The 284,855-nt window shown below is 42.3% G+C and overlaps 1 protein-coding gene across 10 annotated transcripts; it reads left to right on the plus strand.

The window, feature by feature from the left end:
* Window positions 1-2,392: 2,392 nt before the first annotated feature.
* On the plus strand, window positions 2,393-238,846 carry STAU2 (staufen double-stranded RNA binding protein 2). 10 transcript variants are annotated; one of them, XM_075920513.1, is made up of 15 exons: window positions 2,393-2,486; window positions 18,894-19,101; window positions 20,541-20,671; window positions 25,416-25,575; window positions 28,496-28,631; window positions 66,731-66,890; window positions 74,927-75,034; window positions 86,314-86,526; window positions 97,186-97,323; window positions 101,540-101,671; window positions 108,099-108,159; window positions 120,567-120,874; window positions 143,046-143,159; window positions 236,793-236,881; window positions 237,758-238,846. In XM_075920513.1, the coding sequence occupies exons 2-15, from the start codon at window positions 18,903-18,905 to the stop codon at window positions 237,849-237,851; spliced, it is 2,043 nt and encodes a 680-aa protein (XP_075776628.1). In that variant the 5' UTR covers window positions 2,393-2,486; window positions 18,894-18,902; the 3' UTR covers window positions 237,852-238,846. The 10 variants fall into 10 exon arrangements, with proteins under 10 accessions (XP_075776628.1, XP_075776627.1, XP_075776632.1 ...); XM_075920512.1 differs by lacking the exon at window positions 2,393-2,486 and adding an exon at window positions 2,529-2,677; XM_075920517.1 differs by lacking the exon at window positions 2,393-2,486 and adding an exon at window positions 2,529-2,677 and having other exon boundaries at window positions 120,567-120,649.
* The last annotated feature ends 46,009 nt before the right edge of the window (window positions 238,847-284,855 follow it).

Raw genomic sequence — 284,855 nt, forward strand, 5'->3', positions numbered from 1 at the left:
ACTGTAAACCCTCTATGATGGAAACTACTTCACAACAGGGCATGCAGCAGCAGCCTTAGCACCAATAGTTTCAGTGATGGTGAGATATATATGGTTTATTCTCCCAAACAATGGAAAGTCAAAATATGATGCAGCTTGGTAGCTATGCTAAGTGTTTACACTATATAGTTTAAATCATTTACATTTCATTTTTTTTTGTGGTAAGTTTCATATAAATTATGAACGAGTCAGACTAGATCTAGTTATACAATGAGGTTTACCAGTTATTTTGAGAGAAGGGTTTTCTCTCAAAATAACTGCATCTTCACAGCATCTGTTATTTCAAAATAGCGCCATAACACGAATATGCAAATGAAGCATGGGATATTTAAATCCCAGCTTTATTTGCAATTTTGAATGTCTTCATTTGCATCCCCCTATCAAAAGAGGGTGCAAGTGTAGAAATACCCTGTGTGTATGTGTGTGCACCACAGTTTCTCTGGGCACTGCACTGGTACCCAGCTGGTAGGGGAGTTTTGGGTGTGACTCTTACTGAGGGAGAGTGATAGAAATGTAGCTGTGTTAGTCTGGTGTAACACTCTCCGCGGGGGCGGGGGGGAGCTGAACAAAGACCCCAACTACCTTACCCATTACAAAGATAGCTTCCCCAATTATCACCTCTAATATCATTAACTCACAGATATTTACCTTCCTTCCCCCCCCATTCCCCTTCTGTTCTGAAATGTGATTTGTCCTTTTCATATGTGTTCATTTTTTTAATTGTATCCTTTGGTATACAGGCAGTCCCCGGGTTACATACAAGATAGGGACTGTAGGTTTGTTCTTAAGTTGAATCTGTATGTAAGTCGGAACTGGCATCCAGATTCAGCTGCTGCTGAAACTGATCAGTTTCAACAGCGGCTGAATCTGGACGCCAGTTCTGACTTACACACAGATTCAACTTAAGAACCCCAGGCATCCCCAAGTCAGCTGCTGCTGAAACTGATCAGCGGCTGATTCCAGGAAGCCTGGGGCAGGGGCTTCCTGTAGTCAGCCACTGGTCAGTTTCAGCAGCTGCTGACTTGGGGACACCTGGGGCAGAGCAGCTGGGGTGCTGCCGGGTTGGTCCAGTAGCGCCCAGAGTGGCGCTACTGGACCAACCGGCAGTGCCCCAGCTGCTGTACCACAGGCGTCCGGAGCAAAGCCGTGGAGCACGGGGGCAGCGGGACAGCCCAGACGCGCCGTGGTCTGCAGACCAGGGAGACGGGGAGCAAAGCAGAGCAAAGCCGCGGAGCACGCGGGCAGTGGACAGTCCAGACGCGTCTGGGCTGTCCGTTGCCCGCGTGCTCCGCCACTTTGCTTCCTCTCCCTGGTCTGCTGGAGACCAGGGAGACGGGCCCCGTTCATAACTGCGGATCTGACGTAAGTTGGATCCGCGTAACTCGGGGACTGCCTGTATATGGTTGTGACTATTTTCTTCCACTATTTGATCGGAGGAAGTGGGTCTGGCCCACGAAAGCTCATCATCTAATAAACCATCTTGTTAGTCTTTAAAGTGCTACATAGTCCTGTATTTTGTTCTTACTGAGGGAGGCTGCCCATGCCAGCACCTACACAATGGCTTAGGCTGTCTTGTAACTTGAGCCTAGGTGGGAGATGCAATCAGGTGACATCAGGCAACACTTTTTGCCATGGGGAAGTTGAAGAAAGGAGGTGGTGGGGCTGTCTACAGGGCTGGGACCTGTTGCTGATTGTGTGAGTTAGTAGGCTGGCTTAGGATGCAGGGAGGGAGCCTGCTCCGGGGGGCCCCCTCTTCCCAAATTGGATTATACTGACTGCTCCTGATTCCCCTGGTAATTACAAATCGGTGCTATGCTGTGTCACTGTGAAGCAATAACCCTCTGTTCTACTTGCTGGCTGAGAGTCACATCTGGATGCGGAGGGGGGGGGGGGGGAGATGCAGGGCCCAGGGACTCGCCCACACTCCATAACACAGGTGTTTTCTTGAATTACTTACACCACTTTCCCCCCTAGCCTTGCGGCTGTTCCTGCCCCGAGTGCAAACAGGCTGCCTGAAAGCGCGCTTGCTTTAGCACAAGGTGGGGAGAGGCGGACCCAGCCCCGGGCCTATCTCGATGGGGACCCTCCATTAAATGCCGGGCGTTGCGAAATGGTGGCTGCGAACCCAACGCCTGCCCCCTCCCCGGGAGCCGCCCCGCGGCGAAGCCTGCTCTATCCCCAAGGCAGTGCCCGGGGACGCCGGGGCGCGCTCCGGCCTGTTGGGCCCGGGTGAGCCGGGCAGGACGGCGGGAGCGAGCGGCGGCAGAGCCTGCGGGGCGCGCTGCTCGGCGCTGGCGCTAGGGGGCGCTGGCTGCCACCCGCCAGCCCGGCGCCGCGCGGCGCAGGGGAAGGGAGGCGGACGGGGCCATTAGCGCTGCTGTGGCGGGGGGGAGCGGCGGGCTGGGCGCTGCGCCGGGAGCCTCCCCGCCGGACTCCGGGGGCTGCGGGCGAGTGGCAGCGGCCTCGGGGAGCCGGGAGGCGGGCGGCGAGCCGGGCGGCGCGCGCGGGGGGCGGCGGCTGGGCCGGCGGCGGGCGCGGGGGGGCGCAGTGGTTGGGGCCGGCGGCGGCCGCGGCGGGGTCAGTTCTCTTTAGTGTTTGCCGATGTTGGAGGCGTCTCCAAAGTGTCCCCGGGAACCAGGTAACCGCCCCCCCCCCCGCCCGGTGGCCCCGAGCTTGGAGGGGGGACGAGCAAGGGGCTTTGCCGGGCCCGCACCGCGGCACTCGGCGGCGGGGCGGGGGGAGCCGCGGATCCGGGCGTGGGGGGGGAGCTGTTGTCTTCCCCCCCTTTTGCCCCGGTAACGCGGCTCCCTTGGCGCGGGGCGGTCCTGGGCCCCCAGCGCTGAGCGCTGCGCCCCCGCCGCCCCTGCTCGCAAGGGCCCCCACATCTCTCTCGGGGTGCGATGCTGCCGCCGCCTCCCCCCCCCCGGTCGGGAGTTGCCCCGGCTAATGTCGCTCCTCTCCCAGCCGGTCTCTACGCTCAGACCGCGCTCAAGTGAAATGACTCGGATTTTAGCTGCCCTGCGCGGAATAAAAGCCCAGCTATTGCAGCTGTTGAGGTGATAAAATAGGAGACTGATTATTTACTGTGGAAGTACCACTCGAATTGCGGCTTGGCTGCATATTGTATCAGGCCTGTATTAAATTTGTGAAGTAGCTTTTTATGGCTAGAGCAAGCCTCTTTTTTTCAGTGTGGCTTTTTGAGCTTTTCATTGGCCATATTTTAATTCAGCATGTTTCAGATAACTTATAAAAGATCATTAGCTAATCATGACGGATTTTAAACATTCCATGTTTAACTATTACTGTAGAGCAATACAAAAAGCCTTACACTACATTGTATGCTGCATAGCTGCACAACAGATTAAAAGTAGTGTTACTGTACTCAGATTTCACCTACAATTGTAAACTTTCTTAACAAGCCTGAACTTTCTCCTGCCCCCACAATAGACTGACATTTTTCCTCCTATAAAATGTTCAACTTTGAAACCCTTAACTCTGAAATTTTGTGTTACGTGATTAGCTTTGAAGTCAATAGTACCAGAAGTTAGAAGGAGAATTCACAGCTTTTTTTAAAGTGCTGTTGGGCAGTATTCACCCCAAGTTACTCACACTTTTGCCTGTGTAACCCAGGCATTGGGGTCCCCTGTGGAAGAAAATGAACCATGATGACAGCAGTGCAAAGCCCTCACAAATTTGTTTTGCTGGGGGCTGCACTGGTTGGTGGGGGCTGGACAGTTACCATCACGAAGTTGAGAGGAGACCAGTCTAGAACAGCTGGGAATTGTTTTGTGCTGGCATCCTCTGCTGGTAGGGCTTCTATGAAGACCGTCTCAGGAAGACATTACCTGTTGTCTTCTGAGGGTGAATTTCCCTGCAATGTGGCCAGATTGGAAATGGAGATGTATGGTGCAGTTAGTGATGCTCTTCTTCCCAGCAAATTGTTTCTTTGGGTCATATGGATAGTTTTCTTTGCAATTTTTAGGATTAAAAATGCAGATCTTTATGCTGTCCATGGTGAATATACAGAAATAACTATACTATCAGAAGGCTTTGCTTTCATGAAGGAAATTGTCACAGGTATAACTACATACGTACATAAGAGAGTACAGATTAAAGACGAGTAAACTGAAGCAAAATGGATTTGTTGATTTATCTCAGGTGTACACAGATTAATCTGCCACAGTGTAAATCCTGCTCTGTACTGGTGCAGTGCATTAGAGTTGGCCTCTGTGCAATTGCAGTAATATACCAGTGAAAGTTTTCTTACTATAGAGAGCTGCTTTTTTTTTTTTTTTTTTTTTTTTCTGATTAGGGTTTTTGTGTGACTGTAGGGCTTACCAAAGGTGCCAGACATTCTGATGGATGAAGGCTTTTATTTGAAGAAAGCTGGCAGCAATGCAAGATTTCCAGTGCTGCCCACACGATGAATCTTAACTCTGCTTTGAAGGGATGTGCTACAGCAGATCTCAGTTCTCATGCTCATTTAGAGCCCTCTGGAGATATCCAACACTCGTGGATATTGGCCACTAGAAACTGTATTGATGCCACTGCTGCATTTAACATAAACCATTATTCAGCCAATGCTGCTAAACAATTTATGCTAGTTTCAGATTATCAATTTGTGAAAGGCTTTATAAATCTCTTTACTAAGCTGAATAACTGAGGCCACATCTAGACTTGCAGGAAGATCAATGCCTGCGGTGGTCGATCTTCCGGTGCTCGATTTAGCATGAGGAGTAAGGGAAGTCAATGGGAGGCTGTCTTCCATTGACCTTGCACTGAAGTTTGGCTGAAGGTACATTGACTCCACCTACATTATTTATGTACTTGGAATTGCATACCATAAGCCGACCTTCCCCCATAGCATAGATCTGGCTTCAGTCTCCCCAACAGTTGTTTCTATTAATAATAATAATAATAATAATAAACAACAACATGTTCTTGAGTAATCTTTTATTCCGAAATCTGAAAGTGGTTTACAAAGATGAATTGTTACCCCAGTTTTACCCCTGAAATACAGAGAAGCTAAATGATGTTCCCAAGTTAACACATTATATCAATGGCATAGCTCACATAAACTGTTCTTTGGAGCAGAGAACATAGGCTTGACTTTCCTCTCTTTCCAGTTTTATAAATGTGACTTGTTGACTTCTGTGGATTTCCTCCTGATTTACACGGTTCTAAATATGAGGCATGGATCACGTACTGTCTTTATTTATAAAGTGGGATAGTAAGTGAAAGGTTACAAAATGAATCAGTGGCTGAGCTAGATCTTTGAATTCTAAGGCTGCTTCCCTAACTATGCAGCACCTATCATACTTCCTCTAGATAGTTTGTTTCCCTGCCTGAACTATGGCATTGAAAAGAAGAAATCTATTCTATTTTGTCAAATAGAAGTGTACATTTACAATCCTCTCCTTTTCTGCCAAAAACCTTCTTTGTACAATACCTAGTGTAATTGTGAAGCAGACTTTGAGTTGTAGACCAAATGTTTTCTAACAGTTGTACGTGAATGAAGGGTAGGGTGGCCATTTACCAACTCTCCAGGATTGTCTTGGAATCTCCAGGAATGAAAGATTAATATTTAAAGATTGTTGTGTGATTAAATCTCCAGGAATACATCCAACCAAAATTGGCAACCCTACTGAAGGGCTGCATACTTTGTTGCTTATGTAGGCTGATCTGGCAGGTGGCAGTGAGAAGGACAGGAATGTGTAATAACCTGTAGCAGCTATACAGGGTGCTTCCATTAAGGCTTCATTTTACTGTTAAGTCATCTAATCTGCTTCTCTTATTCTCTTCATTGTCTGTTATTGATATGAAACTGATTAAACAAAGTGAATGCCCTGCTTGACCAATAACAGTTGTTTGCATTTTTATCTTCAGTGTAGTTTATAAGCTTTATTACTCATCCTTTTATGAGAGAGGTTCAGATTTAATGACTTGCTTAAAATCAGTATGAGATACTATCAGATCTAAAATCAGAACTCTGGAGTTACTGATTCACACTCCTGTGTTCAGACTACCTACCATTCCTCCTTTTTTGTTTTGTATTTTACTATATTATGCTTGCAAATCAAGTGGCTGATGGTTCTGCAAATAGAAATTCCAGAATCATTTGGGCTTTGATCAGAGATGGCAGCTGGTTGCATATTTTGGGCTTACCTTCATTAATTAATTATACCTTTTAAGATATACTGTTATAGTTGAATCAGTATATCCCCTTAAAGTAGATGGAATTATATTGGTATGCAGGTGCTTTGTGCCAGCTATACTAGTAATATGTCTCACTTATACCATAGTTTCCACAGGCAGGTGGGATCATTATGATCATCTAGTGTGACTTGTGTAACAGGCCAGAAAGCTTCCCCAAAATAATTCCTAGATTTTATCTTTTGGGAAAACATCCAGTCTAGATTATAAAAATTGGTAGTGATGGAGAATCCACCAAATTCTTTAAGTGCTAGTGGTTCATCAAACTCACACTAGGGGTGTAAAGGTGCACCTACACTGCATCCTTACCTCGAAATAAAGTGCTATTCTGACAAATCCTTTAACTGTCGTGGAATATGGGTTATAGGGATGCCGGAATAATGCACCCATTATTTCGAGATATATTTTGAAATAATGGGAACATTTAAAGATGTGGAATAGCTATTTCGGGATACTTCCGGTATCTCAGAATAGTGCCGCTGTTTAGACGTAGCCTAAGAAAGATGTTGACTATCCGATAAACTTATTGGGTAGTCGAGTCAATTGCTCGCATTCTATTCTTCCCTCTTGCTGCCTCTACATCAGAGCTGGTGGGGGGGGGGGGAGAGGAGGAAGGCTGCTCCAGAAGCAGTTCTTGTCCATGGTGGTCCCAACTCCCCACTGGGACTTCTGTGGACAGCCCCTTTCTGCGGCAAGGCACTGTGGTCAAGGGCTGCTTTGCAGGCAGGAGTTCCTGTCTGCAGGGGGCTGCTACTGGCTGAACAGGCAGCCCTGCTTAGTCCCAGCTTATGCTGGGACCAAACCCCGCTATAGCTCTGCAATTTAAAAGGCAGTAGGATCCCAGGCTCTTACTGTTTTTTTAAATTGCACAGCCACAGCGGGGTTTGAACCTGAAGTACATTATCTGAAGTACATTTATGTATATGCTGAAAGATCAAAGCTTCAATGGAAAATCTGAAAAATGGTCTTACCAGGCATCATCTTGGATAGTATTATAGTAATTTCACTTTATGACAAGTATGGACCAATATGAGAAGGCTATCTATGGCTGTGTAATACTAGAATCAGAAAAGTTTGTGCTTGCTATGTATGGCTGGTTGAGGCATCTAGAACAATACCCTTTAATTTAGCTGCCCAGCATTGTCATATCCCCATAACCTTTTAACTAATTTTCTTTGTCATATTTCAACAACAAGGAAAAAATCTTTGTACTGTATAGAATCACAGTTTGAATAAACTTACCAGACACTTATCTGGTGGAAGACTAAACCTGGCTAGAGACAGGTATAAAAATGAGGGCAAGGATGTCATTGATGAGTCCAGGGGCAAGGCACTACTGAGAGAGCACGGCTACCATGCTATCTTTGCTGGAAAGAGGCAGACTGGTAGGGTTTCTAGAGATTTGAATGAATCCAGCCTGGTGGGTCCCTGTGCGGGCAGAGGGCACTCCAGCCCAGCATTCCAGTCCAGCTGAAGCAGCCTCCACCCATGATGGGAAGGGCCCACTGCACTGCAGGAGAAGGTGCTCCAGTCTGTCTGGAATGGCTCCCCCGCCTGTCCCCGTGTAAGTGGTTAACTGGTTAAATATAATGTTTAACTAGCTGCATAAGAAAGGCCATACATGGTCAGACCAAAGGTCTGTCTAGCCCAGTATCCTGTCTTCTGACTGGGTAATGCCAGATGTCCCAGGGGGAGTGAACAGAATGGTACACAGAATCATCAAGTGATCCCTCTCCTGTCATCCATTCCCAGCCTCTGACAAACAGAGGTTAGGGACACCATTCCTATCCATCCTGGCTAATAGCCAGCGATGGACCTAAACTCCATGAATTTACTGATTAAATGGGATTTTACAGCCCTAGTTTCTAGCAGGTTGCTACCCAGTGAAATCACACTATTTGAGACCATGTCTCTGGTGTATAATTCTGAATGGTAGTCATGACACTGACTAGCTTTGTTAATTTCACTGTGCAGCTGCTTGCAAAAGCCATGAGCTGCAAAGGGAGCCTGGTGCTGTCTCTTCACAGGTTAAAAAATGAATTTTCCACAGGCTACTGTGAGGAAGTTATTGGATTTTTTAAAGCCCTGCTATTGATTTGAGGAAAGCTCATTGTGTTATATTTGCTATATGAGAACTGTCACATTTTGGAATAAAATGAGTTGGAAAGGGACCCATAGAATGGCAGTGTGATCTGGTTTGGGTCATATTTTTTCTTAGCTATCTTTTTATACCTCTATTTTGAGCTTCAATGTCTGTAGGGCCTTATTCTATGAGTTAGTGGGTGCCTTATGCAAGGCCAAGGGGAGCTGAAGGCCCTCAGTGGCTGTAGGACTAGACCCCTATGTTCCTTGGTAATTTATGGCTAGGAGGAGCTGGAAGTGTGCATTTAAAGGCACAATGAAAAGCAGAAAGAGAATTCTGTGAAATATCTAGTTATCCTTTTGGCCTGAGTTATTAGCCAATATTTGGGTTGTTTTCACTAGGGGACAAATTGATTATATGGGATAGGTATTTGCTGCAATCATATATATTTATAAAGAATGTACACAAAATCCTGGTTCCCTGAGCCAGTAGGAACAAATAACAACTGACAGATTCCTCATTCACAATTTCCAAGCTTGTCTTTGCAGCACTCTCCCAAAGAGTCCTCCCCCTGTTCCCTCTCAGGGCCATACTTATGATGACTACTCACCCTTTCTGCTGGATTTTTCTTGCTGTCTACCTGCCTTTCTGCCTCCAAAATACACAGCTGTAGTTGATCAATGCCACAACATTTCAGTCAGCCCCCGGGGAAGCCCTTCTACCTACATTTCTTAGCTGCTGACCAGCTTTGCATGTGGCCAGTACCTTGCATGGTGGCTTCTGTTATCTACTGCTGTCTTATTTCTTAAATGATCTTAATTCCTTCTTCTACTCAGCTGAATGAAGGGTGGCTAGCAGTCCATCAACTTTAATGTGGTCTCAGATGGCCTGTAGGTAAAAGACATGCTTGATGGCAGCAATTAATACTTTCTAGCATATCAGAATTATGCAGTAGGGCTTACAACTGTGGTATAACATATATTGTACATCTAAGAGGCCTGACAGGCATAGTTGCAATATGTTACCTGTAGTGTGTATTAGCAACCTATGCGTCTTATCAAAACCAAAATGCTTGCTTGTACAGTAAACTTCAGATAATACGGCACCTTTAGGACCCAGGGGGTGCTGGATTATCAGATATGCCGGATTATCGGAAGGGGGGCTATGAGGGGTCTGGGATGGGGTGGGAGGTATGGTGGGGGGGCGGTGTTGCAGGACCAACCTGGCAACCCAGCTGCTCTACCTTGGGCTTCCCCGAGTCAGCCGCTGGTCAGTTTCAGCAGCGGCTGACTTGGGGACGCCCAGGGCAGAGCAGCTGGGGTGCTGCTAGGTTGGTCTCACAGCGCCAATGGGTGGTGCTACGGGACCAACCCAGCACCCCAGCTGCTCTGCCCCGTTTACCCCGAGTCAGCCGCTGCTGAAACTGACAGCGACTGACACAGGGAAGCCCGGGGCAGAGCAGCTCCAATTGTCCGGCTGCCTGGAGCACTTCCGGGTTCCAGGTGGTGCCAGACTATCAGGGGTGCCGGACCACTGGATGCCGGACAAACTGGAGTTTTACTGTATATCAAATATCTTCCTGTATGCTGACATTTAAGCTACATGCTGCAAAATACTGGAAACTTATTTCGCTTGTTAATAGGGATATGAATGGGCAACCTCGGCAGCCTCACAAGTGGGAGTGGATGGGCGGAAATGGCAGCTGGGGACAGGGGAAGGAGAGGGCTGCTGGCCTTCCTACTCTACCACTTCTGTCCAGCACGACTCTGCCGCAGTGAAGTTGCCTCCCTGGGAGACCAATACCATTAACTGAAAAGCATCAGCTTTTTGGTTAACCAGTTAATCAGTTATACTCTTAACATCCCTACACAATGGGCACTACACAAATATATAGAATGAGCTCATTAACTTGGTGTTACTATGGTCATTAAGGAGGAGCTAGAAGCGTGGGTGGAGGGTGCAGAAGTCAAGGCAGGGGGCTGAGAGGTATGGGGGGTACAGGATTCAGTTAGGAGTGAGGAGGGACTCAGAGCAGGGGATGGAGGGGCTGAGGGTGAGGGAAGCAAGAGTCAGGGCAAGGGGTTGGGAGGTGTGTGAGGGATCGGTGCAGGAGGTAGGGATATGAAGGGGTAAAAAGTAACCCGATAGGCATCACCTGTACCAGATTATTTTTATGATAACTGGTTAACTGGCGCCCAGGAACAGCCTCCGTCCCACCATGCGCAAAGAACTGCTTTAGCCCTGCTGGGCCCACCTTCAGGCAGGCTGGCAGCTAGAGGCCCCATGTGCTGAGGGCTGCGCCAACTGGGTTGGAGTGGTCCCCCTCCCATGGGGGCCCGTTTATGGTGACTAGCAACATCCAGAGCCTCATCCCTAGCTGGCCACTTGCTTACTGTGACTCCTCTCCCGATCATTCTGCAGTAAAACTGCCTGCTGGCAGACCTCTGCCTTTTTATTTCAAACAATGGTATTCCAGGCCAATGACCTCGCACAACCAAACCTGTACCTTGCATACTAAATTTGGTGCTCCTAGATTTTACCATTTAGGAGGATGACCCACTTCTTCAGATGACAAGTGGGTTGTGCCCATGAAAGCTCATTATACTATCTATATATTTTTTGGTTAGTCTCTAAGGTGCTACAAGACCATTGTTGTTTTTTAAGTTTCTTTAGTTACAGGATAACACAGCTACCCCTCTGAGACATTTAGGAGGAGTTCTTGACACACACCTGCATACACGAACTCTCTCAAATATATAGTTAATGCTTATGATGTAAGGCTCTGATCCTGCATGTTTTTCTAGGTTGTGATGGGGAATACAAACCCCAGACAAGACCGGAAAGGTTTGAAGGATGGTACTGAGACCAGGAAGTTCCATCCCTTCAGACTGTAGAACATGCTCTTCCTGCTTCTCAACCCTCAGCCCCATGAGTGCACAGCTGCAGCCCATGTGGAATCCTTAGGGCCATATTGGTAGTATATGTATATTGTGTAGATGTGTCCCACATAGCGCAGAGAGCTGCATATGTGGCCCACAATAGTAAATAGGTTGAGAGAACCACTGGTTTAATTTATAAAGAGAGCAGCCCAGCTCAAAAAGAGGAAGCTGTGGGGAAGGAGAACAGATATCCCCTGAAGGAAGGACCTGACAACAGTTCTTGGGAAGCTTCCCTGAGGTAATAGAGACTATATACTGAGCCTCTTTGGGGCTGATGGTTTGATGGCCTTTCCTTTTCTCCCCCTCTTCTTTTCACCTTATCTAGACTAGAAGCTGGGAGAGAAAAAGGGGGAGGAGGTGTTCCAGGGAGAGTAATTACAAGGGCAACTTCAGTAGTCACACATTGATCCTTCTAGGGCCCTAGCTCAGAGCTGATGGAACGGTCAGGCCTAGGCTCTTCTGCCAGGCCCCTACTGCAGGAGGGACTGAAACCACACTTCTTGTATGCTTCTGATTAAAAGAGGACCAGCACTGCAAGACCCACTCAAAAGGAGGCAGCACCAGATGCACTAATCACAAGGTTACCAAACCAGCTAAGGAGTCTGTTAACACACATGAAATTAGTGGAGTTCTGTATGGAATAGCTTGTAGAATCAAAGAAAAGGGAGCTGAGGATAAGGGATAGAATAAACTTTTATGTGTGGTGCCCTCATGCATAATAATTTAAACAAACTATATTAGGTAATCCTAGTTAGCCACTTGCTTATTGTTAATTGAAGTCAAGAATTTCTAAACAGTTATTTTTTTTATATTGGGTGGGCAATAATTTTTTGCTAGGGCTGCACAGGAAGGGACGGGGCCAGGATGCTTCTGGGCTTCCCCACCCAGAGACTGATTGGTCTGCGGGTAGGGGAGTCTCTTTTCCTCCCCTTCTCCCCCCCAGGTTTCCCCTAGGCACCCATGCTCCTGGCGGTGAGAGGAGACTTCCTGTGCTCCCCCAGACCAATCAGGGCCTGGGAGCAGGGGAGCACGCAAAATCTCCTCCTGCTCTGCCAACAACACTGTATGCAGTTGTGCAGGTTGTGACAAAGCTTCTGAAGGAAAATAAAGATCTTCACTGATGGATGTAATTGACTCTATGGCTAAAAATTAAAAAGCAGTATATTTTTTTTAAAGTTCTTAAAATCTTCTCTGAACCTTATCATAGAATTTCAACAGCCATATCTACTCAATGGGTGCTGCAGCAGTGTCTCTGTAGCACTTTAATGTCGATGCTTTCTACAGCAACAGAAGGGGTTTCTTTGCTGCCGTAGTTAGAATGGCACTAGCTAAGTTAATGAAAGAATTCTTGCATTGACCTAAACACTTCTACACATGAGTTAAGTCAACTTAACTACAGTTCCCAGGGATTTTTTTTCACACTGCAAGCATATCTCTGTGTCACTCTACATTTAAAGTGTAAAATAGGACTAAGATTTTTTTAAAAAGATCCTGTTAATATGAATCAAAGTATGGCATACATTGAAAATCCAAAGTAGTGATAGTCTATTTAGTCTGGCATTGTCCACCATGCAGAGCTTTTTAAAGTCAATGGTTATGTCCTATTTATGAAGGATCAAGAGGGCAAAAGCCATAGAAAGAGGTTCTCTAAAACATGGCATAACTTGTTTTTGGGCCACTGATAACTCAGAAGAAAATAATGCTTCTGGATAGTGTCTTGACAGATAAAACAAAAGATGAGGTATTAGTTGGTGTATGGTTGAGAGCACTAAATCACACCAGAGAATAGATGAGTGATTCCTTGGACATTTTAAATATTATCCACTAGAAGATTTACCCAGTGTTGTTTGGGTTCTGATCTTTTAATAAACACAAATTCAGACTCAAATACGTTTTGTTTTCTTTCATTTAAATCATTGTTCTCAGGTGGGGTGGGGAGGAAGGACTCAGTATGCAGGCTGCCCAGGGGACAGAGAACAAATCCCAGTCCTCTGTCACTACAGCAGTTTGGGGCCAGGTGAGAAGCCTCCGTCCATGGTCCCTATAACTGCAGCGGGCACAGCCCTGGGGAAGAGTGCATGTCCCCTATCTGAGGGATAGACACAGAAACAGACAAACTCTGAAATATATAGTAGATCAGGAGTTTTCAGATTCTGGGTCATGACATGAAAGGGCAAGCCACTGTCTGGCAGCAAGATGCATTGTTTACCTGTACCTCTGCAGGTGTGAGTGATTGCAGCCCCCTCATATTAAGCCGCATCCCAGAACCATGATTTAAATGAAGAAAGGCAAAACTTATTCAACTTAAGAACTGGATCAAGAAATATTTAAAGGTGAATTCTTGTGCAGCTAAAGTAATAAGTAGTTTTTAGGGCTTTTCTCATTAGGGACATTTTCTCCAGGTAACACCATAAATGTAGTTATTCTGGTAGGTTACCAGAATCAGGGTTTGTCTACACTTGAAACACTGTAACAGTACAAATGCAGTGCTGCAGTTGCATTCCTCTGTACTGCAGAAGCGGGAGTTAGAAATGGCTATAAGAGAATTCATTTAAAGTTAAGAGTACTAAAGGATATAAAGTGAACACTGAGAGCAGATAAAATAATTACAATTACTATATATTTGAGAGAGTGTGTCAGTCTGTCTTTCTGTTCAATAATTCCTCCCAAAGAGTAAGAGCTAGGACCACCAAATTTGGTATAGGTTGCACCTCTCAAATCTGGGATTCTCTGATCTGGGAACATCCATGGTCTGGCATGACCAGGGATGTTCCAGGATCAGAGTGTCCTGGTATGCTGCAGAGGAGTGGGGGCCTGGGAGCTGGTGCGTGGCTCAGTTGGGCTGCAAGGAGGGACCTGGAGATGGTGCACGGTAGGGATGTAAAGGACTAGTCGACTGTCTGATAAGCAAATGCTTATAGAATAGTTGACAGGATAGTTGACTCGTTGCACCCCCTTCCCTTTGTTGCCTCTATCAGATAGAGGCATCAAGTGGGGGAAGGGAGAGAAGAGGATGGTACTTCAAAGCAGCAGCGCTGCATGGAGCCCGGGGTGCTGTTGCTACGGGGAGCTCGGCGTTAGGCTCCTCACAGCATTTTAAAGTGGCAGCACTGTGTGGGGTCCGGAATCAGCTGAGGTGTGCCAGCTTTCAAATGTACAGGAGTCCCCAGTGGAGGCTCTTGTGCATTTCAAAGAGGAAGTGCAGCATGGAGCCTGGGGCCAGCATGGGCCTCTGAGTCCCCCGCTGACTCCAGGCTCCATGCGGTGCTTCCACTTTGAAATGCACAAGCCCCCTGGTGGGGTTTTGTGCATATCAAAGAGGAAGTGCCTGTGTGGAGCCTGGAGTCAGTGGGACTTCCTACTGGCTCTGGGCTCCCCTAGAGTTCCAACTTTGAAATGCACAAGAGCCCTTGCTGGGTCTCTTGTACATTTCAAAGGCGGAATGAGGAAGTGCTTATTGACTGGTTGAGCAGTTGATGGAAATTCCATCGACTACCCGACTAGCAAATTAATCGCTACTTAACACCCTATCGTGCGGTGAGGGGGGAGTAAGAAGGTGGCTGTCTACAGATCACAGGCACATAGTTCAGCTGGGCTGCGGAGGGGAGGCTGGCATGAAGCTCATCTGGGCTGCAGGGGAGCCAGGAAGCTTGTGTGAGGCTAATGGGGGGGCCTGAAATGACCTTCCCCTGGTCCAGAAAAATCCCTCATCCAAGACTAGTCAGGTGCCCAGGGTGCCGGACCAGAGAGGTCCAACCTGTATATAGCTTCCTCTTATCATAACTTCAAGCAGTTGAAGTGTTTGACTGTGCCAGAGAAATGGGCTGTGCCTGGAATGGGATTGCTTTTCATAAAACCATACAAAACGAGAAAGACTCACCCAACAGGTGAAAGGGGCAGGCTGGGGCAAATGCCCCTTCTCCCATCTGGGATTGCCCCACCCTGCCGAGCCTCTTATCCCCCAGATTCATAAGGGGTCATTGTGGGATAGAATCATAGAATAATAGGACTGGAAGGGACCTCGAGAGGTCATCGAGTCCAGCCCCCTGCCTTCAAGGCAGGACCAAGCTCTGTCTACACCATCTGTCTACACCATCTATCTAACCTGTTCTTAAATATCTCCAGAGAGGGAGATTCCACCACCTCCCTTGGCAATTTATTCCAATATTTGACCACCCTGACAGTTAGGAATTTTTTCCTAATGTCCAATCTAAACCTCCCCTGCTGCACTTTAAGCCCATTACTCCTTGTCCTGTCCTCAGAAACCAAGAGGAACATATTTTCTCCTTCCTCCTTGTGACACCCTTTTAGATATTTGAAAACCGCTATCATGTCCCCCCTTAATCTTCTTTTTTCCAAACTAAACAAGCCCAGTTCATGAAGCCTGGCTTCATAGGTCATGTTCTCTAAACCTTTAATCATTCTTGTCGCTCTTCTCTGTACCCTTTCCAATTTCTCCACATCTTTCTTGAAATGTGGCGCCCAGAACTGGACACAGTACTCCAGCTGAGGCCTAACTAGTGCAGAGTAGAGCGGCAGAATGACTTCACGAGTTTTGCTTACAACACACCTGTTGATAACAACCTAGAATCATATTTGCTTTTTTTTGTAACAGCATCACACTGTTGACTCATACTCAACTTGTGGTCCACTATGACCCCTAGATCCCTTCCGCCATGCTCCTTCCTAGACAGTCGCTTCCCCTCTTGTATGTATGGAACTGATTGTTCCTTCCTAAGTGGAGCACTTTGCATTTCTCTTTATTAAACCTCATCCTGTTTACCTCTGACCATTTCTCTAACTTGCTAAGGTCATTTTGAATTATGTCCCTATCCTCCAAAGAAGTTGCAACCCCACCCAGTTTGGTATCATTTGCAAACTTAATAAGCGTACTCTCTATCCCAATATCTACATCATTGATGAAGATATTGAACAGTACGGGTCCCAAAACAGACCCTTGCGGAACTCCACTTGTTATCCCTTTCCAGCAGGATTTAGCACCGTTAACAACAACTCTCTGACTACAGTTATCCAGCCAATTATGCACCCACCTTATCGTGGCCCTATCTAAGTTATATTTGCCTAGTTTATCAATAAGAATATCATGCGAGACCGTATCAAATGCCTTACTAAAGTCTAGGTATATGACATCCACCGCTTCTCCCTTATCCACAAGGCTCATTATCCTATCAAAGAAAGCTATCAGATTAGTTTGGCATGACTTGTTCTTCACAAACCCATGCTGGCTATTCCCTATCACTTTATTACCTTCCAAGTGTTTGCATATGATTTCCTTAATTACCTGCTCCATTATCTTCCCTGGGACAGACGTTAAACTGACCGGTCTGTAGTTTCCTGGGTTGTTCTTATTCCCCTTTTTATAGATGGGCACAATATTTGCCCTTTTCCAGTCTTCTGGAATCTCCCCTGTCTGCCATGATTTTTCAAAGATCATAGCTAAAGGCTCAGATACCTCCTCTATCAGCTCCTTGAGTATCCTGGGATGCATTTCATCAGGACCTGGTGACTTGCTGACATCTAACTTTCCTAAGTGATTTTTAACTTGTTCTTTGTGTATCCTATCTTCTAAACTTACCCTCTCTCTGCTTGTATTCACTACGTTAGGCACACCTCCAGACTTCTCGGTGAAGACCGAAACAAAGAAGTCATTGAGCATCTCGGCCATTTCCAAGTTTCCTGTTACTGCTTCTCCCTCCTCACTAAACAGTGGGCCTACCCTGTCCTTGGTCTTCCTCTTGCTTTTAATGTATTTATAAAAGGTCTTCTTGTTTCCCTTTATGCCTGTAGCTAGTTTGATCTCATTTTGTGCCTTTGCCTTTCTAATCTTGCCCCTGCATTCCCGTGTTGCTTGCCTATATTCATCCTTTGTTATTTGTCCTAGTTTCCATTTTTTATATGACTCCTTTTTTATTTTGAGATCATGCAAGATCTCCTTGTTAAGCCAAGCTGGTCTTTTGCCATATTTTCTATCTTTCCTACACAGCGGAATTATTTGCTTTTGGGCCCTTAACAACGTCCCTTTGAAATACTTCCAACTCTCCTCAGTTGTTTTTCCCTTCAGTCTTGCTTCCCATGGGACCTTACCTACAAGTTCTCTGAGCTTATCAAAACCTGCCTTCCTGAAATCCATTACCTCAGTTGTGCTGGTCTCCCTTCTACCTTTCCTTAAGATCGTGAACTCTATTATTTCATGATCACTGTTCCCTATACTGTCTTCCACTTTCAAGTTCTCAATTAGTTCCTCCCTATTTGTTAAAACCAAATCCAGAACAGCTTCTCCTCTGGTAGCTTTTTCAACCTTCTGAAACAGAAAGTTGTCTCCAATGCAGTCCAGAAACTTATTGGATAGCCTGTGCCACGCTGTGTTAGTTTCCCAACATATGTCTGGATAGTTGAAGTCCCCCATCACCACCAAATCTTGGGCTTTGGATAGTCATGTTAATTGTTTAAAAAAGGCCTCATCCACCTCTTCCACCTGGCTAGGTGGCCTGTAGTAGACTCCTAGCATGATATCACCCTCCTTTTTTACCCCTTTTAGCTTAACCCAGAGACTCTCTACACAGCTATCTCCTACGTTCATCTCCATTTCAGTCCAAGATGTTTCCCATTATCAGGGAGGGAGGGGAAAGTGCAGTTTGCTGCATTCCTTACTCTGGCTGGGGACTGAAGGAGTCAGATGAGCCTGTGCTCTTTGCTCTCACTCCCTGAAAGGGACAGGAAGAGGAAGAGCAAGCAACCCTGATACGAATTTTTTTTTGGGGGGGAGCTTTGGTCCCCCTGCTTACCATCCTGCACACACACATACTCTCTCTCTCTCCTGCTGCCCAGAGCCCCCAGCCCTGACTCCTGCACCTCCTACACCCCCAGTCTCCTACTCTGAGCCCCTACTTAAGGACAGGAGCAATACTGGGTAAATGTGCTAGTTGTATAACACTTTACTTTTCCACTCTGCCCTTGAACTCTTATTTTTCTGTCTTCTGGTCTGAGAACAGGAATGAGAAGTTATTTTGTGTTTTTATTTTTCTCTGTTTACTTTTGATACAGGCACTTGCGTCTTAATGAGAAGGCTTTGGCAAAAAGATGAGTCTTGCATTTTGTTCAGGAAGTGGTTAGATTTGTAGTAGTGAGTTTTGGTGGAAATGAATTTCATAGATGTTGTCTGGCTTCCAAAAATCTCTGACTCTGATAATTTCCCCAGCAAAACTGTAAATGAAATTTTATTCTAGCATTTTTCATATTTACACTGTCTCTTAAGAAGGATGGTGAATAGAACTTGGAGTTAGGAAATTGGATTGTATTCTTAGCTCTGGTGTAGTCTTGCTATATGGCTTTGTGTAAGTCACTTAACTTCCCTGTGTCCTAATTTCTTAGTCTATAAATTGGGATAGTAATTCTTCCCTTTCTTCATGGGGGTATTGTGAGCCATCAGTTATTAATATTGCATGAAAAATGCTATATAAATGCCGCAATGAAAAATGCAATGTAAAATTGCATTGTAAATGTATAAATGCAACGTAAAATTGTATTGATATGAATACTTCCATTTTGGCTTTCAGAAATCTGAAGGTACTCTGTTAATAAATCTTTGTTTATTGCAGTGATAGACAATGGCACAAGTTAAAATGCAGACTACAGCAAACCTCTGTGGACCTACCCTTTCCCCTATGGTGCTAACCCCATCTATAACAAATGCAAGTTCACTGGGTCTGCAGGCCTCAATGAATGGATCCATTTCAGAACCAGCTGCCAGCTGTAACAGTCCAACAGCTGGTCTTATGGATTCTGCACCATCTAGCCACTCACCAGGTAAGGAGATGTTTTGCTTAGAATACTTATTTTTGTTTTGCAAAGAAGTTCACTTGATGTATTTTTCATATAAAAAAACCCCAAAAGAACATAAATAAAACTCTGTAGAAAAATGTTTTGGTTTCAAATGCTATTTATAGAATTTAGTTTCTTTAGCTGAATTTTGATTTATGATGGTACATTGTTAAGAAATATGGAAGTCCAGAAAAAAATACACTCTTCTGCTGCATCCTACATCAGAGGTGGGCAATAACATGGCGGCGGTTCTCCAGTGTTAGCTCCTGGTGGGCTGCCGCTGCTATATTTACTGAATGGCTTCAGGTACTAGTAATCGCAACTCCTGTTGGCTGTGGATTGCCATTCCCAGTCAGTGGGCGTGGCGGGAAGTGGCACAGACTAGGACACTACTTTCAGCAGCTCCCAATAGCTGGGAACGGTGATCCATGGCCAACAGGAGCTGTGATTGCCAGCGTCTGAGGTCATGAAGCTAAATCTGGCAGTAGCGGCCCGCCAGGAGCTAACCCTGGCGGACTGGATCCGGCCTATGGTGTAGTATTTGCTCATCCCTGTCCTACATGGATCTTTTATAGCGAAGTTTTAATACAGCATGAAGATAATCAAGTACATTTTTCTTCTGTAGAACAAAATGTCTTCAGTCTATTTGGCAGAAAATGACATTTCCTTTATAACCTAATAACTGTTGTAGTTCTTGTTCTCAATTGGGTATAAAATAAAGTGCAATGTTACCCAAAATTAAGTCAGCAGTGCAAGTTTGCGTTGGGGATAAATACAAGGATGAAAGAAAGAAAGATCAGGAGAATAAAGACAATAAAGAAACATATATAAAGAATCTGGGTTTATGAAAACAGAACAGAATCCCTAAAACTGTTGAAAGAAATAAAGTTGGCGAGACACCCTCATTCTTCCCAACATTCTTTCAAACCTCTATGCTACTACTACTGTTTTGATGGGTAAACAAGTGTGGGATCACAAGTTCTTTGTATTCTGTAACCCTCTTGTTATCCAATGCTGTATTTAGAAGTTGCATTTAAAGAAAAAATAACTCCAATAATGAGTACAGAGCAGAAAGTAATAGTCAGAGACATGGTATAATATACAAGTTAAAATATGTAAATGTCCACTATGCTGTCCTCATTATTTGAGAGATTTTTGAACTTTTTTTGTATTGCATGTAATTGAAATGGCCACAATAAAAGACGTATTCTCAAATTATAAATATGTAAATAGTATTTAAACATTATATTACCTCAGTTCTGTTTTGTTGTCATTAATGCAATCTCATATTTTTAGTGTAGTATGAGGGTTTTTTTTAGCCAAAGTATTTTTCTTTTTTAAACATACTTCTACTTTTGCAAAGTTTTGCAAAGTTGTGAAGAATACATTTCTCCACAAAAACTTTACAGACTCTTTATTTACAGCTCCTCTCCAAGATAACATGGCAAACCCCAAAGAGAAAACTCCAATGTGTCTGGTAAATGAGTTAGCCCGTTTCAATAGAATTCAACCCCTGTATAAACTTCTGAATGAAAGAGGGCCTGCTCATGCCAAGGTAAGGTTACAGTTCCAGGTTATGAGGCATACCTTAAGTTATGAACAGCTAATGTCATGGTTTGAACAAGTGCACTTGCCAAACACAATCAGGTTTATAGTGCAAGGGATTTGTTTTGCTTTGTTTGTGTAATGGTGTTTAGGAAGTTGTTCTGTGTCACTCTTAAAGCCCTGAAGATCTTTATATCATTGCCGTCTGCCTCACTTACCCCTGGCCTTGAGATTATACTTCTTGGCCTTCATCTTTTTCTCTGCAAGGTTTCTTCAGAGTCCATGAACACCCTGGCTTAATCATCTGCGAGGTTCACTGCTGAGCTTCACAAAGACTCCTTCCCACCAAGACCCTAGCAGTATGCTTCTCAAAATCTCACATAGATCCATTTCAAGGCACTGCAGACCCACTGCTAACAGAGCGCTGGGCTAATACTTTCCCATTTGTTTTGTGTTAATAAGTTTTCCTTAGTTTACATAAAGTTAGTTATATTGATAGCAAATCGTCTAATTATATCACCACGTGAAAAGCACAACATGTTTATCACAGTATTTTCCTTTAAATCCTGTGTAGCCTTCCTTAAGGTCCTCAGTGACAATGGTTCTTCTGATATAAAGATCTTAGCATCCTTGTCAAGCTTCCCTCCTGTTTTGATAGTCAGCTGTGATCTGTGAGAACATACCATGGTTGTTTCAGATGGCAGTGGACCTAGAGGAACATATCTACATGAAAGAGTTTCAGATTTCTTTCCTCCTTAAGGGCAAACTCACAAGAAAGATGACTAAAATATTGAGCTTGGGAGAGCAAAGATCAGATTTTATATTCAAGAACCTTTTAAGGTCTACTCTGCATCTTAACAGCAGAGAAGCTGAACAGAGTTCTTGTTAATAACATGCAGTCTGATCCTGCAAGTCACTTAGCCTCTCCCAAGAAGTTCTGCATGTGCTCTCCTAATGCTGCCCTTTGCATTTGCATTATAACCAGTGCAACATGGGTGTAAAACACTACCATTTTGGTTTGGCAGTTTTTTGCACCTACTTTGCACCGGTGCAAATGACAGCACAAGGTTCATGGCAACTAAATAATCAGACCTTCAATGTCTGTCAAGATCAGTGGGAGATGAAAGCACTTCAATTCTCAGCACCTTGTGGGATTGGGCTTTTGGCTTTGTGCTTTTTCTCACGTTACATCTACTTGATACTTTCTTTAATCCTTCCACTGGTTCTCGTTTACTTATGCCACTGTTGTTCCACAGAAATCTGTGGAATGTTAGGTGCATATAGGAAGGCTCATTTTGCCTGTATCTTCCAAGAACATTAATCAATAATCAAAGGATTTGTGTTATGTTATCCTTATAATCTCATTTCTGTATGTTGGAATCCAGAAACAGCAGGAAGCAAAAAAAGTTCACTTTGGTTTTAATGAAAATACATATGTTTTATGAAACAAATATGTTACAATTCCTGCTTATGAAATACTTTGGGCCTCTTAGATTTTTGTAGTTTTGTCTGTTGTATTTTTTGTGGGGATTCCTAATTTGGGCCCTAAGAGGCTAATGTTTCATAATTGCTTGATGATTCCTATATAGATTTAGGAAGCTGAGTTTTAGAAGCTTATCCGAGCAAATAGGCAAGTGTACAACTTTTTTATGATGCTTGGCTCTGTTCACTATTATGGGTGTCATTTGTTATAATTATTAATTATGTTTATAGTCCCCAAAAGGGTGCTAGGTACTTTACAAAACATATGGTATAAAAAGGTTAGGTCCCCGTCAAGAAAAACTTAGTCTAAGTTAGACATGACCCTTCAAGTGCAGGTAACAGATGAAAAGTTGAGTGTGAAAAAGAACAAGGATGATTTTAAAGAAGTCGGACATAATTGCAATTCTTTGGCACGCAGAAAATATTTACATAGAAGTTACGATGTTATAGTAGCTGTTATATATTTATTTGTTACTGAACATAGTGCTCTACAACTGGCAAAACAAAACCAAGTCTCTGTCCAAAAAAAAGTATACCCCAAAAGCATGAATTGCTGCTGCCCTCTTCCATGGAATTACCTGGACACAGAGTGCCTGGAGCTACTCTCCTGTTGCATATGCTTAGCTATCTTCTCTAGTGGTTTTCATACATTTCAGAGACATCTGCTGTAATACATGCAGTCTATATGACAGACATCAGTCCCAGTAAACTGTGTTGTTTTCCTTTACTTCCTGTTCTGGTTTTCTTTTTCTGGCAAGTAAGTGTTAACAGTTGCGATCAAATGTAAAGAGGCAAATAATGATGTTCCATGGAAAGGAGGAACTCACTTGCAATACAGTTAAAATTTCTAGAGATTGCCCCTCCAGAAAGTCTGAACAGTGTGTGAGAGGAAACTGTGCTGTTGAACGTAGGCAAGCCAGAGACCCAGCATGAGCCTGAACTTTGTTATTGTAGTGTATTGTTCTCAGTTGAGTTGTCAGATTGGTCTGCAGTGCTGTTGTTCTATGCCAGTGGGGTTTTAGGAGAGAAACTGTAATTTAAAAAAAAAGTAAAACAGATAAGTGCAAAGGAATGAGAGGGAGTTGAGGGACTCAGCCCCACTGCAGGATCAGGAAAGCGATGAAAAAATTCTTCATACAGAAGAAAGAGAAGTTAAGAAAGAGCCACCAATAGTCAAATGAGAGTGACCCTGTAAAGACAAAGACAGTGGAGTGAAAGAACACAAATCATGACAAGTGTTGAATTTCTGGATTTTGCCATAATATAATTGATAGATATTATGAACAAAAACGTCCTCAGAAAATCATTTGAAATGCATATCAAACCATAGAAAAGCCTTGTTCATCTAGGGCCACTGGTCTCCAAACCTCTAATTGATTATTTGAGTCTTTATTATGGTTCTGACCAATTTTAATTAAATTTCCACCTCTTTCTGGTTATTATTGTTTGCAGGAGACTTCTATCAAATGGGCTGAAACATACTAAATGTGAAAGTCAGTTTTCTAGCTATGGAAATCAGCTGAGCATGCCCTTATTCTGATTAATATATTGAATTCTTGTAACACTTTGTGCTAGTAAGAGAGGCACGAGATAGATATATAGATTAGACATAAGATCTTTATCAATCATGTTTTTCATAGAAATGTGAAAATCTGCTTTTTTCACAGAAACGTTACATGGGTTCAGTGTTGTACAATACAAATATTTTAACTCTGGATCCAGAAATAAGGTTTCAGTTCTGTTGTCAAATAATGTATATAATCCGTTTGTTCATTGGTTTAATTGTGATTATCTTAAATATGTCAAGGTTTCATTCCTAGGTTAGTATTATATTACCTATATTTAATAGAAATTAAATTAATGAAGAGCATTCTTTTTTTGCCAGCAATTATGAGTATATTTCAGATAAATAAGTTAGTAATTGGTGATGTAAACTGTAATACTGAGAGCTGGACTAAAATTCTCAGGGACATACATGGCCAAATTTTCAGAACTGTGCTTAAGAAAAAGAGAGGTAATAACAAATTCTGTATGAATTTGTACAGGCACACATAATTCAGAATTAGTTTTTAGGCAGATAGTGACCTAGTTTGTAGTTCAAATGCTTGTTCGCATATACAAGTATTCTTTGGCTATGACATGTGCGTTCACATGTTGAATCCACTGTTTGTATCCAGCTTTAACTTTGTGGCTCCTGATTTAGCTCAATTAAAAAAAAAAAAAAAAGTAGGCAAACTAAAAAATTAAATAAACAATTGTATGTCATCTTTTAGTTTCATGTGTACGCATTTCTGTGTTTCTCCAAAAGGTAAAGTAGAATGTTCTGTCAAGATAAGCAGTTAACGTATCAATTCATGTGTGATTAGAATCTGGTTCTTTGTAGTTTGATACCTTGATATTTGAAAGAAAATTAATTCATTTCTTTTTCTATCCTCCCTTAGAAGGAATGTTAGAAGAGCTACATTTTAAAACTGTATACATATAAACAGGGCACAATTATTAGATGCTTATGATAGTGATATGACTTCCAAATATTTTAAATATGTTTAGGATTTCATTTTCACATTTTATAGCACTTGGCTATTACTTTTTGATGGTTTGTTTGTTTGAGATTGTTCTTTACTATTGATTCTCAAGATTTTTTTAAAGGTGAGTCGAGCCAACTTTCTTAAATTTGAGTGATTTCAGTTCCTAATCTGCTTTATAGAACTCATGTTAAAGAAACAAAATTAATTTAAGAAGACAGCATTGTTTTTCCAGAGAAACTTTCTACTTTTGAACAGATCCTTTGGTTGTGAGGGCTTTTACCTTTGTGTGGAAAATGAGTTACAATATTTTTTCTATGACGCTCATTAGGTAAGGTTCTCCACTGTCTTGAAGATTTAGTCATTTTCATTTAGTAACCTTTACATTCATGTAAATGATCACACAGATGCAAGACTGTGAAGAATCAGGTTAATAAATTTAATTTTAATATCCTTCCAAGAATAGCAAGCTGATACTTAGTTACTACTATTTGACTTTTATAACACAATATATGATTGTTGGTGTGATGCTATGTGTTTTGTTTTTTACATTTAAAGGCTAAATCTTGCCATTTGACTTCAATGGGAACCCTTATATATACATCTCAGAGCAAAATTTGGCCCAAAGTATTACAACAAATAAAGGAATGCAGTTCCTTTCCATCTGTGTAGTGCTTCATAAAGATTATTCTAACTCACTTTGGTGACAGTCTTGCCATTATTTACCTGTTCTTTATGTTTTTGAAGATGTTCACAGTGCAGCTGCATCTTGGAGAGCAGACATGGGAAGCAGAAGGGAGCAGTATTAAAAAGGCTCAACATGCTGCTGCTAGCAAAGCATTGAACAAAACGACTCTTCCCAAACCAACTCCCAGGCCACCCAAAAATAACATTAATAATAACCCAGGTATGTTCCTTATTTGTCTCCTTTCAAATAATGAATCTTCTTGTTTGTCAGAAGACAGCAGGCTTAGATGGTTTACAGAGAATTTTATATTAGGCATAAGTAAAACTGGAAGGTAAGGTAATGTTATACTATTAAAAACTTTACTATTAGAATGCATGGTAATTCTTTTTAGCTGCTATAGCAGAATCTGCTTAACTGCATGTGAATACATTTACTTCTGCAAAGCTCAGCTCTGAGGGTAAAAGTACAAGTCAATTTATGTGGTCAATAGTATGCAAGCACAAAAAGGAAACAGATTGAACAAATCATCTTTACGTTAGTAAGAATATCGAACCTGGCAAATTAATATTTTGACACTTTTTTCAGGGAAAGTGCCAAATTCTACACAAGTTACTCCATGTGCAATGCCACTGAAGGCGAAAGTAGAAATCAGGGTGGAATTTGGCACAAAAACCTCAGTACTTAATTGCCTGCCTAATCAATTTTCCTTTGTAGCAACCTAAATGATTTTTTCCAGCAAGTTCTGCAAACTTATTCGATTAATCAGAAGGACATTTGTGGAGACATGTGACCCTCATCTAGAGATGTTACATGCATGTGGAATACTGCATGAAAAATATGCTGGTGTAGGTGAGAAAATAAAATACAGACATAGGAAATGTATCACTCAGTGCATATGAATCTCAATTAGTCACACACAATGACTTATTCTTGTCTGAAAAAAAGTAATTAATGAAATGGGAAAAGATACCTTTATTTCTTTTGAGATTTTTCCTCATTACTTTCTCTCAACCACTTTCAAAAGGATTCACTTGACACTAACCGTCTTTTTGACTAAGGAGGGCTAGACAAACTTTTCTCCAGATCCCATCAATAATGGCCTGAGCCTTGGAAGAAGGAATTGTTTGTGAATAATGTAAAGTTTTCTTTTCTATCTTCCATTCCCTTAGGCCTGAGCCTATACTCCTAGAACTCTTCCAGACCCTGCTGGCTTGGGGCTTGATCCTGTTTCCACTGAAGTCAATTGGACTTCTGCTGTTTATTTCAGCAGAAACAGGTGCAGGACCCTGGGAAGGAGGGCCTTGTATTTGGCTGTTGGTGTGGCAGCATATTACATGGGCAGTAGGAGTTCTGGACAAGTCTTCTTTTTATATTTTTAATTGAAAAGTGGATAACAGAAAAAATAAGAAGAATTTCCTTTAAAGCTAAAAAATCTATTGAGTATCTACAGGCATTCATATGACATTTCCTTTAAGACTTTTTATTTCAAAGCACAGGTATCTTCTGATCTAGTGGCTACCATTATTTTTATTCTGTATCTTAATTCATAATCACATACATTATGCAATCCGTGCAGTCCTTCATTTGAGGGAAAAAAATCAAAATTGTGGCTAGTGATAGTTTTGCCTGAGTACTGCATAAAACCTGTAGCAATGCCACATAAAACTTGAATAACTAGTATATACTTACAACAATTATTGATCTTCTGGGTCTGGATTAATGTGCATATTATATGATTATAATTTTAGGTAATGGAATAGATCTATTTAAACTCATTTTGGATTTTTCTTCTCACAGTAGGAGTGGGATATATCTTGGTTTATAATTTGCTAGTAAAATTTCCTCTCAAATAAATAACAAGACAATTATATTAAATGATTTGACTCCTCTGATGGATTTGCTTTTTAAATAAGGTGTTTTATGATGGGTTGCAGGCTCATATTTGAAAGTTTGGTTAATAAATAATTGCAAACAGCAAGAAACTTATGAACTGGAAACTAATTTATTAAAATTGAAGTTTTTAATTTTAATATCAGAGGGGTAGCCGTGTTAGTTTGAATCTGCAAAAGCGGTGAGGAGTCCTGTGGCACCTTATAGACTAACTGAAGTGTAGGTGCATAAGCTTTTGTGGGCAAAGACCCACATGCATCTGACGAAGTGGGTCTTTGCCCACGAAAGCTTATGCTCCTACACTTCAGTAAGTCTATAAGGTGCCACAGGACTCCTCGACGCTTTAATTTTAATGTTAGTTATGTGTTTAACCTCTCATCTGTTGAAACTAAATCATTTAGTCCTGACTTCTGTCACATTGTTATTAAATGACTACAGTAATCTATGAACCTCTGGGTCTGGGAATCTCTGGTCTGGCAACATCTGTAGATAGGACCACAGATGTTGCTGGACCAGGGAACCCTTGGACCAGAGAGCCTTAGGAGCCCGGTGATAGAGAGCAGAGCCAAGAGTTGATAGCTGACAGCCCGGAGGCAGTGGAGCCCAGGGTCTGTGGAGTCCCAGTGGTCCTGGGGCAGCATAGCCTGGGGGCAGCAGAGCCTTGGTGACAGTGGAACTGCAGTAATCCAGAGCCGCAGCAGAGCCCCAGCGGCAGTGGAGCCCTGGCAGGGCAGCAGAGCCTGGCTTGGTCTGCTGATGGACCCTGGGGAAGCCTCGAGTCTGTCAGCAGAGGGGCAGAATTGACCTCCCCTGGTCTGGCAAACTCCCTCCTTCAGGACTGGTCAGGTCACAATGGTGCCGGACCAGAGAGGTCCAACCTGTACAGGTATCTTGTTTCAGTAGCTGTAAACATGTATAAGATTTTTGGTTTTCATCTTTTTATTTAATGACATCTAGAAGAAAGAGACGTTCTTTTATTGGTACTAATTTGAAAAAGTTTCATAATATTTTACAGGCATTCTTGTGATTGTTCAAATCCGACTAACCAATTTGATCACAGTAATCTCATTTGGACAAAGTTGTTTGATGAAATTCCAAGAGGATACATGAAAATGTCTATTTAAGTGCTTGTTCACATTCAGTGATTAAAGTTGGATCTGTACCTCCATTTTATACTGAAATTTGATGCAGCTTTTTAGTCACTGCTTTTTTAGTTTTGCTGTCTTATATGTAGTCTTATTTTTTACAGGCAGTATAACACCAACAGTGGAGCTGAATGGTCTTGCTATGAAAAGGGGAGAGCCTGCCATCTATAGACCACTAGATCCAAAGCCAATCCCAAACTATAGAGCAAATTATAACTTCCGGGGCATGTACAATCAGAGGTTTGTATGTTTTCTGTTGTTTGCTGTTCCTTCTCTTTTGCTTAAATAGATACCAAATTTCCTTAAATTTTATAGACTAGTGCAATGTAAATAAAATTCTTAGCAAGTAGAGGATAAGAATTGCAGCTTAGAAACACTTACTTATTAGCAATACATGTTTAAAATGACAAATGCCCAAGGATATCAAGGGGACCAAAGCATGGGTAAAATTTGTAATGATTTTTGTTAAATGTAGATTGGAACTAGAATTCCATCTGTACTGGAGAGCCATGAATCAGATTGTTAACTCGCTATAAAAGTGTTGCTTATCATTGCTGATATCTTAGCTGTTGTAGGATTGCTTTGAATGTGAAAAACTCCCCTTTCTCTTGGAGGCAGATAAGATTGGGAGGGCTCCATCTGAAAAGTTACCATGCTGTGGAGCTATCCTCCCATCTCCAGTAGATGTTTATAGCTTTCTTCAGGCACAAGTATCTCAGTTCTTCAATTCACAAATGCTGCTACCTGATAACTTTTGATTTATTAATAATAACTTTATTCCACATTTTAAAATCCTCTAATCTAATTCCTCCTTATATGGAATAATTTCTGCTAATGATAGGAAGGACCCCATAGCAACCATTGTTTCAGAGTAATGGTTTTCTTTTTTGAGCTACTCTGTCCATTTTTAGGAGACTTGTAAAAGTTAAATGGGTGGCAACAAAGTAAGCATCCTAATACTTCCTTGTCTGGATATAATGAGAGACTTAATAGTTCATTAAAGTTAGTATTTAGAGCTAAACTTAAAAAAAGATTACTTTCTGTCGTTTAGCTGGACCTCAGATGCACGGAGTCCCTATTCCTTTTCAATCTTCTTTACTTCAAAGGAATTGCATCATACCTACTCTCTTTATGGATAAAAGGTGTTGAAGGTTTGGTTAATGTTTCTAACTTATCCAAAGGAATTCTCTCTCCTCTTTGTATCCAAAGTGATACAAAGCACTTCTTTAGTTAAGTGTGGTGCCTATCATGTTCTCAATCACTGCTTGGGTACAGTCTACTGTAGCATGTCCTGCTTTTGCTAAATGATTGTATTGTCTGAAATTATTTTTTTATTAATACTTTTATTCAGTCTTTTAGTACTCTTATAATTACTTCAGCTTAGAAAAGAGGAGACTAAAAGGGGATATGATAGATATCTATAAAATCATGAATGATATGGAAAAAATGAATAAGGAAAAATTATTCACTTGTTCCCATAATATAAGAACTTGGGGTCAGCAAATGAAATTAATAGGTAGAAGGTTTAAAACAAAAGAAAGTTTTTTTTTCTTCATGCAGTGCACACTCAACCTGTAGAACTCCTTGCCAGAGGATGTTGTGAAGACCAGGAATTTAACAGGGTTAGAAAAAGAACTAGATAAATTCATGGAGGCTATGTCCATCAATGGCTATTTGTCAGGATGGGTAGGAATGGTGTCCCTAGCATCTGTTTGTCAGAGACTGGAAATGGATGACGGGAGAGGGATCATGTGATGATTGCCTGCTGTGTTCACGCTCTTGGGCATCTGGCATTGGCCACTGTTGGAAGACAAGATACTGGACTAGATGGAACTTTGGTCTGACCCAGTATGGCCGTTCTTATGTTACTAAAAATAGCAATAAAAATTACTTTTGCTGACAAAAATTATCTAGACTAGGAATTAAGTTTAATGGAGGGAAAAAAATCTAGAATATGGAATTGTAGAGTGTTTTCTTCTGATGTAGTGCAACGAAAACCACTCAAGATAGTACAGCTCATAACAATTATTACTGTATAAAAAAGTGTTGCATAAAGTAGTTTTATTTCTCTACTCAGGAAACTCATTGAAATGTCACAGATTTCATTCGGGCAACACTTGTCCTAATTCAGATTTTTGAAATAAATCTATGATTGACCCTATACTTTTTTTTTTTATCCAGAAGAACACCTTTGCACAAACTTTAATTTACCTTTCCATTTAGAGATTTGTGTTTTACTTAGGACTTCTCCCTTGGAGCCTCACGTTCCTTCTGTTGGCTCCTGCTGTGAAATCATAATTCTGGATTGGTGATGACATGCTATTTTTGTAAAATTGTTATGAGAAAATCAGTAATAAACCTTCGGCCTCTGACAATCCTACAGTCCTTATTTAGACAAAACTCCTAGTGACTTCAGCAGAAATTTGACCTCAGAATTTGACACTTACATATATGAGGAAAAGATGGGATGTGAAGGGAGGTAAACCTCTGTTTAAGCATAGGTGTTTTTTGCCTAGATAGATTAGGACTATGTGCCTGTGTGGTATTAGAACCCTCCGTACGTGGGATACCTGGTTGCTTACTCCCCCAGAGCAGATGGCAGAGAGTGATGGCAATTACATGGAGCCTTTGCTTCTCCTTAGCTTTTGCTCACTGAACTGAGTAGTTGCACCAACTTAGGGGAGAGATAGTAGTTTGCTGTGGGTCAGCTGCAAATTACTACACCCCACCTTCCGACATAAGGAGGAAGTGAGGGGGAGGGGAGGATTGTGACTCAGAAACAGTGTCTTTAAATTACAATGCCTACAGAGGTTACTCCTAAATAGGAACTGCTTATTGCACACCTGCTTGCCCAGAGTGGTGCTCTGAGTTAGCCCTTTGATAACAAGCAGAGGTCCCACAGGAAACTATGATATACATGTTACAATAACATAATTATAATTTATTACTACAGTAAGTTGTATATTATATTGTTTCTATCATTAAAGACCTGCTGTACCGTAAGTTTTTGTATTATGTATTCTCTGCCAGGTTTTTAGCAGTAGGATCATAGAACATAAATGTTACTGGAGAGCCAAAGTAAACATGAACATTATAATATGTATTATTTAAATTTTTAACATCTGAAAAGTAAGTTAGTTAATATTTATAGTAGGAATACAGCGATTATAATGACTGCAGTATTTTTCAGTTGTGCTAGTGTTGTTTGAATTCTTTGTCCACTTCTGGTATTCACAATTCATGGTTGATAAATTGGAGAGGGTTCATCAAAGAGACATGAGAATGATTCAAAGATTAGAAAACATGCCTCATATTGATAGACTCAAAGAGCTCAATCTGTTCAACAAAGAGAATGGTGTGGGTAACTTGATCACAGTCTGTAAGTATCTACACGTGGAACTAAAATTCGTTAGTAAAGGGCTCTTCAGTAGCAGACAAAAGTATAGTACGATCAAATGGCTACCAGTCAGAGCAATACAAATTCAGACTAGGAATAAGGTGCACGTTTGTAACAGTGAAGGTTTGAACAGTTTACCAAAGGTTGTGGTGGATTCTCTATCACTAGAAATTTTTAAAATCAAGATTGAATGTTTTCTAAAAGATTTGCTCTAGACCAAACAGGAATTAATTCAGGGGACTCCAATGGCCTGTATAATATGGAAGGTCAGACTGGATGATAACAGCAGTTCCTTCTGGCATTATAACCTATGTGGGCTGTTTCATGGCCCAAACCCAGATGTCTACACAGCAATGAAACAAACCTACAGCCCAAACCCCACATGGGTTGGGTGGCATGAGCTAGCAGTGGGTTTTTCTTTGATATGTAGATATTTTCTTAGGCTATGTCTATATTAAACAGAGGATAGATGCTGTGACAGTTGATCTTCCGGTGTTCGATTTAGCGCTTCTAGTAAAGGCATCCCTATTGACTCTGGTACTCCTCACTGTCACGAGGAATAAGGGAAGTTGACCTGAGCTTTTGCTCCTGTCAACCTTCCTCTGTGGAGATGGCACCAAAGTTTAAATTAAGGTAAGTCGACTCAAGCTGTGCAATTAACATAGCTGGAGTTGTGTATCTTAATTCAAACGTCCGCATAAGTATATACCTGATCTTAGCAATTAGCTCCAAGAGTTTCATCATGAAGGCAAAGAGTCCTGCAACATTAAGAACATAAGAACGGCCATACTGGGTCAGACCAAAGGTCCATCTAGCCCAGTAGCCTGTCTGATGACAGTGGCCAATACCAGATGCCCCAGAGGGAGAGATCACAACAGGTAATCCTCAAGTGACCCCTCCCCTGTCACCCACCTCCAGAGAAACACAGTCTAGGGACACCATTCCTACCTATCCTGGCTAATAGCCATTGATGGATCTAACCTCCATGAATCTATCTAGCTCTTTTTTAACCCTGTTAAAGTTCTAGCCTTCACTGCATCCTCTGGTAAGGAATTCCACAGGTTGACTGTGCTCTGAGTGAAGAAAAACTTCCTTTTGTTTGTTTTAAACCTGCTTCCTATTAATTTCATTTGGTGACACCATATTATATTATGGGAATAAGTAAATAACTTTTCCTTATTCATTTTTCCCATACCAGTCATGATTTTATAGACCTCTATCATATTCTTTTCTAAGCTGAAAAGTGCAAGTCTTTTTAATCCCTCTTCATATGGGACCTGTTCCAAACTCCTAATAATTTTTGTTGCCTTTTTCTGAACCTTGTCTAATGCCAATATATCTTTTTGGAGATGAGGCGAACACATCTGTATGCATTATTCAAGATGTGGGTGTACCATGGTTTTATATAGAGGCAATGAGATATTCTCGGTCTTATTCTCTATTCCTTTTTTTATGACTCTTAACATTCTGTTTGCTTTTTTCACTGCCGCTGCACACTGAGTGGGTGTTTTCAGAAAACTATCCACAAGGACTCCCAAGATCTCTCTCTTGAGTAGTTGTAGACAAATTAGTCCCTATCATATTGCATATATAGTTGGGATTATTTTTTCCAATGTGCATTACTTTACATTTATCAACATTAAATTTCATTTGCCATTTTGTTGCCTAATCATTTAGTTTGGTGAGATCTTTTTGAAGCTCTTCATAGTCTGCTTTGGTCTTAACTGTATTGAGCAGTTTGGCATCATCACTCTACCCTTTTTCTAGATCATTTATAAATCAATTCATAGGATGGGTCCCAGGACACCACTAGTTACCTCTCTCCACTCAGAAAACTTACCATTTATTTCTACCCTTTTTTCCTGTCTTTTAACCAGTTATCAGTCCATGAAAGGACCTTCCCTCTTATCCCATGACAACATACTTTACTTAAGAGCCTTTGGTGAGGGACCTTGTCAAATGCTTTATGGAATTCTAAGTATACTATATCCACTGGATCCCCCTTGTCCACATGTTTTTTGACCCCCTTAAATAACTCTTAAGATTCATTTTGAGAAGTCTTACATGGGTTGTCTTTAGAATTTCCACATCTAAAGTAGTATCCACAAGTTTCGAGATAGTGAAATGTTTATCTATTTGTGGTGATAAAATAGAAATCTTAAAAACTCTCAGGGAGAATACTTTGCTCTCAGTTTAGGTAGCTAAGTTACCATGTTTGCTATATCCCCTTCCAATAGCTTTCATTTAATTGCGAAAGTTTCACATTGTTTAAAGAGAGGGTTTTATAATCAAGATAAAAACCTCTCCTAGCATTTGTAATGTCACCAGTTTTATAGATGGTAGCTTTTAGGATTCATTTTCGAGCTTTTGAAGAGTTTTGCAGTAACTGGCCTTTTTACCCCAAACAATATACAGTACTGTATGAATTATACAAAAAAACAGTGATGATAATCTTGCATGTATATAGTTCTCTTTATCTGAATGGATCCCAGAGAGCTTTATATACTTTAAATGAAGGAGAATAAGCCCTTATGCTTTCAGTCATATTCTGTTTGTTCCTCAAATGAATTTTCCTTCTCATAAACAAATTAATTTTTACAAAGTTCTTGGGGATTTCATTGTTAGCAGACATGAAGTCTGCTCAAACACTGATGTCACCTTTGTACACTTAGGATATTTGAGGGCCCATTTGTTGTTATTTTGTTAGCTATTGACACAGGCTGTTCATGGCCAAAAAATTAGCATGCTTCTTTTCATGTCTGGTAAAATATTAATTATTTGTATCAAGAGAATGTGGCTATATTTGAGTGAACTTTTATGAGCATCACAGTGCTGTGTGCTTGTAAGTGTTCTGTGTGAGGTACAAGGGTAAATGAATGGAAATTTATTTTTTTATCTTAGGTTTTATTGTTATTTGGTACAATTAAATAGAATTGGCAAACAGTTCAGAAAAGACCAAGGACTGGAATAGCAGATCAGGACTGAGGAACATTGGCAGAGTTGTGTGATGAAACTTAAACACACCTGGTCAGGCTATATCTCTCTCCTGCCAGTCTGTTATTCCCCCCCTCCCCACCTCCTACGCTCCTGCTCCCATTATATGAGCACCCAGTTCATTTACAGAATTTAAAAAATCAAAACCATAATTATTCAATCAAATGAAAGCCATGAAAAATAAAACAAGATCTGTCTGAGTTCCAGCTATATAGAGTTGTCCAGCTTCCCCCTAAATGTATATGTCTCCATTTGCTTAACTTTTAATATCATAATGTGTTGTTTTCAATTACAGTTGAAAAGAATCCACCTTGAAGTGTGTGTTCCAGTAGTTTCAATGACAGAAAGTCTGTAAAATGGCAAAAGAGATTTGATATCTTACAAATGCATCAAATCGCATGCTTTTAGACAAGAAATAAAAGCTGCTGGAAACTGGACACCTGCTTTTGATGTTGTAGTTCTGCAAATCCTTGTCAAAGGGATCACAGAGTACACTCCCTCTTCATTTGAAAGAGTGCCTAAATGATTTGCTTATAATATACATTTCCTTAAAACTGTCTTACCACAGTACAAGGAGCTTAAAAACCTTAAAAGAAAACTTTGGAAACCAAAAAAACGTGTGAAGTATAGAAACAAAGAGAAAGGAAAATAGTGGGTGGATAAAAGCATAAAATGAAAATAATTTCAGCAGCACTAGTTTAGTTATCAAGAATTTTATGTGATGCCACTGCCTTGTGTGTATATGTCACACAATTGGTATATATTTTATTTAACATGCCCCTTTGACAGCTTTGCCTACACTTTGCATTTTCATCTACTCCCCTTGGGACTACTTCCTTCTGTATTTATATCACATATTGAAGACTAAGTGGCATATTGGGTACTACCTTTGTATAGGTACAGTAGATGGCAGAGGGTACTAGGAGCCTTCCTCCTTGCCCAGCTCTCTGCCTCCACCACCACTGCACTCTCTTACTTCCCCCTGAACTCAAGGACTGCTCCTAGATGTTGCCACTTTCAGTGTATCTCCAATGCGGCAGGGTGGAGGTATAATTCTGCCACGGTAGATTTAATTAGAGAGAAGATCTGGTTAGTAGATTTAAATAGAGAGAAACGATTATATTGTGTAAAATAAATTATATCTTCTAGAGCATTATAACTTTATAGTGTAAGAATGGAAGATGTATTACAAGGGTGTGTCTTGCACAGCCCTGCAGTTAAAGACTATTCTATTGTATATTTCCAAGGGGACAATGCTAAGGCCAAGTGTGCTTTCTGAATTTTGGCATCACTAGACTTTTAAATGTTTAGCAATGCAACCTTACTGCCTCCCTTATCCTGCCTTCTCGAACCCACCGCTCTGTGCTCCCTAGGCAAATGCCCTGTTCCTTAAGCCCCTCTAGAGCCCATCCCACCTCCCTAACTTCAGCAGGTCCCTTATCTTGCCTTCCTAATGCAGGAGCCAGATCCATCCCTGGGACAGCTGGGATGGAGTTCAGCCAGCTTTATTTATTCGATGCAAATTTTATAAATGTAAGTAAAAAAAGGGACAAGAAAATCAGAATAGAATAACGAAATGCAATAAGCCATGTTGTCAAATGTGGTTGCATTTCAGGAAACTATTTAAATCTACCTAGATCATTTTATCCACAAATAGCCCACAAAAGAGTATGCACTGTCATATAGTTACCTGGTTAGCATACACAGGATGAAATCCATTCACTTAAGAGGTCCTTCACCCAGCTTTCAGGCGCATCACTTTAACCTTCAGGGGAATTGGTGTGGCTGTAGGGATGTCTTCTGCATGCCATGAAAGGGACTTCATTTGAACCCTGAATAGAAGTGATGGATAAGGAACAGCTCCGTAATAATTCATGAATACTGTATGTTGTCCTTTTTATTGATTTGTGCATGACAGTACTGATTTAACTCAACAGTAGTCTGTTTGGAAAAATAGACAGGAAGGAATAGAATGGTACAAGGTAAACCACCTATCAGCTTAAGAGTTGTTAAGGGATAGTGGCAGGACGATTTGCATGATTTTGCCTCCTGCCCTGCTAACTTACAAAAATGGTTTGGACCAGGACACAAAAAAGCCTATGAACACTAAATGGAATTACTCTGGAAGAATGAATAAGGAACCTTCCCTCAAGAGCGGGAGAGGACTTGTTAGAGGAATTAGACTGAGATGCGGGCACTTCCCTCGGGTGTCGGAACAAAAGTAGGCCTGCTTAAGTCATATCATAGTATTTTAGGGCTTTAGGTAAGAAGGATATATGTTTCTTTTTTTCTTTAATACTTTTTTCCTAATGCTAAATGAATGCTTTGTCGGATCACAACATATACCAATCACAAACTCCTGACTGGAAGAACTGCAGGTGCTTGACCAAAGACCCGCTGATTAAAAATGGATGGGTGCTGTAGCTAGCACCCAGACTAATTGTGAGGGAGCCTACTGCAGATGGAATAAAGGCACAAGGCCTAAGACCTGAGGAGATGCAATGAGAGAGGCCACAGAGGTACAGTTAGTCCTGCAATCATGATGATAGGCCAGTGCAAAATGGAACAGAAGTGACAGTCACTGGATAGTCCAGTCTTGTACAAGTGCAAGAGACAGGTTGGAATAATTACACTTTCACCAAGAATAGCTGTCATGGAGAGTATATAAGTGCAATTTTTTGTGAACATACATGTTCACTGATGTTGTGACATGTTTTCCCTGTTAGTGTCATGAGTCCTATGGAAGAGAAGACAGATGATGATAAAGATGCCATTGATGTTACTGAACAATAATGTAGGCCTTTCTATTTACTTAGTATTAACATGCTGAAAAATATTTTCTGGACACTTTAACCTCCTTACCTTTCCCCTTTAGTCAATGGCATTTTAATGGTAAACGAGAAAGCTATGTGGAAGTAACAATTAGAGGTTGGATTGTAATAGGTTATATACCTGTAATTATGGAATTGCTATTCTATATTCTGCGCCAGTGCAATGATCCAACATACTTCCTGTGGAAGGATTTAGAATGACAACAGGATTTACCTTTTGGATGGGCCAAGAGAAACTAGATGTGTTTTAGAAGTGATGCTCTTGGTGTCTTTGGAGAGAGGAGTATTAAACTGGCCTCCTAGTATTGATGTAAGCCAGATGACAAAGTGGTATAGGCTGCATCCTGTACAAGAGGTGAAGTGGATTTGAGAGTGCTAAAAGTTAAAGGAGGACATAATGACCTTACCTATGGAGAGTTAGGAGATAGATGATTCAAATTAACAATTCAGTAAGGCATCTAGAAGTATTACTTTTAGACCACTAGAGGGCAGTATGAATGTATCTGTTAGTACATGGATTTCACTGCAGAAGCACTATCCAAGGGTCTTTTTTGCTATAGTATTATAAGTTTTTATTACTTATCGTATAATTTCATAATCATCGCATACAGTAGTTAAAATAGGTTTGCTACTGTATTTCTTCAGTTTCCCCTTTTAATAAATGAGCCTGTAATGCAGTAATTTCAATACAAGTTGGACCTCACTGGTCTGGCACCCTCGGGACCTCACTGGTTTTGCCAGACCAGGCATGGTCCCTCACCTCATGGCCTGTGTTGCCACTGGGCTAGGGATACAGCCTGCCCCTACTGCTCCCCCAGACACCTGGGGCTTTCTAGATGCCATTGCTGGGGCGAGAGTGCCAAAGCTGGAGCTGTGAGCCAGGGCAGAGCTCTGCAGCTGCCTGGCTCCGGGGCAGGAGTCAGAGCTCCATGGCTGGGGCCAGGGCCAGAGCTTCTTGGCTGCCTCTAGGACTGGGGCTGGAGCTCCCAGGCTGCTGACACCAGAATGGGGCTGGGCCCGGGGCTTGGGCTGACGCTCCGCAGCTGGGGTTTTGGGGCCAGAGCTCCCGGGCTGCAGCTGGAGTCAGAGCTCCCTGGCTGTGGCCAAGGCTCCACAGCCACTGCCGGGTTGGAGCTTCCCAGCTCCTGGGGCCAGGGAGCTCCTATGTGGCCAGAATTCTCCACTGGGCTGCCCATCCACCACCTCGATCCCGGACACTAGGCTCCCGGTTGAGTCGTCGGTACCCCCTATGGCGCTCTGTGATCCAGGAACATGTGTGGTCTGTGCCAGACCATGGATGTTGCCACACCGGGGAGCCCTGTTAAGGGAGGTACAACCTGTAATATCGTCTCCCTTTAATTTGAGTCTGATGTTTGTGGAAGCTTCCAGCTTGACAGCAGTAGAAACTGGAATCTTTTGTTTATTCACAGAAAAAGCACAGCACGGGCAGCAGTACTATGAGCTGTCACTTATGTGCCTCAATCCTGACTTGGAGAGGCCTCCTTAAGAAATCAAGACTTGTAATGGACACCATGTCCTTTCCAATCTAGTCATTATTTTCCATTCAAATCCCTGACATCTGACATCAGTGCCAGTTGTGACAGAGTTTTTTGGTGATGTGTATGTTTGTTCTCTTGAAATGGGATAGCAATCTGCAACTCATTTCGTATAGGCAGTTGGACATTACCAAACAAGATAAAAGCCTTCATTTCTAGATCATTCTATATGTTCCAAGGCTGTTCCTCTGAGGAATATTGTCTCCCTTTAATGAAACAACATTTTAAATACACAATCCATTCATATTATGATATGTAATGAATTATTTTGTATTGTTCTTCAGCATACTTCATTGTATTTCTCTGGCCTGTTTGTTTCCATGTTTGCAGTCATCACATGCCTCCCACACAGAGACATTGTTATAAGGAAAGTGTTGAATACAGCTGTGCCAGTGTTTTGCTTTGCTAGTATTTGTTTCTAGGAAAGGAAAAGGGAGAAAATCAGTCCGTTTCCTGTGGTTTAAAATGGCAGAAACATCTGTTTGTCTTAACATTGTTGTCCATAGAGTACAGTGACAAGGGAGACTGCAGGTGATGAGCTTTGCTATTGCCAGTAGCTATCACTAGACAATGGTGATTAGGAGAGGCAGCTGTAGAAAACATTTGCCTAAGTCTGTTTGAAAAAGACAGTGCTTTATGTAATTCAGTAATAAATATTTTGACAGGCAACAGTTAACTGCTATCATTTATTCAATCCTAAAAAAAAATGCTGAAAAGTGTTTAGGGTCTGAAAACCCAGGTCTTCCTATGGAAATACTTAAACCAAGAAAAGCCATAAAAATTCAGTGTGAAACTCATCATTCTACACTCAGTTCACCCCCTCATAACAAAGCATCACAGTAGTCAAAAAACAGTTAGGCTATGCTTCGTTGATCTGTGTTTTGATACAGTAAGAATGGAATCATTATGATTCATTAGTGCTGTTGCTACCTTACACACACATCAGTGGGATTTTCTGTAGTTTTTATATTATGCATTTAACTTATCCAGTATCAAGAATATACGCAGTATTAAGTATATTTGTATTATTACATTAAAAAGTTAAAGGAATATTATTGAAGTTGAAAAGTCCAATACTTGAAAGTTAAGAAACTACAGATGTATGATTGCCTGGACAACCATAAGTCTGTCCTCATGTGTATCACCCTTGTTTGCTGAACGAGACAGTGGGTGTATGGAGAAGTAGTGTCCAATCATGTAATTAATGTCTGTGGATAACATTTTCACACGTGTGTAGGTGCCATTTTGAAAAATTACTAGGGCTGTCAGTTAATGTGTGTTAACGCCTGTGATTAATATGGGAAAGGATTAACGCATTAATTTTTGTAACACGTTAATCGCAGGCGTTAATGCTGTGCTGCCCCCTTTGAAGTGCCACTTTGGCGCTTGAAAGGAGCAGCACATTAGAAGCTGGGGATCAGCTAAAGTGCCCAGTTGATCCCCGGCGCTGCGCTGCCCCTTTGAAGTGCCACCGCGGTGCTTCAAAGTGGCAGCTCTGCACCTAGCCAGGGTCAGCTGGGGACTCCATCTGATCCCAGGCTCCCACGGTACTGCCCCTTTGAAATGCTGCCACTGCATTTCAAAGGGGCAGCTGCATTGAGCCTGGGGTCAGCTGAGGACTCCAGCTGATCCCGGGCTTCTGCAGCACTGCCCCTTTGAAATGCCGCTGCAGAGTTTCAAAGAGGCAGTGCACGCGATAAATCATGATTTAATTTTTTAATTGCGTGATTAATTGCAATTAATTTTTGTAATCGCTTGATATTCCTAAAAATTATATAGGTGCTTAGGAACCTGGGTGCCTAAATTGTATGTATATTGAAAAATAAATCCACTTTAGTGAGTCTCATAGGTCAACTGACTTGGGCTTGCAGTTCTAGTTTAAAAATATCAGTGTAAACTTTCCCTCTTGGACTGGAGTCGGACCTCTCAGACTTAGCAAAGGGGAGGGTATCAGAGCCTCAGTCTCAACCTGATTGGGAACATCTACATTACTATTTTTAACTCAGTAGCGCAAGCACCATGGATTCTGATGTTTGTTGCTGTGGGGTGGTTATTTATGCTGTGTAGACATACCCTCAATTACTTTAGTGGGACTTAGGCTCTGTTTGTTCTGTTTTATAATGCATGTGCTAAGGGTGTCAAATCAAGGGTCCACAGACTTTCCAGTGTTTGAGTTTGCAATCTGAATAACATTCTTTTAATGCAGGGGTCTCAAACTCCTGGACTGTGGGCTATCCCGAGATACAGCAATTGCGCAATTGGGTCTGGGAGTCCTGCCAGTCTATGGGGTGTGGAGGGTTGTCCATTGTCATTCCCCAAGCCCCGCCCCTCCCCACCATCACCCTGCTCTCAACCCCATGGCACCCCTTTCCCCAAGAACACGACTTTAGAGATCACTACGGGGAGGAAGGTCTGATGTGGGGCGGCGGCAGCGGTTGCCCCCCCCCACTCCCCATAGAATGTTAGGCAATCCAAATATAGAGATCACTACTAGCTCCCCCTGAGTATTTACTTCTTGAGCACATAAGCCCAATTTTAAAAGTGAAGTTACTTGGGGTTGAACAATGTGTGTGGAAGAAGGGGTATGATTAATTGCCTCATCAGCAGTGTTCCTTCCCCTTCTTAGAGTACTGAGGAGTGCAGGTCTCTGGAGTACAGGTCAGGGGAGAGGGTGGGATCTAGATTAAGTCTGTGTAGGATCAGTACCTGTATAGACAGGATGGTAATCAGGGAGGGAAAAGTTGCCGCTTGGACTCAGATGAACCATAGGATTTTTCTGATCATGCCAAATACATCTGTATTGAAGAGGAGAGCAACTATGCATGCAGGGATTTGATTTTCCTCAGTTTCTTAATAATCAGGATAGGGTAGCTTACTTTGAATTAGTGCCTGTTCTGTTATCTTTAAGACTCATAATTAAGAGGCCAGGAAATCCCATTCAGTAGGCTCTAGTGTCCTCCTGCCTTATTTTGTGCCATTTGCTTAATATGGTAGGGAAGATAATTCAGACATCTGCTCTCCTCTTGAAGGAAGTTGAGAGAGTATTTCCTCACCAAGGATGCTCCCAGCTACACTTCCAAACCCGCCACATGACTGCTTGAGGTAGCTATTGCCGGAGTGAAGACTGGGTGTGAATGACATGGCCCTGAACTGTGGTATTGAGATTTTTTTTGGATTTAAGAGTGCCAAACTACAGCTGCAACCCTTCATCACATGACCTTCAGTACCTTGTGGCCAAAGAGCCAGTTAAGCTGTGGACAGTAGCATCTCTCAGTCTTGATTGAGTCTCTTTGTCATGACTACCCAGGACCATATTAGCCCAAAGACAGAGAGTAAGTCTTTTATTAAGCTTTGTTATTATCCTCCACCATGCTTTTCAGAATCTAGTCCCCGATTATCCTGCAGTTGTGCCCTGTATTCTTTGTTCCCAAATGTATGACCTTGCATATGGCTATTTTAAGACACATTGTTGCATTGTGCCTGGTTTATCAAATCATCCAGATTGCTCTCTATAAATGACCTCTTCTTGTCATCATTTGCCACTCCATTAGTATATGTGTTATCTGCAGATGTTATCAGCATCAATTTCATATTTTCTTCCAGACCTATGCCTATTTGTAAATTGTAAGGATTGAAGGAAAAAATATAATTTTATTTTTTAATCTACTGTACATGAAAAGCAATAGGAATTATCACTTTCCTGAATTTCCATATAGAAAAGAATCAGAGCACTGAGGGACTCCACTGTTATTCTTCCTGCTTTCCTCCCTCTGGGCCCTCTTAGGTCCACAACAATGGTAGCTCACTTCTTTTAGGTAGGAGTGGAGCCTTCTTTTGGAGCCCATAGTACTGCTTTTTTTATGCTGGTGAAATCAGCTCTGAGCAGCATGAGATATTCTCTACATCCCATGGACAGGGCTAGTGGTATCTCAGGGTTATGACCTCTCTTCATGGCATAATCAGTAAGAGATTCAGGGAAAGAACTGATGTTGGATTGTACTGGTTGGGGAGGTATAGTGCGGTGCAAGTTACAGTCCTTAGTCTGCCAAGTCAAAGATGATGTGCCAAACTCTTCTCTCATTCACATGAATGCAACTTGAAATCAGTAGTTTTGCATTACTGTAAGTGGGGTAAATTCTGTTCCCAGTGTATTTTAATTCTGTAAACTTGAATTGGTCTGATGAGCAGGAAAAACTTATCTTAAACTTTCATATTTTTACTTTAGCTACTTTAGTTATAATGTAAATAATTTTCTGTTAAGTCATATGAATGAGCTAATTTCTACATGTAACATTAACAGTGTAAATACATTATGGAATTAAATGAATAAGGCACTTCATCCTTTAATTTACTTAGTCATCATGTTGGCATGTACTATGATTTTTCAATTTGAATTTTTTATGTAGGAAGAAAATGATACTGCAGTGAGATATGCAACATTGTTTATGTTCTTTTGCTGTAATGAGTATTTGGAAGATATTTTCTAACCCAGTTTGCATGTTTGTAAAGATTAGTGAGTAATACAGTTCGTGGGAACTTGTATGAGCTGGAGTAGATAAGAGCCTGAGATGTTTGTCTTCTAAATGTCTGCTTTAACTTGTAAATATACAGTGTACCTCACAGTTTCATTATCATTTTTCCTTTTATTCTGTTTTGTGTCATAGAAGGGAAGATTTTCATTTCATTGTATTTACCTCCCTCCTCAGTACTTCAGCCCTTACATTTTCTAATACCCTCATCTTCTGTAAGGAATATTTTTGTTATACTTTTGACGTTGCTTGTGCTATTTTGTACTCAAGAATGAGTTGCAATTGGGGACCATTTTCATTGTTTCCCAGTTATTGGGTTGATTGTTTAAAATGATTCTCGGAAGGCTAACAACAACATTTTGCTCTGTGGCCTACTCTCTTCTTGACTTTGAATGTTGTTTTTCACCTCATATTTTCTATCTCAGGCTATCCTGAACTGATTTCATTCCTCCAAAAGTATCAGACATGCAAGCTTCTTGGGATCCAGTTTATGGATGTTAAATATCAGTTAAACTTATCGGTTAGTCAACTATTCTATAGTACCTGGGGCGGCGCAGCAGCCAGTGTGCTTTACTCCCAAGGAGCCCCCTGCCACTCCATGCTGCTGCCTCTGTATTGGAACTGAGCTGGGCTGTGTGCCTGTCCAGCTCCTAATACGCTTTAAATGCAGAGCCACAGCAGGGGTAGATCCCGAATCCGGCGTGAGCCAGGACTGTGCAGGGCTGCTGGCCAGTCTGCTAAAAAATTTACTGGGAGGCTGGGGAGGAGAGAGAATGCGTGTAGTCTATAGCATTAACCTATAGGCTTTTGCTTATCGCTTAATCGGTTAATTGACTATACTATTACATCCATAGTCCAGTTTGCCAATGTAGACAGTTTGTGGCAGGTTGGTATGTTGTGGCAGACCATCCTTATATTCACCAGAGGAATAAATATGCTTCATTTAGATGCTGTAATGTCATCTTTAAATCTCAGAAAAAAAACTTCCTAACTTACATGAATGGACAATGAAACAGACTGCCTAGGGAGGTTGTGGAAACCCCTTCACTGGAGATTTTCAAAAGGAGGTTGGATCTGGCTTGGATGGTTTAGACACAACAAATCCTGCTTCTAGGCTGAGGGTTAGGCTAGATCTGGAGTTTTCAAACTCTGGTTCGTGGCTTGTAAGGACAAACCATTAGCTAGCCACAAGATGCTTTGTTTACCTGCGCCTCCGTGGGTGATTGCAGCTCCCATTGACCATGGATCACTGGTCTTGGCCAATGGAAACTGTGGGAAGGTAATGTCTTGGTCCGCACCACTTCCTGCAGCTCCCATTGGCTGGGGACAGTGATTCACAGGAGCTGCAATTGCCCATATCTGCAGAGGCTCTGATAAACGAAGTGCCTCATGGCCAGCTAGTGGCTTGCCCTTACAAATCACAACCCTGATTTTGAAACCCCCTGGATTAGATGATCCTTGCGGTCCCTTCTACTTCTATGTTTGTATGATCTTCAACTGTGAGGCATGGCATTATTAATTCTCTCACACCTCTGTAGTTTCTTTAGTTATTGATGAAAATAAGAGCCTGCTACTTCCACAGATAGGTATGACAAGCCTTGGAAGAAAAATTTTCTTCAAAGGAGTTACCCTAATTAGAGATACTAAGGATGTTAAATATCAAGTAATTTACTAGTTGAGTAGTCGATGGAATTTCCATTGACTACTTGACTAGTTGATAGGCACTTCCGCATTCCTCCTTTGAAATGTACAAGAGGCCCCCTACGGGCTCATGTACATTTCAAAGGAGGAATGTGGAACTCTTCGTGCAGCCCGGGGCCAGCAGGAAGTTCTGCTGACTCAGGGCTATACAGGGATGCCAGCTTTGAAATGTACAAGAGTCCCTGCCTGGGATCAGCTGTGTGGCGCTGCCCCTTTGAAACGCCACCATGGCCCCCGCACATCCCCTCCCTCTTTGCTGCCTCTATCTGATAGAGGCAGCAAGGTGGTGGGAATTGACTAGTTGACTCGACTCTCCGATAAGCATTTGCCTATTGCAATGGTCTCTAACCTTTTAAAGCATGAGATCACTTTTTGAATTTAAGTTCAATCCAAGATCTACCTCAAACCCAAATACCCTTGCCCCACCTCCTTTGGGCTTCTTTTCTGAGGCCCCGCTCCTGCTCACTCCATCCTCCTTCCCTCCCCCATCCTCCCTTACTTTCACCAGGCTAGGGCAGAGGGTTGGGTACAGGTTCTGGTCTTGTATTAAGGGATTTGGAGTATGAGAGGGGCTCTGAGCTGCACTTGGGGCGGGTAGTTGAGGTGCCAGAGGGCGTTCTAGGTGCAAGCTTTGGGAAGCTGTTTGGATGCAGGGGTTCTTGGGGCTAGGGCAGGGGCCATGAGGTGCAGGAGGGAGTTCATGACTGGGGAAGGGTTTCAGGATGTGTGCTCTGACTGGCACTGCTTACCCCGGTGGCTCCTGGGTGGTGGTGCAGTGGGGCTAAGACAGGCTCACCCCTGCCCAGGCCCTGCACCACTCCTAAAGCAGCCAGCAAACTCCATCCCAAGTCCTGTTGTGCCCCCCACTCTGCTCTGTGGAGATAGAATACAGGGTGGGAGAGGAGGCACCTTGACATTAGTGACATTAGTGCACCTCTTCTCTCTCCCCTGCTCTGCATAGCAAGCAGGGGTTTCCCAGGGATGGGGAGGCAGAAGCTCCAAGGCAAAGGGCAGGAGGTGTGCAGCAGTAGGGGAGGGGCAACTGAAGTTCAGGCACTCGATAGCCTCTTGGCCAAACCAGTCAAGATCACCTGTCAGAGGCTCCAAGATCTACCAGTAGATCCCGATCTACTGGTTGGTGACCGCTGCCTTATTGGATAGTCGACTAGTCTACTGGTCCTTAACATCCTTAAAAGATACGCCCTCACTATTATATTTTTGATACATTATAGTTCAGTAATTGTTGTGTAATGGAGATAAAATAATTGGTAAAGGAAGCCAGGTGCTAATACACTGAGTCTGGGTCCTTATTCGATGAACTACCTGAATCAGTGGCTCTGGAGGAGCAACCCTTTATTCCAGATAGTGGAAGCCTTTTGCAGAACACATTTTAAAAGTGAAAATAATTTTTTTTCCATACTTAAGTGATGACTATAGGTGCAAATGAACTTTACTCTGCTTGGATTGATTCTGAACATTTGTAATACAGTATGGGACTGTTTCTGAAATCTGTACACTGCCAAGGCTCCCATTGATGCCAGTGAGAGACTATGTTGGCTCCTGTTTCTGGTCCAATTAATGCAAATGGCTAACATCCCCTTTCTGCTCTTTTTTTTAGTTCTATTTCCATGAAGGGTATCTGATTTCCTGTTTTTTCTTGCTTTTTGTTATAATTACCATGTAAGCAGTCACTCTTTTTCTATTTAATTTCCTACAGTTTAATGTGTGAGGTTTTCCAGTTTTGTACCCGTGGAATTCATACAATTTTGCAAGGATTTTGGCATCAGTTTGGAAAATAACCATAAATATTTATTATTAAATATTTCATGCAGTTAATTGACTCTGACCTATGATTAGATCTGACAGTTTACAAATTAGTCTTCAAAGTATGCTTTAAAAAAACATTCTGGCTTTACAGATGTGAAAATGGAACACAATCTTCCATCTACTGACCATTTCAGACACATTATGATAAAATATTAATATGTAGCTTATGATTTAATAAGAAATGTGGAATTCTGTCTTTTTCATGTGATGATGGACTACATTTTTTTTGTGGCAGAGTGCTTTGCAATTTTATTGTTTTTAAAGAATTTGACTTATTGGCAGCTATCAAAGAGTTTTATGCATTGTTTAGGGACGTGAAAGAAATGAGAATGACTGTTTGAAATACACATTGAAAAGATTGTTCTTCTTTGAGGAGTGTCCCTGTAGGTGCTCTACCTTAGGGCTACGTCTACACTGGCCCCTTTTCCGGAAGGGGCATGTAAATTTCACGAGTCGTCGTAGGGAAATCCGCGGGGGATTTAAATATCCCCCGCGGCATTTAAATAAAAATGTCCGCCGCTTTTTTCCGGCTTTTAAAAAAGCCGGAAAAGAGCGTCTAGACTGGCCCCGATCCTCCGGAAAAAGTGCCCTTTTCCGGAGGCTCTTATTCTTACTTCAAAGTACTTGAAGTAAGAATAAGAGCCTCCGGAAAAGGGCACTTTTTCCGGAGGATCGGGGCCAGTCTAGACGCTCTTTTCCGGCTTTTTTAAAAGCCGGAAAAAAGCGGCGGACATTTTTATTTAAATGCCGCGGGGGATATTTAAATCCCCCGCGGATTTCCCTACGACGACTCGTGAAATTTACATGCCCCTTCCGGAAAAGGGGCCAGTGTAGACGTAGCCTAGGTGTTTTGGCGCTGCATTATGCCTGGCCGGAAGATTTTACTAGCAGTGGCTTCGACAGCTAGCTCGCACATATGCAGAAGCGCTACACGTGCTAGGCAGCTAATGCGCATGCGCGAGATACGGTCACCTCAGTTCCTCCTCTGCTATTGGCGTTGTCGGTCTGAACCTGCAGTGTGCTCTGCAGCTTTTTCCTCAGAGAGACAGCTAGTCTTTTCCTTTACATAGTTAGCTGTTTCATTTTATTTTTATTATATTTGTATTATATTTTTACTATCCTTCAAAAAAAGAAGAAGACCAAGTGTCTCCCTCAGACACGGAGACAGGTGCAGGCTCTGTGCCCCGTGCTTCTCAGGGGACTCCTCTCTCATGCACTGAGGAGTTTCTTTTCCCTCAGCGTCAGCTCCAGCCTTCTCACGTAAGGCTGAGAGATATTTTTTTTTCCACAGATTTAAATTGTTTTTTCTTCTTAATCTTTTTCACAGTGTTCTCCTAAGCGGGGGCTCTGTTTTAAACGCTGTTTTCTCCTCACAGGCTGTCAACCACGCTGTCAGACTAGCACTCTCAGTAAATACATTGTCTGGACAATTAAAGTGCAGTTTACTGCCATCAGTGAAAATTTGGCAGCCGCGGCCAGGAGAGCTAGAGGGTTTTCAGTTCAACCTGATCTCCCTCAAATGCTCCCTCAAACCAGCATCGGACTCTGGTCACCCTGCATTCCTACTATTACTATCACCAATAGTGATGTCAGATAAGGCAGTTCCCCCGCCTCAGCTGTGAGCTCTGCTTCTTCCAAGCAGAAGAGGGCACATGCAGCAGCAAACAGGGAATTCCCTTAACATAAGAAAGGGCAATCCCTGAATCCTAAGCCAGCTCTGTCCTCGGCTGGGACTCTGGACAAGAGCTTACTGGTGCATCGTTTACCCACAGCGCCCCAAGGGTCTAAGGACCTGGACAATGTGCCTAAACGTGCTGATAAGCCCAAGCCTGTCACGGCTGAACAGCACAGGGCTAAAACAACATCGTCGGTCCTACCAGCACCAAGCAGTACTGTACATAAGGGCAGCGCAGGGACCAGAGTGCTGCTACCATCCCCGGCATCTGTGCCATCTCCTCTGCTGGCGAAGCCAAAGCATACACTGGCACAATATTCTTTACCACCTGCGCCTTCCTTTTGCCCTTATATGTCCATAGCTGGTTCTATGATCTCTTCAGTGCTCGTGACACCCTTGTTTGGCACCAATTCCTCTCCCCATTCCGAGGGGTTTTCCATGTCTCTGCCTGGAACTTTGATACCTCCGTTCTCTGGTGAGGAGGATCAGGCTTCTGTCATGACCTCAACTCCTCCCAGACATTCTGTGCTGAGGTGCAAATTCCCTTGCTCACAACCGGCCTTACCACACTGACAACCTGTGCATTGGCTACCACCTACTATGCCAATGTCCTCCACGTGGCCCTACTGGGACTCCTGGGCACCTTATAGGGCTCAGCAGCAACAGCATCACCATGTTGCTCAGCTTCGCTCCAGGCCTGCATCCACTGTGTCCCTTGACACCTCAAGGGACCAGACAGACTACAATTGGCCACTAAGTTATGAGGAATCCACTACTTCCTCTCAGCCACTTACGCAGATATCTCCTCCCTCCCCAGGGGACACACTCATGCCTCCGCAAGCCCTGTCCGGGGACGATTTCAAAGCTTTCCAAGATCTTTTCAAGAGGGTAGCTGAGGTCCTCAAGGTCTCGCTAACCACACTGCCAGAGACCCAGCATAAACTCATGAGCATCCTCCATACCTCTCCATCCAGAAGCCTCGCTCTCCCATGAACCCTGCCCTCATGGACCCAGCAAGCAACTTTGGTAAACACCCGCCACCATTCACCCAGTGGGCAAGAAGGCGGATAGGAAATATTGAGTGGCTTCTCAGGGTGCTGAGTTTTTATTCTCACATCCCATCCCCAACTGTTTAGTAATTAAGGCAGTGAATCAGAGGAGCAAGCAAAACTTTTGCCAGATCCACCCCTCCTGATAAGGAGTGGCAATGTCTACATATAATGGGCAGACGGTCATACTCTTCTGCCTCCCTACAGCTAGGTATTGCTAATCACACCGCGATGCTGGCAAAATGCACTCATCATATATTTGAACAAATTGCAGATTTTATTCAATTCCTCCCCGAGGAACAAATAGAACAAATGAGAGCTAACATCAATGAGGGTCTCTTTGTACTCAGCTGACACAGCTTCATTAGCCCTTTGCCATCTCTGTGGTGATGAGAAGAGCCTCCTGGCTTCACCCCTCTGGTTTCCCAAAGGAGATCCAGATGAATGTGGAAGACCTTCTGTTCGAGGGCCCAAAGCTCTTTGCTGATGGCACAGATGCTTCTTTACAGTCCCTGAAAGATTCCAGGGCCACACTTAAAATGTTGGGCATCCAGACTCCTGAACAAAACAAAAACAAAACAAATCTTACGTTCAGAGATACAATCCTTCCCTCTTTGGTCATTCTCAAAGACAGTATGACCCTAGAAAGCGCCAACGTCAAGGGAGAAGGCGACAGCCAGCCAATCAACCCACTCCATATCAGTCCTCTAACTCTGGGCAAACATTTTGAAGCTCTGGTCAAGAGCTGTCAGATTCATCTTCTCTCACCCGAGCCCCCCATCACCCTATTATCCAACCATATATTAGCTCCGTTTTACCATCAGTGGTGCCTCTACAGACAGATGGCCCATGGTTCTGGACATGATAAAGTTCGGGTACTGCATCCCCTTCCTATCTCCTCCCAAAACCCAACCACCTACCCCGTCACTCCTCAGGGACCCATCTCACAAGACTATTCTATGTCAAGAGATCGACCACTTGCTCCATATCAATGCAGTGGAAAGAATTCCAGAACAATATCAAAACACCGGCTTCTACTCCGGATATTTTCTCGCAGAGAAGAAGTGAGGGAGCTGGAGACGCATTCTCGATCTCAGAGTTCTCAACAGATAGGTCCTGTACAAACGCTTCAAGATGGTTACCCTCTCCACCATCATACCCTCCCTCAACAAAGATGACTGGCTGGCAACTCTCGATTTCCAAGACACGTAGTTCCATGTGCCCATACACCCTGCGCATAGGAGGTACCTAAGATTCACAGCAGGGGGACATTTCCAGTATACAGTACTACCTTTCGGCCTATGCACGGCGCTGAGGGTTTTTTCCAAGGTCTTGGCAGTTGTGGCGGCCCACCTGCAAAGACAGTAGTGTCAATTTATCGGTATCTCGACGACTGCCTTATAAGGGGCAAGTTGTTCCAAGAAACTCAGGACTCATTCACGACCACCATGTCACTGTTCCGTTCACTTGGCCTCCAAATCAACCTCTCCAAATGCCAGCCCCAACCAATCCAAATACTAGAGTTTACAGGAGCTCAACTTGATTGCACCCGTGCTACCGCATCCTTACCCCATCAGAGGTTCCTTGCAATACTACAACTCGTGCAACTTCACACCATGGCTCCAGCTACTAGGCCATATGGCAGCAGCGACGACGGTTGTTCCGCATGCCCCAGATTACATGAGGCCTCTACAACACTGGCTGAGTACAGTATACAGACCTCGGGTAAACAGCCTACACAAGCTGGTCTCACTTCCAAATATGGTCAAACGCTCCCTCCAATGGTGGTCAGAAGCACAACACGTGTACGCTGGGATCCCCTTCCACAGGCAAGCCCCATTATTCACCATTACCACAGACAAGAGGGCTGGGAAGCTCACCTGGGTAACACAAGCATGGTGGACCCACACGGAGACCATGATGCACATCAATGTGCTCGAACTTCAAATGGATAGTTGAATGCATAAGAGTAGCATATTCAATCTTCGGTAAAGAACCACCTGCACAACTTCATGCACATTTGACCAGGGCCATGGCAGCATCAACAGCCTATGTACAGGGCATCTCCCTGTCCAATATATGCAAATCAGCCACCTGGTCTTCTACTCATATATTCACTGCTCACTATGCTCTGGACTCCTACGCATCCAGAGAAACTGTGTTTGGACATACAATCCTTCTCACGGTCCAAAAGGACACTACACTGTCTGAAGCTCCCACCTCCAGTGGATAGACTGCTTGTAGTCACCTAAGGTGGAGCACTCACAGAGACACTCCTCGAAGAAGAAAGGGTCACTCACCCACTGCAGTAAGTGACGTTCTTCAAGATAGATGTTCCTGTGGGTGCTCCATCACCCACCTTCCTTCCCTCTGCTTCGGTATTATTTCCATAGTTTTCCGCGGCAGAGAAGGAACTGAGGTGACCGTATCTCGCGCATGCGCATTAGCCGCCTATCGCATGTAGCGCTTCTGCGCATGTGCAAGCTAGCTATCAAAGCCACTGCTAGTAAAATCTTCTGGCCAGGTGCACTGCAGCACCAAAACACCTATGGTGGAGCACCCACAGGGACACCCCATCTCGAAGAACATCAATTACTGCAGAGGGTGAGTAACCCTCTCTTCTTTTAGATGCACCTACATTCTATATCTCAGAATATCTCAGTATACAGGAATCTGCATCAGTTCTACTGAATGGGATGCCTTGATGATACAAAGGATTTTCTTTTCAGATTTTTCCATTTTGTCTACAGGGATAAAAGAATTCTGTGCCCATGCAGAAATATTTATTCTTAAAGTTCTGTCTCACTCACTCTCATTCTTCCTTTTCGGATCCATAGAATTAGTCATTTATGGTTAATAAAAATTATTTTAGAGGCAGAATTTTGTAACTTGTGTACCTTTATGCATTTCTTTCAATGGAAGAGGAGTCCTGCATTTTAAAATCCCATGCAAAGATTAAATAATTTTTAATTCCTAGGTGGCTCTGGTTTATAGGCCCCTTAACAGAAGTAAACTAAAGCAATATGCTCAAATAAACACCAAAGCAAGAATCAGATGGGCAACCTTGACATGTTCTTCTCTCGTTCTTCTTTCCCTCCTATTGACATTTTTATTTCTGTTGGTTCTTTTCCCTAAAACTTTAGTCTATGCTCTGATCATCTCCTGTCTTTACTGCTGCAATTTCATCCTCTCTCGTGTGTTCCTTCCCTGTTCTCACACTTCAACATAGTGTTTATCAGTTTCTAACTGCACTCATAGACTTATTGATTGTAACGTATTGCGAGTGGTGAGGTAGCAATGTTAAAGCCAGGTCCTCTTCCCTCTGCATTAAACAGGTAGCGAAAGGTTATTCCATCTGGCATAGGGGACAGGAAGAAGCCATGTAAGGAACAGGAGGAGGCATTCATAAAGTGTGAATCTGCAGAATGGTCCCTAAGGGACAGTTCCAGATGGTGCAAATTAGATCAGGTCTGTGGTTGTTCAAATTTGAGGCAGGGGCTACTGTGGCTCCTTGCTGCCCTCAGTAGTCAGGATGATGGAAAAATAGTTTAGTGCCACTTTTGCTTCCCACCTTAGCTATGTCAAGTGAGCTACATGCGTTTGAGAATTTGACCCTTAATTTGCTAAATTCCCTTTCCAAGTCAAAGTGCTTCCTGCCCCCAACTACAGTAAGTAGAATCCCAGTTAATCAGTTAGCCAGTTAAATCTTTAAGCAGAATCCTTATTCCACCTCCATGTGTGGGGCTGGCCTCTGCTCTCTGTCCCCTCCCCCCCTTTCCCCTCCAAGGGGGAGCTGGCAGCCCAGCCCAGGGGAGAGGGGCGGCTTCTGCACTCAGTTGCACCACCCCCTCCATATCCTTAATACCTAGTTTGTCATCCTCCTCCGTACTTCACAAAATGACCTCAGCCACTCTTCTAGCTTTCTCTCAACACATATGGACACACATCCCTTCTCTCAGTACAAGCATCCTTCCTTATGGGTAGTAGCAGTTTCTAAATCTTGGGTTTTGGGCCTGTAATGACATGTTGACTCCTGTCCTATTTATTATGTCTTTCCTCTACACGCAGGAGAGACAGAGCAGCTATCCTTAGTATCTGTGAAGTGGTTAGTGGGATTCCTGCCTGGGACTATTTTAACAGGGTGAAGGAACGACTCTCTTGTCCGTGTTCCCCACCTTGGTTGTCATTTTAGTGCAGGTGAGGTCTTCTCAGAAAAAGCAAATAAAGCTTGCAGTGAGACAAGCAAAGAAAAAATGAAAGGAGAAAAATAACAATGTAACAATTTTGAAGGAAGTTTAGAAGTGACAGGTAGGTATCAAGACAGAAAACGGTCTTGATTCCCAATCAACTATTAGGTTAGATGAGGAGAATGGGAGGGGGGATATGGTAGGATAGTTAACTTTTCAATAGGGAATGTTTGTTTTGTTTGAAGTGTTCTCCTTACATGGCACTTTTACATAATACTTTGTTTTCTCTTGTTCGCTTGCTTTTTACTTCATCTTGTTCCCTTTTTGTCTCCTCCATTCCTTCCTGCTTGCTCTGTTTTTCTGTGTTTTTCTAAATGGTATCCAGGCTGGCATGGAGCCATTCCAGCCACTTTGAAAAGTGCAGTTTGTGAGCTAGGCATGCATTTGGTTTCTGAATGTGCTGAATCAGCTTCTGGAGGGAGATGTAGGGCAGGGGTTCTGGACTTAATATGCATTTCAACAGCTGTGATTAGCCAGCGCAAGGAAACTGGCACAACATGAACACTATTACCCTGTAACATAATCTGTGATTTTTAATGTATTTGACTCAGTGTCCATGATTTTCAGGTGATGGCTTTGTTCATTGTCTGTATTAATGTTTTATCTTTGCTGTCAAAAAATGATGAATGGCAATATACAGCATATTACAATTCCATTTCAATCCAATGTCTGTATCACAGTTTAAGTTATATTTGCATGATAATCTTGTCTGCTTGTTATCAACATCACTTGCAGGATTCCTTACTAAATAATGCCTCATTTGTGTACTCCATAGCTTTTCCTAATTAGAAAAATATGAGATAAATTAAATAATAATTCTTTAGTTTTTATATATACGTACCTGATTTTCAGAAAATGGTTTGGTTTGCTTTTAACACCATTCAGAAAGACACATTTCAGTCTTTTTCCTTTTAGTAAGTACAGGTTGTTCGCACCAAAAATAGCCCGTCCCTCAGCTGCTGCAAATCAATTTAGCTCTGCTACTGCAGTAGTTGAAATTACACCTATATACATCAGCTGAGGATCTGGCCTTTGCCAACAGTTTTGTGCATGTGGTTAATAGCAAATAACAAGTATTGGTAGTTAGATGTCAAATTACCTGATTTGTAGGAACTTATTAATTGCTTACCAGATTTGTGAGTGCAAATGATGGAAGTAGTTAGATGCCTAAAAGTTAATATTTGAACTTCCAGTTCACTGCGAACATAGGAATATGGGTTCAGGTTTTTGAAGACGAAGAATCGCGATTTGAAAAGCCAACGCCAGTTTTTGAAAAGCTGGGGCACACAGAGTCATGTCAAGCAGGCACTTAAACTCTGGATTTTTGAAATGATAAAAATAAAAATATTTTGATAAAAAGTAGACTTTGATAAAAATACTTAATGTTCCCTTAATATTTTCTTCATACTCAGGTGATGAGATTTTTTTTCGATTCTTCTGAAAACGTGAAGGGTCTTACATTGCTTTTTCTGCCTATTTTGAAAGCTTCCTTAATAGTGGTAACTTTAAATATCTATATTTTCACATATTTTAGCATTACAATTACTGTTTTTAAGTTTTGGCATAGATGTTTTGTTCTGGGTTTTCCAAGAGCAGATCAAAACACAGATTTTACTGGCTAGTTATAATATATTGGAAGTACTAGAAAAAAAACAGAATTGATAGATACAGGTGGTTATAAATTCTTAAAGTTTTAATTTTTAGCTTGGCTGTAAAAAGGGAGAGTAATCTGGGATGAGTAGAGATGATTCATATGGTTCTGTAATTCTGTGTCTATGGCAGGGGTGGGCAATAATTTTTGATGGGGAGCCACTCCAACCTTTTGGAAAGTGGTCAAGGGTCGCACTCTTCCATGATATTAATGGAGGAGATGTGGGGTCTGGGATGGAGGTTGGGTGCAGTAGGGAACTTGGAGTAAAGAATTGGGGTGCAGGAGGGAGACTGGAGTCTGGGAGGGAGTTTGGGTGAAGGAGGAGGTTGTGACCTAGGGCAGGGGACTGGTGTGCAGGGGTTTGGGATATAACCTAGGATACGAGGGTATTGTGATCTGGGGCAAGAGATTGGGGTGCCAGATCTGGGAGAGGGCATGGGTGTAAGAGGGAGACAGAGGGTTTGGATATGTTGAATGGAGGGGGGCAGAGGGTTGGGGCGGGAAAGGGCTGGGGTGCCAGAAGCAGTCTGTGGCCAAGAGACTTATCTGCCAGCTGCCAAACTAGCCTGTCTGCCTGCTGCCTGCAGAACTTAAAATGTTTCCCAGCCACCCAGCCACCTGTTTGCCTGGCTATGTGCTTCATTGAATAGCTGAGCTGAGGAGAGGGAGCGTGGTTCTTCTTGGCTGACTGTTTGGGATATAACAAACAGAAACTGGCCAATGGGAATGTGCTGTGGGTGGGGCAGCTCCTGAAACTTCCCCCCTCCCGTCCAATTTTAAAATGAAAGCAGAACTCTGCAGTCATGTTTCTGCATGGGGCTGTGGGCAAGCAGGGGAGCCTGCCTGGGGCTCCCCACTGCCTCTGCGGACTGGATCCAGTGGCTTGGTGGGCCAAATCTCGCTCGTGGGCTGTATTTTGCCCAGGCCTGGTCTATGGCATAGGGGGAATCAGCATTAGGAAAAGAGCAAACAGTTTTTGCTATATAAACAAAGCCACTGAATTTGAATTTCAGGGAATTATCTTTTGCACTCAGTAATGGATGAACTATATGTTAAATGCAGTGCAGTGTTTTCCTCATTTCACTGTAAAAATGATATTGTAGAAATAGAGAGAGAATCCAGAAGAGGACAAGGAGATTGATGCCTGAGTTACTGGATTTCAGTTTTGTAATGAAGTTAAACAGAATGTCTATGTCTATATTGGGAAGATTATGCGCAAATACTCTTTAACGCTTAGTTTTTGCGTTAGAGTATTTGAGTAAGAGAGCGTCTACATTGGCAGGTGCTTTTGCGCAAGAGCATCCATGCCAGTGTAGACGCTCTCTTGCGCAAGAAAGCTCCCATGGCCATTTTAAACATTGGGCTTTCTTGCGCAAGAAATTGATGTTGCCTGTCCACACTGGCTTCTTGCGCAAGAACAGTTGCACAAGAGGGCTTATCCCTGAGCGGGAGCGTCAGAATATTTGCACAAGAAGCACTGATTTTATGCATTAGAACGTCAGTGTTCTTGCGCAAGTACTTGCGGCCAGTGTAGACAGGTGGCAAGATTTTGCGCAATAGCGGCTGCTTTTGCGCAAAATCTTGCCAATGTAGATGTAGCCAAGAGGTCTATATTTGGAAAAGAGTGCCCCTTTGCTCCCGTGTGTAGGAGTAAACCTGTGAGGGGGCTGTGAAGAGAGGAATGTGGCTACACTGGTTGTTATCCTTCTCCACCCACATCTGCAACAGATCCGCATGTCTAATGGGTTGCTTAGAAAAATAGGACATTGCCTCAAGAACTGCAGTATTAAGCAGGGATGTGAAAGTGTAACTGTATAAACATTTAACTGATGAGCCTGGGCTCATCATTTAATGTTCATGATTACGTGCAGGCTCATGGTATATGCGGGGAGCCAGCTTAAAAGCTGGCACCCGAGGTGCACTGGCTCCAAGGGAGCAACCTGCCACCCTTCATGTAACCATGCAACTGCTGAAATTTTCAGTGGCTACATGGTTATTTAGTTACATACATTTTAACATCCCTTCATATATTAGGAGAAACTTCATATATTAGGAGAAAAAAGTTATGTGTAGTCAATGCTGCTCTATGGCACTCTATTTTCACATTTTTAAGCATTACTGAATGTAACTAGTCAGTTTGGCTACCAACTTGGCTATGTGGACACAGGGAAGGAGAGGCTAGAGAGAAGCCTTAAGGGAAGGGCCCTTGCAGTGGGCAGCTAAGATCTGCAGAATTTATTTCCTATAGGTTCCTGGATCTCCACAAGTTTCACTGGCCCTACCTGCTTGGCACTATCCTTTATTCCTATATCTAGACATATGTAATGGGGAAGAGTATGCCACTTTTGCAGCTGAGAGATAATAGAGCTTATTTTATATAGGAGGAGAATGTATTAGCCATTAAGACTGAGAGAACATTATTAAGCCGTACATGTTTTTGATGGGTTTAGAGAGGACAGATGCTAGAACAAGGAAGTGAAATACAAGAACAGTGAGCCCAAAGAAGAGCTGGACTGTGTTGGTAGAAGTTATTTACGCAGTTACAATAGTATGAATGATTAAGGAAAGCAATAAGAATACATAGCATAAATGCTTTAAAAAGGAGTTGGAAAAGTGTTTGGAAGAAAAAATATTGAAGGGATCACTTATTCAGAGGGGGGAATAAATCTAAGCAGATTTTCCAGTCTCAGTGAGTTTGGGATTGCATTTATTTTTCCCAAGGGATAACATAAAGAAATTTACCACTTCCAACACATTTATACCATTGGAAAGCCACAATAATACAGGAAATGCAATATATATGATACTATAATATCAACATACACAAAAGCAAAATATTAGTATATGTGTATTTGATGGCCAAAAAGGAAGAGGCCCCAAGGGCTCTTTAGTATGCAATTAATATTTTGGCCAGAAAAGCACCAGATTGTTTCAGTATGCTTATATGTTATGACATCATATTCCAGTAAAATTATAATGAACAGAAATTTTGTTTGTCTCTGTGGCAAACCAAAATGAGTTTTGTAATTGTCAACAGACGTTGGTGATTTATTTAATTATAGTGGCGCCCACTCACACCAACTTAGTTAAGAGTCTGTCAGCATTTCTGTTATGAACCCCTATTTTCAGGGTTTATAACAAGTTGTAAACATTTGTTTATTGCTGAAACTTTGGCATATAAGGTCACAGTCAAGAGCAAATTTTCAATTTCAGGTTGTCCATTCTTAAGTGATACCAGTGGAGTCAGCTATAAAGTAGACTTCTCTTCTTCAGAGGGCCTTCCTGACTCTATTAGACTTAAAGGAAATAAAATCTTCTTGGCAATACATTGTTATCTTCAGTTTCCTGCCCTGATGGATTGGTAGGACTTACCAAATCTAGTAGAACTGCAGCCTGTTTAAACTAGAGATTGTCTCATGGATTCTAAATCTCTCATTTCCTTATACCAAAAGTACTTTCCTTTTGGTTCTTAGTTATTCATAAAGGTAATATTAGGACAGCATCAAGGAGACAAAGATGAAAATAACTACATGTAATATGTGGCTGCTTTGTGAAGTCCTTTCATTCTATTACTGTCATATTTCTGTCTTCTCAGTGCATATAGAACTACTAATTTTCAGTACTGAATCTCCCAGCAGTTTTAATTTTATATCTCTTCAGGTCACTTTGTAATTTGGTTCTGTCTCATTCACTTTGTGATGTCTGGAAATCTGATTAGAGCTAAATTTTCACCAAAGAAAACCTTGATAAAGGGAAATAAGCAGCCACGCAGAATGCAGATAGGTGCTTATTAAAGTTTAGCTAGTTGAAAAAGCCTCCAGAAACCCCAAAAATATGGATGTGAAGTCTAATATGCAGTGTTGTTGTAGAGATGTGTAGTTTTGGTCTCATGGTTTTAGAGAGACAAGGTGGGTGAGGTGAATACCTTATATAAGACCAGCTCTGGTGGTGAGAGAGATAAGCTTTCAAGCTTATACAGAGCTCTTCTTCAGATCTGGGAAAGGTACTCCGAAGGTCTCTCTACACAGCAATTAAACACCCATGGCTGGATCAAATCAGCTCACTCAGACTTGTGGGGTTTGGGCTACAGAACTATAAAATTGTGGGGTAGACATTAGGAGTGGACTTCAGCTTTCATGGGGCCCCGAGCTCAGGGTCTAGCCCAAGCCATGGGTACCTCTGATAGAGACTCAGAGCTCAGGCTCCAGCCAGAGCCCGAACATCTACCCCGCTGTCTTATAGCACTGCAGCCTGAGTCCCGTGAGCCTGAGTCAGCTGACGTGGGCCAGCCACATGTGTTTAATTGTTGAGTAGAGATGCCCAGAATGTCACAGCTAAATATAAGGTGGAACAAATTGTTTAGCATAATACCACTCCAGTTATAAGAGGGAAAAGAAGCTGTCTTCCCAGCTTCTCAGCTACAGGAAAATGGGAAGAAAACTGGAAGCAGGCAGGGAACCTGGGGCGAGCCAATGCCCGGCTGTTTAGGGAGGCTCAGCTTGTCCCAGTCTGTGCTACCCATGGCTCCCAGGCTCATTTTTTAAAGGTGTTGTGCAGGTGTCCTTTGAAGATGAGGACTGCAAGGTCAGGTATGGAGCAGCTGTGTTGTGATCCCTCACAGGCATAGGCCATACATAGGGATATTCTTGGCCCAGGACCCAACTCCATCTAGCCCTGCCTGCAGTGCCTTCACATTCTCCCCGGTGTGTGCCCTGGTCTGCCTGCTGCCACTGGGTGATTTAAAGTGGTTGGGGGGAGGGGGGAGTGTGTGGGAGAGGAGGGGTGGGGAGTTTCTGCCGCTGCTATCACCCACACAGCAGAGCTAGAGAGACTTTGTGCTGCTGGCTCCTTGTGACTGCCAGAACGCAAGTCCCTGCGCCCCGGAGAGGGGTATGGCTCTTTGTGCGTTGTTTCTGCTGTGGAATCCTGGGAGCAGCTCATGGAGACAACCCTCAGCCCCTGACTCCAGGGATATGCCAGGAGCTGTGCGGAGCTAGGAGCTGGAAATCACTCTAGCCCCGTTTGTGGCCAATGGTGGCAGCCATTTTAAATTGCCCAGCAGGTGTGGCTGAGGGACACATGGGGGGAGCATGTGGGGTGGCAGGTGGGCAACAGTACACAGACACACCTCTTCCAGGAGCTGCTGCCAAAGGGGGGGTATCCCAGGTAAGCACAGTACCCCTTCCCCCCTCACACATCCCACACCCAGGGCCTACATACTCTGTCCCCATGCCCTTTTTGCCCCCAAACTCCTGCACCCTCTGTAACCCCCAAACTCCCTCCCAGAACCTGCACCCCTCACCCTTTGCACCCCAACATCCTGCCCCAGGTCAGAGCCTGCACACAGACTCCATCCCAGAGCTTCCACTCCAGACCTCCTCCTGCATCCACATTCCCTCCCAGAGCCTGCACGTCTTCTTGTGACTCAATCCCCCGCTCCTGCCCTGAGCATGCATCCAGCATCCAACCTCCTCCCAGAGCCTTAGGTGGGGGTGAGGGAGCGGGGAGGGTTTGAGTAGGGAAAGGGCACAGACTATGGGCACCACCAGAATTTCTGCAAACCTGCTGCTCCTGCCCACAGGTGATACAGCATTTTTGTCTTTTTTTTGTATATCATTTTTCTGTATGAGAGTGTAGTGACATTCCCCCCCCCCCCCCCCCCAAACATCTTCCCAGGACCACAGGAGAGGTGGTAACAAGCCACTTAACCTTGAATGGTCCCTTGAACTTTGTGTTAGCTACTTATGCTAAACAATCTATTTTACCTTGTATTTAGCTGTAACACTTTGGCTGTGTCTACATTGGCACCCTTTTCCGGAAAAGGGATGCTGATGAGACCAGTCGGAATTGCAAATGCCACAGGGGATTTAAATATCCCCCGCGGCATTTGCATGAACGTGGCTGCCGCTTTTTTCCGGCTCGGGGTTTTGCCGGAGAAAAGCGCCAGTCTAGACGGGATCTTTTGGAAAATAAAGCCTTTTCCGGAAGATCCCTTATTCCTCTTAAATTCAGGAATAAGGGATCTTCCGGAAAAGGCTTTATTTTCCAAAAGATCCCGTCTAGACTGGCGCTTTTCTCCAGCAAAACCCCGAGCCGGAAAAAAGCGGCAGCCACGTTCATGCAAATGCCGCGGGAGATATTTAAATCCCCCGCAGCATTTGCAATTCCAACTGGTCTAATCAGCATCCCTTTTCCAGAAAAGGGTGCCAATGTAGACACAGCCTATGAGTACATTTCCCATATCTGAAGAAGAGCTCTGTGAAAGCTCAAAAGCTTGTCTCTCTCCGCATTGGTGGTGAATTATATGATCTATGCTGTCTCTGCACACTCCTCCCTGTATGTCCTCTGGCTAGAGCAGCTTCCTGCTGCTCGCTCCACTCAGCTGCCAGCACGTGAGTCCCTGTGGCCCTGCATATGTGTGTGTGTGTGTGTGTCCCAGCAGCTGAAGCAGCACAGAGACACCGCCCAACCCAGCTACAGGAACTCATGCCCAGGGGATTGAGTGGCTGGAAGCAACTCTAACCCTGCTGTGCTGCCGGTGGGAGTGGTGGAAGCCCCCAGGGTGTTTTAAATTGCCTAATGCTATCAGGCAGGCTGGGGGATTCACGGGGGCTGGTGGAACATATGGGTTGGCAGGTGGACAGTAACTTGTGGAGACCTCTGCTTCTTCCAGCAGCTGCTTCCAGAGGAGTGCCCCAGGTAAGCATTGTACCCCCTGTATCCCCTCACATACCCCAGTTTTACCAGAGCCTACACCCTCTCCCTCCATCCCTCAGATTCCCACATTACCTCCATCCCCCAAACTACCTCCCAGAACCTGTACCTTGCATCCCTCCTGCAACCCAGTCCCACAACTCCACCCCAGGCCCCCTCCTATACCCAAACTCTCCACCTGTTATCCCTCTTGCACCCAAATTTCCTCCAAGAGCCTGCTTCCTCTCCTGCTCTCCCCCACGATCCCTGCCCCAGCCCAGAGCCTGCACCATCCCAGAGCTTTAGGCTTGGGGGAGGGGGAGAGGTAGAGTAGGGGAGGGGTATAGGCTCTGGGCATTCTGGGCACTTCAAAATTTCTGCAAATCTGCTGCCCCCATCTCTCACCAACAAAAGATATTACCTCATCTACCTTGTCTCTTGAAGTGTGATAGGAAGTGTTACTGTCTGAAGGCTAACTTCTTCACCACTTGTCACAGAAGCAGCTCCATGAAGTTCCTGGGAGTACTCCATGGAGTACAGTTGGGAACACCTGTTAGTTGTTACTGTGATGATGAAAAAAAAACCCAGCAGTCCTTCTTAAATTTATTCAAACTTGAAAAGCGGGGGAATCTTTCTTCTTTGTGAACAGAGTGGAGAGCCACAACTTCTTAATGTTACATTGTGCTGTTGGCTTTGTGACTCTTATGTAGCACCGTCACTGGGTAAAGACAATATCAATGTCACAGTGCACCTTAAGGCTGTTGTACCATGATTATCTTGAGACTCTTGGTGACTCTTGACACAATTTGTCCTCCTTCTCTGTTTCTTTCTCTCTTCCCCCTCTCCTGTTCGTTGGAAAGTTGGAGTGTTCCTCCTCTGTCTCTACTCACTCTTTTCTAGGCTGTGCAGAGGCTGGAAGCTTTAGTCTAGTTCTTTAGGGCTTCATGTGCATCTTGACATGTTCCTGGCAGTATTCACGTTATCAGTACTTTGCTTGTTCTGCTTTCCACCAAACAGCCAGTGTAAGAGGATCGTAATCAAAACCATGTAAAAGTTAATCACTTTGCCAATGCAAAAAGCTGCACGAGGCTCTAGAGTCACAGGCTGAATATCACTTTTCTCCATTATGTAAAGCTCTCTAAAATACTCCAAGATTTTTAAGAGGCATTTTGTGGCACCTGAATCTACAAAGTGAACTAAGGGTCATATGCTCCCCACTGTTGTGTGGCATGTAGGAGAGTTAAAGCATTTTAATTGCACATAAAAGGGTTTATGGGAGACTTTGGTCTATAAGGCAACTGTGTGTTATGTTTTTCTGCCAGACTACCTCCTTGCCCGAAGGAGGGTATTGCCTAGCAGTGACGCGAGGAAATTGCTGCTCTGCATTGCATGTTTCCCTTTGCCAATGCAGAATTTATTTGCATCTGGTGTTTTGGTTCTGCCCATTATAGAAATACTAGCAGGTTTACCCGGTGTTGCTCGGGTCCTTAACTCAATTTATTCTTTTTTTTTGCGTAAATAAAGTGAAAATGTACATGCTTCATATGAATCGTTGCTCTTGGTGTGTGAGGGGCTTGGGCTGAGGGGGTCAGAATGCAGGCTATCCAGGGAGAGAGAATTACCCTAACCCACTCTCACCGCAGCAGCTAAGGCCAGGTGAGACATGCCTATCCATGGCCACTGCAGCTTCAGGAGTGCATGTCTCCTGACTGGGGGAAGTCGAGGTTCATTTGTCCCCTGTACTCCCCAGCCAGAATGAGGAATGCAGCAAACTTCACTTTCTACTCCCTGACAAAGGGGAACAGACAGCAATGTTCCCCGTACAAATTGGAGGAAGGGAAGTTTCAGCGCCCTCTTTACCCCAAAGGGCACCTAAGGGATGGGAGGCTTGGGGTTGGGTGTGCACCTCCAGCCAGCCCTTTTCACCTGCCCAATTATTCTATTTTCTGTTTGGTTTTATGAGAAGCAATCCCACTCCAGGCACATCCCATTTTCCTGGCACAACCAAACCCCTACCTTGCTTTAAGTTGTGATAAAAGGAAGCAGTATATTTAATTTGATGGTCCTAGCTCTTACCATTTAGGACAGTGGTATGCAGCCCACTGGGGCTCCATCTGTGGCCCATGGACCCCCGGATATCCCTCTCACTCACATGCCTCTTGTGCAGTGGGGCACTGGAGCCCCACACTTACCTGCTCCTCCCTATCCCTTCCAGCACATTTAGAGTGCATGAAACATCTTATTTGCACTTTGTCCCTGTTCCTCCCCTTCTCTTTTAGAGCTGGAATGCCATGAATCAGCTGGAGTGGGGGGAGAGAAAAGGCCCTTAACGGTTGGGGGAGCTAGGGAGTGGGAGAAAAAGGCCTCAGTCAGCTTGGTGGGGAGTCTGGTGTGGGAGAGAACAGGTCCTTGGGGGCTGCAGGGGAGGAGAGGAGGCCCCTGGCACCGTGGGGAGAAGCGAATAGGCTACTGCGGGGCAAGAGAGCAGGCTGCTGGTGGGCTGAGGGAGGGCTGGGCGGAGAGGGGGGAAGGGAACAGGCCCTTGGTGCGCTGGGGAGATGGAAGAACTGGCCCCTAGAAGGCTGGGGGTTCTGGGAGGAGGGAGAGAAAAAGCCATGGGCAGAGAGGGACCTTGGGGGCGAGAGAATAGTTCCCTGGAGGGCAGGGAAGGCCTGGGGGGTAGGGAGAGAACAGGCCCAGGTGGGAGGGGGGGACCCCCTGTCCTGAGCCCCTCTTCATCCCCCTACCTTCACTCTCACATACACCCTCTACACACACATCCACAAGGCCCTGCCAGGTAAGTCTGTTAGTATTTATATACTAGAACACTTCATTTCTTGTTTGTTTTCCCACAATGTCTTCTCAAACACATCCATATACACCCACAAATAAACCCTGTGACCCAAGTAATGTAATTTAATAGGCTGAGGGTATGTCTACACTACCCCGCTAGTTCGAACTAGCGGGGGTAATGTAGTCATCCGCAGTTGCAAATGAAGCCCGGGATTTGAATTTCCCGGGCTTCATTTGCATGAAGCCGGCCGGCACCATTTTTAAATGCCGGCTAGTTCGGACCCCGTGTCGCACGGCTACACGCGGCACGGACTAGCTAGTTCGGATTAGGCTTCTAATCCGAACTAGCTGTACACCTCATTCCACGAGGCGTACAGCTAGTTCGGATTAGAAGCCTAATCCGAACTAGCTAGTCCGTGCCACGTGTAGCCGTGCGACACGGGGTCCGAACTAGCCGGCATTTAAAAATGGCGCCGGCCGGCTTCATGCAAATGAAGCCCGGGAAATTCAAATCCCAGGCTTCATTTGCAACTACGGATGACTACATTACCCCCGCTAGTTCGAACTAGCGGGGTAGTGTAGACATACCCTGAAAAGGAAGGAAGAGATGGTGATTATTATTTCTAGATTTAGTACTTGGGGAACATCAGATACTATGGGAATGGAGCAGAGCGTCTCACCCCCTCTGCAAGAAGCTATGATTTTGAGCTTTAAAAAAAAAGTATGCAAGTATCTTGTTAAAATCCCAATTTATTCATGCTTCCTTATCTAAGATATCTTCCTTCACTTCTTAAAGTTCTTCACCTTCTCTGTGATCTCTGTAACACACAGACTCAATGTCAGTGCTTCCTTCCCAAGTTTTCTTTTCCTGCTTTCCAGCACTCGCTATAGCTTCATCAATAACTGCAGCTTACCCACACTCCATCCAGGGTCCTTATTGGATAGACCCAATGATCTTGCTCTTTCCATATCTCTCTAACCCTGGGAGGAAAGGGAACTACTTTTATGAACCCCAACATGCCTTGCATTGGAGGCTCTGAATAGCATAGACCCAGCAACTATTGCTCCCAGCATTACTTTGGGCTGAAGCCAGAAAGAGGGCAGTATGGATCATGTGATCTGCCTTAAAGGGACAATGCACCTTGTTTCAGGTCCATTTAACTATTCAGTTAAAGTTATAAATAACATGTTTGAGTTGCAAGTCGGATTTTTGGTGGGATGACTGAGACATGTATAATATATTTGGTTCTTATATCCTTTACTCTGACCAAAAAAGCACATTGTCTTTTTTTAGTTGCCACTATAGCTTAAATAAAAATCACATGCAATTTTCATAAATTGTATTGTGTATTTTAACCTATAACAAGGAATTAACATTTCCTTTATTACTTCACAGGTATCACTGCCCAGTGCCTAAGATTTTCTATGTCCAATTGACTGTTGGCAACAGTGAGTTTATTGGTGAAGGAAAGACTCGTCAAGCTGCTAGACACAATGCTGCAATGAAGGCCCTACAAGCTCTCCAGAATGAACCTATCCCAGAAAAATTACCTCAGGTTTGTGATTGAAAAACTTACTGAGCCTTGTTGTCAAACTTCAATACTCAAATCCCAGATTTGGATGTTCATGTCATCAGAAGGTTGTGGAAAAAACCAGCTCAATGGATTTTTTCAGAATTCTCTCTCTCTTTCAAGCAGTCATCGCTCAGGAGTTTTTACGTGCACAGAACATATTTTACATATTTTTTAAAATGCTAGAAATAGGATGTAATTTCAATCTGTGAATGAAAACTTTAAAAATAACATGTTAAAAAGCAAGTGATGAGAATATGAAGGTTCCTATTACACATATGATGAAAAACTCATGAAGTTTTATAGTCTAGAACAGCAGTGGGAAATTTATGGATATTGGGCCAGATCCAGCCCTTGGCTTTCCTTGATCTGGCTGGCAGTGAGACTCAGGGTTTCTCTTTCCCCTCTGCAGCAGGGTAAGCCAGCCCTAGTGCTTTAGGCCAGCTGCGAGCGTCCCTGCTTTGGTGCCCCTCTCCCACTCCCCCAGGGCCAGGGTTCTTCAGCATCATGTTTCTGCATGCTGTTGGGCTTCTCTGATCCCCCGACTCCACTCTGTCACAGGCGGCCATGTTTCCTGGCTCCACGCTGCAGCCAGACTTCTCCAGCCCCCACCCCTATACTTCTGCAGGTGGTTGGGGTTCTCCAGCCCCCCTGACTTAGTGCCTCTGCGGGTGGCCAAGATTCCTCAGCTCTGACCTGCCACGGGCAGCCAGGGTTCTCTGTCCTTGGCCCCAGCATTGCTATGGGACTCTGGCCCTGCTGTCCCCCGGCCCTGGCCAGGCTGCTGGTCCTCTTGCCATTGGGCTCTCATGCACTCTGGTACAGCAGCATCTGTGGTCCTGCAGCACCACAGATGTTGCTGGATCGGAAAATGCTGGTTTTCAGAGGTGCAACCTGTAGTGTGTGGCCGCCGAATGATTTTTCTTTGTGTCAGTGGTCTCTGCATTTTTAAAGGGAAGCCGGTAGGCGAGGACGCTGGCTGAATCCCTGTTCCCAGGGTTCTGCACAAACACACCCCCCCCCAGTTCATCGTCACTCTGTATTTTTAAAGGCAAGCTGGCGCGAGTGCTGAGATCCAGGACCAGGGATTCATCCAGTACCCTTGCCCGCCAGCTTCCCTTTAAAAATGCAAAGTAGCGGGGTAGGGGATGTTTTTGCTGAGATCCAGGAACAGGGATTCAGCCAGTGTCCTCGCCTGCCGGCTTCCCTTTTAAAATGCAGAGCGGCAGCAGGAGGTTGAGAACCAGCACAAGCTTGGGAATGAGCACTGACACTGACTCTCCTTAGCGACTAATTTAGTAGTCGATGGAAATCCCATCGACTACTCAATTAGCCAGTTAACCGCTATTTAACATCCCTAAAATGGGCAGGACTCTGTTAGCATGGTTCTGTTAACACAATTTTTATAGTGTTGAATTTACTAGCTGGTTATTTTTTCCTAATCACTATAGAAATGGTAGCAGCTGATCAATATAGAAAGCAGGTGGTTAGTATTCAGAGATAATTGTCAAAAGTCAGTTTATCTAGTTCTACATGCCTATATAAAAGACTTGTGACAATCGACAATTCTTCTAAGGTAAAATGCAAAAATTGTCAAGAGTTGCTAAGAAGCAAAGTAGAAAGCCATTTTTGGTCATCCCCAAAAGTGCATTAAATGCCTATTTAATCTTGGTCCTCACTGAGAATTAATTATTACCAATAGATATATATATAGTGCCATGACCGTGTTTTAGAGACTACAAAGACTGGTCTCTGTCCTAAGAAGTTAATAATATATTCTGATATTTTTAAAGTAAAAGCAAGATTGCCAAATGGTGATGTTTATTTTTGAAGTGAATGTCTCTGCATCGGGAACCTCACTGAGATCATGACTAGTGCACTTTAAATAGACTGTTGAACACCTGTCTGATGGTTTTAAGGCTTTCAGTTTGATAGTCCCTTGATAGATCATTAGCTTTCTTCTGTGTGCATTTGTAAGGATCAATATTACATTAGAAATGAAAATATTCCAACACTTTTGAAGAATATATAAGCTAAATAAATAAATAAATAAATAGAGATGTCTCACAAGTAACTTTGCAAATGAAAAGGTTTATAACAATAAAATTGCTGAGTGATTTGAGCCAGAATGCACATACCTGGAAGACACAAAATGCCCTCAGTGCACTCCCTCTTTGGCAATACCTATTGAGATCCTGTGCAGAGCAATAATCTAAAAAACATAACTGAAAATACCTGGAATTTTTTGTTTGTTTTAAGCTATAATTTAAGAATGAAATGATGCTGTTTATTAAAAAGAATAATTATGCAACTTTTATTTCTCTGGCTACTCCCAAACCATACCTGAATAGTCTTCATTGTGGGTGAAAGAAAATTTTACTCCCCCCTTTAGTTATAGCATCATTCCTTTTCTGAATCAGGGGAAATATTATTTACTTTAAGTCATTCAAGAGGTCTGGTAAGGAGTTTTTAAAACAGAAGGCGAATTTAAGAGAATTAAGATCGTAGGAAAATATCGCCTTTCCTTTTCTTTCTCGTCTTCTATTATGTCTTTTGAAGCACTAAATGCTGTCTTTAGAAAAAGAGCTGTGAAGTTTGACTAATCAGATATATATTTTAGTTCTATACTGTTTTTTTGTTTTTAGTTTTAGTATTATTTTTTTCAGGGAGAGTTCTTGAATTCAAGATATCCATTAATGAGGACAGGAAAATGTTGCTTATACTTCATGTGCCAGTGATCATGTTTGTTAACATAATTTAGTTTCTGATGTCCCACAAAGTAAACTGCTATCATCCAAGTATATATAATAATAAGTAACTGCGGGAAGTAAATTATATTGGTAGTTTTGTTTAGATGCTCATTTCTTCATGGTCTTTATATGTGAAACTTGAAAAGTTAATTATTTACTCAACAAAAGCAATAGGATCTCAAATTAAACTGAATGTTCAAATCATGAGAATATCACAGCATCATTTTACCAGGTCCCTAAGGACGTCCAGGCTTCAGAGGAAAAGCTGTGATTGTACAAATCTGAGACTCCTAACTGCAACTTTGGTTAGGTTTTCCACATTGTTCTGTGTCTATCCAGATCTAACTTATTTAGAGAAACCTCATCATCTTCACCCTCTGCTACAAAGCAGACATTTAAACTTAGCCAACTTTCTAGTTAGACAGGAAGGAGCGTATTTTCAGAAGGGAAACTTTTCCTTTGGGAATGCAGTTTGAATCCATAATAGACCTGTGAGCACAAATCAGGTAGTTGGTAGTAGTTACATAGATTTGGACTTGCATTGTACTTTTTCAGGTGCAATAAACAGGGAGCCAGGCCTTAGCTTGACTGAATATATACCACAAATATGAGATGTAAAATGAAAACTGAGGGTGTCATTAATTAAGTATCTAAATTCAAAGAGAGAAAGGATGTTGCAGCGGTTAGAGGACTATCCTAGAACTTATGAGACTTGGAGTCAGATCTCTTCTCTGCCTCAGAGTTCTTCGGTGACTTCTGGTACTTAACTTACCCTTTCTGTATCTGCAAAACAAGGATAAATGGTACTTTTTTACCTCACATGGGGTGTTGGGAGGATAATACATTAGCTGTGAGGTGCACAGATAGCTAGAACTTGATCATTGTGAATCCTGTTCAAATGTGCTGAAGGAACTGTGTTCAAGAATGAAAACATGAATATTGTTTTATAATGTGAATACAAACCTGTCTAATAGCTGAATAACTATCATCTGGAAGGCTTGTACGAACATCTCAAGTTTTAAAATAAATTTTTGCTCTTTTTAATTTGTTTTATTATAAGCAAAAATGATCTGACTCTTCCATTATGTTTCTTTTCCATCTGAGAGCTGAATTTCTGCAGCCATCTGAATGGTCAAATATCTCCCTTCACAACTAACAGTGATACTTCTTAGATTTGGTGTAACTTGTATACCTGGAAACTTTCTGCATCATCCTCACAGTATGATCTACTTATAAATAGAGTGATAATAGGCATTGCTAATTAAATACTGTGACAAACTGACAGTGCCTTGTAATCTCCTGTATAAATGTTATGGAATTCAGATAAAACTTATTGACTCAATTTAAACCTTATTGAATTAAGGTTAATATATTTCGGGTATTAACAATGCAATTGAGTATATGTTACTGTGGCACTAAATGTACCTTCTCTAGTAGGGTTGGGGGATGACAAATGAACTCCAGCGTTATCAACCTTTTGAAGCCATCTCCATGTAGAGATATGAATGTGGAGAATCCAGTTTGAACTAACTGACAAAGAAGGGGGTGTGGATAAAGAGCCTGGTTTTAAACTGCCTTAGGGCCATCTTTCTGATCCAGCAGACAGGTCCTCTGGTCCACAGAGGGCCCCGCTCCCTAAGGTAGGGTTGGAAGGGTATGGTGCTTGTTCAGAGCTGAAGCTCAGCTGTCATGAATGAGTAACCACAAGAAATTCCCCCCTTTTGTGAAGATGCATGCCAGAATCCATGTTAGGATTGGGGTGAACTCTGATAAGCTTGCTAGCATACGTGTAGATCCTTGTATTGTTTTGGATATGGTTTTTTTTAGTGCATTGTATCTTAAGAATAAATTAGACTTGCATGGGAAGTAATGTTGGTACCTTATAACCATAGCTATTACATCTGTCAGCTATCTGTAAAGAAAAATCAAGAAGGTGACCTTGGGCAGGGAACTGTGCAGCTTGGAAATATCCATAAGGAAAAGGGATATGTTTTCTCCACCCAAGAGACATAATGGCTGGAAAGCTGGAAGCCTCAAAATGGTGTCTTGCTGGACCACTGAGGGGAAATACAAGTGCAGATGTCCTGAACTGTGACAAATAGAAACCAATGAGTCAGTTCCATCTGGTGTTTGTGCATTTGAACTGTGATGTGTAGCCCTAACTTAGACTAATCTTTGAGAGAATACAGTGTACAGCACAGTGACTAATAAAATTTAAATGGAGCCCCAACGGCCAGCGCCCACACCTGTTTGCAGGACTGAAGCCCTGAGTGCTGTCCCTCTCCTTCTCCCCCACTGTAGGGCTGTAGCCCTGAGTGCTCCATGCCCCCCTCCCCCGGACTGAAGCCCCAAACACCAGCAGCCACCCCTTGGTGTCCTGTAAGTGGCATTGGGAAATATGGTCACCCTAAGGATAGGGAATATACAGGAATCTGAACCTGAAAGAACTATTGTGTGGCTGCCAAATTACCCCTGCCAACTAACCGAAGTGAGGGCTAAGAAACAAATGCATAGCTAAGAGTCTCAGAACGATGATGAAGATTATATTTAAACCCATGGATCCTTAGTCCCGTAATTCATAAATGACCTTACCCTTGTGCATTTTGTCTTCCTTATGCTAAAGAAGATGTGAAGGAAATTTGAGATTTACTGCTGCTCAGTGTTGAGAACTGTGCCTAATGTCTAATGCACAGTCTTACTTATGCCTCTGCCAAGACAGTGCTCACAGTTGAGCTCCCTACTGTGCCTCATGGATGAATAAACATAAACTCAGAGATTTTAAGGAGCAGAGGGGACCTTTATGACCTGTATAGCACAGGCCATAGAATTTTACCTAGAAATTCCTTCATCAGTCCCAAAACTTTTGTCTGAGCTAGAGCAGATCTTTTAGAAAGACATCCAATCACAATTTAAAAGATTTTACTACACCCAAGGCAAATTGTTCCAATGATTAATTAACTTCAGGGTAAAAAAATATAAGTATACTTTATTTATGGTCTGAATTTGTTTAGCTTTAGCACCCATGCATTAGATCTCATTATGCCTCCTTTAACTGATAGATTTGAAGAGCCTTGTACTATCAGAAATCTTCTCCCCACATAGGTGGTTCAAGACTGATATCTGGTCATCTAATTACTTTCTCCTTGTTACAACAAATTTATTAGGCAATTGTCACTAAAAATCAGGTTTTCTAGACCATGAATCATGCTTGTAGCTCTTTTGTGAACCCTTTTATCAATGTCCATTTTAAAATGTTGCCCCCGGAACTGGACACAACATTCCAGTAATGGTCTTGTTAATGCAGTCTTCAGTGATAGCAACACCTCTCTATTTCAATTCATTATCCCCTTATTATATATCCAAGGATTGCATTTGATCTCTTTGCCTCTGCAACTCGCTGTAGGCTCGTGTTTAGTTGATTATCCACCATGACTCCCTTAGTCCTTTTCTGAGTTACTGCTTTTCAAAATACATCCTGCTATCCTATATGTGTGTCCTTTATTCTTAGTTCCAGTTATGTGACCACGCATTTAGCTGTACTGAATACTGTAAATGTTCACATGAGTTTCTCTTCCCACCTGATCTAGATCTCTCTGTAGGATTGACCTGTTCTGGACATTATTTATCATTTCTCTAAATATTTTCATCGCCTGTAAACTTTCTCAGAAGCGATTTTTTTCTTCCCGGCATTTATTAAAGATATTGAAGAGCATTTGCAGGTTTAAAGCTTAAATTGGAAAGCTGGTTAAGTGTTCGGACCTTGTTTGTAGACATTCGTGACCTTCTGAAGGGTATATTTTAGTACTGTGTTTCTCATTCATAAGTTTAAATGTATAAAGGATTAATACATTATTAATAGAATTTATAGTTATTGTGAAAAATGTCGGTATTATCTGTATTAATTTTATGAGTACTAGATATATCTGTTCATGAGTGGTGTCCACATGGGCCATGACATGCTATTGTGGTCTAAAATTTACAACTTTCTGGTATGCATTAAACCATTATTTAAACAAATTTTTATTTTGCTTTGGTCTTGAGAAACCAAACTCAGTGGCTATGGACAGCCCTAATTGCAGGTGCTCGAACAGATAATGTAAATGTTTGGAAGTTTACCTCCACTGACGTAGAAAGAGAATCCACAAAATGGCAAAAGATCTTTGTTTGAAGCCTCTGAGGATTTTCAGGTCGAATATTTCAAACTAACAGTTTGAAAGTACCTAAAAGCTGAGCCTTGTGAGGAGTCAGAAGAACACTGACTGGGGGACTGAACTGAGTGGCAGAAACTGCATAGATGCAGTCTGCCTCACCAAACCCAATATAGGGGAATGCATGGTACAAATAGAGCCGTGTGAATGTGCAAGGAAAGGCTAAGGTATAGATAGGATAATATATGTGTTTTCTTCCATTTGTGTTTTCTTCCTTTTGTTTTATTTTGTTGTTGCTATGGTCCTAAGGATGAATAATACTTTATTTGGAAGAGACTTTTCTCTGTCACTGCATTTTCATATGGGCTCCTGGAGTGAAAATCTAAGCAGGGGTTAAAACTCAGCAAGACCTACTGAAGTTACAATTGGTAGATGAGTACTGTAACCCAGTGGCCTTTGAGAGTGGGGATAAATCATGGAATTCAACCTTAAGAGAAATACAGATGTGGGCCTAGTACTTGGAAGGGATATTCATGGTAAGAGACAGTGATTAAAGACAAAGTTTGACTTGGATCTTTGTCTTGTTATGGGCATGAACAGAGTGTATTACAATCAGCTTAAAAATCTGTAAAATTATTTATTTATTTATGTATTAATCCTTTATAACTCAATGCATACATTTTCCTTAAATATAAAGCATGATTACGTTTTGAGTCAATTTTACAGGTAAATGGATGGTGGATAATGTGTCACTCAAGCCATAATATGGTGTGATTTAAAGGGAGTCACGAACACTTGCAGGACCAAAAATGTAATGGCTGTTCAGACAGGTGACTGTAATTAATAAACGAACTTCAGAGGCAGTTTCCATCTGGAAGGAACATGGGACCCTATGTTATTTCATAAATGTGACACTAAATATGTCCATAATATATACGTACTATGAAATAATTGCAGATAATTATTAAATCTCTTTAAGGTTAAACAAATTATAAAATACTGCAGTTTATCGCAGATTGCTTTTGTGGAGATATATTCTAGACATTGAAGAATAAAGGGAAAATCATATCTCTTATCTGAAAGCAAGTATTTTAATGTGCTTATCTTGTTTTGCATGATGCAGAATGGAGAGACAGGAAAGGAAGCAGAAGAAGAAAAAGATGCAAACAAATCTGAGATCAGCATAGTGTTTGAAATTGCCTTAAAGCGCAACATGCCTGTCAGTTTTGAGGTATGTCTTTTATATGTGAGTAGACCTGACATATATTGAGCTGACTGCTCTTTTCTGAGTGTTTATAAAAATGTAGCAAACAATGAAAAGCAAATGGGTGATGGGTGAGAGCATTTATTACAAACTTTCTATGATTACAAATGAATACATGCACATTCTAAATAGGAAAATAAACTGAATCTGAATCTAAGGTTTCATTTTTATTATTAAATTGGCTGCTCTGTCAAAGAATTGGAGGCATAATGTGGATGCTGATAGATCTATTGCCCTCCAGTCTTTAATGGATTGTAGAATTACTATTTGTTTATCCTTTGGCATCATAGAGTGTAAATTTGAATTGATAGCTGCATTCTTAATGTTCTCCATTAAGGCCCTGACGCTGTCAATACTCACATAACTACAATTGCTTATGTAGTGAATGGTTGTATTATTTATCTAGTACTATCAGGTACAAGCTGCTCTGCAGTAATGGTGCCAAACAAATAACAGATTCCTTGCCATTGAACGTTTTATACTCCACAGCCACGTATTACTATATTGTATTATATATTTTCAGACAGTCTGTCTGGTCATAGCATGACAGGCACACCTGCTTCAGTTTTCCCTCTCAGTTCCCTCTTAATAACTCAATTTCTGTCTTTCAGTATTACCCCTGCTTGGGACTAGTTTATTATAGCACCATAATCTATAGCAGGATTCCCAAATAGGCAGTCTGATAACAGCAACTTCAGCCCATCCAACTGAAGTGCAATTTCGCTCTTGTCAGCCTCTGTGCTGGAAGCATTCCTCACTCCCTCTAGCTCTGTCATGGTTCTGGCTCTCTGACCCTGGAGATGTCAGTGGGTAAGCTCCTCTGCTACTCCCCTTCCTTCAGCCCTTTCTGGCCCTCAATTTCAGCTGTCGCTTAGAGTTAATAGGCAACTCCATCTGCTGCTCATCTTGTCTTCAGCCCTCTCCAGCTCTGGCTCACAAATGCCAATAAGCAAACTGTGATGTTCTCTTGACTTTTCTTAGAAACAACATTTAGCACTTCTGAGATTCCTCCAGTCTCCTGGTCTAACTTGCCCTCCTTGACTAAACCAGTGTGCTCTGACCCTCTGGGAGGTGGTCTCACTGGGTTCCTCCCTGGTCCTTTATAGTGCCTAGGTGCTGCATCTGCCTCTTACTCGGTTAAATGGGGGCAACTTCTGTGGCACAGGAGTGCTGGCACCAACTACAAATATAGCAGCAATCTGCTGTGTGACACAGGGATATACAAATGAGAATGCTAAATATAGGTAATGAGTCATACAGTAATTGGGGGCTTGGAAAGGTGAAGCGTGATGGTGCTTTGAATGTGTTATTTGGGAGGTTGTTTGAACAATAAGTGGTATCAGGTAAGAAGACACGAATATGGGAATGCATAATACAGGGAACCTCTACAGTGTCATTTGAACTACAATATTCTGAAGGAAGTGATTACTATTCAAGTTATTTCCATTAATAATAAAAAGATAGTTGCTTGCCCACGTGCCAAGAAGGGACAACATATAATTTAAAATACATACGTAAATATATTGGGATGATTTCCAAAATCTCAGGAAATTAACATCTGAAAAACATACTCATTTTTCTGTTTGTGTTATTTAGTGTTATTAAATATAAATGTTGGTGACATTCTTGGGTAAAATTGAGATTTAACCTATGTGCTGCTTAAAAAAACCAGTTTATATTTCGGTAAAACGACTGATACATGCAGGCTCTGATGTTTCTAATGATATTGTGTTTAAGAACCATTTTGTATTATTGCAGTCATGTCTTAAAGCTTTCATTATTTTTATCATGATAGCTGTAGAATAGTCAGCATTTTCTGTCAAAGCTTTAGTAAATATTAAAGCAGATGAACAAATAGTTAAAGGAATTTAATGTTTTTTCTGAACAGTTTTTCAGAATTGCATAATATCTGAAGAATGGGCAGAGTTTGTAATATAACTTAGGGACCAGGTTCTGCCCTATGATGTCAGTGAAGTTGCATGGGTGGAACAGAGCAGATTTTGGTCCTAGCATTTTGGCCAATAGGGAACTACACAATTGCATAATCTCATTCTGCATGATAAAGTAAAATTAGTATTTGTTCTCCAAAAACTTCCAGAAGCCTTGTAAAGCAATTTCTGTGTATTAAAGAATTAATTTTGTAAAATGCCATAAAGTATCAAAATTCTATATTAGAAGAATTCTGTTTCAGCTCTGTTCCTGCTATGTGCTTTCTGTGGCTGTTCAGAGACCCAGAGGGATAATAGCATGCCCCTACTGCAGCAACTTGCAGCTATTTTAGGATTTGTGTGTGTCTGTTACTGAGTACAGTTGTTGGTCACCCTATGAGCTGTTGCTACGGAGTAAGCTTCCCTGCATATTGCTTCCAACTGGGTAGTAAAGAAAGCTCACTCTTTTGCCTTCTTTGTTGTTGAGAGTTATAAATTGGTTTATGCATTTTATTTCACGTGTGTTAGTTCTGTCTTTTTCCATTCTTTAAAGAGAGGACTATAATTACTTTTGTAGCAGCATGTGTTGCTATTGGCAAATTTGGCAGGGGGGCGGAACCATGCATTGTTTGGGTGAAAATACCATACGTGCAGTCTTTAGCATCATTTATATGTTTCCCTTTGATAGGGGTCACAATGAATTTTTTTTTCCCCTGTCCTCTTTTCAGTTTTTAGGCATACCTGATTAGATGGGTAATCCTAGGAGGCTTAACTGATTTGGCCTGCTTAAGACATCCGAACAACTATACAAGATTGTTATCGTCCTCTTGCAAAGGGCTAGTTTTTTATTTTGTTTTTATTTTATTTTAGTTACTTTATTAATTTTGGTGGGCAAGTAAAATAACATGAAATGTTCATTATCAGCATCAAGAGTTAGACAATTTTGGTCTGGCAAATTTTCACGACAATTTTGCAAGATTGCGTGAGGACAAGTAGAATTGTGGTGTCTTCCATTCTCATTGTCACGGAGAGGCAAGGAGGATCAAGCAGATCAGTAGGAAAAGTAGTGATGCCTAATGCTGTGCCAGCTTCTCATTGTGAGATTTGGTACCCATTCTCAGGCCTGCCAGTCTCCAAAGACCTTTTGGTAGTTCCCTTCTAGGTAAGCAGGTAGGGAGGAAGGATGCTAGTCTTCCTCTCCCTGATTTGAGGGGACTTTTTTTCCCCAAAGAATTTAATATTAGAGTTTCTGTATATTTAATACAAATGTGGATTTTTTTTATACTGGTAAAATGCCACATTTCTGACTGCTTTCATTTGCATTAGCCTATGTATTTATGCTGGTATTTTCTAAAACCTTAAGCAGTGATTGTTATAATTGATTTTGGGGTTGTAAAAAGGGTACACAGTCCTACAGTTTGCACTATGGGTATATAAAACCATCTCCTTCTATTCTCTTTATTCACTGTTAATGTGCTTTTGTTTTTCATTTATAAGTATGATTCATTACATTGAGCTGAATTTACACCTGTTATAACTTGGCCTTAGTGGCATTATATCAGGCATAAATTTGGCACATTATATTTTCTGATGGTGGAGTTAGAGTGACACAAAGAGAAAATATTGCTGTGTCTGCTACTCAAATTCTCAGCTGCAGGATGAATCTTCCAACTCTTGGAGCATTGTAGTGTATTAATGTCTAACAAGGATATTATTTTTGTTTAATGACAATTGAACTCAGTATACCTCTGAATTCTTGAATTTGTAGCACAAATGTTTTAAAACACAGTAAGTAGAAGATATTTAATAAGTTAGTCTGAATTTCTGGGGTCCACCAAAAAAAGGTTTTATGTTAAGATGTTGCAAACCCCCCTGATTTTGTAATTAGGCTTGATCCAAAGCCCACTGAAGTCAGTAAGTTGTAACAGGCAATTACATTTCTGTGTATTCCTTTTGTCTGAGTATGAGTAGTTTTATAAGTAGTACATTATACTACATATGAATACAAACACCTGCCTTGTGGTATTGCCAGGAACATGATGTCAAACACTCAAAAGATGAGAAATGAAAACACTAAACTTCTTGTAATAATTTTATATTAAATAAGTTGCACAGTCTGTGCATATTATACTATTTATATAACATCCAGTAAGATACACATTTAAGAGAGACTGGAAGATACCATTGTTATGAATCATAGAATCATAGAACACTAGAACTGAAAGGGACCTTGAGAGGTCATTGAGTCCAATCCCCTGCCCTCACAGCAGGACCCAGTGCCATCTAGACCAGTGTTTCCCAATTTTATTTGGCCATGGAACCCTTTTAAACTCAAAAGAATTTTGTGGACCCCTAATAACAGTCTAATATATGGAGCTGAAAAAGTAGACCACAAATAAATAAGGATAATAATAAACAAATGCTAAACAAGGTCATGAGATCAATATTTAGTTTAATTGCACATATTTAAAAACAAAAATCACATTTAATGTGTAGGAAAAATAAAGCTCAAAAACTAATATGCATTGTATTGGCAGTTGTCCTACAGATGAGTTCCAAAACTGTAGCTTATGTGACAATGACAAAATTTTATCTTTCGAGAGCACTGCCTGCGCACTCCCATTCAAGCAAGTGGTTTGACAGCTGAAGTTTCAACTTTGTCGGATGCAACGCTAATATATTCGTATTCAGTCACCCACGTGATCCAAGCTCCCTGGGAGTGAGTACGGGGATTTACGGTGGTATATAACAGGCAGTCACATCCCTGATTTACTGCGCGCGCAGCGCTGATTAGTGACATCATCGGCTAAGCTGGCATTACACAGGGACACTTATCGTGGCAAACACAAATGAAAATTGTTTTCAATAAAATTCATAAATGCTTAAATATTAATTGTTATTTTTGAAATCATTAAATGTGATTGTAATGGGATTTTCTTGCAGAACCCTTATTTTCATTTCACAGAATCCCGGGATTCTGCGGAATACTGTTTGGGAAACACTGATCTAGATCATCCCTGATAGATGTCTAACTAACCTGCTCTTAAATATCTCCAGAGATGAGATTCTGCAACCTCCCTAGGCAACTTATTCCAGTGCTTAACCACCCTGACAGTTAGGAAGTTTTTCCTAATATCCAACCTCAACCTCCCTTGCTGCAGTTTAAGCCCATTGCTTCTCGTCCTATCATCTGAAGCCAAGGAGAACAATTTTTCTTCCTCCTCCTTGTGACACCCTTTTAGATACCTGAAAACCACTATCATGTTCCCTCTCAATCTTCTCCTTTCCAAACTAAACAAGCCCAATTCTTTCAGTCTTCCTTCATAGGTCATGTTATCTGGACTGTGAATCATTCTTATTGCTCTCCTCTGGATCTTCTCCAATTTCTCCACATCTTTCCTGAAATGTGGTGCCCAGAACTAGACATAATAGTCCAATCAGTGCAGAGTAGAGCAGAAGAATGACTTCTCGCATGCCTTGCTCACAACACTTCTGTTAATGCATCCCAGAATCATGTTTGCTTTTTTTGCAACAGCATCACACTGTTGACTCATATTTAGCTTGTGGTCCACTATGACCCCTAGATCCCTTTCTGCAGTACTCCTTCCTAGACAGTCACTTCCCATTCTGCATACGTGAAACTGATTGATTGTTACTTCCTAAGTGGAGTACTTTTTTGTCCTTATTAAACTTCATCCTATTTACCTCAGACCATTTTTCCAGTTTCTCCAGATCATTTTGAATTATGACCCTATCCTCCAAAGTACTTGCAACCCCCTCTCAGCTTCATATCATCTGCAAACTTAATAAGCATACTCTATATGCCATCATCTAAAGAGTTGTTGAAGATATTGAACAGAACCGGTCCCAAAACAGACCCCTGCAGAACCCCACTTGTTATGCCCTTCCAGCAGGGTTGTGAACTGTTAATAACTACTCTTTAAGAACGAAAGCTTCAGAGGGATAGCTGAGTTCGTCTGTAACAGGAAAACAATGGTTCCTGATGTCTGTGTAGAATCTGGTGTTGATCATCTTCCTCTCCAAGTGTTAATGGTTCTTATCAGCCTCTTTTAACTATTTAGTCTTTGAGATGCTACTAGACTAATTGTTTTTTTAAGTTTTTCCTGTTTCAGTCACTTGGTTATCCTCTGAAGCTTGTCTACTCACTGTCGTTTTTACTTCCTCCCCTTCAGTTTTTTTTCCTTCTTCCCCCTCCCTCCATCCCTTATTTACTCTTGCATCTGGTCATCTCCAGTCTCTGAAGAAGTCCTCTGAAGAAGTGGGTTGTACCCACGAAAGCTCATGATCCCATCTACATGTTTTATTAGTCTTTAAAGTGCTACTAGACTATTTGTTGTTTAAGTTTTTCTGTTAAAAACTTAAAACCAGCCAGTTTTACACCCACCTTATAGTACCCCATCTAAGTTGTATTTGCCTACTTTATTGATAAGAAGATCATGTGAGACTGTATCAAATGTCTTATTAATGTTTAGGTATACCATGTCCATCGCTTCTCCCTTATCTACAAGACTCATTATCCTATCAAAGAAAGCTATCAAATCCATGCTGGCTGTTACCTATCACCTTATTATCTTCCAGGTGTTTGTAGACGAATTTCTTCATTACTTGCTCCATTATCTTTCCTGGCACAGAAGTTAAACTGACTGGTCTGTAGTTTCCTGGGTTGTTCTTATTTCTCTTTTTATAAATGGGAAATATTTATATTTATAAATATTTGTCTTTTTCCAGTCTTCTGGAATCAGTCTTCCATGATTTTTCAAAGATGATAGCTAAAGGCTCAGATACCTCTTCTATCAGCTCTGAGTATTCTAAGATGCATTTCATCAGGCCCTGGTGACTTGCAGATATCTGAATTTTCTAAGTGATTTCTAACTTGTTCTTTTTTTATTTTATCTTCTAAACCTACCCCATTCCCAACAACATTCATTATGTTAGGTATTCCTTCATCATCAGACTTCTTGCTGAAGACAAAAACAAAGCAGTCATTAAGCACCTCTGCCATTTCCAAGTTTCCTGTTACTGTTTCTCCCTCCTCACTGAGCAATGGGTCTGTCCTGTCCTTGGGTCTTCCACTTGCTTCTAATATATTTATAGACAGTCTTCTTGTTTCCCTTTATGTCTGTAGCTAGTTAGAGCTTGTTTTGTGCTTTTTCCTTTCTAAACTTGCCCCTGCGTACCTGTATTGTTTGCTTATATTCATCCTTTGTAATTTGTCCTAGTTTCCACTTTTTATATGACCCCTTTTTGATTTTTAGATCATGCAAGATCGCCTGCTTTAGCCTAGGTGGTCTTTTGCCATACTTTCTGTCTTATGCAGCAGAATAGCTTGCTTTTGGGCCCTTAATAATGTCCCTTTGAAAAACTGCCAACTCTCTTCAGTTGTTTTTCCTCATAGTCTTGCTTCCTATGGGACCTTACCTACCAGCTCTCTGAGCTTACCAAAATCAGCCTTCCTGAAGTCCATTGTCTCTATTTGCTGTTCTTCCTTCTACCATTCCTTAGAATCATGAACTCTATGATTTCATGACCACTTTCACCCAAGCTGCCTTTCACTTTCAAATTCTCAACCAGTTTCTCCCTATTTGTTAAAATCAAATCTAGAACAGCTTCCCCCCTAGTCATTTTTTCAACCTTCTGAAGTAAAAGGTTGTCTTCAGTGCAGTCCAAGAACTTATTGGATAGTGTGTGCCCTGCTGTGTTAGTTTCTCAACATACGTCATATGAAGACATGACCTTTTTTCCTCTGACTTCAGTATTGAAAATTATTGCACAAAAGCCTTGAGGTTTATTTTCATATTTTAATTTTCCCAGTTTAAACATAAAATAATGTTAAAATTTTTTTAGAATAAGATACAGCTCTTGTTACTTCGCAAGCTGGGCAGTGGTAAAACTTGGCTTTAGTTGAGTTTCACTCAAGGTCCTCTTCTAACTAGGGCCAGAAGAGCACTATCTAAAACAGGGGTGGGCAAAATCCACCCCACCAAGCATTTATCTCCCACCCACCCAGTGGATTAGCAGAGCATGTATGCTTATAGTGTGTGTTCAGCTGCCCCTCCCCCCATCTTGCTCCGTCCTGCAGCTCAGCTGCTTCCAGGACTTTCCTGCTAGCTTTGTAGACTGTGTGGGAAGAGGGGTAAAGGGTAATGCTGAAGTCAGGGTGTCATTGAGCAGGGGTTGGGGAGAAGGAGACATACAGTGGAGCTACTCCAGTCTGTCTAGATGTTAAGTGACTCAGAGGACTGCGTATCTTAAGACTGTTTCTCTCTCTTCCCCTTCCCCATATCCTATCTCTGCAGAGTGGGGAGACAACAGAGCAGGACAGCTTTCCCTTTCTTAAAGAGACAGTGTGTGACTTCTCTCAGAAACTTATCCAGCAACAGTCAGCATACACACTCTGTCTCACTGTCACACAGACCCAATCTGTGCCACGCTGTCTCTGTGCCCCACACTGAATCTATGTCACAGAATCTCTCACACACACAGTACAGTATTTTTCACACTCGCATACTCTCTTTCTCTATCTCTCTCTGTAGCGCTCCAACTCCACCCCTTTTGGTGGGGGGTCCAGAGCCGTCCAGAGACCATGTACCAAAATTCTTGAAGTGGCCACCTCTGCAAAAAGTATTGCCCAACCTGGTCTAAAAAGTTCAGGGAGGGAAGGAAATTCTCACCTCAAGATAAGGATTGAGGGCAGTGCTGAACTAAAACTAACAAAACCCCCAGAGCTCTTTTTTCTGGGAAATTTGAACATAGATGTCTGTTCACTTTCATTTTGGGTCTTTTGATCGATCTATATACTGGCTGTTGTATTTGCATGTGAAATTACCACAAAACAGAGTGAAAAAACACCATGACTCTATTACAGGGTAATGGCAAAACTAAATAATGAAAGGTACATGACCCTGAGACCATGTTGAAATATTTTTAATGTTGAGGGTTTAAACCTATTAAAAGCACAGTTATTGAACTAAGACTAGCTTAGCACCTTTACCTCAGTCCACATGTGTTCCTGCATTGCTATTCTTCAGCAACTGGTTCTATGCCACTGGGCAGTGCTGCATACTTCTGAAAAAAATAAGTATTTACGGTATTTTGATTTTGAAATTAATAGAAAACATGTATATTCAAAACTCTGGGTACCCAGTTCATATTACGAAAACAACATTAAGAACATAAGAACGGTCGTACTGGGTCAGACCAAAGGTCCATCTAGCCCAGTATCCTGTCTACCGACAGTGGCCAGCACCAGGTGCCCCAGAGAGGGTGGACCGAAGACAATGATCAAGCGATTTGTCTCCTGCCATCCCTCTCCGGCCTCTGACAAACAGAGGCCAAGGACACCATTTCTATCCCCTGGCTAATAGCCTTTTATGGACCTAACCTCCATGAAATTATCTAGTTCTCTTTAAACTCTATTATAGTCCTAGCCTTCACAGCCCCCTCTGGCAAGGAGTTCCACAGGTTGACTACACGCTGTGTGAAGAAGAACTTTCTTTTATTAGTTTTAAACCTGCTACCCATTAATTTCATTTGGTGTCCTCTAGTTCTTCTATTTAGGGAACTAATAAATAACTTTTCTTTATTGGCCCTCTCCACACCACTCATGATTTTATAGACCTCTATCATATCCCCCCTCACTCTCCTCTTTTCTAAACTGAAAAGTCCCAGTCGCTTTAACCTCTCCTCATATGGGACCCGTTCCAAACCCCTAATCATTTTAGTTGCCCTTTTCTGAACCCTTTCCAAGGCCAAAATATCTTTTTTGAGGTGAGGAGACCACATCTGTACACAGTATTCAAGATGTGGGCGTACCATAGTTTTATACAGGGGCAGTAAGATATTCTGGGTCTTATTTTCTATCCCTTTCCTAATAATTCCTAGCATCCTATTTGCCTTTTTGACCGCCGCTGCACACTGCGTGGAAATTTTCAGAGAACTGTCCACGATAACTCCAATATCTCTTTCCTGATTTGTCGTAGTCAAATTAGCCCCCATCATACTGTACGTATAGTTGGGTTTATTTTTCCGGATGTGCATTACTTTATACTTATCCACATTAAATTTCATTTGCCATTTTGTTGCCCAATCACTCAGTTCGGTGAGATCTTCTTGGAGTCCCTCACAGTCTGCTTCTGTCTTGACTATCCTAAACCGTTTTGTGTCATCTGCAAACTTTACTACCTCACTGCTTACCCCTTTCTCCAGATCATTTATGAATAAGTTGAAAAGGATTGGTCCCAGGACTGACCCTTGGGGGACACCACTAGTTACCCCTCTCCAATCTGAAAATTTGCCATTTATTCCTACCCTTTGTTTCCTGTCTTTTAACTAGTTCTCAATCCAAGAAAGGACCTTCCCTCTTATCCCATGGCCATGTAATTTACACAAGAGCCTTTGGTGAGGGACCTTGTCAAAGGCTTTCTGAAAATCCAAGTATACTACTGGATCCCCCTTATCCGCATGTTTGATAACCCCTTCAAAGAACTCTAAGGGTATGTCTACACTACCCCCCTAGTTCGAACTGGGGGGGGTAATGTAGTCATATGGAGTTGCAAATGAAGCCCGGGATTTTAATTTCCCGGGCTTCATTTGCATAAAGCTGGCCGGCGCCATTTTTAAATGCCGGCTAGGTCGGACCCCGTGCCGCGCAGCTACACGCGGCACGGACTATCTAGTTCGGATTAGGCTTCCACGAGGCGTACAGCTAGTTCGGATAGGAAGCCTAATCCGCACTAGCTAGTCCGTGCCACGTATAGCCGCACGGCACGGGGTCCGACCTAGCCGGCATTTAAAAATGGCGCCGGCTGGCTTTATGCAAATGAAGCCCGGGAAATTAAAATCCCGGGCTTCATTTGCAACTCCGTATGACTACATTACCCCCCCTAGTTCGAACTAGGGGGGTAGTGTAGACATACCCTAATAGATTAGTAAGACAGGATTTCCCTTTACAGAAACCATGTTGACTTTTGTCTAACAAATTATGTTCTTCTACATGGTTCACAATTTTATTCTTTACTATTGTTTCGACTAATTTGCCCGGTACTGAAGTCAGACTTACTGCTTTAAATATCTGCTTTTTTCTCCAATAACCAGCATATCTGAACTCCTGCCAAAACTCAAAACTCCCACTCCCTTTTACATCTAAGCTTAATCAAATAATGAAAGAAAAAAGATGCTGTATTTGTGATAAACACTATATGATCATGTCTTAATGTTGTGTTGATGCATTATGAAGTTAAATATGAGATATGGGTACTCATAAGGTGATTTGACTTGAAATAATTATCTGTTCAATAGGTGATTAAGGAAAGTGGCCCTCCACACATGAAGAGCTTTGTTACTCGAGTTTCAGTAGGAGAGTTCTCTGCAGAAGGAGAAGGAAACAGTAAGAAACTTTCAAAGAAACGCGCTGCAATGACTGTCTTACAAGAACTCAAAAAACTTCCACCTCTTCCTGTGATTGAAAAGCCAAAACTTTACTTTAAAAAACGCCCCAAAACAATATTAAAGGTGAGTGTGTGTGTATGTCACAACAAGCAATTGTCTCTTAGGAAATCATAGACGTATCAATATTAAAGATTAAAAAAAACTGAGGTTAAATAGTACATTCTGCTACCACTTTCTTGTTACATATTTATTTTGTATAGCTTGCATTTAAATTTCCTTTATATGTTGGGATTTTCTAAATTCCAATAGTCATGGCTCTAATAGTCATTTTTCACATTTCATTTGTGACAAAGAAAACTTTTCCATAAATGCATCAAATTGTATTTGCCTAAAAGATGTTGGATACTTACAGTCCAAAGAAGTAATACTTAGTCTTTGGGAATTTTTCCATTGATTCATTGAGGCAAGATTCATACATTCAAAGGCCAGAAAGAACCACTGTGATCATTTAACTGGATTTCCCATGTAGAATAGATCTCCTCCCTCAGAATCCATATTGCTGTGTATTAAGGAGTGTCTCCTAACAAGAGATAGAAAAACAATTATCTACTTCACGCTCAGCTCTCCAGTAAAGCCTCCTTTTGGTGGTAAAAAGTTCTCTGTAATAAGTCAGCATTGCAAGGACTGGTCTTATTAAGAAGCGTAGTCTCTCTTGTTTTAAAATATTTTTATTTTATATTAAAAGAGATTTCTTATTTTTATGTTTATTTTTAAAAGCTTTATTTAGATATTCAGTATAAGGAATTACAGTATTTTGTAGATAACCCATGTAGTCATTTGCTCAGTGGTTGATGGGGGAAGTGAGATTCAAGGTGATAGCTGTTGATCAGGTATGTGTGAAGTATCTTCAGTTGATATCTTTACTGTCAAAATATTGCAGGACCCAAATGATTGTGTACTTACTTGTCATAGTAATATTGTTGTCTCCTGTGTACAGAAAGAACAAATTGCTTGAGATGTTTATTTAAGTTGGATGTAAGATGTTCATTCACATTTTAGTAATATTGCTTAACCATTTTGACTCAAGTTTCAGATTAGGAGTAGGTTTATCTAGCACTTGTACAGGTATGTGTTCCTGTTCTTATCAGATCGCATATTGAAATAGGTTTCTTTGAGCAAATAATATAGTGCCATAATTCCAGTAAGCAAAATTTGGATTCCGTGGGGGCCACTATCCCAGTTACTACTAATATCCAAGAGAACACATGCAGCCAAACTATTTATATAATAGGACAGCAGTTCTCTCTGCAAATCTTTTAATCAATCATTCTTCCTACTTAGATGTCCCCTGTTTTGTTAGCCATTATTTTGGTTTTATTTGTTAAGATTTTTTTTGCTAAGGTGTCAAGTGCTAAGACAAAGCAGAATCTGGCTGCTTCAAGCTTAGCTCTTAAAGCATTCATAATGCTTACAAACAAATGAGTAAAATCATTTAAGAGAGAGGGAAGGCAATGTAGTCTCTGACCACAGCCCTGGTCCTAAGATAGTCAATAACAAACTGCTTCTCTAAGAAGCCTAATTGTAGTTGATTTTAGCAGCCTAAGAACATTCTATAAATTCATCTAACTTGTTGTCCTGAAAATCCCTTGAACTACTGTAAGGTCAATGTTTACTCTATGCGCTTGAAGTTAGATTCTGTTGTCAGTGCTCTTAGTTTAAAGGAGGCTCAGCCTTGTTCCCTGAGTGCAACTTCAGTTTGTTTCATTGGTTAATCAAAGATAGCACCTTGGAACGAGTCCAACACTCTGTTCACATCACCATCAAATGAATCTCTTTACATATTCTACAGAAAAACAATTTAAGTACAGGCAGTCCCCGGGTTACGTACAAGATAGGGACTGTAGGTTTGTTCTTAAGTTGAATCTGTATGTAAGTCGGAACTGGCGTCCAGATTCAGCCGCTGCTGAAACTGACCGCCAGTTCTGACTTACATACAGATTCAACTTAAGAACCCCAAACTTCCCCAAGTCAGCTGCTGCTGAAACTGATCAGCGCTGATTCCAGGAAGCCTGGGGCAGAGCAACTCTGCCTCCGGCTTCCTGTAGTCAGCGCTGGTCAGTTTCAGCAGCGGCTGACTTGGGGACGCCTGGGGCAGAGCAGCTGGGGTGCTGCTGGGTTGCTCCAGTAGCACCGCTCCTCGGCGCTACTGGACCAACCCAGCAGCACCCCAGCTGCTCTGCCCCAGGCGTCCTGATTCAGCCACTGCTGAAACTGACCAGCAGCGGCTGAATCAGGACCTGGGGCAGAGCAGCTGGGGTGCTGCCGGGTTGGTCCAGTAGTGCCCAGAGCGGGCGCTGCAGGACCAATCCGCAGAGCCCCAGCTGCTCTGCTCCAGGTTCCAAAACAAAAGCCTGGTCTGCTGGGGGGGGGGCACACTAGCCGCGCCCCCCCCCCCCCCAGCAGACCAGGGACACGGGGAGCAGAGCCGCAGCGGCAGCGGGGTGCCGCGCCTCTGAGGCTTTGCTCTGGCAAAGCCTCAGAAGCGCGGGAACCCGCCCGCTGCTGCCGCTTGAGTCCCGGTGCCTGTGGTCTGCTGGGGACCGTCCCCAGCAGACCACAGGCACCGCGACTGAAGCGGCAGCAGCGGCGGGTTCCCGCGCTTCTGAGGCTTTGCCCTGGCAAAGCCTCAGAAGCGCGGGAACCCGCCCGGTGCCCCTATTCTGCTGGAGACGGTCTCCAGCAGACCAGGGGCACGGGAGCAGCTTACGAATGGGGCTTTCTTGCCCCGGAGCTCGCAGGTAGCAATCCGCTACCTCGACCTCCGGGGCGAGAAAGCCCCGTTCGTAAGTGCGGATCCGACGTAAGTTGGATCCGCGTAAGTCGGGGACTGCCTGTATTTAACTACATGTAAGGGGTCATAGTGGATAACTTGTGGTCAGAGTGGACCACAAGCTAAATATGAGTTAACAGTGTGACACTGTTGCAAAAAAGCAAACATGATTCTGGGATGCATTTATAGGAGTGTTGTGAGCAAGACACAAGAAGTCATTTTTACGCTTTACTCAGTGCTGATTAGGCCTCAGTTGGAATATTGTGTCCAGTTCTGGGCACCACATTTCAAGAAAGATGTGGAGAAACTGGAGACGGTCCAGAGAAGAGCAACAAAAATGATTAAAGGTCTAGAAAATATGACCTGTGAAGGAAGTCTGAAAGAATTGGGCTTGTTTAGTTTAGAAAAGAGAAGACTGAGAAGGGGACATGATAGCTGTTTTCAGGTATCTATATATTTTTTTCCCACTATAAATCATGGCTTTGCCATGCCTGGTAGGATGTTGGTTCAACACTTGGAAGCTAGTGGTAACGATCCTAACTTAAACTTGAGCCGATGCAAGCCATGGGCACATGGCATGGCTGAAACACAAGGAGGATGTTCTAAACTATGAGTTGGCTGGTCAACTTAATGTGTTGGTATTGGAGTTGTAGGGGAGGAGGGCTTACTCTCCAGTGGGATTAGCATGTCACTAAAGCAGGGCTTTTGATAAAAAGAAACCAGTTTTAGATTTTAATCGTGTTTTTAGGATTTCTAAAGTTGTACAGTTTTACAAAGACCAGTAGTGTTAATGTTGGTATGCCCTGACATGCAAACTGCCTGCTACCTTGCCTGCCACCTAGCCAGGACTAATGAGGGGGCTTTGTGCTCCCCCAGGTTGCCCCTAAGTTCTCCTTGGGGGCAAATGTAGGTTCAAATGTTCCAGGATTTTGGCTGGTTCCGATGTTGGCTGTTGCATTTGGACTTATGAATAGGTTTTTTTTAATAACAACAAAACTTCCTTAATTAAAAAAAACAACAGCTGAGTGATTGGGCAACAAAATGGCAAATGAAATTGAATGTAGATAAGTGTAAAGTAATGCATATTGGAAAAAATAACCCCAACTATACATACAGTTTGATGGGGGCTAATTTGGCTATGAGAAATCAGGAAAGAGATCTTGTAGTTATCATGGATAGTTCTCTGAAAACTTCCTCACAGTGTACAGTGGTGGTCAAAAAGGCAAATAGGATGCTAGGAATTATTATGAAAGGGATAGAAAATAAGACACAGAATATCTTACTGCCCCTGTATAAGACTATGGTACACCCACATCTTGAATACTGTGTACAGATGTGGTCTCCTCACCTCAAAAAGATATTTTGGCCTTGGAAAGGGTTCAGAAAAAGCAACTAAAATGAGTAGGGGTTTGGAACAGGTTCCATATGAAGAGAGGCTAAAGTGACTGGTACTTTTCAGTTTACAAAAGAGGAGGCTGAGCGGGGATATGATAGAGGTATATAAAATCATCAGTGGTGTGGAGAGGATGAATAAAGGAAAGTTATTTATTAGTTCCCATAATAGAAGAACTAAGGACACCAAATGAAATTAATGGGGAGCAGGTTTAAAACTAATAAAAGAAAGTTCTTCTTCACACAGCGCATAGTCAACCTGTGGAACTCCTTGCCAGAGGAGGCTGTGAAGGGTAGGACTATAACAGAGTTTAAAGAGAAGCTAAATAATTTCATGGAGGTTTGGTGCATAAAAGGCTATTAGCCAGGGGATAGAAATGGTGTCCCTGGCCTCTGTTTGTCAGAGGCGAGAGATGGATGGCACGAGACAAATCGCTTGATCATTGCCTTCGGTCCACCCCCTCTGGGGCACCTGGTGCTGGCCACTGTTGGCAAACAGGCTACTGGGCTAGATGGACCTGTGGTCTGACCCAGTACAGCTGTTCTTATGTTTTTAGTATCTAAACGTGTGTCACAAGGAGGAGGGAGACAAATTGTTCTCCTTGGCCTCTCATGATAGGACAAGAAGCAATGGGTTTAAATTTGCTGCAAGGGAGGTTTAGGTTGGAAGTTAGGAAAAACTTCCTGTCTGGGTGATAAAATACTGGAATAATTGCCTAGGGAGTTTGTGGAATCTCCATCTCTGGAGATATTTAAGAGCAGGTTGGATAAATGTATATAAGGGATGATCTAGATTGCTTGGTCCTGCTGTGAGAGCAGGGGATTGGACTTGATGACCTCCCGAGATCCCTTCCAGTTCTAGCATTCTATGATTCTATGTGTTTACATCTAGGTTAGAAATTATTTGATAATGATAATAATATATGGAGATAGGTATATCTCATAGAATTGGAAGGGACCTTGAGAGGTCATTGAGTCCAGCCCCCTGCCCTCACGGCAGGACCAAGTACAGTAAACTTCCGATAATCTGGCAGCTTTAGGACCCAGGGGGTGCCGGATTATCAGATATGCCGGACTATCAGAAGGGGGAGGCTATGAGGGGTCTGGAATGGGGTGGGAGGGGATGCCACCCCAGATCCCTCATAGCCCCCCCCTTACGATAGTCTGGCTCTGCCCCAGGCATCGCTGATTCAGCCGCTGCTGGTCAGTTTCAGCAGCAGCTGAATCGGGGATGCCTGCAATAGAGCAGCTGGGGTGCTGCTGGGTTGGTCCCGCAGTGCCAAGGGGCGGCGCTACAGCAACTCAGCAGCACTCCAGCTGCTCTTGGGGACGCCTGGGACAGAGCAGCTAGGGAACTGCCCGGTTGGTCCCGTAGCGCTGCCCCTCGGGGCTGTGGGACCAACCCGGCAGCACCCCAGCTGCTCTTGGGCACGCCTGGGGCAGAGCAGCTGGAGTGCTGCCGGGTTGGTCCCGCAGCGCCAAAGGACGGCACTGCGGGACCGACCTGGCAGGACCCCAGCTGCTCTGCCCCAGGGGTCCCCGATTCAGCCGCTGCTGAAACAGATCAGCCGCTGCTGATACATATCAGCGGCTGAATCGCCCTTTGGCACTCCGGGACCAACCCGGCAGCACTCCAGCTGCTCTGCTCCCGGCTTCCCCAATTCAGCTGCTGGTCAGTTTCAGCAGCAGCTGAATGGGGGAAGCCTGTCCGGCTGCCCCAGCACTTCTGGGTTACTGATGGTGCCGGACCATCAGGAGTCCCGGAGCATTGGATGCCGGACTAATGGAGTTTTACTGTACCGTCCCTGACAGATTTAGGCCAAGATCCCTAAGTGGCCCCCTCAAGGCTTAAACTCACAGCCTGAGTTTAGCAGGCCAATGCTCAAACCACTGAGATATCCCTCCCCCGCTTTTCAGTTCTCAAAACCACATAAAAGATAGCTCAGTTCTTTCTCAACCTTTAGTGGACAAATCCATGAAGAGCTTGTTGAATTTGAACTGCCCTTCCATTACAATGTTTCTTGAGTCATAGGATATTAATAGGCTTTTTACTACATGGATGAAGCTCCCTTTAGAGCCTCTAGATTCTTGTGAGCTCAGGTTTCCCAAATGGAGTGTTTATTCCTGGTGACAGTGGATTTATTGCTGCTTCTAGGATTCATGAGCTCCAGTCTGCACTGACTGGTCCTGTTTTGTACATTCATCCTAAATTCCATCGAAATATGGGACTTGCTAGAGTGACCAGCCTTGCATCACATCTAACAAAGGCAGCCATGTGTAGATCTTTGCATACCTTTATGAAACAATACTGATTAGTCTTAGCAGCATACAAATACTCAGTTTAACATATCAGCATTTCAGTCCAGAAAGTGGATTTGTCAGTGGCCTAAATTCCATTTTATTTTTTAGGATAGCATGTGTGGGGAAGCATTTAAGCTCCTTGCACCTGGTTTTCCACTGAGTAATCACTTACACCAATGTAAAGTGAGTGCAAAACGATACTTTGATTAGTAGCATTTCATACCTATTTTGCACGCCGTAAATGGCTATCTTTTGTACATGGTAATGGAGAATCAAGCCCTTTCTGTCTAGAGTATTCCCCTGCTATTACATGTGGAAACAGGAGCCTTGAAGCCTGCAGAGATACAGCATCGTAAGTGCTGTCTTTAGTGATACACTTTAGGCATGTAAGCGACTGGTCAACTATCCGAGGGAGGCAGCAAGGTGGGGAGCAGGAGCTGGTGCTGGGGGAAGCTGACTTAAAAACCAGCTCTGTAGGGGCGGAGGCAGGGACACAGTGGGGAACTGACAGCTTGGGGGTCTTGCTACATTTCAAAAGCAGAAGTGCCGCGGGAGCAGCGGGCGAGCAGAGGACTCAGGCAAACTAGTCCTCTGCAGGCCTGTGGTCCCCGCGGTGCTTCCACCTTTGAAATGTAGGAAAACCCAGCATTTCAAAGGTGGAGGTGCCCTTATGGACTAATTGAATAGTCGATGCAAATTGCATCGACTATTCTATTAGTTGATTAATCTAAATTTAACTTCCTTAACACACTCTCTAGAGAACTATTAAGTGCAAATAATTTATTTTCAGAATATTGTTTTTTTGTACTAAAGATCCATGCATACCTCTGTATAACTTAAAAAAATCTCTCCAGCTCATATTTCTGAGTTTAGTGAGCACGGTAAGAAAATGTACTTTTCCCATTTTAAAGAATTCTGTCCATAATTCTTTGGTTTGAAAAATCTACACTCCTGAGTAGTGTAGTAAAGCGGACCTAAGTCCTCATGCAGACAGCACTAGGTTTATTAAAGAATTATTCAGTCAACGTAGCTGGATCTTCTGAAGGAGGGCGATTACCTATGCTGATGGGAGCAGTCCTTCCTGTTGTCATCAGTAGCGTCTAGAGGGAAGTGATACAGCACCTATGTCACTCTAATGTTTTAAATGTAGACATTTCCTGAGTTAGTTAGGATTGGTCTACACTAGAAAGTTAATATTGAAATAGCTAAGTCAGGATGTAAATGCAAAAAACTAGCATTTATCAACATTAGGCTGCAAAGTGACGCTTCTGAATGCCAGGAAATTCCAAGAATTAAGGTGGCTCTTGCACTAGTGCTCCCATTTCAGCAAGTACTGCCCAGACACGCTCCTTTATGATTTTGTCGTCTAACCTGATCAGGATTAGATGTCATGTTTATATAGGACTTTTCTGTGCTTTTGCTTATACCTTTGGTATCTCTGATGGAGTTTATTAGTGAACACTGTTGGTAAATTATGAGTCTGACGCTAGCTAGCCAGTGTAGATGCAGGCATTAACATGATTTGCAGTGTGGTCAAAACAACCTTAATATTAAGATTTACCTGATTTGTGAGTCCCTGAATTTACATCCTTACTGTAATAGGGTAGTTTGCCTCTTTAATAGCCTAGAGATGGATGGGGACAGGGAGGAGCTGATCCCAGAAGCCTAGCAGACAGGTGTTGGGATCAGCTGATACAGTAACTTATGTTTGGCCCACACTCTCAGCTGAAATATAAAGGAGAGCTCAACCATGAAGATGGGGAGGGAAAGGGAAGAGAGAGGATACTTTTCAACAAAACAAAACAGGAGGCAGGCAGAGCACGCTCCCTCAGCATTGGAAAAGGCCCTACCTGGTAGCTACCAGAGGTGCACAGTCTAAACCTGTAACTAGTGTATTGGTAGTGTTCCTTTCTTGGTCTTTGTCTTGCTTTGTTTGGGAAGACAATAAACAGAGCCCTGAACAAAGGAACAGAAACTTAATATGGGTGTGGATGTCTGTTTATCTTCAGCTGGAAGAATACCAGCCTACACTTATGACTACATTTAATTAACCTGTTTATTTTATTTAAACATATGTAGGCAAGAAATTGTCAGAATCACATTCTTGGTCTCTTGATATTTGACAGGCTGATTCCTAATTTTAGCACCAATATTGATAATCTATTTTTTACAATTGCACTTGTGCTTTATTTAACACACTCCTCATTTTGCCTCTGCCTGGCTCATTGCCCACACAGATGTCATGGAAACTGCCCTTATGCGTGGCTTTGCCCTAATTCTTTCACCTATAGATTCCCAAGCACCTCTAGTAGATATAATCTGGAAGATTCTTCCAATACACTTCTGTTCCTTCCTTTCACTTGTTGGCCCTCCCTTTATATGCCTTACAATTGGTTTGTTCTTACTTGAGAAGTTCAGATGATAGCACAATAGTATATATATGTAATCCAGTTATAAATTCTTCTGTATTCTGGTACATGGTACACTTTTTTTATATTAATAATTGCCCCCCACATCCATCCATCTCTCTCTCTCTCTCTCACACACACACACACTCATTTTTTATAGTTGTCTGCTTTAAATAAGCATGTCTGTTACATATAATTGCTTATTAAGTGGGTTCAGAAGGTAGAGCATTCAGGGCCCCAGTATCTGAATCTCAGCTCATTATGCAACCTTGGACAAATCAATCTCTTTGTCACTTTATTTACCGCACTAAATGAAAAGTACTTTAACACCAACAATAACACTTATGGGCTGTTTGTGAGGATTAATAGCATTAGATGGATTGCTTGAAAAGCTAAGCAGAATTTTAACCTTCAAAGCTTCCTTGCTTTGTCATTTTTAACATAACTAAATGGAAATACTGTTTGGGTGAAGGTCCTAGGAGATGGGAAAGGCTTGTACTACTGCTTACCTGTTGTAGTTCCTGCATGAGGATTGCAAATGGGCTTTGCAAGGGCACTCTGCGGCCTCCAATGCACCATGAGCAAAGCTTCATAGTGGCCCCCTTTGTGAGCAGGGAAAGAAGGCATGGAAGGAGGGGCCTGAAAAATGGTCAATGGGTCTGCTATCTTGCAGATCCTCTGACCTATGAAAGCAGATGTGTGAATTGGTAGACTGCAGTTCCTAGACCAGTGGTCTACAAGCTTTTTACACCTGAGATCATCTTTTGAACTTAAGGGAAACCCAGGATATACCCCACCCTTAATCCCCATCCCATTCACTACATCTGTATCCTTCTCTCACTCCCCCTCCCCTCAGTTTCACCAGGCTGGGGAAGGGTGTTGGGGTTTAGGAGAGGTGCAGGCTTGGCCTGGGCTGAGGGATTCACAGTGTCAGAGAGGGCTCTGGGTTGAGCCTGGGACAGGGGTTGAGGTGCAGGAGGGGACTCTAGGCTGGATCATAGTTTTGGGGTGTAGGAGAGGGTGTGGCGTGCTGGGAGGGGATCTGGTCTGGGGCAAAGAGTTAGGATACAGAAAAGGTTTTGGGCTGCTGGCTCTGGGAGGAAGCTCAGTACTGGGGAATCAGGAGGGGGAATGAGGTGCTGGCGTCAGGATTAGGGTTAGGGTGAAGTTTCCTATTGGTTGGCACTTATCACAGGCAGCTTCCTGTTGGCGGTGCAGCAAGTTTAAGGCTCCCAGCCTCCCCTGGCTTCACGTTGCTCCTGAAAGGAGCCAGTCCACCCTGAAGGTGGAGGAAAGGGAGCACGTAGTTCTGCACGCTGCTCCTCTCTGCCAGCACCACCCCCTCAACTCCCAATGGTCACATTTCCCCATTCATAGCCAATAGGAGTTATAGGGGTGGTGCTTGAAGGCAGGAGCAGCATGCTGAAACCCTCCCTCCCCCGCCCTGGGGCCTCACTAGCCATTTCTAGGAGCAGCGTGTGACCGGGGCAGGCAGGGTGCAAGTCTGCCTAAATGGCAGCCCTCTGTACCAGCAGAGATCGTGATTGACTGAGGACGTCCCCCAGATCGACCAGCAATCGACTGTTTGGTGAGCACTGTCTTAGAAAACCCATTCTCCACAGTTGTGGACAGCCTTCAGATGCTCAGCACTTGCCATAGGGTCAGTCTAAGGATCCTGAGACTGGGTCCCATGATCAAGTGACAATGCAGTTTGTTTATTTGGGCATGCTGTCTTGTCTAGTGTATCACTCTAAGAGAACACTGTGGAAAAATCTTATTAAAAGAACATGCCGTGTAATTATTGTGCTGGCATGTGTTGAAATAACTTGGGTTTTTTTAATCCTGTTTTAGACTGGACCAGAATATGGTCAAGGAATGAACCCCATTAGTCGCTTGGCTCAAATCCAACAAGCCAAAAAGGAGAAGGAGCCAGAGTATGTTCTTCTTTCAGAGAGAGGGATGCCACGTCGCCGAGAATTTGTTATGCAGGTATTGTTGGATGTTATATTAGGAAAGATTCCTTTATTTTGTTATGACTAAGCACAAGAAGAGCAATGGTGGAATATAAAGCTGATTATTTTAAACATTTTTAGCTCTTTACATATCATACAGTTAAACAGCAAGAGGACAAAATGTGCTGCTAGCTATTTTAAAAAAAGTCTATATGACCTTTTCCTTTCGTGTAGATGAAACAAATCCAATTAGATGTATAATCCCTTTCTAATGTAATAGCTATTTTCCTTCTGCTGTTTTAGCATTTTTTTTTACTGTTTTTGTTTTGATTTTACCTATTTGTTTTATTTCCTTCTCTTTACCGTTTATGCATGATTTCATTATTTAATTTATTGTTTTTGTTGCTACACTGTCCTGACAAAACCTTTATGATGACTGATGGATGAATTTGGAAATGTTAGAGACTGTAGTACAAATAAGTATCTCAACATTTAGACAACTATACACATTTTATAAACTTTTTTATCACGCAGGGCACTGGAAATTCTGCAAAAACAAGCTCTCATCAGATGTTCAGTTACTCCCTGGCTTTGGTCACATCTGAAATTGCACAATAGTGTCTTCCCATATTTCATTTTATGCATTGAAATGCAATAGCAAAAGAAATATAGCAGCCGTTAATAACTGTGTCTTTACCATTTTCACTGAGAAGATACTTAAGAAAGATTTGGTGTACCCACGATATTTTGTTGGCTAGCACAATAACAGATTAGGCAAGGTTAGGAACAGGAAACACAGGACTTTTTCCCATTAAACTTTGTTTTCACTGAATTTAAAAGCCCACCCATCTTGCCCACTTTCTCCTTCTGTTCTAGAATTGCATCAAGTTACTCTCAAAATGTAGTGGCCTTTTTTCGGAACGTTTGTTCAGTACTACTCTGAACTCTGTTTAAAATAAAATGTTTTATCTCTCCAGGTTCCTTATTTTAGAATTTCCATTATGTCCGTAGGATTGTGGTTTCTAATTTTTTTTTCATATTGTGTAAGGATTTGAAGCCAGGATATCCTATAACAGGCCATTTAGCCTACTATCCTTTAACTTTTCCTGGCCATTCCCAGTCTGAGATGGTCCTGTGCACCGTTAAAAAGGGTGTTTGACTACAGATCACCTTGAATTTGGATGTGCTTTGTAGGCAACTTCAGTACTTTGATACATTTGAACCTCCATAATCTAGGTGTCTCTCATCCGGAAACGCCCGTGGTTGAGACTCTGGGAGGGTGAGGAGGAAGTGGCTTTGCATGCTGCTGCTCCCCTCCCTCCAGCTGGGGAACAGCAGCACAGCGAAGTGTTTCTCCAGGGGATTTTTTCTCCCATAGTGACGGGTGGGGAGAGAAGGGAAGGGGTGTCTGGTAGCAGCAGAGGTTGTGGAGCCATGTGTGTCCCCAGGAGTGGGGTGCCATGTAAGCGTTGCATCCCAGACCCTCTACTCCCACCCCTAGAGTACCTAGGGTTGCCAGGTGTCCGGTTTTGAACCAGACAGTCCAGTATTTGAACTTTCTGTTCAGGAACAAATTGAAAAAATATAAATGAGAAAATATAAATTTCCAGTATTTTCTAAATAAGATGTAATGTAGATTGTGATGTAATGTCAAGTGTGCCCGGTATTTTTGTTGAAACCATCTGGCAACCCTAAGAGTACTCCTGCAACTTCCTTCCTTCCTTCCTTCCTTCCTTCCTTCCTTCCTTCCTTCCTTCCTTCCTTCCTTCCTTCCTTCCTTCCTTCCTTCCTTCCTTCTCTCCCTCCCAGACTCTGTATTTACACCCCCACTGTGTTCCTGCACTCTACCTTGCTCTGAGACCCCCTACGTATTGCTGTCGATGTTACATGTGACATAAAAATTCAGTACTTTGCTAAATGTTTTTATTTTCACCTTCAAACAGAAAGTATACATGAACATCCATGGTTCAGAAAATTCCATAATCTGGCGTAGCCTATTTTCCAATTAAAGGGGTTCAAGTGTAGTGAATTTTTGGAGAGATGGGGGGGAAAGCTTTACATTAGACTGTGTGATTCCTTTGACTAAGAAGATTCTTGTGAAACGGGAAGTTAAAGTAATTCTGTAGCCCAGCTGCCTTTTTATGGGTGTTCATAAACAGGGTAGCCTAAACAGGGACTTTTGGCCTTGCTTTTTAATGCTTTCATGCTAAAACGATACTGCTTTTCTTCTCCCACCATAAGTCCCAGTGGATTCATTATTCATTAATGCATGCAAAAAACATCCAACTAAAAAGTCTTTTGTGTAAACTACTTAAACAATGTTTTCATTTGATTTAATTGAATGTGGAAGTAAAATATCCAGAGATAATATGTTCATTTTTATCTGTCACACAAAGAGCGAGTTTAGATGTGATGAAATGGATCCAATTACTTGTCCTGACCCTTACATAAACAGAAGAAAACCTCTGATGACATTAGTTGGTGTTCTGTTCCCAAAGTTAATTTCGGAAAGCTCTCTCTTTGTAGTCAGACCTTTAATCCTTGATAGAGGTTATAATAATACCTAAACCAGTTTTACAGGTCTGAGAAATAGCAACACATTGATTTATTGGGCACTATGCGATAAATTATCATTTTGTCTCGCTTCGTTAAGGTTCTTCAATTTTATTACACACAAGCTCTTTGCAATTTAGTTGTTTTCTAATGATGACTGCAGCGTTAACTGTTACTTCAAGCTTACTTCAGATTTCTGTTTTCCATAATTTTGGATCTTTTTGCTTAATCATACCTCTTTTAGTTTGCAGAGGCTATTTAGACCATTTGCTTGCTTCTGTATGTACAGTAGACATTTAAAACTGAAACTGGGGAATTCAAACATTTTTGAAAACTGACTTATATGATAAACAAGTACACGAAAAACGTGTTTACTTTATTTAATGAGTGTTTATTTCTTTTTCAAAGGCTGATATTTTAGAATTTAAAAAACAGTAAGATTTAAGGCATTTGACCTATGAAATTTTTGTTTGGACTATTTTATGAAGTAGATGATTACTTCTTTATTTTTGAAACCATGTACCATTTTTGAAACAGAATTTGGCAAATAAAGTGACTGAATGTACCAATAAAATATATAGGTACTGTAGAATTATGAATGACCTGACAGTGAATAGAGGACACTTGAGAGACAATAGTCATAAACTAGGAACATGCAGTTTGCACAGTTTATGAATGGCAGCAGAGTCCAAAGATTAAATTACAGCATTATATTCTCTTTGTGGTTTTCTGTTACTAATAATATGTCATTTTTATTTAGAAGTTTTAACTGCTTTTCCTATGCGGGGCTTCTTGGTTGGCAGGAAATCCTTTATGTTGTATACTCCCAGTGAGAACTCAACTTTTCAGAAAATGTGTTGATGAAAGATCATTCAAGGGCACAGGCATAAGTGCTGGAAAGAGAGGATTGCGTCCTGCCCAAATTTCTTATTCCCCCAATCTCCATCCCAATCCCAAGATTTCCAGTCCAATATTGTCTGCCCTCCTCCTTCTGCCAAAATATGCAGTACTCTTTCTGTTCTCCATTTAATTTCCCCTGGCTCAAGACATTTGCAGGGCAAGTCTGCTTAAATTGGCATAGCTATGTCTCTCTGGGGTGAAAAGAATCCACACCCTTGAGAGGCATAGTTATACCAACCCAATCACTGATGTAGACACTGCTAGCCTTCTTCTGTGGACCTAGCCTTTCAGGGAGGGGAAGGCGGATTACCTATGATAACCAGATAACTCTCCCGTCAGTATAAGCAGTGTCCGCACTTGAAGCGCTACACAGAAGTTCATGGTTAGCAGCCAGGATGGTCAGGAATGCAGTCCCATGCTCTGGGTGTCCCTAGTCTCTGACTGCCAGAAGATGGGAGTAGACAATGGGAAGGATTACTCAATTATTGCCTGTTCCATTCATTTCCTCTGAAGCATTTGGCACTTGCCACTTTCGGTGGGGATGTTAAAACAGTTACTGGTTAACCATTTTAACCTAGGTCCCTCCTGTCTGGCCAGCACAGCACAGCACAGACAGAGTTAACTGGAAAGCCTCATGCTTATCAGCATGCTTACCACTTAACCTGTTAACATCTCTAGCTGTCGGACAACAGGAAACTGGGCTATATGGTCTGACACAGTAGGGCAGGGGTGGGAAAATATCAGCTCGTGCTACTGAATGTATTAGTGATTATGATCAATATTTTTATTTTTCTTAAAAGGTAAAAATAGGCAGTGAAATTACTACTGGCACAGGCCCTAACAAGAAAATAGCTAAAAGAAATGCAGCAGAAGCAATGTTGCTACAGCTTGGTTATAAAGCCTCCACCCCTCTTCAAGATCAGCCAGAAAAGGTGAGAACTAATCATTGTGTCCCCCAAAATCCAGTTCCATAAAACGTGAAGGTCTCACAACTTCATCATTTTGCAGGAACTGATGCAGCCTCACTAAAGCCAATTTAGTTGTGTGACTGACTGCTCAGTAATCATATTCTTCCCTTAGCTGCTACTTCATGACTTCACTGGATGGTAACTGCAATCCCTGCCTCTGCAAATATAATTTGGGACAGAATACAGCCCCAGGACCATAGCATGCATATGTATGTACGTGTGCATGAATTTCATGTTACCAAATTGCTTCTCTTTACTCCCTTTATATGTCCCTGTTAGGATATTTCTTCCTCTTTGGGGCTCCATGTTTTGTATAGATCATTAACTTTCATGTATGAAATAGTTTTCATTCTTTTGGCTTATTTACTCTAAACAGTAGCTATGTTGCAGATTCATTTAATAGCTCAGCTGAGCATCTAGGTTGAATCAGATACAGTACTTGTAATGGTGTGGCCTTGCTCTTGTGGTTAGGAATGTTAAGAGGGGGGTATTTAACTAATAGAGTGGTCAATAGAATTTTTATTGACTACTCAATTAGTTGATAGGTAGCCAGCTCAGTCCCGACTCACACTGGGTCTAGGACCAAACCCTGCTTGCAGCTCTGTAATTTAAAAGGCAGTAGGAACATGGCAGCCTGCCCCCCGACTCCTACTGCATTTTAAATTGAAGAGCTGCAGCGGGATTTGGTCCTGGACTCAGTGGAAGCAGGGACTGAGCTGGGCTGTCTGCCTGTCTGGCCTCTACTACATTTTAAATTGCAGAGCCACAGTGCAATTTGGTCCCGGACCCAGCATAAGCCGGGACTAAGCTGGGCTGCCTGCCCAGCCTGTAGCAGTCCCTGTCCATGGAGAGTCCCAGCGGGGAGTTGGGATCCTGCTCCCCACAAACAGGGGTAGGCAGCACCACAGAGATAGTGCTGGGGGAACTGGCTTTTAATCTGGCTTCCCCCAGCACCGGCTTCCCCCGCACACCCTTGCTGCCCCAGCTACAGAAGCAGCAAGGGTCTTGGGAATGCGAGTAATCGACTCGACTGCCAGATAAGCCTAGGCAGTCAACTACTCCCTTACATCCCTACTTGGGGTTGCCTAAGCATATGCTCAAGGAATGTCTATTTATGCCAACTTACATTTCAACATAAACTAAAAGTATTATTATTATTATTATTATTGTTTGTTTGTTTGTTTGACAACCTGGTTGTTGGACAAGAAAGTATGGTTATGGCAATTTTGTTTGGAGCCAGAAAGGGTTATTTCTTAAAAGGAAGTTGTGTTGACTGCGTATTGTAACTTCATGAGTCAGTGACATGCTACTAAGCCTTCTGATCTGCATTTAGTCCTAGGCTCATTGGCAGAGGCATATTTGGCCTAAAGCTACTTCTAAAGCTCTGCCTTTTGCCACAGCTTGTTTGAAATGGCTATCAAAGTGCAAACCTCCAGTGTAGACTTGTTATACTATTGTAAAAGTGGCTTACATCATTCTGACTTGCATTACTGTAACTTTGGTGGTGCAGAAGTTCCCAGTGTAGACAAGCCCTCATGTACAGAACAGTGAAGAGCTGTTGTGTCCCATAAAGCACTTTAAGCTGGGTGTACACATAATTACCCTGTGCTATCTTCCTGATGTGCTGGATAGCGCAACTGCCTGAGCACAGCTAGAGAAGGAATTTACCTAAATCTGGGGAAGAACAGAAAAATAATCTGTGTTTTCTGTTGGTCAGTGGTGTTGAGAGTGAGTAATTGAAGCATGAGACTAATATTCTTTTTTAGTCTCATGTCACCTGTATATTTCAATTGCACTTCAAAAGCCTATCCAGTGAACAATAAGTTATTATATTTCACTTGTTCAGACCAGGATTTTAGTTGTCTTGAAGAGTTAGAGAATAGAATTTGTTGTACTGGAGCTAGAATAGATTATTAGCTGCCCTGAATTGAGTTTAGAGCTCCATGCTGTTAAACAATTTATTTAATTAATTTTCTTTAAAAAGTGCTTTTTGTTCATATCTGGTCAAATTTTCTGATGTGGTAATTTATACTATATATATTTTTTAAAATGTACCTGCAAACATAATTGTCCATATGCATTGGGTAATCTCATGCTCTGGTACTGGTTTACACATCTGCCAATTTCCACAGGTGCAGTTTCGGTGGTGGTATTTCAAAATATAATCCTTAAGGGTTTTATATGGAGTTTGACTTTCATTCAGAATTATATGTTTAATATTAAGAGTGTCATTTTATAAAAATATTCGTTTTTCTAAAAAGAGTGAATTCAGAAGTTTTGATGGTTATAAATAGAATCTACTCTGGAGAGGTGTAGGGCCACAGCAAATAAAGTTTTATTTCTACTTGAAGAAGTCATATGCATTGATACTATCACTCAGAAGTAAGAATGTGGAAAAAATAATCTTGTAAAATCATTTCAATGCATATACACGTTCTTTCTTTAATTAGATATAATATGGAAAGTCTCTATTTAAAGGACCCTTTCAATAAGCAAATTTCATTTCCAAGTTGAAAAGATAGGACAGTTTTTTCCTTCCATCATTCCTCCTTCCTTTGGTGAATTTGGATATGTTTCCTTACCATAGTCTTCTCCCATGAATTTCCCTCTTTGTTGAGTGTATATTTCACCTTTACAGGTTCTGTTCCTTTTTAAGGTTCTTTAACTGGCTCCCAGTTTCACCTTCTCTCTTATTCCGACTTGTAACCGTATATTCTCTGTTCCTCCATCTAGGACTTACTTTCTTCCACTTTCCCTTTTTAGTTCTCTTCTCTTCACCTTTCTCTCTCTCCTTCCAAAGGATGTTGAGGCCTTGCCTTAAAAAGACTCTGAAGGCTGCTGGTCACTGGTTGTTCCTTCCTCTTGCTTTCTGTTTTCCCTTACATAGTTTGAGCTCTATGCTCAGCACATACATCCCTTCAGTATCCTTTTCACTACAGAGCTAAACAAGATATGTATACGTGTGCAGTGCAGCTTTCTTAGTTGAGTACTGTGAATTAAGCTAAAATCCCCAGGGAAAATACACTGTGCATGCCCAGCATGCAGTTTTCAAAGGCTTATAATTTTCTCAAATCAAAACCAGTTTTCACTAGAGCACTCAAACTTCTCCACAACGAATGGTATTTCTCTTCCAATTCCAGCTTTTAAGTCCCTGCCATGTTGGCTGAAGTACTGTTAAAAATAAATAAAAGGTCAAGCATGTTTTCAATAATGTGAATATATATATAAATGATCTTGTAAATGGCTTTCAATAATTATTTTCAATAATGTGTGTGTGTGTGTGTGTGTGTGTGTGTGTGTGTGTGTGTGTGTGTGTGTGTGTGTATATACACACACACACACATATATATATTTCAATCATCTTGTAAATTGTCTGGCCTATTTTTGTTCAAATTTTCTCAGAAGAATTCAGCCACTAGGCAAGAAGGGGCTTGGAATTCAGCCCAAAGGATGATAGTTTTAAAAGGCGTGAAAAAGGGTGATTAGAGCGGAAACCATTATGGAATCATAACTAGGAATGGACACTGCTGTTTTGGTATACTATAATTATTAGCTCTTTGCTTGCAGGTTAATGCATTCTGTTAGAAAATGGGTTTATGATGTATTCTTCAGAAGCAGATGTCTTGAGATTATCAGGAAAAAAGAAGAAATGCAATATTCTGCTATTGTTCTGGACATAATAAGGAAATATGACACTGTACATTCAAGATAGGGATGTTAAGCACATTCTTTTTACATCACAGATTTTATAAAATGGGAGTATTTAAGATAATAAAACACATTATCTAATGTCCCACACACAGTAATGGGGAAAAGGGAGGGGAAAACATCTCTTGTGAGAGCTAACGACAGTGCTCTGCACTGCCATGTAGAAGAACTGGATTCACTTCCTAGTTCTTTCTCTGTCCTTTTCTTGTCAGGTATGTTAATGCTACAGGGGCTGTTTGATCAGCCTGTGACAGGGCAAAACTACTTCTTAGCATTTAACCACCTTGGTAGTTAGTTAAGGAGCAGCATTGCTTGGTCTCTCTCACTTCCTCTTTGGCTAGAAGGAAGGTAAAAATATGTGTGTGGGTGGCAAGGGTTGGGTTCCTCTGGGCTCTGATAGAAAACAGTTATGTGAGGAGAATGTCATGGTTATGAAACCTCTCAATTTAATTTTCAGTCTTCCTAGATCTAGTTCTAAACAGTGTATAAAAATCCTAATCACTGACAGTAACTTGATATTGTTTCCTCTCAAGTGCTCAGTGTAGTGAATTTCTATTGTAGATGTCTGGACTGAAGCATGTTCTTCCGATCTAGGTTCAGTGGTAGATTTATAGTCCCTGCATTTAGGGAAACGTGGTTGATTCCCTCTCTGCTGCCTTGAGGGCCCCTGGTGCCCCAAAGGTGTCAGCAGAGCTTTGCTAAGGAGATGGGGGCAGTAGAGAAGCTGCATGTAAAGGGGCAGCAGTCATGCTACATGTGCAGGCACTCTGAGTCACATTGTCTCTTGGTGATCCTGTTGTCAGTGCAGTTCCGTGTTACCTCCAGTATCCTACTCTCTGCCTATAAGGAACAGTCAGGCCCTATATTAGCAGTGTGGTAAATTTGTTTTGAAAAGCTTGTAGTATGTCCAACCTGTGTAAATTGAGAAGGAGCTAACAACAGAGGAAAAAGGAAATCCAGCGTGCATGATATAACTCGTTATACAGTCTTGTTTTCTTCAGTGACAGGAGTTTAGTAATAACATTATTCCTAATGTGACAGACATTTGGAGTAGATCACGTCAGGCCTAGCCTTGTCTCTCCTGGAGAGTAGTAAAGCTTAGGTAACTTGGGCCACAAAACGTACATCTACACCGCAATGCTGTTTTGGGATACCAGAGTATCCCGAAAGAGCTATCCCACATCTTCACAGCAAGCCCGTTATTCTGATGTCCCTGTAAACCTCATTCTATGAGGAGTAAGGGATGTTTCAGAATAGCGCTTTATTTCAAAATTTGGTGCTGTGTAGACAGCTCCAAATGACGAAATAAGCTATTTCAAAATAGCTTGAAATAAGATATGCAATTTGTGTAGCTCAAATTGCGTATCTTATTTCGAATTACGGTGCAGTGTAGATGCACCCAAAGAATCTAAAGGCTTGTCTACTGCGATACATTGCTACAGCTGTGGCACTGTAGCGCGTCTGGTGAAGATGCAGTATGCCAAGGGGAGAGTGCTCTTCCATCAGCATAATTATCCCCCCTCAACAACATCACTTTACGTCAGTATAATTTATGTCATTCAAAGAAATGGCATTTTCATACCCTTGCGCAACATAACTTACATCAACTTAATCAGTAGTGTGGAAAAGCCTAAAAGCTAAATAAATCCAGCATTCTGGGGGGAAACATCTCATCATACAGCTTGAAGATGCATTGTTCTTTCTGTCATCAGTCAGTCACTCTTATACAATACACCGACTCTCAACCTTTTCCATACCATAATCCCATATTACAACTAGGGATGTAAGCGACTAGTCAACTATCCGCTAAGCAAATGTTTATCGCATAGTTGAGTAGCGACTCGATTAGTCGCTCCTCCCCCCTTGCTGCCTCTTTCTCTGACAGGCAGGGGGGAGCAGAAGTCAGTGCTGGGTGGAACCGGCTTTAAGCACAATCTCCACAGGGAGCAGGGGAGCGTCTACACAGCAATTATTTTGAAATAGAGCTCTTTTCCTCTGACTTCCCTTACTCCTTGTACAGTGAGGGTTACAGGAGTTGGAGTAAGAAGTCCTCCAGCTTGACAGCATTTCGACATTATTTCGAAATAACTGCCTGCTGTGTAGATGCGGACTAAGTTATTTTGAAATAATGCTAGTTATTCCAAAATAATGTTGCTGTGTAGACGTACCCTAAATGTCACGGTCTTAATAAAGACACTGGATTTTTGTCTTATTACAAAAGTTTGTTACCCATTAATTCCCCCTTTTCCTCTATGTCTATAGTGTTAATGGGCCACTTCATCTTGAATGTTCATTTATATCTCTCTAAATCCTAGGACCCTCACTATATCAACACTAAAGTTAAACATGTTTGCTAATCTGAGCCTAGTCCCAGGTAGGCTGGTGTTCACTTTTTTATTGTTGATCTTTTGGCATGTAGCTGGTGATGTTTATTCAGGGGGAGGTCTAATACTGGAAGAACCTGTTTTAGGTGAAAATGAAAATGCTCAAACAGAACTGTGTGGGCAGATTTGTAGAGGACCTCTCCATGTATTTGTTTAGCTCTAGTCAATTCAAACAGCTATTCTTTTAAAGCTGTAATGTTTCTTTACAAACCTCTTTAATACTTTCTGTAAAAATATATTTGTGCTGCACCTATTTATTTATTTTTCTCTCTCTCTCTGTTTTTTTTAAACTGTGCCAGCCAGGAGAAAACAAAGGTTGGAATGGCCAAAATGTTGGGTTTCCTGAGCCAACAAGTAACAGTGAGTATTACTTCTTATATATTATATTCATATTTAACTTTAATGCACTTCCCTTTAGCTATTTGATTATTTGAAACAACTAAAAGGATTTCTCCAGTCAATATGGACATTTTAATTAGTCTTTTTTTAATCCAAAGTTATAAAGTTTTCTATGGTGTATCTGCCTTACGAGAATAGACATAGTAGTGTGCTATGCAAGAACAAAATGACATGTTCTTTGTTCAAAAGTTGAGGAGTGGATTTTCATGCTCATTTTGAAATGTATTAATTATAGATCCAGTTTGGCATTGTCTTCATTAGATAAAAAGATATTTTCTGAACTCAAGTTAGGTCATGAATAGTAATAAACACAAGATAGAATCCTAGCAAAGACAAAGTAGTTGTAATTTCATGGTATTAGATTGAGGTAAACTTTAGGTTGTCTCCAGGGTTTACTTGTGTAGCCTGCTGGCCTTTTCCCCCAGGCCAGGAAAGACACACTTGCATGCCCAAGTCTCAGTTTTACTGTGCTACACAAACCTTAGGCAAAACATCAGAAAGCCCTTTCTTCCTTTACCTGTAATCAGCCACAATATCCAGAGGCTTTTCCCCTTGCCTCTCTCAGTCTTGAATTGAGCGCTATGCCCAGGCTCCTGACTGTTTATGGGGTAGACCAATCTGTTAGCACCTTGATGTGATAACACACCTTGTCTTCATTAGGATTTTACTTAGGCTGTGTATTCACTATGAACCATACAGCAGCACAGCTGTCCTACTGCAATTGTGCCATTGTAATGTCTTCTCTGCAGCTGCTTTTTACTGGAGGGAGAGAAATCTTTCATTAGCATAATTTAAACCCATGGTCTGGTGTCCACAGTAGGTCATGGGGAAAGGAGCACAAGTTGGTTACAGCTGCTGCTGGGTAGCAGCTTGGAGAGGTCAGTTGACTTGGTAGCTGAACAGGCCTGAGTTCTAGACCCATGGACCCTTGCATTCTGCTGAGATACTACAGAGATGAGAGCATTAGGCGTACATAGATACATAGAAAGATACTGTCTTCTTTAAGTGATCTCTGTACACTAGATGCAAAGAACTCTGTTTTTACCTGGAAAAGACCAAGCCATTTCGAAAATCTGTTGGCTTATTTGGAGCATATGTGGAGAGATACCAGGAGAACCCATTACCAGCCACAGACTGTTACATTGTAGAGGAAAATTTTAAACAGTCTTCTTTGAGCTTTGAAGGCCTTTGTGTAATTCCCATTATACACCTTTCACTTTACCATGGATTTCTGTATAAACTAGGACTTTGCAGTTAGGGAGAAAAAACTGAAGTGGTTGGAGAGGTATACTTCCTTTCTTGAAGTGGGTGATGAAGTCCCTCATGCATGATTTCTCATGCAACAGACACAACTTTTAATAGCAGTGACATGTGCTATTGACAGTTCCACAGCTCAATGCCATCCGCCCACAAGTATGAATGTACAGAGGCTATTCTTGAACATGATTTCTATTTTTCAATGTCAGAACCATATTTTTAAATATGTGGTGGTAGAATAATAGTTAAAAAATGGATTAAAGAGAACAAAAGGATCATTTTCCTCATTCCCAAATCCCCATTTTAACAGAGTGATAGAGAGAACACCAGTATATTGGGCATGGTGGCTCCACTTATTTTATTTATGTAGTGATATTACAGCATCAGACAACATCAAAACATTGCAGGAAAATGGAACTCTACATCACAGTGGTGTGACATGGATTGTGTATGATGGGCCTCCTAAAACTAACTTGTCTGGGGACTATCAGAATCTAAAGTAGGTCCTGAGATGCTTATGTGTACTTCCTTTCTACCCTCATTAAGTTTGATAGCAATTCTCTAATAGCTGAGCCAAGCTGAGAACCTAGTTGGCAAAAATGCAGAGTCTTTGGTGGATTATATTTTAGTTTTCTTTTGCACATAGGTGTTCCTTCTCTTTGTTTGCTCAATGTGCAGTGTTTTCTTCTGGAACCATATAGACTAAAACTAGGATAGCAAGGTGAAGTTGTCTGTTAAAGGAACTACAGTAAATTGTTTTCATGTGAGCAACAGATTCTGTTGCTGTCCAACTGCATATCTTATGTGGATTGTCACTGGAAAATACTCTCTGCTGTGTTTCCTATAAAATAGTCACTTATTTCACCTTCTGTGTCCCACAGAACGAGTCCCCCAAAACTAGTTCTTCCCCCTCTTCCCAGCTGTTGTGGCTATCTTCTTAATTCTGCGTCTTCTTAACTGATAGCGTTATATCAGGCGTTCTTTATCTCCAATATATTTGAGAGAGTTTGTCTGTCTGTCTGTCTGTTCAAGAACTCCTCCTGAACGGTAGGAGCTAAATTTGATACACAGCTTCCTCTTATCAGAACTCAAAGCAAGGTAAGAGTTTGGTTGTGCCAGGAAAATGGGCTATGCCTGGAATGAGATTGTTTCTCATAAAACCATACAGAAAAGAGACAGAATCACCAGGCAGCTGAAAGAAGCTGGTTGGGGGTGCACCTCTCCCCTCATCCAAAACGCCCCAGCACTGAGCCTCCTACCTTCCACCCACTTCATACACGGACATTGCTGGCTGTTCCCCTTCATCAGGGAGCGAGGGGAAAGTGCACAGTTTGCTGCATTCCTCACTTTGGCTGAGGAGCACAGTGGGCAAACAAACTGGACCTGCTCCGGCTAGGGCACATGCACTCCTCCCCTGGATGTGCCAGCTAGAGCTGTAGCAGACATAGAGAGGCAGTTGTCACCTGGCACCAAGCTGCTGCAGTGAGAGAGGGCTGAGGTAGTCCTCTCTACCCAGGACATCCTTTGTACTGAACTTCTCATCCCTAGCCGCACCTCAGAGCAATGATTCAAATAAAGCATACACATTTTCATTTTATTTTCCAAATAACAAAAATTAATTGAGTTAAGGACCCAAGCAACATGGGTAAAATCTTCTAGTACATCATAAAGAAGAAGAAAAAGGGTACAAACCATTTTTTGGTAGAAAAAGTATTTCACTGTTTCAGAGGTTAAACAGAAGTCTCCAGGTTATGGGTATTGTCCAAGTGAAAATTAAAGAGCCAGAGCATAATGGAAAACATTATGTTTATAAACAGTTCCACGTATGTGTAAGATATTTACTATTGTTTTTCTTCCTTAATCTTTTATTACTAAGGACTCTTGCATGAAATCAGGATTTTTGTTCTTTAGAAGTACATCTGCTCCTGCTGTTTATTCACCATCTGAAATCATAATCATCTGTTTGTGACATACTAATCATCTTCTCAGTAACTAATTGTGATGTCACAAACAGATGATTATGATTTCAGGTGGTGAACAAGCAGCAGGAGCAGATGAACTCCAAAGGAACAAAGATATTTGATCTAATGTAGATATTCTGAGTAAAAAATAAGCCAAGAGAAAAATAGAAAATAGAGTGTCAGGGTAGTGTCTTAAATCCAAGGTTAAAAAGAATATTACTATTTCTTTCTGTATTGTGAAGAATAGGATTAGGAACTTTGTCAATTGCCTTCACATTATTAAGTATCTTTTGTGCTTTTTGCACCATCTAAGCAATAATATCACACAGAAATAATCCTTTAGTGGAGAAGATAAATTAATTCGTTGTTTCAGTCTTCACAGCTGAGGATATTGGGGAGATTTCCAAACTTGAGCCATTCTTTTTAGGTGACAAATCTGAGGAATTGTCCCAGATTGAGGTGTCATTGGAGGTTTTGGAACAAATTGATAAACTTAACAGTAACAAGTCACTGGGACCAGATGGCATTCACCCAAGAGTTCTGAAAGAACTCAAATGGGAAATTGCGGAACTATTAACTGTGGTTTGTAACCTATCCTTTAAATTGGCTTCCGTACCTAATGATTGGAAGATAGCTAACATGACACCAATATTTAAAAAGAACTCTAGAGGTGATCCTGGCAATTACATACCAGTAAGTCTAATGTCTGTACTGGGCAAATTAGTTGACAATTTTATTCTTCACTATAGTTTCAGACACACATGAATGAATATAATTTGTTGGGAGAAAGTCAACATGGTTTGAGTAAAGGGAAATCATGCCTTACTAATCTGCTAGAGTTCTTTGAGGAGGTCAGCAAACATGGGCAAGGGAAATCCAGTGGATATAGTATACTTAGATTTCCAGAAAGCCTTTGACTAGTTCCCTTACCAAAAGCCCTTGAGTAAAGTAAGTTGTCATGGGATAAGAGGGAAGTTCCTCATCTGGATTGATAACTGGTTAAAAGACAGGAAACAAAGGGTAGGAATAAATGGTAAGTTTTCCAAGAAAAGTAACTAGTGAGGTCCCCCAAAGGTCTGTCCTGGGATCCACCCTAAATGATCTAGAGAAAGGAACAGTGAGGTGGCAAATTTTGCAGATGATTCCAAACTGCTCAAGATAGTTAAGACCAAAGCAGACTGTGAAGAGCTTCAAAAAGATCTCACCAAACTAAGCGATTGGGCAACAAAATGGCAAATGAAATGTAATGTTGTTAAATGTAAAGTAATGCACATTGGGAAAAAATAATCCCAACTATACATACAATATGATGGGGACTAATTTGGCTATAACTACTCAAGAGAGAGATCTTGGAGTCTTTGTCGATAGTTCTCTGAAAACATCCACTCAGTGTGCAGCGGCAGTGAAAAAAGCATATGGAATGTTAGGAGTCATTAAAAAAAGCATAGAGAATAAGACAGAGAATATCTTACTGCCTCTATATAAAACCATGGTACACCCACACCTTGAATACTGTGTACAGATGTGATCACCTCATCTCAGAAAATGATTAGGGTTTTGGAACGGGTCCCATATGAAGAGAGATTTAAAAGACTTGGACTTTTCAGCTTAGAAAATAGGAGACTAAGGGGGGATATGAAAGAAGTCTATAAAATCATGACTGGTATGGAAAAAGTGAACATAGAAAAGTTATTTACTTATTCCCACAATAAAAGAACTAGGGGTCACCAAATGAAATTAATAGGCAGCAGGTTTAAAACAAACAAAATGAAGTTTCTTTTCTTTACTTAGCGCACAGTGAACCTGTGGAACTCCTTGCCAGAGGATGCGCTGAAGGCTAGAACTTTAAGAGGGTTTAAAAAAGAGCTAGATAGATTAATGGAGGTTTGGTCCATCCATGGCTATTAGCGAGGATGGGAAGGAATTGTATGCCTAGCCTCTGTTTCTTTGGAGGTGGGTGACAGGGGAGGGATCACATGAGGATTACCCGTTGTGATTCCTCCCACTGGGGCATCTGGTATTGGCCACTGTCAGCAAACAGGATACTGGGCTAGGTGGACTTTTGGTCAGATCCAGTATGTCTGTTCTTACGTTCAAATTTTACACTACCATCCCACGGTCATTCTGAGTAGAATCCAGAATCAGATGTGGTGATAACACTGTAGAAAGCATTTGAAGTGGCACAACGTAAAGAAAAATGACTCTCCAACTGTTTTTCTAGCATGGGTGCTACCAGCTGAGCATTATAACATCACTAAACACTCCATGGTGTCAGTTTCACCAGCTGAACCTGTGGACAGCGGTTGGAGTCTCTTGCAGGTGTTTGGTATGCTGTCAAGAGTTCAGGTGACCAAAGTTACACTAATTTTGAGACAAGAAGCACTCTTGATAGCCTAGGGTACGTCTACACTTGCTCCCTAGTTCGAACCAGCCCACCAAAATGTAGCCCACCAAAATTGCTAATGAAGCGGGGATTTAAATATCCCGCTCTTCATTAGCATAATCTCGCTCATGCGCTATTCCACTTGCCAGCTGATTCGAACCAGGAAGTGCGCTCCGGTACGCGTTAGTTCGAATCAAACCCCTTGGTTCGAACTAACGTTACTCCTCAAAAAACGGAGTTACTCTTCTCTTTTCTACTCTGTTAATGAATGATGTTACCTTTGCAGGTCACCCTCAGGTTACACTGAAGCACTCTCCTCATTGTTTCAACCTCAAAAATCTCTGTCTCATTGTTTTTCCAAGCACCTGGGCTGTCAGCTCTCCATCCCGGTTTGCTTTCCTTCCCTAATTTGTTGACCCATCTACTTTTGGTTATCTCCCTTCAAACTTAAATGCTAGCCTTGTTCATTCTTAAGTTCTATTGACACACTGAGCTACTATGCAGACCCTCAAATGCACAAGTCATTGACTCCAAAAAATGCTATATGCCCTGAACCCATATCCCCTAGATTGTTTAATCATATATTCTGTAGAAAATTGCTTATTTGCTTATTTTTTTTCTGCTTGTTCTTTATATTAAAAATATGAATACTTGTTTTTCATGAGTTCTCGTTCCCCAGATAGGAGAAAATGTTGAAACTTTCAAAAAAGCTTTTCTCTGAAGTTTGTATCAAGAGTTTGAGTGAAATAATAAAAACTAATATAATGTAAACAGAATTTTAAAACATCTGTCTAAAACTTACTACTCCTTTCCACTCTTCCAGTTTCAGTCTTGTCTCTTGTGCTGTCATAATTCTGCTAGTTCTCCAGTTGTGCAGAGAATGTTCCAGCAAAATTAGGGAATTCCAGACCTGATGTTAATAGTGAAAAAGATTAAATGGTTTATTTTCTTATTCAGTTGTATAGAAACAAATAGTATACTTACTTTTAATATGGTTGTTGTGAGGTTAAACACAATAGAGGTGCTACATAATATCACTTCGTTTAACCTCATGTAACTAACATTGTTTAATGAATGGAGGCATTATGTAAGAAGAAAGTATTATTTTTGCTGCCTGTATATTACAGTGATTGGTTGCCTGTAAATACCTCAGACAGATGCACTAGGTAAATAACACTGGTGTCTAGTAGGGATATAAGCATGCCGCCCCATGCTTCTGTCTCTGTATCAGGTTCCCCAGAAGTGGGATGTCAGGTGAGAGCCAATGTGCACTGGGAGCCATATGTGTAATTTCTCTCCTGCCTTCCTCCCTGTGATATTTTCACTGGTTACACGGTTATCAGATTACTTGCATTTAGGCCAGTATGCTTCCAAAGCTCAAGATGAAATGTTGCTGTGTACATATTGGCCATCGTGTTTACCAATTCCATTGTTTTACTAATGTATAGGTTATACCTCACAGTCTTCTTTCAGCCAAAGATAGGTTATTTCAAATGTTCACATGATCAGTATATTGCATAATGGGAGGAGGGGGGGACCAGCCAGGAAGGGAGCGGGGCTGGCCAGGAGGGGGTCGGGGCAGTAGGGCTGACCAGTGGAGATCAGAGGTGGAGGACTGGCTGGCGGGAAGCAGGACTGGCTGGGAGGGGATTGTGGGGGGAGTGGGGCTGGCCAGTAGGAACCAGCTGATGGGGAGCGGGGCTGGCCCGGGCACATGCAGATCCCGGGGTGCTGCCCATCCCATGCATGGCCCCGGTGGGGTGCACAGGTGAGTCCAGCCCTGGGGATTCCATCCTGCACTGGCCCTGCCCCCACCCACCTCCTCTCTATTGTGTAGTTGCGTACTGCCTGGCTGGTAGACACGCTCACATTGCGTGTCACCAGCCAGGAAGCATGCAACTACGTACTGACACTCATGATATTAATAAAAATTACCTAATTAGAAAATACCGGACCTTGATATGTCTGGTATTTTCTCATTTTTTTTCCTGGACAGAAAGCTCAAATACTGGACTGTCCAGTTCAAAGCTGGACACCTGGCAACCCTATAAGTGCCCCATTCATTTTATTGCATTGTTAACTCAGGAACCTGCGCTCTGTCAATACTACTACAGAGACGTTATGTCTGGGGTGGGCTTGCTCTCACCAGGATTCTGCTGGGGTGACATTGGCAAGGGCCCTTACATACATGATGGGGTGAGGGCTGAGTTCTCCTCTGGAAGGGACTCGTTCACAGTGGGAAGAGAAGATCCAAGGAGGAGAGAAGCTTCAGCCTGTCCAAAGAGGAATGGTGAATAGGAACAAAGACGCCTCTTGCACGGGTAGCCCTGCCACTGCTACTCCAGGGAAGGATGGGTGTGTAACACACAGGTAAAACTACAGAGACAGTCCATGTAGAGAAGTTACACAGGCTCCTATATTATCATGATCTAGCCATTTTCTAGAATATTCCTCCCTACCGCTTTGCAGTTTTCTTGTATCAGATTGGCACACACCTGTATTTGATTGCAGGGTTGGAAGTCATTAGAGATTACAGTTTTAAGAGACTGCTTACAATTACCTTTAAAGAATGGACAAGAGATGTTTTTGAATGTTAGTGATTACACAGCATAGCTAGTCTGCATATTTTCCTTACTTGATTGCCCACAGGTGTAAATAATATCCTTGTGCATGGAAATTATTTAGTCTTTCATGAATGCACCTCCAGGTTATATCCAGCAGAAGGTGCACCACTATTGATATATATGGTGAAATCCCGAGACTCATGGTAATTATCACATATTAATCTGCGTCTTTGCTATAACCTTTATGATTTATGGTTGCATATAATTCTGTAATGTGAGATTTGAAATAAATTTAGCATAAGGCAATTTTTTCTTGGAATGAACAAAAAAATTGAGATTTTGCAGAGGAATAATAAGCTTATAAGAACTTGGATCACTTAAGGTACGTCTGCACAGCAGCGTTATTTCTGAATCACTGATGTTATTTTGAAATAAAGAGTGCGTCTACATGGCAAGCCATTATTTCGAAATAACGTTGAGCTGGAGGTCTTCATGGTAACCCTCATTTCACAAAGAGTAAGGGAAGGCAAAGGAAGAGTGTTCTTCCTTCAACTTCCTGCTGTGTAGACAGTGCCAAAAGCTGAATTAAGCTATTTCTACTTCTGCTACACAACCGATGTAGCTGAAGTTGCATAGCTTAATTCAAGTTTTGCCTTGTTATGTAGACATGCCCTTAGTGATCCATTTATGCTGTGTGGACAACTCCTGTCTAGAAATGGATCAACAGCTATCTCATTTGTTTGTACTTTAGCTTCCCAAATTTTATTAACAAAAATGTATGTATGAAAGCAGTCTCTGATATTTGTTTCTGAAGAGTTCTTATGCTCCTATAGTTCATTCCTCGCTTGATGTCCTAATCATCATTTTGTGGTACCATAATTCTCACAGCAACTAAACTGTGACATTCAAACAAAAGGAGCAGGCATAGAGGAATTGTTTAGAGGGTATTATTTTTTAAAATAGGCAATAAAACTTAAGAAAATATATTTCTTAGCACAAACGCTCCAGAAAAGATTTTATACATTTTCTGTGCTATTGCAGCAGCTGTTTAAAGCAAGTTTTAATTCGCTTCATTAAACTTAAATTCTGAAGATAAAATCCCAGCAGTTTTCAAGTGTATTAATATAATGTCCAAAATACTACATTATTTGTTTTTAAAAATAGCCAGTTATGGCAATAATATTTACCTCTTAGATGGCTCCTGTGACTTAACTAATTATTACTTTAAAAAAACATTTTGAGATCCTCAGCTGGAAGATGTTATATAAATTCAGATCCTATTATTAATTCACCATCCCCATTATAGCCATGTAGGTAGTTTGCAAGAACATTTGATACATCTTGCTGAATATAATTTTATTCATCATATGCCATATATTAGTTATTTTAACATTTAGAAAGTTTGGTAGTCTGGAAAAATTCCAAACTATTGTTCCAGACAGCAGTTAGATATTTGGGTGGATCATGTAAAAACATTGAAAAGGCTGAGAAAGCATGTGAAATGTTTGTTTTAAGTAATATTACATCAATGGAATAGACATCTGCAGAACTTGATTTGGTTTAAAACATTTTGTAAAAAAGTTAGCATTGTGCTGTTTTTCTTCCAAAATAAGAATGTTTTACATAATGTTATTTCTGTACCAATGTGTTATTTCACTTAAATTATTGAATTTATCACATTTATTTCTCAATGGATCAGATTTTACAAGGTGCTGAGTATCTGCAACACTATTTTGTTTTGTTTCTTGTTTTATGTTGCCTAGTTTTACCTTCCAGTAAATTGGGAGATGCTCTATGTCTGCTTAAACAATTTAAACCATTTTACAAAGCAATTTAAAAAATGTGAGGTAAGATGAGGCTTATCTGAAGGTGCAGGAGTATGAAGGGTGTATAGTCATTACTAAAATACTGTCCATAACACTGTTTGATGCATATTGTGTTTTATACTAAACGGGCTGGATTGTCATGAACAGATCTGCCAGGGGAGGAAGACAGTGCTGGGAGCCTCTTGCTGTCCCACACCAACACTTCCATAGCATAGCCATTTAAAAGCCATGCAAGATATTGATCTGGGGATCCTGGTCCTGGAAGTGGTTCACACAGGTGAACCCTTCTGCCTGTGCAGAGCCCCACTGACTTCACTGGAGATCTGTCCACACAAAGTCAGTGGAAGGACTGGAACCATAGAGATCTCTAAACTTCAGGCAAGAAAACAGGACATAGCAAATTAGCTGGGTAAAGAATGTGTCTTGCTCTTTCCATTCATGTACCCAGTTCCACTGTGCACCTTTGTGAGCCTGAACTGCTGTGAGGTGAAGCAACTTGATGAAGCTCTGCACCTGCTCTTGTAATGCCTCAGTGTGGGTGAAGCCAGAATTTGACATCCTGTCCTTCTTATTTTACTCATGAGAATAGTTCTGCTAGTGGGGTTTTTGTGAGTCTGTACATTTGTGTGAATACAATTCTCAAGGTCAAACTGTTGAACCACACGTTAAATTTGTTTTTGTGAAATTAATCATTATAGTCACTAAATTGTTCACGTTTTAACAATGCAGCCAAATACTTCATGAAACCTTTTCATGCCTATAATCAACAATATTGGATTGTGGTCTAGCTATATGTGGCTTATAATAGATTAAAAGCCAAACTATGAGTAAAGGAATTAAAAGACACACCTAGAACCAGTTTTCTCAGACAGCAATGTGAAAATACAACAAGGAAGAATGTTCACCGTGTATTTGAAGTTAAGGATTTTAATTATAGCTGGCATTTCTAAATCTACTCCTGGCAGTAGACATCTTACTTAAAAAAATACCATTTTTGCCACTTATATTATAAGATATTAGAAATCCAGTTTCCATTCTTCTTCAAGACTGTTCTACAATCTTCAAATGATATTAATGTGCATTGCAAATGAAAAATAACCTGTAAACGTTGAACCCTACCATTGTTCTTCTCGTTGCTAAACTAGTTGCCAAACTGGTTTACCATTTAAAACGGACTTCCATACTTCCAGGTATCACAGTGTCACCTTTTAGGCAGTCTGATTGCTACCAAGAGAAGGCTTCAGTTTGTTTGTTGTGATTTAATAAAACATTTTCATGTTCATTATTATCTTTTAAACTATCTGCAAAATGGATATAATTGTTTTCAAAATGTAGCTTAAATATATATTACCACTGCCTCACTTAAGCCCTGATCCTGCACACTTACGTGAGAATCTCAGCGGGTTTCCTCAGGTATATGGATGTGGGAAGAAAGAGGACTATCTACTATATATTTTATAGAACTTGTGTGTGTCTCTGTATGCTCGGCCATCTGTATGTGAGTCCGTTTGCTCAAGAACACTTTTAAACAGTAAGAGCTGGGACCATCAAATTTGATATGCAGCTCCCTCTTATCATAAATTAAAGCAAAGTCATAATTTGGTTGTGCCAGGACAATGGGATGTACATGGAATGTGATTGTTTCACATCAAACAGAAAGGGAGGGATGTGATAGGAGGAACTCACGAATGATAATAGGAGGCAGCAAGCAATCTAGCCCCGTGGAGCAGCCAGTGGCTGGCAACATGGCCTCCACCACTCTGGCCCCTGACACCACGGCTTTCCAGGCCAGCAGCTGCCAGCTGGGCCCCTGGCCGGTCCCGGGAGAAGCTGGCAGGCAGACTGCATGCTCCATCACCCCAACCCCAGATTAGCCCCAAGGCAAAGCTGATGTATGGGCTGCGCAACCCTCCTGCTCAGGCTGGCCCCGGGGAGAAGCTGGCGGGCAGGCCACGTGGCCCCCTTCACCAGGGTCGGCCCTAGATCTGGGCAATGCTGGGTACGTTTCCTAGTAACAAAATAAAGATTGTATTATCATTTTTGAGGTATGTCGGTGTCCTGGAAGTTTTGACTCAGTTGAGCATTACCTCAGTTCAGCATTCCATATAGTCTTTGAATGCCAAAGTTCAAACATAGTTTTAGAGGCTACATTTAAGACCTTTTTTAAAAAAAGCTTCCCTTTAATGTCCAGTGAAAACAGTTTTGGTTATAATCAGGTAGATTATTCATTCTGACACACAGTACTACTGCAAAAGACTCTTTGTCTGACCCAGTTTGTTTTCAGATGGGAAGCATCTAAACTGACTGACAATTGCATGATTATCCATCTTTAACTCACTGCAAGTGTGATGAGAATGGTCTTTGTTTTCATTTTCAGCGCCAAAGGGAATTCTCCATCTCTCACCTGATGTTTATCAAGAGATGGAAGCAAGCCGCAACAAAGCATCTCCTGGCACCACTGTAAGCTATTTGTCATCCAAAGAAATGAGCCAGACTTCTAGCTCTTTCTTCAGCATATCTGCTGCATCCAATAGTACAGCTACAATTGCCAGGGAACTCCTCATGAATGGAACATCCCCAACTGCTGAAGCCATAGGTCTAAAAGGATTATCTCCCGCTTCCCCCTGTTCTGCAGTGCAGCCTTCAAAACAGCTGGAATATTTGGCAAGGATTCAAGGCTTTCAGGTATGGGAGGAGGAAAATGAAGCTCTTCAGCCAGAATCATAGCATTGCCATCTAAAATTCTCCTCTTGCCCCTTAGAATATGACCACGCATGCCACTTACCTTGTGAAATAAGCAGGGGCTCTAAGAAAGTTCCTGAACCCAGAAGATACCCCCTTACACAATATACAGTCTCCTCCTCTGGGTATGTCTGTATTGCAAGTATGGGATATGATTGCAGCTCAAGGAGACCTCCCCAAGTTAGCTTAAATCTAGCTAGCTCACATATCAGCGGTGAAGCTGTGGCAGAGTGAGTTTCAGTGCAGGCCAGCCATGTGCGTAATTAACCAGGGCTTCAGGTGGACTTATACAGCTTGCACTGAAGTATTCACTGCTAGGGCTTCACTGTTTCAGGACCCAAGCTAGCCAGCTTGCTAGTTTAGGGTATGTCTTCTTGAGCTGCAGTCACACCCTGTGTTTGCGATATAGATAATAACCTTAGCCTATCTTTCTCCCCATTTGTCCTCCTTAAACAATTATAAACTTAAAAGATGCTTTCCACTTCCCTTGCACTGCATTGCACGTTTCCTCCTCTCAGTGCGCTTCTTCTGTTCTGATACTGGCTCCTCCTCTCTTAGGACCTGGTCCAGCAAAGCTCATAAGTGTGTGCTTAATGTTAAGGATGTGAATAATGCCATTGTTATCAGTGGGACTGTTCACACACAGAAAGCTAAGCACTTGTTTAAAGGCTTTGCTTGATCAAGATGCCCTGATAGTACTCCTTATAATTGGTGTTCTGCTTTCCTCTCTGCACATACTACAAGTAGACTGAAGAATGAAGTACTGATTGGAAAGTGTAACTTAACAGCATGTCTGGTGTCAGACCAGTGCAGAATGCTCTTGATGCCGGACTCACTAGTGGTGAAAGAATAACGTGATTTACCACACTGAATCAGTTAACTGATCTGATAATCTGTCTCCAGCAGTGGGCAATACCTTATAATTCATAGGCCAGTAAAAAGCCTCCATAATGGACCTTCCCATTTGTGCAGTGCTATAAATGGGGAGGGGGGGAAGGAAGCTGCTTCCTGATCACACTCAGAAAAATACATACATATGTGCAATAGTATATTTTAATGTATTTCAACATTGGAGGGTAGGACTGGCTGTTTGCTAAAATTCAGTCATTTTATTGTTGTGGGTTTTTTTTCTCATAAGACTTTATGAGTTTGTTTTGTTGCTAACTTTATTTCATATGATCTAGCTCATGTAGTATGATCATGTATAATCTGCTTAACTAAATTATGAAAATTAAAGGTTTCTATTAGAATTTTTGTATGCCCATGATTGTTTTTTTTCAAACCCACATAATTTACAAAGTATGCAGTTGTTTATACTACTATAAATGGGACCACTAAAATTGGAGGTATAGTGTCAGATATTGTGTTCTGTAAATTGGCATAGATCCATTGACTTCAACAGAGCTACATTAATTTGCATGGACTGGAACTGGCCTATTGTTCTTAATGAAGAAAGCATGCACTCAGATTCTGAACAATCCTCAGTATATAATTTTTTATTATTCATTTTTATTTCTTTTAATACAAGAAAAGGCAAAAATCTAAAACCCATTTGAGTTAAATAACCAATAAGAGTTAAATATCTTGTATTTCTCCAAGTATCATTTGTCATCTGCATACAGTAGGTACAGACAAATCCTGATGAAAAGAAATTCAATCCCCAAAGTATTCACTGCTTCCTTTCACATGTCAGACTGCTTGTGCCTGCTGGTAATATTTTATTTTCATATACCCAAAGCACAATTTATGGTATTATTTTCCAAAGCTACATATTGATTCCCATTTAGCTATAGTATGTGGCTACTCTAAAATGATTATTTATGTATGTGCTTATTTTTCAGTCTTTGATTCTAGATGATTATATTGAAATTGTAGTATTTAAAAGGTCTTAATTTGCGCCAGACATATAATCCCTCCATTATCATTACTCTTTACTTGTCCATAATACTGTACAACAGTACACTGACTTGGGTAGAGAATCTGTATGATTTCCACATACCATCTGTATATAAACTGATGATTTTACATCATCTCTGCATGCTGTTTTAATGCCTTGGTTGAATGAATTTGGTATTGATGTGAAACTGTGCCACTGCTAGATCACTGAACTGAGGTGGAGCAGTGAACAGAATCTCTGTGGGAAATGGCTTAGTGGTCTGTCAGGTGCATATCACAGGTCTCTTCACCATTTCACTGTAGAAAGCTCTTTGTGTTTAAGAGTTTAAAAGCCTATTTCTTTACAGGTTAACTTTCTCAGGCATATTTACCAAGTAGAAAAATAGTACATTCACAAACAGGTAGCTTCTTTCATGTTTCTGGAATGCCCTGAAATGATTTTTGAATTGTTAGCATGTATTTGCATTTGGGTCCAGATAAGAGTAGTTTTGTTTTTCATGATGAACATATACATGCTGTTCTGTTATAATGTATTTTTTTTAAATAAATATTTGTCTGAATTTATTTATTATTGTAAATGTAAACACAAATTTTGCTTGTTGAATTTTTTATGATAAATCTTTGAACTTTAGCTGAAGAGGGCACCTTTTCTTAGAGGGTTATTTAATTTCAATTCTTCTGAACCAATTGTGCATAACCTCAGTCATGTTGTGTTACAGATCATTAATAGCTAAGAGCTATCAGGACCAATATATGGAACAGTGCTTAAAAAGTGTACTACATTTTCTTGACTTATTATTCCAAAGAAAAGTGTAAATGGTAGCTCTCTCACTATAATATAATGCTATCCATGGATACTTTCCAAGAATGGTAGAGTTCAAATTATCATTCTTAATGAAGCCAAATACTTCATAATTAAGCCTTTACAAATTCTGAATAAAGCATTCTTAGTACTTCCTCTATAAAACATATGCAGATGATTCATACATTAATTATTTTGCAGATGATTGCTGAGAGATTTCTTACAGGAAAATAAGCTTTGTTTAAAATAGTTATTTTTAAATGTCTTTTTATTCACTGCTTTGTAAGTAGAATAGAGTAGTTAAAACATATTTGCTGACAGTTTTAAGTGTAGTAAATTATTTCAAAGAATTTGTTTACATTGAAATCTCTAGGGAAACAGTTTATACATTAATGATCTCCTGTGGTGTCCAACCAGTTCTGAAGCGAACTAGCCATGTAGCAGCATTATTCAAGCTGATTTGCCACACTCAACTGGCCAAATAGCCACATGTGGTTTTGGACACCACAAGTCTAACCCTATAATTCTTAAGGCAAAACATTCATAGTAGTTCGTTGAAGTCCATCCATTAATCTAATGGGAGGTTTTCTAAAGCAAGAATAGTAGGATTCAAAGGAAAATTATTACCATATTATTTTGTCACCATCCTGCAGCTGCTGAGTGTGTACACAAAGATGCAACTCTGGGGGCCCTGTTGGCTTCAGTAGTGCACCTGCATTCCGTGATCTTAGGATCAGGGCCTTAGATACATTCATCTTTTCGCTATCATGGCTTTCTAACTGGAGCTTCTGTTTGGATTTATATCACTAATTTCAGTGTGTGCAAACCATGCCTATTTCCCCACTTTTGTTTATTTATTAACAGTTCCATTTTATACATGGTTTACTTTATTGCATTGCTGGGCATTCTTCAAGTGATCCTTACCGAAATGTAGCATTTTGTGTGTGTCAAGTATTTGTCTGTGTCTGATTTACGTGCATGTCCTGCAAAGTCTTACACTTACGAGTAACTTTTTGACAATGAGAAGTCCCATTGGACTCACTGACGTCAGTAGGGACTACTGTGAGTGCATGAAGTTCAGCACTAGTGTAAGGAGCATGGCCTTGAGTTGTAAGCAGAGATAGCCCAACCAGAAGTGTATCTTCCCTGGGATTCACACCTGACCTTTAACTTTTTCCTGAAATGGATTGAAATAAAAAAGTATATTCTACTAGCCCAAACTTTGTGGAAGTTTGGACATTTGGATTGGACATGGCTATCACTCCAGTTTCGTCTGGACCTAGGAATTGTATCTGTCTGTTATTAAAATATATGGTTTGGATTAGAAGTTCAGATGTGGTGTTTTGTTCAGCTTGGTCTCTAATTGTAAGATGCTTGGAATGAGGACCATGAATAAATGTTCAAGAGCACCTAAGTGCCATTTTCAAAGTGATTTAGGCACGGAGAAGCCTAAGCCTCATTGACTTTCAATGATATTTAGGCATGTAAAGATGCACATAAACTCCTAATTGGATTTTCAAAAGCTCCTAAATAGGTCAAGTTCCTAACTCCTATTGATTTCCCTGGGAGTTAAGATGCCTAGCCTGTGATGGTGCTTTTTAAACTATCACTAGATAGATGCATCTTTGAAAATGTAGTCCTAATCGCTTTGGAAATGGGACTTAGGAATCTAAATCACTTAGTTGCTTTTAAAAATGGTGTTTAACACTAAAGTTACTACTCAGTAATAGTGTCAGAGATGGTTGGCTAGTTCTAGTACTGTTATTCTATTTTGATAATGAAGGGACTCAGGCCTGAAGTTCTTATATAGGCAGATATTCCAGTGACTGGAATGCTAGCAAGATTTGGCTTCCCTGGGAGTTGTGGTTGCCTAGGGACTGAGTCAGACTTCAGTGCTGAACCCTAATAAAAGAATTTGAATGTTAAAACGGTAATAGACTGATTTATTTGTGTGTCTGACACTTTGTGTGCTTACTGCTTGCCTGATCAGTGACAGCATTTTCAGAAAGATCTGATCACCAGTGGAAGGACCAGAAATACTCAATTTTATTTAAAAATTCTTAACAAATGCAATTAACAGTCAATAAATGTATTACTTTGTTAAATGTGAAAGCACTTAGTTGGATGGGTGTAGCTTTCTTTTCATTATTTCTTTTTATGTACATGACCCCCTATAATTTGCCTTTTTAGTTTGGCAGACTTCCCTTAGCATTCACTGTTTCCTTCCTCCTAACTTAACTCAGGTACAGCTTTTACTTCTCTCTAAGCTACACCTTTCCCGTTTGATAGATAGGACATAAGCTCTCCTCTGAGGTCAAAGCCAATGATAATCTATGAATTGTTAAGGAAGGATGCACTACCAGAGCGCAACTTCCTTCTCCGTCTGAGAGGATTTGTTTCTTTGAGACTTCACCAGCCTTTGCTGGGTATGCCACAACTTCAAGATATTTACTCTCTAACATTCTCTCATTCACATTAGGTTCTAACTAAAAACTTAGGATCACATCTTCAGCTAGTGTAAATCATGGTAACTCTGTTGAAGTCAATGGAGCTACACCAATTTACAGTCTGGCCCCTCCTACTGCATTTTGAAATTATCTCTAGACTTGTAACTAGAATGTTAACTAACGATTAATTTACTAGTCGAGTAGTCGATGGAATTAGTCAATAAGCACTTCTGCATTCCTTCTCTGAAATGTAGAAGAGCCCCTACTGGGGCTCTTGTATATTTCAGAGAAGGAATGCGGAACTCTGCGTGCAGCCCGGGGCCAGTGGGAAGTCCTGCTGCATACAGGTGCCAGCTTTGAAATGTACAAGAGTCCCCAGAGGGGGCTTGTGTGTATTTCAAAGCAGAAGCGCTCTAATGGAGCCTTGGGTCAGTGGAGGACTCAGAGTCCTCCGCTGACCCCGGGCTCCATGCTGCGCTGCCGCTTTGAAATGCCACTCTGAGGCCGGGGTGAGTTGGGGACTCCCCAGCTGATCCCAGGTTCTGTGGAAATGCCACTCGAAGCCTGGGATCAGCTGACCCCGAGCTCCATGCGGTGCTGCCCCTTTGAAACGCTGCAGTGGCATTTCAAAGGGGCAGTACTGCACAGAGCCCGAGCTCAGTTGTGCGGTGGTGCCACTTTGAAATGCCGAGGCGGCATTAAGCAGCAGCGTCACACAGCTGAGCTGGGGATCAGCTGTGTAGCACTGCCCCTTTGAACACTGCCTCGGCGCTGCCCCTTTAAGTGGCAGTGCCGCATGGAGCCTGGGGTCAGCTCCTTGCGGTGCTGCTTTGAAATGCAAAGGCAGCGTTTCAAAGGGGCAGCGCCACACAGCTGATCCTGGGGTCCATGCAGTGCTGCCCTTTGGAAACACCACCACTTTGAAGCACCCACTCTTCTGCCCCCCACCCTTTGCTGCCTTTATCTGATAGAGGCAGAAAGGGGGGCAATCGACTAGTCGACTCAACTATCCAATAAGCATTTGCTTATTTATAGTTGACTAGTCCTTAACATTCTTACTTGTAACATCACAGAAATGTAGCAGTGATAAGTAGGAAGTAAGCTCCAGTGAGATGTTTACCAGGCATTTGAACGCTGAAGAACTAGGTTTTCTGGGTTAGCTTTCAGATGTACAGTTGCTTATTAGGTAAACTTGTTAGATTAGGGATAAAAACAAGCAAGAAAATTTCTGAACATCTTCCAATGACCCTAAATTTAAACAGCTGCAAGAGCAGAAATGAAGAGAATGGTTCTTATACTGCTGAACTTAAATATGATAGCATGTTGAAGAAATTCAATGTATTATCTTATTCCAATCTGGATATTCTTGCTCTGTAGGAAGAGTGGACAGAGCAGTGATGTCAGCTGGCACAGAGAATGGAGGAGCCCATCAAACAGGTGCAGCACACTCAGAAGAAGGCTTCCAGGCAGGAGATCATAGGGCATTTTCTATCAGAATGTCTTTTCCTGGTAGCATACAGAATACATGACTCACCTTTACATATCACAGTTTACAAATTGAGAACTCCCACCCCTTCCTTTCTCTTGGCTGCTGGGAGCAAGAAGGTTTCACTCTTTCCTACTTGGACTCATCTGTCAAGAAAAGAACCCTTCTTACTCCTTGCAACTGTGTAGGAGGGGAAAACTCATTCTCCCTCCAGCCTGCTAGAAAGGAAGAAGATGCTTCCTACTGTCTTCCCACAGCTGTTTTCTGTCCTTTTTACCCCAACATAACATGGTCCTCCAATGGTGCTTACCCCAGCAGCCAGAATGTAATGATGAGTGAGAGACATTTCCTCAAGGAGATCTAGAAAAATACCAAGTTTGAAGAAATATGAATCGGTTGTAGTGATCAAATGGTCACTTGGTTGGGGAAGATTGTAAACTGAAACAAAAATCTCCATTCTCCCAGAGACTGATCAGAAAGGGTTAATAGATTTATCTCAGAATTTTTTTAAGCCTTTCTGTTGAGACAAACTTGCAAAGTTTCAGCCTGAAAGTCTGGATGATGCTGATCATGGGGAATACAACCAAATGACCAAATTTAGAACATAAAGCCAAATGATATGGTTCTCAACTCCAACCCTTCAACTACAAAAATATTTGTAGCTAATATTGGCCTGGAAACTGGACCTCCAGCAGATATTCCAGTACTGGAACAATATAAAACTTTCTGAGCCAGTTTGAGTGGAAAAGCATAAACAATACATAAAGGAAAGAAGGTTGTGGAAATTATGACCCCGGGCTTCCTGGAATCATTAATGTAAAATGAGTTATAAGGCTGCATTAGCAAACAGCTTTCAAAAATCTATTTTGGAAAGGTCTTGCCTCAAGAGTGATCAGGCCATAATTAAGATAAAATGATTTTTGAAAACCTTTTTAAGGCTATAAAGACCCAGTCTACAGAATAGTTTTGAAAGAAGGCTGTTAAAGCAAATTGTATTACATCCTTACCAAGGGCAAAAATACCTAAGGCTCCAGTCCTACAACATCATGTGGGTAGACTGCTATTCTTGCATGGAGCCCCACTGAAGTCTAGCTGCTCTCTGTTGTGGGACCAGGGTCTAACTTGTCACAGAGACAGCTATCAGCCAGTGATTGATTCGTACTAAAAGTGTTCTTGAGAGACATCAGACATTTAATATTAAAATTACACAGGCAGAGGGCCCTGGAGGTTGCTGATATTTATTTTTTTATTTACATAAAAGAGATTGATACCTGTGAAATATGCCCATAGTAAGTCTATGTTACATTAGATTGCCATTTTAATTTCTTTGTATTATCATCATGCATATGAGCACCAGTCAAGGAGCAGGTACCCCTAAGAGCTTACAGTCTAAGTATAAGACAAGAGGCAAAAGAGGGATGCAGATACACTGACCAGAGAGTACAAGAAAACTGCAAGACAGCATTGGTCAGCATGGTAGGTTGTGGTCTCAACATACCAGACACCTGGCCATTGTCAAGTGTTTTGTAGGCATTACAGCAAAAGAGTGTTGGAGAAGGGTTTTGAAGGTGGCTAATGAGGGAGCTTTGCAGACGTTTATGGGCGCCCGTCCCAAGTGTGAGAGGCAACATGGGAGAAATCATGAGGGTGCTTGCTAGAAAATTTAACAAATTTATGGCGTGGACAGAAATGAGGGGGTCAATGTCTTGATAGTGAATGAAACAATCATAGGCAGAAGGAGGATAGGTTGAGTAGGATCTTCAAAGTGAAGAGAGTTTATGTTTGCAATAGAGAAGATGGTCTCAAAAATAGGGATTCAAAGAAGGGTGACATGGTTAAAGAAGCAGAGACAGCTGTTGGAGGAAGATAAGGAGATCTGTTATAGCCATGTTAAGCTTGAGGTGAGGCTAGACAACCACGAGGGAGACAGGCTTAGATTTTAGTTTGAATAGGAGACAACTGGAGAAAAGAGGTAAATCTATGAGGCAGCATGAAGAAGGTAATTGAATTTGTGTTTTTATGGCGATTGCCAAGAGATAAGGTGTAGCCCTTACCCCAAAAACTAACCTCTGGAGTCTTAACCACAAGCTTCTGTTATCTCATAAAACTCCATCTCCTCACCGAGAATATAAGTCCAATAAAATCACTTGACAATCTTCATTATCCCAGACTCTCTAGCACCTGCCAACTGTCATCTCTTCCTGACAGTTTTTGTCACCAATCTTTAATGTCACTTATCTAACCATTTGTAGATTTGCTAATATTAATCCTTCAGTTTCACTAGGTGCCAGGCCAAAGTCTTTATGTTCCCCTGCATCCAAACGTTTGGCTGATCCAAATGTCTACAGTGTCTTTCTCCTACTCAACCCATCACTACCGCTCACCCTCAAAAGGAAAAAAAGCCTGGTATTTAAAAGCATTTAACATCTTGGAATTTTTCTTTTGAGAAAACTCTAAATGGAGTTTTCTTGCTTCAAGGTCAGTGAAGAAGCTGGAGAGGAACTGTGCAAATGAAATCAAGGCTGGTGCATTTAATGAAATATTTTTGCTTTGTTCATTAATACCTTGAAAAGGGTAACTGAAATCCTCCCCCAAATACCTGCATGTAACTTTGTGCATGAAGTTCTCATAACCAATCCACTTATGTGAAAAAAAAGTTGCAAAGCTGTCAGGATCTCTCCAAATACTGTAGCCAGTACTAAATAAGCCAGGCTCTGCTCCCTGCCAAGTTCTTTCAGAGTAAATCCTAATGTGACTTGGTAAGTTAGATACAAACCTTGCACTGGAGTAAAGCCAAAACTCTGAAAGATTTGAAGTCTCAGCTAGCAGAAATATATAAGTATGATGCTAAATCTTTAGTAGAGTGAGACTAAAAGTACGTCTAGACTACATGCCTCTGGCGCCAAAGGCATGTAGATTAGGCTACCAGACATAGGAAAATGAAGCGGTGATTTAAATAATCGCCGCTTCATTTAAATTTACATGGCTGCCGCGCTGAGCCGACAAACATCTGAACAGGAGGCATACCTCATCCCAGGAGGCATACCTGGGTGGTCGACAAACACCTTTGATGTCGACACCCGCCCATCCAGACTATCGCGCTGAGCCAACAAACAGCTGATTAGCTGTTTGTCGGCTCAGCGCGGCAGCCATGTAAATTTAAATGAAGCGGCGATTATTTAAATCGCCGCTTCATTTATTTAAATCGACGCTTCATTTTCCTATGTCTGGTAGCCTAATCTACATGCCTCTGGCGACAGAGGCATGTAGTCTAGACGTACCCTTAGTTTTAACCATAATATTGTAACCAACTCTCAAACCAAAACCCTTACTACGGAAAGTAGCAAGAAATGCAGAGGAGGAAGAAATAAGACTAAACCCTGCCATTAAAATCCATGCTCCTCATTACAGGCAGGAAGCTAGTCTACCGTACAGCTCACAGTTTAGCTCACAATTAGAAGTCAGGCCATTTAAAAAGTTGGAGTAAAAAGAAACAGCATTATTTTTAGAAGTGAAATGTATGTACTTTCTGTGAATGAAAATAATGAGGTATTTTGGATGTACATTATTGCATACTTAAATTACTCCACAATAGAATGGATAGCTTCTCACCAGATTTTCAGCCAAGTTAGAGCTGGTATTCTGTTTGCAATTTTACACTGATCAACTTTATGTTTTCACTTGTACTATATAACCAGCTTAAAAGTGTTCTATTTCCATCTTCGCTGAAATAGTCTTCACAACCAAGAAGAAAATTAAGAGCAGGTGAAAGCATATTTCCCTTGATGTTAAAACCAAAATGTTATTTAAAATATGAATAATTTTCTTTCTCCAAACCTGCCTTAATTCCTCAATGATCAGAAACAGTTACATCTGTCACTTGCTCCTCCACAACTTTCTTATTCAAACCCTTTCCCTGTATTCTTCATTAGCAAGACACAAAACCTTCATTTTTTCCAGAACGCATGAAGAAAACAGAAGATCACAGGGATTTTTTATGCAAACATTGCTGCCTTTTCTGTTGAAATATAAGTTGAATTTAGATTTTTCTCTCCAAGAACATATCTAAATAATTACATGTTAGTGAATCAGAGGCGGCTAAGGCATTTCTATCAGAACTGTTGCAAGTATGATGCATTGCTTTATAGCATTTTACAGTGTTTCATGTATGAGCAATTCATTTGGTTTTTTTTCAGGTTGGTTGGTGATAGTGTTTTGTGGGTGATATATTTCAAATTTTAACTTTGAAAATATTAAAAATATTTTCTCAGTGTTCATAGATAAATATAACCCACAGTGACTAGATTTGTAGGAAATGAATGTTCACTTTTTTTATTCAGGCACACAGTTATCTGTACATTCATGAATGGAAAACATAGTAGCTTGTTTTACATGTAAAACCAAGGGTGCGTCTACACAGCAGGGCTTAACTAGAAATAAGCTACACAAATTGAGCTAAGTCAATTGCGTAACTTATTTTGAAATTGAGAGCGCCTACACAGCACTTATTTTGAAATAGAGCACATTTCCTCCGACTTCCCTTACTCCTTGTACAATGAGGGTTACAGGAGTCAGAGTAAGAAGTCCTCCAGCTTGACAGTATTTTGACATTATTTCAAAATAACTGCCGGCTGTGTAAACGTGGACTAAGTTATTTTGAAATAATGTTGCTGTTTAGACGTACCCTAAGCATGCCATTCTGAAATCTTAATTCTCAGTACATACTATCTAGTAATAGAGGGAAGGTAAAATAAGTTACTGTACACATCTTGCTGAATTTTGATCTGCACAACTACAGTTGCCGTAGTCCAACTTTCCTCTCAGATGGAACTGAGCATCATAGTGACTACAATGACAAGACAGGGAAGGTCAATGGCTAGGCCTTTTTCCATTGACAGAGCATGGTGAATGCTTACAGGAGCCTTTAAAATCACAGTCATAACTGAGAACAATTGACGCAAGTTTGGAGAGTATATAAATAAATGAGGTACAAGCCTTTGTAGAAATAGTTTGATAAATATATGATGTATCCTCTTTAGGGGAACGGTGTCCTTATCTAATAAATTTTTTTTCTCCATCTTTTATCAACAGCGGTTTACTGGTTATAGAAGTTTTTATGAACAGCAACTTAAGTGTCCACTCCACTATAACTAGCAATATAAAAACCTGTGCTGATAACTTTTTTTAGTCTGTTTATTTAGCTATTTATTTCTTATCCAGAAATCTAATATTGTGTGTTTTAATGAACATTTAAGCCTATAATACAGCTATCATGCTGGCTTTGCAAGAAGGGAGCATGTTATGAATATCCCAAGATTTAGTGCTGACTTGTCAGTCTTTTAGCTACTGAGTATCTTTACTCTTCCATGCAGTAGCTACAATGGAAACTTTGTCCACTGCTGTGAGGTAGACATAGCGATTAATGAACCTGAGGCATACTAATCAAACATATGTTTTCTTGACACAATGATTGTGTTATATATCACATATGAATGTACAAGCCTTTATCTTTCCTTAATGATCTAGCAAGGGGTCTTTCTTAAATATGGGTGTTTTTCATGCTCTCCTTAGATTTGTTCCACAGGGGGTGACCATTAGAAACATCTGACAGGCATGCAGTTAGCCAGCTCCCTGCTGAGATTAGTAAAATACTATATTTAGTAATCCCACTACATCAAGGAACTCCAGCGTTGCAGGAAACAGTTTGATTCAACACTTTTTTGTGATTTTTTAAAATTTTTTATTACTTATTTTTCATCTGGGACCGAGAAAAATATTTTCATCCGGGTCTTGCTTTTTGTATTTATACTCCTTCATTTTTTTTTTTCATGTTTTGGGTCTTTTTACTCTCCTTACTTTGTTTGCACTGTAGGTCCCCTCCATCTTGTTCTCTGACAAATTGTAAGGTAGATACTAAGAAGCAGTGTTTTAACTTGATATTTCAAGTGCCATTCCCTTATCAGATGTGGATAATGCTAGCATTGGGGAAAAGGTGTGTGTGGAGGAGAGGAGGAGGAGGGATGTAAGGATAATTAAAAGATTCACACCTTATTTGCTACTGTTGTTGTTTGTCCATCGTATTCGAAGAGGACCTTGACATCTAACGGGTTGTGTACTGTCCACGGTGTGTCCGCAAATGGCTGATAAGGCCGATATGGGCACGGAATGTTCTGCCACATGTCGGGCAGACATGTGTGGGCACCACTGTTGCAGCTTTTGCAACTCTGGCTTTACGGAGTGCTCGCTTCTCTTGTGCTATGGTTGTCCTTCTGGCTTCAGATGTTTGACAGCCTTGGTAGATCAGCGTGTGCCATGTTGATCGGTCTTGTGCCAGGGTCTCCCAGGAGGTGGTGTCAATATCCAGGGATTTGAGAGCGGCTTTAAGCGTATCTTTGTATCGCTTCTTTTGTCCCCCGTGTGATCGCTTCCCTTGAAACAGCTCACCATAGAAGAGCTGTTTAAGGATGCGATGATCTGGCATCCTTGCAACATGGCCTGCCCAGCATGTCTGGGCTTTCATCAGCAGGGTGTAAACTGACGGCAGGCCTGCTCTAGAAAGGACTTCTGTGTCTGGCACCTTATCCTGCCACTGGATCCTCAGAAGTCTGTGGAGGCAAATCGTGTGGAAGTGGTTCAGTTGCCTAGCATGCCTCCTGTATACAGTCCAAGTCTCACTGGCATACATCAGGGTAGTTAACACTACTGCTCAATAGACTTTAAGCTTTGTAGCAAGGCTTATTCCACAGCGGTCCCACACTTTGGTCAGCAATCTGCCGAATGCAGAGCTTGCCTTGGCGACTCTGCAGTTGACCTCGATGTCAATTGTCACTGCGCGGGAGAGGGTGCTGCCAAGATATGTAAATTGGTCCACTGCTTGCAGCTTTTGTCCCTTCACTGTGATGGTGGGCACTTGATGTTGAGCTTTCGGAGCTGGCTGGTGCATCACTTCGGTTTTCTTTGTGTTGATGAGAAGGCCGAAGTTGTCGCATGCTGCTGCGAATTTGTCCATGCTGGCTTGCATTTCCTAATACATGGTAGAAATGCCTGATATCTGAGCTTGGGTCACAAATTATTTGAATTCATCAGTATATCTATCTGTAAACCAGAGTTTAATTTATCATTTGCCATTTGTGACTGGAACAGAAGTGGACCAAAGTATGAGCACAGTTTTTTAAATAACTGTCTCTTACTATTTAAAATAGCAAATCCAATTACTTAAGTACACAGCATAAAATAGGAGAAATGTGATAAAAATAAATGATTCAACAAAAAGTTAAATGGAAGAAAAATATGCTGTAGAGTGCCCATATTAATCAAAATTCTTTAACATTCTCTTTGGGTCTCAATCTTATCTGTTCACCAACAGAAATCTGGAGTAACCTGTGAAATCATCAGAGTACAATGATGTAAATTTAGAATAGTTGAGTACTGAATTTGACACTTTGAATTTAAAGGGCAGATTTTAAACAAACGCTATCTTTTGTTCTAACAGAATGGTTCTGGTGGCCTGTCAATCCTAAAGATTTGTGCATTTCTGAACATAATGGCATTTTATTACCCAGTTTATATCTGTCTAGCATTCTGAGACTCCTGCTGGTACTTTGAATCAGAGTATTTTTTTGGTTTAGAAACATGAACTCCAATGTCACACATGACTTTTTTTATTATTATTATTTAAACTAATAAATGTTCAAGAAAGAAAGTATTTGGCCAGACAGAATTTGTGCTTCAAACTGTGAACAGCTAAGCAGTAGTGTGTGAAAGTCTCTTTGCGGATCTGGGTGGTTTTTTTTTTCCACCGTTCAGTGTCTGGTTATCATAAAGCTACCTTATTTTCAAACGGTAGTTCGGTGTATTATTGTTAGAACCATTGACAACTAGTAGAACAGGTATCTTCCTCTGTATAATTATGACCTAATAAGAACACAGGCCTTTTTCTTATAAACAGCAATGCTTCACTCTGAGCTCAAGAGTAGTCCAGGGAAGGCAATTGGACTTGTGTGCTAGAGCTTAGCGCACACACATTTGTGAGGAATCAGAGTTTAGAGGTGTAATATCTCTGCACTGATATTTTGGCCCTTTGTTGTAAAGTGAGCTATTGAAAGCTTGAGGTAAATCCTGCAATATCATTTCACAATTACTGTCACTTCTGCATGTGGGAGGTGTGTTTCTATTTCAATATACAAAGGAACAGAAAGCTAAATTTTATAGTAGTGCTATGTTAATAGTGATCCTATAACAACTCTATAAATTCTGGTGTATTTTATACAATCTCACTCAGATTTTCCATTATAAATCTAGTCTGCAAAGTGTAGAATTTTGGCTATATCATCTTGCAACGTAACATGGTTAACGTTGATTGCATACTCTACTTTGATGGGATGTTCTGTGTTTCAAAATATTTAAATCTTTTCTAGTAACAGAGAGTAGTAACACAAGGGACAAAATTTGGCCCAGTTATAGCTGACACACACAAATGCTAAACCAGCAATACTAATATGCATCCATATTCTGGACATCATAGTCCTGAACACAGCACACACTCTCAAACGCTATAGATTTGTGCTCCTCCCTGTGTAGAATGGTGCATAGTTGCGACTGTCACAACAAAGAATATACAAGCATGAATATGTGACTACAGCTCTTGATGTGTGCTTGTGAGAAGCAGGCAACCAGGACATAGCCCCTGATTTGAATCTGGAGACAGGGATGCTTAGTAGTACATTCAGTGGCAGGTTTCTTGCAGAGAACTACACGCACGTTAGCCCGAAACAGCTCAGGATTCTGGAATTTTTGCTCAGAAACTTTTCACAACTATTAGCATCATGATGTTCTCATTCATAGGCACTTCTTTTCCAGACTCAAGCTTCTCCTTACAGAGGCTGTTGTTATTTAGAAAACAAAAAACCTAAGCAAAATACTTTGGATTTTACTAAATTGAATTTTGTCGCTGCTTTGACCTAAAAGTGGCCAGAGCTCATTTATCAGTTTCTCTTTATTTCAAATACAAAAGCTTGCAAGTGAGATTGTGGACTTGGACAGTATTTTCTGTTCCTAATCCTTTTATTTTTTCTTCCTAAATATAAGGAGAATGAACACGGTCAACGGGTTAGAAAAGGAGACTGAAGCCTGGGTTAAATTTCATGCACTGTCACTCACTCCTTGAATGAATTTGGGCCAGTCACTTACCTTAGCTGCACAAATAGCACTTGCCTGCTTGACAGGTATGGTAAAGTTGAACGTTACTAAATCACTCTGGGACCCTGGGGTTACATGCACTTAGTAATTTCAAATGCAAAGTATTCTTGTAGTTATTAATCTTAGTAATTACAATGTAAATACGCCCCGAGCACTTGGCCAGCCTCCTCTTGCCACTCCCCAATCTCAGATTCTGAGGCTGCTGCTAAGATTACTTGGTCAGCCTTCAGCTGTTGTCCCCCATTGTCACTAGGTCTTGTGGTTTGGATATTTCTGTTGTTTGTTCTAGAAATGCCTCATCCACCTTATCCTCCTGATTTGGTGGCACATCGCAAACTCCATCCACAACATTACTCCTTTTGTTCCCATTTTTATTTTCATCTAGAGACTTTCAACTGGTCTGCTTCTCACTTGCTTCTGGATTGCAGTACAGCTATTTACATTCGTAATGTACAATGTAATATCATCTCCCTTTTTTCCGTGCCTGTTCTTCCCGAATAAGATATTCCCCTTTATACCAGTATTCCAGTCATGAGATTTATCCCACAGAATTTGTGATGCCAATTAAGTCATAGTTTAGATTGCATGCTAAGATGTTGAGCAGATTACCCCATTGTATTCCCTCTTGTTGCTTCCGTTAACCTATTGTAATTTTCCATTTCTTCCCCCTACTCTCTTGCACACTCCCTCAAACTTCAAGACCTCTGTCAAGGTCACCTTTTTATGTACCTGTGAGCTTTTGTCACCTATCCCCTTTGAACCTAGTTTAAAACCCTAATCACTAGATTGGCAAGTTGGTTTGTGAAGATGCTTTTCCTTGTTCAGGTGAACTCCAGCAGTCTTCTTTCCCAGGACAGTACCCATGATCAAGGAAGCCCAAGAGCTCCTGCCAGTGCCAGCTATGCATTCCTCTCTAGGATGTGCATGTCCCTGCCTGGTCCCTTTTCTTTCAACCACCTGTGCCACCAAACTCCTTTATCCTTGCTCCCAGAGCCCTGTTGTCACTGCTGATTTGCCCAGGATCATACTGTCAGTATCATTAGTGTCTATGTCGTTTAGCAGATGAATGATCCCCAGAAACCTTTCTGTAATGTCTCACATGTGGGCTTTGGGCAGGCAACTCACTTTCTGTGATGCTAGATGAGGTTGGCAGTTGGGTCCTCCTCAGAAAAGAGTCCCTGACCACTACCATCCTTTGTTTCTCCCTTTTGGAGGTGGTGGCTTTAGTTTTCCAGGCTTGGAGACAGGTGCTATCCCCAGATTGGCCATTGGGATCTGGTTCTCTCTTCTAACTGCCAGTATTGCATGCCAGTTCTTGGCTCACATGGGCCTGGATGGGGCAGAATATGCTGCCTGGGGTGGTTCCCAGCCTGTTTCTTCCCCACAGAGCAGCCAGTTCTCCTTCCTTCCTTCCTGGCACCCCAGTAGTCCTCTATAGCAGGCTACCTTCCTCCATCCTGGACATCTGCATCTGTATTCTCTCAATGAAGTGCTTGTGTTCCCAGCTGCTATGCAGGCGAGCCACTTCAACTCAGGAGAACAACAACGCCAATTATACAATTGTTTTCCAACTGCTGCATAGATCGCTGTCACGGTTTGTTTTGCAGACTCTATGAGAGGTCAGAGAAATCTGGCTAAAGAACATTCTGTTTCTTTCCCATTCTCCAGCACCCCTCAGTTCCTAGATCAGGGACATGGAGGATTGATGAAGAAAAAGTTGATTCTTGTTGAACTGGGTTTGTCTTTTGTTGGTAAGAGATATTTCGAGCACAGTGAGTGACTGAGAAATGTTGAAATAATGGGCCTGACCCATTTGGACTAGGCCAGAGTGCATCGTGGCGCTCGTTCAGCAAGGCTTAGCTCAAGACATGTAAATAATTAAAACTCACTGAATTTAGCACATTTCTTGTTCTGTTAGCTACATTTGCACAGTTATTTCTGTGATTGTTACTGTGGTCAATGAATTTGTTCATACACTCTCATTTAAAAAAAACCCAAAAGCCTGCACTCTAATGCAGTAAGATCCTTGCTCCAGACCCCACTACGCTCTGTAGGATATGTGTGTGCTCCACAGAGTGTGTGTGTTTTCAATAGTATTTACTGTTAGTATCAAGCTTGGCTTATTTGGGGCCAAATCCTAATGCCTGCTCTGTGGCATTCTGGAGGTGCAGAATGTGAGGCGTCTCTGGCCCACTCTCCTTACCACATCTATTCAGCAGAAGTATTTAGATTTGCAACTAGATACGGTGGTTATGGGTGCCTCAGACATTCTTGTAATAACAGTAGTCCTGATATTTAGAGAACTTCAGTTTATGTTTGTAAGTCCAATTTCATAGCTTCATAATTCTTTCGATCAATCAGAGTTGAGCTATTGTATATGTGAAGGGGCCTCTTGTGGTTTCTCAGTGAGTAGTATGGCTTTTCTGGCAGACAGCCTTAAGCAATTTAGTAGGCATATGTTGTGTGGGGGTGGATGGTGCAGAGGGAAGGAGATAGGGGGATGGTCCAGAAAGCTGTAACAAGATGTTGAGTGAAATCTGTATTTTTATGCATACCACAAGTAAAAATCCTCATTATAGATCTCATAGATCATTTTGGCCACACATAGGATATGTCTACACTACAACGTTAATTCAAACTAACTTAGTTCGAATTAGTTAATTCGAACTAAGCTAATTTGAACTAACGGATCCAGACTAAAAAACTAGTTCGAATTAGCGTTTTGCTAATTCAAACTAGCATGTCCACATTAAGTGGACCCTGAACCAGGCTTAAGGATGGCCGGAAGCAGTGCCGGCAGGGCATCAGAGGAGGACTTAGAGCGTGGAGATGCTGTCTCAGGCTAGCCGAGGGCTGTGCTTAAAGGGTCCCAACCCCCACCCCGGACAGACAGTTCTCAGGGGTGCCCTGCTTGCAAAGCAGTCCTGGCTTGGAGTGCCCGGAGTACCAACAGTGGGCACATCACAGCACTCGGCCATCAGACCGGCTGCACTTGCCGCAGGCTGCCATCTGGGGAGAGGGGGCAATTGGGGGGCTGCAGGAGAGCTTCCACCCCCAGAAGCCCGCAGAGCCAGCCCAGTCCTCCCCATTGGGGGCTCGTGCCCCATTCCTCCCTCACCTCCTTCCACTTACCCTTCCCTAGCCCCTCTTCTTGATGTACAAAATAAAGATAACGTGTCTTCCAAAATGGAATCTGTCTTTATTGAACAAAACTGGGAAAGACTGGAAAAAGGAGGTGGGAGAGGGGAAGAGAGAGGCTGGGAGAGGGGAGGGCAACTAAAATGATCAGGGGTTGGGAACAGGTCCCATATGAAGAGAGGCTAAAGAGACTGGGACTTCTCAGCTTAGAAAAGAGGAGACGGAGGGGGGACAGGATAGAGGTCTCTAAAAGCAGGAGTTGGGTGGAGAGGGTGCATACAGAAAAGTTCTTCATTAGTTCCCATAAAGAAGGACTAGAGGACACCAAAGGAAAGGAATGGGTAGCAGGCTTCAAACTAGTAACAGAAAGTTGTTCTTCACAAAGCAAAGAGTCAACCTGTGGAACTCCTTGCTGCAGGAGGCTGTGAAGGCTAGAACTAGAACAGAGTTTAAAGGGAAGTGAGATCAAGTCATGGAGGTTGGGTCCATGGAGTGGTATTAGCCAGGGGGTAGGAGTGGTGTCCCTGCCCAAGGTTTGTGGAAGGCTGGAGAGGGATAGCACGAGACAAATGGCTTGGTCACTATCTTAGGTCCATCCCCTCCAGGATCCCTAGGGTTGGCCGCTGTCGGCAGACAGGCTACTGGGCTAGATGGACCTTTGGTCTGACCCAGGATGGCCATTGTAAGCTCAGGGCTCAGGGTCGGGGGTCTCAGTGGACCCCCTTGATTCTCTTGCACACCTGCTCCTGGGTGGCCAGGCTGGCAGCTCTCCTGCCCTAGCCGGCCACTTTCCTGTGCCTAGTGCGGAGATCGTGGACAAGGTCCATGATGTTTGCACTAGCCCAGGTGGGTGCCTGCCTCTTGCGGTCCCGGGCAAGCTCCCAGGAGCCACCAGCCTGGTCCCGGGAAGAGGGGGAGGGCTGGGGGGCATCGGGTGGGTGGCTTGATCGTGCCAGGTGCAGGGTCTGATGGCTGGGTGCTGGCAGGCTTGCACCTGGCATGGGAACCGTAGCCAGCCCATGCCCCTTTAAGGGGTCTGGGGCCGGGAGGGGGGCAGACGAGTTTCCCTGGTGTTGGCCAGAGTGGCCACCAGGGAAACCTGGGGAGGGCTAGTTCGAATTAAGGGGCTACACACCCCTTAATTCGAACTAGCTAGTTCGAACTAGGCTTAATCCTCGTAAAATGAGGTTTTCCTAGTTCGAACTAAGCGCTCCGCTAGTTCGAATTAAGTTCCAACTAGCGGAGCGCTAGTGTAGCGCCTATGAAAGTTAATTCGAACTAACATCCGTTAGTTCGAATTAACTTTGTAGTATAGACATACCCATATGCAACAGTCTTCGTGATCAATAAAGTTAACTCTGCAACATGCTGATTGCATAACTATCTTCTCCCTTAGCTTAGTTTTGCACTGTTTTAACTCCTCAATTCAATACTCCCAATTTATCCAGTAAGAGAGAAGAATCAAACACAAAGTGCATTTACCCAGTGCCCAATCTAGTGTTATATATCTCAATCAATTCCACAGACATTTTGGTATAATTTAATATGGCCCCTAGTTGTCCACAGAAATAATAATATTCAAATTTCTAGCCTAAATGTAAAGATGAGGCTTTTCCCCAACAACCATGCAACTGTAAATAGGTACTACCCTAAAATGCCTGTCTTCAATAGGGCTAATCTCCCTTTCCATTTCTGACAGGGGTCAGGTAACCAATGTAAATTACCATCATAAACTAAATTCCACCCTTCTTGTAGAACAAAGTGCTTTATCTGCCTGTCAAGAATCCAGGAGCTACAAAGCAGATTGTAATATTTCATCAGTTCAGCATGAGTGGCAACCCTGTTCTTACTAATAAAACATCAGAGATGCATGACTTCATTTTGCCTCAAGATAGAAGAAGGTTCTCTTTCTATAGAGGGTTTAAGAGCTGTTTTAAGGTGACCTGAAGGCAAAGGGGAAAATCCAGTAGGATCAGTATCTTCCTTTATATTCTGTGCAAGAATCTGATTAGTGTGTGCTTTTAGATACTAATAGAGATTGAGTTGTACTTGGCTCTAAAAATAATGTGAATTCCTTCCCCATGTCTTAAATCCTTTTGATTTGATTAAAAAAAACAGCTATGATAATGATATTGTAATGTCAAACAATCAGTACATTTGAAATGCATTCAGTGTGTTTCTGTAGCAATCACATTGCAGTGAAAAAATTAAAAGTAATGTAATTGCTGGAGCTGGATGGAAAATGGCTTTCCCATTCAATGAAAATTTTTGAGATTTCAAAACAAATTTCCCATCCGTAATGAGGCTGAGAAGTTGAAATTTTTAGAAGTTTTGTGCATAAAAAATGGGTCAGATGGGAGGGGGAATTTACTTCTGGTGAACTGTTTTGAAAAATTCACTTCATGTAAAATTAGTTTCAGTAATTTTGAAGTGTTTAATTTTTGACCATTTAAAATGTTTTTACTCTAACTGGATTAAATTTCTAAACTAAAAGTCTTCTTTGAACTGGAAAACCAGAATTTTCATGTGTAAAGTGTGAAAATTAAATATTTTCCAAATTCAAAAAGGTTTTATTCAACATTCTGTCAAGAAATTTGTTGAAATTTATCCTTGTGTTGCAAAAACTTTCCCTTTCAATAAACTGGCATTTTTAGATGAAAAAAAGTTTAATTGAAAATTTCCCAACCAGCTCTAGATTGGGCTAGTCTGTGGAGAGCACTGTAGTTTAAATAAAGTTTTTTAAACTAATCTATAAAAATCTCAGAGGGGTAGCCATGGTTGCCTGTAACATAGTTGTTTTTAATCCATAAAAGGTTATTTAAAATAACACATAGTTTCAAAACTGAAACATAGACTTAGTTTCTTAGGTCTGTAACAATATCTTTAACGGGCTTTAATGTTCCTAGGCTCTGCAGCATATAGTACCTAAAGAGGGACCAACAAACTGATTAACCAGAGAAATTTGTCCCCAGTTCAGAATGTGGATACTCAGAATATTTTGCATATTCCTTGTTTTATATTGAACCTGGATTCAGTGTAAATGTTTTGAATTCCTTTACAGACTTGTTGGAAAGGGACAGATTATTTTAGCACGACTCCCTTATGCAATCTGGTGTTTAGCAGATTACGTATGTTATTCTATTATAGGTACACTACAGTGATAGACAAAATGGCAAAGAGTGTATGACCAGTTTGACACTGTCTCCTGTGCAGATGACTTTCCATGGTATCGGAAGCTCCATTGAAGCCAGCCATGACCAGGTATAATACCTTCACCCCACACACCTATAATTGTATTCATATCGATATTACTAAATCTCCCATTTGCACAAATATTGCTTTATTTATGGCATGTTCTTGCCACCACAGTGTGCCTATATTGCCATAATAAAATCCTTATTTGACTAAAGAGGTGACCCATAAAGGAGAGGAAAAATTGCATTTGTGCCCTCTTTTGCTTCTTCAGAATGTATAAAGAAAATGTAAATGGTTTGGGTTTAAACTGGTGTGTAAAGGTTCTGGTATTTTTAATATAATGTTAGTAATATGAGGTCTTATCTACCCTGATTGTATGGCTGACTAGAGAAATAGAAATAGGGGGATCACAGCATCATAAATGACAAGAGGCTGATAGCTTTGCAGTTGAGAAAAACTCGATTTTTTGTTTGTTTTTATTTTACTCAAGCTTCTGGAAAATACTCAGGACAAAAACTTTCTTTGTTAATCATTTTTTCTCCCTTGTCACTTAAGATAACATCTGAGGAGATTTCCATTATAGTTCTATAATCCTACAAAACAGTCCTCTATAAAAACATGGAAAGAACAAGACTTTGATGCTTCAGATATGTCTAATACAAAAAATAAGTTAAAAAAAAAGTAAACCAAACCCTGAATATATAACAAGAAAACAAAACAAGGCATAAGCAATTTTTGTTTGCCTTTCTAGGTCATCTTTAAAGTGTATTGAGTATGTCATACACTTTGTCAGCCTAGATGTAAGAACAAGGTAATCTTATCTTGGCAATGATCAGAATTAGCTTTGTTTGGGGGAAAAGATTCAGACATTCTTAGTCATATTTTAGGTTTAAAAAATTAAATGAAAATTTGTAGGGAGCTAGCTGTTAATATAAACGAATGTCTTTAGTTATTTATGTGATAGCTTGAGGATTTTTCCTGTTCTTAAAGTAGCGACTCACAACTACTTGGTACTTTATTCTAAGGGAAAACTATGGTAAATATCGTAGTGATTTAACAAACATATTCTCCTCAAGTTCTCATTTCATCCAGCAAGTTGTTTATACTGTTCCAAACTCTCTCAGCTTATCTTTCTGTAAAAAACATTTTTTAACCTAGTTGTGTGTCGGATACATTATTTAAATGTTCCAGTACTCTGTAAGGATTTGAGGTGGTCCCTTTCAATTTGGTAACTGCATTCTGGGCTACCAGCCATCTCAGCCTTGACTTAGCATTTATTTAGGTGAAGGCATGGCTCATAAACAGAAAATCACCTTATAACTAGAAATCACAATAAAGTTATATAAATAATTGCATTTTTTTAAAAAAGGTACGATGAAACAGTTACGTTGGTTGAAAAGATAAGCACTGAAAAGTTGGGAATTGCCAGCTTTAATGTTGTTTGTTCAAACTTAATTTGCTCTACTTGCGTGTCCATTCTGCACACTGAATTAGACAGAGGTCCCATGAAAAACAAAAATGTGTGGTCATATAATTAAAGATTATATCATAATGCATATGCAAAAGTAGAATTAAGGTTGCATAGGCAAACATGGACCTGGCATTCTTGCTTGACTTTTCAACTTAAATAATGTTTTTGTACCTCCGAGGAGAGGGGTTTATATAATTTTCTAAGTGCTTTTAAAAGGAAATACTATGTACAGCTATAAGAATGATCCCCCATCACAAAATATCAGCAGGGCTTGAATCTTGAATCTTCAGTATAAAGCTCTATCACTTGAACGACAGTACTACCTACACTATCTAGCAGCAGGAAAAGGCTGTTATTCTGGAGGTGGAATGGCCTACTACGTCCATGGAAATGTTAGAAGAACCTGAATCTTTCTCTGTCCTTCCAGTTATTGAGGCAACTCCTCCCCTAAGTGGTGTTTCAGAGGTGGGGGGTGGGCTGCTGTCATTGTTTTGAGGAACTAGAAAACTGGAAGGGAAGTTTCCCTTTCTAAAGTGGCAGAGGAGGACCCATTAACAAAGAAAACTTTTCTCTCAATTTTTTATCAGAAGCTTGATTTCAGTAATTTAATATATTAACTTAAAGGAACAAAATTAGAGTTTTAAACATCTGACTAAAAATCTTTCCCCTCTCATTCCTCTCTGACTTGGTATGAGTGTAATTGATCAGTTACAGCTTTCATCATAATAAGTTTATATAGTGTCAAAAAATATAGTCAATATAGCAGAAATAAGGAAAGGGAGGGCTTGTTGTAGATTTGTTTGAAATGAAGTAATAAAAGGCATCAGTAGTTCACAATAAAATTGACATTCTTGAAAATCCTATATTAACCCATATTTGCTGATTCTTGTACATCATACCTTTTGTATTGTACATTAGTTATGATGGTCTAGATCCTCAACTGGTATAGTTCAGTACAGGGCCTTTGATTTTTAATAGATGAATGCCATTTTACATCAGCTAAGGATCTGGCCTGGATGCTTTTAGAATCTCCCAGCTTTCTTCCAAACTTGTGGATTTTAATACTTCCCAGATTACTCATTAGCTTTCTTAATTTTTCCAAATTTTCATTCCTAGAATCTGTCTGTAATTCAGGAATTCCCTCAAGTGTATCTTGTTTCTTCATCCCTAGAAACTCTTATCATTCACTGTGTTTTAACCAAAAATGGGGGCTAGAGTCAATTTGGTTTCCAATAACATTTTTTCTAGTTTTCAAACCTTAGCGTTGATTTACCTACGCCAAAACAGACCACCACTCCACATTTTTTTGTTTCATCTATTTTCTGTAATGTTTACTGAGAAGCAATCCTAGTCCAAATTCATCTCATTTTTCTGGCTTATCTTGGTTCAGACTCTTTCATTTGTTCAATTATGTTAATTTTGAGGACAGTACTTGCTTTGGTGAGTCTGTCTTATTCTGTTTGGTTTTATGAGAAGCAATCCTATTTTAGGCACATCCTGTTATCCTGGCCCAACCAAACCTTTATGTTGCTTTAAGTTATGGTAAGAGAAAGTGGTGTACTGAATTTGGTAGTCCCTAGCTCCTACTGTTTAGGAAGAGTTCTTGATCAAACAGACAAACTCTCTAAAATATATAACAGATTACAGTATATTGGTAACTGGTTCTAGCAACAACCTTACTGTGGCAGAAGGTTGGACAACTTGACCTAATACATCTTTCTATATCTTCATCTTGTATTGTTGTTAGGAGCCACTTCCTTAGTCTAGTGAAATTGAGTAATATCACGAATCTGATAATGGTCACTTCTTCCTATGAAGAAGTTCAGAATGGCATTTCCAATGATGAAGACTACTTTCTGAGTCTACATTGTCTTTTGTAACTTAGGAACATCTTTCATTATGCGTGTCTGAAATCAGGTTGGTTACTCAGCAGTATAGTTATAATCCACCATCAGTGATTTTTCAAGTATGTTAAGAGCTGATCTGCAGTTTTCCAGTCAATCACTCTTTTCCATTCCCAGCAGAAGATGGCCACTCTAATTTTTTTCTGAGTTTTTTGTTTCTTGTTACTGTACTGGAGTTCAACCTTTCTTTTTTATACTGCATTGATTTGTTTTTGTAAGAGAAAACAGTAACGGACCATATTTAGGGAGACGAGGAAAGACCCCATCACAAAGCTAGTTAACTTTAGAGAACTTAATAAAACATTGCTGAAAGAAAAAAAAAGTGCCTCATATGGCACTGTGGAAGGAATCTGAATCTGCTGCCAAAATGAAAAGTTCTATACATTTTTACAGATTGGTAGTAAGGATGTAAAATCCTATATAATCAGTAAACTGGATAAATGTTATGTTTAACTGGTTAACCACTTAAATGGGAGTGGGTGGGGGCCATGGTTGAGCTGGACCACAGGCAGGGCCCACTCTGGCTGGCCTGAAGTGTCCCTACCCACAGCACACTTCTCCAGCCCCTTCCAGTTAGCAGGACCAGCAACCAGTTAACCATTCACCTCCCTAATGGGTTCCAAGAAAACTAGGAGTAGTAGGGAAGTGCTGATTCTCAACCAAATATGGGATGGAGTAACCATATGTCCTGACTTTATAAAGACAGTCCTGATATCCAAGGCTTTTTCTTATATAGGCACTTATTACCCCCTATTCCTGTCCTGATTTTTCACACCTGCTATCTGGTCACCCTAATTTGGAAGAAAAACAATTTCAGACTCTATAATAATATAATATAGTCAGCTCAGGTAATCTCCATTCCCTGTTCCTTTTCAGAATGGTCCGTGATATCTTGTAGAAATTTATAAATTTTTAATCAACAACATTGTAATAAAGCACCAACGGAGGATTTTATCCCCGTAGAAGTATTTTAAAAGAACATTGATTAGTAGACATCTGTTTAGACTAAACTTTTCTGCTGCATGCCTTCGGGTTGATTTCTAATTTATCCCTAAATGTCTTCTAAGAGCCCATTAAGCAATGGAAGTATTCGTAACACTGCTAGACAATATTGACCTCCTATGGTTCAGCAAATTCTCTGGTTCAGGGCCAGTCAGGTCCCCAGGACGCCGGATTAGAGAGGTTCAACTGGGATGCAGCTTTTGTTGATCTGAAATTGGCTTTTGATTCTGTTGATAGGAACTGTCTGGGAGCAAACTGATGATTGATAGAATAGATCCCTAATTATTTTTTTTCTTTTTAGAGTTCTCCATAATCCAAGATTAGCATAGGCCTGTTCTGGAATTTAACAGATTCTTTCTCAGTTACAAAGGAGGTTTGGCAGGCCTGTCTTTTAACCCCTTTTTGTTTTAATTTTTGTAGACGTGATGTTTTAATATTAAAAGAGGATCAGTTCTGTCTCCCTAAATCATGAATCACTCTGTGTCTGTTTTATTGTATGCAAATGAAGTGGTTTTGTTATCACAAACACCAGTGGGCCTGAAGAATTTATTAAGCGTGTTTGGTTCATACTGCCAATGGGAGGGTTTCGCGAAAAAATATTCAAAAGCTAAAATAAATGTCTTTAGCTGAAGATGTGGCTACCTTAATGGAGGATTGATAGGCAACATACTGAACAAGTTGGCTCTTTCCCTATCTGTGTGTGTGTGTGTTTCTCACAAATGGTGTGTGAACCAATAGAGGATATTGATAAGCAGTAGAATACAACAGTTGTTTCTATTACAAACATGCCACCTTGATTTCCCATGTTAAAGAAACTTATGGATATGCCAGATATTTAGATAGCTTGTGCTATAACTTGTTAAGAAGGACCGGACCTTCACAGCTTTCTGTTTTCAGTTCATGCAGTTTACTCAGAAGGCCAATATACTGGCACCAAGAAATGTAACGAATTCTGTCCATGAGACTCATTGCAAGAGGAGGACTCTTCCCGGTTATTTATTACATTGTAATCTGTATTGCCACTTCAGGCCAAAATGACTTTCTGTGTTTTTGTCTCAGATGCCTATGCTATAGCCTCTTACAAACTATAATATTTGTTCAGAACTGGTAATATATCTGAGATTTGATCAGATGTCCTATGTGCACAGTGTGCCATTAAAATAAGGGAAAGGCATATGTCATGATGATCATATGCAGTTTAATGATTCATGGTTTTTTTCATCTTTATATATTTTAATATTGTATAATTCCAGATTTCATTTTGTTTTATTGTAATACGTATTGAGTTTTTACTCATTGGCCTAAGGCTAAGTCATTGTTAATAATAAACTATTGATTTTATACTGTATTCACTAGAACAATTTCACATTCAAATAAACATTTGTGAAATGGTGATGAAGAAGCAAAAAACTGCACATTAGCACATTTGGGATTGATCACATGATTGGCATTAGATAGCTGCCAAGGCCTACCTCATTTAGTCAAAATTCAGCTTTACAGAAATCATTTTCCTTCTGCTTTTCAAAGGGAAAATTGCAATTTGTTCCCAAGAGCTAATGTTACTCTGTGTTCTCAAATAGTAAAAAGGGGATTGTTCCTCTAATACCCTTGCTCCCTTGGTCCTGGCATTTCTCCTGTATTCCTCTTTGCCAACTCTGATATCAGGAGTTTCCCAACTTACATTCAGGGTAGTTTTTAATAGCTTCTTCCAATCTCCCAGGATTCAGCAGAAGCCTTGCAAACTTTTGCCCTTATTCTAAATGTCTACTCTTTCCCATTACTTCCAGTAGAACTTGTGCCACAGGCTGCCATTAGTTAAAATGGTCAACCTTCCTCATAGTGTCCTGAAGGACGGCGGCCAGGCTGTTCTCAGGGATGATGGTAGTTTCTAGACTCTATAGTTTGGAAATGAAAAGGAAGGGGTGGGGGTGGGAGGGAAGAGGAATGTGGATTGCTAGTGGGCACTGAGAGTGATTGCAGAAAATGCCAGAGGCAGAAGGAAAACTGGAGGTACAGGGCAATATGGTAACGTAAGAGGGAAAAGTTGAGGGGTAGAAGATTGTGAAGGAAAATATGTCAAGGAGGTGCAGAACAGAAGACTAGGAAAGTCTGAATGGAGCATGAGAACGCAAGAGAATAAGAAGGAAGATGGATAGAGAGGGAAAGAAAAATTGAAAAATTAAAAGAGTTGCAGAAAAGAGCCAGAATGATTTGAGAGCATTGCATGGAGAGAATTAGAGTTCTGTCTATTTAGCATATCAAAAAAGATTGAGTGATAATTTGATTACAGTGTAGAAACCTCTCCACGGGCAGAGAGACCCTTTAATCTAGCAGAGATAAACTAAAATTTTTTAACAATTAGGGTAATTAAGTATTGGAATAAACTGTCAAAGAAAATGTTGGATGCTTCCTCTCTTGAAATCTTCAGATCAAGACTAGATGCTTTTCTGGGATATTTGCTTCAGCAAGGCCTGTATTATGCAATAGTCAACCCCAATTTATTGGTAATAGAAATGTAGCCGTGTTAGTCTGGTGTAGCTGAAGCAAAATACAGGACTATGTAGCACTTTAAAGACTAACAAGATGGTTTATTAGATGATGAGCTCTCATGGGCCAGACCCACTTCCTCAGATCAAATAGTAGAAGAAAATAGTCACAACCATATACAGGCAGTCCCCGGGTTACGTACAAGATAGGGACTGTAGGTTTGTTCTTAAGTTGAATTTGTATGTAAGTCGGAACTGGTACATATTGTAGGGGAAACTCTAGCCAAACATTTCTCCAGAGCTCAGTTTTATTCTCCCACACCTCACTTCCCTCAGTCCTTTATTCTCAAGCTGAGGTGTCTGCTGAGAAAAGCCGCTCCCTGGTCTCCTGGGGGGTGGGGGGGGGGGGGGCGTGCTAGCTTTGTGTCTCCCTGGTCTGCTGGGGGGAAGCAGCTAGTGCGGGGTTGCCTCACCCCGTTTGTAAGTAGGGATCCAATGTAAGTCGGATCCATGTAACCCGGGGACTGCCTGTATACCAAAGGATACAATTAAAAAAAAGAACACATATGAAAAGGACAAATCAAATTTCAGAACAGAAGGGAGATGCGGGGGGGGGGGGGGAGGGAGGGAGGTAAATGTCTGTGAGCTAATGATATTAGAGGTGATAATTGGGGAAGCTATCTTTGTAATGGGTAAGATAACTAGAGTCTTTGTTAAGACCCCCACACAAAGTGTCGAATTTTAGCATGAATGACAGTTCAGAGGATTCCCTTTCAAGTGCAGTTTTAAAAGGCTTTTGAAACAGGATGCAGGTAATTAAGTCATTGAGACAATGTCCTTTCTGGTTGAAATGGCAAGAAACTGTTTTTTCTTTATGATCCTGTCTAATATCTGTTTTGTGGGCATTGATCCTTTGGCGAAGTGTCTGAGACGTTTGTCCAATGTACATAGCAGACGGACACTTGTCTATAAGAATAAACTGATTGATGAAATCTCAGCTTTTATTTTAAAAAAAGTTTTGTGGTTGAGGAGAAAAGTGGGAAAACATTAACTGAACGCAACAGGAAGGCTCAGAAACCAGAAAACACAGAACTAACAATTATTTTAGTGAAATCTTATGGGCTTCAGGACCATTTTAAGGCATTACCCATTGTTTTGAACACTTCCGTTGGAAATACTGTGCATATAAGTCTGGATTTTGAACATAAAATAATTGTATGTATATTGGGGATGATCAGCTTTCTCCTACCAGCTGAGGTGGAAGATCAAAGAACATTGCAACCTACTGTTTCCTTAAAATCTTGCTATTTTAAACCAGTGCCACGATCTGGGGGGATTTAACTTACGATTCTTAGAGTTGTCAGTACTATACAATAGTCTGTTTATTACCATATTTTTCTAGTGCGAAAGGAATGATTGTTCTGCAGCTAGCCTGTGCCTTGGGCTCTGCAACTCGCTTTTATCCTGATATTAATGTTTGTGTTGCATTAGAGCTGACCTACTAGTTACTATACTTTGAAGAAAATATGACACTGTAATATTATTACTATCTTGTTATCTTACTTCATGGTAGAGAATTTCTGAGAGTCCTGTTTTTGTGCAGAACTTTAAAGCTTATAAAAGCCACCATTATTGTCAGTTTCATTAGTAGGTTTAAAAATAATAATCCTGATGAGTAGTAGAAATGGTGCTAATGGAATGGCATTTCTGTCAGAGTGGCAGAATAAAGAGGCTATCCTGGGATGCAAGAGACAGTGAACATTGGCCTCAGAAACAGCTGTTGGAAAGTTCATGTCCCAGCTATATAGATGCTTGTAGCACCATTTTTCCACCCTACTACAAAGTGTGAATCCTTCTAGAAATGGGTTCAGTGGGTTATGGAGACTTTGGGTATGTCTACACTGCATTCCTCTTTCAAGAGAGGAATGCAAATGCAGTTGAGCGAAATTGCAAATGAAGCACAGATTTGAATTTCCCGTGCTTCATTTGCATAATCGCATCTGAGCGCTATTAAAAATATCCTATTTTGAAAAAAGAAACGCTTTCTAGATGTGGTTATTTCGAAAGAAAACCCTTCTTTCGACATTGCCCTTAAACCTCATTTTATAAGGAGTAAGGATAATTTCGAAAGAATGGTATTCTTTCAAAATAACCGCGTTTAGACAGCGTTTCTTTTTTTGAAATAGGGTATTTTGAAAGAGCGCCCGGATGCGATTATGCAAATGAAGCACGGGAAATTCAAAACTGTGCTTCATTTGCAATTTCACTCAGCTGCATTTGCATTCCTCTCTCAAAAGAGGAATACAGTGTAGACATACTCTTTCTGAGGTGGGTGACTCTTTATTCCATCTGAATATAACAGACACAGGAGTGGCTGTCTGGGAAGAGAAGATCTAAGATGTGGGCTGTTCAGTTCCTAGGACCATCAACGTGTGGGGACAAAGTTTGAGCTGATGTCTCTTATCTCATTGTTTATTTCTGTTAATAAAGTCAGTCTCTAGGAAGGAATAGATTGTGACTTTACATAGTGCAAGGTCTGTATTTGCAGAGCATGCTGGGAAATGGTACTTACATAGGCCGAAGGCTTTGGCTTTCATGATTTGCAAACTATGAAAGCAATATTTTGGCTGTTGTTAGTACTGCCAGAGATAATGAATGGCATTAGAAGGAAGCTTCTGGGGATGTAAATACATCTTTCTCCTCTCAGTTATTTTCCCATCAGTTTTCATCCTGACAGAACAAATTCTTAGATGGCCAGAGCTCTACATTAATTTCTATTCAAAGTGATTTTTGTTCTGTGACAAAAAAAAGTTGTCAGGATTTTTTAATTCAGATTTACTTCATAATCTGCCCTTTTAGATTTGTTGGAACTTGGACATAGCCAAAATGGAAAAGAAGAAAAGGATTCTTTTTTAAATTTGTTGCCAAAAAAAAAAAAAAAAAGCATTCCTTTCTTTCCTCCTTAATCCTTATCCAAAGAACTTTCTCAGCACACTCATTGTTATCAAAATATAGCTCTTTAGAATGTATAACGGTGCCTGTGTCCTCTAATTAGTTAGGTGTCCGCTGCCTCAATTTCTCCAATTCAGCCCTCAAAAATGTATGTAGTTCATGGGATCCGGTTTATTTATCAGAAGGGCCAGATTGAGCTCAAGACCAATCTCCAGCCTTCCTCTCCAGGCTCAACAACCTCTCATAATCAAGATTGCTGCCTGGCTCTTCTAAAAACCTTTCTGCGTGTTTGACCAGGTCTTAAATTGGTTGGTACAGAGAGCCATTTCCCAGATCATTTTCTGACCCTGGGTCGAAGGGCTGTGCCAGGCATATGCAAAGCTGACGCCCCAATATGCTTAACAGATTATCCTGTGGTTGAGTTGTGAAATACTTTTGGCATCTTAGCACCAAACCTACTTCCCCTCCCCCCTGTTTTCTATAAGCTATACCCATTTATACTCACATTCTAGTTGTGAGAGTCATCCTACTAGACTTTACTTATGCCCACTAGAGCAGTCTGCTATTTATGCTTGTCTGCCATGCCTCTTGTGTTTGTGGATAGAAGCTACTACATTAATTCTCTCCTTACTTTTTGTATTCTGTTTTATATTAACTCAATTTCTGTCTTAGTTATCATGATGGATGTATATGACAGAGCGTTTGTTCTTCCCTGTCAGAAACTAAAGCTTTCCCTTGGTGAGCATGAGATCAAACACATCTATTTGTGCAGAATTTAATGTTTCCATTTAATAAAAAATCAATTACTAATTACCTTCTATGTGAGAGCTGAATGTGTGCCAAAGTAGTGTTGTCTTTGAGTGTGCCAAACAGAGAGTCCCCAAACACCTTCATAGCATGATCTCCATCTTAACACAGCTACAGAGCCAGATGCCTCATTGCTCTCCATTTGTACAGTTATTCACACTAGTGCAGACTAAGTGTGACATGCCACCATTCTGAGCTGGCAGTGTTTTAGATTCCTACCAATGAATGACAAGATGCAGGGCAATTATGAGAATAAGGTACACTGCCCCCATCAACTTCATCCTTACCCCTTGAAATAATGCCAAATAATTTCTGTGTGGCAATTACATAATTGCTTATATAACATAGTAATATTAGATGACTGAACATATGTTTAGCTGTCTTTCATTGCAGCATAACATGTGGAAGCAAAGGGGAGGAGCCAGCAATTTGTAATTAGCCAGCCCTCTACCAGCAAGTGGTCTGTTGTCCATTGTTTTTAATCACAACACTAATCAGTTTCAAGACTTATAAGTTTCACTGTTACTGTTTAAATCCATCTGGACAGCAGTGAAACTCAAGAGCTCCATTACTTTCATGCTGCAGATTGGAATGTGAGGGAAATGCTGCAGGGACAGCTCTGGAGAAGTTCAGAAGGAATGGAAATCACTGAGGGTATGTCTACACTACAAAGTTAATTCGAACTAACACATTAGTTCAAATTAACTTTGCTAGGCGCTACACTAGCGCTCCGCTAGCTCGAACTTAATTCGAACTAGCGGAGCGCTTAATTCGAACTAGGTAAACCTCATTCTACGAGGACTAACGCCTAGTTCGAATTAGCTAGTTCGAAAGCCACTTAGTTCGAACTAGTGGAAGGCTAACCCTTCCCAGCTTACCCTGGTGGCCACTCTGGCCAACACCAGGGAAACTCTTCTGCCCCCCTCCCGGCCCCGGAGCCCTTAAAGGGCCACGGGCTGGTTACACAGTTTGTGCCAGTTGCAAGCCTGCCAGCACACAGCCAGCAGACCCTGCACCTGGCACAAGATGAGCTAGCCACCCGATGCCACCCAGCCCTCCGCCTCTTCCCGGGACCAGCCTGGCGGCTCCCAGGAGCCTTCCCGGGCCTCAAGAGGTGGGCGCCCACTTGATCAAGTGCGGAGATCGTGGACCTCATCGAGGTTTGGGGGGAAGCCTCCAATGTCCACGATCTCCGCACTAGCCACAGGAACGCGGCTGTCTACGACCCCATGGCTGACAGCCTGGCCTCCAGAGGCCACCAGCGGACCCGGGAGCAGGTCCGCTGTAAAATAAAGGACCTGCGGCAGTCCTACTCCCGGGCCTGCCTGCTAGGAGCCAACCCGGAGGCCTGCCCCCACTTTCAGGCCCTGGACCGCATCCTGTGGGCTCACGCCGTCCCTGTCCTCCGGGTGGTCATCGACCCCGGGGCAGAGGGACCCGTCCTGGACACCGAGGAGGAGGAGCCGGAGGATGCCAAGAGCCAGGAGCCTGCCGGGAGCCTTCCCAGGACCTCCGAGGAACCCCACAGACCACATCTCCTGTATCGTCCGTGGCCGGGGAGGCCTCCACCTGTGAGTACCATCATGCTTCCCTTATGTGTACTGGGGGGTGGGGGGGAGAGGGAGCCCAGGGACCGTGCGCCTGGGCCTTGCCCACCATGGAGCAGCAGCTGGGTGTCATGCAGGGGCCTTGGCCTTGCAGAGGGGGGCTGGGTTTCATCCACCTTGTCCCCAGGGAGAACTGACCGCTGCTCTTGTTTCACCACAGCCGCAGCACCTGGGACTGCAGTGCGCACCACCCCGCCTGCAACAGCCACCCACGCCCAGGCCAGCAGGTGTGCCAGGAACCAGGAGGACTACCAGCAGTGGCACCTCCGGTTCATGGAGCAGCTGCTCTGCAACCAGGAGCACTGGGTCCGGGAGGACCTTCGGCTGCGCCAGCGGAGTGTGCATGTGCTGGAGGAGCAGGGCCGTGCCCTCAGAGGCCACCTCCAGACCCTGGTGGACCGGTTCCTGCCTCCTCCTGCTCCGGCTCCTGCGGCTGCCCCAGCTCTCGCTCCTCCTCCCACCCCTGCTGCCCCTGCTCCCTCTGCTGCCCCTGCTCCCTCTCCCGCTTCCTCCACACCCCCCATCCCTCCTGCCCCACCCTCCACACTCATTCCCCCCCGAGACCCCCGCACCCACAGTGTTGCGAGACGGGAGAGCCAGCCGGACCCCCAAGCCTGAGCTTCCCCTTCCCTTCCTTCCCTTCCACCCCCTTCCAGCTCCCTCTTCCCAGGTTTCCCCCTCCCCTCTCCCACCCTCACTCTTCCCTCACCCCACCCCAGTTATGTAAAATAAAGAGAGGTTTTTTTTTTGCCAAAACAGGTGTCTTTATTTGACATTAGGAAGGGAGGTTAGGGAGGGGAAAGGGGAAGGGGGAGAGGGTGGAAGAAGGCCCCAGTGGGGCATGCAGGGAGAGTTCAGTCCTCCTCCTCCACATGGAAACTCTCCCGCAGGGCTTCCCGGATCCGGACGGCCCCCCGCTGGGTTTCCCAGACGGCGGCGGTGCGGGGCTGAGCGTACTGGCCAGCCATGTGGTCAGCATCAGCCATCCAGGCTGGCAGGAAAGCCTCCCCCTTCCTCTCACGCAAATTGTGCAGCACACAACATGCTGCCACCACGGGAGGGATGTTGTGCTCGGTGAGGTCGAGGCGGGTGAGGAGGCACATAAATCGGGCTTTCAGTCGCCTCAATCACGATGCGGGCCCTGGTCAGCCTTGCATTGAAGGCCTGGCGGGAGGGGTTGAGGTGCCCCGTGTAGGGCTTCATGAGCCAGGGCTGTAAGGGGTAGGCGGCATCCCCCACCAGGCAGACGGACATGTCCACGTCCCCGACCCTGATGTGGAGGTCGGGGAAGAAGGTCCCGGCGTGCAGCCTCTGACACACGGAGGAGTTCCGGTACACCCTGGTGTCGTGTGCCTTGCCGGACCAGCCCACATTAATGTCCGTGAACTGTCCCCGGTGGTCACACACGGCCTGCAGGAGGACGGAGAAGAACCCCTTGCGGTTCACGTACTGGGAGGCCTGGTGTTCCGGGGCACGGATGGGGATGTGCGTCCCGTCGATGGCCCCCCCGCAGTTGGGGAAGCCGAGGGTGCCGAACCCCCGGATGACGGCGTCCAGGTCGGCGAGGTGGACCACCTTGCGGAGCAGCACCCAGTTGATGGCCTTGACCACCTGAGGAGAGACACAGCAAAGCATGAATCAGTGGGGCGTCCGGGTGACTGGGAATGCTCGTGCCCTGGCAGTGCCCCGCGCCCCACTCCTGGGAGCAAACCCCCCGGGCGGCGTGTAGTACGGCCGGGAGAGACCGGCTCCTCCAGTGCGGGGCACTTTTGCCTCCTCCCCACCCTGTCACCCCATTTTCCCTGGGGCGGCCCATCCCCTCCTTGCAGCCCCCTTCGTCCCCGGCCCAGTGGCCGGCGAGTGCCGTACCTGCATGAGCACCGCTCTCATGGTGGATCTCCCCACGCTGAACTGGTTCCCGACGGATTGGTAGCTGTCCGACGTGGAGAGCTTCCAGAGGGCGATGGCCACACGCTTCTGGAGGGGGATGGCAGGCCTCATGCAAGTGTACCTTCTGCGCAGAGCAGGGGCGAGACACTCGCAGAGCTCCAGGAAGCTGTCCCTCTTCATCCTGAAGTTCTGGGTCCACTGTTGGTCTCCCCAGCACTCCAGGATGATGCGGTCCCACCAGTCGCTGCTGGTGTCCAGACGCGGCGGGGCACGCCGGCGCCCGGGTGCCGCCGCAGCTGCGCCATGGCCCCCAGGGTGGCCAAGCGGAGAGGCAGGGGGCTGACGTGCACCAGGTGGAACCAGGCAGCCTCCAGCCATTGCTGGCAGGCTTGCAGCAGTAACTCCATAAACTGCACCAGAAAGTGCAGGGCGAGCTCTGGCTCCTTGTTGCCACCTGCGGCGTCGTCCCTGAAGGGAAGCACCGATACAGACGGGCGCAGAGAAAAACGCTTTGCTGTCCCTCGGCGAGGTAGGCAAGCAAGCGGAAAAGCTGAGAACTGGCTGTCCAGGGGGGTCCCTTTAAGCACGAGCCTCAGATAGCCTCAGACAGCAGCCACACAAAGCAACTACTGACCTGATACCCTGCCAGAATCGGTTTCAGCTGCCCTTAAATGTGCCCCTGCATCCAATCAGTGTGGACGTGCTAGTTCGAATTAGCAAAACGCTAATTCGAACTAGTTTTTAAGTCTAGATGCGCTAGTTCGAATTAGCTTTGTTCGAATTAAGTAATTCGAACTAAGTTAGCTCGAATTAGCGCTGTAGTGTAGACATACCCAGAGAGGGTCTGGGAAACAAAGGCCTGTTTTCCTCCTGCCCACTAGGAAAGGAAACTCACCTCACTCACAGCATAAATGAAGCTTGATGAGGTAGATAGCTTGGTGGAGACCCTCCTCCCTTGCTGCAGCAACAAGCTGTGGAGGGAGGCTAAGAGACAGGGAGCTCTGCAATTAGAAGTTCATATTTATCAGACCTTTACTTGCAAAATTTGAGAACAAAAGATGAAGCTCCAAGCAGAATCCCCACCCTGCCTTTCTCAGTAGCTGGGATTGGTTAGGGCCGTGGTCCCCAACCCGGTGCCCGCGGGCGCCATGGCACCCGCCGGCCTCTTTACATGCGCCCGCGGAGCAATCTGGGCTGGCCCTGCCCCTGCCCCTGGGCGTGCGGCAGGTGCCAGCCCCGGGCGCATGGCCAGTCTCAGCCCCGGATGCGCCGCGCGTGCTGGTGCCGACCCTGACCCCCGCCCCCGGGTGCCCCGGCGGCGCCGTGCGTGCCCTGGCCCCGGCGCTGGCCCCGGCCTTGGCCCCGCCCCCGGGCGCGCGGCGCTTACGGGGGGAGCGCTGGCCCCGGGCGCGTGGCGCTTATGGGGGGGGGCGCCGGCCCCGGGCGCGTGGCTATGGGGGGGGCCTCGGCCCCGGGTGCGTGGCTATGGTGGGGGCCTCGGCCCCGGGTGCGTGGCTATGGGGGGGGCCCGCCACCGGGCGGGCAAGTGTCTCCGCCCCCTGGCACCCGGCGGGCGAACGGCCACGCCCCCTGGCGCCCGACAACCTGAAAAGGTTGGGGACCACTGAGTTAGGGACTTAGCTTCTGACTGAGGCATTTCCTTTCCACCTTTCTGATGGTGGTAACCTCATCTTAATAGCTACATCTGGAAGACAAAATCCACTAACTAGTGGATAGACATCCGGTAATGTTTTTCAAGCATTGTAAATTAAAATAAATTGTAACAAATAAAAACTAGTTAATTGTTTAGTGTTTTAGTTTATAGGTTCATCCATCTTAGGCAGATTGTGGTGACCCTGAAAAGTTGTTGCCACCCACACTTAAGTATTTAGTTTTCTGTCCACCCAAGCTGAATTCAGTATCTGCCAGAGCTATTTGTGGCACATTCCAAATGTTAACCAAAGTAATCCAGTATCTGTTCATTGACAGCCCGTTTAATCACTTGTCATTCAGGGAAGTTGCTCAACAGGCAAACTGATTATATAATTGGCATTTAAACACATCACACCCACCACCTAAAGTATACGTAGCATTTTACATAAGCATTTTGCATGTTAAAGTAACAGTTTGCGTACATGCCACGTACTGAAGAACCATGTGTCTGCCAAGGCAGTCTTTGTCATCTAGTTTTCTCTCTTGTAACTTAGTGAAGTCACTTGACCAACATTACAAGCTTACCTAGTACAAACAAGGTGACACAGTTTATTAACTATATAATCATTGTACCATATGCCAGCTGAATCCACGCAGACCAGATATAAACTGAGAATGAAATCCTGGCCCCATTGAAGTCAAAGGAAGCTTTAGACTTCAAAGCAGCCAGGATTTCATTGTAAATTTTTTCACACAAGTGCTATAACACAGATGTCAGGCTGTATTAATACTCACACAGGAACAACCAAGTTTTGAGTAACTTCCATTATAAATGGTTCAGAATAGTTTGTTCAAACTCGCTTTGCTTTTACTCCTAGCGCTCGTCTGCTCAGGATGTAAGATAAGGATAAAAAAGGCTGTAAGATTGTCAGAGAAAGAGAGGTTGTTTACATCCCTACCTTGGGCTTCTTATAACCTAAATTCTGGCTCCATCTTCCAATCAAATGCCAATTGTATCACCTCACTAGTTATGTTATGTTATGTTTTCTTTAATCACTGATTCCTGACTTAAGGTTCCTTCACTTTACTCAAGAAAAGAAGAGGAAGTCACCACCCTCTTTTTTCTTGGAAACTCCAGTACCAAAATCTTTAGAAGATTACTCTTGGTTACCCAGGATCCTTGTAAATGTATCAGTACTTTCCCTGTTTTGTAATCCTTTCCTGGACAGCTCAGATCACCACTGGTACATAGTCTCAGAGGGGTAGCCATGTTAGTCTGCAGCTGAATGGAGTCCTGTGGCACCTTAAAGACTAAGGGTATGTTTACACTGCACGCTTATTTCAAAATAAGCTATTCTGGAATAATTATTCTGAAATAGCTTATTTTGAAATAGCACAACTACACTGAAGGGAAGCCTCAAAATTAGTCCGAGGCAGGTTTCCTTAATGTAGATGTGTTATCTTGATTTAAAGCCTCAGGAAGCACTGGGGAGAAGTAACTTAGAATGGCCCCGGTGAGGGGCTATTTCAACATAGCAGAAGTGGAGCCAGTAAGGGAGACATAATGGACTCCAGTGCTCCCTCAAAGCCTCTCGTGTCTGCCAGCATTCCTGCTGCTCCCTTGGCTGCCACTGGCTAAGGACACAGTTGAGCTCTGGCCTGGACTGGTGCAGAGATCCTGGACTTCATCAAGGTCTGGAGGGAGGAGACCAAACTCTAGGATTGCCACACCAGAAAGAGGAATACAGAGGTCTATGGACGGATCGCCGACAAAGGCCACACCCGGACCCTCAGCCAGGTCTGCATGAAGATCAAAGAGCTCTGGCAGGGCTACCACAAGGCCATGGAGCAGAGTGGACGCTCTGGGGTGGCATTGCATACCTGCCGGTACTCTGACCAGCTGGATGCCATCCTGGAGAGGGGGGGCGGGCAGTCACCTCCCCTCCCCCGTCATCATGGAGTCTGACCTGGACACTCCTGGTATCAACCTCCAGGAGGGCAGGGTGGTGAAGGAGTAGGAGGAGGAGGCTGACCAGGTGACCATGCCCACCAGCCAGGACCTGCTCCTCATCCTGGAGCCTGTCCTCCCCCTCGCCCCCTAGGATGTCTCCTAGGTTCAGATGAACTTGGGGAAGACACTTCAGGCGAGTTTTCTAACTTTCCCTATCTATACGTGGGGCAAGCAATAGCTTGGCCCACTCGGCCTGGGGGCCACACAACAGCCTGTACACATAGGTGCACATGGAACACCAGTCCAGAGCATTCAGCCCCAGGACGCTTTCACACAAGGTTGCTGGAGAGCCTATTGTACTCTTGGAACCACACAGCAATGCTGCACACAGCACAGGCTCATGCCTGCACTCAGGCAGCATCCGCTCCTGGTCAAGTGCAGCTATATGGAGAAGACTGATCCCATGCATGGGAATCTGCTGGGGGGAGGAAGAGGAGGGAAACCCAATAACACTCTCTCTGGCAAGCAGAATCTGCCACTCACACGCACCTCCCCCAGCCTCTCCGCCCCATCCTCCAGTGGGCAGGGATAGATGTTCTCTCTCTACGGGACGCCCCTGTGCTGGAGTCGGCATGTGCAGGACACAAAGGATGCTGAGCTGCTCCATCTCCCCCTCTACCCTCCTCAGGCTCCTGGCCTGGCTGTCACATTCCCATGCCTGCTTGTCCCTGGGACGTGGGTGTTGCAATGCTCCTCTGGGAGATCTGTACCCCTGCAGGAAAGTGACCGCTTTGTAGGCAACAGATGGCCTTGCTTGAAGGGGCAGTTGGACCTCTCGGGCAGCCAAAGCCTCCTGACCACGCAGTCCCAGCCCCATCCCTGAGCCCCCTCCTCCCTCATTCCAGGTTCTTTCCCCAGTCCCTCTCCTGTTCTATGTCCCCTCAAGAAACAGACCTGTTGTTTAAAAAAAGGCTTTATTATTTGCTCTGCAGGGGAGGGGGAAGGGAAGAGTGGGGAAGGAAAGACACACTGAGGGAATGTAGGGCCTCTTGTGGAGAGACATGGGGGAGAGTCTCATAACTGGCCTTGTGCAAAACTCTGCCTCAAGGCCTCCCTGATGAGCACAGCCCCTTGATGTGCTCTCCTGATGGTGATGGTTTCCAGCTGCTTGAATTCCCCGGCCAGCTGTTCAGCCTCTGCCCCTACCCCCCAGCAGAAGTGTCTCCCCCTTCTTCTCACATAGATTGTGGAGTACACAAGAGGTTGCCACCACAAAGGGGATGTTATGCTCGCTGAGGTACAGATGGCTGAGGAGATTCCTGAACCTCCCCTTTAAACAGCTGAACACACATTCAACAACTATGCGGCACCTGCTCAGCCTGGTATTGTACCGCTCTTTGGTGGCGTCCAGGCTGCCCGTGTAGGGCTTCATGAGCTGGGGGAGCTAGGGTAGGCTGCCTCACCCAGGATCACTATTGACAAGTCCACCTCCCCGACTGTGATGGTGCAGTCGGGAAAAAGTGCCAGCATGCATCTTTCTGAACAGGTAGGAGTTCAGGAAGATGCAGGTGTCGTGTGCCTTTCTCAACCAGCCAACGTTGATGTCAGTGAAGCGTCCCTTATGATACCCAAGGGCCTGCAGGACTATGGAGAAGCACCCCTTTCTTTTTATGTAGTCCTTGGCACGGTGGTCAGGGGCCAGGATGAAGATGTGTGTGCTGTCTTCCCCCCCATCCCTGCAGTTGGGGAAACCTGTGTTGGCAGACTGGTTGACAATGCTGTCCACATTGTCCAGAGTGATAACCCTCTGTTGCACCACTTGGTTGATGGCCTTGGCTACCTGCAGGAGCACAGACCCCACACATTTCCCACCCCAAACTGGTTCCCAATGGAGCGGTAGCTGTCCAGCGTGTCAAGTTCCAGAGTCAATGGCCACGTGCTTTTACATGGGGATGGCAAGTTGCAATCAAGTGTCCTGTTGCCTGAGGGCAGGGGCGAGCCACTCGCAGAGCTTGAGCAAGGTGGCCTTCTACATGCAGAAGTTCTGTAGCCACTGCTGGTCATCTCACACCTGCAGGATGATGTGGTCCCACCAGTCTGAGCTCGTCTCTTGCTGCCAGCATCAGCCTTCCACAGTGTCCAGGGTATTGAGGGGCATGTGCAGCAGCAGGAGCACCAGGACCCAGGTGATCAGGGCCTGTGGTTCATGCTGGCATTTGTCCTGCAGGTCCTTGTCCTCGTCCTGCTGGAGCAGCACGCGGGCATTGTGGCTGAACTGCGACATGAGGTGCAGCGTGAGTCCCGTGAGACTAGCACTGCTTTGCAGCAGCTCTGTCTCCATGCTGTGAGTGGTGTGGCATCTGCAAGGGCAACCAGAGCACAATGCATCTCTTTTGTGTCCTGCGAGGGGGGAGACAGTGGAGGAGGGGCGTGTGAGATGTGGCCACAAAGGGGAGCACCTGAAAGCATGCGCTGCAGCTTGCTTGATCAAGCAGGCTCAGGAAGTCTCCGCCATCCTAGTGCTCTTCCCAGAGTGCTTCTGGGGGCTTTAAATTCGAGGCCGGTTCCAATCATTGTGGATGTGCTATTTTGAAATAATTCTATGTAATTTCAATGCTTCCCCGCAGTGGGAACACGCTATTTTGATTTTGTTCAATTGGGAGTTATGTCAAATTTAGTTATTTCGAAATAATTTTCTAGTATAGACATGTCCTAGGAAAAGCAAGGAATGTTTGGTGGACTCATTCTAATGCCTAGTGGGTATTGTCCACATCATGTCTCCACTGCATGGAAAACACCATATGGCAGAAATAGAAGCAATTGTCTGTGAACCAGTTGCCGTAATATTAAGAGCTATTGCAATTCAGGGTCTAGGACCATTGGCAGAACTGTGTAGGAAAGTGGCACCTTATCTAAAACATTCTCTTTGGGCCCCATTTGCCATTGCAGGACAAAAAGAGTGAGAATCTAAAGAGTGTGCTGACATGCCAGGGAGGATTGCACAATTGGGCTAAATTGAAATATTTTGAGAACCTTTACAAAAATTATAGTTTTATTACCATAAAGAACCCAAGTCCTGTGATTTGTAGAATCACTAACACTTTAAAAAGCTTCCAATCAATAATTTTCACTAGAAAGTTAAGTCTATACAACATCCAAATGTAAGGTTTTGAAGCCACATCTAATGATGGCTTGTTAACTTTATTTAACAAATGCAAACGGCTAGAATTTCTAATTGTTACTTTAAAAAAAGCAGGGAGAGTTTACACAATAGAGGTTCTTTTCCTAGTCCCAAATTAATTGCTTTGAAATCTCTCACGGATTACATCAGTCTCTTTCTTGCATTTGTGTTACAAGATGGTGTCTATTGTATATCATTAGCGATGCATTAAATTAGTTGTTTACATTATAAAATCGAAACATACTAGAATCTTTTATCTTTTTCTTCAAAGATTCCTGTTCTAATAAAGCCTTCTGAAACCAGTAAAGTTGTCTTTTTTGTTTAGTTAATGCATCAGTGGAGAACCTAAAGATTTGTAGCTTCTAGCTTTCCTCTCCGTGATTAGTAGAGTGTGAGGAAATTGTGTTTGAGAGAATACATCTCTTCACTTAAAATAGAAAGTAATAGCCTTAAATTAATTACTTTACACTTACAGAAGATAATTCCTGAGCAAAAGAGACAAAGGACCTGATTTTAATTTGTCCAGTTCTCACAAGATGATTTGTATTAGAGTGTCTCAGACTTTAAGCAGGAGTTCCCAAACTTTTGCAGAGTGGGCTGAGAATTTCTATTATTTCTGAGTATTCTATTCCTTCCCCCATGCCAGTTACTCATGCTAAGTGTCAGGTGCTAAAGGATCGACATCATGTAATGAACATTTCAGTTGAAAATGCACACAAATGTTGTGACACCTGACTTTTATGATTCAGTGCAAAAAGGTACAGAGATATACTGAAAAGGGAAAAATAAAGTACATTACAGTTAACAGCTGGAATGTGGTTAGGGTTCTGTCTAGGTGTATGGGGAGGAGGGAAATATGTTGACTCCCCACTGAATGGGTAGGGAGAGGACACAGACATAATTCCATGCAAGCCTTCTGCAGCAGCCTGCAGGACTGCCTCATCATGGAGAGAAGTATGTGTTTTAAGGGCTGCAGTAGTAAGGAAGCTACGCTGCCTCGTGGAAATCCTACTGGGTCAGTGTGGCTCTCCATCAGCCCCAGAGCAGGCCAGTACCTGGTGGTGAGATTGAACCCTCAATAGACTTTTTGCTACAGCATTTGTCAGTTGTTCAATAAGAGAAATTAATGTCTTAATGCATAATTCAGGGCACGTGGTATCTGCCCTGCAAAATTGGCCTTGGTCTTTACTTACCAGGCACAAAATCCACTTGCCTGCCTTCACCATAATGATAATGAAAATCCTAGTCAACTGTACTTGTCTGTCAAAAAAATGACTTGCCTTAAGCTGGGATTCAAGTTGAATTGTCGAGGCTGTGTTTTATATCAAAGGACGGCAGTGAATGCAAGAAGAGCAAGCTAAGCTTTGACTTCAGAAGCAGAATATCCTGTGTTCACAAAGGTGTGCCCTTCAGAAAAAACAAGCAAACAGGGTTGTATATATATGTGAACTATGGAAATATGATACTACACCATGCAGTGTTAGAGTACTATAAAGTGAAAACTGACAAAGTTGTAGAGTGAACAGTATTGAAACTAGTACAGCCGGTCCCAGACTTACGAATGAGTTACGTACCAACCAGTAGGTTGTAACTGGATCTGTTCGTAAGTCGGATTACATTCACTTACGTATGGCTGCGCTGTTCGAAAGTGCGGATTTTGTTTGTTCTAGCTGTATAGGATGCTGGTCGTAAATACGAACGGTCGTAAGTCGATGTGTTCATAACTCGGGAACCAGCTGTATAGAACTCAAGGAACGTGTACAAGAATGTAAGGAACATCTGGAATGGGGGTTTGAACTAAAGAATAACCTGTAATAAACCAACAATTCTGTAGTATAAGGAAATTCAAATAAAATATGCTGAAAGCAGTTTGGAGAAGCAATTTGTTTTGGAATAGAGTTATAATCAGATTAAACCAAAATTAATATATTTCTCCCAAGACTAAAAGATTTATCTATAAAGGAGAGAATGAGAAGCATAACAAAAAAGTTTTATCGCATGGCACTCAGGTGGTAGTGTTAAGACTGGGGTAAGCTAATACTGGACAGCAGCCCGGATTCGGTCTGCCAGAGTTAGTCCCTGGCGGGCCACCACATCACTATATTTACCTGTGCTTCCGCAGGTATGGGGATCATTCCTCCCATTGGCCACAGGTCACCGTTCCCAGCCAATGGTAGCTGCAATCGCCCAGGCCTGCAGAAGTGCAGGTAAATATTGAAGCAGTGGCCCACCAGGGGTTAACTCTGGTGAACCGCTGCCATTTTATTTCCCACCCCTGGTTAAAACACTTTTTAAGGTGTTGAAGCAAGTTTTGTTTCATCATTGCTGTAATGGACAGTGCATACACAATGGGAAAATAATAGAATCGAAGTAATTTTAGCACAGAAGATGATTTAGTGTGAAGTTTCATTAATACCCAGAACAATGACCCAAAGCATAAATGAAAACATCTGCAGACCCTGAGGAAAAAGCAAAGGGTCACAATTTTCAAAAGTGCCTTCTGATTCTGGACATCCAGCTTGAGACCTTGGTCCTGATTTTCTGATCACTTGGAGCTGTCAGTATCTTCTGATGTGGGTGCTTTGCACTTCTAAAATTCAACTCAGTGTCTCTCAAAATGGGTTCCCAATGTGAAAACCTGATCTAAGTGTCCTGATCCCAGGAGAGTTGACATATGTGTGTAACTTTAGGCATGGGAATAATTCTATTGGATTTAATGAGGACTGGTCTGCATAGACTTACATATTTACAAGTGCAAGCTAAATCTACATAAACCAGGCTTAAACTTTAAATGTAAAGAGTCTACACACAAAGTTGCACTGGGTGGGTTTAACATAGGACTGGGCAATAATTTTTGATGGGGGGATTTTGGAACGTGGTTAAGGGGTACACTCTTCCATGATATTCATGGAAGAGATGTGGGGTCTGGGATGGACATTGGGTGCAGATGGAAGCTTGGGGTAGGGATGGGGTGAAGGAGGCAGTTATGACCTGGGGCACAGGTTGGGGTGCGGAAGGGGGTGCAGGAGTTTGGGTTGTGACTTAGGGCAGGAAGGGGTTGTGACCTGGGGGAAGGGATGGAGTGCAGGGGTTTGGGTTGTGACCTAGGACAGGAACGGATTGTGACTGGGGGTAGGGGACTAGGATGGAGGAGAGGGTACGGGGTTTAAGTTGGGACTGGGGGCAGGAGATTGGGGTGCATGATCTGGTAGGATGAATGGGTTCAGGAGGGGGGCAGAGGGTTTGGGTTATGTGGGGTATGGTTGGGGGGCTGGAGTGCCAGAGGCAGGTTCTGATTGGGAAATTTACCTGTGTGACTCCCAGCCAGCACCCCTGCTTACCCCACCCCCACACCAGTTGCAGGGGCCATGTGCGTCAGTGAATAAGAGCCTGAGGGGAGGGGAGAAGGTGCTTTGCATGCTGCCTGCACGGTGCTTTGCACACTGCCTGCTTGCACGTTTCAAACAGGCAGCTCCCATTGACAGAAATCAGCCAATGGGATTATGCTAGGGGTGGGAACAATGCATGCATCCTCTCCCCTCCTTTACCCCTTTACAGTTGTGAAACAATCGGCTGGCAGCTGCTTTTCTGAGCAGTGTTTGGGGGCAGGGCAAACAGGGACTCCACCTGAGACTCTCTGCTTCATTCGCGGACCAGATTTGATGGCTTGCGGGGGCACATCCAGCCCTCTGGCCTCATTCTGCCAAGGCCTGGTTTAACATGATCTCTTTGATTAAACCAGGCATTTTTTGTACACAGATCAGATCTAAAGGCCTCACACAGAAACACAAACAGGAGCAGCCCTAGACGAGCTGACGGCAACTGGCGCCCTAGGTGATCAGTGCCCCCGCCTCCAAAGCCTTCTTGGTGCCCTAGGCAACCGCCTAGGTCGCCTGTATTGACGGGCCGCCATTGGACACAAATACAGTCTTTAGTGAGAATGATTGGGAAAGTGCATATTCCTGCAATAATACAAATAATTCATACTCTGAATCTCCACTAGTGCACTTTTATTTTCTTCTGATAATTTGGGGGATTTTTTTCATGAGGCAGATAGTGTTGGTATCCACTTGCTTCTAACTGGCTCAAGGAGACTAAAGAGGAAAGTTATGTTAATGGTTTAAAAAAAGACAAGGGAAAAGCATGGAAAAGTAGAAGTATGTTGTCTGAAGTCAAAGGGAGGTCACTGCTCATCACACTTGAGAACAGTTTTATAAACTAAATTGTACTCTTAAGAGGCACAATGCCTCTTTATGCTTTGGGGAGATACAGCTGATCTAGACTTATGCACTGTGACAGGGTGCAGTCACAAAACCCCTTGGAGGTGTTCCCTGGAGTGCTGACTAAGCCACTGACACTCGACTCATTGCTCTTTGGGGCTTTTCACCACCCTGTCTTGCTGGGCCAGCTCACCTGGTCTCTCCCAGCCAAGATTACCATCCCCTCCACAGGAGCAATACAGACACTGAAACACTTCAGGTCCAAGGAAAAGGCAGTGTAGGGCCCAGCTTCCCAAACCACTCCCCATATAGGATCAGAACCCCAAATGAATTATTTAGGTAAGCCCCCTTTAACAATGAAAGGAGGATGTACACACTGATTGCTCCCCCAGGTAACAATCATTTACACTGGGCTTGGTAGTAAATAAAAATGGTTTTCTTAAGTACAATCAGTAGGATTTAAGTGGTTGTAAGTAAAAACAGGCAGAGCAAAGTAGATTTCAAATTTAAAATAACAAAAAACGCTTAGCTAATTTTACCATACACTCATGCTTATTACAGACTCGCCCTAAAATTGTTCTTAGTCCAGCTAAGCCTCCACATCAGTGAAGTCTCCTTTTCCCTGCAGTCTTGTTATTCTCCTGGGGGTGCTACACCAGCCAAAGACAAAGAAACTGTTCTCTTCCCGTTATTTTATAGATTCCACTATGGGTGGGAATTTTATTTCTGCATTCCACCCTTGCATACAAAGTTACTTGGTCAGATCCTATCAGTTGGGGGGGGGGGGGGGGTCACATGACTTCCTAAAACCAACCACTGCTTGGACTCAAAGGACAAAAGAGACTGTTTACAGGTAATTACCGAGACATCAAGCCCACCCTTGATGGCTTTCATTTGCACATTTAAACCCATAAACCATTCCATACTCCTTATATAACTTTACACACAAGAATGATACATATGCCAAACTAAAATATACAGACCCAGCAGATTAAGACATTAAGATTGATAGGTTACATGGGGCAATTTGTCCTAAGCATCTTTTAGTTATGCATATTTGTGTCCATAAGTCTGTTTCATAAAGCATGGGGAGAGTGTGAACTCTCACACGTTCATTTTGCAGTTGAAGGGGATGGGAGCCAGTAAAATGACACATTATATGGATGAACCCAGCCTTAGCAGCTCTTGGAGGATGTGCTGGTCTTAGGGACTATGGGGGTAGAAGTAGCGTCAATTCTCAAAGAACACAATGAAAACTGCAGGTGTTTACAGACCTTTTCTGGAGTGGGTTTTTGGCATTCATGTAATACCCCAGTATAGCCACACTTATTCAGAGATTTCTAGGACAGAAATACAGGCTGTGTCTAGACTTCAGAGCTTTTCTGGGATACCTCTGGTATCCCAGAAAAGCTCTGCCGCATCCAAGGAACGCATCCACTTTTTTGGAACAGTTTCCAAAGAAGCGGATGTCTTCTTTCAGCATCCCTGTATTCTTCTCTCAGAGAGGAATAAGGAATGTTCTGAAAGAGGAGTTTTTTCTGAAATTTGGCCCCATGTAGATGGGCCAAATTTCAGAAAAGCCTCTTTTTGGGGGGGGGGGGGGGGGGAGTGGAAAAAGATACACAAGTTGCAGTTCACAATTTGCATATCTTTTTCCAACTTTTCTCTGCAGTCTACCTATAGAGATAGTCTGATCTTGGTTATGATCATGTAGTCTGATCTTCTGCATAACACAGACCATAGAATTTCACACACTAATTCCAGCATCAAGCCTTCGACTTCTGGTGGAGCTAGAGAATCTTTTTTAGAAAGACATCTAGTCTTGATTTAAAGATGTCATATAACTTGGTAAGCTGTTCCCATGATTAATTATCCTCACTGTTAAAACTTGCACCTCATTTTTAGTCTGAAGTTGCATAACTTTAGGTTCAGTTCATTAGATCTTGTGCTTCTATCTAAATTTGTTAAGGGGCCCTCTAGGATCAGGATTCTTTTCCTCGTTGTAGCTTCATTATAGTCTCAATGTAAGGAATATTTTCCATACTTTGTATCATCTGTGTAGGTCTTTTCCGAACTCTTTACAATTTGTCAATGTCAATTTTAAAGAGTGGACTCCAGAAGTAGACACAGTATTCTAGCAGCGGTTTTACTAACACCTCATACAGTGGTGAAAACACCTACCCAATTCTACTTGATAGTCCACTGCTTAAACTTCCAAGGATCACATTTGCTCTCTTACCTATGACACATGTGCAATTGATGATTCATGTATGCCCTGGTGCTGAGGTGCTACCCTGTGAAAGATCCATCTCACAGCAGTGCAATTCACCCAATGAAAGTTCCAGGTTGCACCATGGCATGCCATAACCATAGATTTGTGGTCTTTGTGGTGAGAGAACTAAGAGCTGAGTGCAATGAGAATTTATAGCACTTGTTGGAAGAAGAAAATCTTTATGCTTAAGGTACAAAGATCAATTTACTCTAAAACGACCACGCTCTCTCTCATGAGCTGTTTCAATTCAGTTGTTGATAATACATTTTAAAGCTTTAATCTTCTGGATTTTTTATGGAACTGGGCAGTATCATGCCCTAAGTAAGCTCAGCTTTTGTGCTCTAGAAAATATAATTTAATATACTTTAAAGCAGGGGTTTTCAATCTCTGGGTTGTGGCTTATAAGGGCAAGCCACTAAGCTGGCTGCGAGACACTTTGCTTACCTCTGCCTCTGCAGGTATGGGCAATCACAGCTCCCATTGGCCTTGGATCACCATTTTGACCACTTCCTGCAGCTCCCATTGGCCAGAAATGGCAATCCGCAGCCAATGGGAGCTGCGATTGACCATACTTGCAGAGGTGCAGGTAAACAAAGCATCTTGTGGCCACCTAGTGGCTTGCCCTTACAAGCCACGACCCAGTGTTTGCAAACCCCTGCTTTAAAGGAACTTTTTCTGCAGAAATGTAAATATTTATGTTCCCTGAATATATTTGACTATGTATTTTGCCATTTGATGTCTTATACATAACTGTCAAAACTGACTTCAGATAATATAAACTTTTAGAAACATTCTGCATCCTGATCCAGAACACATGGGAGCAATGTTATGCTTCTGAGTGATCCCACTGAAAAAAAATCAATTGATTATTGCAGCTGCAAGCCAAGCTGATGGATAGCATGATGCCGAAACTGTAATTCCTGTCATCCCTCAAATAAAAAAATTCTGATACATTAACTCTAAGCAAAGATTTGTTTGATTACTGATGTTTCAAAGAATATTTAATGAATATGTCTCCCCTACAGATGCTATCTTTAATGGGAATTAGAAAAATACTTATGCATATACTTACCTTGATTCCAAGGGGATTGCTTGTGTGCAATGTTACTCACATACGTAGTGTTTTCAAGATCTGCTCTATGCTATGTGTATCCCTGTATTTATGCATATATTTTAATAGGCCTCTCACTGTAGTATATCCTGTATACATGTATTTGTGTGTGTGTGTGTGTGTTAAGCATTTAAATGATATTTTAAAATTGGAATATAGTGAACATATTTGATTTTTATGTGAACTTCTATTAATATAAATGGCCTTTTACTGAAATGTGAGATGATCTCTTTGTGATGTCTTTCATTTTGGTAATTCAAGTTGCGGCACCGGTGGCACACACAGTTTATTGATGTTACAGATAGTATTTAAACAAGTCTTTGCTCCAAGAGAGTATATCATAAGTTTTAAAATTGTGGGTGACAGGGAACTACTGCTGCACTTTCATGTTATCCAACTAGATGGAAAAATTTTGACATACAACCAGAGTGATTTACTTTCTAGCTTCATTTGACATGAGATTCAGAGGCATTTGGAAATTATTATTAAATTGAATAGTATGTTTAGAGAATTTAAATTCTGTGGGGTGCTTGTTTATAAAGATTTGATATGAAGGGGTTTATGATCTGAAAACACTGCAGCAAAGCTGAGACTTTTGGAGTTTTTTGAAGGGGGGATGAGTTTCTTTTTAAGTTTGATTTGTGAGTCATACAGGAATGTTGGTATTATTGCTATAGGAATGAAACTGTAGCTATCCTGCATATTGCTGATAACATGCTCCAATTATTTTACAAAACAGATACTCCATAGGAGTCTCATATTTTATAGAAACAAAGGATGAAGTCAGAAAATTAAAATTTTTGTTTCCTGTTAGGAATTTAAAATACATAACAGCAAAACATTGAAAATGTAAATGTGCAGTGCAGGTTTGAATAAAGAAATTAGCTCAAATTATAAATAGTTTCATTTGCCCAAACTCATTGTGTTAGAAAATGTACTCATTTGTCACTTTCTTGTGACCCAGACTTCAGATAATAAAAGAAAAAGAATCCCAGTCTGTTTTTATGTGTATTATTTGACACTGATGTCATTCAAAATCTATGGGCATGTGTATATAGGCACTTTTTTAAGTTGGCAAATTGTATGTAATTTTCAATTTCCTATTAAGTTTTGCTTTTTGTCTGGATTTCTGATAGCCTATTATCATAAAGAACTTGCGATTTATATTTAGGCTTTAGAAAAGTATCTAATTTCAGTTCTGAAAATACTGTTGAACTTGTTGAATCAAGATTAGTTGGAACACATTAAATGGGAAGTTATTTTTTCCCCTTGAAAAAGGCTTTGGAGAACATTCTTAAAATTCTATGTTTAATTGGTTAGGTGGAAATGTGTTCCCTCAGCGAGAATATTTCTTGTTTATATTAAGATTAGGCGGATAATTGCCACCAAAATGTATACAGTAATTTCTGTTCTAATGAAAGATTATTATCGAACAGTGACTAATAACAAGAGCCCAGAATAGAATAGCATGCTACAAATATGTCATACAACAGGGAATGATAGCATAGCGTTTGCTGTGCTCATTTGCAGCAATAACAAAGGATTAAATGTTTTATAATTCCTGCATTACAGTTCTACTTTCTGTGTTCCTGGAAGTAGGCAGAGTAGAAGATGGTTAAGAGCAAATATAAGATCCAGTAATCACACTAGACATAGATAGGTTATTAGAAGATCGATAAGATTTGTATTAGCAAAACTATTGTGCTATGCAGATGGTGGGTGACTTCTGTTAAATAAAAGGATTATGGGGGGAAAGGATTGTGTTCATGATTGAGACACCTGTTGAGAAAATAGGCAACTATTGACAAGTCTGATTCATGACTGAGTGACTGCTCTGCTAGTCTTCATATGATCCCCACAGAGAGCGCTTTGACCGCCTGCTAAACAAGGTTTGTTTGAAGTTTCTTTTTAACATTTCCAAGACGTTAATTCAGCAGGACATCTCCATTGGGATTCCCGATGTCACCAAATCAGCAGCTGTTGAAATCCATTCACTTCAGCATGAAATGTTTGTACAAGTTTTTTTTTCCTTTTATTTGTGACAACAGCAAAGTAAATAGAACCCTAAAATTTCTGCACCATTCGACTTTTACATGTGTGAAAAGTTTCTGATTGGTCTGCAGGCACAATGTTTATTTTTCAAGAAACAGTGCTAATCTGTGTAAGTTACAGTCATGTGCTAGGAAGAAATTTTAATTCTTTTAAAAACCAGTCATTCTTTATTGCTTCTTTCCTTATAGAAACATTCAGATCATTTTTGTGGATATGGTTATGCTGGGGTGAAAGTGATTTTTAAACTACATTATCTTAGTTGTTTTTGGATTTTAAAAAATTATTTTGAGTTTGTTTTTTATTCTTTTTTTTTATTATTCAGATTATCAGTGAATACTGAGTTTTGGAAAGACCTTTTTCTACCTAACTTATATTTTGCTGTGTAATCATTTGGTATCACAGAATTTCTGTGGTTTGGGAGAATAGGGGAAGGTGAGACACACAAACATGTTCCAGAGCTTATTTTGATATTTAAGTGTTTTCTTTTCTTGATCATCTTAAGAAAAGCATGATGTATGAAATTAGATGTAAATCGAAACCCAAAATCTTTCACTAACTTCATTCTTAAATGTGAGGACCACTGCCTGCAAATGAATAGACTCCTGATTTAAGCTAAATATCTTCTTTTGTTTACTGAACCTGTTGAAAGTTAAATGTGTTTTTACAAGTCCATTAATGTGTTCCTTCTTTCTGATGTATTTTCCCCCAGTATTATCAGGTTTCATTATGTGGGGAGAATTATCAAATCAACCCATTATACAGCAAAGCAGCATTAAGTCTGTCTGGAATTTGTTCTTGCTTCAGTTTACAGGGAGAATATTGTGTAAATCAGGCTCTCGGGTTTCAGTGGGAGGCACAGGGTTGCACAGCATCCATTTGTCAAGTTGATTGCACCTCAGTGAGATTGCATTAGCTTGTCTTTGAACAGAAGTGAAATCCTATGCGAAGCTCCCCTTTCTGTCATTTACACTAACATCCATCCTCTTAAAGAAAGGCCTCACAGAAAAACAAAGTGATGGCACAATATAATCAGTCACTCAAGTTGTCTGTCATGTGTTTTCTTAAGGAAATGACTTTTAAGTTAGTGGAGCAGAAAATTGTAGAAAATTAGCAAAAGGTTGTTGTAAGAAGTAGGAGGAATTTAAAAAAAATTGCAGATGTATGTAGCGAAGTTCTCGCACACAGCATGTAAGAAATGCATCTGTTTCTACTATATAATTTTCCTCTCCTTCCAGCTGTTGTAGTTCAGTGTTAATGCAATATCAGCTTAACTGATATTTAATAATATTAATTAGTTCAACTACTATTCTGACTTTCTGAGGAAATTTGAATTAGGTCATCAGTGAATGCACAACTGAAAGCTGGTATGCAGATTTTCTGTTTTTTTATTCTGAGTCTGTTTTTGCTATTTAACAATTCATTTGCACCATCTCATACATTATGAAAGTTATGTGTATCTCAAAATTGTCAAGTCAGAAAGTGTGTTAAATTTAGATAGAGCACAATTGTCAAGAACTATATTAGTGTGCAATTAATTCAAGATCATAGGCCTGATTCTCTTCTCTCTTACATCAATGTAAATGACAGAAGAATCAGGATGCATATTTTGGAAAAGAGAGGAAGTGTGGTCTTTTTTCTTCCTTTTCATTAAGGCTATGTCTAGACTGCAAGCCTCTTTCGAAAGAGGCTCTTTCGAAAGATACTTTCGAAAGAGAGCGTCTAGACTGCACGTTGAACTTTCGAAAAAGCGGCTTGCTTTTTCAAAAGAAAGCATCCAGTGAGTCTGGATGCTGTCTTTCGAAGAAGCCTTATTTACATTGAAGAACGCCTTCTTTCGAAAGAGGAACTTTCGAAAGAAGGCGTTCTTCCTCGTGAAATGAGGTTTACCGCCATCGAAAGAAAAGCCGCGTTCTTTCGATTTAATTTCGAAAGAATGCGGCTGCAGTCTAGATGCAGGTGAGGTTTTTTCGAAAAAAGTCTACTTTTTTCGAAAAAAACCCTGAGTCTGGACACAGCCTAAGGTTCTTGCACTGCACCCATTACTGTGGTATGTAGGCTTGTCCATTCAGAAACCGGAACCAAAATAATTAAATAGGCTTTAGTTGACATGTTTAATTATTTTGGTGCAAGTCTGCATATGGATTTTCTTTATTAAGAATGTCCTATTTTGATTTAATCTAAATCTATAAAAAAATGAGTTAGCAGAAGTTGGAATAGGAGAAAGGAGAAATAAGAGGGACTGTTACATGCAGACTTGCACTAAAACAATTAAAGTTGTTATTTAAAAGTGATTTAATTATTTTGTTCCAGTTAATGTGTGTACACAAGCCCTTTAAGTGCCATCCATTACATACATAAAATGATGTAATTAGTGCCTGTCATAGTGATTCTTTCCTTGTTTCTCTTTTCCTTTCCCCGGGAGGAAACGTGGGGGATTGCTCGTGGCTTCTTGTTTGTGTATTGTGATCTAGAATTAAAGCACAGTATAGGGAATTAGGAGGACTATATTCAGTTCCAGAGTTTGCCACAGGCATTTTGTGTGGTGGGTATTATTCTTAGTCTCTTTCTGCCTTCATTTGCTTACCTGTAAGATAAGGATAATATCTACCTTACAGAGAAGTGAGTCATACTCAGTTGATGTTTGTTCAAGTTCTTTAGGAACCAAGAATGGAAACCATTGTGGGAATACAAATATATTAATTTTTATTGATATCTATAGAAGATTTGACTTACTACATTGCTATGATTTGGAAGGGAGAGAAGAAGGAAGTGTGGACAAGAGGAGGTAGCTGGTTTAAATGTTGTAAAGCAAATTTTTGTCAATTCTGTTTGTGAATTAGACAAGGATTTTGTTCAAATGCTAGGTTTGCAGCCACAAGTTAATTTTTTTTTGAAAAGCTAAATTGGAAGAGTTATTGGTGTGAATTCCATTTAATATTTCAATCAATAAATGACATTTTAAATATTAAAAGCTTTTCATGTAGCTAAGGAAAGGATTATGGCCTCGCAATCCTGTAAACACACAAAATTACTTATGTGAATAATCCTACTGATTTCAGTAGAACAACTGACACTTAAACATGTGTGTGTTTGCAAGATTAGGTCCTAAATAACTAGATTGATGCTTCTCTTCAGAAAATAAATCTTAGAATTTTGTACTGAAGTCTTTTTATTAACTGCAGCTATTTAAAGTTATGTAATAGTAATTGTGAAAGCTGTCCATGTCTCTGCTGTGTATAGATGTTCACTGACATATTCATTTATAATTTGATGTTATGATATGAAGAAAGTATTGGCCAAATACTATTCTTCTTTTCCCTTTAAAACTTACTTGAACATTTGGAACTTGTGAGCTTCAGAGAGGCCTCATAGCTCAATCTTGATTAGTTTATTTTTCTTAGTAAAGATTTTGATAGCAAGGTAAAGCTTTTGTTTGAAAGAGCATTCCTTGCTTCCTCTCTTGGGGAATGAAATATTGTTGCACCTAGCTCGCCACTAAAATAGTGAAAAACAATTTAGGTAACTAAATCTTTGATGGGGAAACTTAGATTGAAAAGTCTGGCATTTAATTGCCCCTTTTCTCATAATTCTTTTAAATTTAACTTCAAGAGTGATTTAAAAAGTTATGGCTTAATTGCATAGCCTCATTTAGTCATTATAATTTTGCCTTAGAGCAATTTATTAGATCCCTATTTCCCTGAACCAGCAAAGATGATAATACTGAATTCTGTATTAGCTAAATGTCTTTTCAAGATTAATGAGGTGCTCTGGATATAGATTTTATATTCACTTTTTTCAGTTTTAATATCTGTTGTACAGCTGGGGCTTATAACTATAGCATGGCTGATAGAAACGTGTTCGAATTTACTAGTTGAAGAGCTGATACCGTTGTTTTATTTGTGATCTAAGATTGTTCTGTAAAGTGTATGTAACTGGACATTTTACATCTGCAAGGAAAATAATAGAAGTCCAAATCCTTCCAGTGGGGGTGAGGGAACATTGGCAGAAAGCTACCTGATGTTCTTCGGGCTATAGGCTGACACACCTGAAAGTCCATGTGGCCTGGCTGAGTGATCTTATCCAAACAGATTCTCTACCTTAGGAGAACCTACCAAGAAATCAACTCTTCCCATCAGGAGCTATGTTGCATATGGCAAGCAAGGATGTTTCAGAAAGGACTACCCATTCATGTTGTAATTATGGTCAGGCCTGGACAGGCAATAACAGGGCTTGACAGAGGGATCTTAAGAGGGTGTTGGTCTCAATACAAATAGATGAAATAGCTGTACAATGGCGGATAGACTTGTTATTGTCAGACTTAGTCTGGAAGAAACTGGTGGGGACCAGAGGTAAAGCTAGGGACATAACCTACGTTCAATGTATCCCTCGGGACATGTGACCCTGTCCAATGAGAGAAGTATTAACTGACCATGGAGTTGCAAAAGATCTAGCCTATGCAGTCATACTTGGGAATGACTGAAAGGTATATGGGGAAGAGGTCAAAGGGTGACAGAATCCTTCTATGAGAAAGCAGAATCAGAGCCAGAAGACCCAGGAAGATGGTAATGGCCATAGTGTCCAAGAGAGAGCCTTGGGAATAAGAGGACTCAAAGAAAGATCAAGACACAGGAGGAGTGTACTCCTGGATAAAGAACCCACTGCCTACACCCAACTGAGGCATAGACTGCCACGCATCACCTAGACCTGTTTTCAAATGAGGGGATGTTGTGGAAAAACAAAGAAATGTCCTCAACATCTACAAGTTTTCTGAGCAGCTCACCTGCAGATGGTAAAGTACTGGACCTCCGGCAGTTGAAACAATGGCCCCATTTTGAACTAATAGGGGAGAGGGCATACATAGCAATGGAGGATCCTTAGACAGGAGGGATAAGAATGCAACACTTAGTACTGAAAAAGTTCTGAAGATAGCTACAACAGTTGGTCCATACATCCACATGTAGGGGTAATTTGGGGAGAGAGAAGATGCTTGGCAGGGTGATGCTAAGGTTCAACTGGCCTGATGTGTACCTGGAGGTCAGTGCAAAACTATACCTGGTTTTATATCTGGAATGCCAGTTTATGGACCAGATGAAGGTCTTGAAAGCCCCCTTTGTACCGCAACCTATTGTGGGAATATCCTTCAGGTGAATAGATGTAGATGTGATGGGACCATTAGAGATGTCCTCAGCAAGGCACAAATCATATTGGCAATATTGGACTATGCCACCAGATATCTGAAGGACATTCCCATCTAATCAGCAGTGACATCTGTTATTGCTAGTGAATTCATAAAAATATTTGCCTCAGTAGAGACCCCTAAAAAATATTGATAGACCAAGGGACAAATTTAACCTATGCACCTTACTGAAGGTCAAGTTCTTAAGGACATCAGATTCCAGAATAAGATGCCCGTTATTTTGAAATTATTTCAAAATAATGGGCTTGCTGACTAGCCACTTTCATAGTTATTTTGAAATAACGTCAATCATTCCAGAATAATGCTGCTGTCTAGATGTGCCCTCAGTGTATATCCACCATTGACTTCGTGAAGGGATACTAACAAATCCTCTTACCATCTGAATCTAAAGAAAAAAAATGCACTTGCCAGGTCACGAGGGCTATACCAGTTTAAAACGATGCCCTTCTCACTTCTTGCCACGTACCAGAAGGCAATTTACAGAGTGTTACAGCTGCATAGTGTATATGTAGTAATATTATATGTTGACAATATCATAGTCTACAGTAAGGATGTTAAATATTGGTTAATTTATTAGTCGAGTAGTCGATGGAATTTCCACTGACTACTCAACTAGTTGATAGGCACGTCTGCATTTCTCCTTTGAAGGGGCTCTTGTACATTTCAAAGGAAGAATGCAGAACTCTGCATGCAGTCCAGGGCCAATGGGAAGTCCTGCTGATTCCTGGCTGAATGTGGGCATGCCAATTTTGAAATGTATAAGAGTCCCCAGCGGGGGCTTTTGTGCACTTCAAAGCAGAAGCGCCTTCATGAAGCCCAGGGTCAGTGAGGGCTAACTAATCTTTAACATCTTGGCTGCGTCTAGACAAGCATGATTTTGCGCAAAAGAACCCGCTTTTGTGCAAAATCTTGCCGCCTATCTACATTGGCCGCGAGTATTTGCGCAAGAACACTGACTTTGTAATGTACAAAATCAGTGGTTCTTGTGCAAATACTCTGATGCTCCTGCTCAGGGATAAGGGCCAGTGTAGACAGCAACGTTAATTTCTTGCGCAAGAAAGCCCGATAGCTAAAATGGCCATCGGAGCTTTCTTGCACAAGAGAGCATCTACACTGGCACGGATGCTTTTGCGCAAAGGCACATGGCAGTATAGATGCTCTCCTACGCAAATATTTTTAACGGAAAAACTTTTCCGTTAAAAGTATTTGCGCAAAATCATGCCAGTCTAGACGCAGCCCCTTAGTCTACAGCAGTGGTCCCCAACCTTTTGAGGTTGTCGGGCGCCAGGGGGCGTGGCCGTTCGCCCGCCGGGCGCCAGGGGGCGGGGACACTTGCGCGCCCGGGAGCGCCCCCCCCATAGCCGCTTGCCCAGGGCCGGTGTCCCCCCCCCCCCCCGCAAACACCGCGCGCCCGGGACCGGCGCTCCTCCCTCCCCCCGCAAGCGCCGCGCGCCCGGGGCCGACGCTCCCCGAAAGCGCCGCGCCATGTGCCCAGGGCCAGGCCAGCCCCGAGCACCTGGCGGGCGCATTCAAATGCCCCCGTGGGCGCCATGGCGCCCGCGGGCACCGTGTTGGGGACCACGGGTCTACAGTGAGAGCTGAGCCGAACATATGAAGCTTGTGGCTGTAATATGGATCCTCAGAGAGGCAGATTTGAGAGCCAACCCAACCACGGATCTATTGTCCAACGAAGTCACCTATCTCAGGCACTGATTTTCAAACTTGGGTCGTGGGCCCACTCAGGAAAGCCACAGGAGGGCCCATAACACTTTGTTTATTCAAGTGTCTGTTGCCACGGAGCCTCTCAGCTCCCATTGGCTGCAGTGCGCTGTTCCTAGCCAAGGGAGCTGCAAGAAGTGGCAAGGCCCTGGCATCCACAAGGTCAGGGTTTGGTTGTGCCAGGAGAACTGGAAGCTCCAGGAAAAGGAATGTTTTCCATAACATGCAAAAGGAGGGCTGCAGTTCCAAGAGACTCAGTATGAGAGTGGCCTCTGGGGGCAGTAAACTTGCAGGATAGAGCTATCTTGTAGGGTCTACTGGGAGCAGCTGCACCACCAAGGGAATGGCCAGCAGTCCTGGGGATCAGCCATCTTGCCTGTAACCAGAAAAAGTAACTGTAGCCTCCCTGCCTGGGAGACAACCCCGTCAGCTTCCTGTCCTACCCTGGGAGGGGTTAGAGAGGGGAGACCCTCTGCCTTGGAAGGGGCCGGCCAGGGAGGAGAGACAGAGGTGGTCAGGGGGGAGGGAGAGCCTCTTCCAAGGCTGGACCAGGGGAAGAGAATGAGCCAGCCGATGGGATGCACAGTCCCTGCTGCCCTGGGCTGTCTCCAGGGAGAAGCTAGCAGCCTTCCCCACTCCCGTGCCCATAGCCCCTCCTCACCCCCCAACATTCACTCCCACACCCTCCCACACCCCCGGCCTCCTGCCCTGAGCTCCATACATCCTCAAGACCCTGCCCTGACTCCTGCACCCCCACACTGCCAGCCCCCTGCTCTGAAGGGCCCGGGTAGTGCTGGGTAAGTCTTCTAGATGCTATAATGTAATTGCTAGTTGTTTTTTTAGCAAGAAGTAATTAAAGTTTTGTACCAAAATCTTTAGCAGACCATGAAGATGGCAGTTAGGAATGAAGTTATTTAAGTAAGGTACCAGAGAATCTATTTGGTGATAAGATTTGTTTTTAGAAACTGGCCATTGACTGTCTCACTAATATTCATTAAGACTGTAGGAATGACGTTCTGAAAAGGTGTGATAGGAATGACTAAGGTCACAATTCTAAAAAAAAAAGGATTGATGATTGTGGGTGCCACAGTTTTAGGGGTCCAGGTTGAGATCCCGTAGAGCAGGGGTCAGCAACCTTTTCAAACCAGAGAGGCAAACTACATCAAAATTCAGAACAAGTGGTCAGCAAAGAGCCATATAAGAATGCCCATTTGCATGTCTGAAAATATACAACTTAATATTATTTATAATTGACATGATGATTAATAAAAATAAAAATGAAACATTGTACTCAAACTTTATTGAATGGGACTTCTACTGCTGCATCTTTTTTCACATTTCTTTGAAGTTTACATCATAACTAGTCAAATTCAGGTTCATGTGCACATTCAAGCTATATGAGTAATTACGCTTTTTTAAAATTTTGAATTGTTCATTTTTATTTAAAAAGTTGCAATTATTTTGGGAATGACAGGAGAGTCATATTTGGTTCCATACTGAGCCATATTTGGCTTGAGAGCAACAGGTTGCAGACCCCTGCCTTAGAGTGAAGTTAGTGTTCAGAAATATTGAATCAGATATTTTCTGAAAATCAAGTTGTATTCAAGTGTTTCACGTTGGGCCCTTCCCCATGCCCCTCTCCCAAAATTGAGACACACACACAATCACTTCTCATTTTTGAAAAACTTGGCTTTAAACTTTTAGAGTTGTACTCTGCCATCTTTACTCATTTTGAGTACTACTGTACTCTGCAAGTAGCAGCACCGTAATTTATAATTTGTAAGCAATGGAATTTATTCAGGAAACACTATTTGATCTTGTTAAACTGCAACTGCCTTCATTTTCCAACCTGTGAGATACTCTTTTTCTAATATGTAGCTGTCTGGGAAGTATGAGCAGTTCCTGATTAGTCTTCAGTATTTTAGCCATGGTGGTCCTAGGGTATTAGAGAGACAAGGCAGGATGAGGTAATATCTTTTATTGGATCAACTTCTGTTGGTGAGAAAGACAAGCTTTTGAGCTTCTGCAGAGCTGAAGAAGAACTCTGAAAACTATCTCAACAGAAATTGGTCCATTAAAAGATATTACTTTAAATGAGTAGTACATTTGCCTCAATTTTTAAAAAGATTTATTTCTTTTAAAATGGTGCATGCACAAAGTTATGTCTCATTTATATTTCTTGAAGTCTTTTCATTGTATTAGAAGTAGAAGCTAGCATGATTTGTTACAGGCCACCTTTCCAAAGTATCCCGTTCTAATCAGGTTTCCCTGTTTCCTGTACTTTTTATTTTTGTTGCACATGTCCTATGATGCTTATCTAATAAAATATGTGCTGTATTTGAAGATGTGAAATATGACTTCTCTGTAGGTGCTTGTAAGAGCAGTAATTTAATAAACCTGCATTCAGTCTCCACAGATATTGGTCAGCATTTAAAAAATAATTGCAGACTAAAAGCAGCTCAGGATTTTCAGTTTTGAATTTGATCTCATCAATTGTTGAGGGCCTTCTGCAAGGTACTAAGTTTCAAGATGTTCAACATTAGTTCAGAGTTTAGGAATACAGTTCTCACCAAGGCTGTTAGGACCAATAAAGAAAGCTCTTATGCCAAGATTTTCACAAGTGAATAGTAATTATTCGTGCCTCAATTTTGAGGAAGCCAGCTGGAAATATCTTAAAGTGAACTGATTTTTCATGCGTTGAACAAACCTGAAAATCAAGTCATTTTCAAGTGTCTGAGACTGAGAACAGCCCTGAGTTTCTAAGATAATTGTCCATCATAACTGGTACATTATGAGACTCCTCTGTTTAGCAGCAATCCAAGGCTAGAATAGAAAATTAATATCAATATGGTGTGTTTCTGAGCTCTTTAGGAATAATTTGGAGACAAGTTAATTTGCATAAATCTTTCGGAATCAGGTTTTTCTATTCACATATATATCTTTCACTTTTAAATCAAAATAGTTAGAAATTGCAAAGTAAGCTATATTATATTTCAGGGTAGCTATATTATACAGTTGTTTACACTCACACAGAATATGTTCTTCAATAATTTTTATTCCCTTAATAGTTTATATGAAAAGTCAAAGAAGCATATAATCAACTTAAAGTTATCATTTGACGCATTAACACTTCCTTGCTACATATCCTGCCAACTGTCTAGAGCCTTGTAATTTTATTCCCAGATGGAGCAATTGTGTAGACCAAAACGTTGTTTTTCTCCTTTAAAGCTGGTAAAAAGTGCCTGATTGATAACACTGGAGTTTAAATTTAGCAGACAGATTGCCCACCAGCAGCCTCAATCCTGTTATCAGCCTCTTAAGTCTAAGTGTAGTTCATCCTATGTATCTAGTGTTAATGCCTATTCAGTCTTGGCTTCTCTGCTGCTCTTTGCACACAATTATACTCCATGGCACAAAGTGGGGCTACAGAGTTGAAGAGCTCTGGGACTTTCAGCTCCTATAGGTCTGTTTTCCCATGCCTATTCTGGTTGTCAGAAGGCACAGATGACTTAAAGCAAGAACTGAAAGCACCGATATGGAATATTCATTTCTTTTTTCATGGTGGAGCCCAAACACACTTTTTTCCTCGTGGCTGCAGTATGGATTATCAGAGAAGTAGGCAAAATTTTGATTTCACTTCTAAACCAGAAAGTATTATCACTCATGAGTGACAACTATAACAGAACTACTAACCAGCTCAGGGCAGTAGTGATTCAAAGCTGTTGAAATTTGATTGCTGTAGGAGGTCTCTGTGAAATGAGATGTGAATTAAACTAGCTCCTAGTGGACAGGTGTCAAAGTTACAAAAATATGTTATCATAATTCAAAAGCCTTGCTGGAAATTTTGGCAGCAGGGGCCTGAATTTAATGTTCATGGAAACTGAGTTACAAGGTTGAGGAGAACAGGTGGACAAGATACTATCTTTTATTGAGCCAACTTTTGTTGGCAAGAGAGATAAGCTTTTGAGTCACACAGAGCTGAAGACTCTGTGTGGCTCAAAAACTTGTCTTTCCTACCTACAGAATTTGATCCAGTAAAAGATAATACCGCACCCACCTTGTCTCTCTTGTATCTTGAGACTGACATAGCTACAACACTGAATACAGTGCAGCGACACTACAGCAAGGCTGGGGTGAGACACATCACTGAGAGGAGCTTGTAGTGTCATTGTCCATGCTGTACTTCTGTGAAAACCAGTATGCATCTGTCTCCAGCACTGTGAATTCATCACACTTTATTAATTCACTAAAGGAAAAAAATGTATAAAGAAAGGGGCTGGAAACACAACACAACCTTTGCAGCCCATCTTCACTGCTCCTCAAATAGTATTCTGTTTGATCCTGGCCAGAAGCATAGTCAGGGTGTTATGCGCCCAGGGGCAAAGCAAAATTTGTGCCCACCACCATGTGGCAGGGCCCCAAGCCTGGTGCATGGCTGAGCCGGACCCTGGGAGGAGAAGGGGGAGCTTGTACCGCGTCTTCCCCTGCCCCCTCCAGGGGCTGAGCCCTCAAATGCACTAACCTGCATGGAGGAGGAGATATGGAGGAGAGTTGGGCTGGGGCAGAGAGGCGGGGAGGAGGCTCCAGCTGGTGGTGGAGGGCGGAGGAGGAGCAGGCAAGCTGAGGGATGACATGGGGAGCACAGAGGGAATAAATTGGCAACCCCCCTATCGTGGCACCCAGCGGCAACTGGCGCCCTCCCCGTGCCCCCCGCTACTTCACTGATCCTGGCTATTCCTCTTTTATGCAACTTTAGAGAAAGTTAATGGTAGAAAAAAGGAATGAAATCCCTTCATTATTCCTTCCTCCTCCTTGTAAATTTCCAACTACCTCGGTCCCTTCTCTTGTTATTTTATCATGACAATAACTTACACACATGGGAAATGTTATTTTTTTCCTTGTAAATTATGTGAAGCAAATATCAAATGTTATCTTTGGTGCTGACGCATGGAAATTAGGAGAGGTATTACAGTCCTATTCAGTGTTCTTTCCAGAGAAAACTGCTGGTTAGGTCAATTTACTTGGCTCAGTACACTGCTTTAATCTTAACCTGAGGCTTGCTGTAGATATACAGCAGCTGGCTCTAATGCCTTCATGCATGGTTGCAGCTAAACGATTTAATTTCTGATCGTTGCAAGGTGGGAATCCAGCAAGAATGTCTCCTTTGAATGAAAACTTTGTGGGCTGATAATGGGTGAATAAGCAAAGCAGTATAATAGAATAAACCTGGAGTTACCACCTAAACTTTGAGGGACCTGATTCACCCGTGGTATAATACTTCAGTGGAGTTGTACCAGCATTTAATTTGGTCTAACAACTTTGACTATAAGAATGTAGAAAGGAAAAAGCAGCAGACTCTATTGTATTCCTTTTCTAGTACTGAGAGCTCTGTTTAAAGGTCAATATTCATAGCTTTCAGATGAAAACAGGATAAAAAAACAAGACTAAGTATACTGACTATGCAGAGGGCTGACCTTTTCCAGAATAAATGAACCACCTGGGCACAAGCCTACAAGGTAAAAAAGCATAGCTTGTTGTGGAACTATTTCATCTCCCACTACATTCGTCAATACTGTATCCATCAAGCAGGTATGTATGTTGATTGCAATCTGATACATAGATTATGGCACTTACTGTAGCAGACAGAATTCCCATCTCACCCTCTACAGTGTCTCCATACGCTTGATTTTCCACAGGCTTGCACCTTGTGTGTGATAACTTACACCCTTGCGCAATGCAAGTAAAAACTGGCTGTAAAATGTTACCCAGCCAGATGGACAGATGTAATGGACTGCACAAGGTATAAGGCTACACAGTACTAGGCTAGCAGAGTTCAGCTGACCTTTTCATGGAGAACAGGGCCACAAAGTATCCTTTTCCTGAAGTTTGTCTAAAATAACAATAAAGTCATAAACTTTTAGCCTAAGCTTTCTCCTCAAGCGATACAAATGTTTTTTCCCTGACCCACCCAAACAGCCTCTTCCACCTTCCCTACATGCAGGGTGGAGTTAGTGAGCCATACCTGTAACTGTTACATCTACTGAAAGGTGAGCAGGAATTCATTAACCCATTTATAGGATTTCAGTGTTTATCAACAGGGTGGGCTAACGGGAGGAACTTTGCTACCTTTTATATCTGCAAAGGGATTGTTCTTCAGACAGGAAATACTTCTAACTTGTATTTCATTTGCCTGTCATGAATAGGCTCCAGAGAGTACTGTAATCAAGACATTATACAGTAAACCAGGGTTCTCAACCTGATGTCATTATGCATCTTGATCACATTTATAAAGACAGGTGGGAATAGATTGGCTAGAGTCAATCTGATGAAGCTGGGTGCAATCTGTGACTGTGTGTGTAGGAACATCTCAAGATAAAGTGGCTTCCTGATGCTAAAATTGGTATGGAGTGGTTCTAGGAGGAAGTACCGTCTCAGAACAGATGCTTATATCCCATGTCCTTGAACAGGACAGTATTATGGAAATTCCACAGGTTGAAAATCGTAAGCATTTCCTGATTCCTAAGCAGAATTTTCATGGAGGGGAGAAGGGAGGTGGGATCCACAAAGATACCTAAGTACCCAAATCTCATTTTTAGTGCCAGTATGAGCCACAAAATTCTTGCTTGGTTTTCACCTAACACTAAGCACCTTTTCTTTTCTGGTGCCCCACTCCAGATGTCAATCTCCCACCTCATCATGATCCATGAACCAAAGATAGGCAGAGGAATGCCTATTTCATCCATAGGGCCTGATCCATCAGCCACCTACCAGACCAAGTCTCATTCAGAATCTGGATAGAGAAGGAGGAGAAGAGATGGTGGTGATGTTTCCCACCTTATAATTTTTTAGCCCAGTGGTTAGAACATACACCTGTGCATAAATAACTGAAGAGTCATTGGAAAACAGGGACTGTGGTCCCTGGGTCTTCCATTCCCTTGGGGAATGTCCTAATTCCCAGATTATTCAGTCATTCTCTTGCTCTGGCCCAGTGACCCTTCACATGTTTATCCAAAGTGGAATAGTGTCAGTAGAAGAGATTGAGAGAAACCCACATCAGAAGACCCCTTAGCTTAGTGGTAAGAATATTCTCCTTAAAGGTGGCAGACCTCTTTTTTTTTTTTTTTTTTTTTGCTAGAGGGAGGAATTAAGCCCAGGTCTTCAACAGCTCAGCTGAGTAGTCCAACCACTAGGCTAAAGTCGGCAATGATGACAGCATCACCACTTCATCCTGATACCAGTCTTCAGAGCAGGGCTCCTAGTTGTGAATCGCAAGCAGAAATAGATACTTCCTTGCTGCCTAGGCTTAGATGCCAAACTCTGTGAGAGGGGGTGGACCTTAACACAACCCAGTTGTCAGCATCTCCTGCTGGCTATCTTAGGTGGCTTCTCACTTGTATGCTGGCTTTGTGGATCACATTCGTACATGTCTTTCTCTCTCCATACTTTGTATAGGGAGCCTAAGCCCCTAAATTTGTGGATCATATTGTTGTTCCTGTTATTTTCTGTCATCTAAATATTAGGATTTAAAGTGTTGAGTGTCACAATGCCTAAAGTCCCTTTGTGGATATGGACCTGTCTGGCTAGTTACAGAAATATACAAAGTTTACTTCATTTGTCAGAATCTGAAAAAGTTTTACTCGCTACAGCACACAATAACTATGATTTTGTTTTGTATTTTATAATTATAAAATTATTTATTATTTATTATAAAATTATAATTATAAAAATTGCCATCATTGTAAGAACTGTGGGCTCAATCCTGTAGTTGTTACTCCAGAAAATATGCTATCACCATCACTGGGAGTTAATTAAAGCCAAAAGGAAGGACAGCAGGATCAGCCCAAAGTGTGCTTGTTATGTTTTATGCACAGTGTTGAAGAAGTTGCTCATATAATATTGTGCAGTTATTTAAGCAAAGCCAGTTAAAAGTTCTTTAGAAGCCATTACAGTTTTTGATAGGCTACATCCTTACTGCCTTTTATGTGGCTGTGGGTTACTCATCAATCTTCAAGATGAATTGGAGAAGTCCTGAATATGCATATCAATCATTGTTCTATTTAGGACCTGTGAGATGCTCTGCACCAAAAGAAATCTATTCGGTTTGAAGGCTCTCAACACCTCACTTAATGAGCAGCCAGTATTACGTTAGCTTCCTCAGAAATCAAATATTGCTGTTTATGAATCCTTTGTGCCCTTCTTTTTGTCTATATTTATTAGGGTAGACAAACTTGCTGTGAGTAATTCATTATTGTTACTTCCCGCTACAATGTACAAAGAAGCAAATTCGTCATTCAAAGGTTTGTGAATCAGGACTGTAGGGCATGTCATTGTCACGTTAGTTTCTTATGCTGTGACTAAAAACAGTTTGTGTCAGTGCTCCCCATTAAGCATTCTTAGTTTCGGATGGAAACTTGACTGTCACTTCTACTTAATTGCATCATTTCCTAACATATAATGATGTGCACATTTTGTTTCACTAAGTGTACTGTGTGTAAAAGCATTTTAACAAGATATAAATTGTTGATTTGTGTATTAATGAAACCTTGTAATTCACCCTGTTTCCTACAAACCTTCAAAACAAACTTCCACCATTACTTATGTAGTATTTCACAGTGCTTTTTCTCAGTCATTATTTTATAGTAATAGTGGCTCATTCTTTTTATAGTTTTAATTGGATCTATTTGAAATAAATTCAGAAGTAATCTACTAAAGGAGAGCTACACTCTTTTAAATGTGTTAAAAATCAGAGTATTTCACATGTGTAAATAAGCTGTTTTCTAAAAGCCTATGTAACACATCTTTGGGTCCTAGACTTTATTTTAGAGCTTTCCTTGACTTTCAGTCACTTCTATTGTAAATGGGAGCATACAGCACCACTTTCCAGCTGAGGTGCTTCTTATCAATAAAGATGTTACTCTTGTTTCCACTAAAAAATTCTGAATTTCTAATTAGGAAAAGGAGCTGTTTATGGTTGTTGGAAGTGTCTGTTTAACATTCAGTCATGCAGAAGTAGTACAATGTAGTAGGCTCCGAGTGTAAATAGAAGCAATCATGATCCAAACTGTGGGATAAATAATTAGAATAATAATTGGAAATAAAGAAGCTTTGTCAGTTTGCATTCCTTTTTCCATGGCAGCCTAGGGGAAGTGTAGAAACTGATACCTATTTTTAGTAAAAATAAAATCAGATGTATGAATAAGGCCTGACCACCAGTGTTTTGGTTTATTAAAGATTTACTTTAGGTTGTCAGAAATTATATGCTTTAAAATAATATGCTTTATATATTTAAATTAAGCTGAAATGTACCACAGCATGTTTTGGTTCAAATAATACCTGGCGTGGTACATTCAATTTATTAGTAATTGAATTTTGTGTTTGATTAAAAATACCCATTAAATGCCATGAACATATACATTTACAGTCACTGATTCTGAAGAATTTGTTTTCCTTCTGCTCTTGTAACATGAGATAGATAAGTAATTCACACTTTCTTTAAATTACATTAAATTATGAACTATAAATGTTAAATGTATTTTTGAAGACTGACAATGAAATTTACCCCAGTAAAAAGGATCTACATAAGGGACTTAAGCAGGGCTTAATTTGTGTGGAAGAACTTGTATGGCCTTGTCTGATGTGGGATGGTTTTCACGCTTAGTCCAGGTCCTGGGTCTGTCTGAGCTGAAATTTGCCTAGAACCCAAAAGATATGTGGTGTGGTAAAGAAAATTGTATAAAACCTGTGGGCTCCCTGATCCCCAGCATACGTCAGTGCAGCCTCAGAACTGCTGTAGCTTGCACCAGCTTGTAATAGCCACTATTATTCTGAAAGTTGTAAACAGAAGAAAAAAAACTACTTTTTCTGGTTCTTCATTCTTATGTACTAAACAAAATAATCTCTCCCAAGCTAATTAACTGTTAGAGATTCTCAAGTGATAAGAGACTATAAGATATATAGATGGCATCTAGTTTTTCTGGTATTGGTGATTCTTGTTTGCAGGCTAACTATATAAATAACTGAACAGTAGACAACATAAGCTGGCATGAGTTTGGTTCCAGTTCTTCAGCTTTAGTTTTGGCTGCTTTTATTGATCCCTTTTTGGTGGCAACTTCTATAATGTGTGGGGAGTCCCTTTGAATCAGCACCAAGAGCTGCCCTCTCCACTTCCCACTTCAATAGAACTACTAATGATTATTTTTATGGGAAGTTTTTTTAAATGATTTCAAGAGGAAATGAAGAAGCAGCACTTGGGCTTTTTTCAAAAAAGTTTGAAAACCCCAGTTTATCAGAAATGGTAACAGCCCGTAAGGTGCTTCTTACCAATCTATGATGGATGCTATTGTTAACAAAGAGGATAGAGGGATGGAGCTTGCCATGAAATGAAGTTTCTTTTCCTGGCTCTGTGTCTCAGCCATTGCTGGCCCTTAACGTGTGGGAATGATTGCATCCAGTTTCTAGCAGGACTAGAGAAGAGCCTAATTTGCAGGTGAAAATAATGGAATGTTAAGTTAAGTGGCCCTGCTCTGTCTTTGCCTTCCTGTGACATTTACCTGTGAGTTCTAAATGGGACAAATGTACTTTGGGAAAGACTGGAATTCAATATCAGCCACACACCTAATATTCTTCCATGCCTGGCATTGAAAATCAAAGGTTTATCTGAAAATGTATCAAGAAAAGGGCCAGATCACATGTAGCACTGTCAGTAACTGCTCAGCAATGGGCATAGCAAGTTTACAGTAAAGGAGCACTTAAGGCACCTAGGGTCAGATTCTGGCCATTTTACTTTCATCTTTACTCTTCAAGTAATCCCACTGATTTCAATGTGATTTCATGTAGAGAAAGGTAATAATCAAGGTAAATCCCATGGATTTAGCAATAGACTTCTAGAACCACTTTATGATATGACCTACACAGGAAAGTAATTCAAAGTAACCAGTCAGGCAGTAGAATACAAAATGGAAAACATAGCAAACCCAAAAAGATCCAAAAATATGTGGATGCTGCTATTTCTACTGGCAGCAGAACCCCCAAATGGAGTAATTTCATGGATTTCCTGTACTCCATAGTTCTCTTATTGAATGTTAAAAAATATCTGTGGTGAATGCATTCACGGGAGGGCAGTGTGGAGGAACCGATAAAAATATAGTGGGACAAGTGGAAGAGCCTACAATCCTATTGTAGTGCAAGGTATAATCATGATCTCTCTCTCCAGCCTCCCAAGTCAGGGTTGCAGCCTCAGAAAGCAGGTCCCTTGATTTAAAATAATAATTTTGAAAGAATCAAGGTTTTGCTCTGCCCACACTTTGAGCCTAGCCACAAATGTCTGAAATCAATGGTTCTTTTGAAAACCTATACAGAGGAAGGGGCGGATGTCTAAAGTTGTTTTCCTATCCCAACTCAGAGAATGATTTTCTGGGATCATATGTCAACAAACAAACTTTGAGAGAAACTATGGGAACAAAACCAAGATGTGGCTCGGGCCAGTAATAACACTGTAGCTAAGTGAGGATGATGCTGAAACCTGAATTTTCAGAACTGACTTAGTAGTGTATTTGTAATACTCTATTTAAGATTAATAATAATTCTGTTTTCTTTTTCTTTTTCTTTCCTTTGTAGCTAAACTTTTTGTCATACCATGACATTTCTCAATGCTGAAGCTGATTTTCTCTGTTAACTTAATTCCACACATTGAACATTGTTGGCTAGATCCTGTTCTATTATACTATTGTGACTGCTATTATGAAGTTTAGGTGCAATCAGCAGGGTCAACAACGACCGCAAGCCACGGGGCAAAGTGTGTGGGGGTTCCCGACTCCATGCCCCCAGAAGGGGCATGGTCAAGGGCAGTTAGACCTCATTTCTGCCCGGCCTGCAGCACGCCCTCCCTTCCAGCCCTCAGAGCTGCATTCAGTGGTGTTCTGAAGCTATTTAAAAGGACCCAGGGTTCCAGCTGCTGCTGCAGTCACTGAGGCTACATCTACACTACGATTTTTCTTGGCAAAAAATATGCTAATGAGCAAGACTTGCCGAGCGGCGGTGAGCCCTGCTCACCAGCTGCGCAGTTCTGCGCTCTACACATGCGCAGATCGTGCTGCGCTGCGCCACACCGGCTTTTCCGGGATGTAATCTACTCGCCACAGGCAAGTAGATTACACTATTTGTCGAGCCCTGCTAATGAGGGACTCATTTGCATGAGTCACGATCTCATTTGCATATTTTCTGCCAATTTGGTTTTGTGCAAAATCCCCAGCGCAAAAACGGATTTGCAGAAAATATGCAAATGAGATCATGACTCATGCAAATGAGTCCCTCATTAGCATATTTTTTGCCGAGAAAACTCGTAGTGTAGACATCGCCTGGGAGCTCCGGGCCCGTTTGCCTCCCCTTCCCATTGGAGGTCTGGGTGCAATTTATATTGGAATTGTTAGGCTAATACGAAGCAAGAGATAAGGAGGACTGTCATTCAATTTACATCTAAAAAAAGGCATCATAAATATAGGTAATAGATATTTTGAAATCCCTGAACAATTCTTATAGTGTTAGTGACTCTTCATTATGTTAATATTTTGCCCAAATTGATTTGAGTTACTGAAGCAATGGAAACATGAAGCTTCAGATGAACAAATCATGTTTGATATAGTAAACCTATTTTTTAAAAAACAATTGAAGTCCTAAGAGACACAACTTACGCTTTAATCAAGCCTTTATTTCCCTTCTGTGGAAAGTGTTCCCATTCATTTATTAGACAAAAGTATGTTACTTCATAACACAACACAACATTATTTAAGGGAAGAAATTTAATAGCTGTGTAAATTCTTCTGATCTATAGCATATCCTTTTTATATGCAGTGTACATATTGTTCATAGGACCATAAAATATATAGTTCTAAATGATACACCAAGGCCAGAACAGCATTTGTTAGTAATCTGATTGCTTGCTTTAATGTCCTGAATGCTTTCTACATTATCAGTGAATTCTTGTCAATCAGGTCACTAGTTATGATTTCTCTGAACAATTAAAAAGCCTTCAACAGACCAGAATGAGATTTTTTTGGCTTAATGAAAAATGTTAGTTTGATACAATGCGAATCGCAATGTCCTGTGACTTTAATTTGTATCACTGATGATTTCATCTTTCATTCCCTCATCACCACTCAATCTTTAGAATAGCATTAAGAGTGGGTATCCAGCATTTTTTTTCTTTTTAAAGTCACTGAGACTGGCAGAAAGGAAATACAAAGCATTGAAGACCTTAAAATAGAAACAAGATCCAACATGTTAGGCCTTATTCTCCATTTGTAGGTTGATTCTTATATGTGCTAAATTGTGCCCACAAAAGAGGACGGGCTTGCACACATTTAGTGCACACAAATCAAATGGTTTGACACTAAAAGAGCCCCAGTTCTTTATCATCATTTACAGAGGAACAAGCACATCAACAGTCCGTTTCAATTGTTAGTCTTCAACACTATTTACCACTTTCACCAGTGATCTAGAAGTATAAAATCAGTGCTGATCTAATATGTGGATGACACAAGGATTACTGGAGTAGTACCTAATGATGGGAAGAAGGCAGCGATACACTGCAACCTGGATCTCTTGATAAGGTGATCCTGTTAAAGGAAAAGGCATTTTAACACAGATAAATGCTAAATTATACATCCAGGGACATGGAACATAGCCATACCTAGAGAATGGTGGCTGTATCCTGGAAAACTGTAACTCTGAAAAGGATCTAGAGGCCATAACACGCATGTCAACATGAGCTCCCTTTTGCTGTGGCTGTGTGATTCTTTGCTGTATAAACAGGGAAGTAATGAGTAGGGGTAGGGAGTGATTTTACCTCTACATATGTTATATTGGGGAACCTGATACTGGAATATTATGCAGTTCTGGTTTCCACATTTTTAAAAAGATGTTGAAAAATTGGAGAAGGTGCAGTAAATATACACAATAATTATCTGAAGGCTGGAGAAAATGCCATACAGTGAGAGACTTAAAGAACTAGATCTATTTATCTTGATGTCTTCAGATTAAGTCTGGATGCCTTTCTGTAAATGACTTTAGTCTGTACAATTGGGTCTCATTCTTGCAGACACTTTGTTTTTCCTGTGTATTCTTCTGTTCTTAATTCTCATATTTAACTGTCACTGGAAAATTGACATGTGAATGGTGTGCGTTTTGATTCACTTCGCATTTTTTTATCCCTCTAAAATGTTACTTGGGCTCTGTTACTGCTTATTTCAGCATGGAATGGCTTGGTGTTTCGTTTTGGGGTTTTTGTTTTGTTTTGCTTTTTTTGTAATGCCTTACCACTGTGTCTTCCTTCTGCAATATTTTTCTATTTGAAAATTGAGCATGTTTTCATCCAGGTTTTATGGCTGACTCATCACTGGGAAACTCCAAATGGAAACGTAAAAACCCCACTGAAATAAGTAAGATTATTTTGTTTCAGAGCTATAAAGTTGTGAGTTCAAATCCACCTTTGGAACTTAATTTTGGGTGTAGATCCACACTATTGTGGAGGAGTTAACTTCACTGTTATATGTGCCATCAGCCACAGGAGATGCTAAATCAAACTATCTTCTGTCCAGCTTTGGCAGTTCTTGGTTGCAAGTGGAAGATCTCCTAATTCTTTTCAAAGAGAGAAATCTTTTTTTCACAACAAGCCCCAATATCTGTGTTTGATTAAGCAGGCATGGAGCCTGGGGAAGAAAGGATTTCTCTCCCGAGGCTTTGGAGCCATAGCAGGGCTGTGCAGTAGCTGCTAATGTAGGTTACCTGGCATAACAGCTCTGTTGTTTCTACACCTCCCACTAAGATGGCTCAATGGTCAGCAGGTATGTATATTCACTGGTCTTGCCCCTGTTCCTATCCAGTCCTGCCTTACCCAGGCTGCTATCTCCATCTGTACAGGAAAGAGACAGAAGCCTCTTGCAAAATTAGGTTCCATAACACACATGCTTCCTTCCCTTCGGATATGGTCTCCTCAAATCCTGGTCTCTTCTTCTGCTTGCGCAGAAAACCCACACTTGTTCTGCTTTAGGTAGCTGCAGAAAATGGGATAGAGTTTGTAACAGAAAGATTAAGAGAGAAAGTCCTGGGATTTAATAAAATAAATGGTTTACTCTCCAAAACTGTACATAAGCTATTACAGGAGTATTTCTTTACTGATGTGTAATTTCCTCTTCCTTGGAAAGTACTTTGCAATGTCTTGTAACATAAAAGATGCTACTGCATCTAAAAGTAAATATTTCAAGTAGAGGTGATTCAGAGTTTTGCACAGGTTCTGTATAGGAGCTGAGAAGTGAAGGTGATGTAATTGTTCTTGGTGCCCGGTTCTAAGCAGTTTTGCCATCTCAAGAGATTGAGTTCTTCGTCGAGTGCTTACTCATGTCCATTCCATGCTAGTTGCATGCATGTCACATTTGCTGTTATTGGAGACTTTTCCCTTAGTGGTATTCATTGAGCCAGCTCTGGAGCCACAAGCATATGTGCAGGTATCAGGGATGCCACAGTCTCAGTTCCCTCTTATACCATTGTGGCAGTTGCTGGAATGACCCAGTAAGGTTTCTTCCCACTGGTTTCAGACTCTTTATTAATAGATGTCAGGGAGCTTAGGGTTGTGTGCTTAGTTTGCCAAATGTTCCCTCCTGCAGTCTCAGGCAAGATGATTCAAGACCTCACAGACAATATAGTGCCATGTCTCCAAGGCCACCTTCTGGGGTCCTGCTTGTGAGTCTCCTAACATGGAATGAACATGAGTAAGTATTTAAAGAAGAGAAAACAGTTACCTACCTCTCATAACCGCTGTTCTTCAAGATGTGTTGCTCATGTCCATTCTATCGCCCACCTTCCTACGCCTCATTTGGCATTACCAGCAAGAAGGAACTGAGAGTGTGGGACCAGGTCATGTGTGCAGCTCCAGAGGGTGCTTGAGCCAGTTCAATAGATACTCTAAAGTCTCCAACAACAATACATGCAGTGTGCATACACCTAACATGGAATGGACATGAGCAACACATCTAGAAGAATTCCATTATGAAATACTATCAGCCATTTTTTCTTAGTCATGTAGCTGATATCCAGGCATGCTGTACCCTTTTGAGCCATTATGTAGATATTTTACAGATTACAGTGACAGCTTATACAGGTCTGAGGGTGTGGCTAGAAGGAACAAGTTTAAATTCCTTAACCTCCATGTGGATTGGCTGATTCTTGGCTTCAAAAAAATGAGAACTTTTTGGCACATGCCTTCCCTGGGATTGAGCAGGACATGGGAGAGCTTGTGCTTGGATGGTGAGAATGCTAGCTTGGGGGAGGGAGTTAGGAATGCACAGCATTCCAACAGCTATAACTAATGACAGGTGGTGGTGTCTTTCTACTGTGCCGTGTACCCACCTCTTGCAGTTCTGTAGACCTCTGCAAAGTTTACTTTAAAAAAAGCACCATTTCTTTTCCAAAATTTCTGCAAGTGAGGCTACTTCTTATTCAGCCTGCCCAATAGGAAATACTGCACCTGTGTCCACTCCTGATTGACCAACCCAAAATGACTTAGCCTGTCTTGGGAACGAAAGCAGTAAATATATTAAAATAGGACAGAGAAACTCTGCTTCTTGGTTTCACAATATTTTATTTTTTAAAACTAAGAGTATTCAGCAAATTGGCTTACTCAGTATCATTATTTTGTATCCTGCCCAGGCTGATAAAAAGCCTACAGTTGTTCCCGTGTGATGAACAGTGGCAAGCCTGAAAAGAGTTTGCAGTTTCAGTCCAATTCCATATCAAATAAATTGCCAACTGAATTGGTTCCTTTGTTGGCAGACTTACCAGGGTCTCCTCCTATGAAGTGCAGGTGCTGGCAGGGCTGGTGTGATTATTTGTGGGGCCTGGTTTGAATATATGGAGTGGGAGCAGGGATTATTTGTGGGCGTGGGTGTGCATGGGTGCGCGCACACACTGGGTGGCACAAAAAAGACAAAGAAAACAAATCTAAATTCACTTTAACTAAAACCACGTTCCACCACATGAACGTAATTAACATACTCAAAATTGTCAAAACGGCCGCTAGCCCACTGTGCATGACGCATGAGCAATCTCTATAGTTTACATTGCAGCACACACATTACAAACTTCGTTATAGCACTTTGTTTAAAATGGACGGACATATTTTGACCGTATTTATATGTGTCATAAGGAACATTTCACTTCTACAAAACAAATGTATGTACAAAGGTATGTTAATATAATTTGAACTTTTTACCATTTTTTTATTACGTAATAAAATAAATTATCTAAATCTCCAGTACATGAGAATAGAGCTGGAAGAAGGGCCAATAATAAAGCACGGGGCCATGTGCAGGGGAATTGACTGCACATGCCTCACACTGGCCTTTTAAAACACATAAGCACAAGGTAAAAAATTATGACGGGGATAGGAAATGTATGGGACTCTCATTTTCACGAGAATGCAGCTGCCAAGCTACTCTTGCTCATTAGCAGCAATAAGGCTAAATTCCTGATTTGCATAACAAGGATTACAGATTAGTCTGTCTCCACAGCCAGGTTTACTCTCTACCCTCCACTAACTTTTTGCTTGACAGCTTCCAGTAGACACACAAACTTATTTCTACTCAGCATAAAAGAGCAGGCCTAGTGCTTAACCTTATTGGTTAAGGATGTGCCTGTTGAGTAGGATTGCCTACTCCGACTGAAGCTATTCTGAAAAAAATGCAAAATATCCTATTACTATCTCCAGGATTACTTTCAATAGTCACTTGAAAATTGATGCTGAGTTTTGGAAGTGCCAGGCCTGTTCTGGAGGGTTGGCAACCCTATTATTGAGTTTTCCCAGGATCACAAGAGTCCTGGGAAATCCGTGTGTTCAGTGCACACTGCCAGCTGTCGAGTTTTATGGGTTCAGGATGATCCCAGTTGTCCACGCTTTTTGTATCTCAGAAGTGGAAACCGTATTTGTGCATGTGTATGCAGTAGTCAAGAAAGATTTGTAAGCTGAAAGCCCAACAGTGAAATGGGTGTGGAGACAGAACTGTCTGCACACTGCTAGCGATAGCCACTCCAAAGGAAGAATGAGACATGGTAGAGTTGGGGGGAAGCTATCCCATGCCCTTTTTGTAAGTAAATTGAGCATTTCGGTTTCTAAAGTTGCCATCCAGGACCTTTCATATGTTCTCAAGCTTTGTAAGAAAAATGTCCTTTATATCTATGAGCAATCATTGATTTTTGCTGCTTTTTCTTGTTAACGAATGGCTTTCCTGTGCTTAATATTTTTATAAAGATTAAAAAAAATGTTGGATAGCATTTTCATGATTGCTTCCCACAAATCCAATAGCATTTTGTGACTTTCTTACACCCAAACGTTACTGTGCTTCAAAAAGCCATCAACTTTGCACTGGTTTGATAGGCTATTTCTTTGTACATATACATATTATTTCTATCTGGTGTTAATCTTCCTTTGTGCTCCATGCTGATCTTAGTGCCAAAACTGAAGAGTTGGGTGCAGCAGCATTGTGCCGCAGGGATGCACAGAGAAGCTGAGAAGTGGGACTGAAGCTACTGTGCAGTCTTTATACCCAAAAACTCCTGCCATTCCTACTCCCCAATCTATACTGGCTAATAAATGTTCTTAGATTATATTCACTAACTCTACCACACACATATTCCTGCCGTCACCCACCGCCTAAGCCCCCATTCACAGTGATGCACAAGGTGCTGATCATGCAGAGATAGCATCTGCAGGCTCACCAATTCTCTGCACAAACTGGAGGCCTGCCCCTCCCCCCACGTAGCAGAAATTTACTGCTTCTGTTGCACCTTGGTTGCTCTGCAGGGATTGCTCCTTTAAGATTCATGTGTTTTGCTAATTATTTTTACTAAAGCACATAATGTACAATAACTCATAAATATTAAAATAAATGCTCAATACCATTCAATAGTTCAATCGTGCACACAAAATATTTGTACCAAATATCAATATAATTAACCACACATGCGAAATTATTGTATAACATTGTTTCTTCTCATTAAGTGGTGGGAACACACGTGATTTGAATTGCACTTAAAATATTTTTTTTATCAGTGTTCTTGGTTTTGGTTTTAGTTCAAAAAACATGTCCAAATGTTTGGGAAATAAGATAAAGTTAAATCCATATATATGATCTTTAATAAAATTGATAACCACAAATAAAACACATAAGGGAGCTCCTAACTGCAAGCAGCAGCAAAGGCATCTTTTTCTTCCATTTTCTAACCCTTTTATTTGCTGAAACTTCAATCTTCAGAGAAATGCACTTAGTGAACAAGACACAATTTCTGTTCACAACAAATAGCCAGACATGCTGCTTTAATGGAGACCTGGAAATCATTATCAACTGTTAAGAACAGAGTAGGTCTTCCTGTATATGTTTGTAACAGCAGCATACATGGGAGTGAGAATGAATGACAGGCAGCCTTGGTACAAATGTTCTGTATAAAATAGAAGTTTTCCTTTGCATGATGATTTTATAATTAAAAAACAAAACAAAACAGGTTCTTATCATTTAATGTGTTTGTATTCATGGATTGTGAGAGGGTCAGTGGATGGTTAGATTTTTCTTCCTTAAAACGACCCAGTCTTTATTAGCTACTGCTCTTTCCTTCTTTTACTGAAAAATAGATCTCTTACTGAATGATGGATATGCATTTGCTGTCTCACTCATTGGTGAAACTTCACTGGAGAAGACTAACAAAAGCTTTGTCAGTTCATTGCTACTTCTTTTGTTTCCTTTTTTTGTGATGAATAGCTATTGCTGATACCCAATCAGAATCCTTTCTGTTGCAACTGAAAGATAGGAATGGAGTTAATATTAAGGAAATATTTCAAAAATTAAAAAATTTTCAAGGATTTTTTATTTCAATAAAATAATCAATATAAAATACAGGCAGTCCCCAACTTATGCGGATCCAACTTATGTCGGATCTGCAGTTACGAATGGGGCTCCCCCGGAGGACACGGACTGCGGGACCTCGCAGTCCTGCCGCCCGTGTACTCCGGGGCTTTCTCCGCGTCTCCCTGATCTGCAAACCAGGAAGACGCGGAGCAAAGACGCGGTGGGGCTCGGGCAGCGAGGCAGCCCAGGGCGCGCCTGCGGCTTTGCAAAGCCTCGGGGAAGCCGGCAGCGGGACAGCCCAGACGCCCCGTGGCTGTCCCGCTGCTGGCGTCCTCAGAGGCTTTGCTCCCCGTCTCCCTGGCAGACTGGGAGCAAAGCCGCAGAGGACCCAGTTTCAGCAGCGGCTGAATCAGGATGCCTGGGGCAGAGCAGCGGGGGTGCTGCTGGGTTGGTCCAGTAGCGCCGAGGAGCGGCGCTACTGGAGCAACCCAGCAGCACCCCCGCTGCTCTGCCCCAGGCGTCCCCAAGTCAGCTTCTGCTGAAACTGACCAGCGCTGACTACAGGAAGCCCGAGGCAGAGTTGCTCTGCCCCGGGCTTCCTGGAATCAGCTGCTGATCAGTTTCAGCAGCAGCTGACTTGGGGGCGCCTAGGGTTCTTAAGTTGATTCTGTATGTAAGTCAGAACTGGCGGTCAGTTTCAGCAGTGGCTGAATCTGGACGCCAGTTCCGACTTACATACAGATTCAATTTAAGAACAAACCTACAGTCCCTATCTTGTACGTAACCCGGGGACTGCCTGTAGCTTGAGTTATCAGTTCCTTTGTGCTCCATGAAATAGGTCCCCTCTTATCCACATTGACATTTTTCCTAAGGATGGCTTGATATTAGATTTTATTTATGCCTGAAAAACATGAATAATGTTTTACTTTAAAGTATGTTTGATTATAAAAGTATTTACTTTTCTTGCCCCTTTGAGCAAAACAGGGAGTGTTTACAAAGTTAGTGGTTACTTGAGTATGTGGTTGACATGACATATAGCCTATAAGTTAGATTCTTAGAGCTCAATCAGAGTGGGCATGATCCTTTATCCTCTTCCGCCATGTAATTGTTAGCAATATATATATATATATATATATATATATATATATATATATATATATATATATATATATATATAAGTTCTGAGTAATTTTACCTTAGTATGGCTGGATAAAGACATTTGCAGCCAATCTTGAAAACCCTTTCTCATATCCTTACACACATGAGTAGTCCCATTGAACTCATGTGTGTGAGGACTGCCTGCATGATTAAAGGTTTTGCCCCTGTGTTTGTTATCAATTTTTCAGTCCAGCTATTATTTTAAAGAGTCTTTTTAAAGTAAGAATTTTTGCCATGTGCAATACTTGTGATCAAACAAACTAGTAGATATCCTGAGTACCACATAAATGACCTATAGACTGTTCTGTACCTAGCTACATTTTGAAATAAGCTTCTTTTGACAACTATAATTAATGAGTTTTAATAATAGGTGTAAAGTAGCACTGATAAAATAGCAGTTAACAGATTTGGCAGCCTGAATGGCAGTTGTTCAGGATAGTTGGACATCTACATTTTTTAATGTAACTGTAAATGGAAGAAAAGCAGGTCCACAGTTGTGGAGTTCAGATAATCAGAGTCGAGCAATGTTCTACTTTGTACTACTAAGCTGCCAGTTGGAGAGGTTCCTGTATTTAAGGGATCAACATTCCCAAGGCAAACTGGTACCTGCTAGTTGATATGTCTGGATAAGGACCTTACAAACCATATAGCACAGTATGAGCGTTCAACTTCAAAAGTGTATATAGAACTCTTTTTCCTATTTGGAAATTAGGGTGGGAGAGCATCTGCTGAAACTAATGTAAGTGCTAGAGTTGTCAGATAGTTGAACCAAAAATACCGAACACACCCCTCCCCCCCAAAAAAAAATTACACTGGGGAAAAAATTCTGTTGAGGAAAAAAAAAGTGGGGGGAGACCAAAAAAATCCAAGACTTATTAAGCAATAAATAAATAATAAAACAGCATTAAAACAGCATGGCCCCTTTCAGAGTGAGTGCAGAGTTAGAACAGGGGCGCGGTTGAGCACTAAGACCCAGGGAAGGTATTGCTTCCCCTTGTTCTTTAGGCTTTTTGCCAGTGGCCATTTTGTGTTCTTGTTCAAGCCAGAACTTAGCTTCCCTTTGGAACCGGGTAAGCATGGGGTCCAGGGGTGGGGGGCTGGGGGTGTCGGGGCCTGGCGGAGGGGAGGCTGGGGGCTGGGCCCAGGCACTAGGGTTGCCAGGTGTCCAGTATTTTTGCCACCTGGCCGGGAAAAAAAATCAGAAAATACCAGACATTTTAGGTGTCCGGTATTTTCTGAATTTTTTTTACCAGATAGAAGGCGAAAATACCGGACTGTCCGGGTCAATACCAGACACCTGGCAACCCTAGAGTGCATGATCCCATCCTCATTATTATTACTATTAGCCAGAAATAGAAATTAATGTTTGCAGAACAAATTTAGGTGCATGCAGTCAGTTCCCATTGAAATCAACATATTGAAGTAAATAAGAGTTGCATCTAAAGGTGCAGTTGGAATTTAGACGATATTGTTCCACCAGAAAACTGGCATTTTTAACAGATAAAAAGTACAGATAAAGAAATCTGTTTGCTCCCTTACTAAATGAATAATGTAAGAGTTGGTGTCACTTTCCCTGAAGTGTAGTCTTATTTGCTGAGATATTTCAGAAAATACAAAATAACAATGTTGGAATAGGCTAAAACACATACATGTTTTACAAGGTTTCCTGCAAATTTCATCATTAAAATATGAAATTGTAATAATACAGTTTAGTTATTTAAGTGAGAAACGGGCAGCTTGCTATTTTTTTTTATCCTGCCTTTGCAGGGTATTTCAACATCCCTTAAAAGTGAACTGCAAATTTAGCAAGAATGGGTAGGAATGGTGTCCCTACCCTCTGTTTGTCAGGGGCTGGAAATGGGTGACAGGGGAGGGATCACTTGATGATTACCTGTTTCTGTTCACTCCCTCTGGGGCATCTGGCATTGGCCACTGTCAGAAGGCAGGATACTGGTCTAAGTGGACTTTTAGTCTGACCCAGCATGGCCATTCTTATGTTCTTATGTATGTTTTTAAACCAAGGAAAAACCCTATGGGCTTGTCTTTTTACTGCTCCTTTAGGGTGAATAAAGTCAGGCTATGTTTTTAAATGAATCCAGTCTTCAAAAAGAAGCCGGGGGAAACTAGAGCTTTCTATTGACATATGAAGAATCAGTTCTTGACTTAACTTTTCTTGAAGAGCATGGGCTCTGTTTGGAGGATCTAGAATGTGTCATCATTCTGGAGTTTGAAACCTGTGCTACTCTTCTCCCAACCTCGGGCTCGACTTCTCCTCTCCACTCCGTGGGGTCTAAGAGAACTGCACCTCAGGTTTCAACCTCCAGATTTGTGTTGCCTTCCAGGTCCTCCAGTGGTTGCCAGAGTGCTCCTAGAAGAAGGAAAGTGGCTAGGACTTGATGTATCTAATAATGTAAAAAACAGGGGGAAATCCCACCTTTAAAATAACAGACTTTGCAGCTGTCTTTTTCCATTGCTATGAAGTAGTAAAGGACAGTAACAAAACAAAAATGTGTCGTTTTGCAATTCACCTCTCTCACTCCCAAACACTGAGGGTATGTCTACACTACCACCCTAATTCGAACTAGGGTGGTTAATGTAGGCAACCGAAGTTGCAAACGGAGCCCGGGATTTGAATTTCCCGGGCTTCATTTGCATGTTGCCGGGCGCCGCCATTTTTAAATGTCCGCTAGTTCGGACTCCGTGCCCACAGCTACACACGGCACGAACTAGGTAGTTCGGATCAGGCTTCCTATTCCGAACTACCGTTACTCCTCGAGGAGCCTCCTGCTCCTGCTTGCTGTGCAGGGTGTGGGAGGGAGAAGAGGGGGGGCTGATGTCAAGGTGTCCTCCCTGACTCGGTTCCTGTACCCCATCTCCACACAGAGAGAAGGGGATGAAGGGAGCTTGGCAATGCAAATCTCTCACTCACACCGTGTGTGTGTGTCTGTCATTCTCACAAACACACACTGCCCTTCACTCTCATTTCCTGACCTAACACATACGTGGTGGTGGGGGAGGAGGCGGTTGTTACTTCTTTTACTGTTTGCAAAGTGTGTTTCTTTGGGATTTTGACTGGTCTGTGCATTTCATCATTTTCATTTCTCTTTTATGGCTAAATTTAATTCTTTGAAGAGTAAATTCTAAACTGCCTAACCTGTCGTGGCCGGAGTAATTATCCCTGTGGTAATTGCTGCTCCTAGAAGTGGCTGGCATGTCTCTGCAGCCCTTAAGAAAGGCAGAGCAGGGCATCTCCACAGGCTGTCCTTGCCTGCAGGCACCACTCCTGCAGCTCCCATTGATCAGTAATGGGGAACTGTGGCCAGTAGAAGCTGTGGGCTCAGTACCTGTAGATGAGGGGCAGCACATGGTGCCATGGAGCCATTGCTGTACATGCCATTTGCCTTCCGGAGTCGTGCAGAGCAGGGCAAGAGTAAACCTGCCTTAACTCCACTGCTCCTGCACCCAGAAACTGTCTCAGTCAATGGTGCCCAGCCAGAGCCTGCATCCTGAACCCCTGTCCCAGCCCTGAACCTCCTCCTACACCCAACCTCCTGCCCCAGATGTGAGTCCCCCTGTACCCAAACTCCTTCCCAGAGCTTGCACCCTGAAACCCCTCCTGGATACCAGTCTGCCACCCTGAGCTAAGCCCAGAGCCCCTCCAAACCCCTTGGCCCAAGACCAGAGCCTGTACCCAAATCCCCTACCTCAGCCTGGTGAAAGTGAGTGAGGATGGGAAAAGGGGGATGGAGTGAGCAGGGTGAGGCCTCAGAGAAGGGGGGGTAAGGAAGCAGGAAAAATGGTATTTGCTCTTCCATTGCACTTAAATTGAAAAAGTGATCTTGTGGTTCAAAAGGTTGGAGACCCCTGTAGTAGAGAATGTATTAGAGCTTAACAGCAGGAGCAACGGACCCAGGTTAAAAATTTAGTGATCAGGAACAAATGTACTTTTTATTTCATTTTCCCAGCTGAAATCCTGGATAGACTGTATTGATTTAAAGCTTTTCATTTGATGAAAAACTCTAACCAGAGTGTTTCTTCTGACTCACAGTCCCTTTAAAAATGACATACATAGCTCTATAAATTAGCATGGAACAGAGGTTTTCTTTTTTTAAACATTTGAAAATGGCTTAACAGTTAACTATTAAAAGGGTTTCCAAAATATCTGATATTCACTCAGAAGAATGATGCACAACTACTGAGGGGAAGAAATAAAATTTATCCCCAAAAGGGACCAATTTAAAAGTGTGAAAATGAGTAAAAATATCAAATATATAGAAAGTGGTTTTCATATGGAGCTCTCAGATGGTGGTACAAAGGAACTAAGTATTTGTGTCCAGGTTTGATTTTCAGAGGTAGAAAACTGAGGTGAAATGACTGGTCCAAAGTCATACAGCAGGCCAATGTCAAAGCCTGGGTCTCCAGTGTCCTTTTCACTGAGCCTCAGTGATGAGCAGTCAGATATATGGATAGAATACTGAGATTTTAAGCAGCTCCATAATACTTTGATGTATTTTTTTTAAAACTTTACATCTTGGCATAGAGAAACTGGAATGACAATATAGAGTTGTGCATATCCAAGGCAGGTAGCCACACAATGCTGTAATCAATGAGCGTTCATGTATCACCGATTGGTAAAGAAAATATATGAGCCAACATGCTTGTCCCAGTGCAGCAGATTTGAATTCATTACCAAGGTTCCTGAGCTGGCTAGGGCTGGGAGCATGCTCATTCCAAGGAGAGCACTCAGTGTCTTCTGAGTGATGCTTATAAAGTCATCAACCCAAGAGAATGTCTTTAACAGTGGTGGCATTAAGAGAAGAGTAAAGCAGAGGGTGGGATCTAGAAGATTTCCAACTCCAAAATACCTCTATGTGTGTTTATTGTGGGCCTCCTATTGGAAATGTAGGCTGCTAAATAGTTTGTCCAAATCCCATTTGATCTGGGCTCTGTATAACTTGAAAGAATGTCTCTTTCACCAGCTGAAGCTGATCCAATAAAAGATATTACCTTATCCACCTTGTCACTCTAATATCCTGGGCTACAACATTACATACAATATTTGTAGTGACATTTCAGCATATAGAATGTGGATACTTAAGCTTGTTATGAAAACCAGTCCACTGTGTGTTTCTTTAGGCTTATTCATGCTATCTACTGTGCTAAGACTATGCCATCAACATTAGAAAAATAAAACAGATTTGGAGTTTGAAATTGCTACAGAAGTTACTGTACTTGTCTGCCACTATGATTTGACAGTCAATGTCTCTCGTCTCTTGAAAAACCTCCATTTTCTCCCTGCTCTGTCATGGATATGCATCTTTTTGGAAGCCATGAGTTTGGGTGGATATTTTACCAGTTTAGAGGAAAAAAGGAGAGGGCCAGAGAGAATTAAAGCAATTAGTAGTTGGGCTGACTTTCAGCAATTTTCTTTAAACCACGCTGTGGTTTTTTCTGTTCCTTTGTAATAGACCTGGCTTGGGCTGAACTTGCACTTCCTAGCATCTGGGGATGAGCACAAAAGACACTGTACCACCATAAAAAATGAACTTTTTAAAAAGCATACGGGCATAATAATGAAAACATAATAAAAGCAGAAGTTGCCAGCTGCACAAACAGCACTCGCCCAGCAGCAGTGGTCAGTGATGAGGAGTGCCCAGCTCCTCCTCACATTAGTGGGAATTTGTAATTACAATAGCACATTGTTTGTGTCCTTTGTAACAAAACGAGTTCACTCTGCTACCCCAGTTTATGCAGGGGGAGAGATCCTGAGCCTGGCTTTGCTGAGTGCCTCCATCTCCCATTGATATAAGTGGTGGGACAAGGAAGGCCATTATCTTGAAGGATCAAGTCCTGGAAGGGCAAAGGGGGTCTTCCCTTTGAGATGTTCAGCACATTACAGGATGTGCTCAGCCCATTGCAGGATTGAGCTGTTAATATCTCTGGTAGTACTCATAGGAACTGGACTGTAGGAAGCGTTGCTTTATTTCATTTTTTTAAAATAGGAGTGTACACATCTGTCTTTATACCCAGCAGTTTTTCTGGCCCACAACAAGTCCTCTGTGAGTTTCTCCAACTGAGCTCAGTGGGATCTCTGTCAGCTGCAAGATTTATGTCATCTTTTTCAGTCCTGAGAACTGTTCCTTAAGCTTTTCACATCTGGCTTTAATTGGAAAGACATTAAAAGACATTAAGTGTGCTGGAAAAGTGTGTATTAGGGAAGATCCTTATAGACACTTTCATTAAAGGAGCTGATGGTTATAGGTTAAAACAGGATGAGGACAAGTCGTCAACAATTAGCAAGGACAAAATTACATTACTGACTGCTTCAAATGAGAAAGCCTGTGTGCGGTATTGGGGACTGATTCTGATCTCATGTACGCCAAGTACAATCAGGAGTAAAATACCACCCAAGTCAGTACAATTACATGCATGTAAAAATGGCATCAAAGGAGTCATAATCAAGTCCTTTTGACTTGAATATAGAACTGTAAAACCTTTGAATTGTGTGGATAATGGATGTACATGTAGAATTTTCACCCATCTATATGTCTGTGCATAGCTTCACAGTGATACTATAAATGATATTCACAGTAAGAGGCTGATTGGTTATAGATGCCATCATCTACATCCTTCACAGCACACTCAGACAGGGAAGTTTATTTCTCAGAATGAACATAGTCCTCTGTGGCTTATGTAGTACAAGTGGGTCGTGAGCTTGAATCATGGAAAGAACACATTTACACGTTGATTTCTTTAGAGATTAAGGCTAGACTGTACAGTATAGCAATAAATTATTTGTATTCAAATCATAGTGTGTTATTTGAACAATATCATCTGATACTGGAATCTAGTGGGAAGCCATTTGCTGTTAATGCTGTCATGTGCTGCTATTTACAAACTGAAGTTTCTAGTTGTGTGTGCACTAAAAGTTCAAATCTAAGAGCAGTTACTTGGCATGAGAAGATGAATATATATTCTTGCTTTAAAAAATTTATTAAAAACAAGGAATCTGATATTTCTTTCAGATGCTTTAGTACTGTGAACAAAGTGAAAAGTCCTTTGAAATAATATCCTGCCAATCTTTTAAAAAAAACCCTCCTCTGTATTTTCCGCTTTAAATTACTCTTTAGAACATTTCAGCAAAATAAATGGACTTTCCTCCTCCTTAAAAATGGAAATAGAATTCTTTTTCCTACTTCCTGAAATATGTTTACAGGTTTCAAATTCACGAGAAGACTGTTTTTCTCTTTTTAGATCTGTTGCATTTCAGAATCTTTCTGTGGAACTCAAATAGCCACATTTGTTCTCTTCTGTGTGTGTCGACTTTATTGATTATATCTTAGAGTAGATTGTGGCCCTAATTATTCCTACCAAGTTATTCAGTTACCACAGACTCAATCATAGGAATGCCACAGTCCTGATAAATATACCGTTCACATCTGCCAGCTCATGGTAAAATGCCTTATATCTCCAATTGTCATGGATGACACCTAGTCCAAAATACTGCAATGCGTAACTGTTCAAAAAATCCTGCAACTGACACTCACAAGTAGACCATGTACACCCTGTGAACATGTGTGGGGCAGGGTTAGACCCCTGTCCACATTCCAGCTGCTCTCTGCATCCTGACTGGTCCCTCCTTTGTATCCACAGCTGCCAGATCTTCCCCACCCTGGCCCAGCTCCCCAAGTAAACAAAGCTGTCATGTATCTCTCGGCTTCGTTGCTTGCCCCACCGAGGGGCCTCAGAGACCAGCTGGGAAGCATGACATGGCCAGGTCTGGTTCCCCACCCAGGGGAGGGGATAGGATCACAGGGAGTACAGGTTGGCTGAGCTTATGCCAGCAGCCCTGCCGCTGTGACGGGAGCAGTGTCATGCTCTCTATCTCAAGTGTGAGACTGCAGGTACCTTCTTTAGCATCCCTCAAATGTCATCTCACAATACACTCACCTTCCAGCATCCCCTCCCAGTACCTTCTCCCTCTCACATACATCCCTTCAGGTCCCTCACTATTTGGGATTTGATTTTGAAGTTCATTGTCATCTCTTAGCTTAGTGGCTAATGCTGAGATGTTGATAAACTCCTGCTCACGCTTGTATCTTTTCTTTTTCTTTTTCTTTTTCTTTTTCTTTTTCTTTTTCTTTCTTTTCCTTTTCCTTTTCCTTTTCCTTTTCCTTATCAAATCCGTACTATGTATCTAGCAAAAGCTTTAATTTGCTATTTGATGTGTAGACTAATGTGTTAATAAAAAACTTTGCTTCAGTTAATAGATTGGGCTACTTTGGGGGCAGTTTTTAAGTGACTTGGAGCTATCAATGCAGTAGAAATCAGAGAACCCTGCAAGTGACAGCTCATCTCATAGAGTTCAGTGCCTAGATCTGCCTGGGATTCTCTTTCCTCTCCTCTCTTCAAGTCAGGTGCCTAGAATGTTTTGTGCAAGAAGCTGGAGAGGGGAGGAGGACCTGCCTCATATCTTTTTACCCATGGTTAGGGTTCTCAGCCAAGGATGTGGGAGACTTCTGGTTCAAGTCCTCCCTTTTCATGATGAAGGGAAAGGATTTAAACAAGGATCTGTCACCTCTGAGGTGAGTACCCTAACCAGTGTACTATAGGATATTCCGATGTGGGACTTCCTCATTCTTCTGTGTTAAAGCTGTTCCACTTTACATAAAGACTCAGCAGATCAGAGAGAGTGCATGCAAGCACAAGGTCAGAACACTCCCGCAGGTTGTGGGTATTCCAGGATCCAGTTCCAAGCCTCCAATCACTCTCCACTTACTTATTACAGTGGAACGGTTTGAGAAGGAGAGACTGAGGGAGCCCCACACTGGAGTATCCTATAGTGTAGTGGTTAGGGCACACGTTAGAGGTGGCTGGTCCCGGCTAAGCCCTTCTCCTCATCAGCTTGGGGGAACAGGGATTTGAAGCTGCAGTCTTCCACACCCCAGGTGAGTTCTTTAAAGATTGGGCTAAAAGCGAGGATGGAGGTGGTCCTCCTTGCCCCAACCGTGTTGTGTGGAGTTGTGTCACCGAAGGCGTGAGGAGTCACCAGGCCCTGCAGCCAGATGTGACTCTCAGCAAGCGAGTAAAACAGAAGGTTTATTAGTTCAGAAAGTTTTTTAAGAAAAGTAAAATACAAGTGGCCCTGTAGCACCTCAGAGACTAACAACAGATATAGATAGTATCAGCTTTCATGGGTACAGCTCATAAAGAACGGCCATATTGAGTCAGACCAAAGGTCCATCTAGCCCAATATCCTTGTCCGCCAACAGTGGCCAATGCCAGATACCCCAGAGGAGGAGCGAACAGAAAAGGTAACCCTCAAGTGATCCCTCTCCTGCCATCCATTTCCAGCCTCTCACATCAGCTAGGGACACCATCTTACCCAGCCTAGCTAATAGCCATTGATGGACCTAACCTCCATGAATTTACCTACTTCTTTTTTGAACCCTGTTAAAGTCAACTCACTTCTTCAGATGACAAATATGGAACAAGAGACACAGAGGGTCAAATACATTTGACCCATATTTGTCATCTGAAGAAGTGGGTTATCCCCACGAAAGCTCATGATACTATATATTATTTGTTAGTCTCTAAGAGCATGCCTACACCCAGAAATTGTTTCAAAATAAGTTATTTCAAAATAATAACTCTCAAAATAATTATTTCAAAATAAGCTTATTTCCCAAGGAAAGCAAAAGTTGTTATTTCAAAATAACCAGTCTCTTATTTCAAAATAACAGGCTTAGTAGTGTGGACACTCTGCTTGTTATTTTGAAATAACAAAAATAACTCCCTAGTGTAGACCAGGGCTAAGGTGCTACAGGGACACTTGTTTTTAAGGGTTTTTTTAAGTTATAGACTAATTTGGCTACCCCTCTGAGTTTGTCTAGACTGCAGAGTTAAATCAGAAAAAGATACACAGTTTGCAGTACACAAATAGCGTATCTTTTTCTGATTTTCTTTTGAAAGAGGGTTTTCCGAAATTTGGTGTGCCTTCATGGCACCAAATTTCAGAAAAACCTGCTCTTTCAGCACATCCCTTATACCTCATAGAACGAGGTTTACAGGGGTGGTGAAAGAGCACGTCCTCTTTTTCAACAAAATTTGAAAAAGTTTTCTAGACGTAGCCTGAGACTAGTTCACGGGGATACAGCATAGAACAGACTTGTTAGCACAGGAACCAGAAACAGTCAGTACTATCCATCTTGGCGAGAGGGGGCCAGAGCCAGGGCCTCCTCCCTGTATTCTAAGCCAGCCGACACTAATTCCCACACCCAGCAGTCTGTCTCCCTCTGCAGCCAGCCTCACCTCCTGCCTTTGTTCAGCTTTCAGGGCAAAAAGTGTCACCTGGTTGCACCCTTCCCCCAAGCTTATGTTTAGTGTATGTGCTGAGCTGGGGCCACCTCCCTCCATGAGAGTCACATCCAAAATTCCCATCCCTATCCGGGCACCGATGGAGTTCCCAGGGAAACTGAGGCACTCATGCAGAATTACTGCATAACAGTACAAGACAGTAGAAATTATATGTAATGTAACAAGTGAACAGAGCAAATACAATCTCCATTTTGTCACATCTTACCCATGCTCTGAGAACTCATACACAGTGAAGCCTTGCATGCATGTTACAGGGAGAAGTGCCTGTCTTGCCCTAGTTCATTAATTGCATATAAAATGCAATAAAGTGTATAAATTTGGGGTTAGGTGGCCAGATGCCTAAAGTGAGGCAGTAGGCATATGCTTAGAGACATCAATGTAGGTGCTGCATATGCTTAGATGCCCACAGAGTTTGGTTGTTATGTGAAGACACATAACAGGGGGCATAAATCTGGATTTAAGTGACATGGCTGGTGCTTAAGTCCCTTTGTGAATCTAACTTGATTGCATCTGCAACTCAAAAGAATCCTAAATTGCAGCACCTCTTCTTGCAGGAACAAAAGTGGACCTGCAATTGTTTGTCAACAAAAATGGAGATCAATGAATAACATTACAACCCTAAATTTCTCCTGGTTTATAAAACAACAAAAAGTATGGAAGCTTTTTCATCACTGTTGGCCAATTACAGACATATAATCAATGCAATTCAATTGACACCTAAGGTATTTACATCAGCAATGAGTGTGGATTTATACCTTTTTAATATGTAGATTTAATTTCAAATTTAAAGTCTGTTGAGAAATCAGTACCGGGCCTATTGAGAGTTTGAGGGCTTAGTGTTCCAGGAATACCCATCTGTCTTAGCGATCATTTTAAACATACACACTCTCCCTCAAGGAGAGATTTAAGGCTTTCTTCTTTTTGGAAGCAAATTTGCAGCTACACTTCTACCTGGCTTTGACTTTTTCACACCCAAAATTGCAGATAGACACAAATACACTGCATGTATTTCCTTGTGCAAAATTATACCCGACAGGTGGCTGAGAATTTACTCCCTAAAGTGCCAATTTAATCTACTTTGATTTATCAAGATGGCAATATATGCATATAAACTAAACAAAAATCAAGTGAGGGGTATTGAGAGTAAATCTCTTTCCCTAGCAGTTGCTCATGTAAGTGAATTTCTTGTATCACAAGCAATACATTGTGCTAGATGTCTTTACCCCCTTCCTCAGAATATCCCATTTTCTCCAGTTGATTAACCAATGTTAACGTCTGTTTAAAAATTAAATTTCAGAAAGGCTTTTTACACAACACATGCAAGCTTTAATTAAATGACTTCAAGCCCTTTTTGAAAATAGCTTATACCCAATGTATTTCATGCATAGCACAATCTGATTAACTCAGGTAATTTACATGGAAATAGTATTTTCCAAAACAAATTAATCTCTGCACAAAGGAACATTCACCTGGTATGCACAGGGTTATGGATAATCTTGCACCTGCCAAAGAGGAGAGGGGAAAAGAAGAGGGAATCCTCTGTTCAAACAAAGGATGATGATTCATGAATTTAGAACTTAGAACCCTTCTGAAAAATTGGCTGTGCTTGTTATAGCTTCCCCAGCCAATGTTAATGGATGCAGCCAGCATTTACATGGCAAATAATGCACGCAGGTAGTACAGGCAGTCCCCAGGTTACGTACAAGATAGGGACTGTAGGTTTGTTCTCAAGCTGAATTTGTATGTAAGTCGGAACTGGCTTCCAGATCCAGCCGCTGTTGAATCCGACCAGCAGCGGCTCAATCGGACATGCCTGGGGCAGAGCAGCTGGGGTGCTGCTGGGTTGGTCCCGCAGCGCCGCACCTCGACTTCCAGGTCCTGCAGCATGCTCTTTGCAGAGATGCGTGATTAAAGGGACCCCCCTGGACAGCAGTTCCTCTGCTGCTGCAGCTGGGACAGCAAAGATTCTGCAGTGCTTGCTTAGGGTGCCCTGCTTTCTGGGACACCACAGCAGTTTGGTTTTTGCTTGGTATTTGTGCTTTACAATCTTATTTTTGCCATGGAGCCGGAGCTGCCCCCGGGCAGGCAATGGCCCCACGCTGTAATGCTTCAAGTTCTGCTGCATCTACATGAGACCATCATGATGCTCATGGTCATGCCAGATCTGGATTCAGAACCCAGCCTTGAGGCCCTTGCTCAGGCTGCAGCAACACTGCCTTTGCCACCAGACTTCTTCCAGGAGAGGCGATTTTGGAGGCTGGACACAAGTTCAGACTGGTGGGACCGGCTCGTCATTGAGCAATGGGACAATGAGGCTCGGCTCCAAAACTTCCGAGTGTGTAAGGCCACATTCCAGGAGCTGTGTACCTGGCTCGCCCTGCCCTGCAATGACAGGACTCTCACCTGCGGCCTGCCATCCACCTGGAGAAGAAAGAGGGTGGCTATTGCCCTCTGGAAGCTGGCCGCCTCCGACAGCTATCATTTGGTGGGACACAAGTTTAGTGTGGGGAGATCTACTGTTGGCTCTGTGTTGCTGGAGGTAAGTCCCTCTGGGGGGGACAGTCCATGCGGGGTAGGGGGACTGTAAAAGAAGGACAGGAAAAGGCAGAGGGAGTGGGGGATGGAGTGGGAGTCGGGGAGGGCTCTTGGCCTCACCCTGCCCTACTGCTGGGAGGGGCCGCCTGAGGGGGGGCTCCTGGGGTCTTGGGAGGAATATGGGGGGGCACTTCCTAAGGACTTGGGCACCCCCTCTCACTTCCTATTCTGTGTGTTTGTATGTGTCTATTTCTGCAGGTGGTGAGGGCCATCAACTCGGAGCTGATGAACAGGTTTGTCCACATCGGAGACCTGGACACTATTGTGGCCGCTTTGCTGGGCTGGGATTCCCGAACTGTGGAGGAGCGCTCGATGGGACTCACATCCTGATCCGCGCTCCACCCCATCGAGCAGCCCAGTACATAAACAGAAAGGGCTACTCCTCCATAATGCTGCAGATCCTGTTTGACCACCAGGGAAAGTTTACTGACATTCGTGTTGGGTGGTCAGGCTGGACACATGATGCCCGCATTTTCAGAGATTCCTACTTGTACCGCAGGCTGCAGGCTGGAACGTTCTTCCTGAAGTGAAACTTTGCTGTTGGGGATGTGGAGATGCCAGTGCGCATTGTGGCCGATGTGGCGTACCCCCTTATGCCCTGGCTCATGAAGCCCTACACTGGCCATCTGGACGTAAACAGGGAACAATTTAACATGTACCTGACCTGGGTGCGCTTGCAGGTGGAATGAGCCTTTGGCCGGCTGAAGGGGAGGTTTAGGTACCTGCTTACTCGCCTCGACATGGGGGCACGCAATATCCCTGAGGTGGTGGCTGCGTATTGCATGCTGTATAACCTGGTGGAGAGCAAAGGGGAGGTCTTCCTCCCAGGGTAGGGTACACGGGCTTATGTTGAGGGGAGGCAGTTTGAGCAACTGCCATCCGCCAAGCACATCAGGTGGGGATCTGCATCCGGGAGGCCCTGTGTGAGAGATTCAGAAGCCCAATGACTCACCAATGAGGCCTGAGTCCCCCGCAGGACCTTTCCTCCCACAACCCATCCCTGCACCAGTCTCCGGACAGTTGACACACACACACACACACACACACACACACACACACACACACACACACACACACACACACACACACACCAGGTTTTCTGACAAAAACATTATGTGTATTAAAAAACCATCAGTGTGCAAAGAATGTTTACTAACAAAATAAAAGTGTGTTCAAAATGTTATTAAAAATAAACTTTCTTGTAAATGTAACAGAGTCTCTTTAACTGGGGTGGAGGGGGGCTGTAAACCTGGGTGAGGGAGGTTTAGGGCTGAGGGTGTTACCTGGCCCGCAGAAATCTGCCACCTCGGGTCCGTGGCCCTAGACGTGCTGGGAGTTGAGTGGGGCCTGGGACAGTAGGGCACTGGGGACGAGGGGGGGGCTGCAGCTGGGTCTGTGATGGCAGGAGGTGAGGGGGGGGCAGTGGGTGAGAAGGAGGAAGGGGGGTTGTGGGTGAGCGAGAGGAAGGAGGCACAGGAGGCTAGAGCAGGTTGAGCATGAGGAGTGGCAATGGGGGCAGGACCTGGGACACCCATCGTCTCCCAGATAGTGGCACAGATTGCTGTCCACTGCTGGAGGAGCTCCTCTAGCAAGCGGTCGTGCCACCGAGCCACTTCCTGTGGTCTCCTCCATCCTATTCAGGGCCTCAACGTGCCTGCGAATGAGGTCATTATAGATCCGCCAGTCCCTGCGGCTTCCATGGGCCCGGGTGGGTGGTGGGACAGGTGTTGCATGCTGGTCTGCTCCGGCAGGTCTGGCTGTGGAGGATAAGAGAGAGAAGCGGTCAGTCATGCGTGCACACATTGTCCCTGCTTGTGATCAGTGAGTAACGGTCCTTGGAACAAGGGACACCAATGTTCTCACTGCAAGCCCACATGTGGCCTGGCTAGCAGCCCCAGCCTCACAGGGGCCCCAAGGTGGCTAGGGCAACATCCCGTCCCCGCAATACCCCCACCGTGGCCATGCAGCCCAGGGAAGTGTCCAGCCACAGTGGGTCCCCAGATGTAGAACAGGGTCCTGGAGCAGCTTGGGTCTCCCAAGGCCCCCACCCACCCACCACCTGCCAGTGGCAGCATTGTTTGCGGGAGAGTCCAAGAAGAGCATGACGTGAAGATTGGCCCGCATCCCCTGTGCTCCCACCTCCCCTGTTCTTTGTGTGTGGCAACCTGACCGCACTTACCTGATGTTCCCTCACCAGGGTCAGAAGATGCCTGCAAGGCCTCCTGGGTCTGGGGAACCGGCTCCAGGGTGAAGCTGACAACAGTTCTGTTGGGGTCCTCCTCCTTATCCTGGAGCTGCTGGTCTTCTGGGTTGTCCTCATCCACCTCCTGGCAGTTCTGGACGGGTGCCTCCAACCCTGACTGGACAAGCACCCGTGCAGACACGGGTTCCCCACCCCCAGCATTCTGTTCAGCTCCTGGAAGTAAGCGCAATGGTTATGTGCGGCCCCGGAGGTGGAGCTGCGCTCAGGGGCCCTGCCATAGCCCTGCTTCAGTTCTTGCTCCAAGGTTTGGGGGAGACGGCTTTTCTTTGCCAGCCCCTCGGCCATGCGGCTGTAAATGTCTGCATTGCGGCATTGGGAATTCAGAGTCTGCAGGGATTCCTCCTCTCCCCAAAGTTCCAATAGTGTCAGTGCCTCAGGCCCTGACCAGGCTGGAACTCGCCTCTTTGGCCCCCTGGATGGGTCATGGGATGGCTCCCTGGAGGGTTCTTGGACTTGTGCCATGCTTTCTTGGCAGAGAGGCAGGGAAAGCCGTGAGGTCAGTGACTTCCTTTGGCTGCCTTCCTGCCACAATGGCTGCCCAGGGTGCCTGTGCCTTTAAGACATGGCTACAGACAGGAACAATAGAGGTTTTTCCTGCAGATGGAGATTCCACCAGGGCTTTTTCCTGGAGGCCTGTTTTTTCAGAAAAAAAAAAAAAACCCAACAACCCGCGTCCACACACGCCTTTTTTTTGACAGATCTCTGTCAAAAAAGGCATTCTTCCTCGTAACGTGAGGTTTACCGCTGTCGACAAAATCACCACGTTCTTTAGATTTACTTTTGAAAGCACACGGCAGTAGTCTAGGCGCAGGTGAAGTTTTTTCGAAAAAAGGCAACTTTTTTCGAAAAAAGTGTGTAGTCTAGACACACCCTAATGTAGTAGGCACAAACGGCCTTCTAGCAACATCAGGCATGCATGTCTTTTTTCACCTACTGTCTTTTTAGTGTACAAGCATATTTGTTTTTGAGTTTCCCTATGGCCATTTTTCAGTATCCCAGAGACTGAATGGAAAACAAGATTGTGATCCATAGGGTTGTATGGGGGGAAGGTAGGGCGATTCCCTTCATCAGTCCACAGCAATAATGTAATTGGTTGTGTTTATTGACTTTCCACACCAATGCTTCAGTCTTTGGGCACTTTCTTTTTTTTTTTTTTTTTTTTTTTTTTTTGCCTTAACTTAGCAGGTGAATAGCCAAAGTATGGCCCTTGATCTCATTCCTGTGACTGTGCAATACCTCCAGCAGAAAAGTATTATATTTTAAGGCTTAAGATGTAGTTGTATGATCAGTCTGTGATGAGGCAGGTCTGTCACAGTACAGCATGAACCAGTTTCTGTACACATTAGACTTAAAATACATTGAATCATAGTTTATTGGGCAAACTTATTGCACCCTCAGCAAGTTTGTGGATGACACTAAGCTGGGGGGAGAGGTAGATACGCTTAAGGGCAGAGATAGGGCCCAGAATGACTTAGACAAATCGGAGGATTGGGCCACAAGAAATCTGATGAGGTTCAACAAGGACAAGAGTAGAGTACTGCACTTGGGACGGAAGAATCCCAAGCATAGTTACAAGCTGGGGACCAACTGGTTAAGTAGTAGTTCTGCAGAAAAGGACCTGGGGGTTATAGTGGATGAGAAGCTGGATATGAGTCAACAGTGTGCCCTTGTAGCCAAGAAGGCTAATGGCATATTAGGTTGCATTAAGAGGAGCATTGCCAGCAGATCCAGAGATGTCATTATTCCCCCTTATTCTGCTTTGGTGAGGCCACATCTGGAGTATTGTGTCTAGTTCTGGGCCCCCCACTACAAAAAGGATGTGGACGCATTGGAGAGGGTCCAGCGGAGGGCAACCAAAATGATTAGGGGGCTGGAGCATATGACTTATGAGGAGAGGCTGAGGGACTTGTGTCTGTTTAGTCTGCAGAAGCGAAGAGTGAGGGGGGATTTGATAGCAGCCTTCAACTTCCTGAAGGGAGGTTCCAAAGAGGATGGAGAGAGGCTGTTCTCAGTAGTGACAGATGTAGAACAAGGATCAATGGTCTCAAGTTGTGGTGGGAGAGGTCCAGGTTGGATATTAGGAAAAACTATTTCACTAGGAGGGTGGTGAAGCACTGGAATGGGTTACCTAGGGAACTAGTGGAGTCTCCATCTCTAGAGGTGTTTAAGTCTCGGCTTGACAAAGCCCTGGCCGGGTTGATTTAGTTGGAATTGGTCCTGCCTAGAGCAGGGGGCTGGACTTGATGACCTTCTGAGGTCTCTTCCAGTTCTATGATTGGTAATATATTGGGTATGTACATTTTTAAATGTTTGCATTTGCGTGAAGTATGTTTGAGAATTTAACATATATACTTGTACAGCTATGTTCACGGCTGTCATAGGTGAGCATGGTTCTTCTGTGGGGCTTGCTCTTGCATGAGGTAAGTGCACACAACAGGTAATCATCACGTGATCCCTCTTCTGTCATCTGTTTCCATTCCTACCCATCCTGGCTAACAGCCATTGATAGACCTAACCCTCATGAATTTATCTATTTCTTTTTCGGACCCTGTTAAAGTCCCAGTCCTCACCACATCCTCTGGCAAGGAGTTACACAGGTTGACTGTACATTGTGTGAAGAAGAACTTCCTTGTGTTTTAAACCTGCTATCTATTAATTTCATTTGGTGACCCCTTGTTCTTATATTATGGGAACAAGTAAAAAAACTTTTCCTTATTCGCTTTTTCCACGCCAGTCATGATTTTATAGACCTCTATCATATCCCCCCTTGGTCTCCTCTTTTCTAAGCTGATAAGTCCCATTCTTTTTAATCTCTCTTCATATGGCACCCATTCCAAACCCCTAATCATTTTTGTTGCCCTTCTCTGAACCTTTTGGAAACCTCATTTCTACAGAAAGGGTTGTGCTTATGTTCACGTTTCCTCACATTCCCTTTTTAACCCCGTTCTTGGGATTAATTTAGAACACATGCAAGGAACATGGGCAAACTATTTTAAAAGGCCCAAATGGTGACTTTCAAAGGGATTTAGAGAATTTCTGCACTCTGAGCTGAGGAGACATACCTGATATCTAGCTTGAGGAAACATACTTAAGCGAATGTGCTAAAAATATAATGTATAGCTGCAATAGTGTGAACAACAGAAGGGGTTAGCTGCCACCAATTTGAGACCAAAGGCTTGTACCTGGTGCAGCTAGCTGCCTGTACGGCCGCAACTATGCTCTATTTTTAGCATACTAGCTCTATCAGAGCTAGTGAAGGTGTGTTTCCATAAGCTTGGCATCACACCCTCAGCTCAATGTGTAGACATATCCTTAAACTCCTAAGTCACTGAAGTGCTTTTGAAAAGGTTGTCACATGAGATGTTGTTAATACTAGTTGTGGAGACCTACTCTTATATGTAGTCACAGGTAGCATCTGTTCTCATTTATGTTCGTACCAGTCATACATTTGAATAATGACGGCAACAAGACCATCAAGCCTATATTCCATACTGTGCACTGAGCAAAGACTTCCAACATCAACGCCACACGCAATGGAGTTGTAGCTGCTTGCCTGATGGTCAATTTAGCTCTAGCGCTTTAGCGTCCATAGTCAAAATTAAAAAGGACTTAATTAGAATTCTTTTCTGAAAATGACTGTTCTTTAACTTGTACATTGTAGGTGCAGTTTTCCTGATAGTTGTGATAGTTTTCTTTAAAAAAAAAATTATTTCTGAGTCCAAGATTTAAAAATATTTTTCATTCAGTTATTATAATTCAAAGATGGAGACAAGAAGGATTAATGGTACATCATTCTGCGGACATAGAGTAAAAATATTATTTCTGAACTCAAATTTGTAAGTGTTTATGTTACATGTTACAGGTGAATTTCATTGGACCATGACCCCATGGAAACCTTCTGCAAACAATATGTAGATTATAACCCATTTGGAGAGCAATTCTATTTTCAAACTTGCTGTTGTTAGTGTCATGGTCATGAGGGATGGCCAGCAGCCTGGAGACTAAGAGGTTAACAGTACCTAGCCAGGTAGCAGTCAGCCAATAGAAATGCAGATAGGGATTTCAAACTGAGACAAAGGAATTTTTGGGTTTTCCCTCCTTTGTGTTTGGGCCAGTTTTGCACTCTAGATACTGAGAGAGACAGAAGACATGTCTGTCTCCAAGAAAAAGACTCTTCAAAATGTGTAAGTAGGGTAAAGTTTAGAAAAATCCATTAGGTTTTATTGTTTTCTGTTGTGAGACTTTGAATCTAATGTCTGTGCTGTTAGAAATGAGGTTTCCTCTCTTTTGTAACTAAGTTTTGAGCCCATGGGAAAAAAACCCTGTGAGTTTATTAATTGGTGGCTCTTACCATCTGGCCAATCCAACTATGCTTGTAACAGGAGTATTGTTTTGATAATAAAAGTTCTTTCTTTTTTATTAACCTGGTATTGGTTCAGTTCTGTGTCCTGGAAAATCTGTCTGTGGGATCTGCATGCCTCTGACTAGGGGACAGCAGCCACAGACTGCAATTTGTGTTTTCTCTTTTCTTTTTCAAGCTCTTTGGGGAAAAGAGATTGAGGTGCCCTGGGGTTGGTTTCAAGTGTCCACCCCTGTTTGTGGGTTCAAAAGCACTTGATGGTGGCAGTGGATTTTTATCCCCAAAAATCTAGATTTTTAGGATTTGGGGGGGAAGTTTTATACCAAAGCCTGGAAATATAAGGTTTTGGGGTACTTTTGTGGGCCTCCCACTTCTGCATTCGTCGTGCCAGAGTGGGGAATCAGCCTTGACAGTTAGCCTTCTTGCTCTGTCCATGCTGATGCAAACAATGACTATTCAACCCAAAGATGCAAACCCATCTTTGAAGACACAGTACCACATTTTTAAATCAACCTCTTCCCTTTCATTGCACCTATAACTAAGTATATGTACAATTAATTTGGAGCACAAAATACAATCAATTAGAAGTGCAAAATAGAAGAATTTAGATGTTTACATACTGGATTTGTTATTGCAATCAGGTAATTAGATAGGTAAAAGCTATAATGTGGGCCAAAACTTGAGTGTGGGTGCAAAGCTGCCTGTCTAAAATCTAAAGCTGATTTTAAGAGACGGGGCCCTCAAAACTAGATTGGACAAAGCTAGAAAATTTATTCCAGCAGAATCCTGCACTGGCATATGAATGGGTTACATGACCCAATATGTCTTTTCCAGTGCTTACTTCTGTAATGATTAGAAATGATCGTAGAAGTGTACTCAGAACATAATCTAATTTAATTCAATGATATATGTATAAGCATTTCTGCATCAATTAAACATCAAATCCTTCTCAGTTATATACTTGTACTTCCACTGACGTTAACTCTCTTAATACTGAGAATTGGTTTAACTGAGAAGAATTTTGTTTCCTGATTAGAACTGAGCAAAGTTTTTTAACCAGTCTTTTTGATCCCCTCCCAAAAAATGCAGATTCAGTTACTTTTTCCTGAATTGTTTGATCAATTAAAACCTAACACGCCCCCCTGTAAAAAAAAGAAGCATTTTTTTACATTTTCAATATGAAACATTTTTTATTCAAAAGGACTGTTTTGACATTTCCTAAAATTTGTACTTGAACAAATATTAAATAATCAAAGAAATGAATTTATTTTAATTTTCCCAAATTTGCTGAAAAATTCAGAAAAAAATTATTTTTGGTTCAAGCCAACTTGTTTTTTACTGATTTTTTTGGATTTGCTAGGAAACTTTTTTTAAAAAAGTTATTCATACATCTCTACATTTTATTGTTAAAAATGTATGTTCCAGTGTTCAGCTGGTGGAACCCTTTGAAATTACCTTCTGAGGATCTCGTGCACATTAAATATTTTCTGTTCATCAATAAAGCTGTCTGCCATGGCTCAGTTTGTCTCCTGACGTAGTGCTCTTATATCACTAATATAGCTTTCACTAAATGGATGTCTGGTAGCAGATAAACACACTAAGGCTATGTCTACAGTGGTGGGTTGTTGTGCCAAAAGTATGCAAATGAGGCTAAGCGTGGAATATCGCCGAGCCTCATTTGCATACCTAATGAGCCGCCATTTTGCGGAAGAGGCTCTTGCACTAGAAGGAGCTGTCTACACTGCCCCTTCTTGCGCAAGAAAAACCCTCTTGCGCGATGCCGTTATTCCTGAAAATAATCAGCGTAGTAGCATTGCGCAAGAGGGTTTTTCTTGCGCAAGAAGGGGCAATGTAGACAGCTCCTTCTAGCGCAAGAGCCTCTTCCACAAAATGGCGGCTCATTAGGTATGCAAATGAGGCTCGGTGATATTCCATGCTTAGCCTCGTTTGCATACTTCTGGCGCAACAACCCGCCTTTCAAAAAAAGGCGGTCTTGAATGCAAACAGGGCTTTTTCAAAAGAGAGCATCCAGACTGCCTGGGTGCTCTCTTTCGAAAAAGCAGCTCGCTTTGTCGAAAGAAGTGGTTGCAGTCTAGACGCTCTCTTTCGAAAGAGGCTTGTAGTCTAGACCTAGCCATAGGTAGGACTTGTAACATTCACCAGTGGGTTATAATATTTTGCATTTACATAATGCATGTATCTCCTCATCCACTGAGATCAATGTACAGAGTAACATTATTATCCCTATTTTTAAAGGTAGGGAAACTGAGATGAAGAGAAACAGAGTAAATGACTGGCACATGGCCAAACAGGCACTAGCAGAACTAGGAGATGTCTAAAATAAAATAAATATAACTTAATGGGAAGCTGAAATGACTATATCTTTAATTGTTTGAGGAATAAGGCAGATTTTTGAAAAGTAGAGAATATATGAGAGTAGAAAATATATCCGAATTTTTTCATTCAAATGTGTCTAACTCCTGACAATATCACCCACCAAACTGTGCTAAATAGTCTTCATGAAATCTTCATCATGTGGACATGAGCTGAAATACACATCATCTAGTGCAGGTTTTGCCTTCTGGTCTCTGTAAAAGAATGACTTAATGTTACTAGATTGTCATTACAAAACATTTAATCCCTATAGAGGGAAGCAGGAAGAATATTCACAAATTTCAATACCATTCACTAATTGCAAATTGACTTGAGGAAAGCTATAAGTAGCCAAATAACTGGAAACCTCCATCTCCATCCTGATATATACACATTTTTATTATAGAAATAGCAGCCAAGACAAACATAGAGCAATGTAGTGCATCCTGTTGGCATCGTATCTTTTACACATTTCATGTATCACTTGTTTTCTGTATAGTTACAGCAGTGTCAAAAACATCTGTTGTGTAACCTATGGGTCTTTATTCACAAAACAGTTGTAAAATCTTCTGGGGGAGAGAAATATTTCTCTCTCACACTATATACATATATATAATCTTAGCAGATGCTCTCGTAAGAAAACTCTCAATGGAGAGACATATTGAGCCTATAAAACAGAAATTGTTCACCAGATTCATTGTCAAATGTTCAATTTTTTCTTTTACATTTAACTGAAGTTATTCTTATCAAGCCAAATTCATCTAGGCTATGTCTAGACTACATGCCTTTTTCGAAAGAAGCTTTTTCGAAAATATCTTTTGAAAAGGCCTCTTTTGAAAAAGAGTGTCTAGATAGCATTACGCAGATCTTGAAAAATCGATCTGCTTTTTCGAAAAAGAGATCCAGATAGTTGGATACTCTTTCGAAAAAAAAAAGGGCACCCAGAACAGTTTCTGGCAGGGTATGAGGGCAGCATTTACTTCCTGGTGCTGCTGCCTGCCCTTTGCAGAGATGCGTGCTCACAGGGATCCCCCTGGGCAGCTGTTGCTCTGCTCCTGCTTCTGGCTTGCCTACCTCATAGAGGAAAAGCAAAGCTGCTGCAGTGCTTGCTCTGGTTGCCCTGCTTTCTTGGACACCACACCACAGTTTCTGGTTGGTTTTCCTACTTTTCATTGGTTTTTTTGGACATGGAGCTGGAGCCGTCCCAGGCAGGCAATGGACCCACACCATCATGCTGCAAATTCTGCTGCATCTGCATGACATAAAGCATGATATAAAGCTTCACCTGGGATCCAGGACCAATGCCCTTACCTCCAAACTTCTTCCTGGAGAGGCGTTTTTGGAGGCTTGACACCAGTTCCGACTGGTGGGACCAGCTTGTTATGGAACTGCGGGACGACCAGCAGTCGCTCCGCAGCTTTCAGATGCGGAAGGCCACATTCCAGGAGCTGTGAGTCTGGCTCTCCCCTGCGCTTTGACAGGACACCCACCTGCGGCCCACCATCCCCCCAGAAAAGAGGTTTGCTATTGCCCTTTGGAAGCTCGCAATGCCCGACAGCTATTGCTTGGTGGGACACCAGTTTGGCATGGGCAGGTCTACTGTCGGGTCCATCCTGATGGAGGTAAGTCACTCTAGGGGGACAGTCAGTGCTGGGGTGTGTGAAAAAGGGGGAATGTCAGGAAAGGGCAAGAGGGAGTGGGGGATGGGCTGGAGTGGGAGTGGGAGGGAGCTCCTCAACTCACCTGCACTGGTCCAGGGGTGGGGGGCTCCTGAGGAGGGGATTCACGGGCTGTTTGGGGGGATAGGTTAAGGGGGATTCTCCTCCCAAGGGCTCAGGCACCCCATCTAACATTTTTTTTGTCTATTTGTCTCTTTCTGCAGGTAGTGAGGGCCATCAGTTCAGAGCTGCTGAACAGGCTTGTCTGTCTGGGAGACCTGGACACCACTGTGGCCGGCTTTGCTGCCCTTGGCTTCCCAAACCATAGAGGAGCGCTCGATGGGACACACATCCCAATCCCCATTGAGCAGCTCATTAATAGGAAGGGCTACTTTTCAGTGGTGCTCCAGGCCCTGGTCGACCAGCAGGGAAAGTTTACTGACATTTGTGTTGGGTGGTCGGGGTGAGTACATGATGCCCACATGTTCAGGAACTCCTACCTGTACCGCAGGCTGCAGGCAGGAACATTTTTTCTGCATCGGGACCTTGCGCTTGGGGACGTTCACATGCTGATGTGCATTGTGGCTGAAGTGGCCTACCCCCTGATGTCGTGGCTGATGAAGCCCTACACCAGCCACCTGGATGCAAGCAAGGAGCAGTTTAATGCACATCTTAGCCAGGCTTGCATGCAGGTGGAATGGGTGTTCAGACGTTTAAAAGGGAGGTTCCATTGCTTGCTCACATGGTTAGAAATGGGGGAACGCAACATCCCTGAGGTGGTGGCCATGTGTTGCGTTCTCCATAACCTCGTGGAGAGAAAAGGGGAAGCCTTCCTCCCAGGGTGGGGTACAGGTGCTGATGTTGAGGGGAGGCAATTTGAGCAGCCCTGGACAGCTGCCATCCACCAGGCTCACAAGTCTGGCGTTCGCATCCGGGAGGCGCTGAGGGAGCGATTCTCTAAAGGAGCCCACTGACTCTCCTCAGGGCCTCTTCTATGGGGGCTTGGCCCTGGCCCAATACAACCTTCCCTCCATATCCCTCACTCTGACCCTCTTTCTAGAAATAACACACCACGTTTTGTTTGAAAACATAAATGTCAGTTTTATTGTAATCAATATCAATAGCTGAAAGCATCTAGAAATGTAGATAAAATATAAATTCTTATGTTAATTGTAAATAGTTTTCTGTTAAATCACAGTTTCTGAGTCAAAAATAAACATTTTCTTAAATAACCAACATCGTCTGTAACTGGAGCGGTGGGGTGCTGAAAACCTGGAAGAGGGAGAGGAATCAAGTCAAAGGGTGCTTCCCTGATCACAGGCGCCTGCCGCCTCACGTCCCAGCACCACCATGGCCTCGGGGTCGGGGGCGACAGTTTGCTGGACAGGATGGGGGGGTGCACTTGGGTCTGGGAGGGCTGGGGGACGGGGGGACTAGGGCAGAGAGAGGTGCAAGGAGGGAAAGGGGTGGTTGTGGGAAAGGGGGGGTTGGTGGGGCAGGGTCATGGCATGCTGGAGGAGCAGTACCAGGGACAGGAGCAAGCAAGCCACAGACCTCCCGCATAGTGGCACAAATGGCAGTGCGCTGCTGGACGAGCTCTTCCAGCAGGCGGTCATGCCACAGAGCCTCTGCCTCCGTCCACTCTTTCAGGGTCTTGTTGAGATCCTGCAGGGCTGCCACATGCTGCTTCAAAATGTCAGTATAGACACACCAGTGCCTGCAGCTCCCATGTACCCAGGATGGAGGTGGGGCCAGGGTGCTGTGGCCCTCTTGCACGGGTGGTCCGGCTGCGGAGGAAAAGAGGAAGAGACAATCAGTCATGTGTGCAACAACTGTCCCTGAGGGCATGCCCTCCCTGTAAGGGACTCTCCTTCAGACAGGGAACTCAGAGATTCTGAAAGTAACACCCTGTGTGAGCTGGGCAGCAGCCTGAGCATCACAGGGACCCCAAAGTGCCAGTGGGACCATATGCCCCCCTACACTGCCAACCCACTCGTGTGTGTTCTGGAAATGGCTCCTGGCACCACGTGGCGCACACCCACGTGTCACACTATCCCTGCACGTGTTTGCACATGCACGGCCAGCTGCACGATGTCCAGGCTGAGCATTCCAGGTTTCCCTTGTGCATCAGCCACTGTGCACCCACCTCCCCCACCCTATGCGTGGCACAACCTTACAGCACTCACCTGCTGGTTCTTCCCCGATGTCCGAAGACACTTGGGAGTCCTCTGGGGTCTGGGTGACTGGCTCCAGGGTGAGGGTCACAGTGTCGTCCTCCTCCTCTTCCTCCTCCTCCTCCAGCACCAGGTCTCACTCTCCAGATTTCCTGGACTGCTCGTGCTCCTGTTCTGGTTCCTCCTCAACAGGATCTGATAACCCAGACTGCATGAGACGCAGTGGAGTCCGGGCTTCCCCACTGCAGAAAATGTGCTCCAGCTCCACATAGTACAGACAGTAGTGTGGGGCTGCTCCAGAGCGGGAGTTTTCATCTCAGGCCTTCACATAGCCCTGGTGCAATTCTTTATCTTTGGTCCGCACTTGGTCCTGGGTGCAGGGGTGGTGCCCTCTCCTGGCCCCAGTCCCTGGGCCATGCGGCCATAAATTTCCACATTCCTACGCTGTGACTGGAGGGCTTGCAAGGATTCCTTCTTGGACCACAGCTCAAGGAGACTCTTGATTTCTGGCCCTGATCACGCCAGTGCCGGCATTTGGAGCCCCTGTGTGGGTCCTCAGAAGTCTCCCTGGAAGAGCCAGACAGGTCTTGGGGCTGTGACATGTCTCGGATCCTGTGAGACAGGAAGAGCCATGTGCTCTGGCTGGATTCCTGCCACACATGATTGGCAGGGTGCCTGTCCCTTTAAAACATGGCTGCAGACAGTAACAATAGAGGTGCAAGGCATGCAGATGGACTGTCCACCAGGGATTTTCCTGGAGGCCTTTCCTCTCCCTCCCCCCGGAAAAAACTGGCTCCCTGCATCCACATATGCCTTTTTTCGACGGATCTCTGTCGAAAAAGGCATTCTTCCTTTTAAAACTAGGTTTACCGCCATCGAAAAAACTGCCACATCCTTTCTATTTATTTTCGAAAGAACACAGCTGTAGTCTAGATGCAGGTAAAGTATTTTTTAAAAAAGGCTACTTTTTTCAAAAAACCCTGTAAGTCTAGACTCACCCCTAGGGCATAGATCCAGTGAAGCCATAGAATTGAATTATGGAGGAAAATTAGCTCATTGTCTTTGATTGTAGCTCTTCTTCATTGCACAAAACACAAAATTCCCTTCTGCTCAGCTGGCTATTCTGCATAGCCGCTCAGCTACTAGCTTCCTGCCTGCCCCCAGCCTCTCCAAGTTTATCATAGGCACAGTTGCCCCTATCCTGGCACTTACAATCCTAGAAAAAGAATGGAGAAGCCAGAAAGAAGAAACATAACTCAGGTGCACCCATGAAATCCCTAAACAACTCCATTCTCCATGCAGTGCCCCTCAATTATATCTTCTACTGTAATCTTCCACTTTCTCCTCAGCCTCAAAAACATTATTTTGTTACTTTGGAATTAAGGTTACTACTGTTCAGAGGTGCCCTGTTTTTCTTGTGTCCTTCCCGAAAGAAAAAGTTTAATTCCCAAAACTCAAACATTGTAAAACCACGAACTGTGAGTTAAGCTCTCCTATCTACATCTTACAAGAAGGGTAGCTTTGCCAGACAAAACACTCACTCAAGAAAATGCTGTTAAGGTAACACTTTCCACACATTTTCAGAACAGAAAGGCAGGAGAAGCACAGGGTATTGTTGACTACCTGGAAGCTTAACTTTACCCTCACAAAGTTTCTTGTGGGCTATTACTATGCAGTAAGTTCCATAATATTCAAGTATATGTGTGAACTGATGTCAGTAGTTAGGATGGCCCTTTATTTTAGACCCAAATTTGCTTCATTCCCACACATCACAAATACTGAATCATGAAACAGTGATAAACAGTATCATTCATGCTAAGTAGATATAATTTAAAATGTTGTTAGTTTACTTTATATGTCTACTATGTTTGGATCTCGTGAGAAATGTGTGTGCAAGCACTTCTGTTCTCGGTGTTACAAGAAAAGTGAGACTAATAGGTTTGCTTTCACAAAATAAACATCAAGGAAAAGTCTTTCCGCTAAAAGTATTTGCGCAAGAGAGCATCTATATTGGCATGTGCCTTTGTGCAAAAGCATCCGTGCCAGTGTAGACGCTCTCTTGCGCAAGAAAGCTCCGATGGCCATTTTAGCCATAGGGCTTTCTTGCGCAAGAAATTAACGTTGCTGTCTACACTGGCCCTTTTGCGCAAGAATTATTGCGCAAGAGGGCTTATCCCTAAGCGGGAGCATCGGAGTATTTGCACAAGAACCACTGATTTTGTACATTACAAAGTCAGTGTTCTTGCGCAAATATTCGCAGCCAGTGTAAACAGGTGGCAAGATTTTGTGCAAAAGCAGCCGCTTTTGTGCAAAATCTTGCCAATGTAGATACAACCCAAGATTTCTTTTAAAGTTTTGTAATGCATATTATAAAGAGCATTTAACATGTACTAGTATCTAACAGTATATTTTTCCTACTATAAAAATCAGGTAAAAATGTCCCATGTTTCCATCCGTGGCATCAGGATAGTAAAGACTTAATTCAGCACAGTTTATTTTTGCATTGATATTCTTCCACTGCCAGGGAAAGACGAAAATAAATGTTCTTACAAACTCTTTCTAATGTGAAATCCAGGGTAATATTTCTTTAAGACAATGCAAAGTAGGGTTCAGCAAAAGTAAAGAAATGCTTGTTGAAGATAACTCTATAACTTTTAATCCTATTCGGCATATCTCCACAGTAGGCAATTATACATGTAATACAATAGTAAATAAGTAACAGAGAAAACTTCTCTGATCCAGATACTTTTAACAATAAATTGAAAAAGAAACCAGTACAAGTCCAGGCTATGTCTATACTACGGCTGTGTGTACACTGACCACTTATTCCGTAAAATCAGCCGCTTTTCCGGAATAACTTACCAGCTGTCTACACTGGCCCCTTGAATTTCCGGAAAAGCACTGACGATCTACTATAAAATCATCAGTGCTTTTCCGGAAAAACTATGCTGCTCCCGTTTGGGCAAAAGTACTTTTCCGGAAAACTGTTCCGGAAAAGGGCCAGTGTAGACAGCACAGATTTCTTTTCCGCAAAAAAGCCCTGATCGCGAAAATGACGATCGGGGCTTTTTTGCGGAAAAGCGCGTCTACATTGGCACAGACACTTTTCCGGAAAAAGTGCTTTTCCGGAAAAGCATCCTGCCAATGTAGACGCACTTTTTCCGGAAATACTTATAACGGAAAACTGTTCCGTTTTAAGCATTTCCGGAAAATCATGCTAGTGTAGACGTAGCCTACAGGTATCTATTGGAAAAAGGTATGCAAATTGCATTCCACAATTTGCATACCTTTTTCCAACAGTTTTTTCAGAAGAGGCTTTTCCAAAATTTGGCCCATCTACACTGGGCCAAATTTCGAATAAGCCTCCTTTTTCAGAAGAGCTCTTATTCCTCGTGGAAGGAGGAAGACAGGACTTCCGAAAGAGCACGTCTGCTCTACCGCAAAAAAAAGTGGAAGAGCAGACGCATTCCCTGGACAAGGTGGAGTTTTTCCAGGATACCTCTCTATACCAGAAAAACCCTGTAGTATAGACATAGCCCCATTTTGGCTCTTGACATATGTTGTTTTTAGTGACTTGTGGTTCATAGAATCATAAAAATGTGTAGCTGAAACGGACATGGAGAGGTCATCAAGTCCAACTCTTGCACTCAGGCAGAACCAAGTATACCTAGAACATCCCTCACTGCTGTTCATCCAATCTGTTTTTAAAAGCCTGAGCCATGGGTATTCTATAGCTTTCTTTGAAAGCCCATTCCAGAACTTAAAAAGCTTTCTAGTTAGAAATTGTTTTCGTAATAACTAACTGAAATTTCCCTTGCTGCAGATTAAGTCCATTCCTTCTTGTCCTATCTTCAGTAGACATGGAGAACAATTTATCACAGTCTTGTTCATAATAGACCTCAGCATATTTGAAGACTGTTATCAAGTTCTCCCTCCATCATCTTTTCTCAAGACTAAACATGCCCTGGTTTTTTAAACTTTCCTCAAAGGACAGGATTTTAAAATCTTTGATCATTTTTGTTGCTCTCTTCTGCTGTACTCAAAATACTCAATTGCGGATGACACCAATCCTCCCAGCATGGTGTCATCCGCAAGTTTTATAAGCAGATTCTCCACTCTATTATCCAAATAATTAATGATTATAGACTGACCTCTGTGGGACCTCACTAACTATACCTTTCCAGTTGAACCAAACCATAGATAACTATTCTGAGGATATGTCTGCTAGGTATACAGCACCTTATAGCAATTTCATCTGGATCACATTTCTCTAAATTGCTTTTGAGAATGTCAGATGGGACTGGGACTGTGTCAAAAGCTTTATTTAAATCCAGATAGATCAAGTCTACTGCTTTCTTCCTATCCACTAGGTCTTTAACCCTATCAGAGAAGGAAATTCAGTTGATTTGGTTTGAATTGTTCTTGACAAATCCATACTGGCTATTCTTTAGAACCCTATTATCCTCCAGGTACCTACAAATTAATTTTTTAAATAATTTTTTCCAGTATCATTGCACGTACCACAGTTAGGGTGATTGGTCTATAATTCTGTGGATTTGTTCCCCTTTTTAAAGATCAATATTGGGTTTTCCCTTCTCTTGTCCTCTGGGACTTTAAACAGCTTCCATGAGCTTTTACAGAAATAAAAACCATATAACTAACCCATGAATTCACTTCTACAGGATGGAGGTCAGATACTTTCTAATTTATATAATATCACTTATAAACCCCAATCCACGTTCAGGGTGCCATTGTGGTAGGCCCTACAGCAGGGTGGATAAATAAAAAAAACTTGTATTATAAATTAAATTTTATTTAAATCACTTTTTCTATTTAAAATAATACATTTTGCTGCTTAGAAATAAACCTGTTGAATTTAACTGAAAACCTATTTTAAAAATGTAAACTTACTACAATACTAAATTGTTAAATACCTTTAATAATGATTAAATTAAACTTGGAAAATATTAAGCAGTACACATTTGTTGCCCCAGCTTTAAAGAAATTCAGACCACTGAACTGGTGGAAGTCACTGACTAAGCACCTGGATCCAGTTTGTTGAAGTGCTAAATCAGCATTTGGCAGCTTTTTTGCAGATAGAACATTTTCTCTGTTTCAGTTATTTCAACTAATGCAGTTCAATGACTACTTCATTAAAAGTTAAGAAACTGATTGGGAGTTGAAATAGCAAGAAAGCTTGTTTTCTCTTCCCATTTACAAATAATAACTAGTTGTGGAGATTAAATCTAAGTCTTGAAGGACATGGTGATCGAAAACAATCTGTTCAGTTCAGTAACAACAGATAATGCTTCCTTTGTTTAATACACCAGCTGGTTTTAAATACAAAACATGTTTTGATAAACTTGTATAGAAAGAATCCAGAACATTTAAGGTTGTTTTATGTAGGAAACAATTTTAAAGTGCTTTTTGTGCCTTTTTAATTGAATTCCAATTTCCAGCTGATTAGTTTGATGCAAATAATAATTTAAAAATTAATCACTCAGTAAACAAGAAATGCATCATTTCCTAACATAATAAAAATGTGAAAATACACCACCTGAGTCAATGTATGCTAAGCTATATAATTGCTTAACTAGGCATGGTTAGTAAAGAATAGTAACAAATTTAGTATAAAGACTATATTTAGTTACAAATCGGCATATTTAAATGGCTACAAAACAATGAGAGCCAACCTTTCTTTAGAAAAATAATTAAGTATCAATTGAAAACAAGTTTACATTTGATTATTTAAATAAGGTATTTTTTTCTGCTGATTTAAATCAGTTCATCCTGCTCTACACAGACAAAGGAAAACAAGACAACCATTCCTGCTCCAGAGAATTTACAGTCTTGGCATCCTACAGGAAGCAACAGATGGATAAAACAGAAAAATGGGAATGAAGTAACAAAAGCAGAAGTCTCAGTTTGCCTCTGCCCTGACTAATGCCAGACAGTATTGATTATGTAGGCATCACAGCAGATGTTTTAATGAGGATAAGGTGATTGCTTTACCAATTATAACAGTGAGTTTTCTCCATTCAGAGGAGCTGTCATAACAAAGAGTGCTGAGGTAACAGAAAAGCAGCTAATTAGAAAGTCGTGGCTGGCAATATTGGTAGAGCACAGGTAAAGTTTGAGAGCTTATAGATCTGATTCGGGTGGGGCTAAAGGTTGATGGATCTTGAAGGCAAAGACAAGGAGATGGCGTTTCACGCAGTGGATGAGAGGGAGCCAGTGGAAGGCAACAACAAAGGGGGCAGTTGTAGTCAGAATGCCAGTCGGGGAGATTATTGTAATATCAGCATTTGGGATTGACCTGCGGAAGGCAATGTGGCTGGCTGTAGTGCTAGAGAGGAAGTTACATAGAATGAGGTGTAAGATGAAAAGGCAGATGGAACTAGACAAATATTAGAAATACTATGGAGGAAGAAGCAGTGAGACTTGGACTTGGTCTGGATGTGCAGAAATATATAAGAGGGAAATAACTGATTTGCATGACTAAATGCTGGAATTCTTCAAAGTGGAGGAAAAGTAGAAAGGCTTTTGGGTTGGAGTTCAAAAACTCAGTTTGGGCTCTGTTGCTAGCTGGACATCCCTATGGAGATGTCTAAAAGACAAATGAAAATCTTAGATTGGATGGAAAGAGGCATGCCTTTACTGGAGAGGTAAGTTTGTAATTGATGTAGAGATGATATTTGAAGCTATGTTTGTGCTTAAAAGCTCTGAAATAAAAGGTATCAAGAGGAGTAAGGAGCCAAGTCTGAACCTTGAGGAATACCCACTAGAAAGAGGAAAAGACCCACTCAGCAGTCCACAGAAAGAACAACATCAGATAACATAGTCTCAAAAGTCAATAGAAAACATGATTTTAAGAAGCAGAGTGTGGGGTCACTGGTGTTAAAGGCCTCTGAAATATCAAGGAGAAGATGGAGTAGTGGTTATTTGAGACTTTTAGGAGAGCTGTGTCAAGGTTGGGGATGGTTTAAAGGAGGTAAAGAATGAAGTTGGAGGAAAGGAGCTCAAGGCATCAGTTGTACACGGTTTTTTCAATAATTTTGCTGGTAAAGGTGCGGTATTTGAAGAGGCAGGTGAGAATCAAGGGTAGAATTTTGATTTAATTTTTTGTAATGAAGGAGATTAACACATGCTTGAATTGGGAATGGTAGGAGCCTGTGAAAAAGGTAAAGGAAAGTGCGGGACAAGAAAGAAATAGCAGAATGGGATGGGAAGGGGCACTGACTGAAGCAGATGGAGGGGTAATAGGACAAGAAATTTTGTCATCAGTGGCAAAAAGTGGGGAAGGGAATAGGACATGTCCATCAAGGTGGAAAAATAAAGCTTCTTGGCTAGGAAAATAGAACAACCGCAGAAGGAAGAAAACAACTCTGTTGTGGAGGAGAGTTGCTAGAGGTGGAACAGAGTAAGCAGATACTTGGATTGATCCATTGCTGGGCTTTGGCAAGGCAGATTATGCAATGGGAGAGAGTAAGAAAAGGGTGAAAGGTGGTGGAGCTTATAGAATGAAGGGCCTCAACAACCATATGAATGGAGGAGGGGGCCATGAGCAGGCAAGAAGTTATCAGTGTTGATACACTGTAAATCAAGAAGGACTGGGTGACAGAGCCAGAGGGACAGATATGTAATGCTGATAAATTCAAGTTTAGCAGGATATTTTTAAAGGTTCAGAGATTTATATGGATAAAAAGATCCATAATTGCATTTGATAAGATAAAAATGCGCAGTCTCATGTTTTTTGATACAAGTCTACTACTAACAGCCCAGAAATAGGAAAAAACTTCTCTGAGGATCAAGTTACTCCATGCTTGCCCATTATGGAGTTTATTGTGCTGTCGTCTGAAAACTTTAAGTACTGTTCATTGTCAGAAACAGAATATTGGGGTGGATGGCCGACTAGAATAATGCAATCCTTGTGCTATTCAGCCAGCCTGGGTACATGCTGTCTAGCAATATTTAGATTGTGTTAACCTATTTTTCAAGGGAATGCACCATTCAGAGAATCCAGGAAACATAACTGTCACTTTCCTTGTGAAAGCAGATTCAGCATTTCATTCATTTTGTTGAATGCCCCCATTAATGTAGTGAGCTTAACACACAGTGAAATGTGTGTTAATTTTGTTTTCTTTTCTGAAATACACTTGTCACTTCTTGGGCCACTGAAGGCTTCCCAGAATGTGACATCATGTATAGATTACAATGAGAGTTTTGATATTTGATGTCATGGTCTGTGATACCTTCAGTGAACAGGAAGTTCTAAGAAAGTTTCAAAGGAAAAACCCCCAAAATTTTAAAAAGTGAGCTAAAACTTTTTGTGTTCCATGCTTGATGCAGCCTTGTTATTAGAGACATTTAGATAATGAAATCTGTTTTTCAAGTTAGCTTTGCATTTCAACTTTAAGACAAAACAGGTGGTAACTTGTTTGTTATAATGGGTGTATTCTGAAGGTGAGATATGTAGTTTCATACTCAGTGCTTGCTAATTAATCATGAGAAAGCATTTGTCTCAGTTGCCAGAACAGCCAGCAAAGAAAAGAGTGATTTACCTAGTAAAACAGAAGCAGGTACAGGGGAGGAAACAGAAGCAAAGGAATGAAGAATGCACTTAGGCAAACAAATTCAAATCACATACATTGTAATATTGTTATGTTGCTGTTGTTATCCAGTACAGGCTCATGTAGCTTCTTAATGTCTTTCATTGACCTCTGTCTAAGATATATCATTGCTATTCTAGATCTAGCCATTGGGATGTAGGAATGTCCCACCACCACCATGCCTTCACTGTTCCCCCTTTTTATTACATTATACAACCCACGTGTCTTGGAGTGTTTGTAACCTGAAGTCTTTAAATCATTATTTTTGAGGACTTCAGTAACTCAGCCTGAGGTTAAGGGTCTTTTACGGGAGTGGAAGGGAGAGATTCTGTGATCAAAAAGGTGCAGGAGGTCAGACTGGAATCTAGAGCTAGATGATCATGATGGTCCCTTCTGACCTTAAAAGTCTACGAGTCTTGAAAGAATCACTTGACCTAAGATAGGGAAGCATGAGTTTCATAAACATACTAAGGGAGGCTGTGAAGACTTCATAGACTAGAGAAATGAGAATTCTAATGAACATATTTTCTCCTTAATGCTTCTAATACAACTTTAATTAACCTTAATGGGAGTTATTCATATGTATGTATCATTGTGTTTGCTCACAAATGAATTCTTTATCATAGCATTGTTCTACAGATGCTTTACTACTGTCCTAACTTAATTTGCCTCAATATACGAGAGATGTATTTAAAAAGAAATGCCATTAGTGACTGTCATAATTGTATCATTACAGTACTAGTATTTGACAACTTATTTTTTATTCAGGCAGCTTTAAGTGCCTTGAAACAGTTTTCGGAACAAGGACTGGACCCAGTGGAAGGGGCTATGAAGGTTGAAAATGGAGCACTTGAAAAGTAAGTGTAATTTCCTCTTTTGTATTTTAATGCCTGTGTGCTGTGCCAGATAAAAAAAATGTTAATTAAAAGCTTAATTGCACTTTGGAGCTCAGAGAAAACTGTGGCTCATTTCCTCTGGAATTCACATATAATTTGACAATTTGCTTACATATAAAGTATTTTACTTTTAGTGCTAGTTGTAGTATTTACTAACTAGTAATAAAACAACCAGCCTTCTCATGAAACGTTTTTTTCTTTTTAATTGTATGGCTTTTATGTAATTAGTCTAACATAGGTAATTGGAAATTTTATTTTAGCGATTAATTTTGCTTTTAGTCAAACAGGTTGCAGTGCATTATTTTACATGTAAGTAGCTTTCTACTAATCAGTATTTATGTGTTTAATGTCAGTTTTATCCTAAAGAATTTGAAAATAATGCAGAATTTCTTTCAGACTCTATGAACACTCATCTGGAATGTTAGCTCTGAGGAATATACAATAGATGTTAATTTCACAGTGGATCTTTAAAAATTAATTATTTTGAAATAAAATAGTTTGTAAAAACCAGAAAGGCATTTTCCAACTTTTAAAGTAGTTTAACAAAGTAGTCTTAATTTACTAAACAGCAACAAAAGAAAAAAATAGGCTATAAATATAAGTGGCATTTGGAATTTTCAATAGATATACTGTGCCTATTTATAAAACTGATTTAATCAGAAACATTTTCCACATGATCTCATCAGCATAGTATCTGAACATAAATATTGTTGTTTCACTTTAAAATGTCACCTTTCATGGTGACCTTTGAATCTCATGTGCCATCTGCTAATAAACATGTCTTAAAGATGTGCAACCCTGGACCTTACCTCTCTTGTTAATGTATTAATCTTTCAGACAAGTCAAGCATCTGGGAGAGAAAGCAGACAATAAACAGACTAACTCAGGCACCATTGCTCAGGACTGCAAGGATTCAAAGGCTGTCGTCTAGGAGCTTCCCAGCACCCACGGCTGCCACTGCATCCTTATAAACCTGTCAACACGCAATAGGGTGTATGTGTACAAGGAAATGAACGACTAATACCATTATTTGAGTCTTATGTGAAGACAACACTATTCTAACACAAGAGATAGTATACATGGTACTGTTTATTCAACTGGGGAAAAATAAAATCAAGCATTTTCCTCAGAACTTTAGATCAGATCATAACTCAGTTGCCCAGAGGCAGCAGAAATCTGATCATGTTACTGGAACTTAAAATAACAATTAATTGTTAGGAAAAAAAGGTAAAGTTTAAAATGAATTAATAAGAGTCAGCATTGATTCAGTTACATAATTTTTTCATAGTGTAGTTTAAGTTCAGCTTTACTCTTTTTTAAAATAAATGCTTGAATATTTTAAAATTAATCAATGACAGTGCTGTGAGAATTGTAATTGTTGTCTTCATATATAGTCATACAGCTTATCTTTTTATGCAGACATTATACATTCTTCATTCTGTATGAATATGTATGACTTTAAAATGCACTACTCAGAGTTGTATGCAAACAGAAGTTTAAATCATGAAAAGTCTTGGCTTAAACATGAACTGATGTTAGTAACAATCAGTTGCAATATACTCCAGGAAAAGCAGTTTCAGTATTTGATTTCCCTCCCCACTATCAATTGGAGAAGCGTCTTGCCTCCAAGGAACATTTCTCCCTTAATTCTGCTCTCTGTTGTGTGAAGCACATTTACACCCCATTCTGTGTGTTGTATCAACCCACCGTTTGCATCAACTGAGTGTTTTTAATAACTGCATTCTGACCAGAAATAGCAGATAGCATTGAAGTGTTATCTAGGCAAGGTAAGAAAACTCTGGAAACAGACGTAAAGATTTTCCTTGTGGAAGGAATTGTGTTGGAGATGAAAATGGCAGCTGCACTTCATACCAGCATGTTCAGATATATGGCCAAATGCAGTAAAACCACATCAGTTCATGTGTATCATGGTGGTGTCATCTCTTCTTTATTTTTTAAAAATATGCACCTGTCAGAATTATTTGAAAAACTTATAACAAACAATTAGTGCTCATACCAAGAATTGGACTAGATCATATCTTCTGCCATGTGGTTGCCTCCTATGAAACTAGGGTTCTACATATACGTAACAAGCTCTTTTAGACTCACGGGTATAATTATAAGAGCTTTCCATTTTTAACTCTGATGCAGTAAAAAAATGAAACAGCTGTCAACTCAACAATAGAATTACAATTACATAATATTTCACAAGCACATAACCCATATCTCATAATCTGGATGACTCACTGGATCAGAAAACACATAAACAGCAATATACAAAAGCAGTGCAAGTTGCATATGTAATGGGGTTCCATCAGTGAAAGTATTTTGATGCTCTGTATAGATTCCTCCACAAGGCAATACATATCATAACACACACAAAGCTAGTTGCTGCTGAAAAATGATTATCTACAAAGTAGTGGCTTTACATCTGATCCTATTTATTTATATTTTTTTATTTAAAATATTTTTACCCTGCCTCTCTATTTAAAATATTGGAGGCAGCTTACAACATTTTTTAAAATACAATACTATATATATATTTAAAATACAGACCCCAAAGGGGGGACATAAAATCTGCTAAAACACCTCAAGACGAGGGACACACACACATATACAACTAAACACCAAAAAAAAAAAAAACACAGGAAAAAAAGGGTGGCCTTGGCCAGGTGCCGAAACAATGCCAACATTGGCGCCAGGCAAATGTCCCGAGGGAGAGAATTCCATAGGCTAGGGGCAAAGGCTAAGAAGCCCCTGCTCTGCACGGATGTCAACCTTATTTCCATAAGTGGAGGAACATGGAGCAGAGCCTCCCCAGCTGACCTCAGTCCCTGGCCAGGTTCGTATGGAAGAAGATGGTCCTTCACATACTCCAGTCCCAACCCACTGAGGGCTTTATAAGTCATAACCAACCGTTGAATTGTGCCTGGAAACATACCGGAAGCCAGTGCAGCTACCGGAGCAGCGGCATAATGAGCTCTGTATAACGAGTATTAGTTAAAATTCGAGCAACCACATTCTGGACCACTTGACACTTCTGAAGACTCTTCAAAGGCAGCCCCTACTGTAGAGCTCATTACAGTAATCCAATCAGGATGTGACAAGTGCATGAATCACTGTAGCCAAGTCATTCTTATTAAGGAAGGGACGCAGCTGGTAGATCAGCCAAAACTTTCCAAAAGTACTCCTGGCCACTAAGGAAATCTGATTTTCAAATTCTAGAAAGGGGTCCAGGAGGACTCCCCAGCTGCATACCTGTACTTTCAGAGGAAGTATGACCCTGTCCAGTACAGGTAACACATCACATTCCTGGACAGATGGCTTCCTGATCCACAGGACCTTGGTCTTATCTGGATTCAGTTTCAGCCTATTCGACCTCATCCAGTCCATCACTGCCTCCAGACACTGGTTCTGGCCACCATACCTGGATCCAGTGTCAGAGAGAAATAGATTTGGGTGTCATCTGCATATTGGTGGCACCGTCCTCTAAATCTCCTTACGGCCTCTTCCAGCAGTTTCATGTATATGTTAAACAGCACAGGGAACAAGATGAACCCCGGCAGGACCCTGTAGTACAATTGCCATGGGGCTGAGCAGCAGCCCCCTAGCTCCACCTTCAGAAAGCATCCCAACAGATAAGATCAGAACCATTGCAAAATAGTGCCTCTGATGCCCAACTCCACCAGGCACTCCAGAAGGATACCAAGGTCGATGGTATCGAAAGCCACCAAGAGGTCCAAGAAAATCAACAGGGATGCACTCCCCCATCTACCTGTGTAGGTCGTCACCAGGGCGACCACGGTGGTTTCCGTTCCAAAACCAGGCCTGAAGCCAGACTGAAATGGATCTAGATAATCCATTTCTTCCAAGAAAGCTTGGAGTTGCAATGCCACCGCCCGCTCGAGTACCTCGCCCAAGAAGGAAATATTCATGATTGGACGATAGTCATCACATTGTGTGAGTCCAGGATTGAGGACTGAGCATTTTGCTGTCATGAAGCTACTAAGGACCTTCATGTTTAGTTTTCTCAACTTCTGGGTGCTCTGACTCCCCACCCAGTGTCAGGTATAGACCATACCTATCTGGCTCCCAGAGTTGAGGGCTCATGGGGAGGCTGATGGCATCTGGGCCATCTCTTGTCATTTTCACACAACACTTTCTCTGAGGTCAGTCAATAAACCAAAAGTTTCACATTTGACATTTTGTCCTGCTTAGGGTGAAAAAAATCTTTTCTCAGAAAGGGATTCCCTTTTCTTCAGCACTTCTAATGCCAAGCACCTCAGCTCCCATGAAAGTGGATAACTTCCAGGAGGCATTTGGCAGGATCAGGGTTTTAAAATGGTAACTCTGTAGAGAAATATTGAACTGTGACCAGTGTCTTGCTCAAGGAGCACATTTCCCCCCCACACTATAGAAGGGAATGGTTCTACACCCATTCGTCTAGTAGCCTGCTAATCTAGGACAGGTTTAGACCAGTGCTTCTTAACCAGGGATGCATGAGTCTCCTGGGGGTACACAGAGGTCTTCCAGGGAATATATCAATTCATCTGGATATTTACTAGTTTTACAACAGGCTACATAAAAAGCACTAGCAAACTCAGTACAGACTGAAATTTCATACAACTTGTTCACGCTGCTTTATATACTACACACTGAAATGTAAGTACAATATTTATATACCAATTGATTTATTTTATAATTACATGGTAAAAATGAGAAAGCAAGACTTTTTCTGTGATAGGGCATTCTGTGACACTTGTATTTTTCTGTCTGATTTTTGTAAGCAAATAGTTTTTAATTGAGTTAAAACCTGGGAGTACACAAGACAAATCAGACTCCTGAAAGATGTAAACTAGTGAGGACAATGTTTCCAAATACACTGTACATAGGAAGCACCTACCTTAGAGAAACCCACAAGAGGGAGAGGGAAACCTGTTTAAAACACAGCATGATGAACTGCACGGCTTTTTGGGCAATATTCTTTCTGCTAAAACTGGCAAGAGGCTTGCAGCCATTTGAAGGCGCAGAGTGGCATAGCCCTTGGAGTGTGCAGCTGCTCAGCAGTCTCCAGGGAAATCGGCAGATCTGGGAACATCCAAGAGCCAAGCTAGCACTGAGTCCCACCCTCCCCCTTGACATCTGTGGCCATTCCCTTCCATGGTTTGGCTCCTTGAGAAGGAGAAGCCGACATTGCTCAGAGCAACACCATCTCCTGATGGGAAGTGTGCCAGAAAAGGTCTGTCCCAGATGACAGTATTGCCTACATCAGTCACTTCCCAGCTCTAGTCCAACATAGTCTCCAAAGGGTTTCTCAGCCCATGTGGTGCTGTTCATTGGGAGGCCCAGGTGGCTGAAGGAACAATGTGAGACTGGTGTTGCTCCTCTACCTCAACTAACTTTTGAATCTGTCAGACTGAAATTCTGCTTTTTTTCGTGCTCTCTGTGTTATACAGCAGCATGAATAGTACAAGAGTAAATTACAGCAGTAGATTCAAAGGTAAGTTATTCACATGCAAGCAGCACCATTCACTTGTGGCATTGCCTGGGTGTAATCAAGAAGATTGGACATAATCCCCTAGGCATCTTTTTAACAGCTGTATTATAATAATATATTATATAAATGGCAGATAGCCCTGCCACTAAAACTCAGTAGCAAACCAAAATCTTGCTCTTCAAGGGTATACTCAGAAAGAAACACAACTACATAGTCTTCATCTGAGGCATATGCATCCTCCAAGCCTATGTTTCCCTTTTCTCTCTGTTGAACTCCAAGGCTGTGTCTAGACTACATGCTTCTGTCGTCAGAAGCATGTAGATTAGACACATAGGCAAAGGCAAATGAAGCCGCGATTTAAATGATCGCGGCTTCATTTACATTTACATGGCTGCCGGGCTGAGCCGACAAACAGCTGATCAGCTGTTTGTCTGCTCAGCGCACTAGTCTGGATGCTCCCCTGCCGACATCAAAGCCCTTTGTCGGCAGCCCCGTGATTCTTTGTGGGATGAGGTTTACCGGGGCTGCCGACAAAGGGCTTTGATGTCGGCAGGGGAGCGTCCAGACTAGCGTGCTGAGTGGACAAACAGCGCAGCAGCCATGTAAATGTAAATGGAGCCACGATCATTTAAATCGCGGCTTCATTTGCCTTTGCCAAAACAACAAATCTACATGGCTCCGTCGACAGAGCCATGTAGTTTAGACATACCCCAAGTGTCTCCTCCAAACTCTTTATGCAGTATTTTCAGTCAGAAGGGAGACTCACAACGTAAGTGCCAGTTCCCGGGCACTGTTTCCTTTGAAATTGTACTAACTTGCAATGTCATTTCAGTGTTTGTGAAACTTGTATTAACAACAGGTCTGCTTCTTCCTAGCTGCATTCCTTGTGTGGTCACTTGTGCCTGTACAAAGGGAGTGTAAAATGCCACCTGGCTCCATTGGTAGTGTTTTGTGTTTACTTTGTGCAGGTAGAAGTGACCACACAAAGTGAAAGGCAGTCGGAGAATCAGAACCAATGTTTCCTCAGGCTCAACATTAAACATGAAAGGATTTGTGAAGATTAATTAAACCTGAGGCTGTGCTTCTTGAAAGAGCACATGGCTAACTATTAACTACTCAGTTCTGGATACATATGTTCAGAAAATTATCAAAGCAAAAATGGCACTTTCCTAGGTCTGCTCCCAGTATCTAGTCAGTGGCGTTACTTTGTGTTTTGACCCTGCACACATACATATTCCCCCAAAAAATTTCTACTATTTTTATCTCTGATTAGCCCTGCAGAGCTTTGGATGAGTGAGTTGGATCAGGTTTTGGCAACAGCATTTTTAACTATTTTCCAACTGCTGCATTGTTTTGTTATGAGTGATGCCTAAGTCAGGAAGAACACAAAGGGATGTTCACACCCTCAGGTGCTGTGTGGGGCTGTCAGTTCCAAGTTAATCCCTCCCAACCTGCAGGCCTGGAGCCCCTTTGATGAGGCTCACCCTTTGAGGGTGGCAGGTTTAGGGAAAGGATTTCCTTTAGCATAAATCTATGGTCCTGCCTGCTCACAGGAAAGGAGAGCAGCAGGGAAACCATGACATGGAAAGCACTAAGGCTGTGTCTACATTGGTGCGATCTTGCGCCAAAGCGGCCGCTTTTGCGCAAAAACATGCTGCCCGTCTACACTGGCAGGGAGTTCTTGCGCAAGAACACTGACGTTCTAATGTGTGAAATCAGGGCTTGCACAAGAACTATGATGCTCCCGCTCAGGAATAAGCCCTCTTCCACAACTGTTCTTGCGCAAGAGGCCAGTGTAGATAGGCAACATGAATTTCTTGCACAAGAAAGCCCGATGGTTCAAATGGCCATCGGAGCTTTCTTGCGCAAGAGAGCATCTACACTGGCATGGATGCTCTTGCGCAAAAGCACATCTCTTGCACAAAGGCACATGCCAGTGTAGACGCTCTCTTGTGCAAATACTTTAATGCGAGAACTCTTGCGTTAAAGAGTATTTGCGCAAGATCATGCCAGTGTAGACGTAGCCTAAGATATTACACTGGAATCCCATGGTACCAATTGACAAGCCCATCTCTGAGGCACACCAAGGCTGGTGACTCAATGCAGGAGTTCCATTCTGTGTAGAGTTATCACTTATGTAGTACTGCTAGGTGCACCATCTTTATAAACAGAGTTAGTTTCTTTAAGGAAAGCAATAGTTCAGTAATCAAATGTAGCAGTGCACTTTGGACAGAATTTGGCCCTTGCCATACAATTTGCCAAAGATCCAGAGACCACTTCATCCCCATTAGATGTTACACCAGCCACAAATTTGCATCTCCCCCCACCTTTAAATTTGACCTGTTAGTGCTCTGCTGTTTCTACTGGATTCCCAGACAGCAGCATCAAAATGTTTTTCAGAAATGCTGTGATCTCAGAGAGGACTTTCTTGCAACCACCCTAATTATTCCCACGTATGTACCCAAACAGGTACATAAAAAAAGCATTTCATTGTGTTTAACGGTTTAAAAAAAATGCATGAGGAGCATCTGAAATGCTCTGCCATGGTCCAGATATGCCTGCTGCACCTGAAGTGCTTTGCGTAGGGGGCTTCATAGCAAATAGTCATTTGTTTTTAGTGTTTTAGATTCTATGGGGTGGAGTCTCTTTCAACTTTTGTTTGCAGCATGGCCTACAATAATGCAGGTGCTAGTGCAATCAAAATTAACCCCCATCACTTTGCTTTGCATTCTGCATTTTTCACCCATGAAGATTTTATACAGCAGAGCAAGTAGCCTTTTTCTACCTTACACGTGGGGAACTTGAGGTATAATTTGAGGTAAGTGATTTGCCCAACCCACACAATGACAGTGTTGGAAATAGACTGCTTCTGCCATGCCACTTCCTTTAGCAGAGGCACTACAGTTAAGGTCATGCCAATATTCCCACTGTAAGGGCTAAGGGACCCAACTTTTTATGCCATTATGGGCCTACTTTTAGTAACTGTGAATTCTACATAGGTAATGCATGGACCTTAATTTTATTTTTAGGCTATTTTAAGCACCTTACGTGATCAGTGAACCACAGCATCTCTCTCTATCTTACACACACACACACACACACACACACACAGGCTACATCTAGACTGGCATGATTTTCCGCAAATGCTTTTAACGGAAAAGTTTTCCGTTAAAAGCATTTGCGGAAAAGAGCATCTAGATTGGCACGGACGCTTTTCCGCAAAAGCACTTTTTGCAGAAAAGCGTCTGTGCCAATCTAGCCACGCTTTTGCGCAAAAAAAGCCCCGAGTGCCATTTTTGCGATCGGGGCTTTATTGCGGAAACAAATGAGCTGTCTACACTGGCCATTTTGCGCAAAAGCTTTGTGCAAAAGGACTTTTGCCCGAATGGGAGCAGCATAGTATTTCCGCAAGAAGCACTGATTTCAGACAGTAGGAAGTCAGTGTTCTTGCAGAAATTCAAGCGGCCAGTGTAGACAGCTGGCAAGTTTTTCCACAAAAGCAATTGCTTTTGTGGAAAAACTTGCCAGTCTAGACACAGCCACAGAGTCTTTTCACAGGGAAATGTAAGTTTTTAATGAAGTTCAAAATAAAAGCATTAACATGGTCAATTTTAGACTATTTATAACCTCCAGTTGCATGTGTAGCCTGCCAATCAATGGTCAGCAAATTCTGAAGGAGGGTTTTTATGTTCCCAAATGCACATTGATCACTAGTCTGTGCAGATCACAGCAGTATGCTTGTGGGCAAGGGGTAGGGGTGAAGCAGATTTCTGCCTATCGGCCCTTAATGAACTGAGTAAAGGGAATCATTTGGAGCTTCATGTTTTCTTGATCTTGTTCTTCTGAAACATGAAGAAACAGGGCTGAGCCACATGTGATTTATAGGGTCATCAGAGGAAATGCTTAAATGCATATATCTGTGCTTCCAGGATTTTGGAATCCTCTCCCATTTGACCTGAGGGTCACCATAAAATTAGGCCTTCTTTAAAGTAGATGTAAATGCCGTTGATAGCTCCTACCACCCATGAATTAATCAGTTTTACAGATGGGTGCTGCCCAGCTTTATTCTTGTTTCTGTCATATGGGGTCTGCTCCAGTGCCTCCATGAAACCAATAGAAAGCCTCTCATTCACTGCAACAAGCATCGGATCAAATTCTTAATCCATGTTTTTTGTCATGTAAAAAGCCACCACTGTTTCTGATCATAAATGCTATGTAACTAATGTGCATTTTGGTAATATTTATGCCCCTTTCTCCACAAACATTCAGGATCCCTGCCTCTTTTTCCTCTCATTTGCATTGTGTAAGCAGCTTTTCATTTCTCAGTTGCTCTCTACATCCGAACAAAAAATGTCCGTTACTACAAAGAGGAAAATTAGTAGCTTGAATAACATATTCTGTCATATGTAGTTCTCTGTGGACAGCGTGTGCTGATGAATAGGAGAGGATTGTTGTTCAACAGGTCTCTCATTTTTAAAACACAGCTAGTTCTCTCCAGGGCCCTGCACCCCAGTGCTGGTGATCAGTTTGTATGTCGGGTAAGACTTGCACAGGACATCTCCATTGGACTAGAAGATGAAGAGGATGTTGTAATCTGTCTCTACCACAGACAAAGATCCCTAAACTAATGGAAGGAAGGTGTCAGTTGGAGAGGGAAAAGATGCCCTACCTATATGTATTCACCTCACATTACCTACCCATGGCCTGTACTTGTATGGGTTCCTTTCCCTTCATAGGCACACTTCTTCACAGTGATCTGAGCCTGAAGGGTGCAGTTACTGGATCAGACATGTACAATATTTCTGTGAACTGATTTCAGTTAGAACACATGTCCTGCATGGTTTTAATTTAGAGCACATTGCTTGCTGTTTGCTGCATGCAGTTAGTCACGGATGAGGGTGAGCTTTTGTATTTGATGTTTTAACTTGGTAACAGATTAGTACAAAGGAAATTTCAGGCATAACAATGAAAACATGTTTCTAATGTGTTCCCAATTAACTAGTCCTCAGTAATTGATTTGTAGAAAACAGAGTCAAGCTGTTACAAAGAGTGATTTCCAACCTGAAGCCGCCCCTCATATTTATAAGGACTAAATTCTCTGCCCATTGACACTCACCAGGCCACATTCAGGCCTGGCACAATTCCAGTGAGGTAAGTGGAGTTACAGCCATTTACTCCAGGGCCAAATGTGGCCCCATGAGTTCAGTGGGGCTGCACTGGAATACAGTGAAAAATTAGCCTGGAGAATGCACTTTCAAGCCTTTCTCTCCAATGTGTTACAGACACATTTGTGCACAGACACTGATATCCTAAGCCTGCCTGCTTATTTTTTGCCTGTTGTTTAGGTGCACAGTCATATTTTTACCATGATGCCACCTATTGAAATTGAACAAATGCAGCAATGACAATAAAAATTAATACTAAACATAACCAGACCTGATTCTCAGTTATAGTGAGGCCCCATTACACCATCCAGCAGTGATGTAACAGAGGAGCAGACTCAAGCATTTTGACCAGTTAGACATGCAGTGGCATTTCTCACTCACAGCTTTTGTGACCTGGCCATCATTAGAACATGGGCACAAAGATTCAACAGGGACTGCAAATGGCAAACAAAGCTGTAGACTAGGACCATTTGTTCAGTGTTATTTCACCAACTTGGCTTTAGAGAAAGCTACACAGAAAGCCCTGAAAACATGCACAAAGACCAAACAAGCTCAAACTGCCATATCAGTAAGCAACACAGAAACTGTCTGTTGCCCAGGCCTAAAATCTGCTGAAAAGTTTTCAAACCCAAATGAGTGAAATCCTGGCTCCATGGAACTCAGGGGGAGCTTTACCACTGTCTTCAGTGGAGCCAGGATTTTACCCAGAGAGGCTATTGCACATCAAGCTAGAAAGGCAGATTTGATTGAAGCATGAAAAGGTATTTGGCCTGAAGCTTTCTGATTCTCCAGATACTTAATGATGCTGTGTCTCCTACCCCCCTCTTATTTATTTCGAGTTTTCATATCCCCAACTCATAACTCCGGTCATCTGAAGAAGTGGGCTGTGCCCACGAAAGCTCATGATACCATCTACATGTTTCGTGAATCTATAAAGTGCTACCAGACCACTTCTTGTTTTTTTCTGTAACAGACTAACTCGGCTACCCCCTGAAGCTCCCAGTTTTATTTTGTTAGGGAAGGACATCTACATAATCTTATAATAGAAAATTTACTAGCCTGAGGATGCAGCACAACAAATGGGTTAAAAAGCCTAGCTGACTGACACACACACAGGCTCATTAACCAAAATGTCTGATTTCACTAACATCCCACACACATACAAAGTGACTCCAGAGAAGAAGAATTAAGTAGCTCTTTCTAGACAGAGGTCACAGCCCCAAAGGCTGCATTAGTGATTAACACAGTACACGTGTTACTGTGAAATATGTCAACTTCACATTTTTCACACTTTTTTTCTGATACTAGTTTTCAAATTTTGGGGTGGGGGTGACTAATACCCATGTTCTCTTACTGGAAAAACAAACCTGTTTTTTTTTTTTCAAGGTACAACAAATTCAAAAACTATTTCAGTTTAAAAAAAATCTCAAACATTTACAAAAAAAAAACCCAGAAAATGAGCCTATATTGCACCATAATGTTGAAACAACTTTGATTTTTTTTGCTTGACAACATCATCATCTTGTTTTAGACTGAAGTAAAATGTTCAAAAGCACATAAGTGATCAAGAAGCCTAAATCCCAGGTTTTAAAAGCTATGGAGGTACCTGATGAGTTGGAGTAGAGACCAGAACTCAGGTATCTCACATCCCCAAAGCATTCCCAAGCTATTGGGCTATAGGAAACTCTCTCAGGCTCACCTCTGGAAGCAGATCCACTTTCTGGAAAATGCTTAACTATTAATTGGCACAAGGACTAATTCCTGCATCTCACAGGTGAGCACCCTAACCACTGAAATGTAGAGTCCTCACACAATCTGGCCCAATTATCAAGCATTTCGTACACCACTTTCTTTTCTGTGGGCTAGGCTTGTCTTGAGAATGCTTATTGGCTGGAGATCCACAGGTGAGATGGGGTATGTCTAATTACTGAATTCTGTTAGGGCATATACACTGAGCAGTTCCACAGTCTCAGGACTTAGGCAGCTTTGCACATATACATTAGCAGAAATGTAGGGCTGGTGGTGTTACAGATCTAAATTCTGAATTTAGGTGACTAACATGGCACATAGGCACCTCACTCCCTTTGTAGATCTAATCCAGCATGTATTTGACTGCCTGAGTAGTATCTGAAGAAGTGGGTTGTGCCCACAAAAGCTCGTGATACTATCTACATGTTTTGTTAGTCTCTGAGGGGCTACAAGACTATGTTGTTTTTTAAGTTTTTCCAGTTACAGGCTAGCTTGGCTACCTCTCTGAAGCTTTTGAGTAGTATAGGTGAGTCACATCTTGACACAGTTCTTAAGGTATCACTGTTAAATGAGCAAAAGTTTTAACCTCTTCAGGGGGAAAACTGTGATGAGGGAAAATAGAGTGTAAACCATGAATGCTTCAGAGCCATATTCTCAGTTACATAACAGCACCTTATCACCTCTCTGGAAGCATGGAGGACCCTTAAATGGACACTAATCTTATGCACAAGTTACTCTTATGGTGCAGAACACTGAATCTTATTGTGAATTAGCATATGCTTTCTCATTTCTAAGCGATGGGACACAAAATAAGAATTTTTAACCATATTTTTTCAAGTTTTTTTTAAATAATTTAGTTAGCTTTAATAGTTGAAGTTTAGTATCCCACAAGCCAGTAGGGCCTGCTTGAAAAAAGAATTTACAGCTTACACCTCTCAGCCAGCTTTTACAGTTCACATGTACAAGGAGTTAAGAAAACTTGTAGGAAGATTGTATTCTACATCAGCTATTGCTGCAGAAACAGGCTTCAGGTTGGCCTTACTTGAAAATATTCATCTTCTGTGATTAACCTCCTCCCCCCATCCCAAGAAAGCAGTCTCCTTGCAGCCTACAGCTGCGTGGTTAGACTTCTGGTAGGCTTCAGCTGCGTTTTGCCAATTCACAACTCTTATTGGCTAATTGGTTAATTGACTACACTATTACAGCCCTAATCATTACTGTCTTCTCTGAATTGATCCTGCTTGGGTTAAGGGTACCCGCAGATCATATTTTCTTACAGTAAGTGGTGTGTTTACAGTGCCATCATTGCTACATATTATCTGTGCCTCCCTTTTGGTGCTAACCATCTTTAGACATTGAGTATCTCCTGATGCTGCATTGCTCTGTCATAGGCAAGGAAAAACAGAATTTCATGGCTTTTAATTTTGGGTATGCCTGCACCTCTGTGACACTTTAGGAAGGTTCCAGACTCTGTTCGGTGTTTCTTTGCCACTGAGTTGGTGCTTATCAGGGTAAGGACAGCCAGCTTTAGAGCCGGGCAATTTGGCCACTTGAGTCTCAGCAAATATTCTTTCAGCAACTAAGGGACACGGGTCTTCAGCATTTCAGGAAGATAGTCCTAGAATAGCTTCCTATTCCTAGAAGATAGAATTCATTCGCTGATGGACAGCCATTTATCATCTCCAATGGATTTCATATGCAGCATCTTTCCAAAACCAATTTATCATGGTGTTCAAGGTTTATGAGAGATTTCCTGGCAAAGCATTTTCTATACACAATTTCAGAGCACCATTAGTATTCACAATTGTGTCTCTTTTTTGCCTCATGGACCTGCAAGTTTGGTCTCCACTCTTTAGAAATGCTTGGGAGAGTTTAGGGTCTGAGGATACATACATCATTCTCCACTCTAGGAAAGCATCTACTGCTGGGTAGATGCAGTGCTTACTTTTATGATAAGGTTCAATTATTGTAATTCCATTTTAGCACCAAGTAATGCAATCCACTTCGACCCATTGGATTGGCTTGTCTCTAGATGCCTCCTAGATGGCTTTTGAGTTACAAATTGTTTGAAACAACTTGTTCTAGAACTATAATAGGAATGATTGCAATTATCAAGATGGGTAACTGCTTTTCAGTCATCTTTGGAGACTGCATATTAAATTAATCATAGCTATCAGAGGTGGAAAACTGCATTAGGTCTTTTACTGGACTCCCTTTGCTCTGCCCAAGACTCCTGTCTCACCACTCTATTTGCACTTTCATCTTTTGTGCCTACCCAAGTTGCTCCTTCATGCCCAGAACTTCCACCTGTTCAGGATAGTTTAAGAATTCATCTGCCTGGCTGCTCATCATTTTGAGCATCCATGATCACATTATGCACCCTGTGTTCTCTACATTGGCTGCCTAGGGAGTGACCGTTTGACTTTGCATTGGCCCTGTTTATTGTAAATAGTGTAAGACCAGGCTGTACTTGATATCTCCTTGTTAGGCCTCATCCTGACAATCACTGGGCTCCAATCTTTTAGGGACCACTCTCTCATATTTTAGGTCAGACAGGATTAAGTCCCTACCTAACAGCTACCTCAGTTCATCAGCCCCACATATTTTAAAAAGCCCATACATTCCACAATGAAGGCTTTTCCCCATGCCAGAGATACAGTTTTGACTCACTGTTAGTCCCAGTCTCATTCTTACTCACCCTTATTTTGCCCCATTTAGTCATTTATTTTGACAGGGCAGCTTGGATTTGTTTGGATGGTTTGGCTGTTGGGGAGGTGAGGTTAAGCCAACGGTTTCTTGTATTTGAGATTTATGTTTCCATTTTCTTGTACAGCTCCCACAGTTCTCCATCAGAAGGGGGTGTACTTTAGAAATGAAATTAGCATAATTATTTCATTGCCTTATGGGACGCACCAAGGAATAATGGGTGCAACATGCACAGGAATACATAACTGAAAAAACAATCGGACGCTACCACCAAGAACAGCCAGTAGCTTGATGCCATGTAGGTCTACCCTGCTATGCAGTCAGAGGGTAGTATGGGTGAATAGAGATTTAGTGATACTGTTATAAATTAAGCAGAATTTGGTTTAACTTAAAATGTGCTTTTCTCTGCATTTCTTACTAGGTGAAGGTTCCTCGGGTTTTTCTCTGGTGCAATAAAAAGCCCTTTCAAGAGTAGGGCAAAGGTTGCTCCCAGATGCTCTTAACCCAGATTTTGTGTTAGGAGGTTTGCTCTGACTTTCATAATTCTGCTATATCCCTTTTAGCAGCCAAGCGAGTCAATCCCATGAATTCCTGTGGGTGGTTATTGGATGTGAGCTCTGGTATTAATTATTTATACAGCACCATGGGTGTGCATGATGCTTTATAGACAAAAGACGATACCCCCAAAGAGCTTGCAACTGAACGGCCCCAGTCCTACAAACATGACCTACCCAGCATAGAGCATACTACCCACAACAGTCCCATTGAAGCCAATGGGGCTACTGATGGTCACAAGTACTCTGCTGGGTAGAGAGTGTTTGCAGGACTAGCTTGTGATTTAAAATATGACGTGATCAGGGAAAGAAACATTTGATGGTAAGGGGAGGAGGGCAAGGGCTAGAGCAATGAGATCATGGCAGTTGCTTTGTGTAGCAAGAGTGAAACTGGCAGTTGTACACATTGGTTTGTAGCAGAAACTGTTGCACAAGAGTCCACTGGCATCCTTCCCTTTACTAAGGATCCTGTCAACTGCATGTCACATGTGTCCTAGAGGAGTTTGTATATTTTTAGTATTGTGATTCATAGTACTGTGACTTAAGAGGGGAAAGTGACATTTTACAGGCCACATTGAGGAAGTGCAGTTGAAGGTAGGGTTGCCAGGCATCCGGTATTTGCAGCCTCTGTCCAGTAAAAAAACCAGAAAATACCAGACATGTAAAATGGTAATTTAAAGGGTCAGCGACTTTTTTTGTGCGTTTTTTTGTTTTGGTTTTTTTGCTCAACCAATTTTTTTTCCTGCCATGTTTGGTATTTTTTGTGAAAGTATCTGGCAACCCTAGTTGAAGGAGAGACTTGAATGGAAGAGGGCAAGGCTGGGCGGACAAGGTTGGGAAGGGGACACCAAGCCTAAGGAAGGATGAACAAAGCGGAGCTGGCTAGCTGTGGGCATCTCTGTCCCCTGCTGAGGGAGAAAAGCATGGGGTGCTTTCAGTTTTTACGGAGAGCATTTAAGAGCAATCCCGCTGTCTTTCCCTGCTTTTGGCAAGTCCAGAGCAAGGACACATGTGACATGCAGTTGACAGGATCCTTAGTAAAGGGAAGGATGCCAGTGGACTCTTGTGCAACAGTTTCTGCTACAAACCAATGTGTACAACTGCCAGTTTCACTCTTGCCACACAGGCAGTCCCCTCTCTCCCCCTCCCACGCCGGCTGAAAGTGTAGAAAACAGCAGAGCTTTTAAATACCTAGAAAACAGTCAGCTGAGACTGGTTGTAAGAAAGTCATCAAGCATGACACACAACAGGCTCCCTGCCCAGTAAAACAGACAGTCAAAGCCACAGCGTGTACTTTAGGAAAAGGCAGCTACTTGTTATAACCCTTTGCACTGGCATGCCAGGATCTCAAAGAAACTCAACATCAAAACTCCTCCCCTGCCCATGAGGAAGGGAACCCGTGTTATAAACAGATGAATAATCTGAGGCACGACTGGGCACAGGATTTACGCTATGTCCCACACGAAGTCAGTGGCAGCCATCGCAGGATTCAAACCCAAGAGGCCTGATGCCCTGATCCCTTCTATAAGAATCTGGTTCCACTTCAGTGGAAATGTTCTGTTTCTTCAACAGTTTAGTGGGTAGTTTAGCCGGGCCAAGCCAATGACTGAATATGAATGCCAAGCTGCCCAGAGCAACTCCCAACCTGTCTGACTAGCAGTCCCTGCTTGTAGGCAGGACCACTGGAGATGTACTGGATGGCTGAAGAAAATTGCACCAGGTATGGCCCATTTAGGCAACTGCCCAAAGATGTAGACCAGCTTCAGGCAGGCTTCCCAGATGCCCCCGAGCTCAGTGACAGTGCACTCCCAGGTTGTGTAAGACGCCAAAGATACCAGATACCTAAACTCGGTGCTGCAGCTCACCCTGGCTGCACTCAGCGGGCTGGTAGGTATCCCTGACCAGATTCATAATCCCTGGCAAGCCACCATTTCAGGAGCTTTAGAAAAGGGTGGAGTGTAGCCCTTCTGCCAGGTTGCATTGGCAGCAACAAGGGACAGGTTCCTGGGTCCCTCTGACCAATACAACCAAGAGCCTGCTCCAGACCCCACTCAGTAAGCTGGGGAAACTAAGCTCCACCATTGGGTAGTACTTCCCCATCACAAGCACTGAGTCTGTGTAAGACAGAGAAAAAAACGTTTCCTAAAAAGGAGGAAGGAACTGGGTGTTAATTTGGGAAAACACCACAACCATCTGGCCATGAGCAAAACTCCCACTCTCACGTACATTGGACAGTGTCCTTCACCTCCATTTCTCACTTTGCAGTCTGATAGTCCCACAAACAAATGTCCCTTTAACATGCTGCTCCCCTCTCCCTCCCCCACCCCATACCCCAACTGCTGCTGCCTTTGGGTAGCAAAGACCCAGAGGTCAGAGGTGTAGTGATGTGAATTCATCTTTCCCTGGTTAGGGTTGGGGGAGGAAAAGAAACACTGAGAAAACACCTCATCTGCTGCCTGCTTTTGGCAAGCCCAGAGCAAGTGGCATTTAACCAATAGGCTCATAATTGCTGCCGTTGCCTCTTTGTTGCTGCTGTTCTGTCATTCTATCTGCTCTTGTGCCACCATTCACTCCACCACACTGTCAGCTGCTCCGTCACCGATGGCCTGGCACCATCTCCTGCTGCTACCTGTGACCTCTGCAAGCAAGCCCTTCTCTTGAAGTTCCACCAGCCCTCAGTGAGGGAACCTCACTGCTAGTGCAGGTGGGGCAGTCTCTTCTACATAAATGTTGTCCTAGAGCAGATCTAAGGCCAGGTCTACACTAGACCCAGTAGCTTGGCTTAAGGTACTCAGCTCCAGCTGAGTAGAGTATGTAGTTGGAGTTGGCTTACCTTAAGCCCAGTTTGGTGGAGTTCCCATAGCAGGAGGCCAATGGGAGCAAACAGTCCTGTCAGCTTCCTTTATTCCTCACAAAAGGAGGAGTACCAGATGCCAATGGAGGTGCCTTCTGAGTTCAAATTGAACTCTGGAAGATCAATAGTGGTAATCTTCTATGTAGTGAAGACAAGCCCTTAGGTTGAGCTCTTAGACCTGATTATCAGGGATTTCAGCTGTAGGGAGCACTTCAAAAAACAAAAGGCTTTCAGTTGAACCTAATCAGCTCTGTTTTTAACCAGTGGAGGGAGTAGATCAAATGGTGCCCATGACACTGAGACAGAGCCCACACCACAAGGCAGAAATACCACCATCTCCCTCCCCATCCCTGGCATCCAAAGCTCCTGTTCAGTGAGTTCAGGTCAGTTGAGGGTAAGTCCCTCAATCAGGACAGACTAAGTAGAGTGTTGCTGCCTTTGACTCTCATAATCAGGAAAACAACATTTCATTGCCCTTGCATTCAATTTGTATTGAACAGAATGGTACAAATTATGTAATACACAAGTTGATGAGCATGTGGGTCTGTACACTTGGGCATAAGGCTTAAATTACCCAAAACTACAAAGTTTGGTTTAAAAGTCCTTCAAATGTATGCAGTACGTCACAGGTGAGTTCATGTAAACACAGTCTAGTTCAGAAGCCTTCCCCGCAGCCCCATCACATAGCCATCAGGAGAGAGCTCATTCAGATCTTGCTTACTTGAAGTAAGGGGTACTAGCCCAGGAACAGGGAGGGTTTTCAGGCAGAGGGACACGAGGCAGTGATAGTACCCAAACTTAAGCACAATGAACAAAAATGACCCCTCAGCTCTCCATGGGCTATAATCCTCAAGGGAATTTTCCCTTTTATCTCTCAGGGGCTCGCTGCCTTCTGCCTCACCTTCTAGGGGACCTTGATGCTTCTGTTCCCTCAACACCACTGCACAGGGCTTTTCCCTCCCCCATTCCCGTCTCAGAACAGGTCCTCTCGAGCTCTCCTTGTCTCCCCTCCCAGGAGACTCTGGAAGTCCTGCTCCCTACAGCCTCCCAACTCTTACCCCAAGTCACTTCTCTGTCTGAGATGAGTCAGCGGATGCAGTACAGGCCCAGGGATCATAGTCCTCTTTAAAGGGCCAGCATTACCCTGTGACAATGCAAATGGGAATATTTATGTCAAGTGAGTCCTTTATTTCTGGAGCCAGAAGTCTACTGCAGCCCTCTTTACATGAGTTCTCCTTGAACTCTGTGTCGCCCTCTTTCCCCCTCCCCCACACTTTCCAACCAGAAATGTTGGGAAATGGCAGTTGCGTGTTAAGGAGAGACTCAGCTCAGTGAAGGTAAGGCACAGCTGATGCGGTTAGGGAGAGGATTCTAGGTTCAGGGAAGAATGCAGAGGTCAGGGAAGCAGATGTTGGAGGTGCTAGGAGGGGGGGAGCTGAGCATGCAAGTCGGGGCTCAGGAAGAGAGCCAGCAACTGAGAAGCTGGGTTGGAATATTTCCAGCGCATTATGTGAGGCCAGGCAACTGGAAGGGTGGTGGGTCAGTTCTAGGGGAGAAGGAGGGAATCAGTAGTCAGAGACGATCAGAGAATTCTCCAGCATGGGGGGAGGAAGGAATCAAGCACCAAGAAAGAATATTTATCTCTTCAGTTCACCACAGCAACTTACTTGGCCTCCGTGCTCCCAGAGTTAAAATCCCAGGTTTTAGCTATGAAAGAAAAGTATCAAAATGAAAGAAATTAACATGGACATCAAACCAGATGTTATTCCTCCTGCTTTCTGTTGGGTTTATACCTTGCTCTCCAGAATGTTGGCATACATTTAGAGTAACTCCAAATAAGTCACTTTGTGCTATAATGAGTACGTAGGAAAATAGGCTAATAAATTCCTATCTCTTATACCTGAAGAGTGGAATCAGGATCTACCAAGGAACCTATAACCTACCCAAGACTCATCAGAATTCCCTTTTCCTAATCCATATACTGTTTGCTATTTTCTTCTTGCCTGAGACTGAAAAAAGATCTTTTCTGCAATGTTGATACCATGTCATACATACAACTTTAACCTCTTTCTGTGTATCACACACACACATAGAAGTTAAAGTTGTATGTATCACACACACACATGCACACAAAGAGGTTAAAGTGGCTGAGTTACATAAACACCAAAAAGAGCGCAGCCAATTAAATTAGTAAGTCCTCCAGAGACCATTTTTGCTTTTGTTGATTTCTCTTACTAGTTTCACATTTTTAACCTAAATTCCTGTGTATTTTATTAAGAACATGATTTGAATTCCACATGAAAAGGACCGATCATGTAAATAGTCAAAGCTTCCTCTCCAATAAATGATTTACATATGATAATTTTAAAATTAACAAAATTATCAGTCAGTTTTCAACTTGTTTCCTTTGTGTATGCATAACTATTGACCCCATGCATCTTGCACATGCGCTTGAGTTTCTATTGACACAACATTGTCCTGAATGTCAGTTACACCAGACAGCCAGGCCATGGTCCTCCTGGATAATTATGATACGTCTCCTGTCTGAGAAAGCAGGTTTTCGGAACCAGCGTCTGATCTCATGAATGATATCATGCATTCTTGAGTTGTAACATATGTAAACTAAAATCAAAAGTGCTAACAAAAAAGCACGCGTTCTCTCTCCTGATGCTAGCCAAGGATGGTGGGGGGAGGTACGGAGGGAGAGATTTTCATGGGGTTATGGTCAAGGAGACACAAATGGCAGTTAGACTCTTTGCATTGTTTGACAGTTAATAGGAATTAAGTACCTAGCCACTATTTGAGCCTTTGAAAATCTCCCCCAGGTGACTGGAGGAGAATTAGGGGGCAGAAGACAAAGTCACAGTGCAAACAGAAATGAGCAATATGTGGGTGTGCAGACAGGGTCCTACCACAGTGGTGTGTGAGGCAATGCACACAGCCAGTACGTCTAGACTACATGCCTCTGGCGACAGCAGCATGTAGATTAGACTACCCGGCATAGGAAAATGAAGCGGCGCTTTAAATAATCGCCGCCTCATTTAAATTTTCATGGCTGCTGCGCTGAGCTGATCAGCTGTTTGTCAGCTCAGCACGGTAGTCTGGACGTTCCGCAGTCAACATCAAAGGCATTTGTCAACCTCCCAGGTATGTCGCCAGTGTCACAGCACAGAAACCATGGCAATAACTAGCTTGGCATTCAGCTATGGAGGTAGAGGTTGAAATTGTCTGACTCAATCTGATTAGCTTCTAAGTGATTGAATAGGTTTGAGGGGGAAGGAGGTGGATGCCCCAAACCCAACAGATGCTTATATTGCTTTATGCAGCAAGTGCCAAAGTGCTCCGCTAGCAGTGAGGGTATGTCTACACTACAGAGATTTTTCGGAAAAATGGCAGTTTTTCCAAAAAAGCTTCACTTATGTCCACACTGCAATTGCATTCTTTTGAAAGAAAATCGAAAGAACAGAGGGGTTTTCCCAGCATTGGTAAACCTCTTTCTACGAGGAAGAAGCCTTTTTCTGAAAGAGCTCTTTTGGAAAAAGGCATGTGTGGACAGGGAAGAAGGAGTTATTTTGAAAGAAGAGGAAAGAGGAGAAAGCACAGGTGCCACTCCATCCACAGTAATCACAGCTTACATGCAAAATAGCGTCCATTCCGTGTGGACGCTATCTTTCGAAAAAGCACATCACTTTTTCGATGCACTTTGGCAGTGTGGATGCTCTCTTTCCAAAGAAGTTTTTTCAGAAGATCTCTTCTAGAAGAGCTTCTTCCAAAAGAAGCCTGCAGTGTAGCAGTAGCCTGAATGTCGCTCCTGGCGTGAGGGGGACAATAGTCAAATTCAACACGATATGTTAAACCAAACTTTGCGCCCCCATGACAGTAACAAGTCTGTTCCACTGAACACCTTGGGTAGGTTATCTGTCTACCCACGCAGCACTGCCTTCTGATGGATCACTAATTTGGTTCCGGGGATTCATTTATTACTGGCTCTCATTTTTCCCACAAGAAGGACCCAAAATCATCATAGTACAAGCCCAAGCTGTTCTTCCTCTTTTCATTAACTCTCATCCTGGATTGTCTTTGGCTGCAGTTGCAGAAGGAGCAGTTGCAGAAGGGCCCAAGAATATTGCAACATGACCTGTCACTGCAGTCCTAAGAACAGGGGTCTCAAACTCCCAGCCCATGGGCCATCCCTGGCTGGAGCAATTGTTCAGTCAAGCCTGGGAATGCCAGCAGGCCGGGGATTGGGGGGGGGGGAGCCATCCATTCCTGTTCCCCAAGCCTCACCCCTTCCTGCCATCACCTGTCCTCTCTCCCCCATGGCCATAAGGACATTGGCTCAGGGATTACCACAGTGACTGGTGAGGGCTTCAGTAGTGGTCGGGCTCTCCCACACTCCCCATGGTTGCAGGAGCTAAGAGGAAGTGGAGAACACTCAGCAGGTGCACTTGCTCTGTTGTGCTCCATTTCCCTTGTAATGGAAACAATGGAAATGGGGAGCTGACCCCTTGTAATCCCCAAAGCCCCATCCCTCTGGGATGAATTGCCATGAGGAGGAGACAGTGAGGCAACAGTGGGAAGGGGCGGGGCTTGGGGAACAGGAACAGACCCCCCCCCACTCTCCCATGGCCACCGGTACTCCTGGGCTTGGTTGCACAATTGCTCTTGCTGGGGATGGAGTTTGAGGCCCCTGCCTAAGAGTATCATGAAAAGGTCTATTACAGAGCCAAATCTACATCCACTTCTCTTAACATGGGCACCAGAGAGACTGTAGCTTCAGAATGGCATGACATCAATCTAAAAACTACGTAAGGGAAGTGCAGCTATTTTAGGGTACTGCAGGGCATGCTGGCATGGTACCGATCAGAAACACACACACAAAATATCCCTTTTTTGGCACCATTGCATAGTGCAATCGTAGCATCTTAGACTTCAGTTTCTCAAAGAAACATATGCTTTCAAACACATGTACGCAGAATGCCCATTACCTTCAAATGGGAACTGTATGGGAAAGCAGGAATTAGACATGGTATTGAAGACTTTTGTGTCTCCATATGTTAATGACATTAGAGAATGTAGCCATTGTTTAGTATTCGTATAGCATCAGTTAAATGCTAGGTGCCTCTGAGACAGGTTTGAAAACAAAACCCTGTCCTGAGGCCTTACTGAAGATCTCCGACAGCCTTTCCCACATTGAATAGGATCTTAATCCACAAGTAGTCCCGCTGATTTTAATGGGGCTTCAGGAGAACCTCAGAGCTACGAACACCTCAGGAATGGAGGGGTTTCTTTCTTTTGTCACTCTCAAATGTTCACAACGCTGAACAAAAAACCATGGTTGTTCTTTCAGAAGTTTACAACTGATCATTGACTGAATAAAGTTTGGAAACTTTACTATGCAGAAGAAAAATGCTGCTTTTTAGCCATCTTAATTTAAATGAAACCAGCACAGAAACTCCTAACTTTGTCAAAATTTTCTTTCAACTTTCCCTTAATTATTTTAGTAGCTCAAGATTAACATAGCACTGTATTTGCTTTTTTTTTGGGGGGGGGGGGGATTGTTTGTTCTTTGCTGCTGCCTGGTTGTGTAGTTCTGGTTCCAAATAAGGTGTGTAGTTGACCAGCCAGCTGCCAGTTCATAAGTCTGGTGCTTGTAACTCTGAGGTTCTACTTTTTTTAGAGAGTAACATCCTACACAACATTAGGAGGGTAGAACCTGCTCTGAAAACACAACATACCTACACACACAAAAAAAAGGCAGGGGGAGAGAAGCCATGAGATGTGATGGGAGTGAGTGGCCAACAATATGTGTGCAGATTTTACTAAGCTTGTTAGCACAACAATATGTGTGCAGATTTTACTAAGCTTGCTTCTTTAAACATGCCAACTGAGTACAGGCAGTCCCCGGGTTACGTACAAGATAGGGACTGTAGTTTTGTTCGTAAGTTGAATCTGTATGTAAGTTGGAACTGGTGTCCAGATTCAGCCGCTGCTGAAACTGATCAGTTTCAACAGCGGCTGAATCTGGATGCCAGTTCCGACTTACATACAGATTCAACTTAAGAACCCCATGCGTCCCCAAGTCAGCTGCTGCTGCTGAAACTGATCAGCGGCTGATTCCAGGAAGCCGGGGGCAGAGCAACTCTGTCTCGGGCTTCCTGTAGTCAGCTGCTGGTCAGTTTCAGCAGCGGCTGACTGGGGACGCCTGGGGCAGAGCAGCTGGGGTGCTGCTGGGTTGCTCCAGTAGCGCCGTTCCTCGGCGCTACTGGAGCAACCCAGCAGCACCCCAGCTGCTCTGCCCCAGGCGTCCTGGGCAGAAAAGCCTGGTCTGCTGGGGGGGAGAGGGCACTAGCTGCGCCCCTCCCCCCCAGCAGACCAGGGAGACGCAGAGCAAAGCCACGGAGGATGCCCGCAGCGGGACAGCCCAGACGCGCCGCGGCTGTCCCGCTGCAGGCAGCCTCCGAGGCTTTGCTCCCCGTCTCCCTGGTCTGCTGGGGGAGAGGGGGCGCAGCTAGTGCCCTCTCCCCCCCAGCAGACCTGGGCTGTCCTGCTGCGGGCGTCCTCCGCGGCTTTGCTCCGCGTCTCCCTGGTCTGACCAGCAGACCAGGGAGACGGGGAGCAGCTTTTCTCGCCCCAAAGGACGCGAGAGGCGAGAAAAGCCCCGTTCATAATTCGGATCCGTGTAACTCGGGGACTGCCTGTATTTAAAATTTTCAGTCATCTATTTGTTCATACTGCCTGCCGTGGGGACAGCTGGTGTTCTGTGGCTGTTTGGAAAAGGTGCATCTGAAGGAAGGATCTGAAGACAGTGAGGTTGGAAGCACATGGGTCTGGATCTGACAGTGGGTTCCAAGGACCCACACGGGTTAGACAAATGAACAACAAAAGGCAAGAAGTCAGGCGTTAGTGATGGCCAATTGGCACATACCTTTCTCCCAAGCCTAGCAGCATGAGATCCCCTCTCCAAGTTAAAGCTGCCGGAGGACTGTTCCATGTTATGACAGCTGCAAAAAAACATAGCCTGGGACTGGTCCAGCATAGGGTTCCTCTGGCCACACACCTTTTGCTGGCAGTGGTGCTGGGGGAAGAAGAGACGCTATAACCCGCTCCTCACTCACCCCCGGAAAGATCATTCTGCACTGGAGACCTATTCCTGATATGTAGACTGTAAACCAGATTATGCCTACAGTACAGCACAAGATGGCCATATTGCCCAGGAGAAGTGGCCGAATGCTCTTAAAGCTTAAAAAAAACCCAACAACAACAACAAAAAAACCTAATACAGACTCTCCCCTCCCCCCATCTGTTTTTCATTAGGAATGCTTTAACTTTGTCCAAATATCACTTGTTTACACCTGAAGAAGTCAAATGGTCTCATTCCCATGGACTCTCCTGTCCTACAAATTCTGTCCTGGTCTGTGATTTATATAAAAGTCGCTGTGGTCATTTTATCCATAATAGCTTCATTCTTACCGTATGAACCTTTTTGTGAGTATTTGCTTTGATTTATGAAAGATTTCAAACTCCCAGAATAACTATCCTTTTTCTTTTCATTAAAGCTAATCCCCACAAAGTCACTTTCATCTGATGATTAGTCATGCTCCAGCGGGCCTCGCTAACCAGAGGCTAAGTTATTGATGTGTTAAGGATGTAATCACAGAGGCGCAAGCCTGCTGAAGAAAACGCCATGTGGTGTTGGAGTCTAACAGGGCAGGGCCTTGCTTCCCCAGACAGGGTAGCAGCGTGTTCAGATCTCTTCAGCAGGGTGAGAGGCAAGAGTGGAGATGGTGTTTCCGACATACATGTGGGCTGCATTGCAGCAATGGTAGGAGTGGCGGGTGAGTTTTCTAAAGCACACGAATAAGTGAAGCTTAAATGCATAAAAGAGAAAAGCTCCTCAAAAATCCCACTTGACTGCCATGATTAAGGGTGCAACAGTTAGTAACTCTCTGAAAACAATCACATTCAAGGCTGAACTTCCCCCAGCTTGTTATCTGACTGAAGCTGCATAGAATCATAGAATACTAGAACTGGAAGGGACCTCAAGCAATCATCAAGTCCAGACCCCTGCATAGTTGTTTGGAACCACTTGCAGCAAAACCCCTTCCCCTATTTCAACAGAGCCAGACTAATCACTGTGGGACAAATCCTGCCTCAGCACTATCACTATCATACTGGGTATCACAGGCTCTGAATGCATTTCAGGGCACTTGACTATTAAGCACTTATGAGCAGTGAGCAAACAACAGCAGTGCAGTTGGACTGGTCATCCAATGCTTAGCATACAGGGCATCCAAAGTAAGGCTCCTGGAGTCCTACAATGTAGCCTCTAGCCAATGGCCATCTTTGATGATATTATGGAGATGCCATTGGCAGAGATTAGAGGCCCCAGTGCCCAGCCAGGCAGTCAGTATCAAAGTGGAATAGTGCATGGTTGGACCTGTGTAGTGTAAAGGCAGCTCCTCTGTGTGAAATATGAGTCAGTTGCTAAGTAACAAGGCCCATGTAAATACTCCGGATACGTCAGCATGTGAGTGAGAAAAGGGTCCTGCATACCCCTCCCCTCTCTGTGCATGGAATTTGTCCTGGCATATAATCTAGGGGCCAATTCTTGGCCCTGGTCTGCCATACGGTGCACTATTTAGATAGCTCACAAGAGTGGAACCTGACCCCAAAGCCAAGCAAGCTCAAAGCTTGGCATGGGAAGTCCCCAGCAGGCATGGCACTGGCATGTTCGAATCATTTGCATGAACACTGTACATAGGGAACCCCAACCACATGCCAGCTCCCCATTGTGCTAGGCACTAAACAAACACAGAAGAAAGAGACTGTCGGTGCCCCAAGGAGACAACAGATACAGACGGGCAGGCCATGCCACCTGCTACTCATCCTTCCCTGTGGCCACCAGAGGGCAAGCCAGTGTCAGGAAGGGATGGCAGGACTGGACCAAAGTCAGCTGGTGCCTGCTAGAGTAGCCCCCATACTGATCAATGTACATACCAAGTTTTAGCTATTCAAATTTAGCGGCAAGCATGGGTTTTAGAGGAGTTGTAAGGGGGTGGGGGAGTACAATGAATTCCACTTTACCCTTACAGATGCGGGTAAAGTAAGGACCCTCTTGCCTTGGTGTGACTGACTCTGAGCATGTCAACATGGCACAAATCTCACCCATCAGAGAGCAGCAGAAGTTATGAGGATCCCTGATGAATTCAGAGACTGTTCCAGCTTGTAGGCCTGAGCCAGTTCCCACTAAAGCCTATGTGAACCTTACCATTGACTTCACTGGGAACTGGAGCAGGTCCTGAGTGCCCCGAAAACTGTAGTGACATGCTCACATTCTTTTTTTTTTTTTAGATGCAAGAGATGGTCTCTCTTTCCAGTGCAGAGCAACTGCCTGGAATGGGAGACAAATACATCAGGGCTGTGTCTAGACTGGCAAGTTTTTCTGCAAAAGCAAATGCTTTTGCGGAAAAACTTGCCAGCTGTCTACACTGGCCGCATGAATTTCCTCAAGAACACTGACAATCTCATGTAAGAAATCAGTGCTTCTTGCGGAAATACTATGCTGCTCCCATTCAGGCAAAAGTCCTTTTGCACAAAAGCTTTTGCGCAAAAGGGCCAGTGTAGACAGCTCAGATTTGTTTTGCACAAAAAAGCCCCGATCGCAAAAATGGCGATAGGGGCTTTCTTGCGCAAAACCGCGTCTAGATTGGCACGGACGCTTATCCACAAAAAGTGCTTTTGAGGAAAAGCGTCTGTGCCAATCTAGACGCTCTTTTCCACAAATGCTTTTAATGGAAAACTTTTCCATTAAAAGCATTTCCGGAAAATCATGCCAGTCTAGACGTAGCCCAGCTGTATAGGTGACCTCAGCCTCAGCTAACCCTCTGCAAAATGAGACAGAGGCTCAGGAGAGATAGGTAGCCTCAACATCCAGCTGAAGAAGGTGTATTGAAGTCAGCGTCAGAGATCAGGGACCTGCCAGGAATTCATTAGAGAGAAGATGTCAGAAAATTTGGACCATTCAAATGAGAGTCGGAACCTTTGAATGTTTATTCAAATCAAGTCTTCAGAATGACAAAGTGCCTGTAGGGTCAGAGCAGCTTCTGCTTGTGCCAATTATAGAGATCCGTTGTGTCAGTGTACCCATCCCAGCTGGTTAAAATATTTTTGATTGCCTCAGAGATCTGATATGCCTGAACTCCCGGTGAATCAGGTAACTGACAAGTCATGATAAAAACATATTTTCCTCTGTGCTCTCTCTCTTCACTGGTAACAAACTAATTGCTTTGGAATGTGACAGTTGTGATTTTGCACATTTAATCTGATACATAGCTTTAAGCAATTCATCATTTCCCCAATGTGAAGAAATACAGGAATTGCATAAATGTGGCTCTATTCCTAAAAATCTTTGTGGAATCTACGAAAAGCTCCAAACATAGAAATTGAACCCTTGACCTAAATCTGTAATTTCCAGCATCTCTTTCATGAACCATTTATGGTTACTTTTAAAGCCATATTTACTGATGTATTTAATTTCATGTCTGAAGTGACCTCCTCAACCCAGCATATAGAGTTTTCATTCTCTCTTCTGAAATCCTTCCTAAAATTCGATATAAGACTTCACTGCTAATCCATGGCAATAGACTACCAACACCACTCCCAGTTTTTATTAACAGCAGCTACCTACAATATTGTTCCTACCCTTTGGGCTTCCCTGTGTGTTTCAATCTGATCGCTGCATCTTGTTCATTGGTAGCACCTTCAGGCATCTTTGTTTCTTCATTGGTGTCAAACACTGGCAGAGACAATGTTGGCATTTAACAAACTATCACAGTCGTTAATATTAATGATAATGAGTATAAATGCCAGAGTTATTTTCCTGCCAAAGTAAAATCAAATTTAATTTTGTTTCTAAAACCGATTATTGAGTTTTATTTTCCTGACAAAATCAAATCAAATTTAATTTTGTTTCAAAAACCGATTATTGGGTTTTAAATCCAATCTGAGTTGGAAGCAAAGTAATACAAAATCACTTGTTTGATTCATTTTTTTGCTCACTGAATGTCTGGGAACAAATCATAATTAATTCAAATGGATTCTTTTTATTAAGTTAGCTAGCCATACATGTTTATGCCATGCTTAGAAATCCACAATTCAAAGTATGTAGGATAGGCATGACACATGGTCATATAGTTTTGTTATTGCTGCTGCCTGATTGGAATAATTTATCAGATTTTTTGAGATAATGCTCATAGAAAGCAAGTTTAAAATTCCTTGCAATTTGCTTTCCAGGAGCAGTTGTGCTAGTAATACTCCCATGAACATTCACGGAAATAAACACATGGTGGAAGAGAATTTGTTTAAAATGCAAATTAATTTGCAAAGATTTTCTTTCAGTATTCACCAATACTTTTGTTTTTACTGGAGGCTTTTAAATGTCATGCTCCAGGATCTAACTCACCATTCTCTAGTCACAAACAAATGACATCTGGCCACTTTCAACAATAAATGTGGAAAGAGGAGATGTTTCCTGTTAGTTCTCTATGGATACGTTTAGACTACAAGCCTCTTTCGAAAGAGAGCATCTAGACTGCAACCTCTTCTTTCGAAAAAGTGAGCCGCTTTTTCGAAAGAGAGCATCCAGGCAGTCTGGATGCTCTGTTTCAAAAAAGTCCTGTTTGCATTCAAGAATGCCTTTTTTCAAAAGAACACTTTCGAAAAAAGGAGTTCTTCCTCGTGAAATGAGGAGTACCGCCATCAAAAGAAAAGCCGCTTTCTTTCTATTTAATTTAGAAAGAACGCGGCTGTAGTCTAGACACAGGTGAAGTTTTTTCGAAAAAAGGCTACTTTTTTCGAAAAAACTCTGCAGTCTAGACACAGCCTATGTATCACTTGACTGAACCTTCAAATACTTGTTGAACCTACAAGACTTGCTTTTAAAATTGAGTTAAACCCAGCAATTAACCATCTTTCTTTAGAGCCCCTTGATGTTTCAATGAGATATCTTACTGAAACTGTGTTTTCTATAGAAAGACCATCAACTTGATCCTGGCTTGCCTCACATGATACTGAGCTGCCTTGTAAATTTCACATTTGAGGTGCTATTTGCCATATGATTGGCTTAAAAATAATAAATCAGGTTCTCTCTCCTTTGCCCCCTGGATTTTTTGTTTTGTTTTTTGTTTTTTTGTTTTTTGTCTTTTACGGTTAAGTTTTCAAGCTTTATTTGGCTATCCTGAGGCCTAGAACACACAGGGCATGTCAGTATTACAAAGCAACACCCACAGCACTGATTGCTCAGAGCCAGGGTCAGATGACTCGAGCTCCCAGAGCTTGGGCTGCAGAGCTAAGGATAGCAACATAGACATCCCCAGCTCCGAAAGTTGGTTGGGGGCAGTTCCTTGGAACTTGGGCCCCACCTAAGCAGAAATGACTAAGCTGTTTTTCAGACCCACAGCCTGAGTGCTTCAAGCTTGAGTCAACTGACCCAGGCGCTGAGACGTAGTCCTGTGGGTTTTGCTTTGCAGGATAGACATAGCCTTACTTTATTTTTTGAATCACAGATGAGGTTCTGACATCATCAAATGACTCTAGGAGCTGGAGCTGTTGAGGGAAGAGGGAGGAAAATGAGAGTGATTAAAGTCACAGCAGTTAGCCACATCCACTGCTGCTGGACACTAAAGGAGAGTTACAGACCAGTGCTGGTAAGTGATATTTATTGCCTACCCCCAATCACATGGGATTGATCACTGATTCTAGGGCTTACTTTTCATTCCTGTCCCCATCTTGAACTGCCGGGGGACATTTTTGGAAGCGTCTGTTAAGTTTTCAGCACGTATAAGAATCATTCATTCTTCAAAACATTTTAAAACATGATCCTGGTGTGTAAGGAATCCTGGGTAGGGTCATTCCTGGCATGTAGCGATTAGCCAACTGCTTGCTCACATTGCCTTCCTCAGCTGGAGTATGGCTGTGCTGCAGCTGGGCAAGAACCTCCCAGCCTGGGCAGGCACACTCGCTCACACTTGGCTGGCTCAAACTAGTGTGATAAAAATAGCAGTGTGGATACTATGGCTGTGAGGCAGCTCGGCCACTTGTCCTCCTAGCTCTGAGCTCAGGTAACTAGCCTGAGTCTGTTGAAGCTGTAACTGCCACACGGATATTTTTAGCCCACTATTACAAGTCCTGCTGGCCTCAGTCTGCCTATCTTGGCTAGGAGGCTCACATGCAGCTGCATGGTGGACGTACCTTCCACTCCTCTAGTCCCTGTCGTGCATCCTTTGTATCTCCAGAACTCCCAGGGGCCTAGTTCTGAGTGGGCAAAGAGTGCAGGGGAAGGCCTTCTGTATTTGTCAGTATTGATCATTTACCACAGAGGAGGCCATTCCCCCAGAAAGAAATATAGCTTGCAGCACTATATAGCACAAGTGTCACAGGCTTTCGCAACACACCATAAGATAGCACACATGCAGGCAAGCAATGTAATTAGTTGCATATTGTTTGGTGGCCAGTCATCTGTAGAAAAGGGATCGGATCATTTTGGTGAGTCTGTGGCTGCTTACAAGATGGAGGAATGAAAAGCAAAAAGTGCGTCATACAGCTGACAGCAGCAGTTCTGAAATCCTTTGAGAGCAGTAAACCAAACTGTATAAATGGAACAGGAACTAAAAATGGGTCCAGGGAGAGAGAGAAAGCTGTATTCACACACTCACTCTCTCACTCACACATTACAGCCATTCAACAACATGACCTGGTTTAGAAGGCCACTGTGGTAGTATATTGCCCAAGGGATACAGAAAAGTTTCTGAGGTAGTGATATAACGGCCAAAGGCAAAGAGAATTATTTTAGAATCTAAATGTCCCAAAAAGCAGGAGAGGAGAGGGAGCAATGCACAAGTGGGAGATTTCTTTAAGTGGATTAATGTATTTACTAAAAATAAAGATCAGGCATATCTGGAATTCTAGGATTGTTTCAGTCGTCTGGCAACAGCACACTCAAACTCCTTGCTTGTAGAGTTTTATGTAGAGTCAGGTCGTCATAATTCACAGTTACCAGGTTACCCATATGTTTAGCTTTAAACTTTTAGATATACACGCCACATTAATATCTTTCTATGACCAGTGCCCTAAATTGGGAGTTCTCATCTTATCTGCCTGAATAAACTATCTTTAGTCTTCATGTGTTGGTAGAAGTGAACCTTGACTAGAAGGAAAAAGAGAGGAAAAGGGTGTTTTGTTTCATTGCTCACTGCAAGCAAAGAAGTTGTGGATGCATAAACACTTGGTTGTGTGGGAAACATCATGAAGCATATCCTTGCATGCTGGCCATCCAGGTGAATGAGGCTGGTTAGGCCTGGGTTAAGCCCTTCTGAAGTTTGACTCTACTTTCCTGTAACAATAACTACATTAGAGATACATAAAGGCACTGTTGCTTGCCTTACCTCAGGCTTTTGGATTGTTCTGCTGCCCACCCAGTAATATCACTGAAACAGGGATGGGCAATGATTTTTGAAGGGGGAGGAAAGAATTTGATAAGTGGTCAAGGGTTGCACTCTTCCATGATATTATTAATGAAGGAGGTGCAGGTGTGGGATGGAGTTGGGTGCAGAAGGGAGTTCATGATAGAGGACTGGGGTGAGTAGGGAGGTGTGGGTCTGGGAGGGAGCTTGGGTGAAGCTTGGGTGAAGGAGTTGTGAAGTGGAGGGAGCTTGGGTGAAGGAGTTGTGAAGTGGAGCAGGGGATTGGAGTGCAGGAGGGGGTGCAGGGCTGGGAAGGGATATGGGTGCAGAAGAGGATTCTGACCTGAAGGAGGGATTTAGGACGGGGTGCAAGGTTTGGGAAGGGGTTTGGGAGGGGGTAACCTGGGTGTTTTGGATTATGACCTGAAACAGGGAATTGGGTTGCAGGGTCTGGGGGGTGGGGTATGAGTGCAGGAGCCGAGATGCAGAGGGAGGGTTTGGATGCCAGGTGTAGGCTCTGATTGAGAGGTGTTTACTAGGCACCTCCCTGCCAGCAGCCCCGTGGGACCCTGAGTAAGGTTCCCCGCCTTCCATGTCCCCATATACCATTCAAAGCAGCCACAGAAGCCATGTCTCTGAGTCTCTATGGGACCCCATGGTAAGGTGAGAGCATAGCTCTGTACCCCTGGAAGGGGTGGAGCCTCAGGTGGAAGAGGCAGCATTGGAGGTAACCCACCCTCAGCATTGACTTGACCATGGCATGTCCCCTCCCCCCCCCGACCTCAAAGCTGCCCGGAGCATGTAGCTCAGTGCTCCAGCAGAGATTTAAAGGGCCGGGTGCTACAACTGCCACCACTGCCACAATAGCAGCATCGGTGGCTGGCAGCTCCAGGATCCCATAGCAATTGACCCCTTTGCCCCACCTTTTCATCAGACCTGGCTACAAGCCCCCGAACTCTATGTGTTAGTGTAGCATTGTGCCTGCTGTCCAGATTCACTGATGTATTTATGTTTTCCACTGCAATGGACTAAACTTTTCTAGACTCTTTTGGTTACATATCAGCAGTGCATCACTTGCTAAAGAAAATATAATCACTAGAATCAACTCAGCCTCTCATTTGGTTGGGCCATTTCCTACCTGCTCTATAGCTTACTTGCTCACGTTTCTAAACTCAAGTAATTTCTCCCCATGCTAAACTGCAGGATCAATTCTAAGTTGTTAAATAATTAATACAAATAAACAAACACTATAGCATGATTCGGTGGGGATTTTCCACAAAAATCGGCATCATTTCTGCAGGAGGTTTTCTGTTTTATATTCTACTGGGGCTAACACTGGCAATTTAGTACCAAGTATCACTGTAAGACATAATGAGGGTCATTAAATCTATTTATTATCTTATTAAACTGAACAGCCATCAATGTGGCAGCTGGCCTGAATTTTATAGGTAACCCAGAAAATCCCAAAAGTCACACAACAGGATTCCAATGCTTTTGAGCCAATGAGGGGGTAAATACCAAATTTACTAGAACTAAACAAGTTGGCAAATAGAGAAGTATTACATTATATAAAAACCTGCCATGAAACATAGTACGTAATTCTCAACTGCAAACGTTAAGCTTACTTTGGAAGAGAACAGGAAAAGCAGTTTTATGGGCTGTAGAGATACTTTCAGGAATATTATTTAATTACAACCAGTCAGTGCACATTTGGCTACTTTCTAAGGGCCTGCCCGTTGAAGTCAATGGAAAGAGTCTCATCAGCAAAATCTAGTTTAGAGCTGACCATATTCACCAGGTACAGTAAAAGCTGTGCTATTCGGCACTTAACTATCCAGAAAACTTTAGAAACCGGCAAATTTCCTAGGGGCTTGGCGCAGCCGTGCAGTGCGGCACTTTGATCTGTCCGGTTGGGCACAGCCGCTATGATATGGCCGTCCGGGAGCTGGACTGGGCAGCTGGCGGCCCCTGTGGCGAAGGGGTCTCAGCTCCAAAAAGGGAGCTGATTTTTTTTCAGGTATCTAAAAGGGTGTCATAAGGAGGAGGGAGAAAACTTGTTCATCTTGGCCTCTGAGGATAGAACAAGAAGCAATGGGCTTAAACTGCAGCAAGGGAGGTTTAGGTTGGACATTAGGAAAAAGTTCCTAACTGTCAGGGTAGTCAAACACTGGAATAAATTGCCCAGGGAGGTTGTGGAATCTCCATCACTAGAGATATTTAAGAGTAGGTTGGATAAATGTCTATCAGGGATGGTCTAGACAGTATTTGGCCCTGCCATGGGGGCAGGGGACTGGACTCGATGACTTCTCGAGGTCCCTTGCAGTCCTAGTATTCTATGATTCTATGACCCTCAGATAATTGGAATTTTTAGATAACCGGAATGCCCTAATCCCCAAGCATGCTGGATAACACAGGTTTTATTGTAGCATGTTTTTAAGCACAATTTGCCACATGTACACAGGTGCCAGGTCCTGCTCACAATCATCTTAGTTAAAACCTGTTAGCTGACACATTTTAAAACACAACCTATTGTCCCAGTCCAAACATAGTAATAGACATCCCAGTGGACACTGGATCTGGCCTTAAATGTATATTGTCCTTTCCTGGGCTACCAGGATCATGTTTCTCAGTGCAGACAAACCGTCTGCTCTAAAACTGTATTATCTCCATTTTCCCACAAAGATTACCAGACCTAGAGTGGTTTATTGCAAGTGTCTCTCCTGTCTCATCCTGGTTCCTGGTCCCTCATCCCTGCCAGAAAAGAAATGAGAAATGATGATGTGACACCGAGACGGTGATGTTTTTTCAGTTGCTGTTCTCATCTCATTGGGCCAGAGTCACTTTGTGATGAGGTGGTAGGTGTGACCCAATGGGAGACTCACTCAAAGGAGGATCTGGCATAGGTGACTCATGATAGCACGTGGGAAGTGTACTCTGCCCTTATGCCTCCCCCAAAATTTTAATGCTAAATGGGGTGCCCCACTTGTCCCCTCCCTGTCCCTCTGGGTGGCCCTTCCTGTCTGTACCCCTTCCTCTGCAGGCACCAGTTGCCCCTGGGGCCTGATATTGATATGATCACTACACTCACTCAGGGTTCAGCTTTAATTTACACTGGGGTTCCAAAGAAGCTCCATAGGTTACTACTGTGGTGGGAATGGACTGAATTAACACATTTGCTCAGTTGCTTTTTGGCATGCTCCCTTTTTTGGAGCTGCACTCAGTAACTGCCCATTCCTCTAGGAGAGCTTGTGCCTGCTCAGAGCTGCAGGCTCCCAAGCATACCTTCCATCCCTTAGGGGCCCTGAGCCTGAAATTCCATCTGGGCTAAATAGTCCTTTGACCCTCACTTTTAAACATACATGGTGCCTAAACCTCTCCCCTTCCTGAACTAGCATACAAAAGAAATACATGCTTTTCCTTCACAATTCACTGAAACTGTTCTTAAACTGCTTCTCTGGGGCAACTATGAATGAGGGATTCTTTTGAGGATTTGACAGAAAAGGTTCATTTGAGTCAGATACAGTACAAGATACTTGCTTCCTTACACAGCTCTGAGTCAGTTTGGCCTTTCCCACTTTCAGACGTAATCAGCTTCCACTGAATGAACCCTTATTCATTAGAAAGTTATTTATTTTTAGAAATCTCTTTCTAAACACCTCTATCCAAGCAGTTGGGAAAGACATCACACAGGAAAGAAGAACAATTTATCTAGATGACGTAACGAAACTGAGGAGTCATATTAACCAGCTAAACTGAGATAACAACGACCAAGAATGATGACCCACGAAATATTTGTTTGCCTAGTAGAAAAAAAAAATCCCAGCATTGTTCCTTTTCCTTCCATTGCAACAAACTTGTGAATAGCTTAACATCATTTTCCGTAATGTCAAAGGAAACCCCCTGGTGAGGTGTTTCCACTCTCACTCTGTCTCACTCCTCTATATGAACACCCACTCTCCTACTAGCAATATATTGTCACTGTTTATTCAGCATTCAAGATCCTCTCTTACTATAAATGTTCTGCCAAAAGCTCTCTTGCTCTTGCTCTCTCTCCTTCTGAATCACTGGCAACAAACTTCATAAGAAAGATTATCACATTCTTTTTACTGTAATCCCGTAGAGCAGATTGGATGTTTCCCGAGATTTCTTGTAAAGCTGGATTTGTGTGTTTGGATTTGCCAGTAAATCATCTTAAATGCATATACTTGGAATATTAATTGCTGTTTTGGATCTTTTCTTGTAATAAGATTGCGTATTTTAACTAGAATAAAACATTCAGTACCTAGTCCTGCACGCTTTGTGCTCACCAAACTCCCACTGATTCCAATGTGCAAGCAATGCAGAAATGGGTTCCAACCAGCTTAAAGACATGAAATATAAATAATCACACACATTTAAATAATATAATAATGCTTTAGGCTTGACTTAGACTATTAAGAATCAGGAAATTCAGAATTCAGGCTGACTCCTTAATTTGGACTATTTTGCATGCACTCTCTCTCGCTCTCTATATGGGTGCAGCTTAAAGATGTTGAATGCGCTTTCACCCCACAGGTCGTTGTTTTTCTCAATTTATATTAGGTCCTTCTTCTCCAACTTTAACTTTTAAAACTTCCTAAGCTTGTGTAACATGTCCAGTTTCCAGTTTCCTGGGAAAACTGAAGTTTCGAGGAGATCACCAAAAATTATTAAACGTTTAGAAAATCTGGTCTATTAAGAAAGATTTAAAAACTGAACACTTTTAAAGAGTCTTGAGAAAAAAAGATTGGGGGTAAACCTGATAATAATTTTCAAATAAAGTTAATTACCATTATAAAGAGGATGGCGACCAACTGTTCTCTGTGAACACTGAAGGTCGGACAAGAAGGAATGGGTATAACATGCAGCAAGAGAACTTTAGGTTAGATATTTTGAAAAACTTTCTAACTATAAGGCACTAGAATAGGTTTCCAAGGAAGGTTAGACAAGCACTTTTCAGAGATGATGTAGGTATACTTGACCCTGCCTAAGTGAAATGGGGGCTGACCAGAGAATCTCTCAGGATCTCTTCCTCCCCTATATTTTTATGATTCTACAATTAATGTTTGCCAAATAAATGAAGTGTGAGCATGCTGCCCATCTATTCTGTGTCTGTGAAAGACATCCACACCAATGAGGGAGAATAATTGCTTTGAGTGGTCAAAAGCATTCTAACCAGAGACAATAGGATGAAATTCAGGGAAGGAAAAGATTCCTAACAGCAAACTGTTTTGTACAGTGGAGCAATCTTCTGAAGAAAGCAGAGCAAGCAAACCTAATCAGTAAAGGCATTTTAAACTAGACTGGAGGAAACACTTGAGAAAATATAGTCAGAGGCAATCTCATATGGGTAGGGGATGATTTTGAAGCTTAACAGATCTTTTCTCTCTTAAATTTCTGTAGCACTCAATGACATTTCTTCATTTTGCTTCATGAAATTTTCTGAAAGGAAAAAAAATGTGATTTGTGTTATGCTACATCTTTTATGGGGATCTCATGAGCTTTAAGTGGTAATAAACTATGGCTTATTATTCTATTCAAATATTTCAATCTTACCTGCTTTGATTCAAAAGAAAAAAACCCTGTCCATTCACAAACATATGCACAGAGCCTACAAATTACTGTGCATGAGTAGCACCTGCATTGATTGGGATCCAACTGAAGGATCTAGCCCACTGAGTTATTTTTCTGATCCTGGATTTCCTTTGGAAGCATTTTCAAAATCATAGCTGCACTGTTCATATTCTGGCAGCCAAGACACTGAGCAGACATATGCAATGACAGTTTCTGTGCAGTATTAGGCTACAGAGTAGCTCTGAAGTGATCACAGATTTTAAAAAAGAGATCATCTAAGCTTCATATATATCAGTGTACAGTTCACACCAGTAAATAAGCTTTTAGTTGCTTGATCCTCTATGTTTAATTTATGACCGTATGTGAATTATAAAAAAGATTAAATCAATTACAAAATTCATTGAAATGGCATGCCCCAAAACTCAAAATCTAACAAGTTCCCAGTTAATCCATTCATCCCCCTTAGCCATAAATAAAATCAAGAGTGGAAGATTCCCATCAAAGAAATTTATCTCTTTGACTGTAAAGCAGGTGGCTATCATAATGCAAATTCTCAAGAGAACTAGTTTGGTAAGAACTGCCCTGTAATAACTAACTTCAGTGATTTACAAGGGACTAAATTGCAAGATTAGGTCTTGATAATTTTTCAACTCTTGACTTCATCATTACCTTTTGAATCTGAGTCTGACATCACCAGAAATGCCAGGGATCAAATTCAAGTGAAAACATCTGGTTCCAAGCCAGATTTAAAAAGTAGAAGAAATAAGACAGACTATTTTGAAGAAGAGGGCCTGTTTTCTAAAAGAGCCTGTGCGATTATACATCTCAAGCTTTGGGCCACATTTTCAAAACTTGGCCTCTCTTTAGAGGAAAAACAACAAGGAATCAGTGGCACCTTACAGACTAACAGATTTTTTTGGGCATAAGCTTTCATGAGAAAAGAACACTTTGTTGCATCAGATGAAGTGGGTTTTACCCATGCAAGCTTATGCTAAATAAATCTATTAATTTCTGAGGTGCCACAGGACTCCTCATTGTTTTTTCAGGCTCAGACTAACACAGCTACCCCTCTAAGACCTCTCTTTAGAGGTGCATTTTTGCCCCTACTACTGTTGAAACTAACAATGTCTGCAATCTGGACTTCTCATGTTTTGATATGTGATTTGGACCAGTACTTAATGACCATGTGTCCTAACTGGTGAACAGAAAAAGGTAACCTGGCTTTCTGTTTCTTGTAAGAAAGGAGAAATTACCTAAACAAAATGAAATTGCAAGGAAAGTAAACACTACAATTTTTAAAGGGTACACAAATAGTTCTCGTTAAATTATTTGTGAGATCTTATAAGTTATAGTTTGTTAGCAGGAATCTGCTGCACAGATGCTCAGGTATGCTCAGGCAAATAAATAGTTTGCATTAATTTAACACAACTTCTAGCACTACTTCTAAAACTCCTTATGGAAAGTCATTTGCTTTATACCTAGTCCTTCACACTTCCACTTGTCCTTCTCCCTCACTTTGGCCAAAACTTTATCTGAGGTAAGCATACATTTATAAAAAGTTACTTCAGTACAATTTATCTTCACTGTTAGGTACAGAAACTGCATAGCTGTAAAAAAGGGATTATTTTATAATATACTGTAATCAGTTGGAAAAGATACATTACTTACTGTATTGTAAATAGAGGTTCTTTACACTGTGTGGACACTATCTGTATTCCATCATGGACATATGCATGCATTCCAGGCATACAGTAAGAGAACTCTTCAAAGCAATGTGCAATGGTCCATGCATGTGCCCTTGTTTTCCTTGTATTTTAACCAAAAGTATAAAGGGCAGAGTGAACCAACAACCTCTCCAAATTCTTTCTCTACTGCAAATCCAGTAAAGATCTGAAGCAGAGGGGAAAGAGGGCAGGTAGTGGAATACAGGTATAGACCACACACTCAGAGAACCTCCAGTTATTATAAAGTAAGTAACCCCTCTTCTTCTCAGAGTGCAGGTGATGGCCCCTTATAGGAAGTCTACTGTGGGTGCCTGACAAGCAGTACACAAATAGGAGGAGAGTGCAAAGATGCAGATGGCAGAGCTGTTTGAAGAACTGCTGTACCAAGAGATGTGTCAGCAGAGGAGTTGTGCACAAGAGCATAATATCTCGCAAGCATGTGGATGGCGCTTTAGGTAGCTGTTCAGCAAATGTCAAATAAGGACAATTCTTGAAGCAAAGTCAGTGAAGTTGCTTGCCCTCTTGTCCTCTTGACCTGCGTAGCAATCCTCTGGGAAGATATAGTTTGACCACAGACTCATTCAGCTGTGGTGAAAAACAATCTTTTCTAGAAGGCAAGAGCACATATGCCAAAGAATGGAAGTCTCTCTACCTCAGATGCCTGCCATATTTGGAAAAAACACCGTTAAGCTGCTAGACTGGTTTATATGAAACTCTGATATTACTTTGAGGATGAAATTTGGAGATATTTGTAGAGACTTTGTCCTTTTAAATATAGTATTACTGATCTGCCATTAGGGATCATAGCTCAGGTCCCAACTTTACTGTCTCAGGTGGTGGCCACAAGGAATGCAACTTTCATTGCGAAGTGAGACATGGAACATTTAGCTAATGATTTGAACAGAGGCTTAAAGAGTGACAAAAGTGCAATATTTAAATCCCAATGAAAAGATTTCCTTTCTGTGGGAAACTTCTGTTTATGCCCTATAAGAATATACTAGTCAATCAGTGAATGAAAACTGAGTAACCCTCTGGTGGTGGGTGAACTCTGAGGAGCTGACAGCCATGCCAGGGCCTTAGGTAAGGTGGTGGGAGGGGGCCAGCTACATGCTCCCTGAAGGGATGTAACCTTGGGCAGAAGGGACAGGAATGGGCAATCCCCTTTGCCCCCTACTCTCCATTGTCGGACCTGGGTGGACTGATCCAAGATTGTGGGAGAGCCCAGGTGTTTTGAGAGAAACAATATAACATAGTCCAAACACAGGGAATATCTGCTGACTCAAGAGATACCTATTTCTGCTATGCCCAGATGGAAGAATCTCTTGCATTTAGCTGAATAGAATGTCTTAGTGGAGCCCTTCCTGCTATTATTATATATGGTTTGTATGGCTACAGACCAAGAATGTTCTAATGATGACACCCATTCAAAAACCAGGCTGTGAGATGAAGAGCTTCTGGATTGGGATACTTGATCTTTCCCTTCTCCTGGCCAAGAGATAAGGAAAAGGACTGATCAGAGGATGAGATGGCAATTGTAGGTGATTTAGGAACCAAAACTATTTGGGCCTGTGGGGAGAAATACGGATGATTTGTACCCTCATCTGATGAATTTCCCATAAGAACCAAGATAGGAATGATAAGAGAAGAAAGGCATAGCTCAGATGGTCTGACTAGGAGAGGAGAGTGTCACCCTCAGAGTGCAGACCTGTAATTTCTCTGGAACCGTATAGGTTATCTTTTTTGTTAATTTGGGATGTGAACAGATCCTGGTTGGGGGGGGGGGGTGTCCTCCAGTGAGTGAAGATGATGTTTACTACTGACTCATGCAATTCCCATTTGTGATCGATACCAGAATGCCTACCAAGAAAGCCCATCAACATATTTTGAGTTCTTGGAAGATAAGCCGCCAACAGGGTGACTTGAGTCTTCATGACCATTTCTATGCACAGGGGGACTGATTTCACCCCTCCTTGTTTGAGGATGTAAAAGATGGTTGTCCTTATTGTCTGGCATGAAGACATAGTAGGACTGGATGAATGGTTAAAAAAACCTTACAAGCTTCTCAGACCACCTGAAGTTCCAGACGGTTGATGTGCATCCGAGTCCCAGTGCATGGTGCCATTTGGCTGTCCATGTGGGTTCCTCAGCCTAAGAGAGAAGCATCTATAACGATAATCTTTTGTGGGGAGGATGGTACGTAGGGAATGCCTATTCACACCTGATGGGATTTTTCCACTACATCAAGAAAGACGTTACACTGGAAAGAATTTTTACCACTGGGTATTTATGCTGTGTTTGGTTGGTGAATACACTGTCTGGAGCCATGCCTGAAGGCAACATGGGTGGAGTCTGCCAAATGGGATAACATAAGCTATATGCCTGAAGCCATGTGGCCCGGGAGAGAAAGGACAAGTTCTGACTGGAGCCTGAAGGTGGTGCATAACTAGATCTATCTGGTTGCTCATATTATGAAATCTGTCCCTTGGTGGGTAAGCTTCTCACTGTGACTGAAAGTAGGATGGTATCTATAGTATCTTAGTGAAATTGAAATAGTTGTACTTAGTAATATTTGATGGTTTGTTATTCTGAATTGAAGGCTAATTGATGAGAAAGCCTTTCTTCCCAACAAATCTAAATACTTTGCCTCCTTTTCAGAAAGCATGAATTCAAAATGTTGTTTTCTAGAGACCACTGTGGAAGAGCTATTCGACTGGATATAGTTTTTTGCAGGAACCCAGGAGTTTGTTTTGAGGGTCCTCAGCTTCCTCTAGGAATATCTAAAATTCTTCTGCCTCCCTTCACAGTAAATCCTGAAACTATTTATGGTTGTCTGGAGGGTACAGTGATGCCACATGCTTAATCAGGAGATGAAGAAGACAATCTTGATACCAGCAGAACTGGTTCATACTCCTCCTCTTCTGTAGGCTTTGGGGGAAGAAGATCCCGCTGTTCTCTCAGGCTACGTCTACACTATGAGTTTTTGCGGCAGAAAATATTCTGAGGGACTCTATTAGCATAAGTCACAATCTCATTTGCATATTTTCTGCCGATCCGAGTTTGTGCTGGGGTTCTTGCACAAAACCAAGCAGTATGGACGTTTCCTTTTTGCGCAAGATCGGTATACCTCCTTTTTTGAAGCCCAGAAAAAGCCTAGGATGGCCTCTGATGTAATAAAAGTTTCTGACCTCCCCACTGGAGTACCAGGGGTCCCATCCATTTGTAGTCATAGGGTTAGAGGAGGGCTAACGGACAGTAACAGGACCATCAGTGGTAGAAGCTCTAATCATTCCAGAATCAACAGAGCGTGATGTTTTGACTTGGACACTATTAATAGAGTGGGTATCGTTGGTACAATGTGGTACCAGTAGAGCCTTAAGTTTATGAGCTTTGAAGTCATGGCCCTAGGACTTAAGATGTACTAAGTCTTTGGGGACTGAATGAGCAGATTTGCTTGATTCAGGCAGAGTTGAGTCAGATGTCTTCAATGAAGACTTAGAGGGAGACCTGTCTTTATGCTTATGCAAGTATTCTCTGCCTTCCGGAGGAGACCCTGATCCTGACAGATCTGTTGATATGGTGTTCCCCGCAACAGAATCAGACTTCCTGACAGGAGGCTTACTTCATATTGATTCAGGCTGATGCACAGGGGCTGTGGGTGAGGCCCACACTCTGGGTCTGACTTGTGTCGTGGCCTTCTCCATGAGGTGTTTTCTAAGCTGAAATTCTCTCACCTCACAGGTATATCTAGGGAAAGAGCAGCAGATATTATGCTTAGCGATGCTGTGTGCCTCCCTGACACAGTACAAACCACACTGGTGGTTGTTGCTGATGGAGAAGGAAAGGGGGCAGGGCACAGTTTTTGAAGCCTAGCGTTCTGGGCATTGTCTGGTACCTGTACTGAGGAACAGGGTAAGTGACCTCCCCAAGGTGAGGAAATGCATCTAACTATAAAACTATTAAAGCTCACTAACTATAAAGACCTTTACATAATAAGACATGAAGGCAAACTTTGATCTACAATTCTCTCAAAGAAATCGAACGAACACTCTGGACAGTGACGGCTCTCGCCCAGGCCATGCATCAATAAGAAAGAACTGGTGAGGTGGTGAGGCTTTCTGTTGAACGCACAAGGCAGGCAAAGGCGCATGTGTGGATCAGTGGACATGATTCATATTAATTCTCCAACACCAGGCACACGGAGCACATTTGCACGCCCATCGTAGCATATAAATAGGGACCAGCATTTTATAAAGAATTGAGAGTTTGTCTGCTCCAAACTATGGTCAGACCATGTAATTATCTAATATTTATGCAATGAAACATTAAAATCCCATCCATTTCCTGCTAATAACTTCACAAATAACTATTGTCTGCCCAGGCTGTGAGCTCCAAATCATTAACTTCAATGGGGGTCTACCAGCACGGAACACTTACATGATCAGTCCCTAAAAACGCTGACCACGTCCAAAAACCAGTTCAAACACATTTATTACTGTGCTTGGGTATAATTTGTTTTGGATTCACATCTATGTGCAATACGAGTAACCGAAGCTAATAGGATTTTAACTCTACATTTCAGAGGCTGGTGATGGTCAGAAAGACACAGGAGGAATCGCATTTGTAGTTCGTCAGCCAATGGTGACATCAGAGACTGGCTGTTACCTGCAAAATTCCCAAGCCTTCTCTTGATATAGTCTGAAGGCACCAGCTGTGGATGTCTGGTGAGAACTCAGGAAAATGTGACATAGAGAATGGCAGTGAGCTTCCGCTCACGTCTCTTTATCTTCCATTTTGTCTGGAACGTCAGAGGCTCACATCATTTCACAGGAAGGGATTTAGAAGCCTTCCTATAAAATCTGTGTTAAATCAATGAAATAACATTTTTTCCTCCTTTATTTGGCTCCTCTGTGTCAGTGACAACTAGAGCTTTTACTGAGTTGGGCGGTGTTCTGAATATGTCCCTTTTGGCTCCCCCCAAAGAAAAGGAAAGCCAATGCAGACTCAGCCCAAACAACAGAATAGCCACCCCAACAAAGCCTTAGCACTGGCTCAGACTTACAATAAAATGGGACAATTACTGCTCTTGTGGTTCGCTGAATGGGGAAGACCAACACAGCTTTTTACAATTGAAACATTAGTTCGAACACCTGCAAATGCATGCCCCCTAAAATGAAGACCTTTTTTAAGGTGGAGAGGGTGGGAATTAGTGGAGTGTATGTTCTGTACCTTCTGCCTGGTGTTGCATTTTGCTAATGTCTAATAAACACTTTTATTTTAAGCCACCAAATAGCTCTGAGGACAAGCAATTCAACTTTCACCTCCGTAACTGTAACTGAAATTCGGCTAGAAATCTGTGTGCAGGCCAGCCAGAAACTGAGCCTCTCCCAATTAATTTCACTCTTTCTGAATGCTCTGGTTTGGACTGAGAGAAACAGAGGCAAAATACAACTGCAAACAAACAAAAAGGGATAGCAGATTTTCACCCCTCCCCCACTTGCTTATTTCCATTCTTTTGTACCCAAACCAGAGCACCTATCTCCAATGAGAAATACAGCAGTCAGATACTGAATCTTTGGTAGGTGAGAAACGTCAGGTTTTCAAACACAAATATCCTGTCAGGGATGGTCTAGGCTAGGTTAACTTGGTCCTGTCTTAGTGCAGGGGGCTGGACTTGGTCCTGTGGTCGCTTCCAGTCCTGCCTTTCTATGAGTCTGTGCTGCTGGAATTATCTTCAGCAACTGGAGGAAGAACTCCAGGCAATGATGGAACAGGAAGTTACAGCAGCTGTACAATCTGAGATTAATGATTTTCCCAGTGGGGCTTTAGCTTTTACTCTGTCTCATTCCCTCTGGCCCAGAGTGCTGTATTAGTTTCGCTGCTTCCCAGCCCTCTTAGTCCCACAGGCTACTTAGTTGAAGAATTTTCAAGGCAGCAGATTGTGTAATGGGTCCCAAATGAGAGAATAATTCTAGGTCCAAGTCCAAATGTTTAGTAACAAAGGCTCAGCTTCCAAAGGTGGATCCCAGGAACACTGAAAGCATCTCCACATCTGACTGTTCATGCGTCAGAAGAAAAGGGAAAGAAAAAAAATGCAGTTTCTGGAATACGAGAGACATATGTCTCACAAGCATATGGGTTATGGATTTGCATTTGTTTTTTGCCCCTTCAGTAAAAAAGGGTGGTTTCACAGACCCAACTGTTCTCATTAGATAGTCCAGGTTTCTAAATGAGGCACCCCTTCAAATGAGACTAAATATTTATAACAAAAATTCAGAGGGAGGAAGGACAGCTGCTTACTGGAGCCTCTGCTTTCCTTAATCTAGAATAATTGCTGACTTCAACCAAAACCATGAGACTTTGGGTGTGGCATTTCTCACCCCCTACCTTGACTTTTGTTAGGAAGTGATGCAAGCCAATCAGTTCAAATAACCACCTCTCTCTTTGAGGTATTCTCAAGGGAACAAATCACTAGCACTGTGTAGCTGATAAGCACTCAGATTTATAAATTAAGCTCCCTTTATTAAAATACTTTTCAAATTATTTTTTAAAAATTACTACCATCAGAAGGGTTATAAGCATTTTATGGTCTTTGGAGGTTTTGATAAATGTAGGCCTTTCTCCCTAACTAGTGAATTTGCTTGTTTGGCTTGATATTCATCAGTTTCCTGTAGCATGTCATAAAAGTATTCTTGAGAGAGACCCTTTATCTAACCAGTTGAACAGTTGACACCTTTCCCCAACTTCAGCATTCCTCAGACATTCCCAACTGCCCCTGGAAGTGACCAAGTGCATTATTTTGCACATACTAAAAGATGTATGTCAACAACACATGAAACTTTCATGTAAGTGATAAACAGCCACAGAGCAGGTCACGTTTGTAACTTTGGAAATGAAGTGAAAAGAGCAATCACTAAACAGATTTCATTTTAAACCATACCAAGCAGTTAGAAGCTGACATTTGTTATTTGGGTAGAGGATATTAAGGAAATGAGACTCCTGGTTTTTAGGACCTGTTCTCATTTGAGATTCTTCTGTTGGCAGCCATGGTCTAGTCTGCACACAGCTTTTTTTTCATATAGCTGTGCTAGTGAAGAATTTGGCAGCAACCATCATTTTAAGCCTGACTATACATAGACCTGCTCTGAGCTGAGTTAGCTGTCATTTTTAAGTACCATGCTATCTATCTGCTTTTGTATGTACAATTAGTGGTCTCAAGGTTGCTATCACCCCCAGAGCTGAACCAGTAACAGTGGGAACTTTGATGATTAAGGCCACCTGTAGATATCCTATAAACCAGGGATGGGGAACCTAAGGCTCAGGGGCCAGATGTGGGCTCATCCCCTCCCCCCCAGCACTGGGGAGCCGGTGTTGATGCTCCAGCCTCCCCTCCCCTCTGTGGAGCTGGAGTATACAAAATCTACTAGTCTGGGCCCCCATAGGCTTTGGTGTATGAGAGGAATGTGGGAGCATCTTTCTCATTCTCAGTCAAGGACCATGTCAGTGAAGGTTTGGGTGGTTTTTTTTTTTGTTTTTTTTTGCTTCTCACTTGTGCATGGCTCCTGACTGCTAAAAAAAGTTCCCCACCCCCTACTATAAATGGATGTAAACTGCAACTAGATTTCACAGGATGTA

Source organism: Pelodiscus sinensis, chromosome 2 (assembly GCF_049634645.1).
Source record: "Pelodiscus sinensis isolate JC-2024 chromosome 2, ASM4963464v1, whole genome shotgun sequence".
NCBI lineage: Eukaryota > Metazoa > Chordata > Testudines > Trionychidae > Pelodiscus > Pelodiscus sinensis.

What these genes read in the sequence shown, in the direction of transcription:
- STAU2 (XM_075920513.1), top strand. Translation starts at nt 18,903, where the DNA reads ATGGCACAAGTTAAAATGCAGACTACAGCAAACCTCTGTGGACCTACC. An exon ending in ACATGCCTGTCAGTTTTGAG is followed by an intron (nt 75,035 to 86,313) that starts GTATGTCTTTTA and finishes TCTGTTCAATAG; the next exon opens with GTGATTAAGGAAAGTGGCCC. An exon ending in GCCGAGAATTTGTTATGCAG is followed by an intron (nt 97,324 to 101,539) that starts GTATTGTTGGAT and finishes TTTTCTTAAAAG; the next exon opens with GTAAAAATAGGCAGTGAAAT.